The sequence below is a fragment of the Erinaceus europaeus genome, chromosome 4 (genome assembly GCF_950295315.1).
Source record: "Erinaceus europaeus chromosome 4, mEriEur2.1, whole genome shotgun sequence".
Classification (NCBI taxonomy): domain Eukaryota; kingdom Metazoa; phylum Chordata; class Mammalia; order Eulipotyphla; family Erinaceidae; genus Erinaceus; species Erinaceus europaeus.
Window position 1 is genome coordinate 102,274,600 of NC_080165.1, and position 288,358 is coordinate 102,562,957.

General features: G+C 44.0%; 2 protein-coding genes and 2 long non-coding RNA genes across 14 annotated transcripts; all 4 read right to left on the minus strand.

Moving 5' to 3' along the window:
* Positions 1-14,121: 14,121 nt before the first annotated feature.
* Positions 14,122-139,646, minus strand: KCNA1 (potassium voltage-gated channel subfamily A member 1). 10 transcript variants are annotated; one of them, XM_007527841.3, is made up of 9 exons: positions 139,061-139,635; positions 137,322-138,657; positions 22,808-22,874; positions 22,525-22,712; positions 18,900-18,980; positions 17,569-17,625; positions 16,046-16,160; positions 15,596-15,723; positions 14,122-14,920 (listed from the first exon to the last, which is right to left on the minus strand). In XM_007527841.3, the coding sequence occupies exons 2-9, from the start codon at positions 138,207-138,209 to the stop codon at positions 14,750-14,752; spliced, it is 1,695 nt and encodes a 564-aa protein (XP_007527903.2). In that variant the 5' UTR covers positions 138,210-138,657; positions 139,061-139,635; the 3' UTR covers positions 14,122-14,749. The 10 variants fall into 10 exon arrangements, 7 of the variants coding, with proteins under 7 accessions (XP_007527903.2, XP_060046223.1, XP_060046222.1 ...); XM_060190240.1 differs by lacking the exon at positions 15,596-15,723 and having other exon boundaries at positions 139,061-139,646; XM_060190239.1 differs by lacking the exon at positions 18,900-18,980 and having other exon boundaries at positions 139,061-139,633.
* Positions 139,647-185,355: 45,709 nt separating this feature from the next.
* On the minus strand, positions 185,356-226,526 carry LOC132538304 (uncharacterized). Its single transcript, XR_009549700.1, has 3 exons — positions 226,444-226,526; positions 222,493-222,650; positions 185,356-185,712 (listed from the first exon to the last, which is right to left on the minus strand). It is a non-coding gene; the product is annotated as an uncharacterized LOC132538304 (long non-coding RNA).
* A 2,622-nt stretch (positions 226,527-229,148) lies between these two features.
* On the minus strand, positions 229,149-256,976 carry LOC132538129 (uncharacterized). 2 transcript variants are annotated; one of them, XR_009549555.1, is made up of 3 exons: positions 256,736-256,976; positions 251,028-252,808; positions 229,149-229,475 (listed from the first exon to the last, which is right to left on the minus strand). It is a non-coding gene; the product is annotated as an uncharacterized LOC132538129 (long non-coding RNA). The 2 variants fall into 2 exon arrangements; XR_009549556.1 differs by having other exon boundaries at positions 251,028-253,810.
* On the minus strand, positions 253,817-256,719 carry KCNA6 (potassium voltage-gated channel subfamily A member 6). The gene has a single exon (XM_007527826.3). The coding sequence runs from the start codon at positions 255,863-255,865 to the stop codon at positions 254,276-254,278; it is 1,590 nt and encodes a 529-aa protein (XP_007527888.1). The 5' UTR covers positions 255,866-256,719; the 3' UTR covers positions 253,817-254,275.
* Positions 256,977-288,358: the final 31,382 nt, after the last annotated feature.

Genomic DNA, 288,358 nt, shown 5'->3' on the forward strand with positions numbered 1-288,358 from the left:
TTCTTTGTGGATTTGTGTAAATTAGGTTGCCATCATTCATATGCCAGTTATGCTCATGTCCCATAATTCATTTTTCGCTCCGTGAGCTGAGTTCCTAACTAGTATTTTACAGAATTCCTCACCTTGCTGTCCTCAGTTTCTAGAGGCCACCAGCATTCTCTGACTTGTGACCCTCTGACTCATCAGTAAAGTCAGTAATTACCTCAGTGAGAACTTTGCTTCCTTTGTCACAGCTACTTCTCTGGCACTTTTGACTCCCTCCCTCACACTTCAAGTCTCTTGAAATCTCAATGGATTCACTATGGTGTCCCAGGATACATTTACTATTTCCTTTTTAAAAAATTTTATTTATTTCATTTTAATGAGAGAGAGATACAGAGAGAAAGATATACAGAGAAAAACCAGAGCAGTGACCAGCTCTGGCTTATAGTGGTGTTGGTATGCTTCAAATTCTGCTTCTAAAACCCCTTCTGTTTCATTGGTTTAATCCCCCCTGCTTAACACTGTATTCTATTTACATAACCACTGTTAACTAAGCACCACCCTGCCTGCAGGGCATTGGTTTAATCCCCACTGGTTCATGATGTCTTTTTGCTCCGCCCCCTCTCCTAGTTCACCCTGATTTCCACCAGTCTTTTTTTGCTCCACCCTCTCTATGTCACATCCTGTTTCCACCCTACTTGGCAAGTATATATAAGGACAGGATTGTGATTAGAGATAGCTTAGATTGTGCTGCGTTCCACATGAATAAAGACTGAACTGTGTACCACTCAGCCATGAGTCTCTGGTCGTCTCTCTCTCCCGCCCACAAAGCTAGCCCGGATAGTGGTGTTGAGAAGTGAAACTGGGGCATTAGAATGTCAGGCAGAGAAATCTTCTGTGTAATAGTCATGCTGTCTTCTGGCCCTACAGTTGCAATTTCACTATTTTACAATCCTTCATATCATGACAACTGCAATGTCTCTTCAGCCAGGTAAGCAGCATGTTTATAGCTTCAAGATATTAACCATACATGCAGAAATGGACAATTGCAGCTACTTTGGGTTTTGCAAGTAAAGAATTGAAGATTGATGCAGAAAATTATTTTATTTTTAGTTTACCAGAGCACTGCTAAGCTCTGGCTTATACTGGGAGCTGAACCTGAGATGTTTGGTGCTCAGGCATAAAAGTCTTTTAGAGGGGGGTGTGTGGTGGGGGTGGATGTTGGCACTTCTGTTTAAGCACACACATAGTGTGCAAGGATATGGGTTCAAGTCCCCATCCCCACCTGCAGGTGAAAGTCTTCACAAGTGATGAAACAGTGCTACAAGTGCCTCTTCTTTCTCAATCTCTGCCATCTGATATCCATCAGAAAGAAAGATTGACATCTCAGGCTTGGTGTCTCTGGATACAGTTCAAAGGGAAATGTGTCATGGTGGCACTGGTTGCATTGATTTAGTTGAGGTCAGCAGAGGCAGTATCACAGGGTAGGTGATGAAGAGGAGAAGCATAAAGAAATAAAGACAAAGTCCCAGAGGTTCTAGGGCTGGGAGAAATACAGATTTTAAAAAGAATGGGGAAGGCTCCTTGTAGTTTTACAGTTGAAGAAGGCAATGGATTATTATTATAACCAAGTTATTTGGTGCTTGGTTTACTTTGAAAGTCCCATGGTTAGGATTTACTGTACCATATCTGATATTACCATTATTTATGCCATTTAATACTATTTACAAATAACTATGTCAACCTTCCAACTCCAATAATCTGGTGAGACCTTTCCTAACACATGGAACTACCTAGTTCCATTTCAAATGGTGTACTCCTTAACAAACTTACAGACCCTAGATATAGACCAGGGCCTACGGGACAGGGATAGACACATATCCATAAGTTAGGGGCAACTATATACCTCAAAGTGAAAGTGCTCAGTAGTCTTCTATGATTAGACATAAACTTAATAAGCTCAGTAAGCAAGCAGAAAGACCTAAAGAAGACACAGTGAAGTGTCTAATCCGAATATCTACTACTTAGGCCTAGATACCTCCTTCCACTACTCCCTACTTCATTTCCCTCAACCACTTTAACTAGTCAATTAACTATACAAAGACAGTAAGTAGAAGATATCCCCTAATCTCTCTTGACAACAACAGCATTAATGTCACCCCCTTGATAGTCCTTAGAAGAAATATCAAATTGGCCAAGAGATATACTACAAAAGTATATATATCAACTAGAGAATGATTATTGTCTTTATGACAATCTCTATTATAATCATCAAACATGTAAATTCAGTAAATCTTAAAGCTAACTTAGATTCCACTTGAATCCTAGGTCTATTCCCTCCCCAACTTGAGGCCAGATGCCACAAAACCAAAACCAGTTTGGATACAACAAAAGACAATCAATGATTTAACAGTTGGGAGAAATTCTAACCTCATCAGATAAAGAAAGGACTACAAAAACTGGATAAGGGCAAGAGACAGGCTCATTTTAATGATGGCCTTTTTGGTCAATATCAGGCCACCCCATCATCTGGGGCCCTAGTCAGGGAATCCATAGATTTCCACACAGATATTATGGATCTAGACCTCTAACAGATCCCTCTCTCCACCATCACTGATCACTCCCATCAGCTTTCTTGTGGGCCTCTCCAGAACATTGCCCACTATAGAGCAGCAATGGTAAAGATTCTCCTCCTCTCCAAAAGGAGGCTGGGTCAGCCTACTCTGGTACTCCAGAAAGACAGGCCCTGAAATGAGTATAGCCTAGAATGTTCCCAGCTGTGACCATGGATGCAGAGGTTATACAGGCTCCTGTACTAAATATGAATAGATATAGACCCTGGGTCAAATCAATGGGATAGAGAGTTAATGGTATTTATATACTTTCCTCATATTTGAAGCTACTCTCTGCCCTACTCCAGCTTTCTAGCTCTATTCTCAACTCTGACACCATATCCCAAGAAAGAAAGAAAGAAAGAAAGAGATAGGTAAAGAGAGAGAGAAAGGAAGAAAAATCTTTCTGCAAAACCATTATCTATCTCCCCAGTCAGACACATGGAAGTTATTAAGTATTATTAACAGCAGTGGTGAGCAATGTTGCTCTCAAAGAAAGTGAAGACTCACTCTACAGAAGTGGAATAAACCCTGAGTTACAGACTTTTTAGAATTTTATAGTTAATTGAGGGGGGAGGGATATACTCTACATTACTGTATGAGGCAAGCTTATATGTTTGATTGACAATATATAACTATATGTACTCTGTGCATGTGATTACCCAGAATGCATACATAAAAACCCACAGAAGGATAAAACTACAGTGTTTGTTTGCCATCATGGATCAGGGTTATTTCTGGGACTCAATGTCTGCCAATGAATCCACACTCCCGGCTCCCTTTTTTTTTTTTTTTTTAATTATGATAGAGGCAGAAAGAAATAGGGAGATAGGAGAGAAAGATGAAGAGAGAAGCACTGCTTGTGACGCTCTCTTGCTACAGGTGGGTCTGAGGATTGAAACCTGGGTCCTCAAACATGGCAACTTGTGCACTTGACTGGCTGTGCCACTGCCTGCCCCCCACAATGCTAGCCGATTCTCATGGCATTACAGTGAAGACAGGGTTACTTTAGGATACCAGATCATTTTCTTGGTGCTTTTGCCAAAGGTGGGTTTTGCAGTTGGTTACACCCTGTTCCAGCTGGGATATACTTGGACAGGCTACCTGCTTTGGGGATACTCCTTCCTTGGCAGTTGGCACCTTCATTGGCATTGGCTGTGAGCTTTCTTTGGAAGTTGGCACTAACTTTATGTGCCAGAGTTATACTAGCAGATTGGCACCTGGGGTTGTTTAAACTTCCATCTGCTCTTATTTAATTATCCTACTTGTTCTAACAAAGGGGTAAGGACCTGAACTACTACTAGTAGTAGTAGTAGTAGTAGTATTACTATTAATAGTATTATTATTAGTAGTAGTAGTATTGATAGAGACAGAAGTTGGTAGGAAGAGAGGGACAGGGACAAAGAAAGAAAAAATAACTGAATCACTGCTTCACCACTTGTGCACCCCCTCCCCCTCCCCCCACCCCTTACAGGTGGGGATTGGGACTTAAACCCTGGTCCCTGTGCATGGTAATGTGTGCACTTTACAGCTTGCATCACCACTCAGCCCCCAGAATCTAGACACTTTTGAGGGGTGGCTAATCTGCCTATAATACTGACCCTGTTCCTCCAAGGGAGATAAATAGGCTGGGACTCCAGTTGATAAGAAGCTAAGCTAAGAAGTCACTCAAATACTTTCATTTTACAGTCAACAAACACTCAATTTGCCCTGTAGAAGGAGCAGAAGAAACCAAGATCTTGCTTTCCATCCCCGATTTGCAGAGTCCAGGCTCAGAGGTTTCACAGGCAGTGGAGCTTTGCAGTGGGGCCAAAGCCCAGGAATGAGCAATCCTATGTCCCATCATCACTTTCCAGACCCATTCTGCAGGATGAAACAATCAAAGACTGAACCATCCATCCCTGAGCAGCTCACTCTCTCTGTCTGCAGAACGAGTCTGTGCTGTGTTCATCTTCACTAAGAGCTGTCTCTCCTCCTGAAATATGTGCATATCGAAAGCCCACTCTCTCATTAATCACTGCCACAGCTCATGAAGTGAAGGATGGCGTGGTTGCTCACACACAGCAATCATTTCTTTCTTTCCTAAAGACAGTAATCTGGGAAGTGCAATTATCTCGGCAGAATCACCAACCTTGCAGTGTGACATTATTGACTGTTTGAAATTACATGGTATTCAGTTGCTGCTATTTTAATGTCTGTTGTCTCCCATTCCCCTCCCCCCCAGTCTCACCCATTTCAGTGCTTTAAGTCCCACCCTCCCAGCTTCTTCCTTTCTTTTTTTATTAATCCTGGGAAATTACTTCTTTATATTTAGCAGGCTGATACTTTTGGGATATAATATTTAGGATGACAATGAGGACTTTCACACTTTCAGCTGGGGCTCTGCGACCAGTGATGACAGTAGCCAACTAAGCTTGAAGGCTTTTGTCTCTAGCAGCAGAGAAAGGGCTGACAGCACATGGCTGGCTCCATGAGTTGCCTGGCTACTCACAGCCCTCAGGTATTATTCTACCAGGTTGGGCTCATTCAAAGCCAATCACTAAGTCATAAGGGCTGCTTTCAAATAGCTCAGGAACAAGGCAAATGTTCCATTAAAGAAACAGGGTGGGTGGGGGTGGGCAGTGGCACTTCTGGTTGAGCGCATGTTACTATGAGAAAGATCTGGGGGACTGGGTGGTGGTGCACCGGGTTAAGCTCACGTATTGTGAGGCACAAGGACCACTGGTGCAAGGATCCTGCTTTGAACCCCCGGCTCCCCACCTGCAGGGGCGGTTACTTTGCAAGCAGTGAAGCAGGTCTGCAGGTGTCTATCTTTGTCTCCCCTTCTCTGTCTTCCCCTCCTCTCTCAGTTTCTCTCTGTCCTATCCAACAAAAACAGCAACAATGGAAAAAATGGCCTCCAGGAGTAGTGAATTTGTAGTGTAGGCACCAAGACCCAGCAATAACCCTGGAGGCAAAAAAAAAGAAAAAAGAAAAGAAAAGAAAAAGAAAAAAGAAAAGAAAAGGAAGAAAAAGAAAAAAGAGAAAAATCTGGATTTAATCCCTGTTCCCCACCTACAGTGGGGAAGCTTCACAAGTGGTGTCACAGGTCTATAGATGTCTCTCTGTCCTATCAGAGAAAGAGAGAGAGAGGAAGGAAGGAAGGAAGGAAGGAAGGAAGGAAGGAAGGAAGAAAGAAAGAAAGAAAGAGAGAAAGAAAGAAAGAGAGGCTGGGTGTTAGTACATCGGGTTAAGTGCACATAATATGAACTGCAAGGACCAGCGCAAGGGTCCTGGTTCGAGCCCCTGGTTCCCCACCTGCAGAGGGGTTGCTTTGCAAGCAGTGAAGCAAGTCTGCAGATGTCTATCATTCTCTTTGCTTCTCTTTCTTCTCATCTCTCAATCTCTCTCTGTTTTATCCGACAATAACAACAGCAAAAATAACAGTAACAATAATGGAAAAAAGATGAGTACGAAGTCCTGGGAGGGCCCACAAGATGTTGTTCCTGATGGAAGCGACCAGTGGTGGTGGGAAGAGGGATCCATTAGATGTGTAGCAACATAATATGTGTGTGGGAATCCAAGGATTCCCTAACTAGGGCCCTTTAAACCCCTGTTGGCATGTAATTTTGTAAAATAAAAAAATAATTAAAAAATAAGAAGAGAGATAGATATGGAGAGAGAGAAATAAAGAGGAAGGAAGGAAGGGAGAATAGCCATTGGAAGCTGTGGTTTCATAGTGCAGACACCAAGGTCCAGAAATAATCCTGCTAGAAAGAAAGAAGGAAGGAAGGAAGGAAGGAAGGAAGGGAGGGAGGGAGGGAGGGAGGGAGGAAGGGAGGAAGGAAGGAAGGAAAGGAGGGAGGGAGGGAGGGAGGGAGGGAGGAAGGGAGGGAGGGAGGGAGGGAGGGAGGAAGGAAGGAAGGAAGGAAAGGAGGGAGGGCGGGAGGGAGGGAGGGAGGAAGGAAGGAAAGGAGGGAGGGAGGGAGGGAGGAAGGGAGGGAGGGAGGGAGGGAGGGAGGAAGGAAGGAAGGAAAGGAGGGAGGGAGGGGGAGGGAGGAAGGAAAGAAGGAAGGGAGGGAGAGAGGGATAAAGAAAGAAATTGTGTGTGTGTGTGTGTGTGTGTGTGTACGCGCGTGTGTGCACATGCGCACGTATGCTGAGGTGAAGGAGGGAGATGCCTGCTAACACTCTCTGAAGATTATGTAATAAGCTGACACTTGTAAGCAAGCAAGTAAGGTTCCTCTCACTGTCACTCTGTGTACTGGACTCTCAGCTACACCGCTCAAGCAAGAAGTATTAGCGCTGTAATCCTTTAAAACAGGAAACACAACACTGTGCTCAAAGGTTAATATGGAGGGCATGTAAAACAGCAAGCTGCGCTAAACTGGAGTCTATCTGATTTTTGTTTTGTAATTAGGGCAGAGAAAGAGAAGGGAAAGAGAGACACTGGCAGCTGCTGAGCCACTCATGAAGCTTTCCTTCTACAGGTAAGGACCAGGGGCTCAAACTTGGTCCTCACACATGGTGATTTATGTGTTTTACTAGGTGTGCCACAGCCCAGCCCCAAAAGTCTATTTGAATATTATATACATTTAAGAAATTTGATTTTTTTTATTTGCTAGAATAAGACAAAATGAGAGGAAAGAGGATATGGAGAGAGAGAGAGAGAGAGAGAGAGAGAGGGAGAGAGAGAGAGAGACCTGAAGCACGGTTTCACCACTCATGAAGCTTCCACTCTGCAGGTGGGCATCAGGGTCTTGAACCCAGGTACTTGCACACTGTAACACGTGCACTCAACCAAGTGTGCAATCATATGGCCCCCTTCAGATTAAAGAATTTTATTTTATTTTCCTTTTTTTTTTTTTTTTTTTTTTTTACCTCTAGGGTAATTGCTGGGGCTCAGTGCCTGCACTATGAATCCACTGCTCCTGGATTTTTCCCATTTTGTTGACCTAGTTATTGTTATTGTTGCCATTGATGTTGTTGTTGGATAGGACAGAGAGAACTCAAGAGAAGAGGGGAGACAGAGAGGGGGAGAGGAAGACAGACACCTGTGGACCTGTTTCACCTCTTGTGGCTTCACAAGCCTCCCTGCTCGAACCCAGATCCTTAAGCCGGTCCTTGTGCTTTGCGTTATGTGCACTCAACCCACTACGCTACTGCCTGACGCCCCCTTAAAGATTTTTCTATTTTACAACAATAAAACAACAAGGGCAACAAAAGGGAATAAATAAATAAATATTTTTTTAAAAAGATTTTTCTATTTATTCCATAAGAAAAGTAGAGAGAAACTGAAGCAACTCAAGTGGTGCTGAAGGTCTGCTGATCTCTCTCTCTCCCTCTCTCTTTCTCTTTCTTTCTTTCTCTCTCTCTCTCTCCCCCTCTCCCTCTCCCTCTCCCTCTCCTCCTCTCCCTCTCCCTCTCCTCCTCTCCCTCTCCCTCTCCTCCTCTCCCTCTCCCTCTCCCTCTACCTCTCCCTCTCCCTCTCCTCCTCTCCCTCTCCCTCTCCCTCCCTTCCTTTCTCTCCTTCTCTTTTCTCATGTGGAGGACCTCCTACTTAGAAGTTCAAAGCTCTTCCACTGTGCCACCTCTCAGATCTGACTAAACTGAAATCCATAATGAAATCATAAAAGTTAGCAATTCTTGAATTTTCATTAAGTGGACTACCACTGTTATATGCACCTTGGCATTTAACCCTCAAAAACAACACAAAGAGTTACTTCCTACTAGCCTTAGGTAATAAATGTGAAAACTGAGAGCAAATGTAGTTAAGCAAATTGTCAACAGTTTGTTAAGACAGTGATAGAGCCCAAGCCACTTGTTATTGTTACGTAAGTCTCAAGATATCTCTGGATAAGTCTAGAACAGAGGAGGTTTGTCACTGGATTTAGATTCCTAGCTTTATTTTTAAAAATGAATTAATTAATTGGATAGAGACAGAGGGAAATTGAGAGGAAAGGGGAGATAGAGAGGACAAGAGAGAGAAACGCCTGAAGCACTGCCTCTCTCCTCTGGAAGCTTTGCCTCTGCAGGTGGGGATCAGGGGCTTGAACTCAGGCCTCTGTGCATTGTATATGATCTCTAATGGGTGCACCACTGCCCAGCCCTTCTTTCTAGCTTTCTATACCTTTCTCCCTCCACCTTTGGTTACCCCAAGACCCTGTTGGGGAAAAGTCAGTGACAAAGATGTCCCCATGTGTGCCTCTTAGCAGACAGAAATCTCTGAAACAGTAAGATATTTGCCATGTGGTCAAGAGGAAGTGACCCTGGAAGGCAGGAATATTTCATGGGTGATGTGTAAATTCCCAGAGAGGGGAACCTATGCTTCACAGCAGTAGATATGAACACTGGCTCTCAGCTTGGCTGTGTGACTTTGGACTGGCCTCTTGACTTCTCTGTGCCTTAGTTTATCTGTAACACTAAGAGTAATGATAATGAGTTAGTATTTGTAAACTGCTTGGCCCAGTGCCTGGCACACAGCAGGTGTTATATAAGTATTTATTAATAAATGAAATGTTAAGAATGCCCAACATTCCCAATGAGGTGCAACAAATGCCAGAAGGAGGGCCCAGAACATTCTTTTCAAGAAAGACTATAATTAGAATCAACTAAAGGACACTGGAATTTCCTGTGAATTAAGGAACTGCGGTAGTTGGACAGTAATGCAGTGGAAAAAAAAAAAAGAGAAAAATACAGGCTTTGGATTTGGACAAATCTAGACTTCAGTACTGCTCCACCTCTCACTCTGAACAAGCCACAGAACCTCTCTGAGCCTCTTTGTTCTCCTCTGTACAATGGGGATGATGCCACCACTTGCAGGGTTGCCACCTGATCAATAGTGAATGGAAAGTAAGTGGAGCCCAGCAGGTTCCCAATAGGTGTGGAACCATTGCCGTCATGGCCATCATCAACAACATCATCGTCACCATCGCCATTGACAACACAACCAATATTATCATCAAAAACAATGTCCTCACCAAGCAGGTCTGCAGGTGTCTGTCTTTCTCTTCCCCTCTCTGTCTTCCCCTCTTCTCTGCATTTCTCTCTGTCCTATCCAACAACGACGACATCTATAACAACAACAATAACTACAGCAATAAAACAAGGGCAACAAAAGGAAATAAATAAATAAAATAAATATTTTTTAAAAAATTCCAGAATGTCAGCCTGCTTTAGGAGAATGTCATTTTTGATTGACAACCCAGACATCTTCAGGACATTTCACCCATCTCCTTATCTTCTCCCTGATGTTAAATTGGTGGAGGGAGGTGTTTTTGAAAATGTATCATAACTGTTGAGCAAAACTGTGAGAAACATTGCTGAGAAGTTTTCTAGTTCAGAAGCTGAGCAGTGTTGCATTTGGTAAAGCACACACATCACCATGCACAAGGACCTGGAGTTCAAGCCTCTAAATTCTTCACTTCCTTCCGAGTGATGGAGCCCTACTTCCGGTGTCTCTCCTGCTCTCTCCCTCTGCCTCTCCCTTTCTCACACTCTATGGAAAATGGCTGCCAGGAGTGGTGGAGTTGATGTGCGGGCACCAAAACCCTGGTGAAAAAAAAAGAGATAAAAACTTAAAAGGCATTCATTTCTAGATCCAGACATATCGAGATCTCACACTCTTGCACCAGAGTTCCATTCTCTACTTGGGATTGCTTTTCCCTGGAAACCTACTTGGCCACAGCTACATCCTCATCCATCCCTGTGGATGGGACCCATATTGTGTTCCATGCGTACCCACGCCTGATTACCATGTTTTATCTCTCTCTCTCTCTCTCTCTCTCTTACCAAGTTATTTCTACCTGTGGGATTAGGGTTTGAGATCTTCCATGTTAAATTACCAGATGCAGCAAATGACGAAATAGGACTCCCTGTTGCATTGGAATCCCTGATAAAACAGCCGTGAGTTTAGTGTTAGTATGAATCAGACAGTGCATGGTTTTCATTTGTCTTACAAATCATTGTTTTTCTGAAAGGCAAGTGTTATTTGGTCTCCTGTAACCCTGACCTCCTGGATTAGTGCAAAGCCTTAGCAAACAGCAGGAAGCAGTCTCTAGCCCACTCACCCACCCCTTCATAGTCCCTGAAGCATAAACAGACCACACCACCATCTGACCTTGAGGCTGCTTCACCCTGCTAGGCATAGGAGACTTCAATATGTGGAAGACAAACTAAGCCCAACCAAATGGGGACAAAGTTTATTTATCTGAAGCTTGGTGTTGCTGTCACCTGCAGTCTGACAGTGACTCAAAGGGAAGAAGGCTCCCTAGTGGGAAGTTTCCAGGTATATCAAGATTAAAGCCTGTTGGTGAGGAATTTTCAGGTGGAGTAACTAGAACTGGGATAGTCTATGCAATGGGTTCAGAATGCAGATAGAGTTCTCTGGTCTTAAGCTGGAAGCCAGGACAAAAAAAGAAAAGTGTGTGTGTGTGTGTGTGTGTGTGTGTGTGTGTGTGTTTCAGTTGCTATTCAAGTTCTGGTGTCTGGGGTCAGTTAATATAGGAGTTAGTATTTCACATCTTGGAATGGTTGTTAATGATGATGGACTGACTTCCTCCAAGAGTGACTTAGAGCGAACAGTTTCCCCTCTTGGGTTAAGTACCACAGAGCAGGTTTATTTTCTGGGCTGGTGCTGTGGGTTGTGATCAGAGTTTTGTTTTATTTTGTAATTTAAAAAATGTTGAGATAGAGACAGAAATTAAAATGAAATGGGGAGGTAGAAAAGGAGAGAGAATAAGAGAGACACAGCACTGCTTCACTGCTTGTGAAGCGTCTCCTGCTACAGGTGGGAATCAGACATCTGAACTCAGGTTCCTGTACATGGTGGCATGTGTGTTCTACCAGATGCACCAATACCTGGCACCAAGAGATCCATTTTTCTAACCACTGCCCATTTTATACATAAGGCTTTCATCTACAAAACTTAATATTTCCTTTAACCAAGGCCTCTCTTTTCTCCTCCACCACCACCATCTCCTCCTCCACCACCACCATTTCCTCCTTCTCCTTCTCCTTCTCCTTCTCCTTCTCCTTCTCCTTCTCCTTCTCCTTCTCCTTCTCCTTCTCCTCCTTCTTCTAGGGGAGGCAGAGGGAGAGAGAGAGAAAGAGAAAGAGACTACAGCACCAAATCTTCCTTCAGTGTGGTAGGAGTCTGGGTTGTGCATAGAGCACAGAAATACAAGATCCAAATTAACTGCTTCACTGACTCTCCTCTCTGATCTAAAGAAAATGAGGCAAGGGCTGAAGTTATTTAATCTTCACTACTCCTCCAAGGAGAGAAGGAAAAGCCTGGTTTGGTAACATGTACTTCCATTCTCCAGCCTTTTCTTCCATGTGAATTGAGGTTTCGCACATGAAGAGAGAAAGAAAGGAAGAAAGAGAGAAAGAAAGAAAGAAAGAGAGAGAGAGAGAGAAAGGAAGAAAGAAAGAAAGAAAGAAAGAAAGAAAGAAAGAAAGAAAGGAAGGAAGGAAGGAAGGAAGGAAGGAAGAAAGAGATTTCAAGTTGTCTGTTCTTAGCTTTCTTAGTTTAGGATCTGAAAGCAATGAACATCCTAAGTAAATAATTCTAGCTGCCCTAATGAAGGGAGGAGACTGTCTTTAAAAAAATTGAAGTTGTCTCACAGCCGGAAACTGGTGAAGTTCACAGTCCTTGTACTGGAGGGCGCTCTTGGTTCATGCCACTTGCTCTGCAATAGCTACTTGCAGTTCTTACACAGCTCTCACATAAGTTAAAAGATTTATATTACCCCAGGAAGATACTTCTCCATTTTCACTGCAGAAATTCCTGAATTTATGTGTTGGAACCTTCAGCTCATTGAGAATTTTCTTTCAACTCCCCTCTATCACATTGCCCCCCCCAAGCAAAAAAAAAAAAACCCACAAAAAAAACTCTCCCCAGCCAGATGTGACCTTCCACATATCACTCCCTCTGCTGCTTAATCAGGCAGAGGCAGCCACAAAGAACTGGACAAATATTAGCTCTGATCTCTAAGGTGACTAATTTTTCCCTTACCCCAGCCACTAAACAATCAAACAGCCTTTACTGTATGTGTTGTAAAATAACAAACAAGCAAAAAAAAAAAAAAAAAAAAAAGTTGACTAAAAATAGACTCCTACCTCTGAAGATACTCAACCTGCCTATGGAAATGTGTATGGGATGTGCTCATATCCTGTGTAACTTAGGGTAAATTTTCTTTTCTGATGGTTCTGTCCACAGGATGCAGCCCTGCCTGGCCTTGAGTTAATTAGCTGGAGGACTTGATGGCTAAATAAACCTCAAATAGAGACGTATAGCCTTTGACAGCTCCTTAATGATCTTGACTACTGAAGTACTAACAAAGTAAGAATTTATCTGGTGAAGGAAAAGAACTAAGAGGAGAGATAACAAAAAAGAGAGAGAGAGAGAAAGAAAGAAAGAAAAGAGAAAGAAAGAAAGAAAGAAAGAAAGAAAGAAAGGGAGAAAGAAAGAGAAGAAAAGAAAAGATTGAACACACTGGAAATACAGCAACAGCTCCCAGGCAAACTGCTTCCCAGAGACTCAGCCAACTCTGGGTTTAAGTGATTTAGCAGGGGCTTGCTGATGCTAAGCTCCATGATCATGCAGTCCTTTGAATGGCACCCAGTACCACCTCTGGGAAGTGGACAGCTGCACGTGTATTATCCCACGTCTCCCTTACTTAAATCTTTAAAATTTTTTTTTATTTATAAAAAGCAAACACTGACAAAAACCATAGGATAAGAGGGGTACAACTCCACACAGTTCCCACCACCAGACCTCCGTATCCCATCCCCTCCCCTGATAGCTTTCCTATTCTTCATCCCTCTGGGAGTATGGACCAAGGGTCATTATGGGATGCAGAAAGTAGAAGGTCTGGCTTCTGTAATTGCTTCCCCGCTGAACACGGGTGTTGACAGGTCAATCCATACTCCCAGCCTGTCTCTCTCTTTCCCTAGTGGGGAAGGGCTCTGGGGAAACGGAGCTCCAGGACACATTGGTGGGGTTGTCTGCCCAGAGAAGTGCAATTGACATCATGGTAGCATCTGGAACCTGGTGGCTGAAAGATGAGTTAGTGTATAAAACCAAACAAATATTTATATACCTTTCCCATATTTGGAAGCTACTCTCTTCCCTGATCCAGCTTTCTAGCCCTTTTTTCAGCCATGACATCATCTCCCCAGACAATAACTCAGATCCACATATCAGATGTCAGGCTCAGAGAAAAAAAAAAAAAACTGGTATAGTCATGGGCCCTTTGGAATATACTCAAAATAGGCCTACTAACTATCTACGAAACAGAGACCTCCAAATCTTCATCTGCAATATTCCAGCCTTTAGGTTCATGATTAGTCAACAATTTGTTTGGCTTTATATGTTAACTTAAATCTTTTTTGGAGGCTCTCAGTGTCCAGAGATTTCTCAGTGAACTTCCATGCCTGCCATTTGAGATAGGCTGGTTATTGATCCTAATGGCCTTTACCTGCCATTGCTATACTGGTAGATATTGACGAGGAGAGAGAAGCAAAGAAAAAGTCTAAGAGAAACAAAAACAGAAACACATATATATTGAACAAGCTTCTGTCACAGCCTTCTCCATCACCTACTCACAGATATGATCATACAACAGATACAACAGATATTTCATTTTCCTTGTGTACAAATAAACAAGTAGGCAGTAGTGAACAGTTAAGAAGATAAGCAGAGTCAAGCATGTGCACGGTCATGCTAGAGGCCAGATACACCACACTCACTCCAGTGATTCATCCAAGCTATCATTCCCACGCATGGCTGGAGATGAAGCCAGCCTTGACTTCTTTCTTGCTCCTGCTCCTCATCTTCACAGAGGTCAGGACTGCCAGCTGTGGAGTATGAGGTTCCAAATGCACATTTATTGAGTTGTTGTGCCAGGCATGTAAAACAATGAGAGCAAGACAATTTGCCCTGTGAGAAGTTCACATCTAGCAGAAGGATGGAATCTAAGAGTTACATATTCATGTGAGAAGTGCCACAGCACAGAAGTAAGTAAAGGGCACTGGGTTCGATGATTTCCACCTGGGTTAAGGGGAGAAAGCAATTCTCCTTCCTTCACAGGATGAAATTCAGGCCTCTGAGTATCTTGTTCAGTAGAGTGGATCATGGATGACACCATCTAGTCTGGGTCTTGAGATCTTGTCCCTTACGTCAACTTCTCCCATTTGCCTCTCAGGTATGTCTGGTAGTAGAAGTTGAGGAAAAGGATGATGAGGCTGAAGGAATACAGGAGCACGGCTATGTTGAACCCGTCAGGGAAGGCACAGTCTGCAAAAAGGTTGTAGGAGGAGTGGGCAACAATGGCAACAAACTGACACTATGGAGAGAGGGAAGGAGAGAAAGAGATGGAAGAATGGTGAGAGGCTTGCTGAGGAACTAGGGAAGGAGGCTCCCCAGGGACTCCTATCTTAACCTTTATCTCCCAGCAGAGGGCAGACCACCTGTAGCTTCAGAAAAGGAAAACAATAAAGCCTAGAGAGAAAGAAAGGCCATATATATATATATTTATTTATTTTTCTTAATTGTGATTTCAAGAGTTTTACTGATGCCTGGTATCAGCCCCCCACCCCCATCTCCTTGTGTAGACATTGGTGATGAATGCAGTCCATCCCATCCCCATGAGGGACACCTTAGAACACCCCAACAGCTGGAAATGGTGCTTCCCAACCCTTAGCATCACCCCATAGTCACAGATCCCTAGCATCTAGCTGGTCCATGTTATCTAGGTCAGTCTCAACAGTTCACAGAAAATCAAGCTGGAGCCTAAATTGCGGCTGGTGCCTGCTCTGAGCTCCACATCATGTCAGCGGGTTGGGGTTGCTTCTAGAAACAGACAAGATGCCTACTGAGACTGTTGCTTGCACATTGAGAAGCTAAAATAGACCCAGGAATGAGAAGCACTTGTTCATGGTCAGATACTGGCTCACTGGTGCAGCCCAGAATCAAACCCAGGTTTCAGCCTAAGCCCTGGGAGTCAGTGAGGCCTTCTCACCAGCTGCAGGATGGTAAGATGCCTCTTCCACCACAGGTAGGGCTGGAGGTGGGGCCCCAGGCTGGCCAGCCCATAGTAGAGGTACATGAAGAAATGGACCAAAGAATTCAGCATCCCAATGAAGAAGGCTACAGAGCAGGCCGAGGAGAAAAAGGAAAGGAACATGAGGCTTGTGGCTGTCTGTGATCTAGGCTTCCCCTTTCATGATTCAGAGAGCCCCTCTACAGGCCCTGAGGAGAGAATCCTCGGCAGGGCCAGGCATGAGCCAGCTGAGGTCATGATGCTGGGCAGGGGGTAAGAGGATACTGAATGAAAACCCTTTCAACAGCCTCTGTACTCTTTGCTCATCTCCCAGCAGCCTTCCCCACCCCATGGTCCCCACCCCCACATCACCACAGGGAGCTGGATGGAAGGGATGAGGATCAGGAAGGGTCAGGGTCATGTGTTTACCTTGGCCGCCTGGCACGTACTTGATGCCAGCCCACCAGTTGAGAAGCATGGTGCTGTGGTGGTAGACATGCAGGAAGGTGATCTGTTCTGGCTTCTTTCTCAACACAAAGAAGACCTGCAGAGGGGGGAGAAGTGTCAGCTCGGGGGATCTCCCTGCCCCTCCACCCCTCACCCCCACATCAGGGTTTGAACTTACAGGTAGAGACACACAGAGTGATTGGGCTGGGGTTGTCCCTGTTTACTCAAGGGAGAGAGCAGGAAGCAAACCCTGCATAGACTGTGGTGTATAAAAATCATATAACCTCGCATATGTCATATAACTGGATCTCTCTTATTTCAGTGAAAGTTGAGGCACAGAGAGATTAAGTTACTTGCCTAATGTTACACAATTCTTTGGGGACCATGCAGGGTTTGTACACAATCTGGTTTCTTAGAATAGGCTCTTCCTTCCTTCCTTCCTTCCTTCCTTCCTTCCTTCCTTTCTTTCTTTCTTTCTTCCTTCCTTCCTGTCTGTCTTTATTCCTTCCTTCCTTCCTTCCTTCCTTCCTTCCTTCCTTCCTTCCTTTCTTTCTTTCTTTTTATTTACCTTATTTTAATGTGTGAGAGGTTCAGAGAAAAAGACACAGACAAGCCAGAGCACTGCTCAGCTCCGGCCGTCGGTGGTGGTGCTGGAGCGTGAGTGACCCTGGGATCTAGAAGCCTCAGGTATGAAAGTCTTGCAGAACCACTGTGCACTCTCCCAGCCTTACTGAGCTCTTGCTGACATCCTATCCCATGTCCCCAGACTCAGGCTGAATATACACAGGAGGACCCGGCCAACCATAGATGAAATTCCCAAAGGTTCTCTGCCCAAAAGTTCTCTGTCCAAATTGGGACACCAATTTGGCAAGAGATTGCTAAGAAAGAGCCACCTCCCTAGTCATTAATCAAATGAAAACATAATTATTTTATGATCCAGAAAAACCACTCCTAGGCTTTTATCCCAAGGATGTAAGGCACTGACTCAAAGCAATATATGCACCCCTACGCTCATAGCTGCATTATTCACATAGTCAAGGAGTGGAAGCAACCTAAATGTTCATTGATAGGTCTCTCTCTCTTTACATCTCCCTGTCTCTCTCATCTTCAAAAAAATATATAAATACACCAAATCAAGCAATTCAGTCCCGAGCAGTGAAGCGCCAGCCACAAGAAAACTAAAATTTACCTGTGGCTTCTGCTGTCTTATTACCCTTGACAACTAATATCAGCCCGTTTGCCTTCTTGGTTGCACCTTGGTTGCTAACAAGGAGCACAAATGCCCTGCTGTACAGGTGCAGGGATGAAGAAGGGAGTCTGTGGGAACTTGTGGAGGTGAGATGCTGTATCCATGAGTACCCTTGCTCAGCCAGGTACTGAGACCAAGGTTTTGCTCAGCTGCCAGGCAGACCTTGAGGGCATACAACAAGGACACCCCATGTACCACCCCAGCACCAGCTGCTAGAGAGAATTCCCTACAAGAGACAAGGAGACAGGGTGCTTACTGTGTCCAACAGTTCAACAGCCTTGGAGAAGAAACACCACCAGCACACGCTCGCCATCTACTGGGCATGGAGGGGAATTTCAGTCAGACCTCTGCCACAGTTCCTATTTGCGTCGTCCCTCTGGGTCCCCTGAACCTCCTGTGCCCACCTGCCTGATGGAAGATGACTCTTAGAACAGGAAATGGGTTAGAGGCTACTGGATGTCACAACAGACTCCCCCAGACAGAACCATGCAATCTAGACTCACAGACCTTGCTGAGCTGGTGTTTGTTGAAAAGGACATGCTTAGCCAGTGTATTTGGAGTTGGATCTGGGCATCTGCATTTCTGTTTTTCTTTTCTTTCTTTTTCATTATGTAGGACAGAGATAAAATGAGAGGGAAGGGGAAGACAGAGAGGGAGAAAGAAAGAGAGACACCTGCAGCCCTGCTTCACCATTCATGAAGCTCTTCTTTTGCAGGTGGGGAGCAGGGGCTTGAACCTGGGTAATGTGTGAACTCAATCAGATGCACCACCGCCTGACCCTGGCATCTGCATTTCATGCTTGCTCCCAGGTGATGCTGCAGTTGTTGATCCCTGCTGTTCCTGCATACCTTGAATGGTAAGGATTTGACCCTTTTTTCAATATCCTTGAATTCCAATTCCAACACACTAGCTGGTGGCTTGTCAAGCCTGAGCTAATGTTTGTCTGTCTAAGTTCTCTGCAAGGGATCCTTTCATAGGGGGCCAGACAGCGATACACCCAACTGACTGTACACATCACCAAACACAAAGACCCAGGGTTGAGCCCCCACTTTCCATTTACAGGAGCAGTGAAGCAGGTCTGTGGGTATCTCACTTTCTCTGACATCCTCCTTCAATTTCTCTAAAATAGAAAGAAAGTAAAAAAAATAGCCACCAGGAGCAGTGGATTCATACTGCTGGTACAGAGCCCTTGTGATAACCCTGGAGGCAAAAATAAATAAATAAATAAGTAAATATCCTTTGCTTGGATCCCAGCTGAAACAGCATAGCTTAAAAGAATGAACTACCTACCACACTGCTGTCACTCAGCAGGGGCCTGCCCTTCTATGTATTATCAGTAGTTTGATCATCTATCAACTGCTCCCTTTGATAAAGGCAGCTTTCTGCTCCCCCACTTTTCAGATGGAGACACTGAGGCTCATCCAGCATTTGTAAGTTGTCCAGGGCCCCACGGCAAGTCACCGGCAGGGCTGAGGTGCTGATTTCTGAGCCTGTGCTTTGTAGGTCCCTTCGCCATCAGAAGAGTGAATCGAGCATTACATGGTGCGTCCTGTCTGCTCACAGGCCCCACTCCGTTCCCATGCATACCCTCATCCCAAGCTCGCTGCAGCTGTAGTCCACGGGCTGGCAGAAATAGCTATAATCAGCCTGGATCGAGGTGGCCAGGAACTGTGGGGAAGAAACAGGGAAAGGACCACGATGGGACATTTTGCTCCTGTGACCGAGGAGGTGGTGCTGAGGCAAAGCACAAGTCTCATGTTTCAAGTTCAAGTCATATTCCAAGCACTCCATGCTCTGGTCCTCTCTGATATTGTTAGTAAATAACTTCTTATGTATTCATTTATTTATTAGATAGAGACAGAGAGAGATTGAGAGAGAAGGGGGAGACAGAGTGAGAGAGAGAGAGAGGAGAGAGACTTGCAGCCCTGCTCATGAAGTTTCCCTCCTGCAGATGGAGACAGGGAGCTTGAACCAAGGTCCTTGCACACTAAAATATGTGCACTCAACTAGGTGCACCATCACCTGGCTCCAGAATTAACTTTTTTTTTTTTTAACAAGTGAAGGAAAACCTGGCCCTACTGTAGAGGGCCCTGACTGGTTCAGAGTTTTGGGGCCCAAACCTCCTCAGGCTATGCCTGGGACACCATCCACCTTCCCAGACACTTAGTGAATGACTAGTAATCAAACAAGCCCCATGGTGTGATCTGCACAGAGACTGAAGTTTATAGTCATCTTACTGGACTCTAGTTAGTTTTATTTTTTAAGGATGATGAGCAAAATATTTCTCTTGGATATGTATGGCTGCTTTGCCATACATGGGGCCCACAGTTAAGCCTGGCCCCCTCCACATTGAAGGAAGCTTTGATTTTGTCACTCTCTCTTTTGATCTTACTCTTTTGCTCTCTTGTCCTCTTTTTCCCTCTATCTTAAGAAGGAAATATTTGGGACTCGGGTGGTAGCGCAGCGGGTTAAGTGCACGTGGCGCAAAGTGCAAGGACTGGCATGAGGATCCCAGTTCAAGCCTCCGGCTCCCCACCTGCAGGGGAGTCGCTTCACAAGCGGTGAAGCAGGTCTGCAGGTATCTATCTTTCTCTCCTCTTGTCTTCCCTCCTCTCTCCATTTCTCTCTGTCCTATCCAACAATGATGACATCAATAACAACAATAACTACAACAATAAAAACACTCTAGAAACTGGCAGTGACTGTGAATGGGAGGTGGGATGGGCCTACTGGGGGCATCCAGGTATGGCATTATGGGATTGTGAATCAAGATCACCAGGGGGAGAGACAGCCACAGAAGGAGAGACAGGGAACTTGTTAGACTGAGGAGGGGGAAGGGTTGTCTTAGGAGATTTCCCCCCCTCTCACCAGGATTAACTCTGGAGCTCAGTGTTGCATGAATCCACTGTACCTGGTGACATTTATTTATCTATTTATCTTTTTAGAGAATAAGAAATGAAGAGAGATAGAGAGGGAGAATGGGATGGAGGGGGTGGGTTTTCTGCACTTCTTCACCACTCAGGAGCTTGCCCCTTGGAAATGGAGACTGGGAACTTGAACTCTGGTCCTTGTACATGGTAATCTGTGCTTTCTACATAGTGAAACAGTTTTTTTCTACCTTAAGCCAAAGCTCTGCTCAGCTCAGATCTGGTATCAATGCTGGGAATTGAAACTGAGGCTTCTGAGGCTCAGGCAGGCAAGGCTGCTATATCACCCATGCCGATATCTCCTCGGCCTTTAAAAGGTGCTTGAAGAAGGGGCTATGGTGCTCCAAGTAGACATACTCATTACCATATTGAGAACCTGGGTTCAAGTTCCTGGTCCCATTCTGCAAGGATGGAAGCTTCACAAGTGTCCTCCCTTCTCTCTGTCTCTCTCCATCATTCTATCACTCTATGTGTCTCTATCATCTTATATCAGACATAAGAAGTCACTGATAACAGTGAAGTCATGCAGGCACCAAGCCCCAGTGAGAAGCCTGGTGGCAAATAAATAAACAGAAAAAAAGCTGATTTTTTAAAAATTTAATTTTATTTATTTATTCCCTTTTGTTGCCCTTGTTGTTTTATTGTTGTAGTTATTATTGTCATCGTTGTTGGATAGGACAGAGAGAAACGGAGAGAGGAGGGGAAGACAGAAAGGGGGAGAGAAAGATAGACATCTGCAGACCTGCTTCACCGCCTGTGAAGGACTCCCCTGCAGGTGGGGAGCCGGGGTTCGAACCTGGAAAAAGCTGCTTTTAAGGAGCTTGAATTTCATTGAATTATTATTCACTTGACAGTGATGTGAAAAAGGGCTGAGCTCTGCACTGATCCCTTGGAACTCCCCCTGCTGGTTACAGAAGTGAAGGGCACTCTGGATAGACCCCAAAGCAAGACAATGAAATGAGCCTGGAAAATTGTCACAGAATGATGGTGGCCACAGAGTAAAATTGGTCTCCACGACTAGGTGACAAGTTTTTCAGAGGACACATCCTGTCTGACATGATAGGGCTATGGCTCTCTCCCTCTCTGCTTCTCTCTTTGGATGAAAAAACAAACAAACCACAAGGTTGTTGAGGAGAGGTGAGAATTGCACATGTGTGAGTCCCTGACCTCACCTCCAAAAAAAAAAGAGAGAGAGAGAGATAAATGTGTATCCTGGGAGGTGGTGCAGTGAGCAAAGTGCATGGGGTCCTGGGCTTGATCCCCAACATCACAGACACTGATGTGATGCTTTGGTCTCCTCTTTCTTCCTTAAGTCATCTTCTTCTTTCCTTCCCCCTTCCATTTCCTCCTCCTCTTTTCCTTTCCCTTCCTTTCATATTTACACATTCTCTCCTCCTCCTCTCCTCCTCCCATTCCATAAATAAATAAATCTAAAAAAAATTGACGGGACCAAGCAGTGGTGTACCAGGTTGAGTGCACATGTTCTTGTGTACAAGGGCTCAGATTCAAAGCCCCACTCTATCTGCAAGGGGGAAGTATCACAAGGCGTGAAGCAAATCTTCAGGTGTCTCTCTGTTTCTCTCCCATCTCCCCCTCAATTTATCTCTGTCCTATCAAATATAAGGAAAATAAAATTCAAATTCAAAAGACTGAGTGATGACTTTGTTGGCTGTTCACCTTGGGTTTGCCATCAGAGGAAAAGGAAGCCAGGCTTAATGTGGGATCACGTTTCCACACAGAAGGCAGGGCAGCCAGAGAGGAGAGGGTTCCCCAGCTAGGGAGTGGCCCCGCTCAGGCTTTTCAGCATTCTGTATAGAAACATCTCGGCTGGGTTTTGCCGTGTATGTGACCCAGGTCTGAGCCTGACCCACACTGCCCTGGAGGAAGCTTGCCTGCTGTGCTATGTTGTCCGTCTGTCTCTATCTCTCTCTATCTGAAAAAGTCAGCCAGGAGCAGTGAAGTCTCAGTAATGACAAAAATAACAATAAAAGGGAAGGAACCAAATGATGGCTCACCTAGTTGAACGAATGTGTTACCATGGACAAGGATCTGGGTTCAATACCCCAGTCCCCACCTGCAGGGGAGAAGCTTCATAAGCAGTGAAGCGGTGTTGCAGGTGTCTCTCCCTCTCTATCTCCTCCTCTCTTGATTTCTCCCTGTCTCCTCTATCAAATAAGTAAAATAAATACTTTTAAATAAAAAATAAACATAAAGGAGAAAGCAAGTACATGGCTGTATTCATTCCCTGATCCCCCAGACCATCAAGGCATCCCCTCCAACCTTACCTCATAGAACATGTACCCCGAGAAAGCCACCAGCCCCAGGTTGTAAGCAGCCAGAATCCCCCTCAGCCTCAGGGGCTCCCGTGGGCTCATGAACCGTGGTCCAAGCCCTACGAAGAGGAGGTAGGAGCCCACAAGCAGAGTGACAGGCAGGGGTGAGTGCACCAGAAGCCAGGCATCTGTTCTCGGGTCTAAGGGGAGAAGAGAAGAGGGAAGATGCGGGCCTGTGCTTCTGTGCTTTCTGTCCCTTCTGTGTCCCCAGTCCCTCAGTGACAACAGCTCCTACCTCCATTCTCTAAGGCCCAAGTATATTCTTTCCAGAACTTTGCCAGGGGGGCAGGCATGCTGAGTCCCTGTCAGGGAGGGAAAGAGTTGAGTTTCCATGCAGACCCCCTCCCCAAGAAAACTCCCTTCCCTTCCCACTGGGCCCCCTGAGGATCTGCAAACCCCATTCCTCCACACCCCATGATCCCTGACCTCCTCACCACCCTTGCCACTTACCTCAGACTATAGCTCTGCCCACTTCCTCCTCATGCCCTTAGCTGGCCCCCTTGGATTCCAATGTAGCTCCCACAGATTACAGGGCCCCCAGGGAGAGGCACAGAGTCAGTCCCCTGGCAGCAAGAGGGGTGCAGGAAGAATGAGGCACTGAGCTCTCTCACCTCCTCGGCCTCTCCACCTCCTTCTCCTCCTCCCTAGTTCTTTCTTTTCTTCTTTTCAGTTATGTAAGGCAGAGAGGAATTGAGAGAGGAAGGGGTATAAAGAGGGAGAGAGACAGAAAGACACCCAAAGCACTGCTTCATTGCTTGTGAAACTTCCCCCCTTGCAGGTAGAAAGTGGGGGTTTGAACCAGGTCCTGGCATGTAGTAGCATGTGAACTCAACTGGGCGCACCACCAATTGCCCCCCACCCCTTGGTTCTTTCTAAACTTTCCCCCAGCTCCCGTTCATCAGCCCCTCCAGAGATGGACTTACTGCGTGGCTTCTCTGAGGTCCTCTGGGCAGTGATGGTGCTGCTCTGCTCACTGGGAGGGGGCTGGCCCTTGGGGGGATCTGAGTGGCAGGGGTCCAGGTTTCCAGGGGGTGTGTGGGACCCTCTGAGGCCCCATGAATCAGGTGTTCTCTCCTGTGGATGATGCCCAGCCCTCCACACCCTCACACTCTCACACTCTCACACTCACTGAGAACCAGGAAGGAGCCTGCCTCCACGCCTCCCAGGCACCTTGCCACTGGCTCAGCACAGTCAGAACAAGAGGAGCCAGTGGGGGTGCATGGGGGAGGGAGCACTAGAAGGAGAATGTAGGCGGCAGAGTCCAGGCCCCCCTGCAGAGGCAGGCAATGAGTGACACCCCTCCCCTCTCAGTGTTTCTGTGACTAAGTCCCTGCTCCCCATTTCTGATAGAGGGACTCCAGAAGCCACAGGCTGTGACACCTCCCCTCCTGTCACAGCCCTCAGCTGAAGCCATACCTCCTCCTTGCTCTCTCCTTCCCACCCCCCCCCCCCCCCCCCGCCTTCCACAGAGCTAGGGATTAAGTGTATACTTTTCAGAGCCCTCCCAGGACCACACTTCTCTCTCTCTCTCTCCTCAACAATAGGCTGGTGTGTTGGGCCACAGACCCATGTGCCTATTATTATTATTTTTCCACAAGGGTTATCACTAGGGTTTGATACCTGCATGAGTACACTATTCCTAGTGGCCATTTTTTTTTTTTTTTTACAGAGGGTGAGACAAAGAGAAATGAGGAAGGAGAAAGATGGAGAAAGAGGCAGAGAGAGAGAGAGTCCTGCAGCACTACTCCACTGCTGTTAAAAATTCCCCCTCTCACCCCCATAGGTAAGGAGTGGGGGCTTGAATCAGGGTCCCCATTCACAGCAATGTGTGTGCTCTTATCAGGTAAGCCACCTCCTGGCCCCTCAAGCATCCTTCTCCCTCCCACCACACCTCCGTCAGCCTATGCTCAGAATACAACAGCTTTCTAAGGCCACTCTTTTTCCTTTCTGTACATGGCAGTAGGAGCATTAGGGACAGCACTGGAATGGGAGTCTTGGAACCCCAAATATCCAGGATGGGACATGATCACTTTGTTTCATTTTATCATGTCCCATTCAGGTGGGGAAGAATTTAAAGGTTGCACCGGGGAAATGGTAGGATAGCTTTTGGAAAGCAAAAAAGGAAGTAACTTGGGAAGAGTTTTAGGAAGGTAACCACACCTGGGAAGCTATAACCCAATAAGAAAGAGAAGTAACTCAATAAACCAATGAGAAGCTAGCCCCACGTAAGGAGCAGGCTTTGTTTTTTCTCTTCTGAGATCCTCACAGGTTCCATCCCTAAGTGTTATCTTTTTAATGTTTTTTATCTTTATTTACTTATTGGATAGAGACAACCAGAAATCAAGAGTAAGGGGGTGACAGATAGGGAGAGAGATACCTGCAGCCCTGCCTCACCACTCACAAAGCTTTCCCCCTGGAGGTGAGGACTGGGGGTTTGAACCTGGGTCCTTGCACACTATAAGTGCACTCAACCAGGTGCGCCACCCCCTGGCCCCACAAGTACTATCTTTGCATCTTAATATCACCTATGCACAAATTCTACCTCACACTTTTGTAATAAAAAAAGTCTATAATTTGCATACCTGAGTACAGAGTAGCTTGTAATTCTTTCCAAGATGGCAGTGTGACCAAATCCTCCCAGAACTAGACCAGTAGTCCTAAGGTTCCCCTTGGACCCCGGCCAGTCTCCTCTGTAACAGAGGGATGGGTGGGAGAGCTAGATTGAGGAATAAATAAATAAATAAATAAATAAATAAAATAAATATCTCTGAATAAAGAGACTTGGTGGTCTTGGCTCTGTAGCTCACTCCACAGGGATTCCCTTTTACAACCAGCTCTTGGGACTGGGAAGTGCTACACCTGGTCTGGCATATATGTCGCCATGCTCAAGGACCTGAATTCAAATACTGCAGAGAAGAAGCTACATGGATAGTGGGGTTTTTCCTCATGAATGCTAGGTGTCTCTCTTTAGCTCTCTTTCTTGACCCACCCCCTTTGATGTTTCTGTCTCTATCTGAAAAATAGACGAATAAGTAAAAAATGTATTTAAAAATAGAAGCAGCTCTTTAGACTTTTTCCCTTCAGATCTTTTCCCCTTCACACAGGGTGGCTGGCCCTTTGTGGCTCTGTGAATAAATCCTGTTTCTGTAAATGCTGGATTAACCACTCTCAGAACGCAGACAACTAATACACTAAAGAATGAGGAAAACTGATGGACAAACTCCCTAGGAGGACAAAGTTGAGAACCACAGCCATGGAGGCTTGAGTTCACCCCCTGCGCAGACTGCAAATTCACATGAGCTGTTCCTCACTCATTTTTTCCTCAGGTAAAGGATGAGAGATAGGGAGGGAGAGAGTGGTAGAAAGAGAAGAGACACCACAGCACTGCTCCACTGCTGCTGAAGCTTCCCCACTCATGTGTTCCCATATGGTGGCTGGGGATTCAAACTTGGGTCCTCCTGCTAATGTATGTGCACTCTACTCAGTGAGTCTGTCTCCTCATTCTTAGTCTTCTACCCCTCCCCTTCCCAATCTGTCCATCCCTCTGTCAGGAAGGGCTCCCACTGGGTCCTCATCCCCACCTGTCATGTGACATGGAATTAAGTCAGAAGAACAAGGTGGGGACTTTCAGGCAGCCTTCACCCCAAGGACTTGCCCACTCCCAGGCCAGTGAGCTACCCCCACTTCTCCATGTCTCCCTGCATTTCCTTGTCAAATACAGACTCCTTCTCTGTCCCAAAGTTCCCAACCCCATCTTCCTGGAGGTAAAGGTGTGGTCCTCAATGGCAGTTCCATGACTCAGCCCCCTTGTTTGTGGGGAGCTTTACCACTGGTGTGGTGTCAGGGCTTTGGAAAGTCCTGAGACCTGGAGATGCACTGTCACCCTGGGAGCAGGTGGGTTAAAGGAACTAGACCAGGAACTGGACAGGAGGGACACCACTATCTCGGAGTCCTCCCTGTGAGCAGGGGGAGCACACCTGCTGTAGGGGAGGAGCCAGTGATCTCAGCAGCGCCTCCCTCCTTTCCTGCCTTGGGGTTCACAGGTCACAGAGGGCAGGGGAGCTGGCCCTTCAGCATTTCACAAAGGTCAAATGGTTTCCCCAGGACCACGGTCCCTCTGGCCCCAAACCAGCCTCACCCCTCCTTTAACTGGTGACCTGTAAGTAGAGGAGAGAGGGAGGCTAACTGGGACCTTTTCCCAGTTCCTTTCCCGATGCAAATTCTCTTGAAAGAATTACAAGGGAATACGCGATTTCCAAATCTTCCTTTCTTATGCTCTGTGCAGAAATGAAATTAGAGAGAAGAGGAAGCTTGGGAACAGGCACCCAAGGGCCCTGGAGAAGTTCCATGAAGGCTCTCCATTTGAAAATCCTCTTCTTAAACCCTTACATGCGTCATACCTCGGCCAGCTGGAAGAACCAAGTGTGGTTGCCTTACCCAAAGCTCCTCTCCCAGCCGCATAACTTGCACCTTTTGTGCTCAAGTTCCTGCTTTCCTGTCCTTGCTGAATATCTTTGTGCCCCAGTTCCCATGTCCCACGTGTGCAAACGCAGTGTAACAGGTGTTCCTGCTTCCGGGATCTCACTATCCCCCTATGCTGTCCCCAACAGATCTACCAGGCTCCCTGGGCTCCAGTAATCCCAGTGGGGACCAAATCACCTCTGGGGCCATAGGTGAGACAAGGTGCCCACCTGAGGGCAGAGACCTGGATATTGTGTGAGGTAACTCTAGCACTGCAAAGAATGGTGCCCTTTCATACAAATATGCATACATGCCCTCACATGTGCACATACACTCACACCTGCATGCCTAAACACATATACACAGAGCAGCCAAGGTGTGGATTCATCACCACTGCATTATAAAACTATTTATCATTAAGGCCTTTTTTTGCTCAGCTGACAAGATAGCAACAGTCCAGTGAAATAACCCCAGGCTTAAGGTATATTTACAAGGCAAAAATTGACCAGTCAGCTTCTAGCCAGTCTACACATCAACAGATAAGGCCTCCACACCTGGTCACTGAATGGAGACCATCGAAAAGAAATCTGCCCCTGCCATTAGGGGGCACTACCGACACTTTCCTTCACCCAGTTTCCCACAGACAGGTTCTCACTGAATTCTATGTAACCAAGACATTCCTGCCCCTTCTTGCTGACAGGAGTCACTCTGTGTCGTCACCTGTGAGGCAGATGGCTCCTTTTACTGTCCACCCTGCCTTTCTCTTAGTGACTATTTCTTAGCTTGCCTATTCCAATAAGCTTTATCAAATCTTTGCAGCTGCCCAATTCTCTCCTTGCCCCGTGCATCACTAGCCAGAAGAATGAAAAATATGTCTTCAACCACCATGCCCCAAAACACTGCTTTATTTTATTTTATTTTTTGCCTCTGGGGTTATTGCTGGGGCTCTGTGCCTGCACTACAAATCCATTGCTCCTGGAGGCCATTTGTTCCATTTTTTGTTGCTGTATAGTACAGAGAGAAATTAAGAGAGAAAGGAAAGATAGGGGAGAGAAGGATAGACACCTACAGACCTGCTGATTCTTGAGCCGGTCCTTGCACTTCTTACTATGTGTGCTTAACCCGGTGTGCTACTGTTCACTTGTCCCCAAAACACTGCTCTTAATCCCATTTACACATCAGTAGATATAAGTCTCACACTCCTTTTTACAGATCATGAACTAAGGCACAGAGAAGTGAAGAGACTTGTCTAGCACCACACAGCCTCTAAGGAGAAGGGCAAAGATTCAAACCCAGGCAGTCAGTTTGACTCCAGAACCCAAGCATTTAACAAGCACACTATTTAGCTTCTATGGTTTCTTGGTGCAACATTGGTTGTTTTTATTCAGGTGAAAATAACTGCTCAACAATGTGAGAAAGCCCCCATTCACCAGGCTCAAAAGATAAGATTTGTTTCTTCCCCTCCCCCTTCTTCTTTCCCCCTACTACTAGTACTCCCCCTCCTCCTCCTCCTCTCCCTGTTCTCTCCCTCTCCCTCTCCTCCTTCATCTTCTTCTTGCCACCACGGTTATCACTGGGGCTCAGTGCCAACATAATGAATCCACTACTCCTGGTATCCATTTTTTCCTTTATTTGTCTTCTATTTTTGTTTGACAGGACAGAGAGAAATTGAAAGGAAAGGGGAGATAGAGGAGATAGAAAAGGAGAAGAGAAAACATACACACACACACACACACACACATCTAAAATTATTTCCCACTCTTAAAGCTTCCCCCCCTTCAGGTGGAGAATGTGGTCTCGAGCTTAGATCCTTATGCACGGTAATATGTACACTCAACCTGGTACAGCACTTCCCAGCTTCCAAAACATATATTTTCTTTCTTTTTTTAGTGGCTTAATATTGATTTACAAAAATATAAGCAAGAAGGGGTATGATTCCACATCATTCACCCCATTTGAAGCTACAGTAGTTCTTCTAAGGTTGCACATATGGGTTGACCATTATTTCTACAACTGTCTGTCTATATTTATATATATTTGCCTTTATTTATGGCCTTGCCTTCTCTTCCTTTCTAAGTCACACCTACACCTAATACTACTTCCAAATGTCCTTCCTTTTTTCCTCTTCTTTTTCCAGGTCCTGATGAACTTGGAGTTCATAGCTCTCTGGTCATCTTCCCCTATCATTTATCCCTCACTGGGAGTATGGACCAAAAATTTGGGATGCGGGTGGTGGCAAATTTTCCTATTTGTCCTGACAGTAACTCCTTGCAGGTAGCAATAAAAGACTCTCTCCCACCTTTCTCCCTTCTGTCCTGGAAGGAAGAAAGAGGAAGAAAGTGCCCTTTGGCTTTGGTGCTGGGGTAAGGGGCTGGTCTAAAAGTGCCACACAGGGAGGCCTGAGGAGGACTCAGCTGCCTCAGCAAGGAAGGAAGTGCTGCTCCTCCCTGCTAGCCAGTCCTGTGAATCCTGGGACTAAGTGACCCTGCAAGCCAAGGAGAAGTAACCTGGGTTCTGCAGGTCAGAACTGGGCAGAATTCTGGACTCTTTCCTCCTTTTGTTTCGTTACTCCCAGATCTTGAAGGATCTTTGGAGGAGGGGCTGAGGGGACAGGCTGCACCCCCTTACTCTCTGGCAGCTATCCAAGCTACTCTGAGTCAGGAGAGGAACTGTAAGCATCATTCCTGGGAACCTCAGCTGGGCATTGCTGCCAGCTTGGAGGAAGCAATAATAGGTCTTTATGCAATCATGGACAAGGATAACTAAATCACACTTCATTAAGAGCAGGCTCTGGCAGACAAGGGTGTGAGAGGACACCAAGAGCTAGGCACATTCCAGGGAGAATATGGGAGGCTGCTTCTTAGCAGAAAAACCATGAGACTCTGGAGGGTGGGGAGAGTGCTCAAATTTGACCCCTGTACACAGATGCACAGATTACTTGGTGATCTTGATCTTTCTGCAGTAGAAAAAGACTCCAATTCCCACCATTCCTTTAGATCTGATCTTCCCTAAAACAGAAGTGTCGCCTTGGCCACTGCATCAAGGAATGCAAAGATATTTGGGCCAGGTGGTAGAGCAGTGGGTTAAGCACACATGGTACGAAGTACTAGGACCCATGTAAGGATCCTAGTTCAAGCCCCCAGCTCCTTACCTTCAGGGGGATTGTTTCATGCTTCTCTCCCTCTCTATGTCTCCCCCTCCTCTCTTGATTTCTCTCTGTCCTATCCAACAATAACAGCAATGGCAACAATAACAGTAACAAGAATGGTAACAAAATTGGCAAAAGGGCTTCCAGGAGCAGTGAATTCATAGTGCAGGCACTGAGCCCCAGCAATAACCCTGGCAACAAATAAAATAAAATAAAATAAAGATATTCACTGTCTATGGGATTTGAGTTCAGCTCAGATTGCTACTAAGACTGTCCGTCTCCACCCCCATCCTTTTCTGTCTCAGTATCTCAATGGGAAAGCAGCCTGGGAGTGGTGAATCATGTATGAATGAGTGAGACCTAGGTACATACAAAGAAGGGAAAGAAGAAGGTGGGGAAGAAGGAACCAAAAAAGAAGATAAATAGAAAGGGAAGAAGGAAGAGGAGGAGGAAGAGGAAGAAGGGAAAGGAGGAGGTGAGGAAGAGGAGATAAAGGAGAAGACTGGTGACAGCATAGTGGCTTTGAAAAATGGACCCTTCTGTTTAAAGTTCTGAGACCCCATGTTCAATCCCCAGCACCACTACTAGCCAGAGTTGAGCTGTGCTCTGGTCCTTCTCTTTCATTAAAATTAAGTAGATAAAATATTTTTATCTACTTAATTTTAATGAGAAAGATACAGAGGGGAAGGCACTGCTCAACTCTGGCTTATGGTGGTACTTGGAATTGAACCTAGGCCTTTGGAACCTCAGGAATGAAAGTCTTTTTGCACAGCCATTATGATGTCTCCCAAGCCCAACAAAATATTTTTTTAAAAAGGAGAAGAAGAAAGAAAAGGGGAAGAAAAAAGAGAAAGCGAGAATGTGAGAGAGCTCTTCTTTGAATTTATGATATGGGGCTGGAGATGTGTTGAGAAGTGCAGGCTTCAGGAAGAAGGACAGTGTCCCCAGAACATAGACCCCACAGATATTTAAGGTTTCTGCCCTTTCCCAGGGGCTCTGGACCAGCTCGTTCACTTGGTGCCAGTGAGGAACACAAATACAGCCTTCATTTTTTTTTTTTTCCTAACATGTCTCTTGGTGAGTGATAATCAAATTAGCTCAGAACTGGGACAGGCCCATGACCTCTGGCCTGTTCTAACCCACAAAAGAGCCTTCAGAGACATGCGGGGTTGTTTTCACACAAAGGGGAAGCCTTTCCCTCAGAATCAGGGCCACAAACATACCCAGTGAGAATTTTTCATAATCTTCAGGGTTCATTCCTTTATCTCCAATCATCCAGCCTAAATAATCACTCATCCAGAAGTAAGATTTCCTCCAGAATCGATTCCTATGTCCCCCTTTGCAAATGATGCTGTATTAAATAAATGACAGGGTTGCTGAGACAGCTCACCTGGGTGGTGTGCTGCGTTGCCATGTGCATGACCCAGTGACCCATGCACAGAGGAAGCTTCTGTGCTGTGGTCTCTTCCTCTCTCTCTCTCTCTCTCTCTTCTCTCTCTCTCTCTCTCTCTCTTCTCTCTCTCTCTCTCTCTCTCTCTCTCTCTCTCTCTCTCTCTAGGGAAAGAAGTTTGGGATCTACTGGTGAGTCACCCAGTAGGGTGCACACATTGCCATGATTTAGGACCCAAGTTCAAGCCCCTGGTTGCCAACAGTGAAAGGGAAAATCTTCATGAGCTATGGATTACTGCTTCAGGCGTCTCTCCTGCTTGTGTGGTCTCTCTCTCTCTCTCTCCCTATCTTTCTTTCTTCTTCTCTCTTTCTCTTACCCTTTTTCAAAGAAAAAGGGGGTCTGTGGAGTCATCCTGCAGACTCTTGAGTCCCAGTGATAACTCCAGTATAGTATAAAGAAAAAAAAAGTTCTGCAAAATAAAAAAAAATAGGCTTGGAGTAGTGAAACCCTAATAATGACAGAATGCATGTGTATTCAAAAATTTCTCTAACTACAACTATTTTTCTCTTCAGGGAAGGTTTGATGAAAAAAATTAAGACACATAATAAGAAAATTAGGAACTATCACTTTGAACTACCAAGCAGACCCATTTACATAAGTATAGAATCTACCTTGGGGACTTTTGAGAACAGAATAACATGACACGAGATGCAGTTTTAGATGTTTGCTTAGGAATCAGCCATATTTCTCCACAATCACCCATTGGTTTCTCTGTGCTTCTCTTTCTCCACCAGAAAAAAAAAAAAGAGGAAGAAAAAAAGCCCACTAACCTAGAATGCTTAGGAGATATTATTTCCTTTCCCATGATGAGCTTTCATTTCTGAGAAACACCTCTGACTGTTCTTGCCTCCTCCCTCTTCCTCTCAAGTGTTCTTGCTTTTGCCTTTTCTCTTTAGCATGAAGTAAGAAAGCAACAGAGAAGTAGTTTAGTGGTTCAGAGTCTTTCTCACATCCACTCTGGGGAAGGAAAGAGTGTGGCTTAATAGAATAAAATCAGGGATGCCTATGAATTTCAGGTCTCAGCAGTGGAAAAGAGTGGGGAGGGACAGCTAGGCCAGGCCTGGACCCTAGAAGCCAAACCCAGCTTTCCCTCTCAGCTCTCTATGGATCTTGAGGACATCTGAATGGTTCTGGGGTCTTTCCTTGTGAGAGGCATGTCTGGAAGAATTCTCTGAAGGAGGCCATCTGACCCCGGTTCTTTTAGAACTGTGAGCTGGCCTGTATCACTGCTTGGTGGTGACACCTCTTAGTCCTGGCTCTTGGAGTCATAGTCAATCGTACAGTCTGAGTTCTGGTCCCTGTGGCCATCTCTCAACAGTGGATGTCCCAGGCTCTGGCACCTAGCTGACCCCAGGCTGGGCTGCGACCCTGAGGATGGGTGGGAGAGGGGACTGGTTTGTGCTGCCTCCCTCTCTAAGAATCTCCAGTTTCTGGCTGCTCTGGATTATTTATTTATTTATTACCAGAACACTGCTCAGCTCTGGCTGATGGTGGTGCTGATGATTGAACCTGAGACCTCAGAGCCTCGAATATAAGGTCTCTCTGCATAACCACTATGCTTTCTCCCCTACCTATGTGACACTTCCCATGTCACAGGGGTGACTTTGGCCAGACTCTGGGAGTCCAGTCTAGGGCCTGCAGACAGAGAAGTACTTTGGTACCAGATAATCACATCTCTTTCTCTTACTCTCTTACACACACACACACACACACACACACACACACACACACACACACACACACACACCTCCTTCCTTCCCTCCAGAAAATCTTTCCCCCCAAAATTCTCACAAGGGTAGCCATGGTCCTGATATTTATGGGGAAAGAGTAAGGCCATGTGTAAGTCCCACACAGGGACAAGGGCCAGGAAAAATGGCAGAATAGAGGCCCGCTGGTGGCTCACCCAGTAGATAAGACACATTACTATGTCCAAGGACAAGGGTTTGAGCTTTGGGTTATCACATTGGATCACCTGCAGGGGGAATTTTCAGGAGTGGTATAGCAGAGTTTTGGTGCCTCACTTTCTCTCTCTGTCTCCCCCTCTGTCGTCCTCTCTCTCTGTATCCCATCCACTATCTAGAGGAAAGAGGAAAAAAAAAACGACTGCCTGGAACAGTGGACTTATGAAGGCACTGAACCCCAGTGAGAACCCTGGTGACTGATTGACTGGCTAACTAAAATGAAGAATAACAAGGGGCCAGGTAGTGGCACACCTGGTTGAGCACACTTGTTACAATACACAAAGACTCAATTTCAAGCCCTCAGTCCCCACCTGCAGGGGAAAAGCTTCTAGAGCAGTAAAGTAGTGCTGTAGGTATCTCTCTTTATGTCTCCCTCTCTAATATCCCTTTTCCCATTCGATTTCTTTCTGTCTCTATTTTAAAAAGGGAGGGTGGGTTCAGCAGGTTAAGCGCACATGGTGTGGAGCACAAGGACTGGCTCAAGGATCCCAGTTTGAGCCCCCACTTCCCCACCCACAAGGAGGCCGCTTCACAAGCAGTGAAGCAGATCTGCAGGAGTCTATCTTTTCTTCCCTTCTCTGTCTTCCCCTCCTCTCTCAATTTCTCTCTGTCCTATCCAACAACAACAACAGCAATAATAACAATAACAACAATAATAACAACAATGATAAACAAGGTCAACAAAAGGGAAAAAATGGGAGTCGGGCTGTAGCACAGCGAGTTAAGCACAGGTGGCACAAAGCACAAGGACCGGCATAAGGATCCCGGTTCGAACCCCGGCCCCCCACCTGCAGGGGAGTCGCTTCACAGGCGGTGAAGCAGGTCTGTAGGTGTCTATCTTTCTCTCCTCCTCTCTGTCTTTCCCTCCTCTCTCCGTTTCTCTCTGTCCTATCCAACAACGATGACAACAACAATAATAACTACAACAATAAAAAACAACAAGGGCAACAAAAGGGAATAAATAAACTAAAATATTTTTTTAAAAATTTTTTTAAAAAAAGGGAAAAAATGGCCTCAGGAGCAGTGGATTCATAGTACCAAGCCCCAGTGATAACCCTGGAGGCAAAAAAAAAAAGAGAGAGAGAGAGAGAGAGAAAGAAAGAAAGAAAACCCAAATGGCCACGAGGAGCAGTGGATTAATTATGTAGGCACCAAGCCCCAGAGATGACCCTGGTAGTGATAAAAGAAAATGATTTAAAAAATCCTCAGAAAGAAAAAAAAAATCAAAATAACAACAGAAAACTTAGATTAGCTTTTTTGAGTTTTGTTTTGTCTCTACTATAAATTGATGGGAGTTTGTGAAGACTCCTTGCAAACAGGAGAGCTTTTGTTCCCATATCTGTGGTCATAACTCAGACAGATATTGCTCTGCCCACCTGAGACTTGACAGCCATGCGCTGACCCTGATCTCCTTGCAGACTTCTAAAAGGTTCCAGGTCCAACAAGGGGTCCATTATCACACAGCCAGTAAGTGGAGCCGCCAAGATTCAGACCCCACACTACCTGCTGTCCCTCAGTGGCCCTTCTATTGTGTTGCATTATTTGGTTCTTGGGACACCTTTAAGCAAAGGGCAAAAATGAGAGCTCCTGGCATGAGCTTGGCTTGGCATTTACCCTTTCTTGAGTCCCAGGAAAGGAGACCTTGAGTAGACCCTCATTCACGGAAGGGACAGTTGCATGTGTGGGCGGCCCGATTAGCTCACAGATGTGTCCCCACTGCAGGGGACAAGTCCCCATGCTGCAGAGAGACTTGGCTATACAATAGCCCGCTTGAACTCACCCAGCCGGGAGCTAACCGGGCCTTTCCCTCTCTTGCCACTAGGTGGCTGTCGCACCATAGGAATGCAGCCAGCATCCTCAGCTCCTAGCCTGCCTCCAAAGGCACCTTGAGTGGAATGAACCAGGGATCTGCCAGGATGGGGTGATCTGAGGCAGAGCCCTTACAGGGTAAGCAGAGGATAAAGCAGAGGGCAGGGAGACAGAACAGTGGTTCTGCAAAAGAATCTCATGCCTGGGGCTCTGAGGTCCTAGGTTCAAGCCCCAGCACCACCATCGGCCAGAACTGAGCAGTGCTCTAGTCTCATTTTCTCTATTTTCCCCATTGAAATAGAATAAATGAATATTAGACACACACAGAGAGAGAGAGAGAGAGAGAGAGAGAGAGAGAAGCTGGAGTGATCCTCCCATCTTCTGCTGCCTCCCATCCCAGTCCTCAGTGGAGAACATTTGAAGGACACAAACTTAGAGTCTGTTCCCTGAGTCCACTCCCCAAAGTGGAGAAGAAAAATATTCCCAGAGGCGTGCAACTTAGAGGCATGTGATGGGACACAGAGAGATCTCAGTGTGTGCCCTTTGGTTTGTCTGGAGTAAAGACCCATAGGGGTCAGGCTGACTAGTTGTGTGTGGACATACCTTATCTCTCGGGGCATGAACCATGTCATGTGTATGGCCAGGGTCTGAACCCCAGCACCACGTGGGAGGTGCTATAGCACTGGAGGAAGTTCTAGAGCTGTGGTCTCTTGACTATCTAAAAATGTTGTTCTGCATAAGATCATGGCAAAGTAGAAGAGAAACAAAACAAAACAAAACACATATCATCTCAGCTAGTTCGGAAGGCACATCTGGGAGGCAGATATTAATTATCATTCCCTATCTGTAGGTGACAGAACTCCAAAAGGCAAACTCATCTGCACCCCTCAGGCCTTAAGAGAGTGGGAAGACAGGATCCTACCCACAGGACTCCCCATCTGCCTCCCTGTCTGCAGGCCTCCTCAGCTTTCCAGTCTCCTTCCTTAGTCCCCTCTCTCATGTCCACTTCCCTTAGAACTGAGGGGCTCACAGAGCCCCAGTTCTTGGTAGCAGGCACCCCAGGTGAGCAGCCAGCAGATAGCACAGGCCTACAGAGCTCTCCTCTGCTCCAGCCTCCAGAGCAGGGTTTTGCTTCCTAGGATCCAGCAGAGTTGGGGCTCCCTTTCTGGCCCAGAGGTGTCTGTGTGAGGGCTCACACTGGGTAGGACTCATGGGGATGGGGCACCCCATTGTCTCAGTGACCAGCATGTGGCAGGTGCCTGCTCCGCAGAAGCCAAGGGGGGGGGGGTTCTTTGCCTGCAGTGTGCACTCTGAACCCTACACAAGTCACTAACAACCATTGCATCCTCTCCCACCCCCTGCTGGGGTCGATTGCAAAGGGATGCCCCATTTTTCTGGGGGGTCCTCCTCTCATGTGGTCTCCTCTCATGCATAGCCAGCTGGGGAAGAGGAGGAAGAACCTGATCTAGTAGAAGGAGGGAGTTACATAGTAGGCGTTTATTAAACATGGCCAAATGAAGGGATCAGAGGCACTATAACAAAACAGTTGTTGGGGCTATAGGGAGTAGGAGGGTGTTCTTGCTGTGCCCTGACCCTCCTCATGGCTCTTCAAGGGGAGTAGAAGCTTGTCCTTGACCGTCCAAGTGGCTGCCCAAGTCTGGCCAGTCACTGGCGAGGGCTGCCTTCTTCCTGGGTGCTTCCTGTTCCCTGTAACTTCTGCTGCTGGCCAGAGAGCCCTCCTGGTGGCTTCAGGTGAGGTTTGCAGTGAAGGAAGGCATAAAGGAGCCTGGACTCGGGTCAATGGAGTCCTGCCCTGCTGAGCCCTGGGCCTGTAGACCAGCCACCCCCAGGAGCACTGGGGGAGTCAAGGATGCAGACCTAAAGGCCTGCATGTCCTTCCAAGGGAGGAACAAGTGGGCTCAGGGCAGACAGGCTCAGAGCAGGTAGGCCCAGGGTGGGCATGCTCAGAGCATGTTGGCTTAGGGCAGGTAAACTCAGAACAAGTGGGCTCAGGGCAGGTGAACTCAGAGCAGATGGGCTCAGGCAGGTGGAATCAAAGCAGGTGGGCTCAGAGTAGGTAGGCTCAGGGCAGGCATGTCCAGAGCAGGTAGGCTCAGGGCAAGTAAGCTCAGAGAAGGTGGTCTCAGGGAAAGTGGAATCAAAGCAGTGGGCTCAGTGAAGGTAGACTCATGGCAAGTGGACTCAGAGCAGGTGAGCTCAGGGAAGGTGGGCTCAGGGTAGGTGAATGGTTCAGGAGAGTGAAGTCTGACATGTGTGAGGCTCTGGTTATGCAAAGTAAATATGTAAGACTAGAACACAAAGAAACAAAAGAGATTTAGAAGACAATAGAGTTGTTTCCTCCAGATTTTGCTTCATCTGTTATTGGTGAGTTGACAGTTATATAAACACATATCTGTGTAGATGTGTGTGTGTTCACTGCATCATGGAATAAACTATTTGTTCTTACTGTTGGGTGCCATCAAAGAGAAAAAGTTTGATGAGATCACACTGGAGGAATGTTTGAAGATGTGATGTTTCTCTCTCTCTCTCTCTATATATATATATATATTTCTATTAAATATTAAAAATTCAGCAAAAACAAGTGACATCAAGTATGACAAAAAGAAAAAGAGAGAAAGAAAACCAAATTTGATGGCTTAGCTTAGAGATAACATGATAGTTTAAATCACAGTTCTAATGTTCATCGGGGTCACTGTTTTCATCTTTCTTAACTCTGCTTTTTCTCATCTAAACTGAGACTAGTGAAAGAAAAGCAAGAAGATTAATTGAAGTAATTCCAGAAGATGCTGAGCACAGCACCTGACACAAAGCAAATGCCAAGTGCTTTAGCATAACTTTCAGAATGTACAGTATATATGCATATACATATATATATATACTCACAATTAAATATGTTTTTTCTTCTTCCCTGCCTCAGCTTGTATAGATTCATGACTTTTAGAATATCCAGGCTAGATAAGGCCTTACCCAAACCTTTCTTGCCCAATGTAATGATCGTAACACATATATATACATGTGCAAAGTCACATATAATATATGATGTATCTGTGTAGATAGAGGTAGATAGGTCAGTCCGTATATATGGAATATTGTATTAAACCATGTGAGCACATTTATACATATTTGCATATACATATGATCACATTTATTATATATATGACAATTGCAGTTATATTTGAACATATATACACAAATGTGTTTGTGACAATATATGTCCAGAGTAAGGATGCCTGTTCCCAGGGCAATAAGGGCTCCCTAAGGAGACCCCTGGCAGGCAGTTGGAGAGCAGGTGAGCTGGGTGCAGTTGTGTGCATGGAAGGCACTGAACACCCAGGACCCGCTAAGGAGCATCTGCTTGCTCAAAGGTACTCCGTGTTTGCAAAGCCCCACTGAACCTCTGCACAAGGACTGGGGGGTGAGGGGCCCCCCAGCAGGGGAGGGAGTAGAAAGAGGCTAGGGAAAGCCCAGAGATTGTCTTCCCTCTTTTATGACTCCAAACCCGAAGCAGACCAGTGTCCTCAGAGACACCAGGCGCAGCGCCCCTAGAGATCAGTGGGAGAGCGCCCCTAGCAGCTCTCGGGTGATGCCCCAATCTGCTGTTCACAAATGTGCGTCAGAAGGAGGCTCAATAGGGAATCTGGCTTTGGGTGGGGAGGATGTAGAGCTTTCTGGGCTCTTTTGCATCTAGGGAGTGAGTGGGTTTTTATATTTAGTGGATGAGTCACCTTCAAGCACATTAGTCACAGCCTCGCAGCTCTGTTCTGGCAGCCTGGATGCTAGGGACTTCAGTAGGGTATTAGCTTCAGTTAGGGTGATAGAGGAGGAGAAGAACTGAGGACTGGAAAGCAGGAGGACCAGAGAGATGAAACAGGATATAGGACACCTGGCTCAGACCTGCACAAGAGTCCAGCCACATGGGAGGGAAAGAGAGAGGCAGAGCAAGGCCCAGGGCTCCAGGCTCAGCTGCCACTGCTGCAGTCTGGCTCACGCATCCTTGGTCCCCTCTCAGTCACATGATTCGCTAAGGCAGTGACATATGGCAAGAACACAGGCCGTAGGGGAATGGCACCAGGCCGCGACCAGGCCAGCAGTATGAGCGGGACAGAGAAGCAAACCATGAGTCCCTGGTCCCCAGTTGCAGGCAGAAACCTTCCTGAGCACTGGAGTGGGGCTGCAGGTACTACTCTTTCTCTCTCTATTTTAAGCTTGTTTACTATTTTCCTTAGTGATTTACAAGATTATACAAGATTCACAAGATTAAGGATATATTTCCACATGACTCTCACAACCAAAGTTCTGTGGACCACCCCACCAATAGTAACCACCATAGTTCTCCCAAGGTAATAGTTATATGGGTTAACTATAATATAACTATAATATAACTACAACAATAAAACAAGGGCAACAAAGTGGAATAAATAAATATAAAAAAGAAAAAAGAATATATATTTATTTATTCCACTTTGTTGCCCTTGTTTTATTGTTGTAGTTATTATTGATGTCTTTGTTGTTTAATAGGACAGAGAGAAATCGAGAGAGGACAGAAAGACAGAGAGGGGGAGAGAAAGACAGACATCTGTAGACCTGCTTCACCGCCTGTGAAGTGACTCCCCTGCAGGTGGGGAGCCAGGGGTTCGAACCTGGATGCTTTTGCCGGCCCTTGCACTTTGCGCCAAGTGCACTTAACCCTCTGAGCTACTGCCCAACTTCCTATATATTCTTTTTTCAAATTTATGTGTTTCAATTCTTTATATTCCTCTTATGAATGAAATTATCCCCTAGTTGTCCTTCCTTTTTCCTCTCCCCTCACAGATAAGAGAAATATCACCTGACTTCTTCAAGTATTCTCTAGAATCTCTTCCCTGCCAGTGATGGTGCAAGAACAAAGCTTTCTTGTCATAAAAGTTCTAGGTCCCAGTGGATCTGGGATTCAGAGCCCTCTGGTCATCTTCCCCTAACATTTCTTCCCTTCTGGTAAGTATGGACTAAAATTCTTCTGGGGTGCAAAAGAAAGAAGCTCTGGCTTCTGTAATTTTTTCTTTACTGGACATGAATGTTGGCCAATTGATCCATACCTCAGCCTGTTTCTATCTTTCCCTGGTCCTCCTCTATATAACCTCTAAGAGAGAGAGGGAGAGAGAGAGAGAGAGGTGAGAGAAAGATAACATCAGATGTCCGAGACAGAAAATGTCCTCCATCATGAGAAGAGTCAGGAAACCAGAGCTTTGTAAGGTTTAAGCTAAAGCTCCTCAAGCAGTGTCACCAGGTCGCAAGTCCCTGGTATTTGTGGTGAAGGATGCTTCAGGTTGCCCACACCAGACTGCTATGGGTGAGACAGATGGTTTGGCTGAGGCACAAGGAGGTCCCCAGGTCCCTCACTCCATGGTCTGTGGATGAGCATGCCTCACAAGGGATTTTGCTGTGCTTTGCTGTGCCTCAGATTACTCTCTGAAAAAAATGAGCTCACATAATTGCTCCCATCCTTTACTTATTTATTTAGTTTTTTATTTCCATCAGGGTTACCACTGGGGCTCAGTGCTGGCACTACGAATTCACCCCTCCTGGGGGCCAATTTTCCTTTTTTTCCTTTTTTTTTTTTTTTTTTTTTTTTTTAGTTTTCTCTACTTTTATTTTTGACAGGACAGAAAGAAATTGAGAATGGACAAGGGAGAAAGAGAGACACCTGCAGATCTGCTTCACTACTCGTGAAGCTTCCTCCCTGCAGGTGGGGCTAGGGGCTTGAACCTGGGCCTTTGCACATGGTAACATATGTGCCCAACCAAATGTGCCACCACCTGGCCCCCATTTAAATCCCCTTTAAAGAGACATGCAGGAGAAAGTATGCAGTGCTTGTTTGCTGTCTGTCTTACCCACAAGGAAGCTAAGTTGTTCTTAATCAGAAGTAGGTTAGCCCACAGCCAAGGAAAATGGCTCAAACCTGGCTGGATGACCCATAAGGAGACTCCAGGGGCTTAATGCCCCCCCTCCACCAGCCAGGAGCAGCTGGTGTGGTACCTACACACTGATCAGGAGTGGGGGAGACCAATTCAGCTAGTCAGAACCAGTTTTCCTACCAAGAAAGAGGGGTATGTTTCTTTCTTTAAATATACATATGTATATATATATATATATATGTGTGTGTGTTTTATTTATTTATTTATTATTGGATAGAGACAGAGAGAAATTGAGAATGGAATGGGGAGACAGAGGGAGGGAGAGAGAGAGACACATGAAATTTGCTTCACCACTCATGAAGCTTCCCCCCTATAAATGAGGACTGGGGATTTGAACCCAGATCCTTGCACATTGTAGCAGGTGCACTCAACCAGGTGTGCCACCATCTGGACCTGGAAGTGAGATGTTTCATCCCACAAGGTCAGAGGACTTACTCCCTCAAATATCTCATAAATGTGGGCCAAGATCCTTGGGGCTCCAGGTAAAAGCAAAAGCAGAGACAATGGCCAGAGGCAGGGCAGGGGGCTGGCAGTGTGGTGGTGTACCCAATCGAGTGTACACATGAGCATGTGTTAGGTTCAAAGCCCTGGTCCTTCTCGTCAGTGGGGAAGTTTCAAGAGCAGTGAAGCAGTGCTGCAGGTGTTCAGGCTCTCCATCTTGAAACCGAGTTGCACATGACAAAGCCAGTCTACTATCGAGGTGAGCTAGCTTGCTGGCCAGGGGTTTCTCTGAGCCTGATGAGGCTGACCTCTCCCACTTTCCTGAGGGTCAGAAGGTTTAAGGAGGGATATAAAGGAGCTTTTGTTTGTTGGTTTGCTTTTCCAAATAGGTCTTAAAGAAAATTGTGGAAGGCCTGGGAAGACAGCACAATAGTTCTGCAAAAAGAATCTCATTCCTAAGGCTCTGAGATCCCAGGTTCAGTCCCCAGTACCACCATCAGCCAGAGCTGAGCAGTGCTCTAATCTCTCTCTCTCTCCCTCTCTCCCTCTCTCTCTCTCTCTCTCTCTCCCTCTCCCTCTCTCTCTCTCTCTCTCTCTCCCCTCTCTCTCTCCCCCACCTCTCTTCTCTCTCTCTGTGTGTATCAATAAAAAATAAAATAGGGATGGGTAAAACAGCATAGTGGAGATGCAAAAGCTTTCATGCCTGAGGGTCTGAAGTCTCAGGTTCGATCCCTGGTACCACCATCAGCCAGAACTTAGCAGTGGGGAAAAAAAAGGAAAGAAAAGAAAGGAAAAAGTTGTAGGAGGGAAAGGAAGATATAAGACTGTTTTGAGTCACTATTTTCAGAATGGGTAGATTGACCCAAATAGAAGGCTAAGCAGGCAGAACCATCACAAAAAGCAGAGGCCACATGGAGGCTGAGTGCCTCTAACAGGAGATCAGGAAAGGACAGAAAGAAGATCAGAGAGAGTTCACAGGCTAGGGCACAAATCTTGCCATGCACAGGCTAGGTTCAAATCCTGGCACCACAGGAGAGGTACCATGGCACCAGAGAAAGCTCCAGTAGTGTGACCTCCCTCCCTATCTATCTATCTATCTATCTATCTATCTATCTATCTATCTATCTGAAAGCACAGCACCTCAGAGTGGTGAAAATGATTTCATGTGAGGCCCATGTGAGGTCCTGGCTCCAAAAGAAAAAAAAAACTGAAATAATAAGTAGTAAGGACTGGCTGTGCCCCAGGAAAGCCCTTTGGCATCACAGATCCCACTGGCAGTGGGGGCTGGCCTCTGTGGGAAGTTTCAGGAGGGGTTGGGGCTGGGAGCAGGAGAAATGACCCAACTTCTACTGTGGAGTGTGTGCTCCCCCTTCTGGTAGCTTAGATTGTTTTTAAAGTATTTTGTCTATTAGAAAGAGACAGAAGTCGAGAGGGAAGGGGAAGACAGAGAGAGAAAGAGACTTGTAGCACTGCTTCACTGACCATGAAGCATTCCCCCGCAGGTGAGGACTGAGGGTTTGAACCTGGGCCCTTGAGCACTGCATATGTGCTCTCTACCAGGTGTGCCACTGGCCAGCCCCTTTCTGGTAGCTTTCTAAGGTGACAAATGTCCATCATGGCCCTTCTCTATGACAAATCAAGGTCCCTTGTATCCAAGATTCCAGAGAAAGAATGATCAGTCTTTTCCCACACCTCTCCAGCTCCTCCCTTGGAGTTTCACAACTGTCCTGGTCTGAAAGGGTATGTCCAGTTGGGATTTCTCCCAGAAACAGAGACCACGACACACAAGGAGAAAGCAGGGTGACTTGTCCCTCACTCCAGCGCTCCTCCTGCTTCCGGGTTCTGGCTGGCTGGCTGGTCACCTGACACTTGGCACTCACTGCTTCATGTGGCCAGTGGCCTCTGCAGGATACCCCCCTGCATTCCATGCCAGTCCTTGCCCATTTCAGTCTCCCTCCAACCCCGCAGTGCATTTGGCATACAGTAGGCATTTAATTATATCTGTCAAGAGGCTATTAGAGGCACTGCCATTTCATATTTCAGGACTGGGAGGCGTCTCCACACTCTCCTTTCATTTGCCATGTGCTATTTACTAATTGGCAGTTAATTAATAATTGAGAGTCCCACTGAATAAAATAGCAGAGGCCTGGGAGGTGGGGAGCTGGGGATCTCGCATCTTTGTCTCAACGCAGACTTCAGCTCTGCTCAGCCTTGGTCCACGTGTGACTGGTTATCTGAGGACGAAAGGACTTGGGTTTGTGTTCCGATCACAAGAAGCAAGAATCATTCAGTTAAGTGACCTTAGTCTTTTTTTTTTCCTCTCAAGTGGACTTAGTTGAGGTTTTCAGTTGGCCCTTGTGGCTTGGCAGAGAAAAAGCTGGTGGCAGGCAGTTGTGTTCTTAGAAGGGTGCTAGGGCTGTGGTTCTTGGAAGCTACTCTTTCACCATCATCTCCCCTGGATGGATACACCCTGGAACCCACACTTCATGGAGGCTTTCCGGTACCTGGGGGTGGACAGATCATCTTCCCCACCACCCAGCCTCCCTTCTAGTTGCCTCTAAATGTCTTCAAGACCCAGAGCTATGATTCACATTTTTAAGAGTTTTTTTTAAAATATTTATTTATTTATTCCCTTTTTTCACCCTGTTGTTTTATTGTAGTTATTATTGTTGCTAGTGATGTTATCTTTGCTGGATAGGATAGAGAGAAATGGAGAGAGGAGGGGAAGACAGAGAGGGGGGGAGAAAGATAAACACCTGCAGACCTGCTTCACCGCCTGTGAAGCGACTCCCCTGCAGGTGGGGAGCCGGGGGCTCGAACCAGGATCCTTATCCTTGTGTTTTGTGCCACATAAGCTTTACCTGCTGCGCTACCGCCCGACTCCCATGATTCACATTTTTATGCTTTGTTGAGATTTCATAAGAGTGTCTTAAAAGCTCAAGGGTCAGGATGCCCAACAGGGATTCTTCTTTTTTACTTTTGTCTGCTGTTTCAGTTTTCTTTCTGATCAGCAAGGCTGAGTACATAGGTTCTCTTTGCAATGAATGAAGACCACAGACAACTACCAGCTATAGAGTAGGAAGTCCCTGGGGCCCTGGAAGTGGCGCACCCAGCTGAGCACACATATTACTATGCACATGGACCCAGGTTCAAGCCCTGTTCTCCACCTGCAAGCTTCACAAATGATAGAACAAGTACTGTAGGTGTCCCTCTCTCTTTGCTTCTTTCTCCCCTCTACCCCCATGTCCTGACCACTCAGTTTCTTTCTGTCCCAGCTAATGAAAGAAAAAAAGCAGGGAGGAGGGTAATAACAGCCAGTAGTAGTGGATTTTTAGTGCCGGCACCAACCCAGCAAAATCCCTGCTGGTGATAAAAAATAAATGATTTTTTATTTTAAAGTAAGAAACTCCATTCAATTCTCTTGACATCCTTGCAGGGCAATGTCACACAGACCAAGAATAATATCACCAGTCCTTCTGTTCTTGCACTTCTCTCCATGGTCAAGAGAGCCAGACAGATCAGAGAACTTTATACACCACTTCTCCCTGCAGCTCTTGAGGGAGAAGCCATTAGACATGCCCAAGATAGATCTTCTCCCCACTGTGGTCCAATTTTTCCTAATGAGGACACTGGTTTAGGCATCAGACTCTAGTCTGTCAGATGGACAACCCTGAGAACAGTAAGGCACTGACTCAGTTTCAATTCCCTACATTCTTTATGGCTCTGTTTACTCCAGCATTCTCCAGATGAGTAAAGGCAGAGCAGTCACTACAGACAAAGAAGCTACTAGACTCCAAGCAGTTTCCCTACATCATCATCTCTATCTCTGATAGTAACTCTGCAAGGTCAATATCATTGTCTCTCTTCCTGCAGACTAGTAAATCAAACAGATCTGCACAAGTTCTCAAGAGTCTGAGATTGCATGAGTTGTAAGTGGCATTTGAAGTCAAAGCCCAACTCCAGATTGGGTTCATCCCAAAATCTATATCTGTTATGACTTTTTGTAAAAACTTTTATCACCAGGCTTATTGCTGGGGTTTGATGCCTGTACCACAAACCCACTGCTCCAGTAGCCACTGCTTTTTCCTTTTTTTTCCCTTCAAATATTTTATTTATTTATCTTTAGATAGAAACAGAGAGAAATGGAGAGGGAAGGGGGATAGAGAAGGAGAGAATATGAGACACCTGAAGATCTATTTCACCATTCATGAAGCTTCCCCTATGCAAGTGGGGAACTAGGGTTTGAGCCTGGGTTCCTGCACATAGTAAGGTGTGTGCTCAACTGGGTGAACCACAGCCAGACTTCCCATTATGTCTTAAGAAACTTCTGCCCTAACTATAATGAGCTTGTCATTTGTCACAGGCAGGTTCGATTATTAGTGATATTCATCAAGGTGGGCTAAGGGACTAATGCAGTACAGAAATCTTTTGAGTAGCACACTATAACTTCCCAAATGGAGATGTTCTGGAGAGTTCAGGAAAAACCACAGGAGTTCAGTGAGAATAACACATCTCCTGAAGAATTTGAATTCCATTCCTCAAGAAGTGAGACTGCTCTGCAGATTGTCACAGGGGTTTCAGAGAGAAAGTGAAAGGAGGCTTGGCTTGCTCAAGGTTGTCTTTTACCCTTTGGAAGCTTTGGACTCTCAAAGGTTCACGTGTGTGTGTGTGTGTGTGTGTGTGTGTGTGTACAGGTGAGTGAGTGTATGTGTGTGTGTGAATGGTTGTGTACCTGCCCAGGAGTGTAGGTTGGTGAGAATGAGTAGATTTTCATGCCTAACCTAGTCACTTGAGTGATTTAACTGTGAATAAAGAAATGGATCTTATTTCAAAGGATAAACAGGATGAGTAGATAAACCACTAGGCAATTCATATGTCTCTTGGCAACCAGATTTCACAATCCTAACAGAAATAAATTAACTTGTGCTCATAGAATTGGTCTTGCAAACAAACATGGCCTCAATCACCAATATATAGCTAAGAATGAAACAAGCTACGAGTTGTTTTCCTCTTATGAAAGGGATACCATAAGGCCTTGAATGCAGACTTGTTCGCAGCTGGTGAGTGCATTTAATTCACTAGGTTCTTCAGAATTCTCTCCCTCAGCCTGGACAGTCCAACCGCTCTCCTACAGAACAATGAAGTTTGCTCATCTTTGCTTTGCCTCACAGGTCTTTACAGCAGAAGTGAGGACCAAGACACTTTTAGAGGATGGAGGAGGATGGTCTCCATCTCACAGACATCTAAATCCACATGTCTAAGTAGCATGCCAACCACGACCAACTTCCACTATCTTTTACAATATTTGTGGAAGGCTGGACATAAGAAGGAATGGATGTGTGGATGTGTAGGTAGGTGCGTGGGTGGATCAGTGGGTAGATAGGTGAATGGATAAATGGCTGGCTGTATGGCTGACTGGCTGGCTAGTTGGCTGGTGGGCTGACTGGATGGATGGATGGTGAGTAGATGGATGGATGAGTGGATGGATGGATGGATGGATGGATGGATGGATGGATGGATGGGTAGATGGATGATGTATGTATAGATGTGTAGATGAGCAGATGAATGGTTGGATAGATGGGTGGGTGTATGGGTGTATGGGTGGGTAGCTAGATGAATGGGCGAATGGTTGAATGGCTGAATAGGTTAGCAATTGAAAAAAAAATAAGCAAAATTCTGGTCACAGAGTGCCAAGTTGATGCCAGGAGCAGAGATGATGCTTTTATAAGATAACTCTTTGCTTATAATACAGACAACCAGCATCCAGATGCTCTAAGAAACAAAACCTCACACTATCCATAAGTAGCTCTTGGTAAAAAGTCTAGGTAAATTGACTTTATTCATGGAAGTTAAAAAGGAATGATGGCACATCTGCTCATCGGGCATTGTAAGTTCTTTTTTTTTCTCTCATTAAAAAAAAAATATTTGTTGGATAGAGATAGTCAGAAATTGAGAGGGAAGGGGGTGATAGAGAGGGAGAGAGACAGAGAGACACTTTCAGCACTGCTTCGCCACTTGTGAAACATTCCTCCCTGCAGGTGGGGATCAGGGGCTCAAACCTGGGTCCTTGCACACTGTAACATGTGGGTTCAACAAGGTGAGCCACCACCTGGCCTGAGGGCATTATAAGTTCTATTCCATATTCAACCAAACCCTGAAAGCATTGGCTCAGAGCTCAGGGAACCATCCTCACTAACGGTAGATTAGCAGTACCCCTCAGCTCTCATTAAGCTGTGCTGTGAAAGGATGGGGAGACAGCATAATAGTTATGAAATGGTTTTCATGATTGAGGTCCTGAGGTCCCAAGTTCAATCCCCAGCACTCCAATAAGCCAGAGCTGAGCTGTGCTTTTGTTTAAAAAAAAAAAAAGTACTGTGAAAACCCAACCTGCACTTGTTGAAAAGTCATGATTGGGGAAATGACCTCTCCTCTCCTCTCCTCTCCTCTCCTCTCCTCTCCTCTCCTCTCCTCTCCTCTCCTCTCCTCTCCTCTCCTCTCCTCTCTTCTCTTCTCCTCTCCTCTTTTCTCCTCTCCCCTCCCCTCCTCTTCTCTCCCAATCTCCCTCTCCTCCCAGAGCTCTTCTCTTTTAATTCCTTTCCCTTTCTTTTCTTTCTGTCTGTATCCTTTCTTTCTTTCTTTCTTTCTTTCTTTCTTTCTTTCTTTCCTTCCCTCTTTCTTTCTCCCTTTAAGATATAGACAGAAACAGAGAGAGGGAGGGAGAAAAAGAGACAGACACAGAGAGAGAAAAACAAGTGAAAGAGATCACAATACCAAAGCACAAACCTGGGTTTCCTATATGACAAAAGCAGCATACGATCCAAGTGAACTATTTACCAATCATCAACTCATCTCTCCCTCCCCTCCTGTTTTTTCCACCAGGGTTACTGTTGGGGCTTGGTGCCAGCAAGATGAATCTGCTGCTCCTGGTGGTCATATTTTTCTTTGTATATTTTTTTATTGGATAAGACAGAGAGAAAATGAGAGGGGAGGGGGAATAGACAAATAGATGTGTAGGTAGGTATGTGGACAGACAGACAGACACGCAGGCAGACAAAGAGACACACCTGCAGACCTGCTTCATCACTTGCAAAGAGTCCCCCGCTGTAGGTAGGGAGCAGGAGCTTGAACCCAGATCCTTGTGCATGTGTGTTTAACAGGGTGTATCACTGTCTGGACTCCAACTCATTTATTTATACCCTATTTTTGAAGCCTCCAGAGAAAGCACATTTGAGCCAACCCCCCTTGCCCTCCATGTGTGGCTTTCTTGCCAGCAGCAGCAGTGAGCATCCCTGGGGACTGGTCTGGAAATGCAGGTTCCTAGGTCCTAGACTGAGCATCTGAATTCCATTCTGCATCTTAGCAAGACACCCAGGTGATATGGACATAGGATAACCCAAGGAGCCTGACTTCCCTGTGAATCCTCTGCAGTGACCCTTAGTATGGAGAACAGAGCTGCTAGGATATACTGTCCTCCCTCCCCTGTCCTGAGTCTGTCTACATTACAGGGTCTGTGGGAGAAGCTCACCCTAGCTCTACCAGCTATTCAAACAGGAACAGAGCACCACAACTGGAAGCTCCCTCTGCCATTTTGCCCTTCAGCCCTCCCAAACTGCTTCTGACTGATGCTCTGTCCTCAGCCCATCATTCCTTCAATAACACTTCATTTGCTTAATGACACTGAGTCACTGGCTGTTTGCTGGCTCACTGGGGGCTGTTCTCAGAGCAGAAACCTCAGACCTTTATCTGTATTACCCTGCACAAGGCCAGGACAGACAGAACACAAAAGGAAGGGGACAGGGTCAGCTAAGCCAAGTGGGTGGGCTTTGCCCCATCACACTCACAGCCTCTGTGTCTCTGGGAGAGGCCTCTAATGTTCCTGGAACCATGACGCAAGCAGAGGTTGACATAATAACACAAGATTCTGGTTGCACTGGGAAGCCAAGGGCTGCTGGGAAAGATGGGGTGAGCATGGAGTGAGCAGGTGAGAAGAATGTTCGGGAACTCTGTCTCTCAGCTCTCATTTTCCTCAAAGAGGCTCCTTATGCTCCTGCTCCAGGGTTTCCAGGACACATGGGCTAGGATTCCTGCAGAGAGATGGCTAAGACATCTTGTTGAGACTGGTCCAGAAGCTTTCTCTCGTCCTTAACAATTCTGAGTTGGACCTAGTGGCCAGGTTGACAAAAGAGGAAAACTCGGCACTTTGGAATGAACATGATCACTTTTTTATCATCACATAAATATTAATGTAAACATTCAACTTGATAAAGCTGGACAACTCAATGGGGAAAATCAGGAGTTGGTTTCCTCCTCCTGTCCCACAGCCCCCCTACTCATGTAAAGAGATGTTTACATTCCAAACCCAGCTGGTCTTTCCTCCAATCCTCTGCAGATCTCCCAAAGGTAGCGCTCCATAGGTGAGAGTTTGGGATGATAGCATCACTAAATCAGATGACTGTAGGCCGAAAGCAGCAGCTCACCTGACCAGTAGAGGGTGCCAGCTCCTGATTTTCCTCATTCTGACTCAGCTCAGTCTTTGACCCCCCAAGGCTCCTGAATGAGCAGGAGTTAACCTTTGTCACTCTGCTGTAGCCCTGCCCTGAACTTCATCATTTGTGACAGATCTACTTGAGTTCAGAGTCAGCCAGTCACAGGCTAACACCAGCTCTCTTGTCTACCAGCTCTCTTGTCAGTGCCATCAGTAGCAGCTTCACTGCACTGGAACTCAGGATTCTTGGTTTTAAAATGGGTCTAATGGGAGGTCGGGCGGTAGCAGCAGATTAAGTGCACATGGTGCAAAGCGCAAAGACCGACATAAGAATCCTGGTTTGAGGTCCCAGCTCCCCACCTGCAGGGCAGTCACTTCACAAGCGGTGAAGCAGGTCTGCAGGTGCTATCTTTCTCTCCCCCTCTCTGTCTTCCACTCCTCTCTCCATTTCTCTCTGTCCTATTCAACAACAACAGCTATGACAACAATAACAACTAAAACAAGGGCAACAAACTTGGAGCCATAGTGGATTCATAGTGCAGGCACTGAGCCTCAGTGATAACCCTGGAGGGAAAAAAATAAAATAAATAAAATAAAATGGGTCTAATGATAAAGTCAACCTGCCGTGAGTGATGAGAAGAAAATAAGGGGATGGTGTGCCTGTATGAGAACATGATACCAAGACCCTGAGATGCTAGTGACAATGACAGTGTGACAATAGGCCATCAAGGCCACTAGACTGGGCTCCTGGGAAGGCCGAGTTATTTAAAAATTACCTGGAGTGATGGAGACACTGTGGAGAAAAGGGGAGTCTGCTACACTGCTGGTGGGAATGCAAACTGGTGCAGTCACTTTGTATCATATAAAAATGGAAGTTGTGGTATATATACTCAATGGAATACTACTCAGCTATTCAGAATAATGAACCCACCTTCTCCAACCCATCTTGGATGGAGCTAGAAGGAATCCTGTTAATTGAGGTAAGCCAGAAAGAGAAAGACGAGTATGGGATGATCCCACTCATCAACAGAAATTGAGAAAGAACAGATGGGGTGGGGGGGAGGGGAGCAGAATTTGACTGAGTTTGGAATATCTCACCAAAGTAAAAAAATCTTTGGGTGGGGGGAGAGGGTAGATTTTTAGCTTCACAATAGGGGGGTGAGGGTGGGGACACAGACCTTTGGTAGGAGGAACGGTGTTAATATATACTCCTATAAGTTATAATCTTATAAACCACTATTTAATCAATATAGAGAGGGAAATTAGATTGAAACTTTCAAGCTTTGTAATGCATAGACCCCAGTTATGGGATATATATTCCATGGAATACTACTCTAAATAAAAATGAGAATGATGATATAAATAAAAATAATGAAAATGATGATATTATGTCCTTTGGGACAAAATGGATGGAACTGTAAGTGACTATGGTTAGAAAAATAAGTAAAAAGATGAAAGACAACTACCAGATAGTTTTATTCATATGTGGAATCTAGAGAACTGATACACATGAACTTGGAAAAAAAAAACAGAAGCAAGCAAACTATTTGTAAGACTTGGGAGAACTCTGGTGGCTATCTTTGGGAGGTGGGAGGGTGAGGATACAGAACTTTGATGGTGCGTATGTATGCGTGTGTGTGTGCGTGTGTGTGTGTGCATGTGTGTAAGTGTGTGTGTGTGCATGTGTGTGTGTACGTGCGTGTGTGTGCGTGCGTGTGTGTGCATGCGTGTGTGTGTGTGTGGTAAAACTCTACACTCTAAGCTTACAATCTTGTGACCTATTATTAATAACAAATAGTAAATAAAAATAAATAAATAGAAATCACTTTGGCTTTGCAGTTTCTAATCAGGTACCTTTCACAAGCTCACCAGCCACTTCTCATGGGGAGACACTGAGAGAGTGAAAGCAGTTGGCATAATGCCTGCACTCAACACGGAGTGTTCATGTCTCCCTCCTCCCCAAACACAATCAATGTTTGTCGTACTGAAACTCCAACAGCCAAAATGTAGGATGTTGTTAAAAATCAGTCTTCAAAATGAGGAGGTGACCTGCCATCATCTAGGAGGAAGTTTCAGTGCTGTGTCTTTCTCTCTTTCCCTCTCCCTCTCTCTGAAAAGTCATCCTAGAGCAGTCTAGCCTGGGACATGACAAAAAATAAATTAGGATCTGGGAGCTAATGATGACACTGTGGTATTAAGAGCAAGAAGGAAGGAACTGGAGGTGATTACACTAAGTGAAATAAGGAAAGAGTTAAAAGATAACTACCAGACTATTTCACATGTGGAATGCAGGTAACATAAGCCAATGAACTTGAAAGACAACAAATAGGGCTGGAGTGACACACATTGACATGACAGCAGAGTGCAAACATTGCCACATGCAAGGACCTGGGTTCAAGCTCCTAGTTCTCTGCAAATTGGGGGATGCTTTATGAGTGGTGATGCAGGGCTGTAGGTGTTTTTTTTCTCTCTCTCTCTCTCTCCCTCTCTATCTCCTCCACCTTCTTAATTTCTTTCTGTCCCTATCCAATATCAATCAATCAATCAATAAACAAGAAAGACAATAGTTTCTAGATTGTCTCTGAGACTGTGAGACTACAGTTATCAGAGGTAAGGGGACAGATAGTTGGAAGAGCACAGGAACTTTGGTGGTGGGTGCAGTGAGCTGTGTATACACACACACACACACACACGCACACGCACACACACACACACAGAGAGAGAGAGAGAGAGAGGGAGAGAAGGGGGGCATGGGTGTGAAACTGTACTCCTAAAATCTTATGATGTTAAAGACCAATTCTGACCAATTATTCTTTGTAATCCATACAGAAGTAGGAAAATACATTTAGAATTATATCTTTGAAAATCATCAGCCAGGAAAGTAACAGGAATCAAAGAAAAAGTTAGATACTCACAGTAAAATAATTGCAACAGGTAGGGGGCCCCAAGGATGGAAAAGCGATTTTAAAGAGACCTTCAGGCCTATCTTGGTGGTTTTTATGGAAATGTACAGAGTAGATTCAATCCAGTGTCCCCTGTCCTTCTCAGGGATGCTCAGTTTCCCAGGGAGATGAATGAGGCATCAGGATGGGAGAACCAGCAGGGGCAAGGATAGGGGCAGCAGGCATGTGCCTGGGATAACCAGGAAGAGTCTCCCTCTCATCCCCAGTCCCTCAGGACAGCAGGCACAGCAAGGACACTGACTGGCTACCTCCTTCTTTTTAAAAAAATTTTAAATATTTATTCTTTATATTCTTTATTAATTTTGGATAGTGACAGAGAAAAGTTGAGAGGAAAAAAGGAAATAGAGAGGTAGAGATAGATACCAGCAGCACTGCATCACCATTCATCAAGATTTTGCCCTACAGGTGGGGACCAATGGCTTGAACCTGGGTCCTTGTGCATGGTAACAGATGGGCTCCATCCATCAGGTGCACCACCATCCAGCCCCTGGCCACCTCTTTCTCCAACTCGACACCTTCCCTCAAGTACTCTGAGTTGTGTAACACTATTAGTGGCACACAGAAGCAGAAAGGGCTACTGTCTCTGAGCTGGGGGACAGCAAGGCCCAAACCCAGGTGCCGATGACCGTGTGTGACACCCCACACCCACCCATACACCCCTCCATCACAGTCACTCGTGCCTGCAGATGCATCCTCTGTGTCCTGGCTAGCTGTCAAGAAAAATAAACAGCTCCATAACAGATTCCAAGGAAAGCACAGCTGGCAGACCAAGGAAATGCAGATCCCAGAGAGAAAACAGCAGTGCCTCCCTGCACCCCTCCCCATGGCTCTACCACCTCCACCCCTGCAAAGCACCAGCACCCCTGCCTGCTCTACAGGAGCACAGTCTTCCCTGGGAAGGTATGCGCTCCCTCAGGACTCCTTGAGGAGGGAAGAAGTGCACCCTAAAATCTAGCACTCATGGGCCTGTGTCCTAGAACTTTGCAATAGGCTCTGGGTGAGTCCACACGTTCATGGTGGCAATTTCTACCAAGTGGGACAGAGCATAAGGGGAACCCCGGAAGAAGGCAGGGGGAGCCCCAGGAAAATGAAAGACCTCAATAACTGCCACCATGATGCCAGCTTTAGGAACTTCCCATGTAAGCCTGGCAGATGTCACATGTCGTCCCCAGGACACAGCTCAAAGACACTACCCACCCCTTAGATCTAGATGCAACCTGGAATTATTCTCACCAGAAGGGTGTGTGCCATGTTTTACACCCATGAGACAGCTCAGAGTGGGGGAGTTTCTCTTTTCTTCCCAACATGAGACAATACCCCCTGTACCTCTGAATAACAGCTAGAAGATTCACCCAAGATATACAGGGTTGAGATGAAGATGAGAGATAAACTTGTGCTGTGAAGTCACTGTAATCTTAAGGATTGTCCTCTTATAGCTGCTGGGGTGACTTTTTTGAATTGGTATAGGCACAGTCCTCCATTCTCAGGAGGATAGGATTGTACTCAGTAAGTGAAAACCTGATACTCAAGGGCTGGTCACACAGCACACCTGGATGGTGCGCTGCTTTGCCATGTGTGTGACCCAGGTGTGATCCTGGCCTCCACCACACTGGAGGAAGCTTCAGTGCTTTAGTTTCAGTCTCTCTCTTTCTCTCTCTCTCTCATCTGTCATCTGAAAAAGTCAGCACAGAATAGTGGAGGCCTGGGAATCTCTAAATAAATGAAGAGGTCCTCAACAGTGATTCTTTAGATAGGGGGGGTGGGAATATGACTGAGATTCAATGGGGGAAATAGAGGTTCTAGTCCAGTCTCTGAAGGAAATAAGCTGTGCGCTTTCTGAAGAATTATTTTCTCCCTCTGATGGCAGAAAGAGCCCACAGCACCAAAGCTTCCTTCAGTGTGGTAGGGACTGGACATGGCAAAGCAGTACACCATCCAAGTGAACTATTTCCTCAGCCTCCATCACTGATCACTGAGTTATGAATAGGGGATTCTAATGAGGCTGCCCTGAGAGGAGAGTAGGCATCAGCCACTCGTTATGAGCAAATTAAAGAGTGTCACAAGGAATGTGTTTATGCCCCCTTGCCAGAAGTGGCCTGAATCAAGTTCAGGTGTCAAGACTTCCCAGGACAGATGACCACAAGTCACATCTGGAGGCAGCCTTTTTGGCCCCATGGACACTTGCCAGTCCTCCCAGTGAGGAATAGTGTCCACAGACTGGCAGGTGTGACCATCCCTCTGAATTGCTCTGATGGAGCTGCTGGTCCCCAGAGACCTAGAGAATGAGCGTGAGAGCCAGGAATAGAACACGAATGAGTGTCTGTGTGTGAAGGGGAAAGGCTGACCAGTCCAGCTTGGCATGGAGAAGATGACATCGAGATTGGTGACAGGAGACACAAACCCCTGACAGGAATGAGAGATGGGGAGAGTGGGAAGGAGGCTGGGGCTCTAGCCAGCAGACAGACTATGGCAGAGAGCATCCAGAGTCCTCCCTCCCACCCACCTGCCCAGGGGAGGCAGGGTGGCTGCTGGGAAGACCAAGGTGAAGGAAGATGGGCCATGTCTTCTTACAGACACCAGGGCATTCTGTATGATGACTTCATTGAGCAGATTCCAAGTGAGGGCTAGCACCCAGGGGTGGCTCGGGGACAGGTCTCTGAGATTTTACATAACTGTGTCTTCCACACTGCTGTGCCCAGCAAGTACTCTTTAGTGTCTGCTCAGCCTGGCAGCTGGCCCAAACAGGACCAAGATGCTGAGCTTCCTGTTTCTTCTAGAAGAGTCAGCCCTCCCTCCCTGCCCCAGCTCCCAACATTTTGAGTGAGCTGGGTAGACTGGCCCTAGGGCTCCTCTGTGTCTTGGATCTGATAGGCTGGTCAAAGTTAGTCAGAAACATCTCATATAGAAATGCATTGTGAGGGGGCTGTGTGGTGGCACATCTTGTTAAGCACACACTACCAAGCACAATGACCTGGGTTTGAGCCCCCTCTCCACACCTGTGAGGGTAGAGGGATAGCTACATAAGTGCTGAAACAAGTAGTGCAGGTGTCTCTATTTATCCCTTTCTGTTTCCCCCATCCCCTCTCAATTTCATTCTGTCCTATCAAATAGAAAAAAGAAAGGAAGGAAGGAAGGAAGGAAGGAAGGGAGGAAGGGAGGAAGGAAGGAAGGATGTATGGAAGAAGGGAGGAAGGGAAGAATGAAAAGAAAAAATGGCTGCCAGGAGTAGTGGATTTCATTGTGTAGGCACCAAGTCCCAGATAACACTGATGGCAATAAAAGAAGAAGAAATAGGAGGAAAAGAAACAGGAAGAGGAAGAGGAGGAGGAGGAGGAGTCAAGGTAGAAAGCAGCTCTGAGCAGTAATGAATTCAAACTTTCCCAGTAAGTGGCAAGTCCTCTCCCACTCATCATCTTCAGTTGCTGAGAGGCAACCTTCAGTCCCTGGAACATCTTAGATGGTCAGAGGGTCTTTGATTGCCTGGGGTTCTGGGGTCCTGTGGTCCTGGGGCCAGCCACACAGTTACATTGTCATTTAGGACATGGATTTTGAACCATGATGTCAAGTGTAATATGTCTATATTAAGTGTCATCAGCTCAGCCTCCTGAGAGGCTAGAAGCTGAGGTTAGCTGCCTCCGGGACCATCCAACCAGCAGAAACTAACACCTTCCACGTGTCTGTCCCTTCAGTGCCATGAGGCACTATGACTTGAACATACACAATGTTCAAGCTGAAAGGAGTTTTATTTGACCATATTACACATGGATTCCACACGCTGAAGCTAGAGAACGTTGTTTGGACTCTGCAGACAGAGGGCAGCTGAAAGCACCATGTTTGAAAATATCTTTCCATTCTTATTTTGCCTGGTACCGATTGCTACTTTCTTTTTTATTCTTTTTTATTTTTTGCCTCCAGGGTTATCTATGGGGCTCGGTGCCAGCACTATTAATCTATTGCTCCCAGAGGTCATTTCCCCCCATTTTGTTGGACAGAGCAGAGAGAAATTGAGAAAGGATAAAGGAGATAGAGAGGGAACACCCCACACAAGTGGGAAGCAGGGGCTTGAACTGGGATCCTTGAGCAGGTCCTTCATACTATGTGCATCTAACTTGGTGCTCCAGTGCCTGCCCCCCCCCCCCCAATAGCTTCTTACTTCCTTCCTCTCTTTCTTTCTTTCTCTCTTTTTAATGCTATACTGGAATTTTGCACATATGTGATCCCACCATTCCCAGGCCAATTTTCTCATTTTTTATTTTTCAGAGAGACAGGAGAGATGGAGAGAGATAAGAGGCATCATAGCATCCTCTACCATTAATGTAACTTTCTCTGTGTTTCTATAGTGGTTCCATGTGGTATCTGGGCTCAAGCCCAGACCTGCAGCAGGAGTGATGCTGAGCAGGCTATCTCAGTATCCTCAAACTCTATCCTTTCTCAGTGTTAAGTCATAACTGTGACAGCTTTCAAGGAGCAATGTGAATCCCTTTAGCAAATTATGGGGTCGTCAGAGATTACAGCTGGTCCCAGAAGTTAAGGGCAATCTTGTGAAGACTGTGCTCCCTCCAATGGTGCAGAGACTTTTACAGAGTCAGAGATGGAGAACGTCCAGGTAGTTTCTCTAGCAGGCTATTGAGAAATGCCATCTGATACCAGGAAGCTGGATAACAGACATTCTAGGTCATAATTCTGGGACTCGCACCTCAGGCTCTTAGCAGGATCTAGTATACGGAGGGCAGATCTAATCAAATGCAACACAGAGATCATAGATAACATTTCTCAGAAGCTGGGAACCTTATCCTGAGGACTCGGGCAGTAGACTTCTCTCTCCTATGCCAAATACTCTTCTGTTCGTCCAATGGAGAAAGGCAGTGGGAGCTGCCCAGTCTTGTATTTCTCTTCCCGATTCCCCTCAGGGTGCTTTGCAGTAGATATGTTAGTTTTTCTTTTTTTGTTTTGTTATTCTGATAAGAAGATAGATCTTCAGAAAAATTAGTAACTTCCCCCCAAAGTCATAGAGCAAGAATATATCAGACCTGAGATTCCAACCAAGGCTCTTCTCTTAGCACTCCCTGTCCAGCCTCTAGACTTTTTTTTTTCCACCAGGATTATCACTGGGGCTCAGTGCCTGCATGGAAAATTTGCTACTAATTTTTTCTTTCATTTTTTTGTTTCATATGACAGAAAGAAATTGAAAGGGGAAGCAGAGATAAAGAAGGAGAGAGAATGAGGGACACCTAACACCTGCAGACATTCTCCACCCCTCCTGCAGGTGGTCATAGGGGTTGAACTCAGATCCTTGCACATTGTAACGTGTACTTAACCAGGTGCACTACCACCCAGTAGCCCCCACACCCACCAGTCTCTCAACTCTTAAGGAACCTGAAATCTTCCTGAATGGGTAATGCTCTACCATCAACCTCTTGAGGGCAAGGACCCTACCATTTTAGATAAAACTCAATGATAAATGATTTTGTAATAACAGGGCTAAAAGAAGCTTTTGCACTTAATATCTAGTCAATCTTCCAACAACAATACAAGTTGATGCTTACTCTACAAATGAAATGGATGAAGCTGAGTTTGCTTTGAAAGTAGGAACTCCCAAATGTGAAAATTCTGACTAACAGACATGGCAATTTCATAACACAGCATAATAGCTGTTGATGAATGGGGGGGGGGGAGGCAGGGAATGGGAAATGTTTTCATCTGTGTATAAGTAGTGGTCTTCCACTTAGCAAATCCCTTCCAAATGTTTAACCCCTCTCAATTATTTCTCCAAAGGTGCTGATGGTTTATGAGACACCAACAGTCTCTAGGTCACTAGAGTTCTCCTTGTGAGCATATGACAATCCAGTGGCAGGGGCTTATGCCTAAAAATTATGAGGAGGCATCAGGCAGTGGCACACCCAGTTGAGCACGACCCAGGTTTGAGCAGAGACCCTGTCATACCAGGAAAAGCTCCAGAGCTATGGTGTCTCTCTCTCCCTCTCCCTCTCTTCCTCTTTTGATCTGAAAATGTCATCCTGGAGCAGTGAAGCCCTGACAATAGCAACAAAAATCTTGGGTAGAAATCTCAGCTCTGCCTTTCAACATCTATGTGACCTTCACTGAGTGACTTCACCTCTGAGAGCTCCAGTTATTTGTTTGTTTGTTTTAAAGGTTGAGGAGACATCATAATGGTCCTGCAAAAGGACCTTCCTGCCTGAAGCTCACATGTCCCAGGTTCAGTCTCCAGGACCACCATAAGCCAGAGCTGGAGCAGTGTTCTAGTTTCTCTCTGTTTGTATATTTCTCTCTGTGTCTCCCTCATCAACATAAATACTTTTTTAAAAGCAGAAATAGAACTTTCCCCCCTGCTTTGTGGGGACACTGGCATCAAGAATGAGGAAAGATTCTGCAGGGCAGGCTGTGAGTGCTGAGCAAATGTCCTGCCTGAACTCTCTGAGGCCACATCATTGTTGTCCCATCAGTGTGTATTCACCTGACCTAGTTTCCAACAGAACATTTTCAGGAAAGATTTCTGTGCAAGAACCATGCTACCTCTCTGTCCAGCATGTGTACTCTCCTGCAGCACATGCACCAAGCAGGGCTTAGGTCATCTGAAGTGCAGAAAATATGGCGGGAGCCCGGCACTCCTCCTCCCTGGCCTTGGCCCTTGGGTAGAGAAGCAAAGAGCCAGCCCGAGCTCTGGAGCCAAAGGAACAGCTTGTGCTGCGGGATCACTCAGTGCCAGGAGGGGATCTGAGTCATGGCAACAGCAGCGGTGCAGCCCAGCTACACGGCTCCCTGCCTCTTTGCCTGGCCTGGCCATCACCTCCCAGGTGACAGCTATCAAGGCTCAGCCGGCAGGAGGTCTGACTCTGCCTGAAGCCACCTGGCACTCAGGGGCACAAGGGAAGACTTGCTTCTCTTGAGATGCAGGTGAGTCCTCGCTGCTTGTTCAGCCTCACTTGGGTGATGCTGTATGATGACCTTTAACTTCCCTCCCAATATCTGCAGGGCAGAGGCCATGCTTCCCTGCCTGTCTTCAGTCTCCACAATCAAGCCTAGGACCTCCTTTCACTGCTCCCATTGAAACCCTGCTGTCAGTCACTTGACTCACTCATAGCTCCCCACCTTCCCTCACCCCATGTTTGAAGACCCAACTCTTGGGTCACCTGCATCACAAGTTCCTTCTTCCTGACACTGAACTGATCATCTGATGGGCAGGAAGCACATACTATGTTGCAAGCTCTGTTCTAGGGGCTGGAATGCAGCAAGAAATAATAATAATGATAATATTTTCCAGATCCTCGACTGAGGAGCCCACACTCAAGTTTAAAGAAATGGGAAAGGGGCCAGTAGTGACACACCTGGTTGAGCATATACATTACAGTGTGCAAGGGCTTGGGTTCAAGCTCCTGGTCCCCACCTGGAGGGGGAAAGATTTGTGAGTGGAGAAGCAGTGCAGCAGGTGTCTCTCTCTCCCCATTCCCTCTTGATTTCTGGCTATCTCTATCCAATAAATAAATAAATAAAATTTAAAAAAATGGGAAATAAAGGAACCCACTGGTTATATACCTAGTTGAGCACACACATTACCATGCACAAGGACCCAGGATTGAGCCCTTACTCCCTGCTTTGTAGGGGGATGCTGAATGGTGAAGCAGGTCTGCACGTATCTCTCTGTCTCTTTCCTTTTTTTTTTTTTAATCTTCCCCTCCCCTCTCAATTTTTCTCTGTTCTATTAAATTTTAATAAATGGAAAGATAAAAGAAAAGAAATGAGAAACAATGGAGCCAGGTGGTGGTGCACCTGTTCGAGCACACACACTACCATGCTCAAGGATCAGGTTCAAGCCTCCTGCCCCTACCTGCAGGTAGAAAGCTTTATGAGGAGTGAAGTAGTGTTGCAGGTGGCTCTCTGTCTCTCTCTCCCTCTCTATCTCCCCCTTCTCTCTCAATTTCTGTCTCTTTCCAAGAAGTAAAAAAAGGAGGAGGGAAGCAAACATATGAGCCAAGAAATAAGATTTCAGTCAAAAGATAAATCAGATACAGAGAATAAACCAGTATGACATGTGATGGGGACAGGAACTATTCTAGAAAGCATCTTTGGGGAGGCACCACTTGAGTAAGGACCTAGTTGATAAATGACTCAGAGAAGAACGTTCTAGAGTGAGGGAGCCAGAACTCTGCTGTTGGCGGAGTGGGATACTGCCTTATCTTCTTTCATAGGTGGCTTCTGCAGTTACTAAGCTATAAATAGCAGCGTGTGTGGTGTGCTGTGTGTTCAAGGATAAACAGGCAAAGAACACTAGTAATTTCGCTGCGTCTCAGCTCTCGTGTTGCTCTTCTTTTCTACACATTTGTTTGATCCCTCCCCCTCCACCACCAACACCCCCCTGGTCTCGGTCTCATTCCCTACAGTCAGCTTCCAGCTCTCAAAGAAAGAACTGGGTCTCCCCCTTTCCTGCATCCCCAGGACACAGCTAAATATGGAAGGCCATGACCGTAGAGACTCATGAGATGCCAGTGCATCCTTTGATTTCATCCACTGGCTTTTCATCTTTACCCAGGCCAGTGGCTCCCAACCCTGCCTAAACCTTAAAATCACTCGTGAAAAATTTTAAGCAAAATCTCAGGCTGCCACCTCAGAGAAGAACCTCAGGCAGGGGTGAGTCTGTCAATCTCTCAGCAGCAGCCAGGGTAAAAAACATGACTGGTTGACCCAAAGCCTTCTTAGAAGAGAGAAAAGTCACTGTGCATTGTGATCTAATCTCTGGAACCAGTGTCCTCGGGGAACCACCACTTGGGGTCCTTTGGAGGAAGTATTTCCACTGAAGACCTCCAGATTAGCCCTTTGTCCTTGACCAGCCCATGTGCTCAGTCTACTGTGTTGTCACAGCCCCAAGATGTGTATCCAGTCTGACAGTACCTGCCTGCCCACCATTTTCTCCTTTTTTTAAAAAGTATTTTTATTTGTTTTATTTATTGGATAGACATAGAAGTAGAGAGGGAGAGAGAGACCTGTAGCACTGCTTCAACACTTACGAAGCTTCCTCCCTGCATGTGGGGACCAGCTGTACCCTTCCCCTACACACACACACACACACACACACACACCTTTTTTTTTTCCTTACCAGAGCACTGCTTAGCTCCGGCTTATAGCTTATAGCTTATAGTGGTGCTGGGGATTGAACCCGGGACCTCAGAGCCTCAGGCATTAGAGTCTCTTTGCACAGCCATTATGTTATCTACCCCAGCCCTAAACACTCTTAAGGTTTCTCAGAAGGGGTTTCATGGCTCCTCTGTCTCAATTGGTTTCTGCTTGACATAAAGAGCTGCCAGTGAGGTCTTAGGTTGTGTCATCCTCACACAACCCACAGAGAACAGAGTATAACATTCTTCCCCCTCACTGCTGCTGAGGCTGTAGGTGGGATTTTGCCTAGAAACACTGAGCTCCATAAGTGAGCTGCACTGCTGCCATGTTGGAAACCCCCCCTCTGCTCCCTTTTCAACTACAGCAACCCCTCACCAAGGACCTCAGAGCCTAGAGAGACCCCTGCTGGAGATACAAGCATAGGGGGAAGAGGTGATAGGCTGCTGGTAGGCCCAGATGGCAGTCCTTTAGGAAAAGAGCATCCAGCAGGCAGACTGCAGGCCACCCCATCCCCAGTCTCAAGGTCAGTTCTGAGAGCTGAGATATAGAGATGTTCTGGATTGCCAGTCCCTGCAAGAGGGGTGAGAGAGCACCCCCCCCTGTGGCCACTGCTCAACATCCAAACATGCAACCGACCAGTCACCCCTCAGGTGACCTTGGACTCACCTCTGGGCTGGACAAAGCCTCAGGTCAGCCCTTTGTGAAATAGACTGGAAAAGGCTTATGCAGTTCACTTTTACAAAAGGTCAAGAATGCACCTTGGTGAAACATGGGAGGTTACCATTCACTCACTAAATCATAATTCTTGAGCTAGAATGATGAATACCAGATGATCTCACTCTCAGGTGGAACTTTAAAGCAAAAGGAATAGAAAGAAAACACAAAATAAAACTAGGGATGAGTTTTCTGTGTTGCACTAAAGCAAAGGACTGGGGAAAAGGAAAGGGTGAGGACTGGGGATGTGGTTTGGGATCCTGGTGCATGATGGTAGAAAAACACCCAAGTTGGGGGTGAGAAGTTGTACCTGTGTGCCAACAAAAGAAAGAAAGGAAGGAAAGAAGAAAGAAAGAGATAAAGATTATTCTTGGGCCAAAAATAAATAAATAAATAAAATCAGATTAAAAAATACTAAATAGCATCTGAGTACGTAACACAGTCTCAGAGCTCCCTGCTTTTCTGTCCCTTCCTCCCTTCTTTGTCCTTTTCTTCTTTCCCATTCCTTCCTTTTTCATTTTCTTTTTTTCCCCTTCTTTCCCTCCATTTCTTTCTTTATTCCTTGGCAGTGGAGTCTCTGAATGCATGGCTTCACGGCTCCTGTTTTTATTCAGAGACAGGGAAAGAAGGAGGGGGGAGGAGAAAATAAGAGAGGGAGGGAGGGAGGGAAGGGGGGGAGAGAGAGAGAATAGTAATAATTCACCATCTGTGGAGCTTCCCCCAGTTCCATGGCATGTAGTGATGGGGGTCAAACCCGGAACCTCACTCAGAGTAAGTTATGTGTTTACTGGGGGAGTTACTGTCCTGCCCCAAAGCTCTCCTGGCTTTTCTGAGGTACATAATAGTGAAGACAACACAAGAATAAGTTCTGTTTCTGCTCTGCTTGCCTGTGTCACCTTAGGAGCTAACTCATCTGGATGGTGGCCATATTGCTACCCAGCTCACAGTCATGTCTGGCTAGGAAGGGCCTAGGACATAGGTGTGCCCAGTCAGCAGGAGTTACTGTCCTCACTACTACACTACTCTGTCTACCACTGTCTGGTGTTCTAGAAGCACTTGGTCCCAGGACTCGTGGATATGTCTCCACTACCTTGGGGTCTCCTTGATGCACTACTACTCCTTTCTGGAGTGGAAATGGCAGCAGCTACAGAAGCAAACTTTTTTTTTATATATATAGGTCTCTCAGCTCTCAGCCCAAGGTCTCGATGGACTTCAAACACTGTTCTGTGTTTGACTCTACTGTAGTAGGTGGACACTCTACACCTGTCTTTCTAGAGGTCTAGCCTCCAGGAGTGTCCATGGCAAGTCATCTCCAGGGGGATCTTTAGTGGCTTTCTCGGAACCTTTACTAGCATCCATCCCCTGGTTCTTCTAATCTATCGATTCCCTTTAAAGGTGTCGATGTGGTTTGGGACAGTTATTCACCCTCAAAATTCAGCCTCCATATTCAGGGTGATTGTATTAAGGTGCATGTCTAGGGTGACCAGGAATCACTGGACTGGAGATGAAAGTTTCAGAGCAAGAGGTGTCAGGGATAGACTAAGGAAGACTGGTCAAAAGGAAGGGTATCATCCAACTCAACTCAACTAAGCTTAAAATCCTTGGTGTGTGCATCAAACTAAAACTCACACTCTTCCCAGCCAGGATCTAAGGCAGCACTGTGCAAGGGAACTATCTTGAGAAAGTTCTTGGATGTCACAGAATGTGCCTTAAATGTCACATTCATGGGCTGGGGAAACAGCATAATGGTTATACAAAAAGACTTTTATGCCTGAGACTCTGAGATCCCAGGTTCAATCCCTAGCGGTATCTAAATCTCTTTCACACTAAAATAAATAAATAAGTAATTAAAAAAAAAAGTCAAGGGGGTCAGGCAGTAGCACAGTGGGTTAAGCACAAGTGGCGTGAAGTGCAAGGGCCAGCATAAGGATCTAGGTTCAAGCCGCTGGCTCCCCACCTGCAGGGGAGTCGATTCACAGGTGGTGAAGCAGGTCTGCAGGTATCTATCTTTTTCTCCCACTCTCTGTCTTCCCCTCCTCTCTCCATTTCTCTCTGTCCTATCCAATAATGATGATATCAACAACAACAACAACAATAACTACAACAACAATAAAACAAAAAGGACAACAAAAGGGAAAATAAATAAAAATTTAAAAAAGAGTCACATTAAAAAAGCGAGGGGTTAGGTGGTACAACTGGTTGAATGCACAAATCACAGTGTGCAAGGACCCAGGTTCAAGCCCCCAGTTCCCATTTGCAGGGAGGAAACAGTGCTACAGGTCTCTCTCTCTCTCTCTCTCTCTCTCTCCTCTTTCCCTCTCAATTTCTCTGTCTCTATGCAAAATAAATAAATAAAAAGGAAAAAGGACAAGAGGCAAGTAAAATACATCTTAATAACATAGCTTTCTTAACTCAGAATATTTATAATAGAATCATTTTGAATTGATACTCAGTGTAAAATTATGTACTTTAAAAAAGCTCATATTTCTTGCTAAATCATGCATCATTTATGCTTCCAGTTCATCATTTCAGACAAGCCCAGTGTTCAAGCACTCAGCAACCACCTGTGCTAGAGGCTGCCTTCCTGGACAGCCTGGATGTTGGTGACCATTGGGTATGGGAGGCCCAGAGTGACTGATATATGGCTGTGGCCAAAAGCAGTATGGGAAGTGAGTTGAAGTAACCAGAGAACTCTAAGGACATGTTAGGAGTAACTAATGCACCCCAGCTTGGGCCCTTGGGAGAACTGAATCAGGTACATTCAAGGATCTGAGGGAAGGAAAGAAACAACTGCAGAAAACCCATGTGTCAAGTCAAAGTGTGTGTGTGTGTGTGTGTGTGTGTGTGTGTGTGTGTGTGTGTGTGTGTGTGTGTTGTGTGTGTATGTGGTATTAGTGTGCACAAACATGCATGCAGAGCACTTAACTGCTGTGCCACCGCTCTGATACATTATTTTTCTTTTTAAGAACCAAGAGAAAGAAAATGCATACACTCAAGAAGTGACTAGTACAGAACTGAGGCATATACTAATATAGAAAAAGTAACAGAACACCTGGAAATATGTGAGAGTGTGGTATAACTGAAGAACTTGCTAAAAGACCCCTGAAGTCTGACTATTGTTTGTTTTTAAATTGCCACCAGGGTTATTACTGGGGCTTGGTGCTGGCACTACAAATCCACTGCCATTTTTCCTTTTTTTTTTTTTTTTGCCCTAATTTTATTAGATAGGACAAAGAGAAGTTGAGGGAGGATGGGGATAGAGCTAGAAAGAGAAAGAAAAACACCTGGACACCTGAAGACCTTCACCACTTCTGAAGTGGCCCCCTGAAGGTGAGGAGTAGGGGCTCAAACCTGGGTCCTTACACTTGGTAATATGTACACTTAACCATGTGCACAACACCCCAGGCCCCCAAATCCAACTATTATTTGCTTGTATTTAAATATGAGTGGAAATAATACCAAATTCTTAGAGTTCAAAGAATAAGCCAATAATTGACCTGTATCTTCTTTTATTGGCCTTTTATTTAAGGAGACCAATGCATTCTATATTTTGAGTCTGGATCCCTATAATCTAGCTCTATGCTAAGTCATAGTAGGCACTCAGAAATGTTGAATGAATGATTTGAGTAAGAGCATGAATGAACAAATGAAAGTTGCAAACACACTCAAAAGCAAAGGGCATGTGTTCTTACAATCCCATTCACACTCACTAATACTTTTGGCCAAGACACTTTATGTCTCTGAATCCTGTATTTACTCAAAGGCAAAGTCAAGAAGACTCCCAGAACTTTAAAAAAATATTTAGTTATTTGTTTTTATAAGAGGCAAAACATTACTCACTTCTGTCTTATAGTGGTGCCAGGAATTGAACCTAAGACCTCTGGGCCGCATGGACTGAGATTTAGTGCTCTAACACATTGAGAGATGCTTTCATAACCCCTTCTGGAACTCTTGTGTGAATTATACAACATGAAAAAATACTTTGTAAACTTGGAAAGTACTTAAAAATGTCCCCTATGTAGCTAAGGAAATGGCTTAACTGACGGAGCATTGGGCTTGAATACCTAAGGCCCCCAGGTTCAATTCCTAGCACTGAATATATATATAGAAAAGGAGTGGCTTCCCTCTTCTCTTCTCTCCCCATCTCCCACCCCAACTCAAGTGGAACTCCTTCTCATATGTATGAATAAAACACAGTTTAAAAATATTAAGGACTGGGGAAATAGTGTAGTGACTCTATAAAAGACTTTCATGCCAGTGACTCCAAATCTCAGGTTAAATCCCCAGCTCCACCATAAGCCATATGTCCTATTTGACCTGTCTGGGAGCTGTACCACCAAGCCCATTACAGGACGGAAAGGTGCCCTCTCCAGTCATCCCTGCCCACAATAGTTGCAGCAGAGACATTAGCACCATTCTTTCTGCACAGATCTGAGCAGTTTCTTAGTCTGCTACTTGCAAGCAGGAAGTAAGAGACTCCTTGCGCTGGGTGTTCTGAGCCTAAAATTAAGATGTCAGCCAGAGATGCAGGCTGTGTTCATGTGGAAAAGCTGCTGATTTATCAACAACTTTTACACATATGCACCCAAGCATGCACTTCTGACACTTGCCTGCTCTTGACAAGATAACTAACTGGGCCATGTGGTGACAATATTAATTAGACAATTGCTGCTGAAGCAGAAGTCTGCACAATTCCCCACCTGCTTTCCTGTGATACAGCACTGTGTGCACAATACAAGAAGTTCCACGGTCTGACGGGATGGCTATCTCTTTCCTCAGGGTAGTAATAATCCTGGAAGAAACTCTGGAAATGCAGAGAGACCTGGGCAGACGTCTGGCTGGAACCTAGATTCTAGACTTTTCTTTGCAAGGTACTTATTTCCCAGACACAAAGCTGTCAATGCAAAACACAGGCTTCATGGCAGTTATATGGGGGGGAAACAAGGGGGGAAGTAAGTGAGAATTCTGGTTATGACATTCATGGAGGCTTGCTATGGTATCTAGCTAGATAGATAGCTATCACTAGTCTGTCTGAATGGAAAAGTCACCAGAAATGTTGAAATCACATATGTTTGAGTCACAGATCAAAAAAAAAACTTTTAAAAGTTTTAAAACTTAAAATAAGATATCTCTGCACCATTTTACTCTGCAATGAGCAACATTATCATTGGGGGCCAGAGAGATAGCTAATGGTTCTGTAAAAGGCCTGTGAAGGCATGTATGGCTGACGCTCTGAGGTCCCTGATTCAATCCCTATATCACTGCTATAAATCTGAGCTGAACAATGAGCTGGTAGAAGAGAGAGAGAGAGAGAGAGAGAGAGAGAGAGAGAGAGAGAGAGAGAGAAAGGAAGGAGGGAGGGAGGGAGGGAGGGAGGGAGGGAGGGAAAGAAAGAAAGGTTGAATCCTATTGTGTGGTAGAACTATGCCTTCTGCAGCCATTTAAAATGTCTGCTCAGATCATGAGTAGCTTCCAATCTATCCCTGAAATGTAATCCATAAGGAAACTGATAGAAAAGCCCCCAGCACTCAGCTCCAGAACTCCCAGACACAGTTCTCAAGAACCTATCTACATTTCAGCATGTCCTCTTCATGATAAAGTATAAGAACTTGGCTATAGACCAGAGTCTACAGTGACCTGGGTGCCCCAACATTACACTTGCCACTGCAAGCAATTGAAACCACATAGCACCTGGAAAAGAGGCCATGAAATGACTTCCATAAGGATGAGTTGACAGAACAGTGATTGTTCTCCCTGGAGAAGGGACAGCCATGGAGATCCCAACTGAGCCTTCTCACGGGTCCTACAGCTTCATAAGGAATGTGCAAATCACAGCTCTTGGAGCCAGGCAATGGTACACCCAGTTGAGTGCACACGCTACCAAGAGCAAGGACTCAGGTTTAAGCCCCTGGTCCCCACCTGTAGGGGAGAGGTTTTATATTTATAAGTGGCAAGTGGTGGACCGCAGGTGTTTTATTTTGCCCTCTCTATCTCTCCATTTCCTCTCAGTCTCATCTCTCTCTGTGTCTCTCTCCATATATATATATCAAATAAAAGAAAGAAAAATAGCTGCTGGGAGCAGTGGAGTTATTGTGCAGGCACCAAGCACCAGTGATAGTCCTGGTGGCAGTAATAAAAAATCAAAATAAAATACTTAAAAAAAAAAGAAAATCTGAGCTCCCATATCTAACCAGGGTTCTGAAGGACAGTGTGGAGGGGGTTCTCTGCAGAGGCAGACTGAATTACACTTGTAACGCCACTCAAAGAGTTAGAGTAGGAAACCTGGAGAACTGGTTTGCATCAAGACACTTCTATTTGAAGGTTGCGGAAGGTCAGATCACAGGAGAACATGACAGATTTCTGTGAGTGTCTTTCTCCACTGAGATGAAGGAGGTAATCTCCAAACTGGAGTCCAGTATGAAGGACTGTTGATTTCCAAAAAAAAAAAAAAAACAACAAACATGACAGAGGTTGAGTGGCAGTGTGAGAAAGGGAGCACAGGACAAAGAACTTATGATCTGGAGTTACTTGCTTTTTGACAGCAGGAGCTGGCAGCTTATTGTTCCAGAGAGGATTCTGGCCACAAAGTCAAATGTGGTGTGAGTCTTCTATTTTTTATCCATAAATGGAAAAGTTCAGCTAAATCCACTAGCACTTGGAATCTCAGTGTCCTTATCTAACAGTGTATAATTTAGAGCCTGCAAGATCACCACCTACCTATATGGGGCACCATCTTTGCCCATGACCCATGACCCATGACCCAGTGTCCAGCCCTTTCCCCACCACCCTGGAGGAAGCTTCAGTGTTGTGGTATCTTTCCCTCAGTCTTTCTTTTCCTTCTTAAAAAAAAAAAAAGTTGGTTTAGGGAAGAGAGGCCCCAGTGATAATAAAGTATATATGTAGTAAAACTAAGATTTTATAAAATCTAAAATTATAGACACCTAGTGATGACTCACCCAGTAGAGTGCATGTTTTAACATGTGTGAGAACCTGGGTTCAAGTCTCTGGTCCCTGAATGGAAGGGAAAGCTTCACAAGCAGTGGAGCAATGCTGCATGTTTCTCTCCTCTCTGCCTCTTTCCCTCCTTATGTTTTTATGTACTTCACCTCTATCAGGTAAAGACGTAAAGGAAAAAGGGGGGAAATTGCCACCTGGAATAGTGAAGCTGTGCAGAAACTAAACCCCAGCAATAACCCTGGTGACAAAAAAAAAAAGTAAAATTGCATTTATAAACTCTATCTCATTAATTGCAGAATTGCAATGAAAATCAATTAAGAAAGCATGTGTGACCATTCTTATACATCAATAAATGAGAAAATACCTTCAATTTTTATTAATTAATTAATTAATTTGGTGATGACAAATGAGGATACTATTAAGTGACTTCAGGATACCATTAAGTGACTTCCCTGACCCAGTTGAGCTAAATTCTATAGATTAAAGAAACAGTGGGGCCAAGCAGTGGTGTACCTGATTAAGCACATAGTACTAAGTGCAAGTATGTGTGCAAGGATCCAGGGTTGAGTCCCCCCCTCCCCATCTGCAGGGAAGAAGCTTTATAAGCAGTGAAGCAGGTCTGCAGGTATCTTTCTCTCTCTCTCTAGCCCCCTCCTTTCTCAATTTCTTTCTGTCCTATCCAATAAAATGGAAAAAAAATTGGCATAGGAGCCATGGATTTGTACCAACACTGAGCCCCAGCTATAACCTGGAGACAAGAGATAGATAGATAGATAGATAGATAGATAGATAGATAGATAGATAGATAGACAGATAGAGAGACAGGTAGGTAGGTAGCTAAGAACAGCTAGACATAGTAGGATGTGAGAGAGAGAGATCAAAGTACTGCTCTGTTATCCAAGGAGTTCCCTTTAGTGCCAGGGATTAAACTCAGGATCTCATGCATAGGAAGGCATGCATACTATCCATTGAACTGTCTCTGAAATAGGACCCAAAATACCTATTTTATAATTCAGTGATTTTAAAATGCCCTGTGGGTATAACATCCATGCTAGAGCTTGCCTCCTTCAATTACAGTAAAATCCCTTTTTCAGGGCTTCACTTTCAAATGTGTCAGTTATCTAGCACAGCAACAGTCCAAAAGTATGAATACCATGTAGTATAAGATAGTTTGAGGACTGAGGAGACAACATGATGGCTCTGCAAGACTCTCATGTCTGTGTCTCTGAGGTTGCAGGTTCAATCCCCAGCATTTACTATATGCCAAAGCTGAGCAGTACTCTGGTCTATCTATCTATCTGTCTCTGTCTCTATTTATTTTCTTTGTTATTTTTAAAAAATTATTTATAAAATAAAAAATATTGGCAAGACCATAGGATAAGAGGGGTAAAATTCTACACAATTCTCACTAAGAGTTCTGTGTCCCATCCCTCCCTTGTATTTCTATCTTATCTTTTATTACTCACATTAAAATAAGTAAATAAAATATTTTAAAAAACATTTTGAGAGAGAGAGATAGGCTACATTCATACATTTATTACTATCTAGCATTAGCTGTTCTGTTGTACTATTAGGAATAGTTATTCATCTCTTACTGTGCCAAATTTGTAAATTTAGTTTTCTTTTTTATTGTATTTATTTATTTTCCCTTCTGTTGCCCTTGTCGTCCTTTTATTGTTGTTGTAGTTATTATTGTTGTTATTATTGATGTTGTCGTTGTTAGGACAGAGAGAAATGGAAAGAGGAGGGGAAGACAGAGAGGGGGAGAAAAAGATAGACACCTGCAGACCTGCTTCACTGCCTGTGAAGGGACTCCCCTGCAGGTGGGGAGCCAAGGGCTTGAACTGGGATCCTTAGGCTGGTCCTTGCGCTTTGTGCCACACGCGCTTAACCCGCTGCGTTACTGCCCGACTCCCAAATTTAGCTTTCTTATCCGTATAGCTGTAGAAGAAAAACATACTATATATAGGGTTTGGTACTATCTGTGATCAGGCATCCACTGAAGTCTTGGAACATATCCCCAGAGGATAAGGGGACTATTGTGAAGGGAAACAGTTGGGGATTTGTGTCATACATAGCAGTGATTGCTTTCAGTCATCTTGCACATCGCCAGTTGATGGGAGATTTGGTGGAGGGAGGGAGGGAGGGAGGGAAGGGCTCTAGTGCATGGCTCAGAACTCTTGGGATTTGGGGCCAAGAATATTCTTTTACCTCCAGGACATTTAGACAAAGAGGGAACAGCTGAATGCCAGGAGGTGATGGGAAACTATGTCCTTGGAAAACGAGAATGACAAGAAGCAGAGGGCCGTGCTTGGGTCATGGGGCTGAGTAAAGGTCAATGCAACCTTTCTGGGATAAGACCACTAGACTTCCATGCCATACACACAGGGTTTCTGGGTTCAACTTATGCTCCCACCATGTGCCAGAGCTGAACAGTGCTCTGGTCTCAATCTCTCTCTGTCTCATGAAAATAACAGCACCAACCTTTTAATAAGAACAATTCTCTGCCACTCTGTTGAGTCAGGGTAGATACAGTGGAAGCACTAATGCATATTCTTCTGTTTTGCTCTCCTTGGAAGAACCAACGTCTTCTCAATTGACTACAGCCTCAGACTCTTCGACTGCAGGTGGCAGTGGCTTAGTCTTATGCTCCCTCTCCTCCCTGGCCAGGAAGAAAGCCACAGATCTTTCTCTAACACCTTGCCAGCTACCCATGAGTCCACAGCAAGAAGACAGAGCACCAGAGCTGAAATGGAGAGTGTTTCCACTTCAAGACTTCTTTATCTTGCTTCTCATTCTCAGAGTCATCAACAAAACCCTAAAATGAGACCGAGTTCATAAGCTTCAACCTCAAAGTAAAATGCTTTTGAGGCCTTTATTATATTGCATTGTCGTTATCATTATTACAATGGTTCTTATTAATTATGTTGTAAGCTTTAATTATGTTCCAGGAAGAATAGCTTTATGCATATTGCTTTTTGTGGCATTGCCAAGGCTTCATCACTCCAAGCCAACATTTTTCAGATAGAAAGAGAGAAATAGAGGTAGAGAGTGAAGAATGTCACAACACAAGAGGCTTTCCCCAGTGCAATAGATGCTAGAGTAGAATCTGGGCCATGCACATGGCAAAGCAGGTACACTGTATAGGTGAGCTACCTTGCCAGCCCTCTGTGTACTGGCTTATTTCATCTTAAAGACATTTTAATTAGAGATTTGTAATTCTCCTTCTGTTAGATGGATAACTAAAGCTAAGCGAGGAGAAGTCACTGGTAAAGACTTAGTAGCCTAGATCTGGAAACAACTAAGTGCCCATTGGCAAGTTAATAGATAAAGAAGATATGGTATATCGAGTCTTCTGTAAATAATGCACATAGGTGTGCATATATCTTTTCAAATTAGTGCTTCTAATTCCTTTGAGTACATACCTAGGAGCAGCATTGCTGGGTGGTAAGGCATTTCTATGCTTATTTGCTTAAGCATTCTTCAAACTGCTTCCTGTGGAAGACACAGGTGAGGGGGACACAGAACTCTGTTGGAGGGGAGGTGGTGATTTCTATGCACCAAGTGTGGGTATGAAAATACTTCTGTAATGTGATAATATTGTAAACAGTCTAAAATCACTGACAAAAACACAATGGAATGCTACTCAGCTAATAAAAAAAAGATGAAATCTTGCCATTTGCAATGCTATGGATGTACCTCAAGGGGTTTACACTATGTGAAATATGTTAGAAAAGAAAGACAAACAACATAAGGTTTCACTCCTGTGGACTATAAAGAATCAAAGGAAATGAACAAAGACAATAAAACAGAAGCAAGCCCCAAAGAAAAGACTGCAGAAAGATGGTTGCCAAGCTAGAGAATCTGGAAGAAATGGAACAATTCCTAGAAGCATATGCCCTTCCAAAACTGAACCAAGAAGAACTGCAAAATCTAAATGCTCCAATCACAGACAAAGAAATTGAAACCGTTATTAAGAACCTCCCCAACAACAAAAGTCCTGGACCAGATGGTTTCACAAATGAATTCTACAAAACTTTCAGGAAACAGTACCCATACTTCTTAAGCTTTTCCATAAGATTGAAGAAACAGGAATACTCCCTTCCACCTTCTATGAAGCCAATATCACCCTGATACCAAAAGGTGATAGGGACAGAACAAAAAAGGAAAACTACAGACCAATATCTCTGATGAACACAGATGCCAAAATATTAAACAAGATCTTGGCCAACCGGATACAGCGACTTATCAAAAAGATTGTTCATCACGACCAAGTGGGATTCATCCCAGGAATGCAGGGCTGGTTTAACATCCGTAAGTCAATCAGTGTCATTCACCACATCAATAAAAGCAAAGCCAAAAACCACATGATTATTTCAATAGATGCAGAGAAAGCCTTTGACAAAATCCAACACCCAATCATGCTCAAAACTCTACAAAAAATGGGAATAGAAGGGAAATTCCTCAAGATAGTGGAGTCTATATATAGCAAACCTACAGCCAACATCATACTCAATGGACAGAAGCTGAAAGCACTCCCCCTCAGATCAGGGACTAGACAGGCTGTCCACTGTCACCGTTACTCTTCAACATAGTATTGGAAGTTCTTGCCATAGCAATCAGGCAAGAGAAAGGAATCAAAGGAATACAGACTGGAAGGGAAGAAGTCAAGCTCTCACTGTTTGCAGATGATATGATAGTATACATAGAAAAACCTAAAGAATCCAGCAGGAAACTACTGGAAGTTATTAGGCAATATAGCAAGGTATCAGGCTACAAAATCAATGTACAAAAATCAGTGGCATTTCTTTATGTAAACACTAAATCTGAAGAAGAAGACATCCAGAAATCACTCCCATTTACTGTTTCAGCAAAATCAATCAAATACCTAGGAATAAAGTTGACCAAAGAAGTGAAAGACTTATATACTGAAAACTATGAGTCACTACTCAAGGAAATAGAAACTGATACCAAGAAATGGAAAGATAGCCCATGCTCTTGGATTGGAAGAATAAATATCATCAAAATGAATATTCTCCCCAGAGCCATATACAAATTTAATGCAATACCCACCAAAGTTCCACCAAGCTTCTTTAAGAGAATAGAACAAACACTACAATCATTTATCTGGAACATGAAAACACCTAGAATTGCCAAAACCATCTTGAGGAAAAGAAACAGAAATGGAGGCATCACACTCCCAGACCTTAAACTATACTATAAAGCCATCATCATCAAAACAGCATGGTACTGGAACAAAAATAGGCACACAGACCAGTGGAACAGAATTGAAAGCCCAGAAATAAATCCCCACACATATGGATATCTAATCTTTGATAAGGGGGCCCAAAGGATTAAATGGAAAAAGGAGGCTCTCTTCAATAAATGGTGCTGGGAAAACTGGGTTGTAACATGCAGAAGAATGAAATTGAACCACTTAATCTCACCAGAAACAAAAATTAACTCCAAATGGATCAAAGACCTAGATGTCAGACCAGAAACAATCAAATACTTAGAGGAAAACATTGGTAAAACACTTTCCCACCTACACCTCAAGGACATCTTTGATGAATCAAACCCAATTGCAAGGAAGACTAAAGCAGAAACAAACCAATGGGACTACATCAAATTGAAAAGCTTCTGCACATCCAAAGAAACTATTAAACAAACAGAGAGACCCCTCACAGAATGGGAGAAGATCTTCACATGCCATACATCAGACAAGAAACTAATCACCAAAATATATAAAGAGCTCAGCAAACTTAGCACCAAAAAAGCAAATGACCCCATAGAAAGATGGTTGCCAGAGGAGAAATGGATAAGGAGTGGATGGAACAGTGGAAAGGGCCAATGACCCAGTCTTGGTGAATGGTAATTCATGTGGTATGGTATGTTCATTTGCAGAGATGTGCAGCTATGCTCTCAGGACTTATATAATGTTGTGAACTTCAGTTTCAAAAATGACTTTGGAAACCCTTGAACTGCTGGTAGGAATGTCAATCGGTCCAACCCCTGTAGAGAGCAGTCTGGAGAACTCTCAAAATGGACCTACCCTACAATTCCTACCTAGCAATTCCTCTCCTTGGGATATATCCTAAGGAATCAAACACACCCACCAAAAAATATCTTTGTGTACCTATGTTTATAGCAGCACAGTTTGCAATAGCCCAAAACTGGAAGCAACCTGGATGTCCAACAACAGATGAGTGGTTGAGAAAGTTGTGGTGTATATACACAATGGGATACTACTCAGCTGTTACAAATGGTGAATTTGCCTTTTTCACTTTATCTTGGATGAAAGAGAAGGATGAATATGGGATGATATCACTTATAGAAAAAGTTGAGAAATAAGAACAGAAGGGGAAACACTAAGCAGAACTTGGACTGGGTTTGGTGTATTATACCAAAGAAAAGGAATCTGGGGTGGCGGGGAGGCTTCCAGGTCCTGATGCATGATGGTGGAGGAGGACTTAGACTGGGGGCTAGAGAGTTATGCAGAAAACTGATAAATGTTAGACATGTATCAACAACTGTATTTACTGTTGACTATAAACCATTACTGCCCCCAATAAAAATATTTTTTTGTAAAGGTTCAGGATTCAAGTTCAGATCATTACCATCCACATAATGACTCTTCCGCTGGAGGGATTATGAAACTAGATTGTTTTGACAGTATGGAGAGTAATCTTGTTCTCCTAAAAAAAAAAAAGTAATAATTTATCTATGTTTCAGTTTGTCCTTAATCAGTGAGGAGACAGTGGAGAGGTGGGTAGGGTTCCCTCCGTATAGTTGTCAGGGATGCAGTGAAAGAGGGGTGTCCAAGATCTGATGCTTCCAATGCTTTCCCAAAGAATGCCTTAGCTAATTTTTTCCATTTTTATTTATTGGATAGAGATAAAAATAGAGAGGAGAGGGGGGAGATAGGAAGGGAGAGAGATAGAAATATACCTATAGCCCTGCTTTACTATTTGTCAACCCCCCCCACAACACACACAGGTGGGAACCCAGGACTTGAACCAGGGTCCTTGCATATTGTAACGTGTGCACTCAACCAGACATGCCACCACCTGACCCCTAGCCAAGGGATGCTTTAAAACAGAAGCCTGGGAAAAGTCTACTTTTCTCAGTAAGCAAATAAAAAACTGAGTTGCTTTATTTTAGATCTTCTCTGCTCTCTCTAAAAAGAAAGAGAGAGAGAGAGAAATCAAACCTTTACTTAATTCAGCTAGACAAAACGAACAGCAGCTTGTCAAACCCTGTCTACTTAAGGCCTGCACTTGATTTGAAAGGCTCTGCAATCACTAATGAATTCATCCATACAACCTTGCGACTGTACAGTTAAAACAATGTCTGAGGGAGTGGGTAGAGAGAGCATTCTGTTCAGGCAGCTACAGCCAAGAAAAAGCTCTGAAATGTTTTTCTTCCTTCTCTCCCTCTCTGGTCATATTTCCAGGAACTCCCCAAGGGCATAAAAACAGAAGCCTGGATTTGCTGTGATTTGAAGTGGAGTCCTGATGGGCCAGAGTGTTCCTGAAGCCAACGGGGGCCAGAAGGGCAGTGGCAGAGGACAGACTTGTAGGGTGGACCAGAGCTCCTGAGTTCTGCCGAGTCATGGACCAAGAGACACTGGGAGGGAGGCACAGCTGAGCTTTGCCACAGCTGGAGGCTGCGCACTGCAGTCCCTGGGGCCTGGCTGCAGCCCTACCTGCTCAGAGCACCTGCTCAGAGGGCATGACGTCATCACGCCTTGACACACCAAGAACTGGCTGGCGTTTTGCCCCAGGAAAGAGACCTGTCTTGTGCCTGGTGTTCGTATTTTCTTCATACTGTGCCTGTTACCTCTTGCCTAGAAATGGCCAGATGTGGAAGTATTTACCTCTGCCATGTATCTTGGGTGTCTCTACTTTTTTTCATCCTCACTGCTATTATCTGAGTACAGGCCTAGAAGATTCCGTGACTCCACACCTGGTTGCCTTTCTTACCTTCTTTCTATTCCACTTTCTAATTTATTTTCCACAGTAGCATGAGGGTGAGCAATCTTTTGTTCTCAATTAGTCCAAATCAAGATTGAAAATCAAGTATTAGTTCCGTAAAGTCACACTAAAATGAAAAAAAAAAAGTCATTGAGCAACCCAGATGGTAGAGCAGTGAATAAAGCTTTGGATTCTCACATGAGGATCAGAGTTTGATCCCCAGAATCGTGTTCACCCAATTGACACTCTGTTTCTCTCTTTTTCCCCTTCTCTCATGAATAAATAAATCTTTGCTAAAAATAAATCATTCTGAAAGCCTACTATTGAATAAACAGTTCAATTATTCTCAATTCAGATGGGTCCAGGAGAGGTGAAATATTAAAATTTGAAGTCTCCAACCTATAGTCTGAATTCATGAATAAGGAGCCTGTGAAAATATTTGCATACCAAGTATGTCTTCAAGCTAAACTAACCCAGTATCCCTTCCTGCTCTGCTATTTTCTCCACTCCTTCAGGTAACTTGTCATGACAAGGAAGCCTTTTATTGTTTTAATGTTTTACTTTTTTGTTTGTTTGTTTACAAGACAAAGACAGACAGAAACTGAAAGGGGAGCAGGAGGTGGAGAGGGAAAAAAAGAGAGGAAGAGAGACCTGCAGACCTGCTTTACTGCTTGTGAAGCTTCCCCGCTGCAGCTGGAGATAGGGGCATGAACCTATGTCCTTGTGCACTGTAACATGTATGCTCTACCAGGTGCACCACCACCCAGCCCCTTCTCAGAAGTCCTATCTGAGAAGATCATGAATAAGTGTCCCAAAGAGCCAATATCACTGTGAAGGCTGCTCTCTTCCTTGACCCAGGTCCTAACAGTCAGGCACCCTAGGTAGACAGCACCAAGCAAGCAACTCAGGAAGAGCTCATCACAAGCACAGAGCCAGCCCATCAAAAGTTCAGAAAGATGTTGCCCACGCACTGTGCTGTTTTACCATTGCCGTCTAAGTTCATCTTCCTGCCCTATTAAGTAGCTCAGATCTTACAGACATGAAAGAAATATAAATAAAATCTACAGCCAAAGTCACAAGGTTGGGAGGGACCAAGTCCTTCAATTCTAGAGTCCACATCTTCAGTCATCTCCTCCCATGCAGGAAGACACTCTTCCAGAAGCATCTCAGCTACTGGTAACCCAGTGGTCCCTCTTAGCAAGAGCTGATACATCTCTACCCCTACCCAACTGTCAAGTCTCTGTTTTGCACAGAGGCAGGTGGGTTTCGACAACAGAAAATGATCATGCAATTAGTGTCAGTAGCAACTGCCTGCCTGCCATGGGGACAGCAGGGCCTGTGGCTTCATGCCTGCTCCCTGTGTCACAGAACTCTAGTATGACTCACAGGTCCACAGTTGGGTGGGTGGGTGGGGAATGGGACTGGAAGCAGTGGCTCCAGGGAGGGTGCCTGGGCTCTGCCTGCAAATGCATCAGGCTCCACAGTGACAGCAAGGATAGAAGCTGGCACTGCAGTCAGGCACCTCAACACTGGCCCTCATAGACCAGTTATAAGGATCAGCTTCCTGCACAAGTAGGAAGAAGCCTAGTGGAATCTGAAAAAATAAGCCACCAGAGCATGCTCTGGCAGTCCACTCAGCTCAGCTCAAGGTGATTTGGGAAGAGAGCAAAACACAGGAAGTAAACTTAAGTAGCAGATAATCTCCAAAATGTTTATTTTCACCTCTAACATTGGACTTGAGTTGGAGTCTGACTAAACTCTGTCTCTCAGAATCAAGTACAAAACCAAAACCAACACATGTCATAGAAAGATTTTGACTCAGTTTAATTATCTGTAAAATCTACTAAAAATCCCACAAACCAATCTCTTAGGAAAGAGTTCTGGCTGGTTAAATTTTTCTCAGCTGCAAGTCAGATATTTTAGGCATATGTTACTTTTTTAAAAAATTATTATCTTTATTAATTTGATAAAGACAGAAAAATATTGAGAGGGAAGTGAGAGACAGAGAAAGAGAGACTCAGACCTGCTATACCAATTATAATGCTTTCCCCCTGCAAGTGGGGACTGGGGGCTTGAACCCTGGTCCTTGAGCATTATAACATGTGTTCTTCACTGAGTGCACCACCACCTGGTTTCTGGGCATATGTTGTTTGCCTGTATATTTTGATATGATTTATCATGGTATAAAGCTTTTATTTGTCTTGTTGATTACTATCAATTATTATCCACAAAGCTGAAGAAAGAACCGTATCTTAAGCACTTACTCTATTATATGTGCTTCACTTTAATAATTTAATCCTCTTGAAATTCTAAAAGGGACCCAATACTCTTATGATTTACAGTAAACTCAGAATGGTTAAACTAGACACCATAAAATCTATAACTTCTCCTTATAAACAGTTTGAATCCATTTGGGATTAAATTCAACTTGGCTTTAGCTATGAGGGTTCCTCTTCATAACTGTTTTGCTAGAGTACCTTTGCTTAGGTTTCCATTTTTTCATTTAGTTATCCTTATATATCTAATATGTGTTGGTGAAAAAATAGCAACTGAGGAAGAAAAATATGTAAATTAGAAGTAAAGAATATATCGCAGGACTTTCTAGAGTTGCATAGTCTTTAAAGGCCACTGAACATCCTCATTTTACATATAATTAAACAAAGAAAATTTAAAAATACACATTTGATTTATATATTTATTTTTACCATGCCTTGTTTTTCTTCAAAATTAGCTTAGACTTCCCAGCCCCTTCCTAAATCTCCCATTCCCGTTATAGCCACATTGTAAACTCAGACTTCTGGCCAAAAGTCCCCTCCTCAATCTCTCTTTCCCAGTATAGTCAAGTATAAAATCCCCTTCCTTTCCCACTATAGTATATCCCCAGCTCCCTCCTAATATCTGTTCCCATCCACTTTTCCTGAACGTGGTTAGACTGTGAGCTAATTCCCTCTCACCAAAGGGGAAGAGGACAGGTTGTTCCCATGTCCAGTAATGTATAAAAAGGCTCTGAAGATTGCCTTTGGTGCGCTTGCTGGCTTATACCCTTACACACACACACACACACACACACACACACACACACACACACACACACACATATAAGTATATATATACATATATATATACATATGTAAAACTTTTGCTTTTCTCATGACTCTCGGTGTCTCAGTCCTTGTTTTAAGGCATAGACAGAGTGTGTTTTGCACTGTTTCCCACACTTTTGTCATCATCAGTTCTTTACTCTATACCCACTTTTTAAGATAGAGAAACATAAAGTGAGAGAGGTAAGGACATGACAGCACCGAGGCTTCCCCCAGGGTGGTGGAGGTTGGGCTTGAACCTGGGTCTCACTCAGAAAAAGCAGGTGCACTATCCAGGTGGGCTGTTAGCTTGCCACTTATCTTTCTTTCTTTCTATTTATTTCTGAGTAGAAAGTACTTTGCTTTTCAGCTGGCACCTCAATAATAAACCTTTTCCCAGCTACCAGATAGTTTCACTCCTATGTGAAATATGAAGAATTAAAACACATGAACGTCTAAAAAATAAAACGTACTCAACCTATCTCTAAGACTTTGAGAGAACTATTGTAGGTATTATGGGTGGAGGGAGACAGAGGGGGACAGAGAACATTCATGGTAGGAGTGGTGTGGAACTTTCCCTCTATTATCTTATAATCTTGTAAATCACTAAGAAAATTTTATTTAAAATAAATAAAAGAGGGGTCTGGGCAGTAGCACACCTGATACCATGTGCAAGGATCCAGACTTGAGGCCCCAGCCCCTACCTGCAGGAGGGAAGTTATATCAGCAGTGAAGCAAGCACTATAGGTTTCTCTCTGTCTCTCTCCAAACCCTGGTGTCAATAAAAGTAAATAAATAGTCTGTCTGGTGTTCAGAATCCTTCATGGGTTTACTTTGCTCACAGAGAAGCAGTCATTGCAGGGAATCTGCTGTGTCCTTAGCTTTACCCCAACACCCCTCCTCCATCCTTCCCCACACACTTATCTTCATCTGTGCCGAGTGATAAATGGACTCTGAGAGCCAGACTCTGGTCTTCACAGAAACTTTGCCTTCAGCCCTCCTGTGTGAGTAATACATATTCTCCTGGAGTCCCAGCTGCAGGCCTGTACCCCACCCAAGGGCAGCCCAGGGCCCAGATCTCACCAAAGCTTCTCCCTCTCATCCCAGCCAGAAATGTCTGTGATCCTAGTGGGACTAAGTCCTCAAGGAATTTGTGACATGAAGCCTGGGAGGGAAATATCTGTTTCTGGATGCACAGCTTGCAAAAAGCACCTGAGCCTTGAGCTAGAGGACCAATCCCCCTTCTTCCTCCTCTAAGAAGGAAGCTCCCCTTCTTTGTCTTCCCTCTTTAATTACTGTGAATCTGGTTTCTGCTACCTGCGATCCACAGGGAGCTTGCAGGTCTTATATGTGCCATATTTTCATTGTCACTGGTACCTTTGCCTGTGCCATTCCTTTTGTCTGTCATTTCAGGACCAAACTTGTCTAGGGATCTAATCACAGGTTTTAGTCCTAAGGGCCAAGAAGGTGACTCAGTGATAGAAAGCAGGCCTTATATGCCTGAGGCCCTGGGTTTGATCCTCAGCACCATGTAGAATACAGGAATGATGCTTTGCTTCTCTTTCTTTCTTTCTTTCTTTCTTTCTTTTTTTTTTTTGTCACCAAGGTGATCACTGGGGCTTGGTGTCTGCAACATGAATCTACCCCTCTGGCAGTCATATTTTTTCTTTTCTCATTCTTATTTTTATTTTATTTTGTAAGATAGAAACTAAAAAGGAAGAGTAATGGGGGGATCAACGGATGGATGGAGGGAGAGAGAGAAAATGAGAGAAAGACCTGCAGCACTATTTCACTACTCCTGTCAGTAGGAAGTGGGGGCTAGAACAGGGGTCCTTGCTCATGGTAATGTGTGTCTTCTACCTCTACTGAGTACATCACCACCCAGCTCCATGGTCCTCTGTTTCTAGCCCCTCTTCCCATCTCTCTCTCTCTCTCTCTCTCTCTCTCTCTCTCTCTCTCAAATACCCCGCTAGAATCTCCAAGGTCAAACAGACGAGCACTCCTCTGTACTTTTGGGTCACCTCCATCCTTCCTCTCTGCAAAGGTGAATGCAGAGACCTCACCCACCAGATGCTATGTCCCCAGGGGAGGCAGAGTTCAGCTCCTTTCCTTGTCCCTATCATCCTGAAACAATTAGATGACTCAGAAGTCCCCAGAAGCCAGAAGGAGCATATCTGTGTGGAAAAGGCTACTTGAGGGGATGGACCCACAGCTTCAGGGAAGAATATGGCTGCCACCAGGAGCCCTTCAGGGAACACAGCCCCACTCCAGCTGCCCTCACCGGAAGCATGGAGACCAGGGGACCCATTCTTGCCACCTTTAACTTAAGCAGGAGCAGAAGGCTGAATCTAGAGGTGGGGAAGGAAGACATTCAGAGTCCCCTTTGGAGGGGAAGCGTGAGTCCACAAGGGGGAGCTAGAGGAATGCTGGGGCTACTAAGAGCCTCAACCTGGTGGACTCCACAGAAACCTTTCCTTTGCAACAGAAAACAATATAGATGATCTACTCAATAAGATTTTGATACTTGTGTATCTGTCCCGATTGCTTAACATAGCAAAAGTCAATCTCATGAGTTTTAAATTCCTTGCAAAAATTATCTTAATGGCAAGGAAGGAAAAGCAAAACATAGGGTGAAACTTAAACTAGACATGATCTGTTACAGCTCAGCCTAGGACTTGGAGGAAGTCCATAGGGCAGTGGGGACCCATTGCATGATGGTGGAGGGGACTTGAGTTGGTAATGGGAGTAGTGTACAAATGTCTACCATGGGAAGATGAGAAACTGTACCCGTGTGACAATTGACTTGTAAGTCATTACTTCCCTAATAAAATAATTGAAAAAAAATTATCTAATGAGAGAGGATGAGGAGGAGAGGAGGGAGAGAGGGAAGGAGGACTGCTCAGCTCTTGGCATAGGGTGGTTCTGGAAATAGATCCTAAAATCTCTGAGCCTCAGGCATGAAAGTCTGGTGTACAAACCACAGTGTAATCTCCCTAGTCATCTTCTTGTTTTTATTTTTAAATCACCTGATCCTGCCACTAGACCCCACCTGCAGAGGGTGGAGCAGTACTGAAGGTGTCTTTCTACTTTTTTTCCCTCTCTCCCTCTCTCTTACACTCTAGCAACAAAAAGGGAGAAAGGGGAAATGATGGCTGATTGAGCCATTCAGACACCAATTCCCAGCAATAACCCTGATAGCAAAAGAAAGACTAAGAAAAGAAATAACATGAACATGCTATCTGTTTCCTACCTGGGCTCTGTCAATACACGGAGATTCTTCCATTCCACCAGTTATAGCATCTCACTTTGAAGAAACATGGCTGGCAACATGAAGGCTGGGCCAAAGAGCAAGATACTTCCTGGGCCTGCCTAGCCTCAGGCAACAACAGAGCAAAGGCTCCCCTTCTGGTCTCCTGCTGCCATCCACCCAGGGCCTATACTCCACTCCAGCCTCCCCCAGAGAGCCCTCCTCTCCCATCCCAAAAGAAGTTGAGACAAGTTTTCTTCTTTTAAAGAGAAAAGCAAGTGTTCATCTGTTAGTGAAAGAAAAATGCAGTTGGTGGCCATCTTACTGCTTCTCCAAGTAGGGTTTCCTACTGTTGTCAGCCAAGTAGCCTTGGTCAGTGGCCTTAGAATCTGCTCCTTGGGCCCAAGAGTCTACTGGTAACCCAAACAAGTCATACTCTCTGTACACACAAAAGGAAAAGTCACCTGTGAAGCTTGTTGCCATGAGTTACTATGAGAAAGCTGATAACTGTATAAAAGGGCAGCACCTTTGTACTCAGGGCCCAGTCTCCTGTGGACCCCAGTCTAGCAGAATAAACATGACTTCCTGCATTTGAGCCTCAGGGTGTCTCTCTTTCTCTCTGCCTAAGAATCTGCTAACAAAGCCACTGCATTTCCTTAGGCTCAAGAATGTGACTCCTAAATACCAAGTCATTGAGGGTCATTTCCTGGAGAAGGAAATTCTCAACTATCAGTAAATAAGCCAGGCTTCTCTCTGCAGGGACAGTAGCAGTCCCAGCCACCCCTGGGCACTGTTGAGATTCAGGAACACAGGGTGGCCCAAACCCAGAATCACAGATCCAGTCAGCTGCCAGGCAGCCTTGGCAGCAGGGCCTACAGCCCATGTGGAAAGGCTGCTCCTGCAGCCCAGGCCCCTCCCTGCCCTCCTGTCCCTCTCCTGCTCTGACACCACAGAAGGCAGGGGGCTGGGCTCCAATCCCCACTCTGCCATGAGCTGGCTGTGTGACTTTCTATTTCATTTCATTTCATTTCATTTCATTTCATTTCATTTCATTTCATAGATAGAGAGAAAGATCAGAGCACTGTTCAGCCCTGGGTTCTAGAGGTACAGGGGATTGAACCTGGGACTAGAGAGCCTCAGCCATGAAAGTCTTTTGCATCACCACTATGCCTTCTTCCCAGCTCATGACCTCTAATATAGCACCTTCACTGTTCCAGATTAGGATTTTTGTCTTCTGAAGGAACTGGAGTCCTGGTCTGAGGACCATACTATCTTCACTTCCCAGTGGCTTGGTGGCTTAGTGGTGCCTCTCAGCATTGGGGTAGGACAACTGTTCAGAGTGCAGACAGAATCTAAAGTCAGGAAAGTGATAACCAAGCATGTGTCCCCTCAGTCTTCACAAGTGTACCAACTCCCCATCTGCAGCACCCCATTAATCCCCCTCCCAGTACAACCCCCAGCTTCTGCCAAGCTCTCATGAATGTAGCTACTAGGTGAGAAATGTTGATTTCACTCTGTTTATATAAGAATAAGAAGGAGAAAACATAGGAATATAAGACTCCTGCTTTCTCTAGGAGGCAAGGTTTCTCTTGGAGGCAAGTAAGAACCAGCTCCACAGCAGATGGATGGGCTTCAGCACTCTTGTGGGGGGAGGGGGCCAGTCTGTCTCATCTAAATTGAGAGGGAGCATGAGCCAATGCAAGTGAGACAACCAGAGTGTGTGTGTGTGTGTGTGTGTGTGTGTGTGTGTGTGTGTGTGTGTGTGTGTGGTATGCAGGTCTGTGTGTGCATGTCCATGTGTGTCATATGCCTTTGTGTGACTCGTGTTTGTTCACTTGTGTTAATGTATAAATGTCCACTAGGGTGTTTGTTCATGTCTGTGAGTTTTTATATTTGTGTATGTCTGTGCCTTCCCATTTAGGAGCCTGTGGAGGCGGGGGAAGGGATCTGCTTGCATGTTTGCCTATGTGCCCAGGTGTGTGTCTATAAGCATGTGAATGAATATAGGAGGAGGGGAGAGAAGAAGAAGAAAAAAAAAAAGCAGAAGCCATGACTCAGGAGCATGAGGAGCTAGAGGCCAGCATGGGAGCAGTCTGATTCAAGGTGGGTGGCCAAAGCCAAGGGGAGAAAGAAAACAAGGGTATAAGCTAAATAAATAAATAAATGGTCAACACAGGGACACAATATTCTGAATCAATCATTGTTAGTTATCTGAATTGAGCATGTCACCAGGGTGAACTTACAAGTAACATACCAAAGGCTGCTGGGAAGAACTCAGAAGAGCACAGGGTCTACTCCTACCTTTAGCCCTGACCCTGATCAACCCATCAAGCTCCTCTCATCCTGAGTTTGTTCTGTGTCTGTAAGGGGACTAGGCCAACAGAATAGAAAGTTCTTTCCTGTTTCCATTGTCTGTGACACTATGAGCTATCATGACAAGTGGTCACATAGAACAGGTGAAGAGCCTGTGGAGTACCAGAGTAAGCTCCCCGGTAGGGTGCCTGCACTGCAATACACGGGACCCAGGCTCAAGCCCCAGCTGCACATGGAAGTTGCTGATATAAGTAAGGAAGCTTCAGTGCTGTGGCATCTCTGTCTCTCTAATGGAATGGAAAAAGTGGCCTAGAATAGTACGTGCAAGGCTCCCTGCTTCCACAAAAAATAATAATAAATAAATAACAAAACATCAGCCAGGGCAGAGCAGTGGGGCACCTGGCTGAACACACATATAACTATGCACAAAGACTTGGGTTCAAGCCCCCAGTTCATAGGGAAGGCTTCATGAATGGTCAAACAGTGCTCCAGGTATCTCTCTTTCTCTCTTCCTCTCTATTTCCCCCTTCCCCTCTTAATTTCTCTCTGTTCTATCAAATTAAAAACGGAAGAATGGCTGCTAGGAACAGTGCATTAGTTGTACAGGTGCCAAGCCCCAGCAATAATCCTGGTGGGAAAAGAAAGAAAGAGAGAGAGAAAGAAAGAGCAAAAGGAAGGAAGGAAGAAAGAAAAAAAGAAGGAAGGAAAGAAGGAAGGAAGGAAGGAAGGAAGGAAGGAAGGAAGGAAGGAAGGAAGGAAGGGAGGAAGGAAGGACTCTCTTGATCGGGATCCATTAGGACAGGAATGTTGCGAGTTTAGTTTAGTTTAGTTTAGTTTAGTTTAGTTTAGTTTAGTTTAGTTTAGTTTTAAGATAGAGACAGAAAGGCAGAGAGAAAGAGAAACCACAGCACCAAAGCTTCCTTAAAGGCCACAGGGTCTGGGCTTGAACCTAGACTGCACTATCCAGCTGAGCTATTTCACTGGCCCTCACTGTGTGTTCTAAGATGAGCCAGTCACCTGCAAAGAATTGTGTGTGCCCAAGGATCTGTGACCACAACTATCCCAGCTGTTCTAGCCCAGAGCTGAGCTCTCCAGCACAGCCTAGCTTCAGCCAGCAGAATCCTGAAGACAAGATTTTGGGGATCCTGTGTGGCTGTGTCCCCAGCTGTGCTATCTCCCCATCCTGTGGCCTTTGTCAGCCCATCCCTCCCACTAGGGATGCTCTGCTCCCTGCCTCCAGCAAGGCTGCACTGCTTTTGCTCTGCTGTTTCTTCCCTTCTGTGGCTGTTCCCCATACTATTATCCTAAAGGCTCTTAGTTTGTTCAGAGTCCACCCTCCAGCCTCCTGCACTGCTCTGACCAGGAGGTGCCTACATCCCACACCCACTTCATCTCACTGGCTCCTGCCACATCATAACCAGAGCATCTGCAGACGCTGGAGTTAGATGGCCTGGGCTTCAGTCCCTGCACTTCAGTTTCCCAGCAGAATAACCTTGGGCATGTTACATAAGCCTAAGTGTGTTGGTTTCATTGTCTATAAAATGTGCTTTGCTACAGCTCAGGAGAGGGCATAGTGGGTAAAACACTGGACTCTCAGACCTAAAGTCCCAAGTTTGATTCCCAGCATCTTGTGTGCCAGAGTGATGATCCAGCTCTCTTTTTCCATAAATAAATAAACTTTTCAAAATATTGTATTTAGGGCTGAGGAGACAGCATAATGGTTCTGCAAAGGACTTTTTGGGCTCTGAGGTCCCAGGTTCAGTTTCCAGCACCACCATCAGCCAGAACTGAGCAGTACTTAAAGAGATAGAGATCTCTTTAAAAATAAGTCAATAAAATATTTAAATAAATAATTTATTTTTATTTTATTGGATAGAGATATAAATAGGAGAGAGAGAGAGAGAGGAGAGAGATTCCTGCAGCACTGCTCTACCAATGGTGAAGCTTCCCATCTGCAGATGGGGACTAGAGGGTTGAACCCAGGTCCTTGTGTATGGTAAAGTGAGCTTTTCCAGCTGCACCCCTGTCCAGTCCCAAATAAATAAATCTTTTTTCAAAGAATGTGGGTGCTGGGACCAGGTGACACTTGGTTGAGTGCACATATTACAGGGTACAAAGACCTGGGTTCAAGCCCCTGGTCCCCACCTGCGGGGTGGGGGGGGAGGAGCTTCACACATGGCGAAGCAGGGCTACAGGTGTCTCTTTCTCTCTACCTCCTCTTTTTCTCTCCATATATATATATCCTGGGGGAAAAGGATGTGGGTGCTAATAGTAAGACCTCCTTCCCTCCCAGGGATGCCATAAGGATTAAGGAGCGGCACATCAACTCTAAGAAGGTCCTTGGCCTGATACTGGTGCTGAGGAAATGTCACTGCTCAGTGGCAAACTCCTCTGTGCTCTGCAGTCTAAGGCAACACACACACAGCTAGCTTTCCCTAGCCTGGACCCTGTGGTGACAGTCAAGCCACCAGAGTTTCCAAGGTGGTGGCATGGGCTCAATCACAGCCCCTCTTCCCTCTGCTGCCAGCCACCAGCCCTGCACCAGCCTCTGTGAGCAGCCTCAGCCCAGGCCACTGCTGCAGTCAAGTCAGTGCAACTACTTGGTATTCTCCTACACCCACCCACCCCCCACCCCACCGCAGGGTGAATCAGCCTCTCTGACAAGGGCTCACATGTGTGTTAGAATCCCGTTGCCCCGCCTGCTTCTCCCTCCTCCGCTCTCCTCTCTGCCCGCCAGTTCTTGGCTGCTTGCTAGCTTTCACTCCATCCTTTTTTCATGGATTCCAGAGCAGAATCTGGCTCCTTCTCCATATGTTTACCCCTCCAGGAGACTACTGAAAGAAAACATGCAGGAACAGCTAACTCCTTGACCAGCTGACCTGGACATCTCCAACTATCATGAAGTGTCCTGCTTCATGCAAAAGGTCTTTGTGTCCCTGTGGGAAATGGGGGAATGGGGATTTGGATCATAGGGTGACCGTTCTCTGGGGATCTGACATTTCTCCAGCTTCTAACCCCTCTCCTCGTATGTGGTCAGCAAGAATTCTGCAAAATCCTCATTAACCTTCTACCAGCTGAACATGACCTCCCTTAAGGGCTGGGAGGCCCTTTAAGATTCTCCTGGTGCTCTGCCCCTGCCAGACTCCCTCTGTCAGCCCCTGGCTTCATCCCTGTGACATTATTATCAGATCCACACAGACGCCTTGTCTCTCACATCCCACCTTTCACAGGCACTCTGCTCTCTTCCCTCCACATCTGCCAGTGGATTCCTATTGTGTTTCAACTTTTTGCCTCTCCTCTGAGAAGCCTTCTTGGCCTGGTCTTAGTCATGCTCCATCCACCCCACCTCACATCAACCCAGGCAGATAGCTTCTACCATGCCTCTGTTCTGACACACAGCATGTTACCACTGGGCTCCCATACCTATGCTCACCTCTCCCAGATTCCTAGGACAGACCATGGTCTACTCCATCTTCTAAATCCCAGGATCCTCCCTCATCGCTGACATCCAGTCTGGACTTACAGGCACCTAAGTTCAACAGAAGAGACTTGAGCTGAGACTTTCTGGTTGCCTAAAAGCAAATACAAAACCACCTCAGGCAGAGCAGACATTAAGGAAGCAGGAGTCAGCTGGTCCTGCACACCTGGCTTCTCCCACCTCCACTATTGCTTCCTCTTTCCATCCTGCTAGTGAGCTGCCCAGGTGCACAGGCTCCTCAGGGCTGAGGAATCTGCTAGAAGCACACAGGACTGTAGCTAAGGTGAAAATGAAATGGCAAAGGCAACTTGTATTGGACACCCTCTGGGGACTATCTGAACTGAGACAAACTTCAGTGGGCCAGTGACAGTTCTAAGCTCCTGTGCAAATGTGGGTTGAGAGTGGGGGTTCAGGACACTGTGCTGCAGAGGGAGGTTCTGTAGGAGAACCTCTAGATGTCTGCACACTCTCTCATCCCATGACTCTTGTCTCTCCATTTGTGACCTTCACTTGACCTTTGCTTCCCATCTGGGTATAATATCTGGGGCTTGGGAGTTTCTCAACACCCATACTGCTTTCTAGCTTTCTCTTTGCACCATGATGCTCTATCTCCAACTGAGTTTGAGGACAACCAGGACACCACCTGTCATGAGTCAAATGAGCTTCTTAAGGTAGCAAGGACCTGATCTCACGCAGACAGAGCCAGGTGTATTCACTGCCTGCACAGATCCTTATATGCTAAGGAGAATCCCATTCCATAAATCATCCAGACAAAAAAAAAAAAAAAAGCCTGCAAGTCAGAATGGGAGAAAAGAACAAAAGGCCCAGATCACCTCCACAACTAAATATTAAAAAAACTGCCGAGGTTGCTTTGGATTCTGGAGCTCAAATGAAGGAAGGTTTAATAAGCACAACATACAAAATCCAAGAACAAAGGTATTTACTCTCCTGTTTAATGAGTCTGGTGCATAGATAGGCAAGTGGGTTCTCCTAAAGCACAGAGACCAGACAATACCAAATGCTTTGATCTGTAGAAAGATGAATAGGTGGTTTCTGGATGGCATCTGAAACTAGAGCTCACCAAATGGCTTAATACATCAGTTGTGACTTGGAGGGCAGGATGACCACCTAGCAGGAAGCTGGCTGACCCATGATTCCTATCAAAGATGGCAACCGAGGGCATCATAAAGCCAGGAGCTTCATCCTTCTCCTTGAATTCCTGGTCTCCTACAGGAATCCCCAAGCCAAGCGCATGATAAAATTCTCAAGCAGGTCAGTTCGATTGCAGAAAGGGCTGAGAAACTGACATTGTAGCAACAATATCCAGCAGATTTCGCAGCATCCCAAAGTATATGACATATTTTTCTTCATGTAATACATGCGCTCAACCAGGTGTGCCACCTGGGTCCCTATATTTTTCTTCATGTTCAGTCTCTCCAGGTCACTGTTGTACTTAACTAACTTTTATCCAGTGTTGGTTCATGCCAGATCCTGAGGTAACTATTGAGTTGTGGAAGAAGTCATGACATAATTTTCTATGTAAAAATGTGTTGTTAATTTTCTGACAGTTGATGTCAGTTGATGCTTGTGGTCAACATTATCAAAAGGTTATTTTTACAGATGAGGAAACTAAGATATAGAAAGTTCAGGGAAGTTGCCTGAGGTCATATAAAGCATGCTAGAGAAAATATTACAGTCAGGTTGGAGTGACTTCAAAGCCTGCAGTCTTCACTAGTAGTATGAGAAAAACAGAGTCCATCAGGAAAGATGATACAAGTTGACCTCCAACACACAGACCTGTTCTGTGAATGGCAAGTTTATATACAAAAAGCACCCAGGTTCTCTAACTTTGTTCAAGCAGTCTGTGGTCATGAAATAAGATTTTTCACTAATTGAAGATGACTTGTGAGGGATGGGCAGTGGAGCATCCAGTTAAGTGCACAAAGACCAAGGTTCAAGCCCCTGGCAACCACCTGCAGGGGGAAAGTTTCAGGAGTGGTGAAGCAGTGTTGTATGTCTCTCTCTCTCTCTCCCACCTCAATTTATCTCTGTGCTAAAAGTAACATTAAAAAGAGAAGATAGCTTGTCCCATATCCTATGCAGAGACACAAGTTCTATGCCCAGGGTGTTGTGTGTGTGTATGGGGGGGAGCCTTATCTAGAAGTGGATGACAAGTTCTGAGTGGAAAGAGAAAAAGATTCAATAATCTCCTCCGTTTTCATTGCATCTTGTGGCAAAGTCACACTACATCATTTCCTGGGGGTAGACAGCACAATTGTTAGGCAAAAAGACTCATGCCTAAGGCTTCAAAGTCCCAGTTTCAAACCCCTGCACCGCCATAAGCCAGAGCTGAGTGGTGCTTTAGTTAAAAAAAAAAAAGTTAAGTCATTTTCTCCATGAGTACAAATATGAATAAGAGATCCAACCCTCCCCCAAACAAGCAAGGTCAGAGATCACAAAAATCAGATCTGTCTAAAGAACACTTTCCAAGGGAAATAATTATCTCAATCACGGGACTTTGGCAGGCAGGAGAGATCTGGAGGAACATCAAGAAAGATCTAAGGATAACAATACAGGTCAGCAAATTAGATACTGCACTGCATTCCAAGAAGACTGCAAAACTCCATACTGATGTGACTTGGAAAGTGACCTCAGCTAAGACATATCAGTCACAACCAAGGATCTGAAGAGTGATGGAGCCCTTGTTTATAAACCTGGAGGTTCACAATGGGGGGGGGGGCAGCACTCACAGTGAGTCTGGACACTGGAAAGTTCTCAGCCAATCATGATCTTAGGAGGAGAGATGGAGCTGGGAATGAGCAGAAGAACCAGCCACCATGTACATGTCTACTGTTTACATTCTAAGAAGCACATAAAAGAGAATAGGAGAGAGCTCACTGCAGGCCGCCAAGTCTCTAAGGCTACCTGCTCTGGGTTCAAGGTTGTCCCTCATCCCAGGGAGATGAAAACTGCTGTTTTCTTACTGATGAAAACCTCAGTAAGAACTTTCCACACTAACTTCTGTCACCACTGCACATAAAAACTTCTTTATAGACTGGAAGCAAAACTTTCCTCCTCAACTTAAACCTCAACCAGTTGTGTTTGCTCTGTTGTCTCCACAAGGGGGTAATAATCTCCTAGAATCCTACATACAAAAAAAAAAAACAAAAAACATGAAACCCTCTCTTTGAAAGCTACTAAGTGACCATTCATTTTCTGAAACTGAACAATTCTAAATACCCAACTTACTTTCATGCTTCAAGTATTCCAAATCTTGTCTTTTTTTTTTTAATCTTTTTTTTAGTTCTAATGAGAAGGGTACTAAGAGAAAGACCAAAGCACTATTCAGCTCTGGCTTATAGTGGTCCTGGAGACTGAACCTGGGGCCTCAGAACCTCAGCCATGAAAGTCTTTTTTAATAACCAATATGCTATCTCCCCATCCCTTTGTTTTGTCTATTCAAGGGGAAAATAAATCAAAGAGCTAGTAAGGATTTTGAAATCATGTATCTCACAAGTCTGCAAAGAAAATGCAAAACTCTTAACTAGCAAATGAACAAGGTCACACCTGTCTAAAACAGTTTTTTTTCTTCTTAATTTTTTCTTTTGTTTTTATTGCCACCAGAGTTATCACAGGGGCTCAATGCCTACATGATTAATCCACTACTCCCAACAGTGGCCACTGTTTCTCTGTTTGCTTTTCCTTTTTTATTTTTATTTCTAATAAAGAAAGAGAAATTGAGAGGATAGAGAAGAGAGTTGTAGAGAAGAGAAAGTGGTAGAGAGAGAAAGACATAGCCCCACAGCTCATAAAGCTTCTTCTCCACTGCAGATAGGGATCAGGGGCTTGAATCTGGGTGCTGTGTGATGTGTGGTTGCAACTAATTGTGTATGCAGCTAAGACCAAATGTCCTTTTGTGTCTAGTCCAAACGGCTGTGCTACCTCAGTGAGACCCTCCCACTTGACTTCCATATTCAAGCATCACAAAGTGTCACACCCCTCCTTTTTTTTTTTAACCCAAAGGAAAGTAAAAAAACAAACATGGGTCCTTTCTCTGGAGGAAAATAATCTGTAAGTCCAACAGCAACACGGTGCAAGTATACGTCCCAGGTCCAAGCAGAATCCTTCCTAGGGCTCAGAGTCTTCAGCCTGGATTTGAAGAAGCTGTTTGTTGGGGTTGGGGGGGGGGGACTCATAGCCACATCATCTGCTAAGAAAGTGTCAGCCTGCTCTTCCACACATTATTGGCCCTACCTCCTTCCTTCCACCCTGTGGGATGCAGTGACCCCTCCTATATGGCAGAGAAGGGGGATTTGGTACCTGCTGGGCTCGTGAAGGCATTATAAACCACTTCTCAGAATAGTCAGTAGTTGGAGCACATAGGCTAATCAAGGAATTGAACTGGAAGGTTGGGCAGTACTGCACCTGGTTAAGCACATATATCACCATGTGCAAGGACCCAGGTTCAAGCTCTTGATCTCCACTTGCAGGGATAATGCTTCATGAGCAGTGAAGCAGGTCTGCAGGTGTCTCTCTTCTCTTTCCCTCGCTAACTCCCCTCCCATCTCAATTTCTCTCTGTCCTGAAAGGAGAGGAAAGAAGGAGAGAAAATAAAAGGTAAACATGGCCACCAAAAGCTATGGATCTGTAGTGCAGGCACCAAGCCTCAGTGATAACCTTGGTGGAAAAAAATTAATATGGGAGTTGTATAATTTGCCCAGATCCACCAAGACAACAAAAGCACATCTTTTAATCTCAAAATAGATTTTCTCATAGAGTGAAGCCTGACATTTGTCAAGTCTTCTTTTAGTCCTGAGTGCACAGATGAAGAGACTGAGCTGAATTTAGAAAAACAGGGAAAAACAATTGCTCCCATGTCCAACCTCAGTCTCCACAAAAAACCCAGCTCACACAGGCATGCTTGCTTTCATCTTCTGCCTTCTTTCACTCCAGTGCTTCCTGCCCACAATGCTTCAGTCTACTCATGAAAAGAATAACATGCCATGGAAGAAACTTAGGATCCTCACACTCACTTGGGAGAGTGTTTGAGATAAGCACTGAGAACAAAGTTGCATCTCCAGTATACTTTGCATGACTGCTTCAGACTCCTTACATGGGACAACTATATTTTCTCTCTCTTCCTCTTTCCATGTGGGTCTCTCACTTAACCAAAATGTCATCAGACATTTTACTCTGATAAAATAGTGGGAATGCCAACATGTTGGATACAGCATATGGCTAAATGTACTTGTGAACAATAATAAAAAGGGATCAAGTGATGGAGAGGAAAGACCACAATAGAGTTCTCTGAAATGAGAAAGGTTATCATGTTTGATTGAGATTTTTTTGGTATTTGTTTTGTTATTAAAGATCCAGGGCCTCAACATGTGATGTCCCTTTTCTATCTTTCCCTAGTGGAGCAGGGCTCTGGGGAGGGAGGTTCCAGGACATATTGGTGAGGTCGTCAGCCCAGGGAAGTCAGGTTGGCATCATGGTAGCATCTGCAACTTGGTGGCTGAAAGGCAGTAAGATGTAAAGCAGAATAAATTATTTAATACTCAGAAACCTACAGGTAGGAATATAGCAGATGAGATTTGGAGTCTCCCTTTTGGAAAAAAGATAGGAAATCTATTTTAGGTATATTTCAAGGGGCCCATGACTTTACTAGTTTTTGCCTGAGCCTGGCATGCAGGTGGACCCAAATTATTATCTGGGGAGACAGTGTCAGAGTTGGAAAAAGGACTAGAAAGCTGGATCTGGGCAGAGAGTAGCTCCCAAATATTGGAAAAGTATATAAATATTCTTGACTGTAAACTTCATCAATTTGGTCTGGGGCCCGTATTCAGCACGGGAGCCTGTGTAACCTCTATCCCTGTAGGTCCTGGAGGGAAGGATCTACCTGCCAACACCCATGTCCAGCAGAGAAGCAATTAGAGAAACCAGAACTCGCAACTTCTATTCCCCAAAAAGATACTGGATCCATACTCCCAGAGAGTAGAGAATAGGGAAGCTTCCAATGAGAAGGATGGGATATGGAGTTCTGGGGGTCATAATTATGTGGAATTGTACCCCTATTGTCCTCCAGTCTTGTCAGTCATTATTAAATCAGTCAATAATAATAATAATAAATTTTAAAAAGACTCTGGATTGGTAGGGAGGGCTCAGATCCTGAAACATGATGGTAGAGAAGGATCTAGCAGGGGTTTAATTGTTATGTGGAAAACTGAGAAATGTTACACATGTACAAACTACTATATTTTACTGTCAACTGTAAATCATTAATCCCTCAATAAAGAAATAAATTATATAATTTTTGTTAAAAAGTGATGTCTCAGCTCCTAGGCAGTTTCTTCTCTGATTTGTCTCAGTGAACTTCACCTTGATGAGCTAATCTAAACCCAACCACAGAAGTGCTGAAGTTTCGTTTTCTCCCTCCCTCCCTTTCTTTCTTTCTTTCTTTCTTTCTTTCTTTCTTTCTTTCTTTCTTTCTCTCTCTTTCCTTACTTTCCTTTTCCTTCAACTCTTTCTCCATCTCTTTCCTTCTTTCTCCTTCTCTTCTTCCTTCCTTCCCTCCATCCCCCCATGCCTTCCTTCCTTCCTTCTTTTTTTCCTTCCTTCCTTCCTTCCTTCCTTCCTTCCACCAGAGTTCTCACTAGGGTTCAGTGGCTATATTACTCCTCCAATCCTGGTGGCCATTTTTTTTTTAATAGAGAGTAAGAGATGGGGTAGGAGACAGAGGCAGAGAGAAGGAGACACCTGCAACACTGCTCCACTGTTTGTGTAGTTTTCCCCAAAGGTAGGAACTGGGAACTTGAACCTTGGTCCTCATGCACAGTAATATGTGTACTCTGCTATGTACCCCATTGCCCTACCCTCAGTGCTAAAGTTTCCTAGCCAATACTTGCAGCCAGTCCTCAGCACTTTTAGAAAGGGAGCTGGTATATCAAACATGTTCTCCTCCTTGTCCCAGTACCCAAGGTGAAAAGACAGTACTCGACACTGGGGGCAGATTTTTCATACCTCTCCCTTGAGCTCAGGCCCCAGAGTTATTAGGATGCCTGGAGCCACCAAGCAGGGAAGTCACAGAATAGGCACATTTGGTATTTTGATCAGGACTTCGACACAGCTGAGTGCAACAAGAACATGTATCAAATGGAATCAGTGGAGGCCAGGTGATGGTTCAACCAGACAAGTGTATACATTACTGTAAGCAAAGACCCAGCTTCAAGGCCTTGGTCCTCAACCTGCAAAGAGGGAAGCTTCAGGAATGACGGAGCAGTGTTGCCACTCCTTCTCTCTACACTGAGAGGGAAGAGATTCTGGAGAACACCCAAGGAAGTCAGGTGCTATTTTACTTAACTGAGAAGGAACAGGGAAAAGGAAGGGCAATTATGGTATGATTTCACTCATAAGTAGAATATAGAGAACTGAAACACATAAACTTGAAAAAAGAAAATCATAGCCAGTCAACCTATAATTATGATTTTGGGAGAAATATGCTTATTCCTGGGGGTTGAGGGGATGACAGAGAACTTTGGGGGTATGACTAGTATGGAATTATACCTCTATTATCTTACAATCTTCTAAGTCACTATTAAATCACTAATTAAAAAAAAAAAGGAATTGTCCCCTGCCTCTGAGATTCAGGGAAGTCCAAGGTCCTGGGGGAAGAGTAAACTTACTGGGCTGAGCCTGGTATATTGATCCCCCAGTGAGAAAGGAATTTTGAGCCCAAAGCAAGGACAGTGGACCCTCAGGAGGGCCCTGTGGACAGCTTCCTTTCTGCTGTCCTTGCATTAAGCCCAATAGGTGCTTCTCCCAGTTACCCATCTGGTGGGAAGTAGCTGGAGTCATGATGAAATTGTAGGAGCCAAGTGACTCTGCACAGCAGAGAAAGGACTGAAAAGAACCAAGTGGACAACAAAAAGCCCTCTCAATGCCATTTGCCAAGGTCTCTCTCTCTCTCTCCCTCCCTCTTTCTCTCTCTCTCTCCTCCCTTTCATTAAAATAAAATGAGTTTTATTTTAAAGGAAAATAACAATAGCTAGTGAGGATGTACAGAAATTGGAACTGCTATATATAACCAGTGGATCAGCCACTATGGGAAAGTTTTCCAGTTACTCAAAAGGTTCAGCAGTTACCATAGGACTCAACAGTCCTACTCTACTCTACTCCAGGGTCTCTACCCAAAAGTACTGGGAAAGCAAACAAACAAACAATGTTCACATAAAAATTTACACATAGCCCTGTAGCTTCTCACAGTGGTATCATCATGCTAATTAAAAGGTAGCAGTGCCCCAATGATCTAATCACGCTGACAAATGGATAGAAAGAATGTGGTTTATCCCTACAATATAATACTACTCAGCCATAAAAAGAAAAAAGAAAAAGAATGGAAACACGGGAGGCTGGACGGTGTTACACCTGGCAGAATGCACACATGGCCAGTTTGTTTCCAGGAAGACCCTCGAAGGCTGGCACTGAGCTCAAAGGATCATGGGAGGGCAAGCAAGGGCATCCAGCTTATTCCTGTAGACAATTAATTCTGTGTGTTGGGCAGCACCCCGCTTAAGGTAATGAGCATGGAGTAGCAATTGCTAGTGCTTGAGAACCAATAGGAGAGATACTACAGGGGTGAACCCTCCTGTAATTCTACCTGCCAGGCTGGTGGGCAAGAGGAAGAACTCTAACATTCAGTGCTCAGCTACTGAGTGCCAAGTAAGGCCCTTTCATTTACTCAATGAGCACAAACCACATCCCTTCCAGGAAATTATTTATTATTCTTGTTGCATGGATGCAACCAACCTGGGGCTTGGTTAAGTCAATGTGAGCAAAGAGGAGAAATGGAAAATGTCAACCTCTTCTCGGCCTTGAAATCTTAGGCCTTTGCTTTGATCTGTTTCCAGATCTCAGTTGAGGCCAAACACTTATTTTTAAATTTCCCCCTTCATCTGTGACCCTGGCCCCCAGAACCTTCTCAGCCCCTGACAAGCACTCATTTACATGATGGCTATGTCTTCCGAGATAAACAGGTATTTCTAAGGAACAGGCAGTATCCTGAATCTTGGATGAATACTTTTATTTTAGATGAATAAACATGTGTCAGAGAACTCATGATGAATTCACTGCAGTGCTTTTAAGTCTCCCCATCATCAGGAGTGCAGAATTCCGCAGTGTGTACACACCACACACAATGTGTCCATCCCTAAGGCAGTGACAACTAGACTGTGTTCAATTTGCAAACTACTCCAGAAAATGTCATGGGGCATCCTTACACAAGAGCTGCTGTGAGGTCAGTACACAGGAGTGACACTGCTGGGTCATGGGTGTCAAGGTAAATGGCTGTTCCAAACAGACTGCCCATTTTCATCCCGCCAATGCAATGACAGGTTTCTTGCTTCAGTACAATCCCAGACACCATCACCCCATTTTAAAATGTCTGCCAGTATTACAAGTCTCAAACAACATCTCACATTATTCAAATTAGAATTTCTTTGGTTATTAATGAGACAAGGCATGTCTCCAAATGATTATTATCGATTTTTTCATTTGTTTGATTCTTTCTGCTGTTTCCTTTCCTTTCTTTTTCTCTTCTCTTCTCTTCTCTGCCCTTTCTTTTCCTTTTTTTTTTTCCGCTGCCATCAGGATTATCAATGGGGCTAGGTGCCAAATCTACCACTCTCAGAAGCCATTTCCCTCCCTTTTTATTTTTTTCCTTTCTATTTTATTTGATAATACAGAGAGAAAGTAAGAAGGGGAGATAGAAAGTAAGAGAGAAGGATAGACACCTGTAGACCTGCTTCACTTCTTGTGAAACTTCCTCTTGTAGGTGGGGAGGGGGAACTCAAAACCTGGGTCCTTGACTATGGTAATGTGTTCCTTCACTCAGCTCAGTGCATTACCACCCAGCTCTTTCTTTCTGCCCGTCCCCCCACCCCCATGGACTTTCTCTTAACTTCTTTTTACAATGTATTTATTTAGGAAAGAGAAAGCAAGATGCCTGCAAACCTGTCTTAGGCTTGACTCTTTAAGTTCTGTAAATAAAGTGCAATATGAGTCAAGTGTTGGCTTATTGGGCTTGTTGAGGTACTTCAGGTTGACTTTAGCAAGTCAACATCAGTGTCTTTCTTACCTTCACTTCCTGGAAAGCCTATCATTAGAGTAGTGAAATGAAATGCAAATGGAATTTCATGGGCTTTTCAAAATGGTCTCTGAAAAAGTTAGTGTTTCTTCAGGCTGAAGGCTCTCAACCTCAATTCCACCAGGACCCAAAGAGTTTATCACCAGGAGTCTTGTTTTTGTACCACAACAGAAAGTGTAGCAAATCTGAAAAACACCTGAGGAAACCAGACACTGTTTCCCTTATCAGAGAGAAGAGGAAAAAAGGAAGGACACTCAGAAGTAGTAATAGGTATAAGGGTGACCAAGAAATGATGTGAAGGCAGGAACGTAGTAAAAATGGGATATATATATATAGTCAGCCCATATCTAAGATCTTGGGAGAACTACTGAAGTTTTTAGTGCACAGAACTCTAGCAGTGAAACATTATGGAATTATACCCATATTATCTTATAATTTTGCAAATCAATATTAAATCACTAATTAAAAAATAGGGAAAAAAGTTTGTGTTTCTTGAGGCAGAGAGCAGGTGTGTGTGTGTGTGTGTGTGTGTGTGTGTGTGTGTGTGTGTGTGTGTGTGTGTGTGTGTGAATTTAAAAGCAGCCCAGGACAGTGAAATCACGTATCTGTGAAGCCCTGACTGCTCAAAAATCATTTGTGTCTTTCTCAATCCCTTCCATTAACATCATTTAGCTCTAATGGTGTGTACCCCCAACTGTGTGAGTGGGTGTATCTGCAGGACATGAAAAAGAACATTGGAAGCACTAAACTAGGGGTTCAAGTTCGAACTCTGACAGGTGCTCAACTTAGTTCTTGACTAAGTCTTCTCTAAGTGTCAGTCTTTGCCCCTTTATCTAATGTGCATGTCCAGGGAAGAACATTTGCTCCTAGAACCACTCTTAGATCCTGAATTTAGTACACTTAAAGAAAGGCTATCAATTCTCCACTTTACTCTCAGTGGGTCACACATCTTGGAAAAAAAAGAAGTTTGATTTGGGTGAGGAAAGAAGAGAAGAAGCAGACAAGGAAGATTGTCTCAATAGTCAGGCAACATATATATATATATATATATATATATAGTTTTCTTTAAGTGTTTATTATTTTTTGATAGAAACAGACAGAAATAGAGATCTGTGGGATATAGGGAGAGGGAGAGAGACACCTGCAGGGGGGAAGCTTCATGAATGCTGAAGTAGGGCTACAAGTGTCTCTCTGTTTCCCTATCTCCCCCTGTCCTCTCTCTTTGATAGAGACTTATTTGTCTCTATCAAATAAGTAAAAAATTGAGTGTGTGTGTGTGTGTGAGAGAGAGAGAGAGAGAGAGAGAGAGAGAGAGAGAGATGGAGAGAGACATCTGCAGCACAGTTTCACCTCTCATTAAGTTTACCCCGTTTGCAGCTGGAGGCTGGGGGTTTGTACCCAGGTCCGTATGCATTGTAAAATGTGTTCTTTACCAGATGTGGCACCACCTGCCCCCAATATTATTTGTTCACTCTGACTCTGGGCATGATACAAAGAAGGAACAAAGAACAAAATCTAGTTTATGCAACAACTTCGCAAAGATAGGACCCAGAGTTAGCATGACCTTCACAAATCAAGGCAGCCCTCTTATACCCTAGATTCCAAAGACAGCACTCTCTCTCTTGGCTTTCCCAGGATTTCTCTGAGTCTTAAACCCAGTCTGGCCACTGTGCTTGATGACTTTCTAAGCCCTCCGAGGATGTGTTCATGTGTCTGTTTCCTTGGTTATAATATCGCATCCAAAGCTTCAACTTTCATTTATGCACTGAGCATTTTCAAATGTGTGTCTCTAGTGCACATTGTTCTCACAACACATTCTCACCCACACACTCAACTGCTTGTACATCTCCCGTGGATGCCTCACAGGCCCCCCCCCCTCCCGCCGCCAGAATCCAGCTCCTGCCTCCCCTCACCAGGCCTGTTCATCTACCTTTATTCTTCAGGCAGGTCAGAACAAAGCATCATCATATTCCAGCTTCTCCAGCCAGAAACCTGAGAGAAACCTTTGATATTTTCCATATCTACTCAGATGCTGTTCACTTTATCCATTAATATGCTCCAAATGTAACCACCTCTCTTCATACCCTAGCCACAGGGCTGGCCCAACTCTCTGTCACCTCTTGCCTGAATAACCAACCACAACCATGAACTTAATATCTCCACTTGTCAACTCCCACATTACAACCAGAAAAAATGACCTTTCCCAAATATGAATCTTATCATGGACACCAAATAAATATTGGTGGGGTGAGTGAATGACCTCTCCATATCTCATTCATTGACCTCTCATGTCTAACCGCTGCTTGGTGGGGTTGGTGATGTTTTGCCTTGGTTCCAGAGCAAGGATCTGCAGAACCTTTCTATGAGTGGTTTTTGAATATTTCACCATCTGCCATGTCTGCAACAGATCTCACAAGTGATTGAAAGTTGGAGCTGAATATAATCTATCAGTCTTATTTTCTGCCCCCACACATGCTCTGACTCTTCTCAATTTAGTAAGTCCCATTATAAAGAGAGTCTAATTATAGGCAAGTGTAACAAAAGCAGTTTTGTGTTGAAATAGCACCATGTGTGCCCTCTAGAGAGTTCTTCAAACTTATATGGCAGACTGAAGCTATTATAGGCTATGCAAGAGACAGTGAGTTTCAAGTGAACATCACCACCATGAGCTAACAGGATGATACAGATGCTTCAGTTGAGATGAAGATAAGGAAAATGTTTTCTTAAATACTGAGCCAGGAGGTCAGTCTGCATTCATGCATTCATTCCAGAGGCTATTTGACATCTATGGATGCAGTAAGTCTATACAAAAATAATTCATGGTTTAGAAAACAAATGAGTTTGCAAATGGATAAGTTCCCCACATGGTATAAAACCAATTAGTCTGCTTTCAGGAAGGGGCTTGGTGGTGGTTTTCTTGGTAGAGTGTACACATTACCCTACACAAGGACCCAGGTTCAAACCCCCCAGCCTCCACCTGCAACAGAGAAGCTTCATGCATGGTAAAGTAATACTATAGGTATCACTTTGTTTCTCTCCCTCCCTATCTTTTCTTTATATCAGGTGTATCAAAAGAAAAATAAAAGAAAGAGAGGCAGAAAGAAAGAGAGAGGGAGAGAGAGAAAGAAAAAAAGAAAGAGAAAGAAAAAAGGAGGAACAGGAAAAATGACTGCCTGAAATGGCAGAGCCCTGAAAACACTAAACACCAGAAATAACTGGTAAATACATACAGAGATACTTCATACTGCTGAGTGATAGCTCACCTGGGTGGTGGTAGCCCCAAAGCTTTTGAGAGGGCCATGACCCTGGAGGAAGTTCTAGTGTTGTGGTATCTCTCTATCTGAATAAACAACCTGCCAGGGAGGAGCTATGAAATTACATATAAGCTTAACCCCATTTTGGGGGTGAGAGTTGGAAGTTTTCTTCAAGGAAGTAATATTTGATCAGGGACTTGAAGGACAACCAAGAATGTTCCAGGACATTCTAAGAAAAGGCAAGAACATGTGTTCTGAAGGGCCTTTTGCAAGTGGCAGGGGTCTGGGCTGTTGTGAGAAATCTGTGCAGCAAGGACTCCAAGATGGAGCCCAATATGGAGAAAGAACATCACTGAAGGTCCTGTTAAAAGGCTGGCAAACATCAGTTCATAAGTGAGAGAAGAGAAATTTTCAAGAAGACATGAGTCCCACTCTGAGTTCCTCCATTTCGAGGCAAAGACCTTCAAAAAGAAAGGGGTAGAAATGTCCCTTTCCCAAGGGTTGGGCAGTGGTGCACTCAGTAATAAAGACACATTACCATGCACAAGGCCCCAGGTTCAAGCCCCTGCTCTTCACCTGCAGGGAGTATGCTTCATGAGCAGTGAAGCAGGTTTGCAGGTGACAATCTTTGTCTTTCCTCCTCTATCTCTTCCCTCCTCTCAATTTCTCTCTGTCCTACCTAACAAAAATGGAAGGAAGAAAGGAAAGAAGGAATGAAAGAGAGAGGAGAAGAAAAAAAAAAAGAAAAGATGCCTGCCAGGAACAGTGGATTCATAGTATACAGGCACCGAGTCTCAGCAATAACCCTGGTGGCAAAGAAAGAAAGAAAAAAGGTATGTCCTGTCCCCACCTGAGTGTGTGAAAACCAGGGATACCTGACTAAATAGAGGGAGGTGGGTGAAATCAGGGACAACTCCTCACATTCTCAAATTAAAGATTCCATTTGAGTTACCAGACTCAGTAGTTGCCAAACTACTTTTCTCTTAATTTAAAAATACCCTCTAGGAATTACAAGTTGAAAAGCCATTGTGTTCTGTGGCTTAACTAATCAGTCAATCATTCCACAATGATTCAGTATCTCCCAGATGCATGAGATTTGGGGAAGAGATACACTAGTGAACAGGACATGTCCTCTGAGAGCCAAGGATGGATAGAACAGAGTACATCAAGATTTTTGTCAAAGGAGGAAGAAGAAAGCCAGGTCTGGCTGTTTGGGTGAAGGTGAAAGTGTGTGGGGGAACTATGGTATGTGTTATAAGTCATGTCTGTCTAAGCATGAAATTTAGCAATCTCATAACAAACATCATAAGCAAGAAGGAAGGAAACACACACACACACACCTATGGGAGTAGAAAAATAAAATGCCTTTCTTTAATCTCATGTGACTTCTTTCTCTATCAACATCTCCCCACTGAGATTCTTCCAACCACTCTAAACATTTCCTTGCTTCCTTTTCAGTCTCCAGTTCACAACAGAATTCCAGTCTGTTCTCAACAGTGTCACTACCAACTTTCCAGGTATGAGAAGGGGGAGGGGAGGGAAGCAGGCTCCACTGGAAAAAACTGAGTCTTTCTTTTACAACTGCCATCATGTTCCAGGGCCTGATGGCTTGTCTGCCATTAGTTCTGGTATTCTCTGGTCTGCTTATGAATAATAATCACATCAATTGTAAAACCTGAAGCTGATCCCATCATAAGATCTCATTTCCCTGTTGTCTCTAGGATAAAATGTGATGTCTGAGATTGAGTTAGCAAGATCTGTCATGACCTTGCCCTTTTGTTGGTAACTGAGGTCCCGTCACACACACCCTTACCTCCTGAGCTGCCTGAACTCAGTGCTCTTCCACTGCTTGCCCTCAGCACAGGCTGTCCACCCTGCTGGCAATGCCCATTGCTGATTTTGACTAGATGAGGTTTCTGTAGTCTTCAGATCTCAGTTTCAACATCCCTGCCAGGAAGACTTCCAAAATCCTGACTCTAGGGATAACTAGAGAAACTTTGATTTACTCTGCCTCAGCTTTTAGCATGCACTGTTGAAACCTCATAATGACTTGTTTTTGTCTTTCTCTAGGCTATAATCTCCTTAGAAGCAAAGAGCTCCAAATCTGACAGAGCAGTCTCAGAGTTTTGAATGAATTGGTTAACTCTTTTGATATCTTCCTTAACCAACTAGATATCTACCACTGCTGATATCTTATGTACATAAAGCAGGTAGCACATGTGTGAAAATGCTACCCCTATCACTTAAAAAGAGTTAATGAAACAAAATACCAGCATAGAAGAAATAGGTCACCTTGTATGGTTAACAATGTGACCTTTAGCCAGTGACTTTTCTTTGTCACTGTGTCCTCTTAACAAACAGAGATGGCAATAATGTCATGGTCGGGGAATGGACACAGCAGTGTTGATACAGTGTATAACATCTGACTCTTTAAGAAATGAAAAAGAACCTATAGTGCCAGTCAACTGTTGTGATGTAAATACTCTCCCCATGATCAATTTCCAGTTAGCAGTTTGACATCACTGATTAATGGTTGTTCCATCATGTAGTCCTAACCAACATAAATAACCTTAATGCTCCAGATGACCACAAGTGTTGTTATGCCATCAGAAAGTGGCAGGATATGAATAGTATCTTTGCTTTTAATATCATTTTTTATAATTTTAACTTTGTAAACTTTGATATTTTTGTGATGACTTTTTTTTTCTTTTTACCAGAGCACTGCTCAGCTGTGGCTTATGGTGGTGCAGGGGATTGAACCTGGGACTTGACAGAGCCTCAGACTTGAGAGTCTGTTTGCATAACCATTATGCTATCTACCCCCACCCTGTGATGACTGTGTTTTCATATCAGGCTTGCAAATTTTCTTGAAAATGAACAGAATGGGTGTTTGTGGAGAAATGGCAGGATAGGTCACAGATCTTTTGCTTCTCTTTCTGGGTCTGGCTGGACAGTTTGGGCTCGCTGAGATACAGAAGAGAAAGATACCTTTATCTGATAATATTCTCCATCATACAGTCTGGCAGGGCCTTGAGTAGTAAGCTGATGGGAACTTTATTTCACTCCATGATACATGTTCACACTTCACATACCAAAAATTCCTTGGGTGAAGCAAAAGGATTTGAAACCTCAGACTTTAGCCCTAACCATTGCAAATTTAACCATTGCAAATTAGCATGAAATCACATCTTCCCTTTAAAGACTGCCCATTTATGTCATGCACGATGTCTTTTATTCCAACATATCTTTTGTGATATTAGTCAATGTTTATTGTATACTTAGCATCTGAATCAAGTTTGATCATTTTGTGCAGTGCCTAATTAATCTGTGAGATCACATTATAGACACAATTACATTCCATAAGCTTTTACTGAAGCCTTATTATCATGCTGCAAGTGGAATTGAATCTCATAGTTCTATGAAACCAGCAAAATGATATAGTAGTTTTCTCCAAGGACTTGAAGAATTACCATTTGTACTCACTTTTTCTTCTCAATGATACTTTTCCCATTTACTTATCTACATTTGCCATTATTATTAAACTTCAAATCTATGTCTATCTGAACTACTCAACAGCCCATTCCCCTCTCACATAGAATGGGTTGACATAAAGTAAAAATACAAGGCTAATACTTTATAAATGCCCAGTAAAATATTGATTTTGCTACAACCCTCTCTTGTTGTCAAAAGTATAAGGTTACCTTTCCTGAAAACTATATTTACCACATGTTTAGAAATATGTTTACCTCAGTAGTGAACTGTACAGATCCTTTAAAAAAAATCTGCAGGAGACCGTAATGTTTAAAATAGATAATGTAAGAAACAGAACCCAATATTCTAATTCTCAAAGCTCTACCACTCTACCCAGTTATATTATCCAAATGAGGAAACAAAAAATTGTGTACTTGGACAAATTTGTGTTATGCCTATAGTAATATTTCATAACTGTCATATAACATACTTTCAGTGATATGCAAGTCAGTATAAAATACAGTTTTATATAAACGTGGTTTTACAACATTTATTTTAAAAAGTATCACTGAGGTTGAAAGGTACCTACTGATATATAAAAATCTGATATTAAACTGTTCTTGGTAGTTTAGTATGAAGAAAAGACTAGGCCAGAGCATGGCACTGCCTCAAGGGAAAGCATGCTTCTTTTATTAAATACCAAGAGTCACATGTCTCATCACTTCCTTTCTCTCCTCACCTTCCAGGAACCTCAAAGACACAGCTAGTGCCCCACTGAAATAAAGACCTTTAACTCTGACTTACATATAAAATGCTCTCTGCCCTCCACTATATTCATCTTTGGCTTTACAGTCCTACAGCAAGTATTATTTTTATTTCTATTTATTTATTTATTTATTGCTGAGCAGGGGCCTCCCCCCTGCATAATCACACTGCTCCTGGGTCAGCATTTTTATTCAAATAGAGAGATAAAGAGAGAGTGACAGACTGAGAAGGAGAGATAGCACAGCCCAGTAGCTTCTTCTGATGCCACTGCATTTCCCATGTAGTGCTGTGGCTTCAACCTGGGTTGTGTGCATGTCAAGGCAGTTGCCCATGTGGTGTTGCTCTCTCAGACCCAAGCAAACATTATTATTATTTTTTTTTTTTTACTGTATGCTCTTCCACATTATTTTTTGGAAGAAATTCAAGCATGAATAATTAATAGATGAATCAATGTCACTTACTAAGTTCAGCTTATTCAGCTTACCACTGCGTGACGCCAACCAGACTTCCCTGGACAGACAACCCCAACAATGTGTCCTTGAGCTCAGATTCCCTAGAGCCCCGCCCCACTAGAGAAAGAGAGAGGCAGACTAGGAGTATGGATCGACCCGTCAAAGACCATGTTCAGCGGGGAAGCAATTACAGAAGCCAGACCTTCAACCTTCTGCATCCCACAATGACCTTGGTTCCATACTCCCAGAGGGTTGAAGAACAGGAAAGTTATCAGGGGAGGGAATGGGATATGGAGTTCTGGTGGTAGGAATTGTGTGGAGTTGTACCCCTCTTATCCTATTGTTTTGTCAGTGTTTCCTTTTTATAAATAAATTAAAATAAAAAAACACCTTCTTCTGGCTGGGGAGGTAACACAATGGATAAAACATTGAACTCTTTCTTCACCTACTACGTATTACACCTCCCTCCCTCACTCCAAAGTTAACCTTATCAAAGCAAGGACTACAAGAGCTGAGTAAGGGCAAGAGCCTGGCATGCTCTCTCCATTGTTACTGGTCACCTCTATCTGGAACAGCAAAATAGACCCCTTTGTGGGCCCCCATAGGACCTTGTCCTCAACTTGGATCAACAACGGTATAGAATGTTCCAACCTCCAAAGGGAGGATGGACAACATACTCTGTGCTACACCTGAGGTATATGGGTCCTGATATTGGGGCAGCTTGGAACTTTCCTACTTATGACCACAGAATGTGAGCTCAGATCTACAGGGATGCTGAGGTCACATAGGCTCCTAAGCTGAATATGGGATCACATCAAATCGATGGGGTTTACAGTCAACAATATTTATACACCTTTCCCATATTTGGGAGCTACTCTCTTCCCTGATCCAGCTTTCTGGTCCTTTTTCCAGCCATGACACAATCTACCCAGATAATAACTTGAATCCACCTGCATATCAGACTTCAGGCTCAGGGAAGAAAAAACTATTATAACCACAGGCCCTTTGGAATATAACTAAAAGATGCCTACTAGCTATCTATAAAATGGAGATCCCACCAACTCTTTATCTGCACTATTCCAGCCTTTAGGTTCATGATTGGTCAACGATATATTTGGCTTTGTATGTTAACTCTCTTTTCAGCCACCAGGTTCCAGATGCTATCATGATGCCAAACAGACTTCCCTGGACAGACAACCCCAACAATGTGCCCTGGAGCTCTGATTCCCCAGAACCCCACCCCACTAGGGAAAGAGAGACAGGCTGGGAATATGGATCAACCTGTCAACGCCCATGTTCAGAGGGAAGCAATTACAGAAGCCAGACCTTCCACCTTCTGCCTTCCAAAATGACCTTGGGTCATTGGTCAAGGGAGGGGATGGGATACAGAGTTCTGGTGGTGGGAATTGTGTGGAGTTGTACCCCTCTTATCCTATGGTTTAGTCAGTGTTTCCTTTTTATAAATTAAAAATAAAACATTGAATTCTCAAGCATGAGGACTCAAATTCAGTTCCCAATATTAGAGTGATATCTGGTTCTCATGCTATCTTTCTCATTAATAAAAAAAAATAAAATCTTTAAAAAATAGGACAGTACTTTTTCGTTCCAAAGATTCTCCTGAGTCATTCTGGGCAAAATGAATAGAGCTACAGGTGATTATGCTAAGTGAGATTAGAGGTGAAAGACAATCACAACAGCTACTGGATTACAGATCACTCAGAAAATGAGCTTGGAGAAGGCAAGGGTGAGGGAGAGGGAGAGAGAAAGACCCAGTTGTCTCTTAGACTTTGTGAAAGGGCGTTTCCCACATGTAAGTGAGATTGAGCGCAGAAATTGGGTGGCAGGTGCAGTGAATTTATAATCTTGTAGAGCAAAGTGAGATCACTAATGAGTAATTAACTAATAATTTTCTGTTGTTTCAAAACCCCTCATCTACTCTTCTCCTAAAGGTAAGGTTGTTCTAAAGCCAGTTTAACACACACACACACACACACACACACACACACACACACACACACACACAACACACACACCAGGTTTCCAGCCCCCATTCCCAATCAGAACAGTTGGTTTCCTTTGCCCTTCTCTGCCTGGGGTTGGGGGTGAGCTTCTATCTTGTATCCACGGTCAAGTCTACCTGCCTTGAGAGGCCCAACTCCTAAAGGACAGAATACTTGTCATCCTTGTTTCTCGCCCGCAGAGTCTAGAAGATCAGAACCAGATACAATCTGCTCCCAAGAAAGGACCAAGAGAATCTGCTTTTCCTCCAACATATGGGAGTCCAGGATGACTGCAAATCTATTTTTAAGCCACGAGAAAATGAGTGAGTGTGAGTATTCCTGTAAGTGTCTCCACATGCATTCTGAGTCGGCAAAAGTCGATGGCATCTCTTTGGCAGATAAACAGGTGACACTTGCCACTTTCTTGGCACCTGCTCCTCTGTCAGCTCTACACGCCATCTATAGTTCTCCTCTGGAAGACATCACTATGTAGATATGGATAAATATCTATGTAATATGTATATATACCAAACCTCAAGCATTTATAAATTCTTACATAAAAAATATGAACATAGGATGTGAGGCAGTGGTGCACATGGCTAAGCACACATATTACCATGCACAAGGACCCAGGTTTGAGCCCTCACTCCCCACCTGCAGAGGGGATGCTTCACGAGGTCTACAGGTGACTATCTTTCTTCCTTTCTGTCTCCCAGGCCCTCTCAATTTCTCTTTGTTTTGTCAAATAAAATAGAAAGGTGGGGGGAGGAATGACCACTGGGCACAATGGATTCACAGTTCTGGCACTGGTCTCCAGCAATAACGCTGGTGGCAGTAAAAAAAAAAGTATATTAATGAATATTTGTAGAAGTACATGTTGATATATACTTTATATTATGCATAAATATGCTATCATGTCAGCTTATGTATTCTTGTATCACCTCTCCTATTTCTCACAAAATTACATTTCCACTAGACAAAGGCTTTCTCTGACTGATGTCCATACTGCTGAAAAGTATGGCTTCTGTCTCTCTGATAAGAGAAATGCATGATAGCCGGCTATAAGCACTGCCACATGGACTAGAAACAGTCAAACAGAGGGGATTGTAAACAAAGGGGAATGATAAATGGTTATACCGCAAGTGGGTGGGAGGTGTTCAGTGGGATGTTCCATGGATTGATGATGGGCCCAGTTTCCCTTCTCATCTTTATGGACGATCAAGTAGGAGGGGAAAACACCACCAGCACATTCATTAAAGGTGGGAGGATGCTAAATCAGAAGGTGCTGCAAATACCACAAAGGATGAAGAGGCAGCACAGGATGGGGAAAGTGGTGACAACTTCTGCAGAAGCCAAAAGACCAGGACTAGACCAATCCCCTGGCAAGGATCAACAGTAGGCACTATGTGGCCTTCAGGAAAAGCAATGCTTCTACAATATGATACTGTATTTGAGGGGGAAGTTTTGGTGGGGAGAAGGAGAGAGGGAAAGTCTTAGACTGGTTTAATCCTGGAAGCACTGTAAGTGTTCATCTGCTTTCAGGAGATACAAAAATCAGAATGTGAAAATGAAAAGACCTGTACAACTCCTGGATTTGAGTGAGGCCAGAAAGACAAAGCACAGCCCCCTACCCACCCACCTCTACCCCTGTACCCCACACTATGAAAAGTAAAAGTCTAGGAGAGAAACTGTTTCAACTCTGTTGGGAATTCTGGTTTCTAGTTGGACTCTAATTTTTGTGTAATTTTAAGAAAGGACTCTTTCCTTTTTTGGGCTTCTTTACTATATTTTCCAGAAAGGACAACTCCTTGTCTCACTGACAGAGAGGCTTAAAGAAATGTGGCTATCACTAATTCGAAGAGACATATGCATCCCTGCGCTCATAGCTGTGTTATTCACAATAGCTAAAGAATGGAAGCAGCTTAAATGCCCATAAACAGATAACTGGCTAAAGATATTATGGGATATATTTACTCCATGGAATACTACCCTGCAATAAAAAAGACAATTTTCTGTCCTTTGGGACAAAATGGATGAAACTAGAGGTGATTATACTTAGTGAAATAAAGAGATAAAAAAACAATTACTAGGTGGTTTAATTCATATGTGGAATCTAGGGAACTGAAACACATCAACTTGCAAAAAAAAAAAAAAAAGAGAAAGAGAAACAAGAAAACTGTGCCTAAGACTATGAGAACCATGATGGTTATCTTTGGGAGGTGAGAGTATGAGAAAATAGAATTTTGGTAGTGGATGTGATGTGATGTGGACCTATATATTGTAATCTTAAAATCTTGTAACCTACTATAATCACAAATAAAAATGGAAAAAATAAATTTTAAAAAATAAAGAAAGAAAAGAGAGACAAATGGTCATCAGTACCAGCATGATAGCTCACCTGTGTGACCCAGGCTTGAACCAGCCCCCACTGTACTGAACAAGCTGGTTTAGAAACATGAAGCTCTGATAATACATATATATATATACATATATATAATAAAAATAAATAAAAAAGAAAGAAGAAATGTGGTTAATCTATCCCCCATTAAATAATTTTTAATTTAATGTACCAAGATAATATTCATAAGTAAGAAGTCTGCAGGCCTTGTGAAAGAGTGGAGTCTGTTTCCTGCCCACAGGGATAAACAGATGGAGAACTATTTCCCCTATTTTCAAAAGTCAAATGGTAAATCTGGAAGAATAAAATAAGGCTAAAGATTCTAGAACATTAAGCTCCTTGAAGAAAGCTGTTGCATAAATAATGTATTGTAAGCACTTAAAAATCCTACCTGCTTGCAAATTTGTCTTGAATCTTCCCCCACGGGATCCAAACAGAGAAAAAAATTTTTTCCCCACATCCATTCAACATCCATCAATAACCTACTATGTGCCACACACAATGTATACCCCTAAAGAACTCTGTGTAAGAGATAAAAACAAGAAGTGTTTTTATTTTTTTAGAATTTTTTTTTTAAAAAAACTAGTTTTCTAAATGCTATGGGATACAGTAGTGATGGTAACTATGTTGGTTTTTTATGTATTAAGTACCTGTCTAGTTAAAAATTACTAGTATGTGAAAAAGCAAAGGGAATGCACACAAAGGCATGGAGCTTATTAATAAATATATCATGAATACAAATCCTAGAAAGTATGAGTAATTCTTTGAGGTTGGAACACAGGGTGCAGGACAGGAAATTTCTGGAGGGCCACAGGTTTATGAAAGGAGAAAGGGTGCCCCTTTCATGAAAGTTTAGTGGGGTTGGATGCTTTAAGTTCTTTGCAAGCTATGAAATTTGACCTTTCATAAAATAGAGAAGCATTAATCCCTATAAAGCAGGAAATCATAATATCAAACATGCAAAAATATCAATCAATCTTTTGTTCTCTAAAATTCTTACTTAGGCAGAGTCTGATTTTATTTCTTTCAGATGTTTGATATGGCAATTTTTAAAATATTTAATATGGCAATTCACAGCATGAGTAAAATATACAATCACATACATCTTGTACCAAAAGACCTCAACACACTTACTAGAGAGATGGGTTTTTGTTAAGTTACAGATGCCTGATTATAGAAAAACAAATGCATCTTGGATTTGGCCTAGTAAAAAGTTCCTAACTCCATGCTAAACAACTATCGTGTCTAAACAGGGTGACTTCTGGAAGGACATCAGGATAAAGTATGCTAATTGCTACTCTCACCACTATTCTAAACTCGCATTAGATCCCTTAGTTTCATAGCAGTGGAAGACCACGTGACTGAGCCTTAACTGGGAAGCTGGAATTAGTGAATTCTCTTTCTTCTTTCACCAAGCCACATAACCTTGAGCAGTTACATTTTCCCTTGCTCTGCCCTTCTTCATCAGTAGGCTGAAGTTTATTGTACTATGTAGGTATAGTTAATAACGGCCTTGGTTAGAAATCTGCTAACTACCAAGTTCTTTCAGATGGAGATTTGGCAAAGAGACTGTTGGGATGACTCAAAATACAAAACTAGTGCAGGAAACATGGATCTGAGATTCCATGACATGTAGCCCAGGTGTGATTAGTATCAAGTCTCATTAATCAGTTTACAAGCCAGGTCCAAATAACCATTTCAGCTCCGCTTGATGTAAACATGCCCACACTGCAAAAGAATGAAGACTTGCCTCTTAAAACACTACAAATAAAGACCATTGGGGAAGCTGCAAGATACCTTAACATAGCAACACAGTCAGTGGCTCTGAGTCATGAGCCAAAAGCCAAACCCCTCTGATGCTGCACCTCAGTGATGCTAACTCTGCATTAAGAGTGTGCATGAAAGCACTGCTCACAGTGCTCCAAGAAAGCCCAGGGCTTGGCATGCTTCTGTCCTTACAAAGACCTAGAGGTCAACTCCAACAGCAAGGATGAAATTATTTAGCTTCTCTTAAGTGGGTAACAACAACCAAGGAATTTGAGCTTCATATAACTGAGACTATTCCAATCTTGGATCCTGCCTAGATTTTTCTAGGCTATTACATCACCAAACCGGAGCTTATGCTGCCTTAGTGAATATGAATCTCTGTCTGAAGCTGCTTCCAGCTTCCCAACAACGTGCAACTTAACTCCCCTTGATTCTAATCCAGAGCCTACATAATACTCAGGATCTCACTGGCTAGTTTATATTCAACTCCATGTTTTAGTGTGACCTGAGATAAAATTTATAAGCATCATGCCTATAAATACTCCCTTAATATTTCATGCTAGAAATGTGGATAAACAGAAATTATGTCTACATAGAAGCTATATAGTCATATCACTGGATAAAAAATGTTAAGGGATATAGGAGCCAAACAGTGGCACACCCAGCAGAGCGCATATGTTACCAGGCACAAGAACTGGGGTTCAAGCCACTGGTCCCCACCTGCATAGGAAGCTTTATGAGTGGTAACATATGAGAGCTGCAGCTCTCTCCCTTTCCCTCTCCCTCTCCCTCTCTTTTTCTCTCTCCCTCCTCCCTCTTTTGCAGTTTCTCTCTGAAGCTATAAAAAGAAAAGAAAGAAAGACAGACAGAAAGAAGTTGCATAATATATGGTCAATACAATACTAGCATGCCTTTTTTTAAAGATGATATTGTTTCTTTTGGATAAAAGGAATGGAGCTGCACGTAAAGAGAAGCCAGCAAAGTAAAGTAATGAAAGACAACTACTGATGGTTTCACTCATTTGTGGAAATATAACTAAGTAAACAAATTTGCAATAAATAAATAAATAAAATGACCATTAGACTTTGTGACATCTGTGTGCACAGAAATTTGATGATGTGCACGTGTTGAATTGCACTCATACATACATGGGTATGAAACTATATACCTGAAATCTTAAAATCTAGTAAACCAATATTAAATCATCTATAATAAAAGTTACTTAAAAAATAGAGGAGGCTGGGCCAGACAGTGGTGAACTTGGTTGAGCACACATGTTACCAAGGATAAAGACATAGGTTCAAGTCCCTGTCCTGCAGGAAGGATGTTTCATGGGTAGTGAAGCAGATCTGCAGGTCTCTCTCTTTCTCTCTCCCTCTCTATCTTCCATTCCCCTCTCAATTTCTCTCTATCCTATCAAAGAAAAATAAAGAAAAACAAAGGTCATGGGGAGCAGTAGATACATCATGCTGGCACCAAGCCCCAACGGTAACCCTGGTGGAAATGGTAGATAGATAGATAGATAGATAGATAGATAGATAGATAGATAGATAGATAGATAGATAGACAGATGAGACAGAATTACTCATGTTAAAGGAGTAAGATGTGATCATGAAAAAGTTCATGGTAAGGTTTCCTCTATATACTTTGCACTAGCTGTGTCTCTAAAAGTCCCTTCCTCATACATGGTACTAGTCACAATGGAATTCAGCAAGAGGATAGGTAATAACTCACATCCTATAAATATCTAAAAGTGTATCAGTAGTGTCTCACATAGGTAGAGGGGTGAATATTTTTATTTACAGAATCAAATCTGCCCCAACAGTTCCTTATGTCTATTCAGCTGACTTCACAAAAATAACTTCTTTTTCCACCAAGAGACACTGAGATGGTAATCATCCCACATGTCTGCAATTCTTTTGGTTTTGTTATCAGCACAGAAAGAGGAATCCATTTAGGGAAGTTTGTTTATTTTTCGAGAAGAATCAGATGGCAGTTATGTTCCTAGAGTGTCAGAAAGAAATGGACTTTTCTATTCCACTAAGCTATTCCCAATTGGTCTCTTTTAAGCTGAATCTGACCTGAAATAGTGTTATACTTAGCTAGCTTTTTACTGATGTCTAGATTATTTTTTGCCACCAAGGTTATTATTCAGCTTGGTACCTTCATGGTTGCACCATTCTTGGCAGAGAGAGAGAGAGAAGAGAGATGGAAGGGAGGATGCCCACAGCACTGCTATATTGTTCATGAAGCTTCCTTCTTTGCTGGTGGGGACAGGGACTTGAACCCAGGTCCTCACATATGGTTCACAGTGAGCCACCACTCAGTTCTGCCTTAAAATTTTTTAATTAAAATTAAGAAGTAAGAATAAGTAAGTAAAAACTCAACAGAGGGATATACATAGAGGGTTTTTCCAACATGGAGACAAAAAAGACAAAATCTGCGGTATCAGGGTTCTCTATTCTCCCTTTCTTTTTGTTCAAGACAAAAATTTTCAGGTGATAGAATGACCCCAAGATAATGGCAAAATCTAAACACCATAGGCTTTTTGAAGCTTCCGGCACTGATCTGCCTTAAATATGGCTGATTCAAGATGATTCCTTACATGGTTACATTATCAACTACAGGAATCCCTGAGCTTATACTTACCATTATAGTCCAAAAATGCTATTTTATCCTGAGTTTCTTTCAATAATTAAAAAAGCTAAGACTTGGAATTCAAAACACAATAGGTTTCTAATGCCACTGTGATTTCTCCACTGACACAAGCTAGGGAATTGTATTTATTCTCTGAATAGTTTCTGATCCACTTTGGGCCAGATTCATACATTAATTACCATGCAAGAGGACCTGGGTTCAAGATTGTGGTCCTTATCTGCAGGAGAGTAAGCTTCATGAATGGTGAAGCAGGACTACAAGTCTCTCTCTCTCTCTCTCTCTCTCTCTCTCTTTCTCTCTCTCTCTCTTCCTCCTTCTCTCTCTTCCTCTCTCTCCCTCTTATCCCACCTCCTCTACCTCCCCCTTTCCTCTCAATTTGTCTCTATCCAAAATAAACATATATATATTTTTAATTCTTCCACAGGTTAGAAACAAGGAGTGGCAGAAATCACCATTAATCACATAGCCTAACAGGTTTTCACAGATCTAAGTATAAAGCTGCTATTCAGACTATGATTTCCCCTAAGAAGTGTTCCCAGATTAAAAAAATAATAATCTAATTAATCCTATCATTTCTATACCAAATGCCAAGCTGACTCTCTTCATGAGGATGCAGGTAGCAGAGCTCCATCTGGAGCAGATCAGAAATGGGTCCCCAAACACTCAGATACACAGGGACAGTGCCACAAAGGCCGTGAGCCTGGCTCTTCAAATCCTTTTCCCACCAGCCCCCTCCCAGGCATATCTTTATGGCCCAGGTGATAGATTGAAGGCAAGTGCAGATATTGCCCAGATGCATTTAGCTGGGCAAGTGGAAAGATGCATCTCACTGAGGTCTCACAGAGTGATAGCAGAGGGGGCCAGACAGCATGGGTGGGTCAATAACAGGTCAAGCACAGCACAGAGTAGTGCAGGGATCCAGCCCACGCCATTAACCAGCATGCATTCACCATTAATAATTGAGCTTCATCCATACTGGGGAGTGTGGCCAGCCTGGAAGAGGCCTTTGAAATGTGCATTAGGGAGGAGTCTCTCCAGGGGCTTCAGAGTATTCTGTCAATTTAACAAGTCAATCTATATACCCTGGTCTACCCTGAGGAGGAGGAACTGCTGACATCCGCTTCTGGATGTTCTTTCTGTTGCTCTGTTCTTTCTTTCAGTGTCTTCCCTCTGGATACTCAGGAACTTTTTTTTTTGCTTTGTTTTGTTCTCTGTGATTTTATTGGGGGTTAATGTTTTACAGTACAGTTGCTGACACTTGAGTACCACTTCTCATCTCTCCTTGAGAGGTGTCTGCAATACACACTCACCCCCCTATGTCCATCTGGCTAAGGAAATTGTGCACATATACACCATGGAATACTACTCAATTGTTAAAAAAGGATGAATCTATCTCCTTTGCCTCAGCTTGAAGGTACTATGTTAAGTGGGCTAAGCCAAAAAGAGAAGGATGCATACCAGCTGATCTTACCTATAGGCAGATCTTCAGAAACACAGGAACTTCTCAATTCCCTTCACAATAGGAGAGCTCATTTCTCCCAGATGCAGGAAGTGTCTCCTCTGTAAGCCCTCTTCAGGAATTACCTCTGATGAAGACAGTCACCATGTCCAAAGGACATGTGCCTTCCCAGGACACTTCCATAGAAACAGGGCTTATTATATACACCTGTGTTTATTGCAACACAATTTGTAATAGTGCAAACTTGGAAGCAACCCAGATGTCCAATGACAGATGAGTGGCTGAGAAAGTTGTGGTCTATATACACAACGGAATATTATGAAGCTATAAAAATAACAAAGCTCCCTCCTTTGCCTTATCTTAGGTGGAGCTTGAAAGAATCATGTTAAGTGAGATAAGTTAAAAAGAGACAGATGAATACTGGATGATCTCATGCATAGATGCAATTTAAGAAACAGAGAGAGGAAGAGAAAACATAAAGTAAAACTTGGATTGGCTGTGATGTATTGGAAAAGGACCTTGGTTGCAGAAGAGATGAGAGGTTGGACCTATGTGTCAACAACTGTACTATAAACCACTAACCCCCCCCCCCAATAAAATGGAAGGAAAAAATACTGGTGAAAGTGTCCAGTAAGCTCTGGGATTGCAGAGGATAAAAAGAAAACACATTATATTTCCCCATCATTCATGTCATCACTAAATTGCATGGTGTTTGGACATGAAGCAAACAAGCTTGTCTCTTCTCTGGGGGCTGCCAACTTAGAGCTTAAATTAAACTAGAAGGTCCAAGCTCACTCGAGTACAAATATAAATAACAGAAACTACTTCAGTTCATTTGTGTCAAGCTTTCCATTTTCACCAGAGATGTTGAGTGCTACTGGGATTTGTGGAGGTAAAGCATCTTCCTTTGGCATTTTCTACTCAAGCAAATAGAAGTGCTGAAACAGGAGTTCTTGATGTTACTTATTTTTATGACCCAACACACAAAATCGAGGAGTACAGAGACACGCCAGCGGTACATAAATCCCAGATCTGCAAATCCCAGGTGCTAACTTTGAGACCCACTTAGGAATGTGACTTCCTCGACTGACCACAGCACAGAAAAGATATTTTTATTAGTTTTTTAATATTGATTTACAAAATTATAAGACAACAGGAGTATAATTCCACATGGTTTCCACCATCAGAGTTCTGTGTCCCCACACCTTTCATTGGAAACTGCAGTGGTTCTCCCAAGGTCACAGATACAGGCTGACTATTATTTCTATATCTATTTATCTATGCCCATTTTTTTCCCTATGGTACTGCCTTCTCTTCCTTTCTAAGTCACACCTACACCTCTTACTATTTCCAAGTGTCCTTGATTTTTTTCCCTCTTCTCTCTTATGTTCCTGATGGAATTGGGGTTCAGAGTCCTCTATTCATCTTTTCCTAACATTTCTCCCTCTTTGGAAGAATAGACCAAAATTATTCTTGGGGTGCAGAAGGTAGGAATTCCGGTTTCTGTAATTGATTCTGCTCTACACATACACATTGGCAGGTATATCCACACCCCCAGCTTGTTTCTATCTTTCCCTAGTGGGGTAGGACTCTGGAGAGTGGAGGTACACAAAAGATACTTTTGAGTTGTTTAACAAAGTTTAAGGAAATGGCTGAGGTGGGAAAAGACCAGTCATGTGTCACATACTGTCCACCTAAGGCCACTATCCCTCACCATGTGCCTTGCCAACCAGGCAGCCACATGACAGAAGCATAAGCAGATGAGAAACAGAGTCCAAATGAAAATACTCTAGGATCTTCATCTTTAGCTATCTTACCCTTTTCATTCAAATGTAGTTTCTTTCATTGCAAACCACAGAACACTACCATGGCATTTTTACCAACCCTTTTGTTCAATAAAAAGGGAATAGTGTCAAATCCGTAGTATCACTTAGAAGGGCAATGCCAGGGAACTGGGTGGGGGGCACCCCCAGCTGAGTGCACATATTATAGTACACAAAGAACTAGGTTCAAGCCCCCACCCTTGCCTATAGGGGTAAAGTTTTACCAGCAGTGAAGCAGTGCTACAGCTCTCTCTCACTCACTGTCTTGCTCTCTGTCCCTCTCTATCAAATTAAAAATGGCCACCAGGGAGCAGTGGAATGGTTCAGGTACTAAGCCCCAGTGATAACCCTGATGGAAAAAAAAGAAAGAAAGAAAGAAAGAAAGAAAGAAAGAAAGAAAGAAAGAAAGAAAGAAAGAAAGAAAGAAAGAAAGAAAGGAAGGAAGGAAGGAAGGGAATGAAAGAAAGAAAAATGGGAAGGGAAGGGGAGGGGAGGGGAGGGGAGGGGAGGGAAGGGAAGGGAAGGGAAGGGAAGGGAAGGGAAGGGAAGGGAAGGGAAGGGAAGGGAAGGGAAGGGAAGGGAAGGGAAGGGAAGGGAAGGGAAGGGAAGGGAAGGGAAGGGAAGGGAAGGGAAGGGAAGGGAAGGGAAGGGAAGGGTGGGGAAGGGAAGGGAAGGGAAATTGCTACATTTAGGTTAACATGCACCTTCCCCACAGCACAAGTGACACCTACAGACTCGTGGACAGACAGAAAGTAGAAGTCAGAGTGTGAAGATTAAAGGTGTGTGGAGGGGGCTAGGAACAGGCATTTTCACAGTAACATCTTAAATAGGCATGACCTTAACATAGTTTTGTATAAGTTTAATAGTAAAATCAAAGTAAAAGACAAAGCATAATTGGTTGGCCAGCAAGACAGCTCATCTAGGAGGGTGTTTGTTTTACATAGACAAGACTCAGGTTCAAGCCCAGCCTCCAAAACATGGGGGGAAGCCTCAGTGCTATTATGTTTCTTTGTTTCTTGCTCTGTGTTTGTCTGTCTGTCTGTCAATCTGTGTATCGATCTGTGTATTTATCTATCTATCTATCTATCTATCTAAAAATCCATCTCAAAGCAAAGCTCCAGCAAAGAAAAATAAATATAACTGGCATAGAGTTGCCCATTCTGGAGACTTTTCCACCTCAACTGATTTCTGTAGTCCTACTTCCCCACCTTCAAGTTAAATGCTCAATAGCTCTTCTCTCTTTTACTCTGGAAAGGTAAAGGCACAGATGTCCCAGTAAAACAACTTTTAAGATTCCCACAAAATATCTGAATATCTACAACTAGCAATCTAAAAAATAGTGTACTAGAAGATCTTAAATCCCAATCAATTAAGGAAGAAAAAGCAATAATTTCCTGAGGGAAAAACAAAACAAACAAAAACAAAAAAGACTGCCAAGACCTGAGCTTAGGAAATGAACTCTGAAAAAAAATACATATATACCAATCTAGTCTTAAGAAGAATGAAGAACTGCTTTTTCTACCAGTTCTCAGGATTCAGGCTTAAGGAAATTATTCAAGCCCCAATGATTTGCTTTTATTTCCAGTCCTTGTCAACACGACAATAAAGATTCCTGCTCATAGGAAAGAAGACCAAGAACAGCTTTTTGAGTTGAGAAATAACAACTGCAGGGTTGACTGATTTAGCAAAATGAACTTAAGAAAATAAGGGTTGATGTCACCCTGGACAGAGGTGAAAATTGCTGTAATAAGCCAATAAATTCATATTCACTCAGCTTTTTCGCATGCCTGTAAACAGTGTAAACTGAGCCCAATATAAAATCATCAGGGAAGGCATTTAGAGGGTTACCCTCAGTCACTTTACAAGATTTTTGTCTTTTAAGAACAACACCCTGTGGCCAAGTGGTGGCACACTTAGCTAAGTGCACATGTTGCCATGTCCAAGGATCCAGGTTCAAGCCCCGGGTCCCTACCTGAAGGAGAAAGCATCATAAGCAGTGAAGCATGGCTACAAGTGTCTCTCTGTCTCTCTACCTCCCTATCTCTCATCCCCTTTTGACATCTCACTGTCCTATCAAAATTTAAAAAAATAAAACAAAAAATAAAATAAAAGCAACCCTCCATTATTTTTTCCTTCTAGGTTTGGGGCCTCCTGAAAGGTTCTTCACTTTTAAACACTAGGTCCAAGACCTACCAACATCATCATCTGTGAGTTCCTCTGGCCATATGATCTGTGATAATAATCTTATTCATCCAGAAAATTTTCTGGATGATTCTGTGTAGAGTCCAACAACTTTTCATCACAACTTGGTTGACCATTGAGTATCTGGAAGATAACTCATATGAGAAAAAGCATCATTTGATGCACACTCAGTTAAGTACACACATAACACTGTGGAAAGGCCCAGGTTCAAGCCCCTGATCCCCACCTAGAGGAAGGGTGCTTCACAAGTAGTGATGCAGGTCTGCATGTCTCTCTTTCTCCCTCTCTATCTCCCACCTTCTCAATTTCTTTCTGTCCTATCTAATTAAAAAATAAGGGGGTAGGGAGAAGAAAGAAAAAAATGGCTGCTGGGAGCAGTGGATTTGTAATGCTGGCACTGAGCTCCAGTGATAACCCAGGTGGCAGGGGTGGAAAAAAGCATCATTAAACGATAAAACACATTAACTGGTAAACCATAATTTTAATGACCAGAATAACCATGGATAATTAACAAATGACTTAATACACTGCTTATTGGACAACAGGGGATCTCAAATCTTCCCAGTGTTAGTCCATCTTCCTACTTATCCATCTCAAAACTAGAGACTTGAAAGTTGCTCTGGCCAAATTTCCAGTCTTAGGAAGGGACAACATTATTTTCATTTTTCCCATGTTACTCTTCCTGCAAAGTCTTGCAGTTTAGAAAGCATTTAATTTGTGCCACGCTAGGCAAATTAGTATGGGTGTCCCAGCTTGAAAAGGGTACTCTAATGCAAGATTTAGTGGTTTGTCCATAAGCAAAAATTTTTCTTCCTATACTTTACTCATTATCTATGTTACAAAGCTAAAATATTTTGGCTTGTAAATTGTGAACATTGTGACAATATGATGTTTAGAGTACTCATCTTAGCTCCTGAAGATAGAAGTAATATTTTGAATATCAACAAACATGATCTTCATCCCCCAGAAGTTTAAAATAAGGTAATTATTTTTTTTAAATATTTATTTATTTATTCCCTTTGTCACCCTTGTTGTTTTTCATTGTTGTTATAGTTGTTATTGATGGTGTCCTTGTTGGATAGGACAGAGAGAAATGGAGAGAGGAGAGGAAGACAGAGAGGGGGAGAGAAAGATAGACCGCCTATGAAGCGACCCCCCTGCAGGTGGGGAGCCGGGTTCGAACTGGAATCCTTCCGCTGGTCCTTGTGCTTTGTGCCACGTGCGCTTAACCCACTACGCTACCACCTGACTCCCCAAAATAAGGTAATTCTATCATAACTAGAAGTGTCTCTTTTTTTCCCAATTAGCACCCAGTTTATTTTAGGGCTCAGTGCCTTCACTGTGAATCCACTGCTCCTAATTGCCATTTTATTTTCCTTTCAACTGTTTTTAAAGAGAGAAATTGAGAAGGAGAAGAAAGAGAGATGCCGGCTTCCCTGGATTGAAGACCCCACCAATGTGTCCTGGAGCTCAGCTTCCCCAGAGACACACCCTACTAGGGAAAGAGAAAAGAGAGAGGCAGACTGGGAGTATGGACCGACCAGTCAACGCCCATGTTCAGCGGGGAAGCAATTACAGAAGCCAGACCTTCTACCTTCTGCAACCCTCAATGACCCTGGGTCCATGCTCCCAGAGGGATAGAGAATGCGAAAGCTATCAGGGGAGGGGGTGGGTTATGGAGATTGGGTGGTGGGAATTGTGTGGAGTTGTACCCCTCTTACCTTATGGTTTTGTTCATTAATCCTTTCTTAAATAAAAAATTTTAAAAAAAAGAGAGAGAGAGAGAGAGATGCCTGCAGCATTGCTTTACCACTGGTGAAGTTTACTTCTTCCACTACCAGTAGAACTGGGGGTTTAAACTCAAGTCCTTGCACATGGTAATGTGTGCACTCAACTAGGCGTGCCACCATTCTGCTCCCAACTAGAAATACCTTTATCTTTAAGAATAATCCAATATGCTATGCTTTTTCAAAAACTGAGCTGAGTACCCCATCACTTGGGACTGAAATATGTACTTTTTCTAAGATTAAAAAGCATTCTGTCTGTTAATGAACAGGGAACTTTTGGAAAAGTGAACACTGGATTCAAAGACACTCTCCTTGAAATTTATATGAAGCAAAATCATTTCCTTTTTGAGAATAATAATAATATCACATAGTTGACAAAAAAAAATCCAAAAAACATTGCTGCTGAGATAATTAAAATATCTTGGATTTCCAATCACTTTTAACTCAATCTATTGAGGAATAAGCATTGCTAATAAAAGTTGGCTTTGACCCAGAGTTCAAAAGTTAATATGCTTAAGCACCTACTCATTGAGCACCTGCTGATTTCAATTCAGAAAAAACAAAATCTTCAACTGGAATTCATTTCTCTGGAAACTGTTACAAATGCACTCTACTGGGTAAACTATCTCCCAATGCCATTCATCCAATCTTTTTTGAAGAATTTTAAGTGTTTTAAATCTCATTTAATATTTATATGTGTATTTATTTATTCATTTGGTGGGGGGCAGGTGATGGTGCACCTGGTTGAGCAGACATATTACAGTGCACAAGGACCCAGGTTTAAGGCCTTGGTCCCCAACCATAAAGGGAAAACTTCACAAGTGGTAAAATAAAGTTACAGATGTCTCTCTGTATCTCTCCCTCCCCTCTCAATTTCTCTGTGTCTCTATTAAATAATAAATAAGTAAATTTTTTTTTAAATCTCACATTTGACAGGACAGAGATAAATTGAAAGTGGAAAGGGGAGATTGGGAGAGAGAGAGACACCTGTAGCACTGTTTCACGACCCATGAAGCTTCCCCCTGTAGGTTGGGGGCAGAGGGCTTAAACCTGGGTTCTTGCATACTGTAATGTGTATGCTCAATCAGATGTATCACCACCTGGACCCCAGTTATTTTTAAGAAGGAAGAGCTGGGCAATTGTAGAGATCTTGTAACTTAGGTATTTTATAAGCATCTTGGTAGTATATGCAACTCAAGAAAAGGCTGCATTGACTCATATAGACTTGTGAGGGTTGTTTTATTTTTAGCAAGTAAAGCTAAGAATAGACTTTATATTTATATAATGTCTCTCAGACAAGAATATGAGAACAGTTCACAAACAACATCTTGCTTTATTTTTCAACCTTCACAGGTGGAAAAGCAAAAACTCAACTCACATAGTATTTTTCACGTCCAAAGAGAAGGCAATCAGAAGTGATATAAATTATTACAGATACCTCTGGCTTCATTTATTTATTGGCTATGAACAGAGAGAAATTGAGAGGGAAGAGGCAGATAGGGAAAAAGATAGATAGTAATCTACAATACTGCTTCCCCACTCACAGAGCTTCCACTCTGCATGTGGGGAATGGGGCCTTAAACTCAGGACCTTGCACATGACAACATTTTCACTCTACCAGATGTGTCATTGCCCACCCAGTCCCTCTCACTTTTTTTAAAGCAATGCATAGCAGAGTTTACCCTGGGTGTTTGATATCTGAGGATGAAGATCACATTTCAGGTCTGGGCAAAGGAGAAAGAAAACTTAAGCTGGTGGCTCAGGATACAGTAGGGGGCAACTGAAGATTCCTGCAGAAAACATCTCTGCCTTTAGACTTCAGATTCCATCTTCATACTGATTCCCTTTGCATTAAGCATCTCTGAGATTTCTTCTTTTAGAATTTGCCTCTAGAGTTGGGTTCCCTCCAGCAGGAAGCTGTAACCCATCAGCAACCCCCCCCAACCCAGCCAACTCAGAATTACCAGTTGTAGTATATCTAATAATAACCAATATATACAGAACACATTAAGGTCAACAAAACACAGGAATTGTGTCATCTCACTTAATCCAAAAGCCCTATGTAACGCCATATTATATTCCCATTTCAGAAATGACCAGTGTGAAGATTCAAAGAACCTATACCCCTACTCTAAGTCCACTCAGTGGTCTCTGTCTTTAATATATGACATTACACTTTCTATCATTCCATTAGTTCATTAATTCCTGAGTCAGTTCCTCCCATGAGCCAATGGCTTGCAGAACCCCCAATAAATCTGGTCTTGCTCCCTTACCCAGCTGCCTTGGGCAAGTTCACAAGGAAGAAGAAAGGTGGTGGGGGGGAGGAGGAGGAGGAGATAAAAAAGGAGGAGGGGGAGGAGGAGAAGGAGAAGGAGAAGATGATAGTGATGATGAAGAAGAGAAGGAGGAGGCAGGGGTCCAGCCCTGCTTAATTCACCAAGAAGAAGAAAGCAATATAATTAATGTGAAAGTGATTTGAAAACTGCAAAGTGCTACCCAAGCTAGAGGTGTTGCTATTAGCAGATGGTTGGGAATTAATGATGTCAGGGTGCCTTTGCCTGGATCAGAGTCAAAGGCTGCTTGCAGAAGGTCCTGGCAGCAAACAGCTAACAGAAGGCATCCCATTGAAAGGTGAGGCAGTAACCACAAGAACCAAGATCCACCCAGGCATCTGGATGAAATCAGAAGTTCTTAATGGGTAAAGGATCCTGATCCTTAGATGCTACTCAACATGCAAAGACAGTGAGAGCCCAAAAAAATATCAGCACAAAGTCACATCAGGGACAAAGTTAATAAAACAACACTGTGTGGGACTGGGCAGTGGCATACCTGGCTGAGCACATTATAGTGCACAAGGATCTGGGTTCAAGTCCCTGTTCCTCACCTGCAGGGGAAGCTACACAGTGAAGCAGTGCTGCAGGCGTCTCTCTGTCTCTCTCCCTGTCTACTTTCCCCTTCCACCTCAATCTCTGTCCTATCAACAATAAATAAATAAATGAATAAAAACAACACTGTGGGATTAAAAACAAAATAGTCCCCACACCTATGGACATCTAATCTTTGATAAGGGGGCCCAAAGGATTAAATAGAAGAAGGAGGCTCTCTTTAATAAATGGTGGTGGGAAAACTGGGTTGTAACATGCAGAAGAATGAAATTGAACCACCTTATCTCACCAGAAACAAAAATTAACTCAAAATGGATCAAGGACCTAGATGTTAGACCAGAAACAATCAAATACTTAGAGGAAAACATTGGTGGAACACTTTCCCACCTAAACCTCAAGGACATCTTTCATGATTCAAACCCAACTGCAAGGAAGACTAAAACAAAAATAAATCAATGGAACTACATCAAATTGAAAAGCTTCTGCACAGCCAAAGAAACTATTACACAAACAAAGAGACCCCTCACAGAATGGGAGAAGATCTTCACATGCCATACATCAGACAGGAGACTAATAACCAAAATATACAAAGAGCTCAGCAAACTTAGCAACAAAAAAGCAAATGACACCATCCAAAAATGGGCAGAGGATATGAACAAGACATTCTCTTCAGAGGAGATCCAAAAGGCTAACAAACATATGAAAAACTGCTCCAGGTCACTGATTGTCAGAGAAATGCAAATAAAGACAACATTGAGATACCACCTCATTCCTGTGAGAATGGCATACATCAAAAAGGACAGCAGCAACAAATACCAGAGAGGCTGTGGGGACAGAGGAACCCTTCTGCACTGCTGGTGGGAATGTAAATTGGTCCAGCCTCTCTGGAGAGCAGTCTGGAGAACTCTCACAAGGCTAAATATAGACCTTCACCATGACCCAGTAATTCTTCTCCTGGTGATATACCCCAAGGATTCTATAATGCCCAATCAAAAAGATATGTGTACACCTATGTTCATAGCAGCACAATTCATAATAGCTAAAACCTGGAAGCAACCCAAGTGCCCAACAACAGATGAGTGGCTGAGAAAGCTGTGGTATATATGCACAATGGAATACTATGCAGCTATTAAGAACAATGAACCCACCTTATCTGACTTATCTTGGATGGAGCTAGAAGGAATTATGTTAAGTGAGCTAAGTCAGAAAGATAAAGATGAGTATGGGATGATCCCACTCATCAACAGAAGTTGAGAAAGAAGAACAGAAAGGGAAACTAAAAGCAGGATCTGATTAAATCGAGAGTAGGGCACCAAAGTAAAAATACTGTGGTGAGGGGGAGGGTGGGAATTCGGTTTTCCAGGGCAGGGGGGTGGGGTGGGACACAGTCTTTTAGTGGTGGGAATGGTGTTTATGTACACTCCTATTAATTTGTAGTCATATAAATCACTATTTAATTAATATGAGAGGGGAAAATTTGACTGTATGTCTTGAACTTTTTAAAACACAGACTGAGTCTTTTTAATACATAGGCTGAGTCTTTGATATGCTGACTCTTTCAAAAATCTAGACCCGGAAGAACAGAAGCAACTGGTGGCACAGATATATACAAGATGCTGGGTATTATACCCCAAACCCTAACAAAGGGACTTTTCAAAGTTAACCCAATTACCAAATAATGTGATGATAACAATAACTATCCATTGTCTTCTTGAACCCTAAGATAGCAGGAACCTCACATTTTCACAATAGAGCCTATGCTTCCCCCAGTCCTGGAACCTTAGGGTGGGGCCCACTTTCCTGCATGCTTCTCTCAATTCATATCAAATAATATTGCATCTGCTGATCGCAACCTAATCATCGCAACAAGTGCCACCTCAGCATGCTTCACTTCAGACTGTGTCCAGAGACTTCAGGTGTGGAATGACAACCCTTCAACTTCATCACTCGGGTGAGACCTTTCCTTTCATAGGATTCTCTAATTCTAGTCCAGTTGGTCCAGTTCCTAATAAAGTCCCCAAACCTAGATATAGAACAGGTCCCCTGTGATAGAGCATATGTTCACACATGTCCATAAACCAGGGCAAAATATATATACCTGAAAGCAAAAGTAGATAATAGTCTAAAGTGAGTACCCCCCAACACTTCATCTGCACTATTCCAGCCTTTATGTCCATGATTGTTCAACAACTTGTTTGGCTTTGTATGTCAACTCTCTTTTCAGCCACCAGGTTCTAGATGCCAGCATGATGCTGACCAGACTTCCTGGACTGACGACCCACCAATGTGTCCTGGAGCCCCACTTCCCCAGAGACCCACCCTATTAGGGAAAGAGAGAGGCAGTCTGGGAGTATGGATCAACTAGTCAATATCCATGTTCAGCGGGGAAGCAATTACTGAAGCCAGACCTTCCACCTTCTGCAACCCACAATGACCCTGGGTCCATACTCCCAGAGGGATAGAGAATGGGAAAGCTATCAGGGGAGGGGATGGGATATGGAGATAGGGTGGTGGGAATTGTGTGGAGTTGTACCCCTCCTATCCTACAGTTTTGTTAATGTCTCCTTTCATAAATAAATAAATTAATTAATTAAATAAAAACAAAATAGTGAAAACATTTGAGATTCCTTTCTAGCCAGGTTTCAGGTCTAAAGTAAACTGCTGAATTGAAAGGGTATAGAACCCAGACCCATTATCACAACAGGAGGTGAAGGACTGTACACACATTTACATCACTGCAGTCCACCAGTTCTAAAATTCCCTTTTCCTCCCACTTCTACAGCTCTAAAACTGAGATGAATTAATGCAGGGGTAGGCTATTATTGCTCATGTTCTCTCTTTCTTGAGTTGTGTTAGATGATAACAAGTCTTACAAATGATGGCTCATTAGACTCGATTAATTAAATAGGATATTTTCAGTTACTTGCTTTTAAGTTGGTTTGAAGTCACATTGGAGTGATAATGCTGTCTTATCTTACCTGCTAAGGATTTAGGGGGGCATAGCCAAACTCAGGACTATCTTTTTTCCCTCTTTAGTCCTGAGTTTGGCTACCTATAAACAATAGGGGTGTAGTCCTACAACTGCCATCAGATCCTGGATCTGTACCTTCTGTTTCAAGATGATTCCAAAAGTGAGCCTTGAGAAACACACTAAGGACTAAGAATGTCTTGGCTGGACTGACCACTGCCATTGATGCAGTCTTACCATATCTACCTACCTATCTAGCCCTCCCTCTCCCTCTCTCTCCCTCTCTATCAAGAGTTCAGCCTGGGCTGCTTTCTGACCACTACAGAAAACCCATGGGCAGTCGTCCCAGCCTCATGATCTGCTTTCAGAAGCAACTTCTAGAGGAAAAGCTGAATTCTTCTCCAAATTTCTTAATATCACAGTACAATACAAAGCTATGATGACACATCAGCACCCAATGTATTTGGCATATAACTGCCACCTGTCACAAAGCACATTGTTCTGCAATTTGTATGAAGTATGATAGTTACCAGGAAGAAAGGAGAACTTCTAAATCTCAGAAAGAAACAAGAGGGACATCATAAAGTTATTCAAGGGATGGAAGGCAAGAAAGGGAGGAGGGAGAAAGGGGGGCTAAGGAAGGCAAGTTAGTAACACATAAAACACTGTGGAGAAGTTCATGTAAAAAGCAGATAGGAATCACTTTATTTTTCCAAATCAAAACCAACCCTAATATTCCTGGAACTACCTAGTCAGACCACAAACGTGTTAGCTACACACACAGACACACACACACACACACACACACACATACACACACACCCCTTCCTGAAAAAAAACTTAGCCTATAAAAAGAAAATACAATTCAAATTTTAAAAAAAGCAATTAGAGCAAATATAATCAATAACTTTACTCCCTTGGGTCGCTTTTCCTTTTATTTTTCTTTGCAACGTTTGATTCGCCATGGTTTTCACAGGCCAACTACCAAAGGTCTCTCCTTGGAATCCAACTTGAACCCCAAATTGTGAGTTCATTTGGCAGGATTCAATCCCAGTGCATTTCCTTGCACAGAAGAAAATAATCCATGAGTTTCAGGGCAAACAACACAGTTTCATGATGTTATCTTGAAGAATCCTCACATGAAAAAGCCTCCAATAAACCAGGTAAGCAAGAGACAAATAACCAGTCGAAATAGTCTGTGATAAGATCCTTAAAAATTATCTTTAATTTATGCCAAATATGAACATATCATAAAGTGATAGAAGCAAGTAAAATTGCATAGATGAAAACTATGCGCTTCAATTAGGGTCTCGGTTCATAACATTCAACGTCCTCTACCTGACAAGTTCAACAGTTAGGGCAACGGGGATGCACGAGGGTGGGAAGGAAACACACCCTTAACTCAAGGTGGAAGCAGCAGGCAAACATAAGAGATCAAATAGCACTTTTTTCAGCTCAAATGGTTTGTTGTCCTGATGGTGCACTTTGAATGAACACTTTTTTATGCTTAACTTTGGTAATTCTTGGTCTTTACTAGACAGCCCATGCTGTCTAACAGCTGCTGCTGTATACAGTGCCCTAGAGAGAAGAAAGGTGCTTCTGTGAGTTTGGAAAGGATGGAAGACAACTTTGGACCTGGAATAATTTTTCAAGGGCTTTCATGTTTGGTTGGTTTGACTGTTCTTACACCATTTCTATCTCTCTGATTGTCTATATTCATGGAACCCATGGAAGTCTCGTGTCAGAAAAAATAAAATAAATGAATGCCTAGTTAGCTCCAAAATGAAAAATCACTATGGCCAGAGCTAACCTCCTTAAAGCTAAGAGTCTTGAGGTCAATCAGGGCCTCACCCCTTACATGCACACAGGGTTTCCCAAGGAAGCCCATGATCATTTTGCCTGAGCGGGGACTGGCATTGGATGGAAACATCTAGACCTGATGCCTACAACCCTGAATGAGTTCACACAGTGACCCAAAGTAAAGAAACATTTTTGTGGTTCACAACTCAGCTCCCATTCGCTTCTTTATAAAAAATGCTAAGTAGTGTACATTCTCCTAAGGTTTACCTGAGTCATGCTGGGCGTGACCACAAATACCCTGAAATCCCATGGTAAAAATACAAGTACAAATAACCATGTGGTCGAAGGGAGCCATCTCCTAAGATTGCAATCAACCTGGGTTGTGTCTGTCTGAAAAAAAAAAAAAGTTTCTTTGTCTTCCTGAAATCAACATAAAGGTCAATGGGTTAGTTCCATCCTCTCCTGAGAAAGGGGGAAGATTAATCAACTGCCTGGCAGTTCGTCATCTTTCTAACATTGTTCCACTATGGATTGCTACCACCCACCAATTCTCACAACTCCCAGGAATGATGTTCCTGGAAGAAAATGAGGACTTGCCTTCTGCTGATGTTCTCTTTCTCCTTTCTGCTCAACCCAACCTACCAAACAAAAAAATTGATTGTGAAAACTGGTTTAAAAAATCATGCATGTGGAGGTTCCCTGTATTAAGTGAAATAACTAAGTAACAATTTCCCTGGCACTTCAAGCATTCACTTGAAAAAAAAAATCCACACCTACACACACACACACAGAAAGAATGTCCTTTCTGCCTGAACCAAATTTCTACCTAAAGAAGTCTACTTCTCAAGATTAGTATGCCACTGCTTCATTTCAGTTCCACCAGAATGGCACCTGAGTCTACCAGAGACGTAGCCACCCACCAGCCATATTCCAGAAGAAGAATGTGCTGGAGGCTGTCCTTGATGTCAGGAGGTTAACTCCCTAAAACACTACCAGTAAACTGTCTCAACTGATAAGCAGAGCTCACCTCTCAAAGGCAGGTAAGATAAGATTATGCACAGGTGAGAAAGAGTAGATGCAAAAAACAAAACCTTTCCTGGCTCCAAGCAGCCTTCTATGAATCTGAGGACAGAGGGAATTGATGTCTTTGGTCTAATTCAGATCACATGAGGTGAGTTAACCACAGCAGAGATTCTGGGATGGCTAACAGCCCTGGTGTGACCCAACCCTTCCATGGCCACCCTATTGAACTAGGGTCTCAGCACAGTGGAAGAGCTGAGCTATGGCTATCAGCATGGCAGAAGTCTCCTCCTTCTGGAGAAAACGAATTCTCAGGATGTGAGCTGCAAAAGCTCAAGATCCAGAAAGGGGATGGAAAGGGGAAAAAAAGAAAAAGAAAGGAAAGAAAACACCTAATAAGAGAAAGATAGGCAAATAAACCAAGAAGATTGACATCCTGTAATTGGCAGTTTTTGTTTAAGTGCACCTTCAGGTCTACAAAGACATTTCAGCACAATCCAGTACAAGGAGCTGAGAGTTTTGTCAAATTTTGCATGCCTATAGCTACACAGATAAGCCCAGATGCCATTCTTACCAACTCAGCTGCAGTGAGCTTTAGATGGGTAAGCAATGTTATTTTCCCTCCTTGCTGCCCACATTTGTAACAACTCATCCCCACTCCCAGGCTAGCAGATTCACCTCATGCAGCAATGTTATTATTATTTTTTTTTTCTGCTAACACATGCAGAAGAATCAAGCCAGTCCCACATACAAGCCCAAGAGCTCTACCAAAGTCAGTCATAACAGTCTTGGTCCCACTTCCTCTTTCTCAAACCCATTCATCCCACAGTACTGAGTGGATTATTGCTGTTGACTGAGCTCAGCTTTCAAGTTCTGTGTGTCCTAGACCTCAAAGTTGAAATGAAAGATCAAGCTACTCCCTGGAGATTTAAGAGGATGGCATTTCCCCCCCCAACTGGGGACTTATTATCAGGTCTGAGAAGAATAGTCAGAAGGATTCATGGTTCAAGGTTTAAGGTTCACCTAGAGGAAAAAATCACAGGAGAGGGCTGAATCCTCTGCTGTCAGATGCCGAGAAGTTCTTGGACCCTGGTCTTTCCTGCCGTGTGCTATGTTTGTCTTTATATATTTGCAGAAGTCACACAGGAAAATAAAGTATTCAAGTTCTTCCTTTCAAATAAGTCAGCCAGCCTGGGTGTAATTCAAGTTTCTTGATTTTATGGCCTTGGTGCTAGGATGAAGTGGGCAAAGGGGAGGAAGGAAGAAGATTCCAGAAGAGGCAGGGCAGGCTGTATGATGGTGAGCAGTGGGTGGCCACATGCACATGTGGAATGAAGGTGCCCAACACCTCGGTGTCCTTAGAAATGCTTCAGGTGCCTTCCTGTCTGTGAAAAACTGCTGGGCCCAGGAAGTCTGTTATATGGCTCTCTCTCCGCTGGGCACAGGGTCCCCACTTTTCACTGGGCTGGGCACTGGGGAGAGGCAACCAAAGTTAGATGCTGAGTCTGACGAGTGACTGCCAGGCAGGAAGGTGACAGGAGATGACAGGAAACATCTGTGGAGGTGACTGGGCAGAAAGGCCTAAAAAGGTTGTTATGAAGTGAGTGTGCCCATGTTCACCAGGATGGCTGAAAAGTCAAGACGGTCAAGACATTTGCAAAATGCTGTCGCCAACAGAGGAGGACTAGGAAACGTACAAGAAGCACAAACAACACTGGACTGAAGAAGCCTTGTATGTCCAGAGTGACCCTCCATGGGAAATTGGTTCCCCAAAAGTTCATGGACTTCAAATGGAGAAGAGGACATGAAAGAATTCACTGCTCATGGGTCTTGGGCCCCAGTGAACACGCTTCATCAGGCTGCCCCAGGGGCCATGTCCAGTGACTGGTGAGGGAGTTCTCTCATCTCAAGGCTTTGGGATAGCATGATCTTCTCACAGTGGTGAAGCAAGACAGTGAGGGGGGTGGGGGAGAAAAGAAAAGAAAAAGATCTGTGCCCCAACCCCTCCTCCCTTTTGTTAACTTCTCAGCTGTGTTAATGGAGGCACTTTCTACAACTCACTGTGGGTACAGGTTAAAGGCACTAAGCAACTATTAAATCAATGGGTTGAGTTTCTTCAGGGAGCCTTAAGGGGGAGAGAGGGTTGAAGTCTCTACAGACCTCGAACTGTGACTGCAGGGGTGGGGAAAAGAAATTCAGCTCTGCTTTCGATGCATACATAGATTAGCATTTTTCATTTACACCCTAAGAATGCACCAGAGACATGCAGTATTGCACCTTTTTGTTTGTTTGTTTTGTTTTGCTTGTGTTTGTCTTCACCTAGAAATAATGTTTGTTCTTAGGTGTTACTATATATACCTTATTGAGTTGTCCGCATAGCTGCCCTTGAAGTGATGGGCATCTTGGTCCTCTCTCTGTTTACACCTGCACAAAAGCCTGATATTTCCCTGAGCAACGGCAGGAAAATTGACTGAATTCCCCCCTACCCCACCCCCCACCCCCACAATTTCTTTTGGGCTCTTCATCCCACAGACTTGTAATTTTTATTATTTTCTTTAAGTTTTTTAATTAAAATCATGCACTAATTAATTCAAGGTACACCTTAATCAAATAGGCCATAATGCTGGATAAGAGAACATGCTTCCAAAAAGTGACTGTTCCCGTCTGACTAGCAGATGCACTTAAATACAGTACTTTATTTACTAATAAAATAGTCAGTAAATGAAGGAGTGCACTTTTGGTGAATGCAAATGAAAAAAAAGGACCTATTTAGAAGAGTGGATTCCAGAGTAAGCTTATTCCTTATTGTCTGAGTTAACTGTTCTCAGCATGCGCTTATAAAATAAATGGTATCAAATTCAAACATGCTTACATTGAACTTCATGTGTGCTCTCTCACAATAAGGAGACTAAAGTTTGACATCCAGTTCTGGAGGTCAGGAGTCAGAGGTCAGGGTGCAGGATAAGACCTGTGTTTCCACTCATCTACAGTTGGGAAATTTAGCAGCACTGCAGATAAACCAATACATTTAACTCAGTTAGGTTTTTCCTAGGGAATAGATTGGAGAAGAGGAGGAATGGGGGAGAAGCAAAAGCCCTACAGGCCAATGTCAGATGTCTAAGGTACTTCTTGAATAAGTCTTACATAATCTTTTTTTTTTCATCTTGTGAAATGCAGTCCTGTGGATCAAAATAAAAACATGTTTACTTCCTGATCTGCTTGGCATATCATGATCACAGGCAATACATTTGATGTACTGCCTTAACTCTGTTGTGCAGTATGTAAAGATCTTATGTTGGAATCCCATGCAACTTTTTTACTGTATTATTTCTAAGTGAACATTTGATTTTTAATTAAAAGGGGAAAATGTTAAAGAAGCCAAAGGGTTGGAAAGGTTTCAGTATGAATCTTATCTTACCTAGACTAAAATGGTTCATCAGTTTTTAAGGGAAAAAAAAAAGCCTTTTCCCTTCCCTGCCCCCACTTTTAATAAAACAAAAAGCACTTCCTTTGGCATGGCTCTTGAAATTTTTGCTCTGCCACTCCCCCCCAAATAAAAATCCCGCAATGCAACAATGCATTGACATGTAACCAGAACATCCAAAGACTGTATTGTATTTACATAGTGTGAAAAGGGTTTTAAGTCTTTCAAGCTGCTAAGTGGGGCTCTCATCTCTCTCTCTTCTTGCTTGTTCATTCACTTGCTAGCTTTCTAAACATCAGTCAATAGTTTGCTCTTATTAACGCAGTTTTGGTTAGCTGTGGTGCAGTTGCCAGTTCTGATATTGGCCTGCCTATAGTGGGCTATGCTATTATTCATCCCCTCTTCGATCTCCATATACTCAGATTTGCTGATGGTGGAGGAGCTGCGCCGACTGAGGTCGCTGTCCGACGCTAAGTTAGGGGAGCTAACATGAAGCAGCTGAGCCTGCTCTTCCCCTTCGGTTTCTCGGTGGTAGAAATAGTTGAAATTGGACACAATGACAGGTACGGGCAGGGCAATTGTCAGCACACCAGCGATGGCACACAAGGAGCCCACGATCTTGCCTCCAATTGTCACAGGGTACATGTCACCATATCCCACGGTGGTCATGGACACCACCGCCCACCAGAAAGCATCGGGGATACTGGAGAAGTGCGACTCAGCTTCTTCCGCCTCAGCGAAGTACACTGCACTAGAGAACAGTATGACCCCGATGAAGAGGAAGAAGATGAGCAGCCCTAACTCTCTCATACTGGCTTTGAGGGTCTGGCCCAGGATCTGGAGGCCCTTGGAGTGGCGGGAGAGTTTGAAGATGCGGAAAACCCTTACCAATCGGATGACCCTGAGGATGGCCAGCGAGGTGGCCTGCTCACCCTTCTGGTTCCCTTCCTGCTCGGCTATCTCCGTGCCCAGGGTGATGAAGTAGGGGATGATGGCCACTATGTCGATGAAGTTCATGATGTTCTTGAAGAAGTCCGTCTTGCTGGGGCAGGCGAAGAAGCGCACCACCAGCTCAAAGGAGAACCAGATAATACACAGCGTCTCCACGATGAAGAAGGGGTCAGTGAAGATGTTGGATGTGTAGACCACCGTGGTGTTGTCGATGCGATGCAGGGTGCCCGTGAAATCCTTGTCGTCCTTCAACTCTGGCAGCGTCTCCAGGCAGAAGATGACGATGGAGATAAGGATGACCATAACAGACACGATGGCGATGACCCTGGCGGGCCCTGAGCTCTCGGGGTACTCGAAGAGCAGCCACACCTGGCGCTGGTACTCCTTCTCCGGCAGGGGGCGCTCCTCCTCCTTAATGAAGCCCTCGTCCTCCCGGAACTTCTCCATGGCCTCCTCGCCCAGCTCATAGAACTTGATCTCCTCCGAGAACATGTCCAGGGGCACGTTGACCGGCCTGCGCAGCCGGCCCCCCGACTGGTAGTAGTACAGGATGGCGTCGAAGCTGGGCCGGTTGCGGTCGAAGAAGTACTCGTTGCGGAGGGGGTCAAAGTAGCGCATGCGTTTCTTGGGGTTCCCCAGCAGCGTGTTGGGGAACTGCGCCAGGGTCTTGAGCTGCGTCTCGAAGCGCAGCCCCGAGATGTTGATGACCACGCGCTCACAGCACTCGTGGTCATCGTGCTCGGCCGGCCGCGGGGAGCTGCCCTCCTGGGGATGGCCCGGCGCGGCTGAGGCTTCGTCCACGTTCTCCCCAGACATCACGGTCATGGTGCCGGCAGGGGGCCCGGGGCGCGGAGTACCCCAGGTGCCTCCCCACCGCAGAGCGCGGCTCCCCCACTCTCAGGGGGCGGGGCCTCGCAGCCCGGGAGGTGGTGCACCTGCCGCTGGGCGGCGCACCTGCCCCTCCACCCCGCCCGGCGCTCAGTTCCGACTCCCCCCGGGTGCAGCTTGGGGTAGAGGGGGGTGTGGAATGGGGTGGGGATGCTGCTGCCTGCTCCAAGGTGCTTTAACGCAGTGCTGTTCTAGCCGACCAGGCCATGACTTCCGAGGGTCACCCTGGTGCCCCTCCCCTCCGCGAGCCCTCCTCGGACCCGGGGCCGAGCCCGCTCAGCTGAACCCCTCTCCTGCCACCCCCTCCGCTTCTCCTCGGCGCTCCCCCCTCCTACCCCTCTTCGCCTGCCGCCTTCTAAGCTCCCACTGGGGCGATCGATGGACGCTGCAGAGAGATAGAAAGTGATATGGGGGAGGGGAGAGGCAGAGAATCAGCAGCGTTCACATGGGACGGACCTACAGACACAGAAGACCACAGACAGCTAAGCTTTTTTTTTTTTTCATAAGCACTGGACTTTTGCTAACGTGATCACAAACACACATACAGACACACGTACACACACGGAAATCCAAGTCTGAGGTTCTTCCATCTCACTTTCTTCCCCATGCCCCCAACAGCCCATCTGTTTACAACTTCGTTAAACTAGAGATTGGGGTGCGGGGGGGGGGGGGGGGAGCCCGGAGTCGCCGGGTAGCTGCGAGTACCGGGAAGCATCACCGGACCCACAAGCCCTGAAGCCCCACCCCAAACCCCGCAACCCCGCAGCCCCGCGCTGGGAAGCCCCTACCTGGCCGCAGGGGTGGGAGGGGTGCGGAGTCGGCGGAGAGCCGGGGCTAGGATGCGGCAGGTAGCGGTGCAGAGCCGGGGTGCACCGCATCCAGGGGTGCCGGGCCCCCTCTCCGCCGGCGCCCTCGTCCTCTACACCTTCAGTCGGACAGTAGCTCTTTGGACCCGCAAAGGCGGAGGCCACAATGTCCCTGCCTGGCCCGCATCGTCACCCGCCTCCGCCTCTCGGGTGCTAGGAGCTGGAAGGTTGCGGGGCTGAGAAGCAGCCGGCGGGGCGAGGGGGAGAAGGACGAACGTGGCGCCCTCGGCCCTCCAGCCACGCTGGGGGCCCTGGGTGAGATCCCTGAGCTGCGGGAGAGCAGGAGCCGCGTCTACATAGCTCTGCCCGCGCCCCGCAGAGAGCGCGCACACGCCTGGGATCTGGCGACACTGGGCGGCCCAGAGCGTCAGGAGCGGCGAGCAGGGCCAGCAGCCTGCGGCCCCGGGTCCGCCCGGTCCATTTCTGGGCGCTGCCAGATCAGCAGAAACCTGAGAAAGCTCCTGGAACGCCGAGTCGCGATTGGCCTACCCGGGCGTGGGCTGGGGCGGGCGGGGGAGGGCAGGAGCGAGGAGGCAGCTGGAAAAATGAGGTTTGGCACAGTCTGGGGGAGTCTAGAGGGGGCTGTCGTTCTGTTCCCACCCTCACTAGCATGGGTTGGCCCTGCTCCTGCCAGAAAACGCGACCCACCCCCGGCTGCCCTCCACCTACCTCTGCCCCCCCCCCCCCAACCCACAGGAGACTCGCTTCCTGGCGCGACCTTCCCCAGCAACAGCTCCCCAGGAGCGGGCAGGTCCGACGCAATGCAGGCGCGGGGCTCCTGGCACCGCTCCTCGGATATGCTAGCCTTGGTGCAGCCTAGCCATCACCCACCCGGGCTGCACTCCAGCCAGGGGCTCCGTGCAGGCCTCCCCAGTGTACCTCCACCTACACCGCCTTAGGGGGGAAGCTCTGCGGTGTAGGGGGCCACCTGGACTGATCTTGAATCGTCTTATGGGGGTGGGGGACTAAACATCTGTCCCCTTTTGACCTCAGAGGGGACTCGAAGTTTGCCGACACTCTAATGAGCGCGAACTAGGGAGAAAATCGACTTTGCGGGGGACCCCCCGGCGCCGTGGGTTTGTGGGTTGTCTGCCAACTTGGCGCTAATGGGGACACATTGGAGAAGAGTCTCCCGCCCCCCTCCCACCCACGTCCCTCCTTCCTGCAGCTTCCTAGCCTGGCCTAATGCCTGCACTCCACGGGCTCTTTTGCAAGGTTTGCAACTTCTTCTTTGGGAAAGTGGGCGGTGGGGGTCCACGTGGAGGCGCGGAGAGAAGCCCGGCCCAAAGGGGTGAGCGGTGCGCTCAGAGCGGTCCCCGGCTCCAGTGCCTGCAGCCAGCAGCCGGGCTGCCGCGGCGTCTGCTCCGAGCCTGCAAGAGCCCAGAGCCCCGCTGATTGGTCCTCCCGCCGCACCCCCCTCCCCGCAGTGCCCCCTTCCCTCCACAGCACAGCAGAGCGCGCTGCGCCCGCCTACACAGCCCACCGCTCTATCAAAGCCGCGATTGTCCCTTCCCGACGGGATGGTGGCTAGTGAGCAACTGGGGGGGCCTCGAGGGGGTGGCCCTGGATTTGCAGCCGCTCTGGAGACGAAGAGGTTAAGTCTCCTCTCCCCTCCTCCTCCCACTCTAGACTCCAGCATTCCTTTCAGAAAGAAAGGGGAAAATAGAAAGAAAAGAAGAAAAGTGTTTGTTCCTTTCTCTCCTCCTGATCCATACCTCGGCTTTTCTGGGGGGGAAAATGCATTCTCAGAGTTTCCGTGTCTCCTCTTTAAAGGTCGTCCTTCTCCGCACCCTCCCCTCCATATGCGGAGCCCAACAGCCCACGACCTCCTGGGCCCCCTACATGGCAGCTTTGTGGAAAAATGGCAGCCAGTTTCCTGGGCCCCCTACATGGCAGCTTTGTGGAAAAATAAGGCAAGCTTGCAACTCTCTGCTGAGATGCTAGGGCGGCCCCTATTTGCTTGTGGCGGCATTTTGCTGCTGCCGCCGCTGTTGTTAAGATACTTTGGGAGCTGAGCCTAAGAACCTGGTAAACATACTCTGGCCTTGTCCTGGTGATACAAGGCTTCCCTTCCTGGCTCTTGTACCTCCCTTCTTGCAAATACCTCTAGGACTGTTATCTTCTCAACCTGACTGACTTCATTTGCCCTGCTTCAGCATCCCGAGGTCTCTTGGGAAAAGAAAACCCTATCCTGGATGATATCCCAGGTTCCTAAATTCGGGGGCTTTATTAGGAGGTGTGACAGGATCCAGAGATTTGTCACCCTCCCTGGCAGCTGTATTGGCAGCAGGACTGGCCCACCAAGGAAGTTGTCCAGCAAGGGAGTCATCATTCTTGGTCCAAGTCCAGAGCTGGCAAGGGTCTGAAGACATTTATCCCTTCAACAATTAGCTGCTTGGCCCCAGCTGTGTGCTAGACATTATTCTAGTTCTGCAGACAAGGAAATAATTAGAACACATGAGGAACTAGACCTCAAGACCAATCCATTCATAGGAGAGACATACAGAAAGCGAACATATCTGCATGATAAGTGGAGGGGAAAAATAAAAGGAACAGTGACAAACAAGCAAGAATAAAAAGAGCCTCTATGGGGAATCTTGTGGTGGTGTACCCATATAAGTGCACACATTACCCCACCTAAAGACCCAGTTGGAGCTCCCACTCTCCACCTGCCTGGGGGTGCTTCACAGTGGTGAAACAAGGCTGCAGGTATGGCTCTCTCTTTCCCTCTCTCTCCCTATCTCCCTTCCCCTCTCAATTGCTCTCTGCCCTATAAAGTATAACAGAAAGAAGGAAAAGGAGGAGGAGGAGGAGGAGGAGGAGGAGGAGGAAGAGGAGGAGGAGGAGAAGGAGAAGGAGAAGAAGAAGAAGAAGAAGAAGAAGAAGAAGAAGAAGAAGAAGTAGAAGAAGAAGAAGAAGAAGAAGAAGAAGAAGAGGAAGAAGAAGAAGAAGAAGAAGAAGAAGAAGAAGAAGAAGAAGAAGAAGAAGAAGAAGAAGAAGAAGAAGAAGAAGAAGAAGAAGTTAAAGCAAAAGAGAAAAATAGCCACTGGGAGCAGTAGAGTCATAATGTTGACATCAAACTACAGCAATAATCCTGGTGAAAAAAAATAATAAATTAACTAAATAAAAAGGGCCTCTCTTTAAAGGAAACACTCAGACAACTTCAAGAAAGAAAGGGGGGGGAAAGAATAAAAGGTGATAAGGGCAGCTGTCAGAGCCAATGCAAAGGCCCGTAGGCAAGAGCAGATTCAGCATATTTGAGAAACAAGAGTGTGGCCAGAATAAATGTGGTCAAGGGAAGGAATTCCAGAAAGTAGGTCAGAATCAATGCAGGCAGGGTCCAAGGAGGGCCTCTAAGGCCAGTGGACGAATATTTCATTTGACTCCGACCACAACAGAAGACCCTGAAGGTTTTGAATCCGTGTCATAATATAACATGCTTTGCAGTTGCTACAGATTATTCTGACTCCTGGAGACATGATGAGGCTGAGGAGCGCCAGCGATGGTGGCATATTCAGGGAGATTTCAGTGGCGAGTTCCTGAGAAGTGATTGAAATAGAATTACATTTAGGAAAAGTAAGAGATGGCAGGATTTTGGATGGGTGGTAAAGAAATGTTTCCATCTCCTAAGGGGGCACACCTGGCTAAGTGCACATGTTACTCTGTGCAAAGGCCTATGTTCAAGTTTCCACCTGCAAGGGGAAGGCTTCAGGAGAAGTGCTACAGATGTCTCTCTTCCTATGTACCCCCTTTATCTCAATTTCTTTATATTCTATCAAGTAAAATCAGTCTATAAACAAAATCTAAAATATATATATAGCAGCCTGGGGTATATCACAGTGGATAAAGTGTTGGACTCAGAAGCATGAAGTTTTGAGTTCTATTCTGAGCACCACACATGTCAGACTGATGCTTTGGTTCTCTATCTCCACGTACCTATCACTTCTGAAATAAAGTAAATCAAGAGAGAGCATCTCCTAGCCTTAGTAACTAGCCAGTTCTGAACCGGTTGGACAGCTTCTTTTCCAGCAGAATGTGAGGTCCTTAAAGTCAGGGACCCTGCTCCTCTCTTCCACAAGCAGAGCTCCTCTCCTGGGATTCCCCCTGCCTTCTCCATTCTTAGGTCCTGTGGATTCATCAGCTTTGTGCAGGGCTGATCACACTGGGTGGACTCTGACTTCTCAAAACAAGAAGTACAGGTGAGCAGCACAGCCCCGTGGAGGCAGTGACTCAGTGAGCTTGTGGAGGGCTGCCCGCCGGGAGGTACCAGCTAGGAGAGAGCATGTGCAGCAGTTCTTCTCCTTCCACTTTTTGCAGGGACAAATAGGCATGTGATCTGGTGACAGGAATGTGGGCCTTTGTGGCTCAGGAAACAGTAGCCCATTTGATAGCTTCTCACCTTGTATTGTAGTCCCTTCTTCCCCTTTGTCCCTCTTCCCTTGTACCTTATCCTCACTGCTCTAGGATTATACCTTCCAAGAAACTATTAGTACAGAAACCATTTATGGCCTGCTTTGTGTTTTGTTTGTTTGTTTGTTTTAATATTTTAAGGAAAGGTATATACAGGTATAGAGACAGAGAGACTAGAGCACTGCTCAGCTCTGGCTTATGGTGGTTCTGGGGATTGACCATGGAACCTCAGAGCCTCAGGCATGAGGATTTTTGCAGAACCATTATGCTGTCATCTTAACCCTGTTTCTCTTCTTTTGCCATTAGAGCTGCTGCGGTAATTTCTGGGGTTCAGTGCCTTCACAGTGAATCCAGTGTTCCCTGAGGATAGCCCTCCTGCTGGGTTTTTTTTTTTCCCCAGAATTGAGACAAGAAGAAGGGAGGGAGGGAAAGAGGGAGAGAGAGTAAAAGAGAGACCTGTGGTTCCCTTCCCCACAAGAGGCTCAAACTCTGGTCCTTGTTTATTGAGTAATGTGTGTGCTCTACCTGATGCACCACCTCCTCCCTCATGGCCCATTTCCTAAGGAACCAGAGCTGAGCCAGAGAAAATTGAGGCTCCAGTTTGAGCCTTAAGAAGTCTGAACTCTGGAGTCAGGCAGTAGTACAGCAGGTTAATCTCATGTGGTGTGAAGCGCAAGGACCAACATAAGGATTCCAGTTTGAACCCTGGCGGTGAAGCACATCTGTAGGTGTCTATCTTTCTCCAACCCCCCCCCCCGTCTTCCCCTCCTCCATTTCTCTCCATCTTATCCAACAACAACAACATCAATAATAACTACAACAATAAAACAACAAGGGCAACAAAAGGGTATAAATAAATATTTTTTTTTAAAAAAAGAAGTCTGAACTCTTGGGGCCAAGCAGTAGCACACCTGGTTAAGTGTACACATTATAGTGTGCAGGGACTCAGGTTCAAGTCCCTGGTTCCCACCTGCAGGGGGAAAGCTTCATGAGTGGTGAAGCAAAGCTACAGGTATCTCTCTGTCTCTCTTCCTCTCTATATCCCCCACCCTTCTCAATTTATGTTTCTAATAATTAAAAAATAATTTAAAAGTTTCTAAATCATGGTTTGAAAAAAAGAAGTCTGAACTCTCTTTTTATACAGCCAGATGAAAACGTTGAGGAGGAAATGGAGCACTTGAGGCTAGAGTTCAGAGAAGAGGTCTGGCTGGACTGGGATGATTTTCTCCAACTCAGCATATAGACTTTGGGGCAGATCCTTTTTTTGACTATGGAGGTTGCTTTGGTCTTGTTGTTTCATGTATCAAAGTGAGGATTAGAAATGAGGAGGGTAAGCTTTGGAATCGAAGGCAGACATGTGAGCAAGTCAGGGTAGACAGCAGAACTGCCTGGAAATACCATGCACACTCTTGTGAAGGAACCCTGCATCTCAGTCATCAGCATTCTGGGTGTTTGGGATACACTGGGATGTGAGTCATGATAGTATTAGTTCTGATAATCTTTTATGAGAAAATGTGAAACTAACTCTAAATATAGCCAGCCTCCTTTTGGGGGTTAGTTTCTTAGTATATTCTGCAGTGGTGAAGAAAGACATTGCATGACAAGTGGTCTTACTAGCAAGGTGATGACGTAGTTTCACCTGGCTCCTGCTTATGGAGGTGCCATGAGCACAGGAGGGATGCTCTTACAGGGCATGAGGTATAATTGTGCAAGGTAAAGAAGAACTACGAGGTTGCAGGAAGGGACATTCAGAAGTTCTCCAGGGAGGTAATGTGACTGTGTAGATGAATATATTAACCAGGGATCTGCTTGCTGACATCTTTCATTGGGCTAATCTCTGCCTAGGCTTCAGTGGTTGATGAAGCCTGTAACATTGTACACACATAACAATATTTCCTATTTTTAATGGGAAAATACATAAATATTGATTGATGTCTCCCCTATCTGTAGTTTTTGATGAAAAGGATGTTTTCACAGGACTCTGGTAGTAGGAGCCATATGGAATTATACCCCTAGTTTCTTATAATTTTGTAAATCAATATTAAGTAACTAACAAAAAATAAAAATAAAATCCTATGTGTGTCCATATATTACTTGATTACAAATTTCAAAAGGAGGGGCTGGGAAGGTAGCACAATAGTTATGATAAAAGGCTTTCATGCTTTTATCATCGTTATGATAAAAGGCTTTCATGCTTCAGGATCAAATATCCCAGGTTTAATACTCAGCACCACAATAATCCAGAGTTGAAAAAGTACTCTGGTAATAAAAAAAATCAGTTAATTAATTAAACAAATTCAGGGTGAATAACTATTAAAAAGCTATTAACTATTAAATAACTATTAAAAACTATTAAACCCATAACTATTAAAAACTATTAAACCTATAACTATTAATATTCAACTATCAAAAAGCTCCCATAACTATTAAAAACTATTAAACCCATAACTATTAAAAACTATTAAACCCATAACTATTAAAAAGCTCCATTTTTTATTTTTTTAAAAAAATTTCCTTTATTGAGTGATTAATGTTTTATAGTCACCAATAAATACAATAGTTTGTACATGCAAAACATTTATCAGTTTTCCACATATCAATACAACCCCCACTAGATCCTCTGCCATTCTTTTCCAATACCTGTACTCTCCCTCCACTGCTTTTTTTATTTTAATCATAAATGAGCTTTAATTCCATCACTCAGGTCTTGAACTAGAAATCCTATCACTTTCCAACTTCATATCCTTGCTTATAAAATGTGACACTTTAGAGCCAAAGCTTCTAGTAAGGATAAAATACCAATCAAGTCCCTGTGCCTGATCAAAATTACATGGAATGTCATCTTCTTGAGAAGAATAACAAGAAATGTCAAGAACAGGTGCATCAGCCAGATCCTGAATATTCAACCTCAACAAATGAACAAGGACAAAGCCATTTCTCGATCTTCAAGAATCATATAAAAGAACAAATGTGGTTCAAGTCCCTGGTCCCCCACCTGCAGGGGGAAAGCCTTACAAGTGGTGAAACAGTGTTCCGGGTCTCTCTCTCTCCCTTTTTACTTTCCCATTCCCTCTCAATTTTCTCTGTCATTATTCAAAAATAAATAAATAATAATGTGATGCCTATTATCATTCATTCTTCGAGCCAACTCTCATATTTAATGATGTAGAACAAACTTTCCCTTCCACTATAAACATCTAGAAAGTTAGATGAAAATCATGAGGTTGCACAGGGAAGTTGACAAAGGAGAACTATAGTCTCTTAGAAAAGGGACACGAAGGAGGTGAGTCTTATGATTGTCCTGGCTTTCTGCCTGGAGGAACTTTCACAGAGCAATGCAGGGAGTTAGAATGTAAGAAAAGCCTCAAGATCTCACTAACATAAGGAGAACCAGAATATAGTGTGGTGGGAGTGAAATGGCTGAAAATCATCTGCTAACGTACTGGAGAGGAAGGCGCAACACAGAGAAAAAGCACCAGAAATCTGCATGGGGTCTCCCAAGAGGTTACTGCAGAACACTAAATTGAACATGGATAGGTAAGATAAAACTTCAAGAGGCTGAGATGATTTAATGTCTAAAGATCGGTCAATACCATTCACTCTATTAGGACAATCATAGGAGATTCCTAATAGATGCAGAAGATGCAATGCTGCTGGACAAAATTCAACGCATTCATTATTAAAAGAGGACAAAACAAGCCTTTTAGCCTCCTAGAAATAGAAGGAAACCCCCCACACACACACACACAAAGAAACCCCCCCACACACACACACACACACACTACAAAATACCTAAAGCAGGCTACATACTTAATGGTAAAAGAGTGAACACTTTGCCCATAGGGGACAGGAACAAGGAAATGATAAGTGCTTTTATCATGTTTTTCACCATTCTATCAGAAGTCCTAGAAATGAAAAAAAAAAAAAAAAAGAAAAGAAAGAAAGAAAGAAAGAAAGAAAGAAAGAAAAGAAAAAAAGAAAAGAACGCATGCATTGGGTAGGAAGAAGAAAATCTGTTCTTTATTCATACACATGAATACACAATAACAAAATGGCTGTGTATGTGGAAAATTCTATATAGGGCCATGCCAAAAAGCTACTAGAAATGCTAAATGAATTTAGTAAGGCTTAGGGGTACATTATAAATATGCAAAAATCACTCTTACTGTTATCACTTAAAACAATATCAAAAATGTAAGATCAAGTAACAAATATACTTAAGAATTGTATGTGGAAAACTATAAAATACTGATGGAAGAAATAGAGGATCTAGATAAATGCAAAGATGTACTATGGCCTTGGATAGGAAGACTTAATATGATGTCAATTCTCCCCAAATGTAACAACAATCAAAATTCTATCAGGCTTGTTCCAGAAATTGATTCCAAAATAAATCTATTCTCAGATGAATACAAACATTTATGTAACTTAGAATAAAATAAGTTTTGATATTTTTGCCTTATCCTCTCCCTTGCTTTGTTTCTGATAGTCCATAAATGAATAAGATCATCTGGTTTATTAAAAAGAACTATGTTTTGTGACTTACCCAATTTATTATTATTATTACTATTGTTATTATTACTATTATTATTGGTGCTAGGGTTCTTGCTGGGGCTCAGTGCCTACACAAGGAATCATTTGCTCCTCATGGCCATTTTTTTTCTTTTTTGACAGTACAGAGAGAAATTGAGAAGTGAGAGGGAGATACAGAGGGAGAGAAAAAGAGAGAAAGAGACACTTGCACACCTGCTTTACAGCTCATGAAACTCCCCTTCTGCAGGTAGTGAGTGGGGGCTCAAACTCAGGTTCTTGTGCTTGGTAATGTGTGTAGTCAACTAGGTGCACCACAGACCAACTCCTCCCTCACTCCTATCTAATTTTAAGACTTGCTATAAAACTATGACACTCTATGACACACTATGATAGAAATAGTATGAATGTGAAAAAAGGCATATAAGTTCAAAGAAGAGAATAAAAGAGTCCAGAAACTAATAGATCTGCACTTATTTGGTTAGCCAATCTTTATAAAAGGATTTTTGTAAAGGTCGATGGAAAAAAGATAATCTCAACAAATGGAGTGAGATCAATTGGTTTTCTATAAACCTACATATATACCTCACACTTTATATAAAAAACCACTCAAAATGCATAACAGCTTTAAATGTTTGAACTAAGACTATTTAAAATCTAGACGAAAGTGCAGGAGAAAATATTTACAGGCCAGGGAGACTGTATAATGATTTTACAAAAGACTTTCATGTTTGAGTCCCTAGTCCCAGGTTCAAACCCTGACACCATCCTAAACCAGAGCTGAGCAGTGCTCTGGTCTCTCTATCTCTATCTCTCTATATTCCTTTCATTAAAACAAAACATCAATAAATAAAATATTCTAAAAAGCAAACATTCACAACTTGGAACACAAATACTCAAACCATAAAACAAATATATAACTTATAACTTGAAAGAAGAGGAGTATGGCATTTAGAAATTAACCTAGAATAGGAAAGCTATCAGGGGAGGTAATGGGATATGGAGTTCTGGTTATGGAGTTCTGAGGGGAATTGTACCCCTCTTATACTATGGTCTTGTCAGTGTTTCCATTTTATAAATAAAAATTAAACAAAATAATAATCTTCACGACTGGTGAAGCACGGCTGCAGGTGTCTCTCTGTCTCTCTCCCTTTCTATCTCCCCCCCTTTCTCTTTATCTCTAGTAATAGATATTTTAAAAATAAAAAAGAAATGATCCACCTTTTTCAACCCACAATGACCTTGGTTCCATACTTCCAGTGGGTTAAAGAATAGGAAATCTATCTGGGGAGGGGATGGGATACGGAGTTCTGGTGGTGGGAATCGTATGGAGTTGTAACCCTGTTATCCTATGGTTTTATCAATGTTTCCTTTTTATAAATAAACTTTTTTTAAAAAAGAAATTAACCAAAAAAATGTTGGGGGACCAGTGGTGGCATACCAGGTTAAACACAAATAATAGGAAGCACAAGGGCTCTTGCAAGGATCCCTGTTGGAGTCCCTGGCTCCCCACCTGCAGGGAGAGGGGTGGGTTTCTTCACAAGAGGTGAAGCAAGTTGGCCAGTGTCTGTCTCTCTCATACCTCTCTATCTTCCCCTCCCTTCTCAATTTCTCTCTGTCCTATCCAAAAATGGCCACAGGAGCAGTGGATTCATACTGCAGGCACTGAGCTCTAGCAATAACCCTAGAGGCAAAAAAAGAGAAAAGTTGAGAGTCTACTATGCATTCATATCTTTCATATCTATATAATAGACCAGAGACCAGGATAAATTCTTGCCCTGAAGAAGGCTATGGCCATATTCTAGCTCTAGAGATAGTGGCATTAACAGGTAATTACTGGGCATTGTGGCAAATATTTTAATGGGGCAGGCATTGGAAGGATAGAAGAGTGACTCCCAATTCAGCCTTGGGAATGAGGGCCAAAGTTACCAGGGGAGAGGAAATAATAAAAGAACAAGGAATATTAATCTGAAAATAAATGGAAGGAGTAAGTGGAACGTGGCAGCATGCTTTATGGCTCTAGATGTCCAAATGAGTGCATCATACACTCAGAAGAGCAAAGTTTGGATCAGTTGAGCTGAAAGTCCAAGAACAAGGAGGTGGTTGGTAAAGGAAGAGGTCAGATTATGAAGCACCTTGTTGCTAACTGTCTTGGACACCCCTGGAGGAATTCTGAGCTATCTGTCCTCTCTCTTTTCTCTTTCACATATCTCCTTTATAAATGGAGGGGAAGCTCACTGCTCCAGGAATTGATCTGTGATTCAGTTCTAACAAAGGAGATGGGGGGAGAGTGTGTGCGAAGGTCTGCAGAGATGCTGCCACAGTAAAAAGGAAAAGCCAGAGAAAGACTTTGCTTTCACACTGACGGGATGAATCACTGCTGTAGCAATCCTACCACTAGCCAGAATAGTTAAGCCAGCACAGAAGATGTCATAACACACTGTGAGGTAGGGAGCTCAGATTCTGCTGACCTCACTGAGCTGCTGAATCAATCATGAAGTTGTCCTGCCATGCAACTTCCTGTTATGAAATTCAGTAATTTTCTCAGTGTTCAACAGTGTTGAGTTAAGAAAACTCATTAAAGTTCATCAAAGGATTTCTCATTAGTGGGTTTTAAGGTAGATTTTCAAAGTATAAAAGATAATATCTAGGGAATGTATGTAGCTATGAACACTTTTAAGTCAATTAGAGCTGCTTTAAATATAGAAGTAGAATAATTGACCCAATATGATACATAGAAACAAAAATGAGAATTTACTGGTTATAAAACTGAAAGACAGGGGCTGGGTGGTAGCACATCTGGTAGAGCACACCAGTTACCATATGCAAGTACCTCAGTTCAAGCCCCACATCCCCACCTGCCAGAGGTGAGCTCACAAATGATAAAGCAGTGCTGCAGGTGTCTCTTTCCCTCTCTCTATCTCCCCTTTCCCTCTCAGTTTCTCTCTGTCTCTCTCCAGAATAAATAAGTAAAGCATGAAAGAAAATAAAAAAGAAAACTGAGCACTTGGGGGAATAGATCTGGGAGCACTCAAAGATTATCAGCGGGGCCATTTTTCCTTGTCCACCTCTTTAGTGCTGACTCTTGTCTCAAGCAGGCCTCCTTTTTGTGTTCCAAAGATGTCTGGCAGAATCTCCAGAGTCTATACATCTCATATATTATAAGGAGCAAGGCCTGCTCTGATGAGTGAAATGAGGGGCGATTCTTCATGATGTTAATTGGTCTGACCCAGTCAGGTCAATCACTGTAACCATAGAGATGCAACATAAGGCTGCAATTAAAAACTGAAACCTTTCCAGGGCCAGGTGGTGGTGAACCCGGTTGAGCATACAATTTACCATGCACCAGGACCCAGGTTCAAGTCCCCGGTCCCCAACTATGGTGGGGAAGCTTCACAAGAGGTAAACCAAGTGTGCAGGTGTCTCTCTCTTCCTCTCTTCTCCCCCTTTCCTCTCAATTTCTCTCTGTCTGATTGAATTCAAAATAAAATTTTTAAAGAATTGAAAACCTTGAGACCTTTTCCTGGTAAGTTAGAATGGGCTCTGTCTGACTCTAAGAATATTAGCCTAGATTGATGGGGTTGACAGTTAATGGTACTTATATACTTTTTCCACATTTGGGAGCTACTCTCTGCCCTGATCTAGTTCTAGTCCTGTTCCCAACTCTAACACCATCTTCCCAGACAACACTTTTAGCCCACCTGCTTATTAACTATCAGACTCAGGAAAAAATAGTAAAGTCATGGGCCCCTTGGAATATACCTAAAATAGACTTCCTAACTTCTCCCCACATGAAGACCCCAAATTTCACCTGCTAGACTTTTACCTTTAAGTTCCTGATTATTAAACTACTTTTCTGCTTTATATCTTAATTCTTTTCATCCACCAAGTTGCAGATGCTACCATGACACCAACCTGACTTCCTTGGGCAGATGACCTCACCAATGTGTCCTGGAACCTCACCTCCCCAGAGTCCAACCCCGCTAGGGAAAGATAGAAACAGGATGGGAGTATGGATCAATCTGCCAATGTCCATGTCTAGCAGAGAAGCATTTACAGAAGCCAGATCTTCTATCTTCCGCAGCCCATAAAGAATTTTGGCCCATACTTTCAGAGAAATAAAGAATAGGGAAACTTCCAATGGAGAGGATGGGATACAGAGCTCTGGTAGTAGGGATTGTATGGAATTCTACCCCTTTTATCCTACAATATTGTCAATCAGTATTAAAGCACTAAAAAAAGAATGTGAGTCTGTAATCATGAAAGGGCATCTTGATGAGAAGCTGATCAACAAAAGCCCAGAAATCAAGTGAGAGAGTTGAGGGTGACTGCTAGATCTCTGACTTAGCTATTTTGGAGAAAAACACACAGAGAGGGGAGCACTTAGAATGGTCATTTACATTAGAAGTACAGTGAGATGAAGTTACCAACTGCAAAGTTTTATTGCCCTGAAGACCATGATTCTAGTGAAGAAGCAGGTACCAGGTTGGAGCAGTCAAGGAATGAGTGAATGAATGATATCAGCGTAAGTAGAAATTCTTAAATGTTTTTCTAGAAGAATGTGTAAATATATATTTTCTTATTTTTTTCTTCAAATAATTTTATTGGAAAGTTTCATGGTTTCCTGTACAGTTGTTGATACATGAGTAAAACTTCTCACCCCCATCCCCTATGATTGGTGTCTGCAAAACACTCTCACTCTCAGTTTAGGCCCTTTTTAATAATTGACTGATGGATTATGAAAAACAGAATGAGAGGGAGAGAAAGAGAGTATCTAGAGCACTGCTTAGCACTGGTGATGCCAGAGATTGAACCTGAGGCCTTTAGGATCTCAGGGGTGTAAGTTCAGTGATCATACTAAGCTATCTTTCCATTCCCGGGAATTCTTTAGAGAATCTGGAAACAGGCAAACAGGGGAGACATAAAAAAAATAATAACATGCTTTGTTTTGTTCTTTTTGTCTTTGTTTTAGATAGAGACAGAGGCAGAAAGAGAGTGAAAAAGAGGGCCAGATGGTGGTACACCTTGCTAAGTACAGATAGTACTATGCACAAGGACCTTTGAAAGGATCCAGGTTTGAGCCCCTGCTCCCCACCTAAAGCAGTGATGTTTCACAAGTAGTGAAGCAGGTCTGAAGGTGTCTATTATTCTCTCTCAGTCTCTATCTCCTCCTCCCCTCTCAATTTCTCTCTGTTCTATTGAATAAAATGTAAACACATTTTTAAAAGGAAGAGGAAACAAAGTCTACTAGGAGCAGTGGATTCATAGTGCCAGCACAAACCCTAGCAATAACCCTAGAGGCAAAAATAAAAAAGGAGAGAGAGAGAGAGAGGGAGAGAGATAGAGAGAGCAACCACAGTTGAAACGTCTTCTTTCAATGGAGTGGGAGCCAGATTTAAACCTGGGATGCTCACATGGCAAGCCAGTCAGTGCTATTTCACTGAACTATTTCACTGGCCCAGTAAGAGTGTAATTATATGATAAAGACACACAAAGTGGGAACACACATGAGAAAGATATCGATGGCAGAGAGGAGAGATGGGAGAGCTGACAGACCAGGCTTCCTTGGAAGAATTAGTAAATGGAAGCAGAGCTATTATAATTAATAATTAATCTTAAAGGCATTTCATTTTTTCACCATGATAGGGTAGAGAGAGGCATGGATTAATGGAGGCTACATGACTATGACTTCAATGGGAGAGGGAATTAAGTGCGCGGAGGGAAATCCCATGTGGAAATGTCCAATTTCTCACTGGCGCAGGTGGCATTTACTACTGGGAATGTGGCAAGTGACAATGACATGTCACAGACAGTCCCAAATTAATGTGGAAAGTATAAGAAACCTTGAAGCTTGCCCCTACATTATCTAGATGTGCTTTGAAGACCTAGTCATATAGTCAGTCAGCAGTACAGTCAGAATCAACGACCAGGGGAATTATCTCCTAGCCATAGACCATGAGATCACTTTCCCTTCCACTAGGAATCATTTCTGATGGAAACTCTAGAAAGTCCCCCCACTCATCATCTCTTCTCTTTGTTGTCTAGTCCTCACCCCTCCTTTCAGAATCCCAGCCCCATCCTGACTATGGGAAACTGGAATAACCTTCATGTCCCCCATGTGGGGGCCCTGGAAGGACCCGCACTTATGCCTATCACAGCTGGTCAATGGTGGAGCCTTCAGAAAATTAACAACCTTCTTTCTTGTGGGTGTCCAATACCTCTCACAGTAACCCTTGTGCATTATTTTAAATAAAGGCCCTCTCCACCAGAGGGAGAATAGGTAGAATGAAGGAAGGAGAAAAGCATAGACAAGGGATCACCCTCCCCCAAACTGTCAAAGGCTCAACTGAGAACAGAAACCAGGAGCTTTAAGACATACCAATGTGTATGTCTGTCTGGTTTCTTTTCTCCAAAGTTACAGTGCCTTTGAGGCTGAATGGAAAAGGAGGCTGGTGGTAATAACAATAATTATAATAATAATATGAAAATGGTGGAATAATGTGTTCATTTACAAAGTGCAGAGGGATGAGAGCATCAGAGCACAGACGATGGTGTCTTACTGCTAATGCAGACACTGGTAGCACGTACATCTCAAAACATTCTGTAACAAGAGCACATCTGCCTGGTGGCTTGGATTTCCAAGGCCTCTGCTGTCTAATTTCTTCTGCATTGCATAAGATCCAGGAATGTTTTCACAGGTAACCATCACCCCCCCACCCAGTATTCCCTTAACCTGTAATTTTCCAAATCTTAATCATGAGAAATAATATTTGTGAATGACTGTTGGCAAGGTGTGTGGTATAATCACTGTTGTAGGGTCCTGTTAGCATGAGAGTTGCATGTGGCTATTTCTTGAGATGGGAGTCAGAATTAAACTTCATTTCCTCACTCTATTAATTCACAAGCCAGATGCTTCATTGCCACCTGTGACTGGTAGAGGGATAATGTTTCTGGTCTTTCTTTTCTTCTTTCTTTTTTTTTTTATTTACCATCAGGGTTATCACTGGGACTCAGTGTCTATACAATTAATCCACCACTCCTGGTGGCCATTTTCTTTTCCCATTCTTTTTCTGTGTGATAGATACAGAGAGAAACTGAAAGGGAAGGGAGAGGTAGAGGGGGAGAGAAAAAGACAGACACCTGCTGCACTGCTCATGAAGCCTCCTCTACTTCAGGTAGGGGTTGGGGGCTTGAACCTGCGTCTGTGCATGGGAGAATGTTTCTTTTTAAAAAATTGCATTCTTATTTATTTATTATTGGGTAGAGACAGAAAAAATTTGAGAGGGGTTGGGGAGATAGGAAGAGAGACAGAGAGACACTTGCAGCCCTGCTTCACCACTTATAAAGCTTTCACGCTACAGGTGGGGGACAGGGGCTAGAACCCAGGGCCTTGTGCATAGTAACATGTGCATTCAACCAGGTGCACCACCACCCAGCCCCGAGAATGTTTCTACTATCATAGAAAGTCCTACTGGACAGTGTTGTTTTAGAGCCTCTTCTACTCCTATGTCAACCCAAGACTGATGAGTTCAAACCAAGGATGGCATCTCTGCTTTTAAACCTTTAGCTTATGAGATGGCAAAACAACTCACTTGGATAGTGCACTGCTTTGCCATATGTGCAGCCCAGATTCAAACCTGGCCCCCTCTGTGTTGAAGGAAGCGTCAGTGCTGTGATCTCTTTCCCTCTCTCCGTCTCTCTTTCTCTATGTAAAATAAATAAAATAAAATAAAACTTTAGCTTGCAATGAAGGTCACTATCAGAAAGTCATAAATTCTTATAAATTATACATCTATAAAAGACATATAGTATTAATTATAAGTCTTGTACAGTTTTTTATTTGTTTGCTTTTGTTTTGTTTTACCAGAGCACTGCTCAGCTCTGGTTTATGGTGGGTGGAGTGGGGGATTGTACATAGGACTTTGGAACCTCAAGCATGAGAGTCTGCATAGCCATTATGCTACCCCATCCCACCCTCAGTCTTAGTTCTAAGTTCACAGTGGTGACTATTGTGAGAACTTTGTGAAGAGCATCACTCAGCAGGCAAGCCACACAGTGCCTTCTATTATGAGGGTTCCTGGAAGAAGTCAGGATTTCGGGGATTGGGACAAACTCTCCGTTTCTTTTCTCAAACACTGGATCATTGTCACAGTTACTGCGGTGCTTGAAACTGATTGATTCATTTGCCTTTTGTCTTCAAGGATGCTTCTAAGCATATTGGCAGCTTTCCACCAGCTACGAAAATAGGACACCACCCTTATGTTTCTTTTTGTGTTCCCTGCCTGTATTTCTCTCCCCTTCACAGTTTAATACATTTTAGACTTGCAAGTATTTTTCAAACTTTATTTTAGTGAGAGGGAAAGAATCAGAGCAACACTCTGGCACATGCTATGATGAGGGTCAAAGTTGAGACCTCCTGCTTACGAGCCCAGTGCTCTAGTCACTGAGTCACCCCTGAGGTGTTCTGTGTATTTTTCTTTCTTTTCATTTCTTCCTTTAAAAAAAATTTTTTTTGCTATGATTATCACTGGAGCTGGTGTCTGCACAGTGACTCTACTATTCCAGGCAGGCAGCTGTTTTTCTTTCCTTTTGCTTTCTTTTTTTGTGATAAAAACAGAGAGAAAGTCAAGAGATGGAGACAGGAGCAGAGAGAGAGAAAGAGACACCTGCAGCACTGCTGCACTGCTTGTGAAGCTTCCTCCCTGGGGTTGGAACCCAGGGGTTGAAGCTGGGGCCTCATGTGTAGGTAGTAATATGTGCACACAACCAGGTACACCACCACCCAGCCCCCTGTTTACAAAGTTCTAACAGTAGTCACCACTATGAATATATGACTTTATAAGAGTAGAGTGGGGGGGGGGTAGATAGCATAATGGTTATGCTATTTTTCAAATAACATAGGTCCTTTCTGTCATAGATGGAAATATAGACAGACCACTATACACATCCACATATATTTTCATGCATGTAAACATCTTTCACTTGTGACTCAGATCTATGTCCTTGGGGTGAGAGGTTTAGTAAAAACAGAATCTGTTCAGGCCCCAGGTCTCCACCCGCAATGGGGATGTTTCACGAGCAATGAAGCAGTGCTGTATGTGTCTCTCCCCCTCCCCCTCATCTCACCCATCCCTCTCAATTTCTCTTTGCCCTATCAAATAAAATAAAAATGTATTTAAAAAAATCTGATAAACACAGCCTGAAGGACTCTAAATCACCACTTCCACTATCTTTCACCTCAGGTCAGTATTCTGAACCCTTACTTTGATGCCCTGAACAGAGTGGCTATAAATGATATGGTGTCATGTGATAAGTGTTCAGGCCTATATTAAAGCATTAACATTTCAGGGGCCAGGTGATGATACCTGTGGCTGAGCACACACACTGCCATTTTCAAGGACCCAGGCCCAAGCCTCTGCTCTCCACCTTCAGGGGTAAAGCTTCATGAGAGGTAAAGCAGTACTACAGGTGTCTCTCTATCTCTTGCTCTCTAACTCCCTCAATATCTCTGTCCTATCAAATATCATAAAAAAAATAAAATAAAATAAAATAAAAAGCATTAACATTCCAAAGACTTGTCCCGGCCCACAGGTAGCTCTTGTTCACAGGAATAAGCATGGCAGAGGTCAGTTTGCAACGAAAAGACTTAGAGCTCAGGTGCCCTGAATTTTAATGAATACTGTACACGTTAGTGCCAGAAAATCAGAAGCAAAATACTGCCGCTGTTACTTGACACTCATGGAAAGTTCTGGCATGCTCCTCCTGCCCCCACCCCACCCCCATCCCTAATCTCATGGCAAACATCTTACTGACACACTGCATGAAAGCATGCAAAAACTCTGTGCCTAATTACCGGTACAATTAGAGATCAGGATGCCATGGGAAAAAGGAAGTCCCAAGTTTCCACTCCAATTTTGTCTTGTTTTCTGTCCACATCTCTCTTACACACAAGGAATTTGCCAAGCCTTGAATTTTTCTCCCTCTCATTTGCCACATCAATTGACTCTTTAAAGTATTAGAAAGGAGAGGTGGTGTGAAATGTCTGGTAGAGTGCCCTTGTTACCATGCTCAATGACCCAGGGTCAAACCCCCACTCCCCACCTGCAGGGGGGAGGTTTTGCCAGCAATGAAGCAGTACAGAAGGTGTCTCTCCATACATATATATATATATATGTATGTATATGTAGATATATGTATATATATACATATATATGTATGTATTTTCTGTCTCTATCCAATAAATAAAGTATTGGAGGTTCTCTGGACTTGCATCTTCCTAATGTGTAAAAGGTGAAAAAATGATTTCTCCATGCCCTCAGTAGCTTAATTTTACTTTATTTTATTTTTATTTACTTTTTAGTTTATGTTTTGCCACCAGGGTTACCACTAGGTTTCAGTGCCTACACAATGAATCCACTGCTCCTGGTAGCTTTTTTTTTTTTTTAACTTGATAGGACAGAGAAAAATGGAGAGGGGAAAGGGAGAGACAGGGAGAGAGAAAGAAAGACACGTGCAGACCTCTTTCACAGCAGATTTCTCTTTGGCGATGGGGACTGAGGACTTGAACCTGGATCCTTGGGCATAGTAATGAATGTACTCTAACGGACATGTCAGTGTTCTGCACCCTTCAATAACTTTATAATTTGCCTTACTGAGGAAAAAAGACCTATATAACAATGAGAGGGTAGCTCACTGGGTAGGCACATAGCTCACAATAAGCTCTTGACCCAGGTTTGAGACTCTATGCCTATGTGTATGCCAAGAGGGAGCTTTGATGCTGTTCTCTCTCTCTCTCGCTCATATTTGTCTCTGTCACTCTAGTCAAGTGAAAAAAAATAGCCCTGGCACAGTGAAACTGCATATGTGAAATGCCAGTCTCCAAATGTTAGGGGAAGATGACCAAAGGGCTCTGAACTCCAATTCCATCAGGACCTGCAGAGAGAAGAGGAAAAAAAGAAAGGACATTCAGTGTGATGTAGAAAGAAAATAATAGAAGGCAGAACTATAAAAACTATGGGCAAATATATATATAATAATCAACCTATATCTGTGAACTATTGGAGAACGACTGCAGTTTCCAATGGAGGGAATGAGAACACAGGACTCTAGTGGTGGGAACAGTGTGGAATTATACCCCTGTTATCTCATAACTTTGAAAATCAATATTAAGCCACTAATAAAAAAATATTTGCTTTGGAAAAAAAAAGCCAGTGGGTGAGTGAGTGACATGGAGTACTTTAGCGCAGGAAAAGAAGGGGGCCAAACAGGGCAAGGATGTGAGAAGCTTGGCTGTGGTCTCCATCTTGCAAGGATCACAGGAAACAATAATGTAGCTCACTAAAAAGGCAAGGCAAGAGCAAAGATGAAGACAGGGAGACACATGGGACCTTTCCAGGGACACTGGATGGGTCACTCTGGTGGAAGCACACTCAAGCTAAGGTGAGCAGTGAAAGGACAAACAGGCTAGAAGAGGAGGAAGGTAGTGGAGACCAGAGAGGGAACTGAGAAAACCTGCCTGCTGAACAAGCCACCCAGCAATAGCCAAGTGTTATTCACTCTATCCCAACTGTCTTCAGCCTTAAATGGAAAAAAGAGAACGGATTGAAACTAGTTTTCTGTAAAAGGGTCAAAATATAATAAAACGTAGTAGTAAAAGAAGTGATAGCAGCTAACATCCAGCACATAGTAGTGGATTTAAAAAAAAAAATCCCTATTTTTAATTCTGTTTTTTGCCCCCTTTTTTGCCCTTTTTAAAATACTGTATTGATTTATTTTTATTATTGTAGTTATTATTAATGTTGTTGTTGTTGATAATGTCGTCATTGTTGGATTGGACAGAGAGAAATGGAGAGAGGAAGGGAATATGGGGGGCGGGTTAGAGAAAGATAGACACCTGCAGACTTGCTTCACCTCCTGTGAAGCAACTCCCCTGCAGGTGGGGAACCGGGGGCTCAAACCGGGATCCTTAAGCTGGCCATTGCACTTTATGCCACCTATGCTTAACCCACTGTGCTACCGCCCAACTCCCTGTATTCATTTATTGATTATAGAGACAGAAGTCGAGAGGGAAGGTGGGTGGGTTGGGCAGTGGCTAAGTGCACAGAGTACACAGCTCAAAGACCTGCCCAAGGATCCATGTTTGCACCCCCCACCTGGCCCCCGCGCTTCCCACCTGCAGGGAGGACACTTCACAAGAGGTGAAGCACACCTGCAGGTGTTTATCTGTCTCGATCCCTCTCTATCTCCCCTTCCTCTCTCAATTTCTCTGTCCTATGCAATGAAATGGAAAAAATGGCCACCGGGAGCCATGGATTCATAATGCCAGTACTGAGCCTCAGCAATAACCCTGGAAGGAGAGATAGGTAGATAGAGAGAGAGAGAGAGATCTTCAGCACTGCTTTACCATTTGTGATGCTCCTCCTCCCCACATGTGGGGACAAAGGTCTTTGCACATGGTAATACGTTTACTCATTTCTCGTGCATAATATTTAATCTTGAGACAACCTCCGGGGGTCTAGGAAACATGCATTGTTATCCTAGTATGGTAAGGTTGCTGGGATGATATGACCTTGACTCATTCATATTCACACGAGCAAGTGGGCCAAGCCAAAAATACATCCCTCTGATCCTAGTTCAGTCCTGTTCCCTTTACACCATATTGCCTAAAATTGCTGCTACTTCATTTTTCTACAGTTGGAATCCAGTGTCACTGACTTTTGGATTTTCTCTCTTAAAAAAGGAAGGTGGGGGCACTGGGAAGACAGTATAATGGTTATGCAAAATACATTCATTCCTGAGACTCTAAGATCCCAGGTTCAATTCCCAGCACTTTCATCAGCTGTAGCTGAGCAGTGTTCTGATTTCTCTAACTCTCTCTGTATCTCTCTCATCAAAGTTAATTAATATTTTAAAAATATTAAACCCCTAATAAAATGATAAAAGACAAAACATCAGCTTCTTATAAATGCACTAGGTACATTAGGGGTAGAGTGTGTTTCTCAGAACTTTCTGATTCTTCATGAAGATATGTGATAAGTTAAAGGAGACTGATGAATCTATAGCCCAAGTTTTTCAAGCTGAGAAGACCTGCCACTTTCTTGGGCTAATTTGAGTTTTGTCCTGCTTTGAAGACAAATGGACAAACTGTGATTTCTTGGGGTCTTGGTGAGCTGGAGTGATTCTGTAATCTTTCCCCTAGCCAGGATCAGATTATCATGAGTTCAAATATTTTATTTAAAGTGCATCAGAGAGAAATGCAACTGAATGTAAGCAATGTGTAGATGTAGGAGAAAAATGTAAATATTTTATACACTGCAGCATAAAAGAATTGAATGCTTTTGCTTGGACAAAATCCATCTTCAAAATTACTGCATAGGAGCTTATGTCTTTGGGCACAATAATTTTGCAACTAACTGGACATGTAGTGTATATAGGATTTTATTTATTTCAAACCTTTGCACTGTTGTAGACAACTTTATCTGCAGTTCTAAGCATAAAAAAGAAGAAAAAAATGGGAGTCGGGCCGTAGCACAGTGGGTTAAGTGAACATGGTGCAAAGCACAAGGACTGGCTAAGGATCCTGGATCCTGGTTTGAGCCACCGGCTCCCCACCTTCAGGGGAGTCACTTCACAAGTGGTGAAGCAGGTCTGCAGGTGTCTACCTTTCTCTCCTCCTCTCTGTCTTCACCTACTCTCTCCATTTCTCTCTGTCCTATCCAACAGTGATGACATCAATAACAACAATAACTACAACAATAAAAAAACAACAAGGTCAACGAAAGGGAATAAATAGTTAAAAAAAAAAAAAAAGAAAAAATATGTTTTATCTTAGCAGCTTGAGAGATTCCACAACATATATGTCAGTGAGTCACTGAGTCCATTCTTTTTCTTTCTGATCCATTAAGCTTCCATCATGCCTTTATTCTCTCAGCAGTGCTCAGCTTAGAGTCCCCAATTCAAAATGATGACTGTTTGATAACAGCTCAAGTTACAGAGATGACCTCATCAATACTTTCCCTTGGATCACTTCTGGAAGTTATCCCATAGTTAATTTTCTAGAGTAATTGGCCCATGTTTGTCCTAGATCTGAGATATCAGAAATGTCTCAGAGACCAGGAATTAACAGGAACTCAAGACTTTTCTTATCACTCCTATTCAACATGGCACTACAAGTCCTACTCAGAGCACTCAAGCTAGGAAAAAGAAGTAAAAGAGATTTTTAAAAAATGTTAAATTATCTTTGCTGGTAGATGATATGGTCATACATATATAATCTCTGCAGGGAAATTATTGTTAGAACTAATTGAACAAATTCAATAAAGTTGCAGAATACAATGCTTACTTTATAAATTAGTCAACTACTTGAAAATAAAGAAAAGGACCTCATGAACAGTAGCATCACAAATAAAATATTTTGGAATAATTTAACCAAGGAAGTGAAAAATCTGTATGGTGAAAACTTTGAGACATTGATAAAAGTAACTGCTGAAGAAGATATAAATAAAGATAAAGATATTTCATGTTTGTGGAAAATACTATTAAAATGTTCGTGCTACATAAAGACATCTGTAGGTGCAATGTGATCGTATCAAAATTGCAATGGAAACTTGACCAAAAGAGAAAAATAATGCTGAAAAAAAAAAGAATGAAAGCAGAGGCATAATATTTCTTGATCTCAAACTATAATACAAAACTATAGTACTTAAAACAGTATAGTACTAGCATAAAAAAAGTAGGCATACAGGCCAATGGAAAAAAATCAAGAAACCAAAAAGTAACTCATGTATAGGCAAACAGTAGCTGACAGAAGAGCCAAGCTAAAAGGAATTGCCTTCAATTGTCAATAAATGGTGGTGGGGAAAATGAATGTTCATCTGTAAAAGAATAAATCTAGATAAAACAAGAGACTGATTCACTTAAGGATGGCCTTTTTGGCCACTATCAGGCCAACCCAACACCGAGGGTCCTAGAAAGGGAATCCTTGGATTGCCACATTGATAATATGGACTTTGACCTCCAGTTGATCTCTTCTCTCTACCATCACTGGTCACACCCATTGGGAACATCATTATAAGCCCCTTCTTAGACTTCTTCAGGACTGTACGCTCACTGCAAAATAGCAAAGATGGGGACTGCCACACTATCCAAAGGGAAGCTGGGTCATCTTATTTTCCTACTCAGGGAAGATTAACTCTGAAATGAAAGCAGCCTAGAATGTTCCCAGCTGTGATCATGGACTGTGAGCTCAGCCTGACATAGACTTGGAGGTTGTATAGGTCCCTGTGCTAAATATGCATGGATATTGACCCTGGGTTAGATCACTGTGGTAAACAGTAACTCAAGTTTGTGAGAGACCCTTCTGCCCTAATCCTGCTTTTTAGTTCTACTCTCAACTCTGACACCATCTTCCCAGACAATATTTCTAGTCCACCTCAAGCAAAGATTACTAAGACATAGGCTCCTAGGAACATTTCTAAAATAGCCTTCCTGGCTCCTTTCTACTCTAAGGTCCCTAATTTCATCTTCTCTTGCTCTAATTTGTAGTTCTTGTGTAGTAAATGTTTTGTCCTACTTTCCATCTTACTGCATTTCAGCCACCAAGTTCCAGATACTACTATGATGCCATCCTGATTTCCCTGGACATATAACCTCATCAATGAATGTGTCCTGGAACCTCACCTCTCCGGAGCCCTACCCCACTAGGGAAAGATAGAAACAGGGTGGGAGTGTGGATCAACCTGCCAATGACTATGTCCAGCGGAGAAGTAATTACAGAGGCCAGACCTCCCACCTTCTGCACCCCATAAAGAATTTGGTCCATATTTCTAGAAGGATAAAGTAGAGAAACTTCCAGTGGAAGGGTTGGAACACAGAACTCTGGTGGTGTCAACTGTATGGAATTACACCCTTATTACAAGTATACCTCTTTTAACCTTGTAAATCAATATTAAATCACTAATAAAAATAAAACACTAAAAAAGAATAAATCATTTTTCATATTTATTTTACAACGCTACATGTCAACAGGGGGTTCAAATCCACACCATTCCCACCACCAGAGTTCTGAATCTTCATTCTCCCCACTGCAAGCCACCATACTTCCCCCAAGGTTGTAGACATGGGCCAACCATCATCTCTACAACTATCTGTCTACATTTACATAATTGCCCCATTTTCCTCCCAGGTTCAGTCCTCTCTTGCCCTCTAAGCCACTCATGATAACATTACTACCTCTCTTTTTCCTTCTCTCTGGGTGCTGATGAGCTGGAGTGCAGAGCCTTCTTATCTTCCTCCTATCACTTCTCCCTTGCTGGGAGTATGGATCAAGGTTGTTTTGGGGGTACAGAAGGTAGGAGTTCTGGCTTCTATAGTTGCTTCTCCACTGGACATAGGTATTGACAAGTCGATCCATACCCCCAGCCTATTTTTTTTTTAATCTTTCCTAGTGGATCAAAGTTCTGGAGAGGAGGTTCTAGGACACACTGGTGAGGTTGTCTGCCCAGAGAAGTCAGGATTGAATCATGGCAGAATCTGTAAGGTGTCTGGAAGGTGGTAGGACAAAAATTGAGACAAAATGGCTAATGAACAGGAATTGGTAATGATTTTTTAAGGTATGCTATCTAAAGCAAAATCAAAAATAAATAAGTGGGACACTGTATCAGACTACAAAATCCCTTCACAGCAACATAGATAATTAACAAAGAAAGCAATGTATATAATGGAAAAAATAAGTCAAGTATACAAATACATATGAAATTATTATATAAACACCATAAGGAACTCAGTGGCCAGGTAGTGGCACACCTGCTTAAGCACACATATTACAGTACACAAAGACCCAGGTTCAAGCCCCTGGTCACCACTTGCAGGGGGAAAGTTTTGTGAGTGGTGAAGCAGGAATGAGCTGCAGGGAGCTCCCTCTCTCTCTCTCTCTCTCTCTCTCTCTCTTTCTCTCATCTAGCTATCTATCTCTCCTCTCTCTCCCCTTTCCTCTCAATTTCTCTCTGTCTGTATCCAATAATAAATAAATAATATTTTTAAAAAGGAAATTATAAAACCCAATAACAAAAAAGTGGACTGAACAGACATTATAGCAAAGAAAACATCCAAATGTCCAACAGACATATGGAAACATCCTAAGCACTACTAATCCTCAGAAAACTATAAATCAAAACCACAATAAGATATCACCTCACAAAAACAAAGTTGCTCACCTCTTGAGAGGTCTTCTAACACATCAGTGGGCTAATGTTAAAAGTTCATATTTACTACACATCTTTGAATACAAGGTATTATTTATAAAACATGGAACACCCAATAAACAACCATGTACATACTCTTAGTTTTTTTTTAAATATTTATTTACTTATTTCCTTTTTGTTGCCCTTGTTTTTATTGTTGTTGTAGTTATTATTGTTTTTGTTATTGATGTCGTTGTTGTTGGATAGGACAGAGAGAAATGGAGAGAGGAGGGGAAGACAGAGAGAGCAGAGAAAGATAGACACCTGCAGACCTGCTTCACCGCCTATGAAGTGACTCCCCTGCAGGAGGGAGCCTGGGGCTCAAACCGGGATCCTTATGCCGGTCCTTCCACTTTACGCCATATGTGCTTAACCCACTGCGCTACTGCCCGACTCCCACTCTTAGTTTTAATAAATGAAATATACCAATGCCTTTGAATACCCCAGGGTGTCTATACCTCAACTTCTTTTCCACTCCCTGCACCCTGCCCAAAGCTAAATGTTCTTGTGCACTTCCAGTGGCCTGTTTCTTTCCATTGCTTTCTTAGTATAGCTTTACTCTATCGTTTTATATCCCTATAGTGTGTTATATAATTCTTAACTTTATTTATATTTTATTTACTTATTTATTGCATAGAGACAGGGAGAAATCAAAGGGAAAGGGGAGATACAGAAGGAGAGTAAAAGAGACCTGTTTCAGTACTTGTGAAGTCATCCCCACCCCACCCAGCCCCCCACAGATGGCGACTAAAGGCTTGATTCTGGGTAACTTCCACATGTTAACCTGTGTGCTCAACCAAATATGGCACTGTCTGGTCCCAATTTTTCACTTCATATAATAGAGTCTCCTTAGAAAATGTGTTTTTGTCACTTATTTCTTTTAGTTGATATTATGTTCTTAGACCCTAACCATGTTAGATTCTGCTGTTGTATAGCACCTACTTTTATGAAAACATAACAATGTATTTACCCATTCATCTCTTGACTCACATACAATACATTGTCAACTTGTTTGTGTTACCTTTGTAAACAAAGCTGCTGCGACTATGTAAAATACCAAGAGTTGGTTTGTTTGTTTGTTTAAAGCAGTGAAAGAGAGAATGAAAGAGACCATAGCACCAAAGAGAATGAAAGAGATCATAGCTTCCTTCGGTGTGATGGGAGTCAGGTTCAAACCTGGATCATGCATTTGGCAAAGCAGCACACTGTCCAAGTTGGTGCCTGAACAGGGACCGGAATATGGTGCACCAACATGGGACCTAACCCACCCATCCCCCAGATAAGTAAACACCATTTGGCTACCCATTCACCATGGGCTGCCTTTCTACTTACGAAAAGGTTTCCCAAAGCCTCTACTCTTTCTTCATGAGACAGTTTCTCTGTATCTGGAACATTTTGCTCTGGGCCACACTTTGGTTTCTTATGACCGTGATCATAGAGCTTGGGAGATGCAAGGAAATTTCCCCTGGGACTTTTTGGACTCCCTCTTCCATATTTCCCATGGAGAAGTACTACTCTAACTTGAAGAGCATTCTCCAGTACCCTGGCAGTCCCCAAGAATGGAGATACGTGGTTAGTTCTACCCTCCTGATTTGATTCTTTCTTCGATGGGAAGACGTTTTTAAAAATGGGTGCCTGCAGCAATCCCACAGGAAGCATCAAAAGCTCCCTAAATGGAATTTTGAGGAGCTTTTTGGATTAGGACCCTCTCCAGGGACTCATGATACGACATACTGAGATCTAAATAATCTGGTTCAAGGTGAAAAAAAACAAAAACTACCTACTGCTTTTCTCTCACTTCCCCATTGTTGTTCTCTCTGAATATCTTAAGTTTGCTGTCTGCTTTCAGTTGTGTTTTGAAAGAGAGTGATTTGAATGACTGAATTTTTGTACAACCCATTTTTGCTCTGAATATTCAGAAACTTAATTGACTTTATAAAAAAAATGCTGGATGCAGCCATGATTTCTAGAGACATCCAGAAACAATCCAAAAAATTGTTTTTTCCTCTTTTGATTTTTTTTTTTACATCTTGGTATAAATGAGAAACTTTTAATCCTAAAAACTGTTTGAGTATGGGCAGGGTAGATAGCACAATGGTTATGCTAATGATTCTCATGCTTGAGGCTTCTAACCATGGTTCTTCTGTTTACCTTTCCACATTTTATTGAGTTTATAAGGTTTAAACATCCTTGAAAACATACTAGAAAGGATTTCCAAAATTATAAAGGTACTTAAGCCAATTATAATTGAGTTATCAATTATAATAAACTTCTAATCTGCTACAAGTTTTGCTTCACAAGTAAGTGAATTACAGCTGTCAAGTCTTCACATGAAAAAGCATCTGCTCATATGGAATCCCTGGAAATCCATTTGGACCCCTGTTCTCTGACATCACCCACAAGATGGCACAACTACAGCAGCCCCCCTGAAACCAATGATGTGATCTGGCATGACCTGAAGAAACTGATTCACAGACTCCAAAGCTCACTCTCTACAGAAAAGTGGAATTCTGATGGCTGACCTTCCCCATCGAGATAGACTTGCAGCATTTCATCCCCTGGCATTTCTTCTCCTGATCATTGACATTGAAGTGACACTTCTATTGGACTTACTGGTACACCTCTTGGACACTTTACACAACTTTACATCAGTTTCCCTTTATGCGGCTGGGTTTCTCAAAGATTGACCGCAGCAGTACATGGACTTTGCAGCCAGCTGCCTTGGGACTCTATAGGCTATGTTCCCTCGCCTGCAGGCCCTGCCGCCAGAGGTAGGAACTCTCCCTCCTTACTAGACCCTGTCCCCAGAGGCAGGAAACTCCCTTTGAGGCATGAAATGCCCCCAGAGGCAAGAGATGCCCCTAGAGGCAGGAAACGCCCTTTTGCCTGATAGGCCTTGCCCTTTGAGGCAGGAAACGCCCCTTCAGGCCTCCCCTTGGCATCATACTGGTTCTTGCTGCTCTCCTACTTGTTCCTCCCTGTCTTGTGCCAGTTCCTTTGAAAATGCCTGCACGATATAGGTTTCTGTTCACCCCACACTCCTGATACTATGACCATTAGTTTAAAAGAAAGGGGGAAATGTTGGTCTGCTTCTAATTCTGCTTCTAAGACCCTTTCTGTTGCATTGCTTAACACTGTGGTCTATTTACATAATCACTGCTTTACCTGAGACCCGCCAGCCTACAGGGCATTGGTTTAATCCCCACTGGTTAGATGCAAGCTTGATACGAGCGCTTTTTCCTTCTCCCCACCCCCTAGCTATGAATTTCCTCTTCCAATCTGACACTTCTGCCTCAGGAGATATAAAGGACAGGATTTTCTAATGAAGAGAGATAGATTGATTGATTGCACTGCATTCTCGCTCATCAGTAAACATTGGACTGCATTCCCAGCTCAACCATGAGTTCCTGGTTGTCTCTCTCCCACCCGCAAAGCTAGCCTGGCAAAGTGAGCTATTTTGCAGACCCAAAATGTGTTAATGTATAAGTTGAGCAGTGAAAGAAATAGATCATTGGGTATATAGAGCTTTATTTTTACAAAATAATGTCAAATTATTTACCCAGAATTATTGAACTAATTTATCCCCCTCCCCAAGCAACCTGTAACTATGCTGTCCCATATACTCAACATCACCAGGGATTATGCAACCTTTAGATGTGCCTTTCTGAAAGGTATGGAGCTAGATATCGTTGTATTTATTTTTTCTTTATTATGGGATTAATGTTTTATAGTCAACAATAAATACAATAATTTGTACATGCATAACATTTCCCAATTTTCCACATAACAATACAACCCTCACTAGGTCCTCTGCCATCATGTTCCAGGACCTGAATCCTCTTTTAGTGCAATACATCAACTTCATTCCAAGTTCCGCTTAATGTTTTCTCTTCTGATCTTGGTTTTCAACTTCTACCTGAGAGTGAGATCATCCCATATTCATCCTTCTTTTTCTGATTTATTTCACTTAACATGATTTCTTCAAGCTCCATCCAAGATGGGCTGAAACACTGAAATAACCATTTTTAATAGTGGAGTAGTACTCCATTGTGTATATATAGCACAACTTGCTCAGACACTCATCTGTTGTTGGACACCTGGGTTGCTTCCAGGTTTTGGCTATTACAAATTGTGCTGCTATGAACATAGGTATACACACATCTTTTTGGATGGGTATGTTGGTTCCTTAGGATATATTCCCAGGAGAGAAATTGGTGCATCATAGGGTAGGTCCATTTCTAGCCTTCTGAGAGTTCTCCAGACTGTTCTCCACAGAGGTTGGACCAATTGACATTCCCACCAGCAGTGCAGGAGGGTTCCTTTGACCCCACAACCTCTCTAGCATTTGCTAATGCTATCTTTTCTGGTGTATGACATTCTCACAGGAGTAAAGTGGTATCTCATTGTTGTCTTTATTTGCATTTGTCTGACAATCAAAGACTTAGAGCATTTTTTTATGTTTCTCGGCCTTTCAGATCTCTTCTGTGGTGACTATTCTGTTCATGTCGTTTCCTCATTTTTGGATGGGGTTATTTGTTTTCTTGTTGTTGAGTTTGTCAAGCTATTTATATATTTTGGTTATTAAACTCTTGTCTGATGTATGGCATGTAAAGATCTTCCATTCTGTGAGGGGTCTCATGGTTCCGGTAGTGGTTTCTTTTGCTGTGCAGAAGATTTTTAATTTGATGTGGTCCCATTGGTTTATTCTCTCCTTAGTCTTCTTTGTAACTCGTTTCATTGACAATGTCTTTAAAATTTAGACAGAAAAGAACTCTGCCAATATTTTCTTCTAAGTATCTGATAGTCTCTGGTCTAAAATTCAAGTCCTTGATCACTTGGAATTTACTTTTTGTCTGATGAAATATCATGGTTCAGTTTTATTCTTCTGCACGTTTCAACCCAGTTTTTCCAACACCGTTTATCAAATAGACTCTCCTTTCCCCATTTAATAGACTGGGCACCTTTGTTAAAGATTAGATGTCCATAGGTGTGTGGGTTTAGTTCTGGACTCTGAATTCTATTCCACTGGTCAGTGTGTCTTATTTATGTTCCAGTATCAAGAAGGTTTTATTTATTTATTTATTCATTTATTATTACAGAGCTTGGGATCATGTGTCTGCACAACTTCACCACTCTAGTGAAACCTTCTTTATTATTCAGATACAGAGAGAGAGCAAGAGAGAGAGAGAGAGAAATATAACATGGTATTGAAGCTTCCTCCATTGTCATAGCTCCTCCTATGTGGTGTTAGAGTTCAAACCTGGTGTATGGAAAGATGGAAAGATGCATGACTTATCCAATGAACCATCTCTCTGTCCTCTTTTAAATAATATATTAAGTGTCTATTATGTATAAGGCTCTGTTTAGTTTTCTTTTTTTTGTCGGGTTGAGAGAATATGGAGTTTACGTCTCCTACTATTAGTGTGTTGCTGTTAATATATTGCTGTAGCTCTTTCAGTAGATGTTTGATGTATTTAGATGGTCCCTCCTTGGGTGCATAGATGTTGATAATCATTAAATTCTCTTGATTGATTGATCCTCTGAGCACTAAGCAATGTCCATCCCTATCTTTTTTGAATTTTATTTATATTAAGGTCTATCATGTCATATATGAGAATAGCTGTTCCTGCTCCCCCTTTCCCCTGGCCACCCTTTTTGTGGTCCATTGGCTTGTATGGTAGTTTTCCATCCTTTCACTTTAAGTCTGTATTTGTTTTGTTGAGTTAGGTGGGATTCCTGCAGACAACATATGGTTGGGTTGTGTTTTCTGATCCATCTTCCTACTCTGTGCCTTTTAATGGGTGAATTCAGGCCATTGACATTTATTGATATCATAAATTGAAGCTATTTTAATGCCATTATTGTAGATTTTCAGATTGTTCTGATATATGGCATGTTTGTGGTTATCTGATTGTTTATAGGAGACCTTTCAGAACTTCTTTCAGGCTTGGTGATAGTTAATTCTTTCAACTGTTGCTTGTCTGAGAAGGTTTTTATGCCTCCATCTAGTCTTAATGACAGTTTAGCACGATAAGGTAGTCTTCGTTGAAAGCCTTTCTCATTGAGCACTCAATAGATATTTGCCATTCTCTTCTGGCCTATAGTGTTTGTGTGGAGAAGTCTGCTGCTAATCTTATGGGTTTTCCTCTGTAGGTGACTCTTTGTTTTTCCTTTGCATCCTTCAGGATCCTTTCTTTGTCTTTACTCCTTTCCATTTTAAATATGATGTGTCTTGGTGTCTTTAAATCTGGCTTAATTCTGTTTGGGACCCTCTGGGATTCTTCAACCTTTATATGTTTTATGCTGTCTAGACTAGGGAAGTTTTCATTTATTATGTCCTTTAGAATGCTTTTTATCCATTCCTCTCTTCCTCTGGTAAGCCAATAATGTGTATATTATTTCTTTTGAAGTCATTCCATATATCTCTGTTGTTGTTTTCAGTATCTCTTAATCTTTTTTTGAGATCTCTTACTTCTTTATTAGTTGTCTCTAATTCATCCTTTATCTTGCTAATTCTGTTTTCTGCCTCATTTATTCTATTCTCTCTCCCCTCTGTTGTTTCTATAGCTCAGCTACTTTGTTAGCCTGTTCTGATACTGTATTAACTTGTTCAGCTAGTTGTGTTCTTAGCTCAGCTATTTCAGCTTTCAGCACTAATTACCTTGAGATAGCTGTGCTCTTAAGTCAGCTATTTTAGCTTTCAGCTCTCTAATTACTTTGAGATAGTGCTTTCTTTCAGAGTCTCATGTATTGTTTCTGCATTTCTGATGACTATTCTTTCAAATTCTTGTGTTTAATTAAGGCACTTAAAAAGTTCACAGTTGTGTAAATTAACAGTTGTTTCAATGTTGTCTCAATCTCTGAGTTGAAGCATAGTGGCTGTTAAAGCCTCTTTCTGGGAGTCAGGTGGTAGCACAGTGGTTTAAGTACACGTGGTGCTAAGCACAGGACCAGCTTAAGGACCCCAGTCGCAGCCCCTGGCTCCCCACCTGCAGCGGAGTCGCTTCACAAGCAGTGAAGCAGGTCTGCAGGTGTCTCTCTTTCCCTCCCCCTCTTTGTCTTCCCCTCCTCTCTCCATTTTTCTCTGTTCTAACAATGATGAAATCAATAACAACAACAATAATAACTACAAAAATAATAAAAGAGAGCAAAAAAAGAGAAAATAAATAAATCATTTATTGTTAAAAAAAAAAGTTTAAAAAATAAATAAAATGAAGCCTCCTTCCTTCTTTTTCTTCCCTGTAGGTTATGGGAGCCTGAGGGCTTTTTACCTATAAGTAGTTGTTTTAGCTTAATCACTCATTCCTGACCAAGAGATAAAGCAGGGTGGGAGAGAGATAGCACAGTGGTTATGCAAAGAAACTCTCACACTCCAAGAATCCAAAGCTCCAGGCTCAATTCAGATTTTCTGCCATGCTGAGCATCACTGCTAGGCACTGTGGGTTTCTAAACAAGTCCCATTTATAGTCTGTATGTTCTGAGGCAATTATTCACCATGTTCTCATCAGAAGAACAATGTGGAAAGTCTCCCACTATACAGCCCCACTGCTAGACCACCAGGGTGTAGATCTCCTGAGTTTTCTGGTCAGTTCCCTGTTCCCAGATGTCAGCACAGGGCCTCCCTCCTGCTGCTCCAGCCTCTGAGGGCAGTTACAAATGGAGACTCACAGTTGCATTTGGTGAGTCTTAGATGAGTCCTCTCCTCCTTCAGCAGTGTTTCAGACTGGAGATGGCTCCTCAACTGGCAAACTGCCAGACTGTTAACAGCCACTTGGGAGTAGATATGGGCTTTAGCTCCAGGATCTCCTTAAGCTCCTCTCTGTCCACGAGCCACATGTGTTTTCACTCACTGGTGACTTGGTGGGTTCCCAAAGGAATCCCAGACTCATCTTGTTGCAGTCTCAGGTGATCTTTGATATTCCTTGTTCTTTAGAGAAGTTTCTCAACTGGGTTGAGCTGGAGGTCTGGGCAGAGTTGTGGTCTCTGGATGCTCTAGTGATTTGGTGGGTTCCCAAAGTAGTTCTAGTCCTGTTTTGTTGTGGTCCCAGGTGGTCTCCTTTGATATTGCTAGTTCCATTGTATTTATTTTAAATTGTGAAACACCCACAGCTTGCAACTTTACCATCTGACAATTCTTAAGTGCCCAGCTCAGTGACATTCAGCACATATATATTGTGTAACTACTGCTTCCATCTGTCTCCAGAATTTTTCATCTTGCAAAAGGATCCAAACAGCAATAATCCCCTTTTTAACAGTTTAGCAATCCTTGTACCCATTTAGCAATCACACCCTTCCTGGTCACTGCTGGCAACCACTATTCTACTTCCTGTCTATATGAATGAATGCTACTAATCCAGGTACCTCATGTAAGTGAAATCATCCACCACTGGTCTTTTTTTTCTTAATTTCCTTATTGGGGATTTATGTTTTACCTTTGAAAGCAAATATAATAGTTTGTACATGCATAATATTTCTCAATTTTCCACATAACAATACAACCCCCACTAGGTCCTCTGTCATAATTTTTGGACCTGTACTCTCCCCCCTCCACCCACCCCAGAGTCTTTTACTTTGGTGCAATACACCAAATCCAGTTCAGGTTCCACTTGTGTTTTCTTTTCTGATCTTGTTTTTCAACTTCTTCCTGAGTGAGATAATCCCACATTCATCCTTCAGTTTCTGACTTATTTCACTTAATATGATCTTCAAGCTCCATACAAGATGGCCTAAAAACAGCAAAGTCACCATTTTTAATAGCTGAGTAGTATTCCACTGTGTATATATACCACAACTTGCTCAGCCACTCATCTATTGTTGGACACCTGGGTTGCTTCCAGGTTTTGGCTATTACAAATTGTGCTGCTAAGAACATATGTGTACATAGATCTTTTTGGATGCGTGTGTTGGGTTCCTTAGGATGTATCCCCAGAAGAATTGCAGTATCATAGGGTAAGTCCATTTGTAGCCTTCTAAGAGTTCTCCAGACTGCTCTCCACAGAGGCTGGACCAATTGACATTCCCACCAGCAGTGTAGGAGGGTTCCTTTGACCCTACAACCTCTCCAGCACTTGTTGCTGCTATCTTTTCTGATGTATGACATTCTCACAGGAGTGAAGTAGTATCTCATTGTTGCCTTTATTTGTATTTCTCTGACAATCAAAGACTTGGAGCATTTTTTCATGTGTTTGATGAAGTCTCATAGGTTTATACTTGCCTTAGTCTTCTTTGTAACTGAATTTGTTTCATTGAAGAAGTCTTTAAAATTTATGCAGAAAAGAATTCTGCCAATATTTTCCTCTAAGTATCTGATAGTTTCTGGTCTAACATCCAAGTCCTTGGTCTACTTGAGATTTACATTTGTGTAAAAATACACAGTAGCTGGGCTTTAACTGTTGAGCCCTCAGCCACCAGATGTCAATATGGTGCAAAAGAAACTTCACATGGAATGGAGGAGTGCTATAGTATCTCTCTTCTATTTTTTCCTTTATGTCTCTCACTCTCTATGTTAAAAAAATAAAAGGATAAAGATAGTCTGTTGGGAGTAGTGGAGGCTAGGCTTGAATAAGCCTATGGTTTATATCTACTGTGTATTTTTATTTAACCTAAAAAAAAAAAAACAAAGAAAATCCTGATATATGATATAATACAGATGGACTTTGCAAACCTACAGCCAGCATCATACTCAATGGTGAAAAACATATTCAATGGAAGCATTTCCCCTCAGATCAGGTACTAGACAGGGATGCCCACTATTACCCCTCTTTGTCTTCCCCTCCTCTCTCCATTTCTCTCTGTCCTATCCAATAACAATGATATCAATAACTACAACAATAAAAAAACAACAAGGGCAACAAAAGGGAATAAGTGAATAAAATTTTTTTAAATTGTTGTCAATTGCAGATGCTTTATTTCCAAAGTAGAAAATTCAAATGAGAAAATAGCAAGTTTGTTCAATATAAATTAACATAAAAAATCATTTCTCATTCCAGCAGTAGCTGAAAATTATATATTCATTTCAATTAGCATGAAAGCATAAAGTAACTACAAATAAGTCTAACAAATTCATTGAAGAGCTGGTGTCTCTCTATTTCCCTCTCTGCTTTGAAGTTGCTCTGTTATAATAACATAACGTCTCTATTGCATATTTTTGCTAGCACTTCCTTTTAGCCATATCTTTTCTATCTATTCACTAATTGTGTTTGCAGCTGTTGGTGGGTTGGGCTTTGACTTTGATCAGTGGTTCTCTCTGCAGAATAACCATGGTTGGTCAAAGTATTTTGAACATCTGGAATATGGTTTTACTCTGGAAACCAGAAGACTTTACTGTCATTGTATTAGAATATCACTGTTACAAATAGCCTTGAAAAATCTTTAAACCCGAAAGAGTTATTGTGACATTGTAAAATCTGCAATTACCCTATAACCTCGAGATCTTTAGAACTGGTGACCTACAACGTATAAGTTAGTCTTATTCAGTCAATCTGGTAGGCCATAGTCAGATGACATTCCTGGAAATCCAGAGCAAATCTTGGACTGAAGACTATTTCTTGGCTGTCTTTAAGGTTCCTTCCATTCAATCTAATTCTCTACTTGTGTGATTAGTCCCCCACCCACCACTTATTCCAAGTTGGCTTTCTTCTTTTCTTTCTTTTGATATGTTTATTACTTTTATATTTTCATTTTTTAACTTGTTATTAATGATTCAGTACAGATTAACAAAATTGTAAGATACCAGGGGTTCAATTCCATACAGTTCCCAACACCAGAGTTCCATGTCACATCTTCTCCATTGGAAACTTCCCTATTCTTTCTCTCTCTGGGAGTATGGACCAAAATTCTTTGTCGGGTGCAAGTGGCTTACCTAATTGCTTCTCCACTGGACATGAGCTTTGGCAGGTGGATCCATACCCCTAACCTATTTTTATTTTTCCTAGTGGGGTCTTCAGAGGTAATGTTCTAGGTCACACTGGTGAGATAATCTGCCCAGGGAAGTCAAATGGAATCATGATAACATCTACAACCCAAGTTGGTTTTCCTACTTTCCCAAACCAGCACTAAGCTCACCTTCATTTTCCACTTTTTCTTCTGTGTTTTAGAGAGATAGGGAGATAACTCAAAGAATTTTAAAATCTCTTCTTCCTTCCCACTTCTCTTTACCTCTTATACCTTTTCTTTTGTCATCCCTTCAACCAGGGTTACCTTATCAATCTGATCGGTACTTCAAAAATATCAGTCAGGGAGCTGGGCAGTGGCACGTAGTGTGAAGCATAAGGACACATGCAAGGATCCTGTTCGAGCCACCAGTTCTCCACCTGCAGGGAGGTTGCATCACGAGTGGTGAAGCAGGTCTGCAAGTGTCTCTGTCTCTTTTCTTATGTCCATCTTCCCTCTCAATTTCTCTCTGTCCTATCCAAATAAATTGAAAAAAAAAAATGACCACAGGAGCAGTGGATTTGTAGTGACAGCAATGAGCCCCAGAAATAAGCTTTGAGGGGAAAAAAAATCAGTCAGCAGAAAAAATGGGATAAAAATCTTACTACTGGGAGTCGGGCTGTAGTGCAGCGGGTTAAGCACAGGTGGCGCAAAGCACAAGGACCAGCATAAGGATCCCGGTTTGAACCCCGGCTCCCCACCTGCAGGGGAGTCGCTTCACAGGCGGTGAAGCAGGTCTGTAGGTGTCTATCTTTTTCTCCTCCTCTCTGTCTTCCCCTCCTCTCTCCATTTCTCTCTGTCCTATCCAACAACGACAACGACAATAATAACTACAACAATAAAACAACAAGGGCAACAAAAGGGAATAAATAAATAAAATAAATATTTAAAAAAAAATCTTACTACTTTCTGTGTTTTCTCAATCACCATTCCTCAGTAAGGTAGTAACAATAATAGTAAGAACAAGCACTTGAATTATTTATTTTCATCTTTCCCCTATCTCCATTTACAAATTAAGAAAGAAATATTCAAGGGAGTTAACTTCTCATTCACTCAACTACAGGTTTGAGATTTAAATGCAGACGGTGGAGGTAGATAGCACAATAGTTATGCAGAGAGACTCTTATGCTTGAGGCTCCAAAGTCTCAAGTTCAATCCCCTGTACCACCATAAGCCAGAGATGAGCAGTGCTCTGGAAAAGAGAAAGAGAAAGAGAAAGGGAGGAGAGAGAGAGAGAGAGAGATTCAAATGAAGAAACATCTGGCAATTACACTATATCTTTCTAGTGATAGTAGAATTTTATTTCCCTCCATACTTTTGTTTTCTTTTCTTTTTTTTTTATTTATAAAAAGGAAACATTGACAAAACCATAAGATAAGAGGAGTACAACTCCACACAATTCCTACCACCAGAACTCTGTATCCCATCCCCTCTCTTGATAGCTTTTCTATTCTTTAACCCCCTAGGAGTATGGACCCAAGGTCATTGTGGGATGCTGAAGATGGAAGGTCTGGCTTCTGTAATTGCTTCCCCACTAAACATGGGCATTGACAAGTCAATCCATACTACCAGCCTGCCTCTCTCTTTCCCTAGTTGGGCGGAGTTCTGGGGAATCGAAGCTCCAGGACACAATGATGGAGTTGTCTGTCCAGGGAAGTCTGGTTGGCATCATGCTAGCATCCCTATTCGGGGAGTCCTGAGATTCCCAAACAGACATGATGGGCCTAGACCTCTAATAAATCCCTCTCTCCATTGTTATTGGTCATCTCTATCAGGAACAACAAAATAGACCCCTTTGTGGGCCCCCAAAGGACCTTGCCATCAACTTGGATCAACAACGGTAGAGAATGTTCCATCCTCTGACGGGAGGCTGGACAACATACTCTATGCTACACTTGAGGAAGATGGGTCCTGATACTGGGGCAGCTTGGAATGTTCCTGCTCATAACCACAGAATATGAGTTCATATCTACAGGGATGCAGAGGTCACATAGGCTCCTAAGCTGAATATAGGCCCCAGATCACATACTTTTGTTTTCTTCTTTCCAGAGGTCTCTCACAGATGATTTAGTCATTTAAAGTACAATGTGACATAGAAGGAAGAAATATATCTGAATTGACATTATGCCTCAAGACTTGTTAGTGAGCTTTGGAGAAATAATTTGATTATTAGAGCATAGGACTTTCCTGACTGAGGTTCCTGCTTTTGATGTTCTGGTTCTCTCTCTCTCTCTCATGTCTCATGTGAAACTCTTGTATATGTAATAAATATAATAAATCTTTTTTAAAAAGTAATAAACAGAGAAAGATTTTCTAGCTGACTGACTTTGGGAATGATTTAACTTCCTTGTCTCATCTTTTAAAATGAGCTCACAATACGCTAGAGAGAATTTGGTATATTATAGAAATTCAGTAAATTTATTTGTCCCCTTGTTCCTTTTCTTGTTATTTTTGTCTTCTTTCACCCATTTCCTCTTTCCTATTATTTTCTTTAATTCTATCTCAAACTGAGAGGAGCATGAAGTGTAATTGGACACAAGGAAGAAAAACTGAATGCTAGATATTTATTGGTGCACCAGACCAATTATAGATTTTAAGTAAGATAATTATAATTGTCTTTAAAATTATTTCTTTTAAAGGTTGGATGGTGGTGCACACAGTTAAGTGCACACATTGCCATGTATGAGCAGGCTGGTTCAAGCCCCTGGTCCCCACCAGCAGGAGGAAGCTTCACAAGCAGTGAAGCAATATTCTGGGTGTCACTCTGTCTCTCTCCCTCCCTTATCAATTTCTCTCTGCCTCACCAAATATAAAAAGAAATAAATAAAAGCTAATTCTTCTTCTTCAAGCGTTTACCCTTCTTCCGTAGCCAGTCAACAGCGTCAGGTTGAGCCTGACGTAAAGTTTCGAGACCTCCTTTGAATCTGGAGAGGTGGCAGTCATTGACTATGTGGGTCATATTCTGTCTGTAGCCGCAGGGGCAGTTCGGGTCGTCTCGGGCTCCCCAGCGATGGAACATAGCGGCACACCGGCCATGGCCTGTTCAATAGCGATTGAGGAGGGCCCAATCATAACGTGCTAGGTCAAAGCCGGGTTGACGCTTGCAGGGGTCTGTGATGAGGTAATAATTAAAATTAAAAATTCTTATATTGCTAAATTGATGGGGTTTATAGTTAAGGGTATTTATATATACTTTTCCTATATTTGGAAGCTACTCTCTGTTCTGATCCAGTTCTAGTCCTGTTCCCAACTCTAACCCCATCTTCCCAGGCAATACTTTTAGCCCACCTGCATGTTAGCTATCGGACCTGGGCAAAATTAGAAAAGTTATGGGCCTCTTGGAATGTACCTAAAATAGACTTCCTAGCTTCTTCCCACATGAAGACCCCAATTCACACCTGCTAGACTCTTACCTTTAGGTTTCTAGTTATTAAACTATTTGTTCTGCTTTATATCTTTCTTCTTTTCATCCAAGTTGCAGATGCTACCATGATGCCGACCTGACTTCCCTGGGCAGACGACCTCACCACTGTGTCCTGTAACCTCTCCTCCCTACAGCCCTACCCCACTAGGGAAAGATAGAAACAGGCTGGGAGTATGGATCAACCTGCCAATGCCCATGTCCAGTGGAGAAGCAATTACAGAAGCCAGAATTCCCACCTTCTGCAGCCCATAAAGAATTTTGGTCCATACTCCCAGAGAGTTAAAGAATAGGGTAGTTTCCAATGGAAAGGATGTGACACAGAACTCTGGGAACTATAACTCTGGTGGGAATTACACCCCTTCTTATTCCACAATCTTGTTTATCAGTATTCAATCATTAATTTTTAAAAAAAGTCCCCCCTTTTTTTGGAGACATAAACTACAGTATAAAACATGTGGTCTTCTTCTTCTAGCGTTTGCCCTTCTTCCGTAGCCAGTCAACAGCGTCAGGTTGAGCCTGATGTAAAGTTTCGAGACCTCCTTTGAATCTGGAGAGGTGGCAGTCGTTGACTATGTGGGTCATAGTCTGTCTGTAGCCGCAGGGGCAGTTCGGGTCGTCTCTGGCTCCCCAGCGATGGAACATAGCGGTGCACCGGTCATGGCCTGTTCGATAGCGATTGAGGAGGGTAATAAGTCTAGAGTTTGCTTCCATGAAGCTCATAAAGTTGGAGGTTGGGGATGAGAATGAAAGGGTGGGGTACAGATGAAACAAGACCAACTGTTGAAATTGATTGATGGGTACACAGAGATTCATTTTACTCTCAGTCTCTACTTTTGTGTATTTTGCACATTTATGAAATATAGCCTTGGCTCAGATGTCTAAAGCAGATTCAAGCTTCAGCATCATGTCTGTCTTCCCAGAGTTCCCAATTCAGCCCAGCGCCATTGCAGGAAGCTTTCTGTGTGCTCTCCCCAGCATCCCCCAGGTTATTTCGGACTCCACCACCACACCTCAGCCCCCGCAATTGGCTTCTGGACAAGAATCTCTTCCTGACCCCAGATGGCATCACAGCTTCTTCCGTCTGATCCTGTCAGCGTGTCTTCTGCAGGCACCTGCTTCCTGGATGAGGCAGCAGCAAAACCAACTAGGGAAATTGTTTGGTTGGCTCCCTCTGAGGAGGTCTGTCTCTTTCTAACCCTGTCAGCCATCTGACAATGCTGCTTGCAAGAGGCCAGAGAGAAGAGTCAGGTGGGGATGTTACACACTACTGTGTGTGTATGTTTAGGTTTCTGTCAAGAGAATTCATGTGGGACAGTTACCAGGCCAGAAGATGCACCCATGTTGCTGAGTATTAATGGATGATATGATTCAAATAAGGATTATATGGGCTGAGGTTTATTTGAGAAGTGGTGCAGTAGAGTAGAAACCTAAAGAGCAAACTCACCTAGAGTTTGTTTACTGGAATTTACATGGTCCCACCATGTGAACTCTCTACATGCGTAGCAGATTCCACTTTATTGCAACTAAAAAGATTTAAGAGCTCAGTTATTCCATTCTTGATAATTTCATTTAAAAGAAAAGAAATGAAATTACAAGAAGATATTTAAGGTGTATCAAACCAAGTTTGTATGGAGGATACCCCCAGTGACCAAGATAGGAATCTCCCACCATGGGGCTTCCATCAGTGAACCTTTGAGATCTGTGTTTCCCACAATGCTGCAAATTACTGGGTGTCCTGAAGACAAGATCCCTCCCCATTTTGTTGTGGTTTACTCTCTAGCTCACTAGAGAAATCCCAACTTCTTTTGTTGTATAATGAGCTTTGCAGGGTACAAGACTTGGAGAAATGACTTCACACCCAGTTCTCTTTTCAGAGGCCAACATCCACCTTTGCTTTGGATGCCTTGCATCAAAACATACTTCAAATTTCCTTCCTAGGTAAAGTACCTAGATCCATGAAAAAAAGGTAGCAATTATTTTACCCTATTTGACAAACAGTAAGATCAAAACAAAAGAGATATGACAATGGTAGGATGTGTCCATGTCTACAGCCTCAATAGTACAAAACTTTCTCCTCCATGCTTTTTTTTTCAAATCTTTTTTTAAATATTTATTTTATTTATTTATTCCCTTTTGTTGCCCTTGTTGTTTTATTGTTGTAGTTATTATTGTTGTTGTCGTTGTTGGATAGGACAGAGAGAAATGGAGAGAGGAGGGGAAGACAGAGAGGAGGAGAGAAAGATAGACACCTACAGACCTGCTTCACCGCCTGTGAAGCGACTCCCCTGCAGGTGGGGAGCCGGGGTTCAAACCGGGATCCTTATGCTGGTCCTTGTGCTTTGCGCCACCTGTGCTTAACCCGCTTCGCTACAGCCCGACTCCCTCCTCCATGCTTTTTGTCCAACACAGAGATTAACACAGATGACTGTATACAAAGCCATCAGAGAATCTTCAGGGAAAATGGGTGGGAAGAGTGGTTCAGAAGCAGGCAAATAAGCTTTTATTAGGCTCCACTACAGCATCTTTTCACTGACAAAATCCAGACAACACTGATGCTCATACAATGACCCAGAGACAAAAGCAACAATGACAATGACCCTAGTTGACTTTGCTCCCTGTACAGTACACATCCTCCTTTCTTTCAGGAGATATAACCCTTCCACATAACAGTGGTACAATGGAAACCCGTTCTGCCTTGAGCTGCAAATGTTGTGCTTTCTCATTTTTTTAAATGCAATTTCTCTGATGCAAGCTTTCCTCCCTTTTCCATCTCCCTTTCTTTGATTCTTCAGTTAACTTACATTCACTCTCATCTCTACCAGACATAAGCTGCACCAAGAGGCTGCAGTAATGAACATTCCAACTCATTTGGACACCACAATATACCTCTGTCAGCCTTTGCCATTTCCTGCCTGGAATGTCCTCTTCCCTCCTTCTTGCTAATCTAGTCCTGTCATTCTACTCCAATGCTCCTCAGTGGCAGCCTTCTTTATAAACCTTTCCTCTTACTGCTTCTCCTGCCAATGCAGGCTACTCTGTCACTTTTTTTTTGGGGGGGAGGAGGGTTGTGATGGAGATGATATTAATTTTAGTGCTGAGAAAAAGACCCAACAACTCAAACAAGAAGTTCTTTCCGATGTTTGTTTAGTACCAGTATTCTCTATCTGTGTAGATTTTGTTAAGCCATTTAAACTTCCTGAGTCCCAGTTTCATCCATTGTAAAGTGGATGGGGCAGGTGAGATAGTAATGGCTCTATAAGAAGGCTCTTATGCCTGAGGCTGTGAAATCTTCCATTCAATCCCCAGCACCATCATAAACCAGAGCTGAGCAGGGCTCTGTCCTCTCTGTATCTCTCTCTCACTAAACTAAAACAAATAAAGTACTAAAAAAGAAAGAAAATATATCATATAGGATTTGCATATACATGTTGGAGCCAGTTGGAAAATACAAAGGACATTATTCATTCATTGGCTTGACATTTGAAGTGTTTCTGTCAAACCATGAATATATGCACTAGAGAGCACCTGCACTTGTACTCTCAAAGGTTTGCAACATAGTCAGGGAGAAGATGCCAATGTAAGGACATCAAAGATGCTGTGGGAGTTTAGAAGAGGTGATGGCACAATGGGCAGAGCTTCTGACTTGTGAGTATGAGCTTCTGAGTTTGACCCCCAGCATCCCAAATGAGAGCAACATCCTGGTGCTCTGTCTTTTACAGCTTGAGATGTGGTACAGTGGGTAAGTGTTGGAAACTCAAATGTGAGGTCCTGAGTTTGATCCATGCATAATGGTTATGAAAAGAGATTCTCATGGCTTAGGCTCCAAGATTCAACCCTTTACACCACCATAAACCTGAGCTGAATAATGCTCTGGTAAAACAAAAACAAAAAAAGCCCTCTGGATGTCTAAACTTTAGTATACAGTGGTAATTATTGCTTGACTACTATGAAATATAAGTTCAAGTAAGTGTGTTTTCTCAAGTGTTAGTTTCAATTTTCAAGATAACAGTCCCACTGCTGAAACTTCTGTGCATAGTGAGTTCATCATAGATGATCATAAAAGAGCAAGCAGCCATCTGGTCAAAAATACTTAGAGCACACATCAAAAAGTATTAATATTCACTGACTCAAAATTCAGAAATGATCAAATAACACAAATTAAAGCACAGCAGCTATGAAGAGGCAATTCATACAAAAGTAACTCAAGTCAATGTCCCAACTCACCAATAATGGAAATTTGTGGGGAAAGGCCCACTGTCTGGGAAATCCAGGCCATTATCTCCATGAGAGTCTGAGAGGGTCAACTGGAGCTCTCTCCTCACAGGAGGTGCAGTAGGCAGGTCCCCACTCAACCCCACGACCTTAAGATGGATGGAGTAGGGAGTCGGGTGGTAGCACAGCGAGTTAAGCGCAGGTGGTGCAAAGCACAAAGACTGGCGTAAGGATCCCGGTTCAAGCCCCCAGCTCCCCACCTGCAGGGGAGTCGCTTCACAAGCGGTGAAGCAGGTCTGCAGGTGTCTATCTTTCTCTCCCCCTCTCTGTCTTTCCCTCCTCTCTCAATTTCTCTCTGCCTTATCCAACAACAATGATGATGACATCAATAACAACAATAATAACTACAAGGGCAACAAAAGGGAATAAATAAATAAATATGTTTTTTAAAAGAGACGGATGGAGTTTTCTAGATGGGGAGACTTCTTGCACATACTTCCTCGTTCCAGTTGAACTAGGCTATGAATTACTGTATATGGCCAACTGAAGCCCACCACAAACATCCTGGTCTTGCTTAACTGCTCCCTTTCCCCCTGCCCTGAGGTGCTCCGTGATTTACCTTTAGAGAGAACCCTGCCTATGCATGGTGAGCTCATGACCAGACTTTATATGGTAACTTCCCAGTAATGATCAAGCACCTAATAGGTCAAGACTTAACCCTGTATTGTGTATGTGGCTTAATGATTATCTTAAACTTTTCCTAACCCTTGGGTATATCTACCTGCTTGTACCCCTGAAGCTTCTCCCAAAGTAGTCATGTTTTCTCAGCAGTGTTCCCAGGACCCCTGGGGCGGCCCATCTCCCCCCTCCTCCACAGTCGCTGGCCAATCTGCAGAGGAGAACCATGCCCCACAGAAATTGCAAATTAAAAATATTAAAGTGAGTTATTTGTTGCCCCTCTAAGTAGCACTTTCAAAGATTTGATTCTTCCACATTTATCACCTCCACCGAAAAGTATTCCCTGACTACTCCTGTGTCACTCCTGTGGGTTCTTTAATTTTTCAGAGATTGATGAATTGATTGATTGATTAAAGAGAAAGAGATGAGAAGAAAGAGATAGGCAAAGTTTGGCATGGGGAACACCAGGGACCAAGTCCAGGAATGTATGTTTGTAAGTCCAAGTCCAATATTTTATCCATCACACCACCTCCCAAGTTACGCCTCCTGTGTGTTCTGTTTATTGTTCATTCTTTTACTTGAGTGTCCTCATATCATATTGTATCTTTACTTCCCAATCCTACCAACCCTCACACATACCTGCAAACATACACATACATATATACATGCACACCACACATGCATGATTGTGAGTCCTTTGAAGATAAATGCTATGCCTTACCTTGTGTTCTTTATGTTCATAGTTGTGTACCTAGGTATTTAGAATATAAAAGGCAACATTCATTTTTTATGTTATTATATTTATTTATAAAATGGAAATATTTGCATGACTATAAGATAAAGGGGGAACAATTCCACACAATTCCCACCACCAGAACTCCATATCCAATCCCCTTTCTTGATAGCTTTCCTATTCTTTATCTTTTTGGGAGTATGGACCCAGGATCATTATGGGGTGCAGAAAGTGGAAGGTCTGGCTTCTGTAATTGCTTCCCCACTGAATATGGGCATTGGCAGGTCAATCCATACACTCCCAACCTGTCTCTTTCCCTAGTGGGACAGTGATCTGGGGAGGTGAGGCTTCAGGACACAGTAATGGGCTCATCTGCCCAGGGAAGTCAGGTTAGCATCATGGTAGCATCTGGAACCTGGTGGCAGAAAAAGAGTTAAGATATAAAGCAAAACAAACTGTTGACTAATAAGGAACCTAAAGGCAAGAATATTTCAGATGAAGATTTGTGGTCTCTGTTTTGGAAAAAGCTGGTAAGTCTATTTTAGCTATATTCAAAGGGGTCCATGACTTTGCTAGTTTTTGCCTGAAACTAATATCTAGCATTCATTTTTTTACTGAAAGAATAAGCAACTTTCTCTCAGACACTTGGAAAAAGCAGAGAGGGAAAGAAGTCTCCAGGTCCACTCTGGATTACTTTCTCAAGCTAAACCTGGAAGAAAGAGCTATCTTCAGTTATTCAGTGAAAAAGAGCTTAAGGGGTAGTATAGAAGCTAGAGCTTTGGACCTACAAACATGAAGTCCTGAGTTTGATTACCAGCATCGAATGTGCCAGAGTGATGCTCTGCTTCTCTCTCTCTCTCTCTCTCTCTCTCTCTCTCTCTCTCTTTTCTTTTCATCACATTAGTCAATCAATTAATTAAAAACTTAAAAAAGAAAGAAAGAAAAAAAAAACTAAAGGGCCCTGGTGCTGTTGCAGATCAGATTTGTGATAATGGACATGTGATCATTAAAAGTCTTACCATATTCTTAGCCCCTGTTTCTTCATGCCACTTTTCTTAGGGAAGTTCAAGTATTGACACAATTTAGAAAGCAGTGCTCATTGTCACTGAAACACAAAGCTTTAGCCTTAATGGAAACCATGGACTGTGATGTTTGTTACACATCCATTTTTTAATTTTCTTTAAGGAAAGGAAATAAAATGTGGCCTTGTACTCTAATTACTTGAGAAGTGTCATGGGAAGATACATTAGGGAGGAGATATATTGAGAATCATTGATCTGCATTAAGGCATCCTTTGCCAGTTGATAAAGCATCTTGGACACTGCAAAGAGCAGGGCGGCATCTTCTCTCCCCAAGTTCAGTGGGGAGTTGGTTTTGAGGAAAGCACTTCCTTTTCCAGTTTTTCATGCAAAATGAGTTTTTAAAGTCAGATCTTCTATCAAAATAAATGGGACTCAAATATGCTATGGCAAAAGCTCATTTTCTAGAAACCTCATTTGTCCAAATATGAGAGGTGATGGTAGTCCCAGATGACATAAAGGAATGTCTACCTTCTTTATTCAGACATTTCCTCTGTGATCCGGGAGGTGGTGCACTGTATAAAGCATTGCACTCTCAAGCATGAGGTCCTGAGTTCAGTCCCCAGCAGCACATGTACCAGAGTGATGTCTGGTTCTTTCATCCTTTCTCATTAATAAATAAGATATTTTGGGTTTACTGTTGAATGTAAAACATTAATTCCCCAATAAAGAAATTTTTTCTAAAAAGTGAGACTTAAACTCACTCTGAAAAAAAATATATTTTGGGAGTCGGGCAGTAGCACAACGGTTAAGCGCAAGTGGAACAAAGCACAAGGACTGGCATAAGGATCCCGGTTCGAGCCCCCGGCTCCCTACCTGCAGGGGAGTCACTTCACAGGCAGAGAAGCAGGTCTGTAGGTGTCTGTCTTTCTCTCCCGCTCTCTGTCTTCCCCTTCTCTCTCCATTTCTCTCTGTCCTATCCAATAGTGATGACATCAATAACTACAACCATAAAAAACAAGGACAACAAAAGGGAATAAACAAAGAAAAATGTAAATAATAATAATTTAAATAATAATAATTTAAATTTAAAAATGAAAATGTTTTTAAAAACCCAAATATTTCCTCCTTCATGTCTCCTCTCTCCACATCACTGCCTATTTACTGAGTAAAGAGGAAGGGCTCTGTCTTTCCTCCCCACCACCACCATTCTCCCCAGTGACTGTCATGCTAGGGTCTTGGTTAAAAAACAAAAAATGGGACCTGGTGTGGGTACACTCAGTAGAGCACACATGTTATAGTGCACAAGGACCTGGGTTCAAGCCCCTGGTTCCCTCCTGCATGGAGGAAGCTTCAGGAGCAGTGAAGTAGTTCTGAGGTATCTCTTTCTCCCTCTCCCCCTCTCCCCTCTCCCTTCAATTTCTCTTTGTCTCTAAAATAAATAAATTAATATTACAGATATACTACTTAAGGAAAAAGGTAGCAAGATGAAAACCCTCTGTATAACAAAGAAAGGAAGGACACTCAGAAGCAGTAATAGGTGAAGGTGTGGCTTGGAAAGGAAAAGGAGGCAGGACTGTACAAAAAAATGAGTCAAAAAATGCCTAGATAGACATAGTTATAGACGTCGAATAAACCCACATCTGTGACCTTGGGAGAACCACTGCAGTTTCCAATGGAGGGAATGGGGACACAGAACTCTGGTGGTGGGGATGGTATGGAATTGTGTCCCTGTTATCTTACAATTTTGTAAATTAAATTAAATCACTAATATATTTTTTAAGTGAGGTTGTAACTGTATATTCATATTCACTTGTATATCCTAACAAAGTGCTTTGGGAACAATTGCCCATGAAAATGTCTCAGGTTTCATATGTGGTAGAAAGAACACTGAGATTAAGGCCCAGTCCACAACTGTCCCAATCCATGATCAATCACCACTAATTTACTGTTTAATTTTTATCATTTCAACTGGTTGAGCTGTGATCTAATTTTTTTTTAATATGCAATGTCTGGGGAGTCCATTTCCTTTAAGATGTAGTTGTTGTTGTTGTTTAGGTGTGGCCAAGTGAACAAATTAACAAACAATTTTGGGACTAGGAGAGATAGCATAGTGGTTATGCAAAAGACTTTCAAGTCTGAGGTTCTGAGATCCCAGGTTCAGGCCCCTGTGTCACCATAAACCAAAGCAGAGCAGTGCTCTGATAAAAAGAAAAGGAGGAAAAGAAAAGGAAATGGAGAAGGAGAAAAGGAGGGGGAGGGAGAGGTAGGGAGGGGGAGGAGGGGGAGTCCATGCAGCCCAGGAGGGGATACAATAGACGATGCATTGAATTCTCATGCCTGAGGTTGTGAATTCAATCCCGTGCAGCACATGTGCCAGTGATGCTCTCCCTGCTCCCATTAATAAACAATAAAATAAATCTTCAAAAAGAAAAGAAAAATGGAGTTGGCCTGAGTTTGGCTTGTTAACATTTGAAAGGCACACTCCTGAGTAGGGGAATATCGTGAATATACTCAAGTCAGAGGCTTGAGTACAGAAAGAAAAAAAAAGGAAGAGAAAGAAGGAGAAGGAGGAGAAAGAAGAGAAAAGAGAAGGGAAGGGAAGGGAAGGGAGGGGAGGGGAGGGAAGGGAAGGGAAGGGAAGGGAAGGGAGGGGAGGGGAGGGGGGGAAGGGGAGGGGAGGGGAGGGGAGGGGAGGGGAGGGGAGGGGAGGGGAGGGGAGGGGAGGGGAGGGGAGGGGAGGGGAGGGGAGGGGAGGGGAGGGAAAGGAAAGGAAAGGAAAGGAAAGGAAAGGAAAGGAAAGGAAAGGAAAGGAAAGGAAAGGAAAGGAAAGGAAAGGAAAGGAAAGGAAAGGAAAGGAAAGGAAAGGAAAGGAAAGGAAAGGAAAGGAAAGGAAAGGAAAGGAAAGGAAAGGAAAGGACCTCAAAGAAACCACCCAGTCTCAGTGAAGCAGTAAGTTCAGCCTGTGAATCACTTGCTACGAAGACAAGGTTCACACCTTCTGAGTTCACTTGATGCAAGTCCCTGGCATTTGTGCTTAAAGAATGTTTATTTGCTTCTGTCCACTGTCCCAGAATAGGAAGAATATAAAGTTCAAATAACACACTATGGAGAGGAACTCCCTGAGTGCATATGGAAAGCTCTCAGTTCTTAGAGAGCTCTGTCCATGTGGAGGCTACTACTATGGTAGCAGCACCAGAAAAATGTCTCCTGGACACAGCATAAAGCACTGTCAACTGGCAACACTCACTGTTACAAGACTTTACTGAACGCTTACATAAGCCAAGTGGTTGACTTAAAGGGTACAAATATGACCAGGAAGAGTGTTGTATTTTCTTTTTCTTTCTTTTTCCCTCCAGTCATGGGGGCTCAGTGCAGGCACTACAAATCCACTGCTCCTAGTGGCTATTTTTTTCCTTCCCACCCCACCCACACCCCCCCACCATTATATTAGAGAGAAATTGAGAGAAGATGGGGAGACAGAGAGAGGGAAAGAAAGATAGACACCCACAGACCTGCTTCACCGCTCGTGAAGCGGATCCCCTGCAGGTGGGGAGCCGGGACTCAGACCCAGGTCCTTGTGCTTAGTTATATGTGCACTGAACTGGGTGCACCACCACCTGGCCCCTCGTGTCTTCTTTTTAAACAATCTTTTAAAAATATTTTATTTATGTGGGTTTTTTGTTTGTTTGGTTGGTTAGTTGGTTGTTTGGTTTGAATAGAGACAGAGAAAAATTGGAAGGGAAAGGGGAGGTAGAGAGGGAAAGAGAAACAGAGGGACACCTGCAGCACTGCTTCATAGCTCATGAAAGTTTCCTCCTGCAGGCAGAAATAAAGGGCTTAAGCCTGCATTCATGCTTGTGGTGATAAGTGCACTCTACCGAGTACACCACTGCCCCAGTCCCTAGTGTTATGTCTTAAGAAGAAATGTTCCAGAAGACAGTGGCACACCAGGTTGAGTGCATATGGTGGAGCAAGGAGCTGGGTTGAAGCCCCCAGTCTGACTTGCAGGGGTAACCTCACAAATTGCAAAGATGGGCTACAGGTACCTCTTTCTGTCTCCCTCCCTTTCCTCTTAATTTCTCTCTATTTTATTAAATAAGAAAATACATTTTTAAAAATTTTTTCCTCAGCTCCATAAACCTGTAGCCCAACTCTAACAATTCATACTAGTGTTAGGTTTTGTCTAAATGCTCAGGGACAAAACTGTTATACTTTTGACATAGAACATAAATGTACCCATAGTGCCTGTCTGTTCAGAGTAAGGTTGTTATCAAAGTAACAAAATTACCTGAATTGTAGAAGTCCAGAGTGCTAGTACCTTCCTAGTTGTGAGGGAGATGGAGGGAGCAGAGCAAGGCAAAGGGCACAGAGGTCTGCTTTACACTAGAGGAATATCTACATAGAGAAAAAAAATCCCAAGAACCTATAGTTTTGGGGAGACAAGTGTTTATTAAAGCAAAATAGAGATAGGAAAGAAAGAAATACATGCACAGACATGACCCTTAAGAGAAAGAAAGCCCAAGTTTCCTCATCCTCCTCCAATTTTTAAATTTTTTTATATTTATTTATTCTCTTTTGTTGCCTTTGTTGTTTTATTGTTGTAGTTATTATTGTTGCTATTGATGTCATTGTTGTTTGGATAGGACAGAGAAATGGAGGAGGGGAAGACAGAGATGGGGAGAGAAAGATAGACACCTGGAGACTTGCTGCACCGCTTGTGAAAAGGCCCCCCTGCAGGTAGGGAGCTGGGGGCTCAAACCGGGATCCTTATACTGGTCCTTGCGCTTTGCGCCACATGTGCTTAACTCACTGCGCTACTGCCTGACTCCCTCTCCTCCAATTTTTATAACTGATTCAGGGGATAAAGTGGACCTTTCTTTGAATATGATAGTATTTGTCCTGGGTGTTCTGCTTGGTTGGACATGAATTGTAAAAGGAGGCCATGATTATAAAAGGCAGAAAAACAGGACATGCTCACTAGGGAAAGAAAAAAAGAAACCGGCTGGGAGGGAGTCGGGCGGTAGCACAGCGGGTTAAACTCAAGTGGCTCAAAGTGCAAGGACTGGCATAAATATCCTGGTTCGAGCCCCAGGCTCCCCACCTACAGGAGAGTCACTTGGCAGTTGGTGAAGCAGGTTTACAGATGCCTATCCTTCTCTTCCCTTCTCTGTCTTCCCCTCCTCTCTCCATTTCTCTCTGTCCTATTCAACAATGACAACATTAATAACAACAATAATAACTACTACAACAATAAAAACAAGGACAACAAAGGGGAAAATAAATAATAATATTAATAATAATAATAACTGGCTGGGAGTATAGATCAACCTGCCACAACCCATATTCAATAGAGAAGCAATTACAGAAGCCAGACTTTCCACCTTCTATACCCCATAATGATCCTGGGTCTGTACTCCCAGAGGGATAAAGAATAGGAAAGCCTCCAAAAAAAAAAAATTAAAGCACAGGACAACCTGGGAAATGTACAGTATACTTGTGAGGAGGATTACCTAGAGAAAGACTATTGGAAGGATATTAACAAGCAACCCCCAACCTATGCACCCTGCAGGTAGCCTGAAAGAGGGACCAGATAACAAGATGTCTGCATCCTGTACCAGTTTCTTCCTCTTGCACCTGACCACCAACAAAATGTAGAAGAGTGCAAATGTGTACACCTGGACATAACCAGCCAAGGTTAATCCCCTCACGGTCTGCCTCAGTATCCTTAAACCTACTTTAAAAATAATAGGGCTGCATAATTTCTCTCTCTCTCTCTCTCTCTCTCTCTCTCTCCCCTCCTCTCCCTTTCCTTCTCTCTCTCTCTCTCTCTCTCTCTCTCTCCCCTCCTCTCCCTTTCCTTCTCTCTCTCTCTCTCTCTCTCTCTCATGTTTCTATGCATCTATTTGCCCTCTTTCTCTCTCTCTTTTTTTTTCCTGCTTTACTTCAATTAATGGTCATCTCCCTGAAACTGAGGCAATGTCTTATGACTTTTCCATGTGGATCATTTTCTAGAGCCCTACCAGCTGAGTTTAAAGAAGACTTTTATGCTCTTTGACCTGCTCCCCACAAAATCATGAAAATAAGATCTGAGAATATAAAAGAAGAATGTACTGGACAGTGTGTGGTCAGCCTTCATATGGTGGACCATGTGTCTTCTTTGAGATTACTAAAGTCAGTTCTAGACTCCATAGTACTGTTCTTTAAGTGAGTTTTATAGGGAGAATAACTGTACCTGGATCCACATGTTAGAAATAAGTTAATTCCTTCACTCCAAGAACAAACGTAAAGAAAGGAAGGAAGGTATTTACTCAATTCTGCAGAATCCATTACCAATCCATCCATCCTCCAGCTTCCCCATGGCTAGGTACTTTCAGAGTTTACAGTTTAGTCTAGGCAGTGCCTAGGAATAAAAAACATTTTTAAACACATACATCCTCATTCCTTAATGACTTAGTTACTGACAAAGGGGGTTTCTGAAGTTAGGTAACTGGTATGGGGAGGGCACTAATTTTGCTTGTAAGATAAACACTTTGTGTAAGTTTGACAAATTCACTTTCTGGTTTAGGCACCTGCGGTGAGGGCAGGGGGGTTAGAAGATGAAACACTAAAATAACACGTGTCCTTTTTTGATGCTTTATACCTTGAATTTTTTTTTTTTTTACTTTCTATGTGTGGTGCTGGGATTTGCCCTCCCATAGAACATGTGTCTGGGTCATATAATCTGTGGTCAATCCTATGACTTGTTAGACACGAAAACTGCACTATCATTGCTCAGAGTGTGATATTCCAACAAAGTGGAAAAAGGAGGAAAATTAATCACTCTGTAAGAAACAAAAAAGAAAGGGGGGGTGGAGAATGAACAGACCTCATCAACAATCCAGGAGAGGGAGAAAGTGGGTTCCTTGCCAGGCTACTAGACTGTGCATTTTCTTTATATATTATTCCTTTTCTCCTGAGAGGTTCAGTCAGTTGCTCCCAAGAGAATGGCTCATTTATCTTTTTTTGTGGCTATCTTTTATTACAAGAAAGACATTTCAAGGGACATTTTCAAGTGAGGAATCCAAAAGACATACCTCCCAATCAGTCCTTCCCTTCTAGCTCCCATCTAAGGTATTATACTATCTTTTTCAATCTAAGTCTAATAACATGAAGGTTTTTTGTGAAATTATTTTTTATTATTATCTTGTTTTTAGGGAGTGATAGAAATGTGTGTGTGTGTGTGAGAGAGAGAAAGAGAGAGAGAGAGAGAGAACAGCATCAAAGCTTCCTTCAATGTTGTGAGTCATGCACATAATTAAGCAATGCACTGCCCAAGTAAACTATTTCAATGGCCCCTGTTTGAAATTCTTTTATTTTTATTTTATTTTATTTATTTACTGGATAGTGACCGAGAGAAATTGAGAGCAGAGGGGAGGCAGAGAGGATGAGAGAGGCAGAGAGACACCTGCAGTCTTGCTTCACCACTCATGAAGCTTCTCCCCTGCAGATGGGGACCAGGGGCTTGAACCCGGATCCTTGCGCACTGTAACATGTGTGCTTAACCAGGTGCGCCATCACCTGGCCCCTGTTTGAAATTCTTGCCTCTGCTTTTTACCAGAATTTTCCTTCACTGAGAGATTTCTGGTCTCTTTCTACAGTGACCTCAATTCCATAACAAATCTCCCTGGGCTGTGTTAGTGTACAACACCTGCCATAATCTCCACTAGATATTGAATAGCCCCCAGCTACAGAATACAACACCCACTTCACACCACTGGAGATGGTTTCCTTCTTAAAACTTTCATATATATGCAAAAATACATACAAGTATGCAAATATATATATTTAATCAACTTCTTCTTCTAGCGTTTGCCCTTCTTCCATAGCCAGTCAACAGTGTCAGGTTGAGCCTGATGTAAAGTTTCGAGACCTCCTTTGAATCTGGAGAGGTGGCAGTCGTTGACTATGTGGGTCATAGTCTGTCTGTAGCCGCAGGGGCAGTTCGGGTCGTCTCTGGCTCCCCAGCGATGGAGCATAGCGGCGCACCGGCCATGGCCTGTTCGATAGCGATTGAGGAGGGCCCAATCATAACGTGCTAGGTCAAAGCCGGGTTGACGCTTGCAGGGGTCTGTGATTTAATCAACAATGAAATTAAACAGATGTTAGTATTTTGCCACATTCACTCTTAAAAGAAGAACTGTCAAGTTCTGATGTTTCTTTGTTCTCCTTCTATCCACAGAAAGGCTTTCCTGTCATTCTTCTTTAATTTTTATTTGTAAAAAAAAAAAAACACTGACAAAACCACAGGATAAGAGGGGTACAACTCCACATAATTCCCACCACCAGAACTCCATATCCCATCCCTTCCCCTGATAGCTTTCCTATTCTCTATCCCTCTGTGAGTATGGACCCAGGGTCATTATGGGATGCAGAAGGTGGAAGGTCTGGCTTCTGTAATTGCTTCCCTGCTGACCTATCATTCTTAAGTAGAGTTTTGCTGGAACCAAGCAGGACAACTTGCAGGTCTGGAAACTGACATTTTCAAGCTCCACACCTCCATGATGGCAGAAGGTGACTGATTTGAGATGAGGCAAGCCTTCCTGGACTGGGGCTTTCAACCCTACCCTGGCTCTTGGAAAAACAATGGCAATTTGCATGAGTAAAGCCTGTCCTGGCAATGCTCAGGGAAATGGGCACTTAGAAGAAAGGATAAAAAGAACCTGCAGGCTTAAAAATGGACATTTACAAAAAGAAAAAAGAGGGGGGAACTGAAGTGATTTACGTAGGGCTGTGGAATAAACTTGACTATGAGTAGAAGCAGAGAGTAGAAATTTTTTTAAATGGTTAGAAAAGAGCGGGGGAAATAATGTAATGGTTATGCGATTCAAGGTACCAGGTTCCATCCCCTGTACCACCATAAGCCAGAGCTGAGCATTGCTCTAGTAAAAAAGATAAATAAATAAAATTAAAATTAAATAAAACTTAAGGGAGTTGGACGGTAGCGCAGGTGGTGCTAAGAGCAAGAACCAGCATAAGGATCCCGGTTCAAGCCCTCGGTTCCCCACCTACAGGGGAGTCACTTCACAGGCAGTGAAACAGATCTGCAGGTGTCTTTCTCTCCCCCTCTGTCTTCCCCTCCTCTCCATTTCTCTCTGTCCTAGCCAACAACAACAACAATAATAGCTACAACAATAAAACAACAAGGGCAACTAAAGGAAATAAAGAAAGAAAAAATTTTCCAAAAATAAATAAATAAAACTTAAAAATTTACTACTTAATCCTAGTCAGAAAAGTCAATTTAAATAAAGGTGAATACAAAAGAATATATTAAAAAAGGGTCAGCAAGATGTCTCATTTGGACAGTGCACTGCTTTGCCACATGCACAGACCAGGTCTGAGCCCAGCCGCCACCACACTGAAGGGAGCCTTGGTGCTGTGGTTCCTTCTGCTCTTCCTCTCTCTTTGTCTCTGTCTCTCAAACTCAAAAACTCATCAGGGAGCACTGAAGCCTTAGTGATGAAGGAATAATAAATCAAATAAATGGGGATTTAAAGAAAGAAGAACTGGAGGTATGTAGATTTGGGGTGGTACATCCCTGCCGCCCATTGTGCAGTGTCTTCTTCTTTTTCTCTCTTTTTTTTTAATTGCCGCCACAGTTATCACTGGGACTCAGTGCATGCAAAATCTACTTTGTTGGCTTTGGACGTCCATTTTTTGCCCTTTTACTTCTTTTGACTCTTTCTCTTTTCTTTTTGGTAGAGACAGAGATTGAGAGAGAACGGGGAAAGAGAGAAGAGGAGAGAAATAGAAACACCTGTAGCACTGCTTCATGCTTGAAACATTCCACCTGTAGGTGGGTGCCTGGGGTTTGAACCCCAGTCCTTATATATGACAATATGTACACTCTACCAGGTATGTCACCACCTGGATCCTATTTTCTATGTTTTTTCAATTTATAAAATGGAAATATTTACAAGACCACAAGATAAGAGGGGTATAATTCCACAAAATTGCCACCACCAGAACTCTGTATCACATCCCCTCCATTGGAAGTTCCCTTATTCTTTATCCCTCTGGGAATAGGGACCCAGGGTCAGTATGGAGTGCAGAAAGTGGAAAGTCTGGCTTCTGTAATTGCTTCCCCGCTGAACATGGGTGTTGATAGGTCGATCCATACTCCCAGCCTGTCTCTCTCTTTCCCTAGTGGGGCAGGCTCTGGGGAGGCGGGGCTCCAGGACACATCTGCCTGGGGTCATCTGCCCAGGGAAGTCAGCAACCAAATCCGAAGGAAAAAGAAAGAGAAAGGAAAAAAGGGATAGCAAGAATAGACAATTATGCAAATCTACTGTCTACTGTAAATTCTAGGGATAGCAAGAGAAGAAAGGGAACTAGAGATGAGAGACACACACACTCAGAGTCCACTCTGAGTCAGATTTCTTCCCCAGAATAATTCACAAGTGAGTATCAGTGAATTCAGAAATCAAAAGAAGAAGGAAGGAAGAAAAGAAGACAAGAACAAGAAAAAAGAAAAAGAAAAAAAAGAGCAGTGAAAGCAAAGAGGTTTTTTTTTTTTTTTTTTAATTAGCTAGGAGGAAGAAGAAAGGAGAAAGGAGAGTGGAGAGAAGAGGTAGAGAGAAACAAGTTCCTCTCACACTGGATAGGACACCCTGTCACCTAGCAATGGAGAAAACAACAACAGTTAATTTTGGTCAACCTAAAGAAAGAGAGGGCAAAAGTGACACACGTATATTAATAATAGTAATAATAAAATATAATAGAGTAAAAAAAAATCCTAACAGTCATTCTGTAGCTTGGACTGCTCCGGATAGATTGGCTGCAGGCAGCCTGAGCAAAGACAGTCAATTGTCAGAAGTATCCAAGGGAAAAAAAAATCTCCAAGTAGTCTTTACCAGGCAGAAGTGAAGCTCTGATTGGTCAGGTATTTTGTCACTCAAATAGAGATCCAGCCACTTAAAAAAAAAAGGAGGAAAACAAAAAGGGAAAAGGTTTGGAATGACACTCCTGGTGAGCTAGGAATTTTGGTAAAGAAAATAGCTCAGCAAGGAGCCTGCTAGGAGTGGCTCTCCAGCCCCTGGGGGCTGGTTCTGGGGTGGGGGGAGGTGAGCTTCAGAAATAATCAAAAGATTTCCTTTCTTTTATCCCCCGGCCTCCGTTTTCTAACCCAAGAGTGGTCTCACCCTTAGGACCCCTTATTCATCCTTCTGCTGACAGCCCAGTATCCTACCCTATCCAGAGAATCCCTGGTCACAAGCTTCTGCTTGTTGGAGCTCAGGCCAGACCAGCCACTGCTTGCAAGTTGCCATCTTGGCTCTGCCCCCTCAATATATTACTTTGAATTGAAACAATAATTGTGGAAATTTAAACTGGTTTCTGATTTTATAGCAATCATTTTTAAATTGGACCATTAAATACTTTTTTTTCTGTTAAAGATTTTCAATGAGGTTCTTTATTAGGTTAATATTTTTCCTTCAGCTTTTCTTTCCAAGGGTTATCAGTGGGGCTTTATGCCTGCATCACTATACTTCTCCACATGGCCATATATTCCCCTTTTTTCTTTTAGAAAAGGAGTGAAAGACAGAAAGGAGAGAGAGAAGGTAAGACATCATACCACACCCTGCTGCTTACTAAGCATCCCTCCTAAAGGCACTCCCACAGAATGGCCAGAGGCTCAAAACTAGGTTTTAAAGCATGATAGCAAGTGCATTCTACTGAGTGAACCACATCGCACCCATTTCAGTTCTTAATTTAAGATTATTTTTATTTTTGCTACCAGCATTTTATGGCAGTACAAATCCATTTTATTGTAGTACAAATCCTTTGTTCCTAGAGTTCATTTTCCCTTTTTTTCTTTTTCCTACTTTATTTGATAGAGACAGAGAAATTGAGAGGGAAGAGGGATATAAAGAGGAAGACAGACATGGAGATACTTAGAGTATTTGTTTCATTACTTGTGAAGCTACCCCCCCATGAAGGTAAAGAGTGGGGGCTCAAACACATGGTAAAGTATGTTTGCTCAACTATGTGTGCCACCACTCTACCTAGGGCCTCTTGAAAATTTCCCCCCCCCACTAGGTCCTCTGTCATCCTTTCTGGATCTGTATTCCCCCCCCTCCCACACCCACCCCCCACTCAGCCACTTATCTGTTGTGGGACACCTGGGTTGCTTCCAGGTTTTGGCTATTACAAATTGTGTTGCTAAGAACATATGTGTACACAGATCTTTTGGGATGGATGTGTTGGGGTCCTTAGGATATATCCCCAGGAGAGGAATTGCAGGATCATAGGGTATATCCATTTGTAGCCTTCTGAGAGTTCTCCAGATTGTTCTCACAGAGGTTGGAGCAATTTACATTCTCACCAGCAGTCCAGGAGGGCTCTTTTGACCCCACAACCTCTCCAGGATTTGCTGCTGCTACCTTTTCTGATGTATGACATTCTCACAGGAGTGAAGTGGTATCTCATTGTTGTCTTTATTTGCATTTCTCTGACAAAGACTTGGAGCATTTTTTTATGTTTCTCGGCCTTTCAGATCTCTTCTGTGGTGACTATTCTGTCTGTGTCCTCTCCCCATTTTAGGATGCGGTTATTTGTTTTCTTGGTGTTGAGTTTGGCAAGCTCTTCATATATTTGGGTTATTAGCCTCTTGTCTGATGTATGGCATGTAAAGATCTTCTCCCATTCTCTGAGGGGTCTCGTGATTTGAGTAGTGGTTTCTTTTATGTGCAGAAGCTTTTTAATTTGATGTAGTCCCATAGGGTTATACTTGCCTTAGTCTTCTTTGTAATTGGATTCATTTCACTGAAGATGTCTTTAAAATTTATATGGAAAGGAGTTCTGTCAATATTTTCCTCTAAGTGTCTGATAGTTTCTGGTCTAGCATCCAAGTCCTTGATCCACTTGGAATTTACTTTTGTATTTGGTGAAATATAGTGGTTCAGTTTCATTCTTCTGCATGTTTCAACCCTATTTTCCAACACCATTTGTTGAAGAGACTCTGCTTTCCCCATTTAATAGTCTGGGCACCTTTGTCAGATTAGATGTCCATAGGTGTGGAGGCTTACTTTTGAGCTCTCAATTCTACTCCTCTGGTCAGTGTGTCTATTTACCCTCAAGTACCAAGCCGTTTTGAGTACAATGGGCCTATAATACAATTTGAGATCTGGGAGTGTGATGCCTCCAGTTCTGTTCTTTCTTCTCAAGATTATTTTGGCAATTCTAGGTCTTTTCTGGTTCTAGATAAACATTTGTGGCAATTGTTCTATTTTCCAGAAAATGTGGTTGGGATCTTGATGTGGATAGAATTAAATTTGTAGATGGCTCTGGGTAGTATATTCATTTTGATGATGTTAATTCTTTCAATCCATGAACATGGAGTATCTTCCCACTTCTTTGTGTCTTTTTCAATTTCCTTGGGTAGTGACTCATAATTTTTAGTGTACAAGTCTTTCACTTCTTCGGTTAGGTTTATTCCTAGATATTTTATTATATTTGTTGCTATAAAAGGACTTGATTTCAGGATTTCAACTTCTTCTAACTTAGTGTTTGCATAGAGGAATGCCACTGACTTTTGAATCTTAATTTTGTAGCCTGACACCTTTCTGTATTGCCTGATGATTTCCAAAAGCTTCTTGCTGGATTCCTTGGATTTTTCTATGTATACTATCATGTCATCTGCAAATAAGGAGAGTTTGACTTCTTCTCTTCCAATCTGTATCACTTTAATTCCTTGTTCCTTCCTGATTGCTATGGCAAGAACTTCCAACGCTATGTTGAATAGTAATGGTGATAGTGGCCACCCCTTTCTAGGTTCTGATCTGAGGGGAAATGCTTCCAGTTTTTCACCATTGAGTATGATGTTGGCTGTAGGTTTGCTATATATAGACTCCACTATCTTCAAGAATTTTTCGTCTGTTCCCATTTTTTGTAGTGTTGTGATCATAAAGGGTTGTTATATTTTGTCAAAGACTTTCTCTGCATCTATTGATATGACCATGTGGTTTTTGGTCTTGCTTTTATTGATGTGGCGAATCACATTGATTGATTTACGTATTTTAAACCAACCTTGCATCCCTGGGATAAATCCCACTTGGTCATGATGAATAATCTTTTTAATAGACTGCTGTATCCGTTTGGCTAGAATTTTGTTCAATATTTTAGCATCTATGTTCATCAGAGATATTGGTCTATAGTTTTCTTTTTTGGTTGAGTCCCTATCTGATTTTGGTATCAGAGTGATGTTGGCTTCTTAGAAGCTGGAAGGGAGTATTCCAGTGTCTTCAATCTTCTGGAAGACTTTAAAAGTAGAGGTATTAACCTTTCCTTTAAGGTTTTGTAGAATTCATTTGTAAAACTATCTGGTCTAGGATTTTTATTCTTGGGAAGGTTTTTGATAACTGTTTCAATTTCATTAGCTGTGATGGGCCTATACATGTTATCTAGTTCCTTTTTACTTAATTTTGGAAGTTTGTAGGTATCACACAGGTCCTTGCCCTTGGCACCACGTGAGCTTAACCCGCTGCGCTACTGCCTCACTTCATCTTACTTCTTTTTTAGTTGTCTGTAATTCTTCCTCAATCTTGCTAATTCTGTCTTCAGCCTCATTTATTCTATTCTCTCTCCCCTCTACTGTTTTCTGAAGTTCATATATTTTGTTACCCTGTTCTGATACTGTTTTATCTTTTTCAACTAATTGTGTTCTTAGTTCAGCTATTTCAGCTTTCAGCTCTCTAATAACCTTGATATAATTAGGGTTTTCTTCCAGAGTCTCATTTGTTGTTTCAGCATTTCTGATGACAATTCTTTCAAACTCTTTACTCACTCCTGTGATTATTTCCATAACTAGTGTTTGGGTGTTGACCTCATTATTTTATACTTCAACCTTTTGGAGGCTTTTAGTTGGACTCCTGTCCTGACACATTTATCCAATATTTCTTCTTGTTTGTTTAACCATTTTCTATAGTATGTTATGAGGTCCCTCTCTCAGTATTTTTCAAATTACTGATCACTTTTGCCTGGATTTACTTGTATCTAAGTAAGGTAAAAAGGGTTCACAGTTGTGAAAATTGAAAGTTGTTTCAATATGATTTTAATCCCTGAGTTGGAGCTTAAATGGCTTAAGAGGCTTAAAATCTTCTTTTGTTCTTTTTCTTCCCTGTAGGCTATGAGAGCCTGAGTGCTTTTAAACTATAAGTAAGCTTCTTAGCTTAATCACTGACTCCTCACCAAGAGATAAAGCAGGGTGTGGCAGAGATAATCATGGGGCTATGCAAAGAGACTATCACAGCCCCACCTCTAGGCCACAGAGTTATAGATCTTCTCCTGATTTTCCTTGTTAGTTCTCTGTCCCCTGATGTCAGCACAGGGCCTCCCCCCACCCCCCTACTGCTCCAGATTCTGAGGGAAGCAGCAATGGAGACACACAGTTGCACTTGGTGAGTCTTAAGGGAATCCTCTCCTCCATTCAGCCATCTTTTTTTTTTTTTTTTTTTTTTTTGGTGAGACATACTGGAGGTGGTGTCTCAACTGCTAAACTGTTGGAATGTTACCAGCCACTTAATCTCTCCCTAGGCTCCTCTCCGTCCATAAGCCACACGTGTTTGTACTCACTGGTGATTTGGTGGGTTCCTGAAGTCATTCTTGTCCTGTCTTGTTGCAGTCATAGGTGGTCTCCTTTGGTATTCCTAGTTGACCCAGGAGAGGAGAGGAACACAGCTGCTGCTCCGTAGCCCCCCCAAAATTTCTTAAGTCAACACTAACATCTAATTTTTGAAATGCTGTTTCTATATCCATGAGATGATAAAAAGTTTATTAATTTTGATGATGTGATCAGCTGTACTTATAATTTTAATGAACTTTTCTTAAAGTTCTGAGATTCAATTTTAAATGATCACAATAAATTCTTAGTGTGTTTATAGGTGTGTATAGGTGTGGCTATGTGGCTTATGAATATTTCATTTATATTCCTTACTTTTGCAAGTTGTTGTTTTTGTCACCAGCGCTTCCCCTCTCTGGGATTTTTTTTTTTCAGATAGCAAGAGACAAAAAGGAGGAAAATGAGAAGGAATGTTACCAGAGGCCTGGAACATCCTCCAGTGCAGTAAAGAAGGGACTCGCTTTGAACCTGGGAAACCTACATAGCAAAGCAAGCCCATAATCAGATGACCTGTTTTTCTTCTTACACCTTTAAGTGAGACTGGCCAGTGACTTATCTATTGTGCAATGTTACCTGTGTTTGTTACCAGAATTGTGTCGTTTTTCCTCTCTGTTTTCTAATGCAACATTAAAATTGTTCCTTAATTGGAAATTTGGAATAATTCAAGCAAAACTGTAATTACATTGCTTTGTCATTTATTTGCTTTGTAGACACTTATTTTAAAACTAGTGATGCAATGTTTAAATAGTTTCAGGTCTATTCTTGTTACTTGTGTTTTTATTCACTCAGTCTAAGTAAGCAATATCTCTGCAGGTTTTCAAAATTGTATCATGGTGCGTCATCATTTTAAAATCTATATGGCAAAGTCAATTAATCCTGTTCTCATTTCTATTATTTCTTTTTTATTTCTTTTTTATTTCTTTATTGGGGAATTAATGTTTTACATCCAACAGTAAATACAATAGTTTGTACATGCACAACATTCCCCAGTTTCCCATACAAAAATACAACCCCCACTAGGTCCTCTGTTATCCTTCATCTATTATTTTATTTTTATGTGTCTTCATTTATTTAATCAATATTTTGCCTTAGGATTGTCTGTCTAATTTGTTACTTTTTCAGAGAACCAATTTCAAAAATCCAGTTTCCTTTTCTAATATATATGGCCTTCAGTGTTATGGCTGGGACTCTGAATCCACTACTCCTGGCAGCCAGGTTTTTCATTTTATTGGATAGGACAGAGAGAAATTAAGAGAGGAGGGGGAGATAGAGAGGGAGAGGTAAGAGAGACACCTGTAGATCTGCTTCATCACTTGTGAAGGGACCCCCCCCCCCCCCCCCCGCACAGGTGGTGAGACAGGGGACCAAATCATGGGAGCCTGCGGCTAGAACCCAGATCCTTGAGAGGGTCCTTGCCTTTCATACTTTGTGCATTTAACTGGGTATGTCACTTCCTGAAACCCTTATATTTTCTTATTACATTGATTTTTCTACTCTACTCTTTTGTTCTGCTTCCACGGGGTTACCCTATTGCTACTTCATTACTACTAGAGTTAGATATTTCATTAACTTCAGCATTCTTCATTTCTAATATCACTAGCCATACGCATGTGGATTCTACGAGTACCTGAACTATTTTAAAATGTGGCATATTAACATACTTAGTAATATATGTCTTATGAAGAAATAGCCTAACAAAAGTAAATGAAGTGGCAATGCAATGAAGATGACTCTTCTATTTTGAGAGAAATATAGTTACCAGAGGGAAAGGAAGGTGGGACAGGAGGAATGGATACCATTTGCTTATCAGTGAGATGATCAACTTTAGGTTTTCTTTTTGTTTGCTTTTTTATAATTAGTCTAATACATATGTGAAGGTGTAAAATTCTATAATAGTGTAAACTCATTTTAAACCAATAAAAATACCACCATAAGTACATTTGTGTTTCCCTTCTTATACTACTGGCTTACTAACAGTTGCTTTAGATTCAACAGTTAGGTGTGATTCAGCTCAGAATCACTATATATCCCTCATGAATTATTCCTTTAATAATTAAATAATGACTCTTTGTCACCAAAACTATCTTTCTTTTATGGCTGCCATTAATATGACCACCCCAACTTTCTGTAGCTATTCTTTTCTGGATATTTTTCCATTCATTTATATTCAATTTTGGCCTGTCATTAAGTTTCCATGTTTTTTCCACCAGGAAAGACAACTCTTTGCCTGGTTAATGCTCTCCTATGAGATCACTCATTGTCTTGAATTCTTTTGTGCCCACATGATAATACATCCAAATACGTTGATAGAAACACAGTATCTCTAAGGGAAGCTTGGCCATTCATTAGGGCAAGTGAAAACTCCATGATTTGCATCTGGAGATAGGAATAGACAGACAGCATAAACTCTATAGATACCCTTCAACCTCAGAAGCCCAAGTACACCAAGCATTTAGTAGCCAAAATCACCCTAAGAAGATCATGGGGTACACAGAGTTCCTTCTACCTCCTCTATTAATAGTTCCATGTAGGTGGGAGTACAACTCCTCAGAGTAGAGTGAGAGGAATCTTAACCCCTGGAAAACTACAGTTGATCAAAAGGTGCCTCTATAGAGGAGGCTAAGAGGGAGATCAAGGCAGAGCACCTCAGGTAAGAAGGGTCCTGACCCCTAGCCTTGCTGAAACTGGAGACCTCTTTTCAGCACTGCTTAGAAGTTCTGCTTTCACACACCACTCTTCCTTTATGAAGCTGACAGAAACCCTTCATCTTGCTTTATCCAAAATATCCAAGCAACACCCAGGGTGCTGAGGACCTAGGCAAACCCCTCCTCTTTCTCCCAGCTGCACAGAAAGGAGAAATCACCCTCAGCAGGATGGTGAAGGACACTGATGAAGATGCCATTCAGTAGGAGGAGGGGACAGTGAGTGATGACTCCCAGGGAAGGACTGTGCCATTTGGGGATGCTGCTGGGGCACCATCCCCCCAATCCGGAAGCTGGGGAAGGAGACCCTGGAGAACTTTTCTAGGGAGGCCAAGGGTTTTAGTGTAAACTGTTCATTTATTCTATTTGAGCTTCAGTTTCTTCATGTGCAAAGTCAGAGGAGTCAGCTAGATCCAAGTCTCACAGACTCCATCAACATCTTTGGACACATCCATTTGCCCACTTATAGAACAGACATCTCTCTCTGGATTAACTTGGATTGATTCTTCGATACCATTTCTGCTTTGGTGACATTTTTTTCTTTCTATTTTATTTAGCAAGACAGAGTAAAACTGAGAATGGAGGGGGGATATATAAAGAGGGAGAGAGAAAAAGACACCTGCAGGCTTATTTCACTGCCTGTGAAGCGCCTCACCTCCACCCACCCCCTGAAAGTGGGGAGTAAAGGCTCGAACCAGGGTCCTTGCACATTATGATATGTGTGCTTACCCAGTTACACCACTGCCCAGCTCCTTAATGTGATTGTTATTCATTGTCAAAGTCACATTTAACTAAGTTCACGAGTAGTATACATAAAAGAAGTCTAGGAAATCTTCTCCCCAAATATTCTTGGATATCAGAATTTATATTCTGCTAAACACAGACCCCTAATTCTGAGCCCCAAAAGAAAGGCAATCAGGATCCTGCAGCATCTGGAAGTCACAAGGTCAATAAGTGGATAAACGAAATGACTTGTAGCATAAACCCAGCTCTTGAGCCATTGTAGAGATGCAAGTCCCCATGGACGCTAGGGACAGGGGTGAATCTGATCAGCATCAGAACAGACCCCAGAAACAATGTCTTTTTTTTTTTTTTGCCTCCAGGGTTATCACTGGGGTTCAGTGCTTGCACTACGAATTCACTGCTCCTGGTAGCCATTTTTTTCCTTTTTTTTTTTTTTAATTTTTTTAAATATTTATTTTATTTATTCCCTTTTGTTGCCCTTGTTGTTTTATTGTTGTAGTTATTATTGTTGTTGTCATTGTTGGATAGGACAGAGAGAAATGGAGAGAGGAGGGGAAGACAGAGAGGAGGAGAGAAAGATAGACACCTGCAGACCTGCTTCACCGCCTGTGAAGCGACTCCCCTGCAGGTGGGGAGCCAGGGTTCGAACCAGGATCCTTATGCCGGTCCTTGTGCTTTGCGCCACCTGCACTTAACCCGCTGCGCTACAGCCCGACTCCCCTCCTTTTTTTTTTTTAAAGGAACTTTTACTTTTACTTTTTTTCTTAAATTTTTTTTTTATTTCTTTGATAGAGACAGAAATCAAGGGGGGTGATAGGGCGAGAGACAGAGAGACACTTGAAGCCCTGCTTCACCACTCATAAAGCTTTCCCCCCTGCAGGTGGGGACTATGGACTCAAACCCAAGTCCTTGCACATTGTAATACATGCGCTCAACCAGGTGCGCCACCACCCGGCTCTGCCATTTTTTTCCATTGTTGTTGGTGGCTGGGACAGAGAGAAATTCAGAGAGGAGGGGGAGATAGAGCAGGAGAGACAAAGATATACACCTGCAGACACATGCTTCACCACTCATGAAGCAGATCCCAGGCAGGTAGGGAGCAGGGGCTCGAACCTAGGTCGTTGTGTATGGTAATATTCATGCTTAGCCAGGTACACCACCACCCACCCCTAGTAGTCCACTTTTGAGACCAAAATCTGGCCATATTGATCCTCATGCCTGGCCGGTGCGTACACCCAAAGCTACCAAATCAAGGAAGGTAATCAAGTTACCTGTAAGTTGAAAAGGTGGTTAACAGCATTTCCCTTTCACATCTATGAATGCCTCTATGTAGAGCTTGACAGAAATGTCAGATAATTAATGGAGGCAAACCAGACTGTCCTGGAGAAATGAAAGAAATAGGACCTAACATTCACAGGGACCTGATACCTTTACTTCCTCAGATTTAAAAACTTTTTTTTTCTACCAGAGTGATGACTAGGACTAGGTTCTTGCATGGTGAATCCACTGCTCTCAACAGCTATTTTTCTCTTTTCCTTTTTTCTTCTATTTTATTTGATAGGACAGAAAGAAATTAAGAGAGGAAAGAGAGATATCTGCAGACCCTCTTCACCACTCATGAAGCCTTCCCCCTGCAGGTGGGAACTGGGAGCTTGAACCCAGGTCCTTTCACATGATAACTTATGTGCTCTACCTGGTGCACCACTTCCTGGAACTGATTTAGATCATGTAACACTTTACAAAGTACCAACCAACTCAGAGCTTCTATGTAGCCAATACAGTCTCTTAAATGCTAGGACTAGAAGGCCTGAAAGTCTCCAGTTCTAGCATCTGGACTTCTTAGTTCAACAAAATAAAAAAGAACCACAGTGGGGACCAGGCAATGTCACACCCGGTTAAGAGCTCACATTACAGTGCACAGGGACCCAGGTTCAAGCCCCTGGTCCCCACTAGAAAGCTTCACAAGTGGTGAAGAAATGCTGCAAGTGTCTCTCTATCTCTTTCCCTCTCTATCTTCTCCTCCTTTATCAATTTCTCTCAGTCTCTATCCAATAATAAATAAATATATGAAAAAGAATATAAATAAATAAAAACAAAAAGAGTGAGGCCACTCTCCAAACATCTATAAAAAGTCCCGGGTTCATAGCCCCTCTCCCAATTACTCTCTCTCTCTCTCTCTCTCTCTCTCTCTCTCTCTCTCTCTCTCTCTCTTTCTCTCCCTCGTTTCAATGAGGACAGAGTTGCTAACCAGTAACAGGTGATACTTTGATGCAGAACCAAGAATCCAGATAGGCAGCTCAAGAACCACCTGGTGACTCACCACCTTTTAGAAACAGTTGTGAATTATCCACAAGACACTGCTTTCAGCCTGGGTGTGGAAGATGAAACAGCCAGAAAGGGAGTCTCCTCACAACGCACCTCCCCTGATACATAGTGTCCATCCAGAAATCACCCTAATGTGTATCAAGAAGCTGTTAGCAGATCCCCAAGTTTCTGCAGAAAAGCAAAGGGCTCCAGAAGGGGAGACAAGAGGAGGTGAAGTCATTGGGGAACCCAGTGAATAGTGGTAGAAAAAGACTTGAGCAGGTGGTGGGACACCTTCCATGGAGAGATAAGAGATGGGACCTATGTGCCAACAACCATTCTGGAAGCCATTAATTTTCCCCAATAAAATGAGGAAATAAAAATTCAAAAAAATAAATTGTACCCAAGTGACAAGTTTCCCTGTAAATCATTATTTTTGCAGTAAAAAGTTCTGAAATATATTTCATAGTTTTATATAAAAAATATCATCAACATCCAAATCCAGTGTCCTCTCCCTCCTAGGACTTTCATTTCCCAATGTCACTTGCAGTCTGGTGGGGATATACCACTAACTAGCTAATGGCCTATTACCAAGAGTGATTCATGGGAGCCAGGGTTGAGAATACACATTACCATGTGCAAGGACCTGGGTTTGGGCCCTGCTTCCCACCAGCAGGAGGGAAGCTTCAGGAGTGGTGAAGCAAATATTTCAGATGTCTCTCTGTCTCTCTCCTTTCTATCTTCCCCTCCCCTCTCAATTTCTTTTTGTCCTATCAAATAAGAAGCGGGGGGGAAGGAAAAAATGGCCTCCAGGAGCAGTGGATTTGTCATGCAGGCACCACATCCCAGAAATAACCTTAATGGCAAAATAAATAAATAAATAAATAACAGTGAAGGGGTACTGGGTACTGCGTTATTTATGAGCCAGAATTCTATGGCTCAAAGGATATTTAATATATTCTGATACCTGTATCCCTTCATAGGATTCAAAGGTTAAAATCTCACCCAGTTTTCTTTTTCAAAATTTTTAAAAGATTTTTTAATGTTTATTTATTTATTTATTCCCTTTTGTTGCCCTTGTTGTTTTATTGTTGCAGTTATTATTATTGTTCTTAATGTCATTGTTGTTTTTCTTAATGTCATTATTGTTGGATAGGACAGAGAGAAATGGAGAGAGAAGGGAAAGACAGAGAGGGGAAGAGAAAGATAGACACCTGCAGACCTGTTTCACCGCTTGTGAAGCAACCCCCTGCAGGTGGGGAGCCAGGGGCTCAAACCTAAATCCTTACACTAGTCCTTGTGCTGGTCCTTGCTCTTTGCACCATGTGCACTTAACCTGCAGTGCTACCCCCGACTCCCCCTCCCCCAATTTTCTTAGCTCTGTCAAGTGGGATGAATGAAGTCTTCCACATTGTAGAGTCCAGGGTAGGGGTTGGAGGCGAAGGGAGGTGTCTCATCTATGTGTGTCTCATCAGTCACTCACTAGCACCCCCCCCAATTCAGCTGCAATTCTCTCACAAGTTTTCTTCCCACCCTTCACCCCCCCCCAAAAAAAAAAAGAACCTTACCAATGACCTTAACACATTGCACCTTCGCTCAACTATTCCAGGTAGAAAACTCTCCCATTTGGTCCTCATCTCCACAGAAAACAAAACCACTTTCCCACTCTTACCAAACTTCAGGGGGGATGGTACTCAGCTGCTCACCCCCCCCCAGACATTTGCAATCTTGGCAAGACCCCAAGACAGAGTCTCAGCACTACCACTGTGCTGTGTCACTCTGGGTCCCCTATCCTTTCACTCCCTCCACACATCTGATGAAGAATCAGCACTTGGAGAAGCTGGAGGCAGGTCTGCAGGGAGCGAGCGAGGCAACTGCTGAGATTTCTCCTTCTCTCCCTCCTTCTTCTTCTCTTAATTCTATCACTAATTAAATAATAATTTATTTCTACTTTTTAAACATATATTATTTATTTTGGATAGAAACAGAGAGAAGTTGAGAAGGAAGAGGGAGACACCTACAGCCCTGCTTCACAACTTATGAAGCTTCCCCCTTTGCAGTTGGGACCAAGGGTTTGAACCCAGGTCTTTATACATTGTAATGTGTGCGTTCAGCCAGGTGCATCACAATCTGACCCCTTTAATAGTAATTTACAAGATTATAAGATAATAGAGATATAATTTTCCCCAAAATTTCTGTGCTCCCACCCCATTCCAACAGTAACTGCCATAATTCTCCCAAGACTGTAGATATGGGTTAACTATCTATCTATAATCTATCTATCTTTTTTCTTTTTTGACCATTTTTATTCACTTTTACAGTCCTGTGTTCACTTCCTTGCTAAGTCACATCTACATCTATCACAGCTTCCAGTGTCTTTCCTTTTTCCTCTTCCCTCTCAGAAAGAGAAACAGCCCCCTGACTTCCTTGGGTGTTCTCCAGATTCTCTTCCCTCTCAGTGGCGGTATAAAAACAAAGGTTCCTGGTCACCAACAGTCTAGGTTCCAGTGGAACTGGGGCTCAGAGCCCTCTGTTTACCTTCCCCTAGCATTTCCCCCCTCTGGGGGTGTGAACCAAAATTCTTTCTGAGGTGCAGAAGAAAGGAGTTCTACCTTTTGTAATTTCTTCTCTGCGGGACATGGACACTGGCCGGTTTGTCCATAGCCTTAGCTTGTCTCTGTCTTTCCTGAGTCCTCTGAGTTTTCAGTCACAGCTCTTTCCTTGGACATTGCTTCCCTTGTCCAGATGGTGAGCCGGGTAAACAAGAAGTCCCTGTTCTCCATCAGCATGTCAGTGAGTGCCTCACTCTCGGGCATCTGCCAAGTTGGGGAGACAATCTCCGTTTATAATTTGGGCCTCCTCTGCATGCCAGAAATGTGCCCTTGTGTAAATACCCAGAACCCAGACTCCTGGAAGGACACACAGGCCGGCCAGTGAGCCCCTTGCTGCTAGCAGTGGCATGAGGGAAACAGAAATGTCACTGTCCTTTGCCCTGATCCACCTTGCAATCACTCGGGTTCTTGGAAGAAAGCTTGGGAGCAGGTCAGTCAGGTTCTTGGAATCTCACAATTATAGTGTCCTCCAATGTGGTGATACCCAAACAGCTCCATCTCTATCCATTCTCATTACCTGCCCATGTTTCTGATTCTGTATTCAGCTGTAGTCCCCTCATCCTCCTGGCTCTGCCCCTTATCTGTGTTACCAGGGGCAGGTCACTTAACCTTTCTTAGGTCCATTTTCTCAAACAGAGAATGAGCGCAACAATATATTCTCCCACAAAGTCCTCTTCCGACCACCAGGACTTGAGAATGTATGTATGTATGTATATATATATATTCTCTCTCTCCCTCTCTCTCTCTCTCTCTCTCTCTCTCTCTCTCTATATATATATATATATATATATATATATATATATATATATACACACACACATATATAGTCATACATCACCTAATTTATTTTTTCTCTTTTTGTATTTTTCTTTTTTTCCATTTTATTTTATTTATTTATTCCCATTTGTTGTCCTTGTTTATTTTTAATTTCTTTACTGGGGAATTAATGTTTTACATTAAACAGTAAATAAAATAGTTTGTACATGCATAACATTTCTTAGTTTTTCATATAACAATACACCCCCCACTAGATCCTCTGTCATCCTTCTTGAACCAGTACTCTACCCACACCCACCCACCCTAGAGTCTTTTACTTTGGTGCAATACACCAATTCCAGTTCAGGTTCTACTTGTGTTTTCTCTTCTGATCTTGTTTTTCAATTTCTGCCTGAGAACATCACCTAATTTAAGCTGGTATCTCTCTGTGTCCATTCCTGTCCTGACTTCCCAGAGCTTCCTCCAGCTTGACACTGTGTCTTGTCCCAGTATTAGCTTGCTGGGTCAGTAGCTACAAGCCACAGCTATCCTGAGCAAACTCAAGTAGTTAACCATCCTACCCCATAAGCTTAAGAAATAACTGGAGGCATTTCCCTTCCCTGTGTGGAAGCTTCTCTGAGAAGTGTTTGGCAGAAGTGTCCGAGAATGTCTGGGTCAGTCTCTTGTCCCCCGAAGGAATCATGTCCCTGCTCAAACATCCCCCTCCAACATGCTGTCCACAGAACCTGACCTCTTAGTTCTTGGAACCCCAGTGCTTCTGTCTTACCTTTCATCTCAACTGCAGGGCTCATGATCCTGCTTCTGACCTCTGACCTCTGGTCCATACTTATTTGATGATCCTTCTCTTCCATTGCTCATTAGTCTCTGTGCCTGGGCTCTCAATACATGTCAGATGAATGAGTGCACAAAGGAATGGGCAAATGAATGACAAGCTAAGGGAGTCGGGCTGTAGCACAACGGGTTAAGCGCAGGTGGTGCTAAGCTCAAGGACCGGCGTCAGGATCCCAGTTCGAGCCCCCTGCTCCCCACCTGCAGGCAGGTCCCTTCACAGGCAGTGAAGCAGGTCTGCAGGTGTCTGTCTTTCTCTCCCCCTCTCTGTCTTCCCCTCCTCTCTCCATTTCTCTCTGTCCTATCCAACAACAACGACATCAATAATAACTACAACAATAAAACAACAAGGGCAACAAAAGGGAATAAATAAATAAAATTTAAAAAATAAATAAAATATGAATGACAAGCTAAAAGAAGAGCTCTGGAACTAAACAGTGATTCACACTCGCTAAGTGCGAATCCTCAGATTTCAGTCAGTCTTTCCTGTAGTGGGTTTATAGCCATACTTCAGCATACTATGTGACTTTGTGCTTCTAGTTCTGACACGAGGTTGATATACAGATGTCTGCGAAGCCAGAAGACAATTTTGCTACGACCAAATGCAAAAATCTCTTCCCAAAGGGAAGGTCAAATTTTCTCCTCCTAGACGCCAAGTGAGGACACACCTATAAAGCACACACATGTCACCCTGTGCAAGGACTCAGGTTCAGGTCCCTAGTTTCCACCCACAAAGGGGAAGTTTGATAAACAGTGAAGCAGTGCTTCAGATGCCTCTCCTTCTCTCTCTCTCTCTCTTTCTGTGTGTGTGTGTGTTTCTATCAAAGAGAGAAAAAAAAAGAAAAAGGAAAAATGAGAGGAAAAAACAAAGAAAAAATACATCAAGGACTGATGGAATTATGTAAGCACTGAAGTCCAGTGTTAACACTGGAGGCACATACAAACACACAAACATACATACACACACACACACAATGTATCCTCTTAAAAGGTATTGGCATACCTGTTTCTAGCCCTCATTTAAAAAATATTTTATTTATTTCATTGAGAGAGGAGAAAGAGAGAGAGAGAGACTCCAGAGTAGAGTTCAAGGAAGAAGAAGGAGGAGGAGGAGGAGAAGAAGGAGAAGGAGGAGAAGAAGGAGGAGAAGAAGGAGGAGAAGAAGAAGAAGAAGAAGAAGAAGAAGAAGAAGAAGAAGAAGAAGAAGGAGAAGGAGAAGGAGAAGGAGAAGGAGAAGGAGAAGGAGAAGGAGAAGGAGAAGGAGAAGGAGAAGGAGAAGGAGAAGGAGAAGAAGAAGAAGAAGGAAAAGAAGAAGGAGGAGGAGGAAGAGATGGAGAAAGAGAAGGAGAGGAAAAGGAAGGGGAAGGAGGAGAAGAAGGAGAAGGAGAAGAAGAAGAAGAAAGAAGGAGAAATCTCTGGAGCAGTAAAATCTTGGGAACACATCTGAGCCCTCTCCCCCTTCCTTTCAACTGGCAATGACATTGAAGGTGCCTGAGACCAATTGAATGTCAGCCTTGCCTTCCAGAAGTACAGACAGATGAACAATCTGGAAGAAAGTCAAAGGGCCAACCCACAGCAGAGGGCGAGTGTCCTAGAAGGGAGACCCCCACATCCATTTCACACAGCTCAGCCCTAGCTTAGTCCCAGTGCTGTTGCAGTATGCTCTGCTTGGTGCTCAGTACTCTGTGGGTTTTTTTTTTAATGTTTTTATTAGTGATTTAATAATGATAAGCAAGGCTGTAAGGTAACAGGGGTATAGTTTCATACAATTCTCACAACCATAGTTCCATGTCCCATCCCCTCTATTGGAAGCTTCCCTATTCTTTATCCCCCTGGGAGTATGGACTAGAATTCTTTATGGGATGTAGAAGGTGGGAGTTCTGACTTTTGTAATCATTTCTCCACTGGATATGGGCATTTACAGGTCACTTCATACCCCTATCCTGTTTCTATCCTTCCCTAGTGGGGTAGGGCTCCGGAGAAGTGAGACTTTGGGAAATATTGGTGAGGTTATCTGCCCAAGGAAGTCAGGATCATAGTAGCATCTGCAACTTGGTGGTTGAAAGACAGCAATATATAAAACGGGATAAATATTTAATAAACTGGAACCTAAAGGTATAAATAAAGCTGATAAAACTAGGGATTTTTGTATGGGAAGAAGCTAGGAAGTCTATTTTAGATACGTTCCAAGGGGCCCATGATTTTTGTAATTTTTGCCTGAGTCTGATAGATAATATGCTGGTAGGCTAAAATTGTCTGGGAAGATAGTGTCAGAGTTGAGAACAGGACTAGAAAGCTGGATTAGGGCAGAAAGTAGTTCCCAAACATGAGGAAAGTATATAAATACCATTGACTGTAACCCTCATCAATCTGACCTAGGGCCCACACATATATTGTTATTTAGCACAAGTGCCTATGTAACCTCTGCATCCCTGTCAATCTGAGCTTACAGTCCGTGGTCACAGCTAGGAATATTCTAGGCTTCACTCATTTCAGGACTAATCTCCCTCAAGTGGCAGAGTAGGCTGACCCAGAGACAGTCCCTACCATCGCTGCTATATAGTGAGGACAAGGCCCAGTAGAGGTCCACAAGAGGGCTTCTGATGATGTTCCTGCTGGAAGTGAATGGTGGAGACAGGCATCTGTTAGAGGACTAGATCCACCTTTATGTGGGAATCCAAGGATTCACTGACTATAGCCCCAGATGATGGGGTGGCCTGATATTGACCAAAAAGGCCATCATTAAAGTGAGCCGTCTCTTGGCCTTATCCAGCTTTTATAGTCCTTTCTTTATCTGATGATCCTAGACTTTCTCCCAGTTTTTAAGTCATTCAGTGTTATTTGTTGTATCCAAACCAGTATTAAGTTTATGGGGTCTGGCCTCAAGTTGGGGAGGGAATAGACCTGAGATTTTAGTGGGATCTAAGTTAACCTTAAGTTTTATTGCATTTTACTTGTTCGGTGATGCTAATAGAGGTTGTAATAAGGGTAAGAATTGTCCTTTAGTACATATTGCCAGTATATCTCTTGGCCAATTGTCCAAAGTATTTCTTCTAAAGTCTATCAAGGGGGTGACAATATGCAGTTGCTTTCAGGAGAGATTAGGGGATGTCTCGCTTTCTTTGTGTAGTTAATTCAGTAGATAAATTGTTAAGGGAAGTGAAGTAAGGGGTAGGAGAGGATGGTGTCTAGGCCTAAGTAGTAAGTATTTGATAAGACACTTTATGGTGTTTTCCTCAGGTCTTTCTACTTGTTTGCTGAGCTTATTAAGTCTAATCACAGCAGACTATTATGTGCTGTATTCACTGTTCTGTGCTCAGTGCTCTGTGTTCAGTGCTCTATTCTGGGAACCCCTCCTCCCTGCAGCTATGCTGTTGCCAACTCCAGGCTGGGCTGGGCATTTGGCAGCCTGGCAGATCATGCAGCAGAAGAGAGAGAGAGAGAGAGAGAGGGGGAGAGAGAGAGGCACTGCCTCATTACCTAGGACTCTGGGGCAGGAGAGTTTCCCCCTGTAAAAGCCAGAATGCTGTGGAAATTGGGGAGCTCTCTCTGAGTCCTCCTGGGGAATCCCCACGAGGAGGGGGGCTGACAAGGGCTTCTCAAGCTTCCAGCCCCTCCCTGCCTTCCCCAACCCAGGATATCATCAGCTGAAGGGACAGGAGCTCAGCCCCATCCAACCAGACCTCTCTGTGCATGGCTAGTTGGGGGAAAGTGCAGGGAGAAGGTTCCCAGTACAGACAACTGGCAGGAAACTCAATGCCAGAGAGAGTGTTGTGAAAACCTTTCAGAAGTCGGGAGCAGTTTTCAGAGAGGAACAGAGATAGCATGAGCGGAGAAGAGCTGGAGAGGGCAGGCAAGGGCTGTGTGTCCCTGTGGTAGTCCAGCTCAGCCAGGAACTAGCCCTAGGTCCCACCTGCTCAGGGACATGGAGTCTGAAAGGGACCAGAGAGCAGGAAGGGGAAGGACTTGCTTGGGAAGATCTCAGCCAGCCTCCACAGCACAAAGCCTACCAGGCTGGAAGCACTCAAGGTCCCCCTCAGGGTCACCTGGGTGGCATTTTTAAAAAAATTTTTTTTAATTAATTTTATTTTGGAGAGAGATGAAGAGAGGAGAGAGAGAGAGAAACACCAGAGCACTGCTCAGCTCAGGCTTATGGTGGTGCGGGGGATTGAACCTGGGACTTAGGAGCCTCAGGCATGAGAGTCTGTTTGCATAACCATTATGCTGTCTCCCCCGCCCCTGGGTGGCATTTTTAATGTTATTTACCTGAAAGAGACAGAGACAAAGATACAGAGATAGTGAGATTAGAACCTTGCTCAGCTGTGGCTGATGGTGGTACTGGGGACTGATCCTGGGACCTCAGCGCCTCAGGCATGAGAGTCATTTTGCAGAACCACTATGCTGTCTTCCCTAGCCTCTGGATGACGTTTTATGGAAAGGGACCACATCTGGAGGAAGACCAAGGATTGCTCAGAAGAGGGCTTCACGGTCTGAGCAGGAGAGGAAAACAGCACTGAGAAGGGCCCTCGGGCTGTAAGAAAAAACCCTGAGAGGACTCAGGGAAATTTGGGGAGACCCCAAACCACATGGGAGGCATTTTGGGAGAAGCACAGGTTCCTCCTAGCACAGGGGGAGTCAGGGTCCAAGAAAATCAGGCTTTATTTCCTCATTTGCAGTAGTGGCTCCTCTAGGGAAGTTCTGGGATGAAGCAGATCCCTGTGTAGGTGGGCTGGAGAAAGGGCTCATCAGGGAGAGAGCCTGGCTTGCCATGCACAATTGTGCATGGCAATTGTGCCCAGGGTTGAGCCCCAGCACCACATGGGAGGTGCTATGACACCAGAGGGAGCCTACTAGGGAAAGAGAGAGGCAGGCAGGGAGTATGGATCGACTGGTCAATGCCCACATTTAGTGAGGAAGCAATTACAGAAGCCAGACCTTCCACCTTCTGCATCCCACAATGACCTTGGGTCCATACTCCCAGAGTGTTAAAGAATCGGAAAGCTATCAGGGGAAGGGATGGGATACAGAGTTCTGGTGGTGGGAATTGTGTGAAGCTGTACCCCTCTTATCTATGGTTTTGTCAATGTTTCCTTTTTATAAATAAAAAATTTAAAAAATATTTTTGAAATAAATAACAATAGAGGGAGAGAGATTGAGAGGAAGAGATAGACCACAGGACTGAAGCTCTCCCCAGTGCCACAGCTGTCTCATCTCAGTGTACCTAGACCCCATGTATGGCAGAACAGGTGCTCCCCAGGTGAGCTGTTCCCCACTTCTCACCTTCTTGCTCAAGACTTCAGTGGTATCTGACCCACCCATCTTTTTGCTCCTGAACCTTAAATCTGATATGCCAGTGGATGCATGTCTGGGGAGATGATGTCATGGCTGGGAAAAGGATAGGAAAGCTGGATCACGGAAGAGAGTAGCTCCCTAATATGGGAAAGGGGTATAAATATTGTTGACTGTAAACCTCATCGATTTGATGTGATGTGGGGCCCATAATTAGCTTAGGAGCCTATGTGACCTCTGCATCCCTCTAGATCTGAGCTCACATTCTGTGGTCATCAGTAGGAGCATTCCATGCTGCCCCGATATCGACCCATCTTGCTCAGGTGTAGCATAGAGTATGTTGTCCATCCTCCCTTTGGAGGATGTCAAAAATATTTTATTGACTTATTTACTGGATAGAGACAGAGAGAAATTGAGAGGGGAAGGTGAGGAAGAGGAGGAAGAGGGGGAAAGAGATGCCTGCAGCACTGCTTTACTGCTCATGAAGCTTTCTCCCTGAAAGGGATTGGGGACTTGAGCCCTGGGTCACACTACCACCCAGCCAGTATTGTGCCCTCCAATATCTCTCTCCATGCCCTCCATCTCTCTCTCTCTCTCTCTCTCTCTCTCTCTCTCACCTGCCTGAAAAGTTCAGCCCAGAACAAAGAAGCTCTAGCAGCAGAGATGCCAAGCAAACAAAAACAGCAAGAAGAGGGTCTTGGAAGCTCACAGTGGGGTGTGTGTGTGTGTGTGAGGGAAGGCTGGTAGGGAAGACCTTCCCAGGGAATTTGGGGTGCTATGGGGCCAGAGTCCAAAAAGAGGAGTGTTTTTATGTGACTTAACAGGGACCTGTGTGTCAGACAGGTCATGGTGGCTGTGGAAGGAAGCATGGAGCTGTTTTAGGGATACATGAAGCTCTGGTTCCCCCCCCCAACGCCCTCCTTCTGATGGAGATGGGAACTATTCTCAGTGGAGAGAGAAAGATAGAGGGGAAAGAGGGGGTGAGAAGAGAGAGGAGAGAAGGATAAGAGAGGGAGAAGAGAGATGAGAGAGAGAGGAAAGAGGAGACAAAGAGGAGAGAAAGGAGAGAGAGAGGAAGAGAGAACTCACCAGGCTGGTCTCAGAGTGGCTCCTGCAGGAAGGCCAACTGGTGGGGATGATGGGGGAGGCAGAAGCACCATGTGGACCTGGAATTTTCTCCCCACCCCTCTCCCCCATTCCATCCAGGTCTGGGGACACCCTCACTCTGGCCCCACAGATCTTGCCATGAAATGGAGTGTGAGTAAGGATGGGAGTGAGGGGGTCTGGGGGGATGCAACCAGCCCATCAGCCTCTCTGAGTCATCCTGAAAGGACTCCAGAATCTTCCCTCAAAGTCCCCTTCCTTCCCTCCAGGAAGCTGCCCCCCACAAGACCCAACTGGCCCCCTAACTCCCAGGTCCTACGAAAAACACTGAGTGATGTGGCCTCTGTAAGGGCTTCAAAAATAGACTGTGGATCCCCTGCAAAAAAAAAAAAAAAAAAAAATCCCTGGCTAAAAATAACTCTCAGCATCTATGGGAGGAATAGAAGAAGCTGCAGCAAGATTCCACTGGAGTGGTGACTCTCCTGTCTCTGCTTCTGATGTTCCCAGGTCAGTCATCACATGGGTGGGGGAGTGCGGGGGGGTGGGGGGCAGCTCCAGGATAGGAAGAGGCTCACAAGCCCTGTTCCCAGGTCAGTCCTCACACAGGGTTGGGGGGGGGGCGAGCTCCAAGGTAGGGAGAGGCTCATGAACCCTGCACTCTGGGGGTGTCATCACATCCCATGAGGAGCAGGGAGCTGCAGAGTCCCAAGTTGACAATGCCAGCTGTGCATGGTGGCAGAGGGGACATGAAGACAGGCCCTCAGGGTCTCCAAGGACAGGAGGTGTGGGGGAGCACCAAGGAGTGTCTCATGCAAACGGCTGCAGCAGGGCCAAGGGGGGTTGCAGAGATGTACTGTCCTGAAGATGGAAATGATCACTAGTGGTGTCAGGAATCATAGCCAGGACAGAAACACAGGATGAAGAAGGAGGGAACCTAGGGGGCCTCATCCTTTACAGTCTGAACATCTCTGCAGCTGGGCAAGATACAGAACGGAGATGTAACTTTGCTCACTGCAAAGGCTTTCGGCAGAGTGCTTGGGATGGGGCCTGCAGAGTACAAATTCCCAGACACTTCTTTTCCTTTATGTTCTTGTTTGTTTGTTGTTGTTGTCACGGGGCCTCTGGAGTAACAGGTTCAGACAGAAAGAGAGACAGAGATAGAGGGACAACAAGATACCCTGATAACAAGGAAATTCCCTTCAGGGCAGTGAGGAGGCTGGGCTGGGACCTGGGTCATATATGTGTGAGACAAAGCAACTACACAGCACCAGCCCTCCTACATCTCTCTAGAAGGAATCTGTTCCTTTCCTCAGGCTGAATGATATCTGAGTGAGTTTGGGCACACTGAGGTTGTAGCTGGAGGAACAAGGTTTTGGTGCCTCCATGTTGTTTACAGATTCAGAAGATTAATTAACACAGGGGTTAGAACTGGTTGAGGTAAGGGATGCCTCTTAGAAGACGATCTAATTCCCTAGCTAAATTATTATTTATTATTATAATTATCATATTATTATAATTATTAATATTATTATAATTATTATTTATCTGTCTGTCTGTTTGTTTGTTTGTCTTCCAGGGCACTACTCAGCTCTGGTGGTGCTGGGGATTGAACCTGGGACCTCAGGGCCTCAGGCATGAGAGTCTTCTGCAGAACCATTATGCTATCCCAACCCCCAACCGCCACAGCTAAGTTCTATAGCTGAGAGTTGGCTACCCTGATTTGCCATAGAAGTTGTATGCCCAGGTTCACATAAGGCACATGCTCAAACATACAGATACATGTTCTTCAATTGCATGAGGGTTGATTTCCCCAATAAAAATATTTTTTAATGTACCATCTTGAGCTACAGAGACAGTATAATGCTTCTGCAAAAGACTTTCATGCCCTATACTCTGAGACCTCAGGTTGTGTCTCCAGCACCACCACAAGCCAGAGCTGAGCAGTGTTCTGGAAGGAAAAAAATAAATAAATAACAAAATAATAATTATAACATTAAAAAATATAAAGGAAAATATGACATCTAGCCCAGCAAGGATTCTCACATGCCCTTGTGTTACTTGGACCTATTTCCTTTCCTCCCAAACCACTAGGCAGCCAAGAATGGGGGTGGGGTGAGGGGCTTGGTGAGTAACTGGTGGGAGAGCTGTTTGCAAAGCTTCCAGGGCTGTGGGGAGAAGAGGACTTCATTGGGGGACAGGGGAGTATGGGAGGATACCATAGAAATTGCAGGTGACCTATTTTAGGTAGGCATGTCCCTGTGTCTGAGCACTGCCTGTCCCCAGAATGAACTTTCTGACAAGGTGTGGGACATATAACACAGTTCCCAGACCATAATTCTTTACAGGTAAAATGCCCTCATAGCATTTTGTCTTCTGAGTCTTGAGCTCTGGCTCTACAACCTACCCCAGCTCAGTGACAGTGGGGAGCCAGAGTCCAAGGTCTTCTTACCAACACACCTGGCAGAACACATGCTGGTACAGCCAGCCCAGCCCTCCCTTCCTGTCACCTTGCACTTCTCCTTTCCCTCTCTGTGTGTCTCTCCCTCCCTGGGGGAAGAGTGGGGATGCAGGCTTCCCTGCAGGCAGAGCACGTTGTTATCTATTGCATAATGGGCTGGATGTGAATGTACTTTGCTACAAGATGGAAACCCAGGGCCTTGAAACACCAACCACCCCCTCCCGGGCTCTGGCAGACTGCAGTGGTGTGCTGCAGCCCCAAGCACGCATCAGCTCTGCCGCATTTTCTGAACCACTCCTTGGCTCTCTGTTCAGTACTTTTCCTCTCCAGCCCATCAAGGCCCAGAAAGCAGTAGCCCTAGCTCCCCCTAGTGTCCAGAAGCTAGTAGCACCGACCTGGGCTGCTTCCTGCAAAGGTGGTAATTAGCCAATAGTTTAGTTACAACCACATCCTCATTAACTAACAATGGGGGAAAGGAACCCGGCCCGGTTTCCTTGGAGACTGAGTGTGCACCCCGCAAAGATTCTTCCTTCTGAGCTCAAAAAAGGAGAAGAAGAAAAAAAAAAAAAGCCAAGGTTATCATCAGCATGGGGCTTAGAGCAGTAGCTGAAGAACACAGTCTGGTGTTATCTTGTGTTCTAGTGTTCTAGGTGCTACTCCAGCACCAACCCTCTACCAGTTGAGCTATTCTCCCAGCAGGCATGCTTAAGGACCGCATGTATCAGAATCATTCTCTGCCCCCCCCTTTCTCTGTGCCTTCTGTAACTTCCTCTCCCTTGCATGTAATAAATAAACTTTTTTTTAAAATTGGATAGAGACAAAAAGAAAATGAAAGGGATGGGGGAAGACAGAAGGAGAGAGAGAAAGAAAGACACCTGAAGCTCTGCTTCACAATCTGTGAAACTTTCTCCCCTGCAGGTGGGGACCAGGACCTTGAACCTGGGTCCTTTCACATTGTAACATGCACACTCAACCAGGTGCACCACCACTTGACCCCAATAAAATAAATCTTTAGGGGCCAGATGGTGGCGCACCTGGTTGAGTGCACATGTTACAGTGTGCAAGGACACAGGTTCAAGTCCCCGGTCCCTATCTGCAGGGGGAAAGTGGTGAAGCAGTGCTGCAGGTATCTCTCCATCTCTCTCCCTCTCTCTCCCCCACTTCCCTCTTAGTTTCTGGGTATCTCTATACAATAAATAAATATAATAAAATTAAAAAAATAAATCTTTGAACGAGAGAGAGAGAGAAAGAAAGAAAAGTGGATTACAGGCCCCCTTTTGAAGCGTAGTTGATCAGGCTGGGAGTTGAGTGGAAGCAGGAAATATGCATTTTAACACATTCTTCATTCTTCAGATGATTCTCATCCATGACAAAGATGGAAAAGACCTGGCCAAAAACAAGAAAGCCCTGGAGGAACAAGAGATGCACATTGGCAGGATGCTAGACTTGCATTCAGAGGGTCTCAGGATCAGTGCTGGGCACTATCAGAATTGAGGGCTACTCTGATAAAAAAAAAAATAAAGAAACAAAAGTTGTTCTGGCATTTTTCTCCTGTCAACCTTCTAGGAACCTTTCTGGGTTTTTTTTTGTTGTTGTTGGTTGGTTGGTTGTATTTTGTTTTCTTTTTTATTGGATATGACAGAGAGAAATTGAGAGAGGATGGGTAGATAGAGAAAGGGAGAGAAAGATAAACACCTACAGACCTGCTTCACTGCTTGTGAAGAGACTCCTCTTGCAGGTGGGAAGCCAGGGGCCTGAAATGGGATTCTTTCATGGGTCCTTGTGCTTCGAACTATGTGCACTGAACCAGGTGCACCACAACCTGGCTCTCTTCTAAGAACCTTTCTTCACTAGTAAGGCACTGGACAAAAAAATATATATATATACAGATGTAAATATCATCTTTACTCCAATCAGTAATGTGATATTATTACTAAAATATAACAATACTCATGCTGTAAAGTTAGAATCATGAGTACCTTCTTGAAATGGGGAGGCAGTGGCACATTCAGTGTGTGCATGTACTCTCATGCACAAGGACTCAGGTTCAAGCCCCTGGTCCCCACCTGCAAGGGGGAAGCTTCACAAGTGGTGAAGCAGCACTGCAGGTATCTCTCTGTCACTCTCTGTTTTCCCCCTTGCCTCTCAATTTCTGTCTTTATCCAATAAGTAACAAAACAAAATATTTTTTTAAATATAACTTCTTGCAAGTTTGTGTCTAAAGAGACTACCCTATGCTTTCCTGGTCCTTCACTGTCTTTCTCAAAGAGGCCCCAGCCTGAAGGAGGCCTGGCTTCCTGAGGCCTCTCTGAGAGACCAACTAGGCCAGGCCTGGAGATGGAGAATAATGGTGTCAGGGTCTGGGAGGTGGTACCACAAGTTGGACACCAAACTTTGGAAGCAAGAGGTCCTGAGTTCGATCCCCAGCATCCAAGTGCTAGAGTGATGCTCTGACTCTCTTTCTCTCCCTCCCTCTCTAGCTTGTGTTAATGGGTAAATAACATCTTTAAAAAGAGAACATTGATGTGAAAGGTGTAATGTAAAATATGTAAGGGTCTCTCACAGAGGTTTACCCTACCACCACCTCCTAGATGCCGCCTACCAGCCTGGAAGCACCAGCCTACTATTCTGAGCCCTTTTATTTATTTTATTTTATTCTATTTTATTAGATAGGGCAGAGAGAAATTGAGAGAGAAGGGAGGGGCAGATAGAAAGGGAGAGAGAAAGATACCTGCAAACCTACTTCACCACTGGTGAAGCATCCCTCTTGTAGGTGGGACTCGAACCCAGGTCTTTCACATGGTAATGTGTTCACACAACCAGCCCCTCGAGCCTGCTCTGTCCTCCCTCAGGCTACTGCTGTGATAGGCACCAATGACAGCTGACACCATGGAGCACAGAAGGTCATGGAATCAATTGGATGAGCTGAGTGAGTTTATGAGGTCAATCTAATTTTCTTTTTACTTGTATTTTTCAAAGATGCTTAGTGAGTGTGTGTGTGTGTGGGGGGGGGTGTTGGGGGAAGAAACCCACATTTAATGTGCTTCCAAATGCAGAGAGCAGGTGACATTTCTCTCTCTCTCTCTCTCTCTTTCTCCAGAAATGCAGCCAGATGAAGTAAACATATTCCTGTTTATTGGGGGGGGGGGGGGGGGCAGTGGAGAGAGCAGCACAATGGATTTCCTGCTTGACAAAAGAATCCGAAGCTGAAGGTTTGTCCTGGAGGAGAAGGCTGTGCCAAGGCAATCTCTGCATCCTGGTAGTATCTGAAATGGAAAATCAAGCAGGCAAAATAGCTCACTTGAATAATGTGCTACTTTGCCTTGTGCACAACCCAGGTTCAAGGCTGACCCCCACTGCACTGCGTTGTGGTCTATTCCACTCTCCCTATGCTTCTCTGTTTCTATCATAGGAGAGAGAGACAGACAGACAGAGAGAGAGAGAGAGAGAGAGAGACTCATTTTCCCAAAAGGCATCTGTTGTCTGTGCCCTGTCCTCTCCTCACCCCTACAGAGAATTCCCTTCCACTGAAAATAAATGGGGCCTAAGCAGCCTGGATAGCAGACCTCCATGTGGGGTTTCCAGGGTGTCTCCCTGTCACTTCCCATCCTCTGGTCGTCTCAAATGGCCCACCTGCCAGCCATCTCCACCTCCCAGCCCCACGCCTCCCCCAGGGTCTGTGGATGGGATCAGGTTGCCATAGTCCATTTGGCTGTGTCCAGCTGCAGCGCCAGGTCTTCTCCCATCTGGCAGGGGCTTTGGGCATCCAAGGCAGGGCAGAGGTGCCTGATGTGTTGTCAATATAGATGGCAGTGGCTCCCCCTAGTGGCGCTGTGAGGAACTGGAAGGAATTCTGAATCCACACAAGGTCGGGAGGTTCTTTCTGGGCCAGAAGCCCCAGGGTCTGTCTAATCAGCTGTGCCTACTCGTTTCCAAGGAATCTTCTGCCAGTGATTGCAGCTCTGTGGAAGCCCCTTTCACTCTCAAGCTGCTTCCCACCGTACGTGGAGAACCAGGGGTGGGAGATGGAGGGCTTCTCAGCTGATCTGCCACCTGGGGGGTACTCCCAAACAGGCACCTGTGCATAGAGGACCTTCCCTTTGCTCCATAGTTCTGCATGTGGCTGACTGTCCCTGGGTCCAAGACTTTGCCAGAGTCCTGTCACTTTGCCTGCAGTGTCTGTCACTTGGCTGAGACACAGACTGGCTCTTTGCTCAGAGAGGAACGTGCAAAGGAGTCTGCCCGGGGGTGGATGTGTGTGCAGGGGGGCGGCGAGCGAGAGACAGGGGTGAGTCACGGACACCCAGATGCAGCCCAGCTTCAGACGACAGGTCAGGATGACAGCTGAGGCAGAGGCGACAGCAGCTGCCAGGTTTCCAGAGGCTTCTTCCAGCGCAGGAAGAGGGACTGGGCTGGCTGCTAGAGAAACCATGGAGCAGGGGTGGGAGGGAATAAGGGCAGTCCTCCCACTTCCCCACATCTCTGCCAGTTTTCAGGAGGGGAATCATCCTCATTCCTTTTCTTCCAGCAACCTGTCAGACTCCCACCTCAGGGGGTCCTCACCTTCACTCTTTCTCATACACCCCACATCCAGTTCCTCAGGTGGACCCTCTTTTTGGAAGTTTCCAAACCCTGCCCACTTCCACCCAGCCCCAGCCAACAGGTGCTGTCAGGAGAACTCAGACTGCATGCAAATGAGTAAGGCTGTTAAAACTCTTTCTTGAGCTTTTGCAGTTTACTTTATGTTCATACACCTACAGAAAAGCAAGAGAAGAAAAAAGAACTAGAACATCACTTCCAGAGTTCAAACTCAAGGTCTCAGGGGCCCAGCAGTGGCACACCTGGTAAAATGGACACATTACAGTGTGCAAGGACCTGGGTTCAAGGCCTATTCCCATCTACAGGGGGAAAGCTGCATGAGCAACAGAGCAGTGCTCTAGGTCTCTCTCTCTCTCTCTCTCTCTCTCTCTCTCTCTCTATATATATATATATATATATATATATTCTCTCTCCCCCTTCACTCTCCTTCCCCTCTCTCCCTATCTATTTCTCTCTTTTTCTCTCCCTATCTCCCCTTTCTATCTAAGTCTTTATCTTAGAAAATTAATAAATAAAAATATTAAAAGAGAGAAAGAGAACTGAGGGCTCATACTTGAGAGTACAATATTTTATCCACTTCCACACTGCAAATTTTATTTTATTTTTAAGAAAGAGAGAGAGAGAGAGAAATATCAAAGTACTGCTCTGTCATCTGCCATGCTGGGAACTGTACCCACAGTTCTGATATAATTTAAGTCTAGGGCTGGTGAAATAGTTCACTTGGATAGTGTGTGACCCAGGTCTGGGCCCAGCCCCTACCACACTGAAGAAACTTTCAGTGTTGTGGTGTCTCTCTCTCCCCATTTCTGCCCATCTCTATGAAAAAAAATTTTTTTAATGGAGGAAGAGGAGGATGAGAGAAAAATTATTGTCTAATCAAGTCACTTCTCTGCTCAAAACCCTGGAGGAATGACTCCTCTTCAACTTAGGGTCCTGGCAGAGCCCTAGAATAGCAATTGGCCTAGTCTAGGTCCTGTCTGGTCAGCCTCCTCGACTGCCCACCTACTCAGACCCCATCCTAGACTCCCTCCCAACCCCAGGGTCTTTGCACTTACCACTCCTTCTGCCCAACGTGCTCCCCCAGGGGCTCACTCCTTGCCCTCCTCTGCTCTTCCCAGCACTGTCGTCCACTGTTAACAACTCTTAAGCCGGTTGCCAGGCCCTAACTCTCCACTTGGTACATCCCACAAGGCCTTTTCTCCACTTCTTTCTGTGGCATTTCCACTCACTTGGCACAGAATATGCTTTAGATCTTTATTGTGTCAGTACACACACACACACACACACACACACACACACACACACACCAGAATCTACTTGGCTCAGTGGCCCAGCACATGGCAGCACTCCAGGAATATTTGTTGAGTGAAGAAGCAAACAAAAACAGAGACACAAATGGAGAAATAGATTTTCTTTTTCCTTTTTTTTTCTTTTTTTTTTCACCAGAGCATTGCTTACCTCTGGATGATGGAGACTGAACCTGGGATCCAGAAGCCTTAGGCAGGAAAGACTCTGCAGAGTTATTGTGTTATCTCTCCCCAGTCCTGGGAAAACAGATCTTTACCCCGTAACATCAGAGTTAATGAGCTTGTTTAGTAAGAAAAGAAACCTGGTGGGGGATGTGTGTGTGTGTGTGTCTGTGTGTGTGTGTGTGTGTGTGTGTGTGTGTGTGTGTGTGTGTCTTCCTGTCTGTTTTTCAGGTCTGTAGGAAGCCATGTGTGGGTTCTTAACAACTTGTCCACATAAGTGCTTTTAACTTCATTCATTCACGTCCTCACTCGTTCACTCCCCAGTCATTTCAGGAGTGTCCTCACTATGTACACATGGTAGTAAGAATGTGGCTGAAGCTTCTGTACCCAGTTAACAAAGCCGGAACAGTTACACTTATCTGGGAGGAGCCAGGCACCAAAGCAAACTGCAGGGCTGGAAAACACAGCTCACCTGGATAGTGCGCTGCTTTGCCGTGTGCACCACGCCAGTTCAAACCTGGCCCCCAGCACATGCTGGAGGAAGTTTCAGTGCTGTGGTCTCTCTCCCTCTCTCTCCCTCCCTCCTCCCTCACCTCCTATCTGAAAACGTTGACCCAGAGACCACAAAAAATAAAGAAATGTAAAAGAAACTATAACCCAGTAACATCTAAATCCAACACAAGAAAAGAAATCCTCAGTGCTTTGGTGTCATAAGAGGGGAGGGTGGCCAGTGGCTGCTCTTAGCACCACCACCAACCTCCAACTCACAGGGACTGTCAGAAGACAGAGGGAAAAAGGAGAGTGAGGTAGGAATGGGGGCAGAACTTCCCAGAAGAGCTGGCTCCCCTCCCCCTGCAGTCAGAGTCCAGTTCAGGAAGAGCTGTGGGGGTGACACACTGGGACAGAAGCAGCTCCTCTGCTCCTGGAGGACCTGCCATGCGTGTGGCATCATCTGAGGCCTGGGAAAGGTAGGGGAAGCCTGCCTATGACCCTGATGTCTGCTCATGACCACGAGCATGAGAGGCAGGCAGTGCTCAGTGCATGGCTTACCTGTCCTGCCTCCTTGGAGTTTGTGCAGCCATCCCAGAGTCTGCCCCTGTCCAGGGTGGGACATTGCAGTGGATGACCAGGCCTTTCTCTGGTGGCCTGTGGGGGGCAGGGGCACAGGGGAAGCTGGTGGGAGCTTCTAACATCTGGGTCACCTGCTGTTCCTGTCCTGACTACTGAACTCAGCTGATGACATTCTGTCATTTATTTGCTGTAGTGAAGCAACTCTGAACTAGTCTGAGGTTGACTCTTGTTACTTCATCACTCAGGGTAAGGGGTATCTGTATAGGTTTCCAAAAGTTAAGGGGAGTTGTAGCAAAAATTTTAAATCCATCCTCAAATATGGTTGTGTTTTCACCTTTATTGTTTTAGTTTTTGATTTTTTTTTTTAATAGAGAGAGGGTGTGTGGGAGAGACAAGGAGGAGAGAGAACTGCAATACTGCTTCACTGCTTCCAGATGGGAACTGAGGGCTTGAATCTAGGTCCTCAAGAGTGTGTGCTGACCCCTTCATTTCCCTTTCTTTCTTTCTTTCTTTCTTTCTTTCCTCCAGGGTTATCACTGGGGCTCAGTGCCTGCACTATGAATTCCCTGTTCCTGTAGCCATTTTTTCAATTTTTTGGATAGGACAGAGAGAAATTGAAAGGGGAGAGGAAGATGGAGGAGAAAGATAGACACCTGCAGGCCTGCTTCACAGCTTGTGAAGTAACACCCCTAAAGGTGGGAGCCGGGGACTGGAACTAGGATCCTTGTGCAGGTGTCGTTGAGCTTGGTACTATGTGTATTTAACCCGGTGTGCCACAGCCCGGCCCCCATTTCTATTATTTTGCTGTACCCTTTTTCACTCAATCAAAAAAGGACTGTATGCTTCTTTATTTTTTTTTTCAAAGAGCCAACTTTAAAGTTGGCCAATTTTCTTTTATCACCAGGCTTATCACTGGGGCTTGGACAACTAACTCACCACTTTTGATGGCCTTTTCCCCATTTCTTTCTGTCCCTTTATTTCACAGGACAGACAGAAACTGAGAGGGAAAGAAAAGAGGTTTGAGCCTGGGCGCTTTCTCTTGGTAATATGTCCTTTAAACAGGGTGTGTCACGGTTCAATCGCCAAGATCAAGGTTCTTTTAAATTATTTCAAAGAACCAGTTTCAAAGTGTCAAGTTTCTTTCTGCAATAGTTTCTTATCTCACTGATAATACTCTTCTATCTCCCCCCCCCCCATTTAATGCAACAAAACCCACAGCCTCCAAGACTTTGCCATATATTTATTTGTTAGACTTGTCAGCACATCCATGCATGTCCCGGGGTCCCCCGATCCTGGCCCCCCTCCACACACATACCTTCTCTTCTTTGTTCACACCATGGCTTTCACCCGCCCCCACAGTCTCACCCCTGCATCCCAAGCCTTCTGTAACAAGCAGGTCCAGTTCAGCAGTTTCTAGTCCATGCACCACTTGTGGAGGCCTCTAGAGGGCGCCAGGCCAGGTTTCATCTCCTGGAGAAGTTGTCCAGCTGACACAAGAAACCCTCACAGAGGGGTCCCTGCTTGGAACCCCTGCAACAGCCTTTTCCCTGCCAGGAAGGAAACAAGACAGGAAGTGGAGTTAGTGAGGACGAACCGTGTGAAGAAGGGCACCAAGACACTCAGAAACGGCCCGGCTTCTTTCTTCCATGGGGGGGGAGGGGGTGAGTCCCCATAACACCCTGTTGCTGGCCTTGCCTGCCCAAGCCATGGCTCACACCTGAAAACAACCAGGTATCACAGACTGAATGCAGCTGAAGCCAGTCATTCAGAAATTGCACTTCCTCCTCATCCCCACCCACCCCACTTTTTTTTTTTTTTTTTTTTGAGAGAGAGAGAGAAACCAGAGCAGCATTCTGGCACATGCAGAGCCAGGAATAGAACTCAGGACCTGAAGTCTGATCTTGATAAAATGAGATGAATAAATAAATAAAAGGAGCCAGATGGTGGCACACCTGGCAAAGTACACATTACCACATGCGAGGACCCAGGTTTGAGACCACACTCCCCTCTTGCAGGGGGGAGGGGGAAGCTTCACAAGCTGTGAAGCATGTATGTAGGTGTCTCTGTTCCTCTCCCCCTCTTTAGCTCCCTCTCCACTCTCAATTTCTCTCCTACCAAATAAAATAGAAAGAAATAATAATAATAAAGAAAAAAGGGCTTCCAGGAATGATGGATTCATTATACATGCACTGAACTCCAACAATGGAAAGAGGTGGAAAGAGGGGGTTAGGGAAGAGAGAGAAAAAAGAGAGAGAGAAAGAATGAAGGGGAAAAGGAAAACAAAAATTAGCCACCTAGAATAGGAGAGCCATCCTGCAGACATTGAGTTTCAGTGATAATCCCGGTGGTGAGTGAATGAATGAATGAATGAATGAATGAACTAACGAACAACAAATCTTATGTGTGGTTCTCTAAAACAACTCTTCCCTAGACTGGAGAAACAGTTCACCACATGGGCTGGGGTGACAGCAAAATGGTTCTGCAAAGACTTTCTGGCCTGAAGCATAAAACGTCCTAGGTTCAGTCCTCAGTATCACCAAAATGCAGAGCTGAGCAGTGCTCAGGTAAAGGAAGAGAAGAGAAGGTAAAAAGAAGTGGTTCACCATGTAGGGTGCTGGCCTCACAAAACACATCACCCGTGTTTGAGCCCTTACACCATACGGGAGGTGCTGTCTCTCCCTCTCTGTCTCTCTGGGTGAAAAAGTGACCCAAGGTGACAAAACCGCATGTACACACCCCCACAAATAAAATAGAAAGCATCCTTGCCTTTGTCCCCCATACAAGTCTGGTAGTGGCTATTGGGGAAGTGGGCATATTGGGGAAGTGGGCAGTCATACCTTCAAATGGGTTGCACTCCCCACATCACAGGGGAATTCTGAGTTCAGCTGATAAGTGTTGTGCCTTGTTGACAAGCAGAGATTCTCTATGTTGCTTTGCAAATGTCTCAGCTCTTTGAGTCTTTGTGAGGAGCGTGACGATAAGAATCACTTTCAGGGGAATCGGGCAGTAGCTAAGCACACATGGCGTGAAGCACAAAGGGATCCCGGTTCGAGTCCCCGGCTTCCCACCTGCAGGGGAGTCACTTCACAGAGGGTGAAGTAGGTCTTCAGGTATCTATCTTTCTCTCCCTCCCCCTCTCTGTCTCCCCTACTCTCTCGAATTCTCTCTGTCCTATCTAACAACAGCAACAACAACAATAATAATAACCACACAATGATAAAACAATAATGGCAACAAAAGGGGAAAAAGTGGTCTCCAGGAGCAGTGGATTTGTGGTGCAGGCACTGAGCCCCGGCAATAACCCTGGAGGCAAAAAAAGAATAACTTTCAGAATGTGGATTTGGAGTTTAGGACACTGGCATCTATGAACGAAAGAGAAACTGGCATGGGGAGGCCAGGCAGTGAAGCGCTTGGTAGAGTGCACATGTTACCATGCACAAGGACCCAGGTTCAAGTCCTGATCTCCCTCTGCTCTCTCAATTTCTCTCTGCCTCTGTTCAAAATAAATAAATCTTGAAAGAGAGGGGGGAGGGAAGGAGAGAGGGGAAAGACTGACACTGAATGCACTGAGGAAAAGTATGGTGAAGGTACAGTAGGAAGATGCAAAGGAATGGTCTGCAGAGTAGTAACCAGGGTGAACCTCTCAAGAAATTGAATTAGTTGGTCCATGGATGTCCAGTCTCCAGAAATAATAATAAAAAAATTAGTCTCTGTCAAGCCATCTGATCTACAGTATGCTGTGACTGCCCAAGCAAACAAAAACAAAGTTAAGAAGCACAGATTCTTCCCTTACACAGAGGAATGAAGGGACCAGGTGGTGGTACACCCCGCTGAGCACACACATTACTATGTGCAGAGATCAGGGTTCAAAGCCTTCATCACAATGGCCGGGGGTGGGGGGAGTTTCATAAGCAGTGAAGTAGGTTGGCAAGTGTGTGTCTCTCCCCCTTTTAATCTCCCCCTTCTCTCTTGGTTTTCCTGTCTCTAGCCAATAAATAAATAAATAGATAGATTTTTTTTTAAATGATACTGCTGGGGCCGGGTGGTGGCGCCTCTGGCTGAGTGTACATGTTACAGTGCCCAAGGACCCTTGTTCGAGCCCCCGGTCCCCACCTGCAGAGGGAAAGCTTTACCAGTGGTGAAGCAGGACTACAGGTCTCTTTATCTCTCTCTCTCTTTCTCTCTCTCTTTCTCTCTCTTTCTCTCTCTCTCCCCTCTCCATTTCTGACTATCTCTATCTAATAAATAAATAAAGATAATAAATTTTTTTAAAAAAAAATGATACTGCCAGATACTACACAGTGGGAAGAGGGAGAAAGAGTCACCCTGAGCAAAGAGATTAAAAAACAGAACAATGAGCAAAAATTTTGAGAAGGGTTGATAAAAACAGCAATGTAGCTGGGGACATTTCTATCTCTATCCAAAATAAATAAAATGAAAACAAAGACAAAAATTAATAAACGAGCAAATAAATAATGAAGTCAAAGCAAGAACCCACACTTCAATGATGGTAACAGCCCAACAGAGATGAGCTGGCCCTGGGGGAATGGGTGCTGGCAGGCTAGAGTGACCAGCTCTGGAGCACCCAGGCCCACCATGAAACTGGGTGCCACTGGGTTTGTGGACTAAGATTGATATCCTCTCTCAGAACTGTCAGGACTAACAAATATAAATACAGGGTTCCCAGTGAAATTTGAATTTCAGGAATTTTGCAACATCTGGGCCATTCTCATATGAAAAATTGTTCCTTGTTTCTATGGAAGTCAGGTTAGCTGAGTGTCCTGTAATTTCTCTGTCAACTCCTCCCAGTCCAGGCTTAATATTCTGGAGGGCATTTTTATGAGACATGTAAAAACTATTAAGGAATATAAAATAGGATTGAGTGGTGGTGTGCTGAGTAGTTGCGCACGTGTTACGTTGTGCAAGGACCCAGGTTCAAGCCCCCGGTACCTCCCCTACCCCATAAAGAAAGGAAGCTTCACAGACACTGAAGCAGTGCTGCAAGTCTCTCTTTCTCTCAGCTTCTGCATCTTTTTTTAATAGTTTATTTTTAACTGTCCTTTTCTGATAGAACAGAGAGAAATTTAGAGGGGAGAGGAAAATAGGGAAGAAGAAGAGAGAGAGACCTACAGACCTGCTTCACCACTTGTGAAACTTTTCCCCTTCAAGTGGGCCCTGAGGGGTTGAACCTGGGTCCTTGCACACTGTAATGTGTGTGCTTAACCAGGTGTGCCATGACCAGGTCCTTCAGCTTCTCTATCCCTATCCAAAAGTAAATAACTATTTTTAAAAACAAGTTTTCTGTTAGAAAAAAGAAAGGAAAGAAGGAAGAAAAGAAGGAAGGAAGGAAGGAAGAGGAATACATAATTGTTAGCACAGAAATTCCACATCAGACTTCTGGGAGGCATAGCTATGGACTAACAGTGAGCAGCAAAGACTCTACCCCCAAACTACAAATAGCTGACAACTATCAAGCCCACAAACCTCACTAAACTGTAACTGGGACATCCACTGACACCAAGACCTCAGGCGGGTACCGGTGTGGGTGTGTGTGGACAGGGTGAGAGGGGTCACAGGACTGAAGCCAAGCACCCGGACTCTGGGAGTTCTGGCAACAAGCGACACCATTCTGTCTCTGAGCAACAGCACTCAAGGCTGCACAGGGTGTTGACTGTGGGGGAGGGGGGTCCTCTGACCTCTGCTGAACTGCTGGTGGGGTCACAGCACAGCAGCAAAGGATTTGTTAGACCATTCTGGTCTGCCCCCCCCCCAAAAAAAAAAAAAAAACTAAGTAGATATACAGAAGGTCATTTGCGGCAGCTGGGAGGTAAAAGGTAATAATAGGTGGCTGCTGACGGCCAAGTGGCAAACTGAGTCCTGCTTCTTCAAACACAACTGCCACCTTGTAGCAAACCCCCACTGCTTGAATTCAGACTGAAGTCTAACAGAGAAGTCATATATACACACTGTATAGAGATAAAAACAGCTCAAGGTAATAACAAGAAACATAATCCCCATCACCTAATATATAAACAAAGTGAAAGCTAGTAATTATAATAATAGCAGTACCTGTTGGCTCAGAAATAACCAACACAATAAATGTGCAAACAGCAGAGAAATAGTAAAAACAAACTTCACAACATGACCACTCAGAAAAGCAAAAATGAAACAGAAGTACGCCAGGAAAATTTAAATGTAGAGCGACTATCAGAAAAAGACTATAGAAAACTCATTATGAGAAGCGTACTTAAGACCTGAAATAATATTTCATTAAGGAGTTAGGAAAAACTCCAAAGTTCTCCAAGAAATTAAAAAACATGAAAGAAGAACTTTAATCAGAATTCACTAAGCAATTAGGAAGCATAGAGGAAAACTTCAAATTGAACTGAAGGGTGTGAAAGACACTTTTAGCACAGTATGCCTTTAAGCAAGAACTGCTAGCCACACCATGGAATGTGAGCTCAGACATACAGGGATCCAGAGGTTACATAGGCTCCTGTGCTGACTATGGGCCCCAGACCATATCGATGGGGTTTACAGTTAACAATATTTATATACTTTCCCTATATTTGGGAGCTACTCTCTTTCCTGATTCAGCTTTCTGGTCCTCCTCACCTACTTCCTATTACAGTTCTCTCACTCACTCCAAAGCTAACCTTAGCAAAGCAAGGACTGCAAAAGCTGAATAAGAGCAAGACACTGGCATACTTTAATGATGACTCTTTAGTCACTATCAGGCCACCCCATCAGCTAAGGCCCTATACAAGGAGTCTTGAGATTCCCAAACAGACATGATAGGCCTAGACCTCAAATAAATCCCTCTTTCCATTATTACCAGTCATCTCTATCAGGAACAACAAAACAGACCCCTTTGTGGGCCCCCCATAAAACCTTGCCCTCAACTTGGATCAACAGTGGTAGAGAATGTTCTATCCTTTGAAGGAAGGATGCTACACCTGAGGAAGATGGGTTGATATTGGGGCAGCTTGGAATGTTCCTATTCATGACTACAGAATGTGAGCTCAGATCTACAGGGATGCAGCGGTCACCTAAGCTGAATATGGGCCCCAGACCAAATCAAATCGATGGGGTTTACAGTAAACAATATTTATAACCCCTTTCCCATATTCAGGAGCTACTCTCTTTCCCTAATCCAGCTTTCTGGTCCTTTTTGCAGCCATGACATCATCTCCACCGACAGTAACTTGGATCCACTGGTATATCAGATTTCAGGCTCAGGAAAAAAAAACTAGTATAGCCATAGGCCCTTTGGAATATAACTAAAATATGCCTACTAGCTATCAACAAAATGGAGGACCCCCCCCCCAACTATTCATCTGCACTATTCCAGTCTTTAGGCTCATGATTGTTCAACAATTTGTTTGGCTTTGTATGTTAACTCTCTTATCAACCACCAGGTTTCAAATATTAGCATGATGCCGACCAGACTTCCCTGGACAGACAACCCCACTAATGTGTCCTGGAGCTCTGCTTCCCCAGAGCCCCGCCCTACTTGGGAAAGAGAGAGGCAGGCTGGGAGTATGGATCAACCTGTCAACAACCATGTTCAGCAGGGAAGCAATTACAGAAGCCAGACCTTCCACCTTTTGCACCCCACAATGAACTTAGGTCCATACTCCCAGAGGGATAAAGAATAGGAAAGCTATCAGGGGAGGGGATGGGATATACGGAGATCTGGTGGTGGGAACTGTGTGGAGTTGTACCCCTCTTATCCTATGGTTTTGTCAAGGTTTCCTTTTTATAAATAAAAAAAAGTAATTCTGATCTCAGATAAAACACACTTTCAGATAAAGAAAGTAACTAGAGCTAGAGAGGGACACCATATAATTGTCAAAGGCTCAATCCAACAAGAACACATAACCATTATAAATGTATACTATAAATATATATTCTCCTGAACCTGACAGATGCTAATTTAAAGGAAAATGCCACCTGGAAGCAGGAGTATAATCTGACCCAGGCCTATGACATTGAAGATTTGCAGCCAAAAAGTTTGTATGAATTAGCAAAACAATTTGCAAGCCGGGACAGTAAGCAGTTTATAAAGTACTACCACTACTTCTTCATGAGTCATGATAACAGTGTGATTTGCAGTGGGATATGTAAAGCCTTTCAGATTTGTGCAATTATGAATCTCGATCATACTTCTTACAGAGATTGCCTTAAACAATATATAAAGTAGGGTCCATAGTCTTTCAAAGTTTGTGTTCACATAAATGTTAATCTTGCTCTGTTTCTGAGTTCAGTTTGTGGGAATTGTTCTATAAATTTTTATGATGTAAATAATTTTTTAACATTCTAAATTTTATTATGTTGAATATATGTAAACTACTTATTATGAGAGAGATACTTGAATATAAATTCCCTATCTTCCCGTTATATAATTATATCTAACTTATACTCTTGTTGAATTGTCATTTATACAATAAAGCAAAACTCTCCCCAAACATGAAAACAAATAAATATATATATATTCTCCAAATTTAAAACAAGTACTCATTAACAAGTACCAAATATAAAACATGATGCTCAAGGGAGATATTGGTAGTAATGCAAATAATAGTAGGAGATCTTAGCATACTACTTACAGCAAGAGACTGATCATCTGGACAAAAATTCAGTAGGAAAATGGTGGTTCTAAATGAAACCATAGACAAAATGGACCTAACATACATACAGAACTTTCCATCCCAAAAGAAATGAATACACATTCTTCTCAAGTACACACAGATCATTCACAAGGATTGACCATATGCCTACAGAAATATGTGAATATTAAAATCATAAAATGCATTTTCTCAGATCATGATGGTATAATACTAGAAATCAACCACAAAAGGAAAAGAAATAGGGCTGGGTGAATGTACTTGTTACAATGCACAAGGACCCAGGTTCGAACCCCCAGTTCCCACCTGTAGGGGGAAAGCTTTGCAAGTGGTGAAGCAGGGCTTCAGGTGTATCTCTTCTATCACCCCTTTCCCTCTTGACTTCTGCCTGTTTCTATCCAGTAAATAAAAATAAAAACAAAAAAAGAAAAAGAAAAGTAACGCCCCTAAAGTCTGGAGACAACATACTTCTGAGTAACACATGGGTCATTGACAAAATTTAAAAAAGAAATTAAGAGGAAAGTTCATAGCAATACAGGCCCACATTAATAAAGAGGAGATGTCATGAATAAGCCATCTAACAACACAAATTGGAGAAACAAAGAGATCAGGATAAATTGATAATATCATGCGATTCTTCATTGCTATTAAAATTCCAATGACATATTTCAATGAAATTAACAACTTATCCAAAAATTTGTGTGAAACTATTTTAAAAAAAAACCAGGAATAGCAGAAGCATTCCTGAGGAAAAAGAAGAAAAATGAAGGCATCACAATTCCTGACTTCAGTTCACATTACAAAGCAATAGTAGTTAAAATAGTGTGGTGTTGGAACAAAAATGGACACATGGATTAATGGAACAGGACCGAGAGCCCTGAACTATATCCACGCATGTACAGGCACATTATATATGATAAAGGGGCCAAAACTGCCCAATGGAGAAAAGAAAGTCTCTTTAACAAATGCTGTTGAGTGAATTGAACAGCCAGGTGTAGAAAAATGAAACTAGGCCACCACCTAACACCATGCATCAAAATTAACTCAAAATGGATCAGAGATCTGGACATTAGACCTGAAACTATAAAATACATAGAATACATTGGTGAAACATTTCAGGACCTTAACATTAAAGGCGTATTTGGAAACTCCATCCCATGAACAAGGTAAACAAAAACAAGAATGAACAAATGGGACTATATTATATTGAAAAATTTCTACACATCAAAAGAAAATTCCATAAGGATAAATAGGAAACCCAGCAAATGGGAAGATATTTGCACACTACGCTGCAGATAAGTGGTTGATATCAAACATCTATAAAGAACTCATATAGCTCAACAAAAAGTAAAAGAACAGCCAGATTAAAAAAAAAAAGTAGGCAGAAGATATGAATAGACAGTTCTCTAAAGAAGAGATACACATGACCCACAGACATGTGGAAATTTTCTAGTTCACTCATCATTAGAGGAATGCAAATTAAAACCACAATGAGATTCCACTTCACACCTGTGAGAATGGACTTCATCAATAAAACAAGAGAAATGTTGGAGAGGATATGGAGAAAGGAACTCTACTCCATTGTTGATGGCATGCAAATTGGTGCAGCCATTATGGAGAACAGTATGGAGAATCCTTAAACAAAAACAAATGGAAATACCTTATGATCCAGCAATTCCACTCCTAGGCATTTGCCCAAAAGATATAATAACACTGGGAATATGTGCACCCCCATGTTCATAGTGGCTTTCTTCACATCAGCAAAAACTTGAAAACAACCAAAATGTTCTTCAACAGATGACTGGATAAAAAAAAGTTATGAGATAATATACTCATAACTCAGCAATAAAATGACACTGTGTCCTTTGGATGGAATTGAAGATCATGCTTAGTGCAGCAAGTAAGGAGATAATAGACAACTATGGAATGGTTTCACTCATATGTGGAATATAGACAACTGAGTGTACAGAAGTGAAAAAAATGGCAACCTCTAAGACTGGGAGAACTATAGTGGTTTTCTATGGGAGTGGAGATGGGGACACAGACCTTTGGTGATGGGAGTGGCAAGAGGGGAAAAAAAGATACAGACAGTGATATTATCTACAATATTCTTCAGTATTGATTGCATTTTAGCAGTGTTTTTTAATTTATTTATTATTATTTATTTATTTATTCCCGTTTTGCTGCCTTTGTTGTTTTATTGTTGTAGTTATTATTGTTATGATGTCGTCGTTGTTGGATAGGACAGGGAGAAATGGAGAGAGGAGGGGAAGACAGAGAGGGGGAGAGAAAGATAGACATCTGCAGACCTGCTTCACCGCTTGTGAAGCGATTCCCCTGCAGGTGGGGAGCCAGGAACTTATGCCGGTCCTTACACTTTGTGCCACGTATGCTTAACCCGCTGTGCTACCGCCTGACTCCCTAGCAGTGATTTTTAAACATATAAGCCATAAGTAAAAGATACACTTGAAATAATGCAAAAAAAAATGTTGCTTGTATAAAGCCCTTTTGTTGATTAAAAAATATTGTGTACATGTATTGAAATATCTATGTAATTTACTTCCTATGTGCACTTATTGACTTTTGTCCAATTGTGAGCTCCTAAAAAATTAAATAAAATTTTAAAAAGTAAGTGTAAAAAGAAAAGAAATCCCACTTCAAAGGATTCACTTATAAGAAATCACTAGATAGGGAGTCGGGAGGTAGCGCAGTGGGTTAATCGCACATGGTGCTAAGTGCAAGGGCCGTCCTAAGGATCCCGGTTTGAGCCCTGGCTCCCCACCTGCAGGGGAGTTGCTTCACATGATGACAACAATAATAACTACAGCAACAATAAAAAACAACAAGGGCAACAAAAGGGAAAATAAATAAAAATTTGTTTTAAATTTTAAAAAAAGATTAAAAAAAAAGAGAAATCACTAGATAATAGAACAGGAGATAAGCAGTATCATTGCCTAGAGTCATGAAAAACTGAATTTGTAGGAGAGTGGTGAAATACTCATGATATTTCTGTTTAAATATATACAGCCTTAGAAGTATAACTTTTAAAATATTTATTTATTCCCTGTTGTTTTATTGTTGTAATTATTATTGATGTTGTTGTTGTTGGCTAGGACAGAGAGAAATGGAGAGAGGAGGGGAAGACAGAGAGGGGGAGAGAAAGATAGACACCTGCAGACCTGATTCACTGCCTGTGAAGTGACACCCCTGCAGGTGGGGAGCCAGAGGCTCGAACCAGGATCCTAACACCGGCCCTTGTGCTTTGTGCCACATGCACTTAACCTGCTGCGCTACCACCCAACTCCCAAAGTATAACTTTTTTAACTTGTGCTTATTAATATTAAAATATGCCCAGAATATCTTTACTAAATTTTAGAAGACATGAAGATAGTTTTGCAGTTGTAGTTATTAGTTGATGTATTGCCACTAGGATTACCACTGGGCCTTGGAGCCTGCATAGCTCCACTGCTTCCAGTGGCCACTAATTTTTTTTTCCTTTTCTTTTCTCTAGATTGAAGGTTAGAGACGTAAACCCAAAGAGAGAAACAGAGACAGAAGGAATACACCACAGCAGCTCTCCTTTTTATTAGTTTTCTCATTTCCAAATGAGGGTGAGGACCAGGATGGACAAGTGAACTGTTGTTCACCTGAGTCACATCAAATGCCAGTCAGTGAACAGCATGGGATGTTCACTAATCAGAACCTCCCAGGGTCAAGAAACTGATGTGTCACAAGTTGGAGCCCACAAGGGCTTTACTGAGCACTAATTCAGTGCTAAGGATAGTGTATTCCTCATTAAAACACTCAGTCTCTCTGGGAATAGCAGAACACGTGCCCATTTATAGCTAAAGGGACAAAAAGATTGCCCCCCAAGAGAGTGAGAAATGTGCCCAGTGTGCCATAGGTCTTAACATTTGTGAAGGGGTTGGGGGGGGGAGCGTGATCTGAACACAGATGTCCCTGAGACTAAGGTCTTTCTCTCTAGGAAGGCTCCATGCAATGTCTAGCTGCTATGATTTCTAGGAGATGAGACTTGTAGAGGTGTGACTTCATAGCTGAGAGACTAAGTGAGCAAACCCACTGGACTTCAAAACTAGTTCAGTAGTCACATGGCTTGAGCTAATCAAGGGAGCTTTCTAGGCCCTCAATGCTTTGTCATTCACAGAATGAGAAGCGGTGCTCTTGTGACTAGACCCCTGTCAGCTCTTGTGGTTGGGAGGCTTTTCATCATTTCACCTGAGAGAGAAGCCCAGATTGAGGAACTGAGCTCTGGCACACCTGGTAGAGCATAAGTTATCATGTGCAAGGATCTGAGTTCAATACCTAGTCCCCACCTGCAGGGTGAAGCAGGTCTATGGGTATCTTTCTGTCTCTATATCTCCCTCTCCCATCTTAATTTCTCTCTGTCCTATCAATAAAAATTAAGGGGGTGGGGAAGACAGTTACCAGTAGCAGTGGATTCATTGTGCAGGCACTGAGCCCCAGTGGCAATAAAAATAAAATGATAATAAAGAAGCCCAGATCGAATTAGGACCTTCTGTTCCAATCAACAGCTTGGGGGTGGGGAGCATGTTGAAGTAGGCTTAGGCTCAGCTCTTGTCTAACCCACCTGATCAGGGAGTAGAGGGTCAGATAGCACTGATCTGGCTAGTGGAGGCTCAGCCTGGTAGACAAGGGACAGTTCAGAAGGTCTCCGCATAGAGCTCTGGAACCTTCTGATGACCTTTCTATCAAGGACATCCCTTTAGAACAGTTCTGATTCTGCAGACTATCTGCTATATTCTGGGGGAGCCAGGCTGTGGCTTTCATAGCTTTCTGAATAAAGAGCTGGCCAGTTCCATCCCCCTCGGCCTAGTCTCTCCTTCCAGCTTCTCTCAGGAGGCTGAAAAGCCCCCTCCAGGTGATTGCATAAGAGGGAGAACTTAAGAGTAAGGGAGGGTGTAAGGTGACACTTGGACTGTGTGCAGTGTATTGCACCAAGGCAAAGGACTCCAGGAAGAAGGGAACAACAAACAGGATGAAGGGATAGTGCAGTCCTGGTCAAGGGGAGTCAAGGGGAAGATGAGAGGCTGTGCCTACGAACTAAAAGTCTTTAAACCATTACTGTAAACCATTAGCCCCCAGTAAAATTTAAGGGGGGGGGGAGCTGTAGAGGAGAGACTCTCCTGGGAGATCCAGCTGAGAACCTTGAGCAATTCACCCACCAAACCCATATGCAACATCCAGAAGTCTGCTGGGTGAGGTCTCTGCTCAATTCTAAGGCTGCCCCATGAGTAGTGCCAGGAATTGGGGGGTGTCAGCATTTGTCCTGTTCCCTGGGGAGCAGCTCTTCAGCCCGCAGTGTCTAAGAGGCCAAACCCCGCCTCCTCCCTGCCCAGGTCCACACAGCAGCCTCAGCACCAGCTGCAGGATTCTGACACGGGAGCTCGCAGTGGCTGGGAGCCTCTCCAGGCCATGAAGAAGCCAGGGGGAAAGACTTGAGCCAGGAGAGGAAGAGCAGGGAAGAGAGATAGTCTCTGAGTGGAGCTCGGTGGAGAGGCGCATGCAGTTACCTGCCCTTGTCCAGCTCCAAAAACCAGCCTGATGTCCAGCGGGGGTGAGTCACTAGGGGACCCTCTAGCCCCTAATGCAACATCATGGTGGGCCTTAAAGTTGGGTGGAGGGGGTCACCAGGGAAGGGAGGGAAAGCAGCTGGGTGCAGGGAGAGAAGCACTGGCAGTGGCTGTGAGAACTGATCAAAGGTGACCACTGGAGTGTCACTCTGGGTCATCTCCTGGAAGGAGGGCTCAGGGGGGCTCCGTGAGGAAGGCGCAGAAGGAGGAGACAGGAGGACATGGTGGGGGGCTGAAGGTGAGAATGCCTGGGGCTTATGGGGGTGGTAGACACTGCACAGGCCCCAGACTTCCTATCCCTTGGGGTCATTCTCTAACTAAGTGGGGTGGAGTTGGGGAGAACAAGGGAACTGAGTGCTTTATAGGGAGCTTGTGTGAGGAGAGCAAGTGTCCACAGTAGCTTTGTGAAAGAAAAAGAAGCAGAGCCTCACTTTGGTACACACAGCACTGGGAATTGAACTCAAGACCTTGTACTTGAGGAGCCAAGACTTATCCACTGCACCACCTCCCTGGCTGCAGAAGGGGAAGGGAAAGACAGAATCCCACAAGCAAATGTCATTGCTACACAGGCCAGGGAGGCAGCTGAAGGAGATGATTTCACAGGCGAGTCTTTTCAAGGGAACTGCAGGGCTGGGTGGAGAGATGCTGGCTGAGGGAGACACTGTGCACTTTGGCAGCCACGGTGGATCACAATCAACCCTGCTCTGCCTTGCGGGGCTGTTTCCATGCCCACAGGAGAAAGAGGTCTGTAAAATGTAAAGTGAATTTGAATGTCAAAGTGCTGAATTAGTGTTGTCAGAGAATTCCTTAGATTAGCCATTCCCAACCATGGCTGCAAACTAAAATCTCTGGAGAAGGTTTTTCAAAGATGCTTTTTGGAACTGGAAGATGCCTGTTTTGTAATGCATGTGACCCAGGTTCCGTCCCTCAGAGCCCAGGGCACTAGGAGAATTTCTGTACCTTGATAGCTCTCTCTCTCTCTCTCTCTCTCTCTCTCTCCTTACATTTAAAAAGGTCACCACAAGATGGTAAAGCCCCAGTAAAGATGGAAAAAAAAGGATGCTTCTTAAACTAATTGTGGGGAAAGTACAATCGCTCACTTAGATAATGCACTGCTTTGCCATGTACACAATCCAGGTTTGAGGCCAGCTCCCACCACATTGAAGGAAGCTTCAGTGCTGTGGTTTCTTTCATTTTCTTCCTTCCCCCTTTGCCTCTACTTCAAAATACTGGCCTAGAGTGGTGAAGCTCCACAGACCAGAAATAAATAAATTCATTTGATTTAATACATGGACCCCACCTTAGATCGAATATCCAAATTGGAGCAAGGGAACAGGAGTGATGAAAGTAGAAGAAATACACACCAGTGGACTTTGAAAAACAAAGCATCACTTGGAGAATCACTTGGAACACACATTTTTAAAAAGCAGTTACCATGTGTAAGGACCTGGGCTTGAGCCCCGGGCCACCGTGTGGGAGCACCTGCAGAAGGAAAGCTATAGGAGTGGTAGGGCAATATTGCAGTCTCTCTCTCCTCTCTGTCCCTTCCCCTTTCTATCTCTCTGTCTCTCAACCTCTGTCTTGTTGAAAGAAAAAAAAATGTCTGCCTGGAGCCATGGAGTCATGCAGGCACTGAGCCCCAGTAATAACCTTAGTGGCAATAAATAAGTAAATGAGCAAATTAAAGAAATACTAGCAACAATCTAGGTACATGGCAGTAGGAGACAGGTTATCAAAATAGAGATTCAAGCACTATGATGGCTCTGTAATAACTGTATAAGATAATGAGAGACACAAGATGATGTTTGCAAATGAAATGCAGGGCCAGGCGGCAGTGCACCTGGTAGAGTGCACACATTAACACATGCAATGATCTGGGTTCAAGCCCCTATTCCACATCTGCAAGGGGGAATCTTCATGAGTGTTGAAGCAGTACTTCGGGTGTCTCTCTTTGTCTCACCCTTTAAAAAAATTGTTTGTGTCCAGGAGATGGTGCAGTGGATGCAGCATTGGGCTCTCAAGCATGAGGTCCTGAGTTCGATTCCTTTGCTGCACATTTACCAGAGTGATGTCTGGTTCTTCTCTCCCTATCTTTCTCATTAATAAATAAATAAGTAAAATATTTTTTAAATGTTTTCAATTATCTTTATTTATTGGATAGAGACAAAAATTAAGAGGAAAGGAGGTGAGAGAGACAGAGAGACACCTGCATCCCTGCTTCACCACTCGCAAAGTTTTCCCCCTACAAGTGGGGACCAGGGGGTCAAACCTAGGTCCTTAAGCATTGTGCTCAACCAGGTGTGCCACCACCTAGCCCCTTTCTCTCACCCTTTTTATTTTCCACTCTCCTCCCTTCTTTATTTCTTGCAATGTGCAAGGACCCAGGTTCAAACCCCCCCTCCTCCCCACCAGAGAGCACTGCTCAGCTCTGGTTTATGGTGGTGTGGGAGACTGAACCAGGGACTTGGGAGCCTCAGGCATGACAGCCTATTTGCTTAACTATTATGCTATCTACCCCCACACAAAGACATTTTAGCAGTGAGCTACACAGCACCAGAGACACCAATCTTTTCTCATATTTTCCTCCTTTCCTCTCTCCTCTTCTCTCCCCCCTCCCTCCTTCCCCTTCCTTTCCCTGCACCCAGTGGTCACTTCCTGCCTTTTAAAATTCTGGTAGAGACAGAGAGAAATAGGGCAAGAAAGAGAGAAATGGAGAGTGTATGCGCTAGAGAGACACCTGCAGCATTACTCCACCACTCATGAACTATCTCCTTTGCAGGAGGGGGCTTGGAGCTTGAACCCAAGACCATGCACATGGTAACATGGGTGCTTTGCTGGCTGCACCACCACCTCCTCCCATTTCGCTAAATGCTGTTTTCAAGAATATCACCTGTTCTTTCTCCCTGCCAGGTATTTAGGTGCTGGGGCTTCCCAGTGAGATCTCACCCCTCAGGTGCTGAGAGTTAAGTCATCCAGGATCTCTTTTCTGCTAGGTGTTCTCTGTGCTCAGGAGGGCTCTGAGCCTGGATTCCTTTATGCTCATCCAATGCCCTTTGCTGCTGTGCCTGTCAGCACAGGACTAATGTATCCCCTCCATAGCTCCCCTGTATTTATGTTTATATGCATGTGTGTGAGAGTGTCCTGAAGGAGGCAGTGTTTCTGAAATGGGAAGAGGGCATCTTTTCCCATGAGACTGTGCTATCTAAGGCCCAGGCTCTGCGAATCACACTGGAAGAACGCGACTACAGGAGCTCTTTTATGCAATATGATACTCAATGGAATGTCTGTCTCAGTGGGGGACACAGAAGATGGGAGGAAGTATAATGCACCACAGCACTATGACTGATGTAGCACTGAGACAGGTAGGCCCGGGGCCAGCCATCCTGGTACCAGAAACTGTGGCTCAGACCCAACAAGCTTCAGGAGTCTGCTAGAGAGTCTCTCCCTCTGGGGGGGGGGGGGGCAGTATTTCAGAATAGGCCTGGGATAACTGGGAACTTTTTTGGAATGGAAAGCAGAGTAACAAAGTCCATGGCTTTTGTAAATCTTGTCCTATACACTCTATACACACAGAAAGGGAGAAGGGAAAGGAGCAGAAAGGAGGAGGAGAAAGAGAAGGAGGAGGGGAAAGAGGGAGAAGGGAGAGAGAGGAAAAGGAGAAGGAGGAGGAAGAGCAGGAGAAGGACTTTATCTTATTGTCTATGCATACACCATTAAGTGAGAATAGGTGACTTCCTACAAATGAATGCATTCCTATAATGCTGTGTGTAAATAAACAGATTAGAGCTGGGGAGATAGAAACTCTAAGCACCACGTATGCCAGAGTAGAATGGTGCTCTGGTGTATCTCTCTCTCTCTCTCTCTCTCTCTCTCTCTCAGAAAAGTGATTTTTTTTTTTTCAGAAAAACATGGTATCTCATGGTCACAGAGGTGGTTTCACAGTCAATCATGTGTAAGAGATGAAGTTTGATCCCCAGTACTGCATAAAAACAAGAAAAACAAAAAATAATTGGAAGAGCAGTGCACTGGTCTGTCTGTCTCTCTCTCTCTCTCTCCACAGAAGAGAGAGAGAAAGAGAGAGAATATCTTATCACTAAATTGGGTCACATTTTCCATTGATATGTATTTAAAATTTCAAATAACTTCTGTCCCAAGCACATGAAGAAAGGCCATCTCTGTGCCTACAGGGCACTTAAAGAATCCATCATTCTACCTGGGTCCTTGGTCAGTCTCCTCCCAGCTCCATGTCAGGAAAAAGTCATGGAAGAACACAGCTGAGCCATATGATCCTTCACAAGCATTCAATCACTTAGTTCTTTCTCTCTCTTTTTTTTAATTCCATGCCAAGGATGAGTCAGGGCCATGTGCAAGCATGATACTACCCATAAAATCACAAAGTGACTCCTCAGTCCAATTTTTTCATTCTTTGTTTCTTTATAAGAGAGGTGAGGGGAGAGCATGCACATGGTGCAAAGTGCAATGACCAGCTTAAGGATCCCAGTTCAAGCCCCGGCTCCCTACCTACAGGGGGGTCGCTTCATGGGCAGTGAAGCAATTCTGCAGGTATCTACCTTTCTCTCCCTCTCTGTCTTCCCCCTCTCTCTCGATTTCTCTCTGTCAAACGAATTCTACAAAACCTTCAGGAAACAGTTAATACCTATACTTCTAAAGCTTTCCACAAGATCAAAGAAACAGGAACACTCCCTTCCACCTTCTATGAAGTCAACATCACCCTGATACAAAAAGCAGATAGGAACACAACAAAAAGGGAAAACTACAGAGCAATATCTCTGATGAACATAGATGCCAAAACACTAAACAAGATCCTGGCCAACCGGATACAACAGTATATCAAAAAGATTGTTCATCACGACCAAGTGGGATTTATCTCAGGAATGCAAGGCTGGTTCAACATATGTATGTCAATCAATGTCATTTACCACATCAATAAAAGCAAAACCAAACACCACATGATTATCTCAATAGATGCAGAGAAAGCCTTTGACAAAATCCAACACCCATTCATGCTCAAAACACTACCAAAATATGGGAATAGATGGGAAATTCCTCAAGATAGTGGAGTCCATTTTTTTATTTTTAAATACAAGACAGAGAGAAACTGAGGGGGGGCTAGGGAGACAGAGAAGGAGAGAAAATGAGACACCTTTGGACTTGCCTCACTGCTAGTAAATAATGCCCTACAGGTGGGAAGTGGGAGCGAAAACCTGGGTCCATACTCATGGTAACATATGAGCTCAACTGGGCTCAGCTGGGTGTGATTTGTAGATTGTATGTGTGTGTGCGTGTGTGTGTGTGTGTGTGTGTGTTTGTTTTAATTTTTTACTTATAAAAAGGAAACATTGACAAAACCATAGGATAAGAGAGGTACAGCTTTGCACAGTTCCTACCACCAGAACTTTGTATCCCATCTCCTCCCCTGATAGCTTTCCTGTTCTTAGATTTTTTTTTTTTAAATGTAAGAGGTCCCTTTCTATTAAAAAGTACTTCTGGGGGCTTAAGAGACAATATAACGGTTATGCAAAGTGAATCTTATGCCTGAGACTCCAAGATCATTTATTTGTTGAGAGAAAGAATCAGAGTCTCACCCTGCCTTATATGGTCCCAGGGACCAAACTCAAAGTTTCACACATTCAAGTTCCATGTTCCACCACCTTGATCACAAGAGATGGGATCTGAACTCAGAACATCTGGCTCCAGAGTCCAGGGTCATGAACAGGTAACTGGAAAGAACAGGATGTGTCTGAAATACCTGCTCTCGCCAGCACTGCCCCCACTAAGGAGGAAATCTTAGCTCTGGGACCCCAGAGTCAGGCCCCCACTTTCTGGACAGGGGTGGGTCCTGCCATACCTCTTCCCTTTCCATCCACAGGACTGGATTCTTAGGCTCTTCTGAAGAAGGAAGTGTCTCTGCTGCTGAGAGCAGGTCCCTCTGTCTCCTGGAGACAGCGGTTGTCAAGCCAGCACAGCAGAGCGAGCAAGGCAAAAAATAGCAGCTCGGGCAGGCCTCGAGACTGCAGCCTCCTCTGAAATGTCCGCTCTGCTCTGGCCCAGGATCCTGGCTCTGCCTGCCCTCCCCACCTCCTGTGCTGAGGCTGCCAGGAGATTCTAAGGGCAGAGAGCATCTGGGGGTGCAGGTTGACAGCATGACAAACTAAAGGGATGGGGGATCCTCTTCAGAAGAGCCATGATGAGGCTGTAGTGGTGCTTTAAAATTGGGGTTGGGGTGCCAGGTGGTAGGGCATCCAGGAGAGCATGCATGTTACAGCACGCAGGGACCCAGGATCAAGTCCCTGGTCCCCACCTGCTGGCAAAAGCTTCACAAGCAGTGAAGCAGTTATCTCTTTCTTATTCCCTATCTCCCCCTACTCTCAATTTTTCTGCCCTACAAAATTCAAAAAGAAGAGAAGGAAAGAAAACAGAAAATGATGGATTTGTCATTCATGCACAAAGCCCCAGCAATAATCCTGGTGGCAAAAAAAAAATCAATAATAATAATATTTGGGGCTAGCAGTGTAGCTTAGTGGTGGAGTGCACATTACCCAAATGTGAGGGCCTAGGTTCAATCCCTGGCATGAGAGAGAGAGAGAGAGAGAGAGAGAGAGAAATAAGAGTAGGAGAAACAGCCTAATAGTTATACAAAAAGATTTACATGCCTTAGGCTCCAAGTCCCAGGTTCAAGAAATAAAAAGAATGTATTTCTTTTTGTTCCATGTGACCTTGACTAACTAGAATTTAGTCACACTGCTTGCTTCTGGGAACAATAAAGCATAGTCAAACCAGCCAGCTCAACCCCAAAGGACACATTTTCCTAGGCCCCGGAAGTACTGCCCACAGCCAGGGCTCCACTAGTGGAGAGAAGGATTGACAAACAAATGCACTGGAAGTGTCAGAGGAAAGTTCTCCCTAGAGAGAAGAGTGACTGTGAGTGACCTCAGAGCCACCCCCGTGGTTACCAGAGGTGAGATTTGTACCCAGAACATCTGACTCACTGTGACAAGGTATCTGAAAGCAAGGAATGTGTCTTAAATTCCTCTGAAGTGAGGAGCAGGGGCATTCTTGTCTGAACTGCTCAGCTAGAAGCATTTGTGGGGCACACCTTCCCCCAACTTCTTTTTACCCAAAGCACCTGACTTCAAGTATCCCACCCACAAGGTAATAATCTCAGAAGGAGGGGAAGTGGAGCTGGGAAAAAGAACCCCTGTGCAGTTTCTTTAGGAGCTCTAAGGGGACCAGTGCAGAAGGGGTGTGGGGGGGCAGGGCTTTGCCTCCCAATCTAAATCCGTTAGCCAGTGTCCTTGGGAAACTCCCTCCCTTTTCTGGCCTCATATCATAAATAATATCTGATAAACTTTCATAGCTCAAAATGTTCTAATTATGCTTCACACTTACTAGAAATAAAGTGACCTATCTTTAGAGAGAAGGCAAAGCAGGCAAGTCCAGTAGGGATTTAACTTGGTTATCAAAAATTTAAAAAAAAAAAGCAGTCCTTGGCACTGTACACAAGAAGTAATTTATTTATCAGAAGCTCTAAAGTATCCCCATCTGGTAGAAGAGCGAAGCTCTCATTTCGCCCCAGATTAGCCTAGAGAAAGGATACTTGGGGGTTGAGAAAACCCTTCTCCTAGTGACAAAATCATTAATCTTGTGTCATTTTTCCCCCCACAACTCAATGACTTTTTTAGCTCTCACATAGCATTGTGCAAGTGTCACCACCCTCCACTTCAGAAATTTCTAGAACCTCCCCCAAAGTCCCAATGGCCTGATGTTGGAGGCTTACCCTGTGCTCTGTGACCTCCAGCATGGAAGATAGACAAGCTGTCCTAATCAATGGTCTGGTGACCTTCAATCCACTCTCTCTCTCTGTCTCCTCCTTCCCTCTCAATTTGTCTCTATGAGAGAGAGAGAGAGAGGGAAATGCCCACTGTGAGTGGTAGATTCATCATGCAGGTAAAGAAGAAGAAGGGGGGAGGGGAAGGAAAGGGGGTTGGGGGAAGAAAGGAGGAAGGAGGATAGGAGGGGAAGGGAGGGGGAGGGGAGAAGGAGAATAAGATGGTAACCCAAGAGGTAGATAACTCTTTGGACTCTGAAGCATGAGGTCCCAAGTTCAGTCCTCATTACATATATCAGAGTACTGCTTTGGTTTTCTCTTTCTTGCCTCCCCCCCCTCTCTTTCTCTCTCTCTCTCCCTCTCTCTCTCCCTCTCTCTCTCCCTCTCTCTCTCTCTCTCTCTCATTAATAAATAAAACTATAAAAAAAGAGACAGAGGGAGTTGGGCGGTGGCGCAACAGGTTAAGCGCAGGTGGCGCAAAGTGAAGGACCGGTGTAAGGATACGGGTTCCAGCCCCTGGCACCCCACCTGCAGGGAAGTTGCTTCACAGGCGGTGAAGCAGGTCTGCAGGTGTCTGTCTTTCTCTGCCCCTCTCTGTCTTCCCCTCCTCTCTCCATTTCTCTCTGTCCTATCCAAGAAGGATGGCATCAATAACAACAACAATAACCACAACAAGAAAACAACAAGGGCAACAAAAGGGAATAAATAAATTAAATAAATAAAAAAAGAGACAGAGACAGTGATGATGAGTAGAAAGAAAAGGGTAGAGTGCAGAGGAAAGGCTATGATTAAACAGAGGAGAAGCAAGCTTGAGGGAACAAAAACAGAGATTAAAGTTGAGTCCTAGAAAAATAAACAAAACAAAAAACATGATGGTTACTGAGGAAAGGTGAAATCTAGACCTTGATTCAACCAAGGCACACTCCCCACCCTCTCTCCTCAGATCAAGTTCTTATTTGGCCCAAAGGACTAAGCCAGGTATGAAAACCCCAAGAGCAGAGCAGAACGTACCTCTCAGGCCAAGGCAGCCAGCTGTCCCCTCTCTCCTGAGGGAGCATCGGGCGGGAGGGAGACCCGAGGCTAGGCTGAGCCTGGATCCAGAAGGACCTCTGGGAACTCCTGCCAGCTGGCGTCAGGTGAGCCCCGCCCTGGCTGGCAGCTGTCACAGGGCTATCCCAGCTGATTCCCAGCCTGTGACTCAGGGCACAAAATCCACAGGAAGAGGCTCCCGGTGATAGAGGAATCACTTTGGCAAAAATCCTTCACAGAAACTAGGTCAGGGCACAGCCATTTGGTTCTTCTTCGATGTCCTGGAAAGAGCCACCCAGAAGTATCTGCCTGGGTGTGGAGCCCGGGAAGTAAGAGGAGTGTTTCTCAGCCTCTCTGTGAGGAGAGCCTCCAGCACTGATGCCATTCTGGTCTAAAGCTATTATGGCCTCCCCAGGTGGGCATCTCCAAGTTTACCCTTGTCACTTTGAGAAAGGTGTCAACAACACAGTCCATCTTAGCTGGAAGTTCTCAGAATCTGGGTGAAGTTTCTGAGGACTCCAGCAAAGTGAGATGAGGCAACTTCAGTGGAAGGAATCCAACCGGGAAGGAAGGTTGAGGAAGGAAGGCTGGTGGGGGCGGGGGAGGTTCCTGCTTCCAGTCCCCCTCATTTTCTGGCAGTCATCTGCCCTATCTCAGCACTTCCAGGCCCTAAGCTATCACCATGGGAAAGGTGTTCCAGTCTCAGAAGCTGGGAGGACAGAGACTCCAGTGCTCCCTGCTTGCCCAAATCAGAGGGTAGAGAGAATTGTCTGGAAAGTTGCTATGGCAACCAGAGTCCCTGGAGAGCCCAGCTCTCCACAAACCCTTTGCTTCCAGGCCTGCTCTGACTTGAAAAAGGAAGTGTTTCATTAAGAATGGTGATGAGGATGGGGTGAGGGGAGGGGGCAGGCTCTTCATGCATGCTCTTATATGTGCCCTCAGCTGGGACCATCCCTTTGGGGCCTGGTGGGGTCCTTCTGCAAAGGTCCCCAGGAACCAGGAGTAGCCAGAAAGATGTAGAGAGCCCATCCATCCCTGGCCTCAGAACAGGTTTCTGAAGCAGGGACTCTTGTTTCTCACAGACTTGCAGAAGCCCAGCTCTCCATTAAGGCTGACTCCTGGCTCAGGAAGGACCCACTAAGCAGTCTAACCAGCAGCTTTCCCGCTAAAGGGTGAAAAGACAGACTGACAGACAGACATCCAGTTCAAGTAGTCAAGGGATGGACTGAAGGAGCTAATGGCCCAGAATAGTTTTAAGCTTTGGATTCTAGGGGGGTTGGAGGGGCAGATCTTGCCACTGGGACACAGAGAGACAGCCATAAGCTGAAAATCAAGTTCCATGTAAAATGCATAAATTTGCATAGCACGGTCCCCAGATGAGTCTAACCATATCCCCATGAGGTAGGGAGGGGAAGATATGAGTGTTCCCATGGAGTGGGTGGAGAAACTGAGGCACAAAAAGGAAATATGGCGCCAAAGTTACCCTGTAAAGCTGTGGCCCATCCAGATTCCTACCCAGTACCTCCACATTCCCAGGAGATGTGATGCCTCTCAAACAAATCCTCAAAAGACCATTCACCCCACCCCCACCCCCATCAATTGCTCTTCGAGAAAAACAGGATCCGGAAAAATCTCACCAGAGTCTTAAAGTCCAGATGAGCAATGAGACAGGTAACAGTTCTTTGTGGTGTCAGAGCTGTACCCAGAGGAGCTCAGAGCAGCATGTCAAGGTGTGTCAAGGCAGCAGACAAATGGCAGTGTCACTAGGAGAAGCACGAGGGAGGAAGGGCAGGAGGTGACAGGCAGCAGATTCAAGATGGAGGAAAATGGCTTAGTCAGCATGAGGACACCTGCATACTCATTCACCAGCCAGAGCAGGGCTGAGCAGCTCTAAGGGAGACAGCATACCTTGGTCTGTTTGACTCAGCAGAAAGAAATATTTCTAAGGGTCAGGCTGTCAGCAAAGAGGCCTGAAAGAACAGGTTTCTGAAGAAGGGACTCTTGTTTCTCACAGACTTGCAGAAACCCAGATCTCCATTAAGGCTGCCTCCTGGCTCTGGAAGGACCCGCCAAGCAGTCTAACCAGCAGCCTTCCTGCTAAAGGGTGAAAAGACATCCACTTCACCATCCTCTTCACCACACGCTGCATAGTACACGTGACAAGAACCCTCATCAGCAGCTAGTGCTCACTTTGTCCTACCTGTAGCATCTGCCTTAGTAAGCCTTCTCCTGCAATCCTACCTCAGAAGCCATGAAAAAGACAAAAGAGACAGGGAAAGGGGCAGAGGAAACATCTGCCCCTACAACAAGATGGCTCTGTCCCTCCCAGGTGACAGACAGCATCTGTCTGAGTGGCACCAGTCTTCAGGAGTTCAGTCTGTTGCTTTGAATCTCCTCAGTTTTTTCTCCGGCAACTGCACCACCCCACTTTTTTTTCCAGTTCTTCTGCACAGGAAGGCACTGGCACAGAAAAAGTATTTGGTACTGAGAAGTGACCTTCCTAGGTACTAGAGAGAGTGAGGAGGTCAGAGTAGGGTGGGCAATGTGGAAAAAGCAGAGACCTGTGTCTACTCTGCAGGACACAACTCCAAGAATCCACTGGCACCCTGGGGCCAGGGCAGACCTCAAGTCTCCTCCAAGCAGTCGAATGGCAGTTTCTCGAATTCTATCTGTGCTGAAGGATGAACAGCAGAATTGCAGGTTGCACACAAAAGCTTCTCTCCCCTGGGGTCCTCAGTTGGAGGCCCAGCAGGGATTACTGGGCCCTAGAAAGAGATAGCAAGATGAGAATTGATTCTGTACTCTGGCTTATGTTAGTTACAGGGTGGCCAGAAGCTAAGACTGACGCATGCCCCAAAGCAAAGGATAGTCAGGGAGAAACAGGACCCAGGCAGGCCTGGTCCCCATCCTGTGGCAGCTCTGTTCTTGGTGCTGTTCCAAGTCCCAGATGTGATAAAGAGTCTCGAGGGGATGTCAGATGGAGATCTGGTCCATACGACTGAAGACGGGCATGAAAAGAAGTGGCACCGTCAGAATCTCAAGAATGTCATTTAAATGGTGCAAAAGTGAATGCAGCAGGGCTGACAGTCCAGGCCTTTGGTCCCTGATACCACTTGCCAGGTACAGGGGAGGGAGTCCTGGGGAGTCAGCTGGCGTTTGTGGGGAAAGTGGTAGAGAATGAGAAGGACCCTTGAAAAATTGGCTTGCATGTTCTGGCCTGTCTCTGGCGGTCACACCTCTGTCAGCATCCTTTTCTCCGCATAAACCCGATGTGGGGTAGACAGGTAGCTGGGCCTCCGCTCCCTTGGGGCCTCCGAGAGTTCGGGTTTGCCAAGTCCACCGTCAGTAGCCTTCAGGTCCGGCGTGGGCTGCCCGCAGGTGACATGGGTGTACTGACCCTGCTCCTCCTGCTCCGTCTCCCGGTGGTAGAAGTAGTTGAAGTTGGACACGATGACGGGCACCGGCAGGGCGATGGTGAGGACGCCCGCAATGGCGCACAACGACCCCACAATCTTGCCTCCTACCGTCATGGGGTACATGTCTCCATAGCCCACGGTGGTCATGGTGACCACGGCCCACCAGAAGGCATCAGGGATGCTGGGGAAGAGGGAATCTTCATCATCTGCCTCGGCAAAGTAGACAGCGCTGGAGAAGAGGATGACCCCGATGAAGAGGAAGAAGATAAGCAGCCCCAGCTCCCGCATGGAGGCCTGCAGCGTCTTGCCCAGGATCTGCAGCCCCTTGGAGTGGCGCGACAGCTTGAAGATGCGGAAGACCCTTACCAACCGGATGACCCTGAGGATGGCTAGCGACATGGCCTGCTGCCCGTTCTGGCCTCCCCCTCCGCTGGTGGACTGTTGCTCCTGCTGCTGCACCAGCTCAGTGCCCAGCGTGATGAAGTAGGGGAAGATGGCCACCAGGTCGATGATGTTCATGATGTTTCGGAAAAAGGCAGGCTTGCTGGGGCAGGCGGAGAAGCGCACCAGCAGCTCGAAGGTGAACCAGACGATGCACAGCGTCTCCACCAGGAAGAAGGGATCAGTGAAGAAGGAGCCCCCGAGGGTGCTAAGCGAGGGAGAGCCTCCAGTCACCACGCCCCCGCCTCCTGAGAGGCCTGGATGCAATCCATAGGCATCGTCCTCATCCTCCTCCTCCTCCTGGGTCCCCCCGGAAACGGGTGAGCTCCGGCTCCCACCGCCTCCGTTGCCACCCCGGCCATCCGCACGGAACTGGGGCAGCGTCTCCAGGCAGAAGATGACTATGGAGATGAGGATGACCAGCACCGACACGATGGCAATGGCCCGGGCAGGCCCCGAGCTCTCGGGGTACTCGAAGAGCAGCCACACCTGGCGCTGGAAGGGCTGTGCAGGCAGCGGCTTCTCCTCGTCCCCGCCTTCAGGCAGACAGCCCTCGTCCTCCCGGAAGGCCGCCAGGGCCTCGTCGCCCAGCTGGTAGAAGCGGATCTCCTCCAGGAAGATGTCCAGAGGCACGTTGACCGGCCTGCGCAGCCGGCCCCCCGACTGGTAGTAGTACAGGATGGCGTCAAAGCTCGGCCGATTGCGGTCGAAGAAGTACTCGTTGCGGAGGGGGTCGAAAAAGCGGACGCGGCGCCCGGGGTCCCCCAGCAGCGTGTCGGGGAACAGCGCCAGGGTGCGCAGCTGAGTCTCGAAGCGCAGCCCGGAGATGTTGATGACCAGCCGCTCGCTGCTGCAGCAGCCGCCGCCCCCCGCCTCCGGGAAGTCGCCCCCAGCTTCCCGCTCAGCCTCAGGGCCCGGTGCCTCCCCTGGCGCCCCCAGGGCCAGTGCCTTCTCTGAGCGCATGGCTCAGTGCACCGCCCTCGAGGCCCTACAGTCAGAGCTCTCTTTTAGGGTGGGGCTCCCTGGCCCCGAACCCCTAAACCCCGCTCCCTTGCAAGGGAGAGGTCTCGGGCCCAGAGGGCTCACCTCCACCCCCTCCCACGCGTTATGGGAGCAGCGTCTGGGTGCAGAAGCTCGCTTTGGGAGTGGAGGCTGCAGCCGCCAAATGGTGTGAGATGTGCAGCTGGGCCCCTTAGACCCAGGCGCCCAGAGCCCCGAGCTCCGAGCTCCGAGCCCTCGGGACCCTACAGGAGGCGCCCTCTTGGGAAACGAAGCTCCCTGGCTTGCTCGAGGGGGCCCCGAGCCCCCAAGCCCCGCTCCTTTGCAAAGGGAGGTCTGGGAAGGTCCCGGGAACAGGGGACTCACCACTGCGCCCCAGTTACGCACGACGCTCTGGGTACAGGGGCTCGCTTGCGGGAGGGGTGTGTCCAACCGCTAGCTTGTGTGAGCCACAAGGCGACCCTCAGAGTCAGCCCCCCCCCCCCAGCGCCCCGAGCTCCCTGCCACCCGAGTCTCCTGCAGGCGTCGCCCTCAAAAAGGGTGGGGCTTTCCAATTCCGAGCTCGCGGGGTCCGTGAGCCCACAAACCCCGCGCCCTTGCAATGGGAGGTCCTGGTGCAGGGGGTTCACCGCCGCGCCCCAGTTATGCGGGTCGCTTTGGAGTGCAGGCGTTCACTTGGGGGTGGGGAGTGTGCAACCGCCAGCTGGTGTGAGACGCGCAGCTTGGCCCCTCCGAGTCTGCCTCCCAGCGTCCCGATCTCCCCTAACACCCGACACCGGGGTCCACCCTCCAGGCCGCAGGGCGCCCCCCCGGCTCCAGCACCCTGAGGCGTACCGGGCAGCCTGATGCGCCTCCCCGCGGTTCGGCCTCCGCCCAGTGTCCGCACTCTGGCCAAGGTCGTTGTTCTTGCCGCCTCCCCGGGCGCAGTGCCGCCGCGGGCCTTGGAAAGGAGAAGGACCCACACACACACACCCGTGCCTGGGGCTGCCCCGAGCCGGGCGCAGGGACCCGCCTCCCTGCTGCCCAAGCCCGGGTTGGCTGCAGGCGCTGCAGCTGCAGCCGCTGGACTCCGAGCTCTGCCCTTCCTCCCCAACACTCTCCAAGTGACGTGGCAGGCCCCGCCCGTGCCCCCTCCTACCCGACTCCCACGGCCCAGCCCCTCCGCGGGTCAGTGGGGACCCTGGCGCCCCGGGCGCACTCACCTGGGTGCACACGGCCTTTCCCGCGCTCTCCCAGCTGGCTGGTGTGCAGCTTGCTCTCACACGCTGGCGTTCTCGGACCCCGCCCCTGGAAAGTCACACCCGCACCCCAGTACCACAGCCCTCCACCTCCCCACCTCCCCCCAGAATGCGTTCAGCTTTGCCGGTGTGGGGTGAGCGAGCTGACCTGCGCAGTGCATTGTATCAATAGGCAGACGCACTCCGCCTTACTGCACTACAGGGAAGGTTGTCTGTCAACCTCTCCAGAAATTTCAGGTGGGGGGAGGCGGGGATCAGAACCGGTCGCTTTGTATATATGAAGCTCCATTCTTCAGCATCTATTTACAGCAAAGTAGAAGGCTTGGTGATTAAGACGCCCCAAGGACTTCCCATCTAAATGGGACTCTAGGGTCAGACCTTCTGAGAATTCCCCACCTCCCCTTGTAAGTCTGGGGCAGGGGTGGGGGGCACTGTAGTTCTCCAGTGATGGATGGCACAGTGACTGGTGAGCGTGGAGGTGTGTCGCCGAGCTCCCTCTCTATCCATAGTTCTCCAGGAAAAACTTGAACAGCAGGGCAGTAAGGGAGAAGGGGGGGGGGGGGCTCGGGAATATAGCTCAGGCAAGTGCACCCTGAAATACACTGGGACCCAGCCTCCCCAGGAACATATTGGAAATTTTCCTCTTGCACAGACCAGAAAGAGAGGAGTGAGTAGAAAGGGACATGAATGTGGTGATGATGGTGGCTGCTGGTGATTAATTGAACATGCCAACCACGTTCTGGTGCTTTACTCCTGCTCTCATTCAATCCTCACAAGTTCATGAGAAAGAACAGTGCTCCTAGGTAGCTTTACAATGAAGACTCCATTGGCAGCATTCGAGCTGGGGTTGAAGTTGGCTGTTGCAGTCTCTTCCCTGGACTCTACAGGGCAAAGAAAGTAAGGGTAACTTTCCACCCACTTTCAAACCACCTAAGTTTTCTTTATGGATTTGGTCGTCAGGATGGGATCTGGTGAGAAAAGATTCCCCTGCTCTTTTCACACTGTGTTTCCCAGTAGGGCTAACTGGCTGCTTCTCTGTGTCTCAGTTTACCCTTTGTGACTAGCTCTAGTCAAAACAAATTGAGTGATAACAAAGATATCCTGTGTGTAGCTTCTCAGGTAATGTTCATACAAACATTGAAAGTCTCTGATAATAATGCTGGGAATGGTATGTAAAAGTCTACTAAACCACAAGATGCAAGTAAGTAGCACTGCAGCATGTTTTAAAGCCAAGATGATTCTTAGCAGTGTTCACTCTCAGAGGGGAGGAGGAATTAGGGAGCTGAAACTCCTGGGTGTGTTTGGGGGGTGGGGGTGGGGGTGGGGGAGGCCAAGGGGGTGAACAGTCAAGAGCAAGGTGAACTCATGCCTCATCTTCATTCTCCTCAGGTCTGTCAGGTGACAGCTTCTGCTTCCTTCCTCTGCCTGGGAGAGGAAGGAATGAGACAGGGCAGGCCAGGAAACCAAGTGTACCCCACCATGAGTTTTTCTGTTCTCAGGCTCTGTAATTAAGCAATCAGACTTTTAATAAGTGAGTAGCTCCACTCAAAAACAAATACAATCTAAGAAGATTCTCTTTGACCCTTGGCCAATTGTCTGCAATTAGTTTCTGACTAGGGAAATTGACTTACCGCTGGTTCTTCTTCTTCTTGTTTAATTTGATAAGGAAGTATTCCAATTTATGTCTGTTTTTGATCATTGGTTTGTTTGTTTTTGGTCATCTCTGGGCTTCACCTCTCTGGGCTGACTTTTTTCAGATAGAGAGGAGACAGAGGGGCAGAGAAAGAGTGGGAAAGAAATCATAGTGCTGGAGTTTCCTTCAATGTGGTAGGAGCTGGGCTTGAACTTGGCTTGCACTACTGGCAAGGCAGCGCACTATCCAAGTGAACTATTTCACTAACCCTTGTTTGTTTGGATAGAAAGTGAAAGAGACCATAGTACCAAATCTTCCTCAATCTGGTGGGGGCCCTGCCTCAAACCTAGACAGCGCACATGGCAAAACAGGTACATTATCCAAGTGAGATATATTGTCGACCCTTGTCATTACTATTTTGATTCAGGAGGTTAGCAACTAGGTCAACAACTCTTCAGAGAATACATCAGAGAAGTATGGGAAGGATCCGGAACCACTATTCTCCCAGAAAGGTACCTGCTCTTACATGGTAGCAGGAACCACCAGCAAAGTGGCCCACGAGGTAAACCTGGCTGGCAAAGCCACTGTGCCATTTCACCTTGGTGCCAGGCAGAAGGCTGTCCTTCACCAGGCTTCACCAGACTTCCCCTGAGGGCAAGACTATTAGCGAATTCATGAATCAGAGTTCTTTTGTGAAAAAAAGCTCAACTATTAGCCCTCAAAACCCCTCCTCCACTTAAATCACCACTCCTGAGCATTTGTTAATTTTACTCATAAAACAAAATCATAAAATTTTACTCAAAAAATTGCAAAAGAAGCACCATTTCCCAGGTGAAGGGAGACTCATCCATAAACCTTACCACCACCAGTGACAGGGGACATCCCTCAGCATGCAGTGTCACGCCAGCTCAGAGCTACCTTGGTGCATACAAATTCAGCTACTCACAGTGCTGGCGAAGTTACTCATACATTCAACAAGCATTTATTGAAAAGTTACTGGGTGCCTAGCAGAGAGGCAGATGCTGGGAATTTACAAGTAATCTAGACAAAAGGTCTACTCTTAGAAGCTCACCTTTACTTTTATGTAATAAAAATATTGCATTTACTTTCAAATTTATTTTGGATAGAGACAGCAAGAAATTGAGAGAAGAGGGGAAGATAGAAACAAAGAGTAAAAAAGATGCCTACAGCCCTGCTTCACCACTCACGAAGCTTCCCCAGGGCAAGTGGGAGCTGGGTGCTTGAAGCTGGGTCCTTACACATGGCAACATGTGCTCTCAGCCAGGTGTGCCACCACCTAGCCCCATATTACATTTAAATTGGGAACTTGTGACAGGAAGCAGTAGAGAAGATATTTAAATATTCTAATTTATGAAGAAAATTAATAGGATGGCATTTCAGAAGTGAACCTGAAGGGGAGACTAGGCAGTGGTGCACATAAGTGCACACGTTACCATGCAAAAAGATCCAGGTTCCAGATCCCAGGCCCCACCTGCAAGGAGGACGCTTCAGGAGCCTCAAGTGTCTCTCTCTTTCTCTTCCCCTCTCTCTCCCTTCCCCTATCAATGTTTCTCCATCTCGAAAGTAAAATTAATAAAAACATGTTGTTTTCGCTGGGCTGGCTTCATGGGCGGGTAACAGACGACCAGGGACTCATGGTTGAGCTGTAGGCAGTATCTCTTTATTCATGTAGGACACAGCACAATCTCAGCTGAGCTAAGCTAAACTAAAGTACCCTAAAACTCACAATGCTGTCTTTATATATACTTGCCAAGTAGGGTGGAAACAGGATGTGACATAGAGAGGGTGGAGAGAAAAGTGACTGGTGAAAATCAGAGTGTGACAAGGAGGAGGCGGAGCAGGCGAGAATCCTATCACTGAACCACCAATGCCCTGGAGGGAGGGTGGTGCTTGTTAACAGTGGTTATGTAAATAGAATGCAGTGATTATGTAAATAGAATGGTGTTAAGCAGGGGGGATTTAAACCAAATGAAACAGAAGGGGTCTCATGCATACCAACAAAAACATGAACCTGGGATTTTCACATTGACTAAAGTGGTTGGGGAGGACCCCTCTGAAGGTCTTTAAGATCTGCTTCCCCCTGACCCCTGAGATCTTCACTGTGAATTTCAAAGATGAGAATGCACTGGCCATGTTCAACATAGAGGAAGAGACTTCTGAGAAGACAAGTGAAAAAACCCTGATCTATGGAGGTCTTGAGTGTCCAAGGGTGATGAAGAAGAGTGAGACTAGAAGGACCATGGGCAGGAGGGAGAGAAGCATGAAGTGAGGCTGCAGAAGCAGCAAGATCTTGGAGGGTAAGGTGCCAGGATTGATCTTAAAGGTGAAATGCATTCAGTGGTGGTCCTCAAGCAGAAGAGGAGGTGTATCAGACGTTTTACACAAGGGCTCCTTGGAGAATGAAGTGTGCAGGAGCAAAAGAAGAAACAGAAAGAGCAGGAAATGGAGGACCAGGGAGGTAGGTCAGTCACAGAGAATGTGCCTTAAGTGATACATGACTGATTGGTGTTCAGGTCTTAGTCTCTCTCTGTGTCTTTCACACACAGAAGAAAGAAGAGGAGAGAAGAAGAGGAAAGGAGGGGAGAAAAGAGGACTGGATGGGACTGGACTGAACAGGATGGGACAGGATAAATAAATACCAAGAAATCATAGTCATCTGGGAAGAAGATGATGGCATCTTGGACTACAGTTAAAGTAAAACAAGTAAAGAGAGTTGGGAGGAGACAGGAGGGGCACTGAGTCAGGATTTAGGAGATAGACGAGTAGGAAACAGTGATGAGCATGAAATGAGAAGTTATAAATGTGATGAAGCAGTCTGCATATCTCTCTTTCTCTCTCTCTCTCTCTCTCTCTTTCTCTCTTTCTCTCTCTCTCCTCCCCTCCCCTCCTCTCTCAATTTCTTTCTGTCCTGTCAAATAAAGAGGGGAGGGGGACGGGAGGTAGTACAATGGATAAAGCTCAATCATGAGGTCCTGCATTCAGTCCCTGGCAGCACATGTACCAGAGTGATGTCTGGCTCGTCCGTTCTCTCCTCCTCTATTTCGAATAAATAAATAAAATCTTTTAAAAAGGGTAAGAGTGAATGAAAGAGAGAGAGAGAAAGGCATCCAGAAATGGATTCATGATACCCAGTGCCAGCACTGAGTCCTAGTGACAAACCCTGGTGGCAATAAGAGAAAATGATAATAAAGAGAAAAAATTAAAGAAATCAACATTGGTCAGAAGTGTAACTTGGTGGTAGAGCTCATGTTTCATATATAAGGTCTGGGTTTGATCTCTGACACCCCTTCCCCCTGCCCCCCCCAAAAAAAGAAAAAAGGTAAGAAATCAATGTCTGAACTTGGAGGGTTTATTTCCTGCCAGTAGTAACCTACTGGTTCTGAAAACTAATTGCTGCCCCTTGCCCAAACTGCATAGCATGACTTTTAGACCTAGAGTCTCCCTGTCTTCAGAATCACTGTGACTGTTGTCATCCTCCTTCCCTAGGGCCAAAGGGGACAAAGGAAAGGACAAAGGCACCATACAATTGGGTAGATAAGGGCTGCTTTTATAATGAGCTGCTTTGCCAGAGTTTGAAAAGATGGTGGTGATGGTGGTGGTGGTGGTGGTGGTGGTGGTGGTGGTGATGTCAGCTACAAAGTGATGATGGTGATGAAGACACTCCAGAATCCACTAGAGGAAAATCTAACTGCTTTTGCTTGAGTGAAGCTGTACATTCGAGGAAAAAATAATGCATTAGACATCTGCGCTGTGCACATCAACAGCCTTAGGAAATGGCTAAGCATGCCAAGAAAGAAATTTATAAAGAACTCCTCATCTTTCAGTGAGGATCCCAAGAGAGCTTGTTAGCATCACAGGTCTGCAGCCAGCTTCTGGCTCCTCCATGCCATCCCCCTGCTGGGGTAATCATTAGTGTATTGTCCAGATGTCTCCAGCTCCCTGCCATGTCAGGAGTGGGGAATAGTACTCTGGTTCACTTGTGTCTGGGCCAGGAACCTAATTCTGACTGATGAGCTGTAAGCAGAACTGTAGGTGTCATTTTTGGACCAAAACATGTAATTGCCAATTAATATGAAAACATTCATGTACCAATTAATACTGAGGTTGCTAAAAAAAAACTTTCAATGCTTTCCCCACACTGACCACCACCAATCCAGCTGCTGGCACCTTTCAGAGTGAGATGGGCTCCAGAGTGAGATGATAAAGGACTGGGACCCCTGCCAGAGAAACAGGGAGGATCATACATAAGAAACAACTCTCTGGGGGCCGGGTAGTAGTGCATCTAGTTGAGTGCACATGATACAATGCACCCAGGTTTGAGCCCCTGGTCCCCACCTGCAGGGGAAAAGCTTTTCAAATGGTGAAGCACTGTTTCAGGTGTCTCTGTCTCTCTCCCTCTCTATTACCCCCTACCCTCTCAATTCCTGGCTCTCTAATTAACAAATAAAGATAATTAAAAAAAATAAATAAAACAAAAAAGAAACAGCTCTCTGATATTTGGGAATCAAATTGTTATCACAGAAGAATTTACTGTAGTCAATCTGAAACAACAGTAGCACTCAGAACAGAGAAAGTGCTGTAACTCCAGACCAAGAATGTGTGGCATTGCTTTCCATACCCAGGCAGCTGAGGAGTTTTACAGCTGTCCATGCCACAAGGGACAAATATTTGAAGAATTGTCACCATATCAACTAAGAAAACACAGAATATACCTAAAATCTTGTCTCTGTAGGAACAAACTTGAAATTTGATTGCTAGGGCTGTGTGGTGACTTCCACTGGTTGAATCTGACAATGTTGTATAAGACATCGCAGAGCCGAGAAAAGAGTTGGTCAGTTAGTGAGCAGAAGTGAAACAGGCCAGAGGCCAGAGAGAGTCTGAGAATGTGGAGGCTTTCAGTACCGAAAGAAGCACTTTGTGACCACAGCTTAGAAGACCTCTGTGGAAGAAAGCTGAGAAGAAACTTGACTGTTTGAGGCTAAGCATGGATGAGTTACATCCATTGTTCATATCGCTGGAAGCAACAATGTAATTAAAGTCATGCCCCCCCCCCCCAAATTAAAGTGATTTGAACTGGACAAAGTAGCTTAAGAAATGAAACAGATAGATTTAACTTTATGCAGAAAACTGACCCATACAAATTTTATACTTATTGGTAATTGACATGCAGAGATACCTGAGATGGAGTGGAAGAAGCCTCAGAAAGTTTGACTCATAATCAAAGGAACCATGAATTGAACTAAATCATTTCTTGCTGTCCAAGATTTGAAATAATCTTTAGGTTGTTATTTTCTTACGAAAAGACAGGCTGAGGAAACTACTCAGTCCTCAATAATAAAATCATTTCTCTTTGCCCTATCCAACAACAGTGACAATAATGACTACAACAAACAACAAGGGCAACAAAAGGGAATTAATTAATTAATTTTTAAAAAAAAAATCATTTAGAATGACCAGTTCAGACACGATCAGAGCAGATAACAGAGAAAAAGGAGGCTTCAAGAGACAAGTCAAAGGGCAGGGAACCATGGGATGAAAGCTCTTCTGAGTCGATGAAGGAAGACTTGGGTCTACCTAGCGGAATTTCAGCCACCGGGGGCCAGTGATTGCTAAATTCTTCCATCAGTCATCAGTCACCACTCATTGATGTTATTTTATTCCAAGTCAGCCAGTATTCCCTGTGTTGGGAAAGATATAAGTATAACTTTTTTTCTGCTCAGTCTTTTCAATATTCTCTTAGATTAAGGTGTTTTTTTTTTTTAGTTTAAACATTTTTTAAATTTTTATTTATAAAAAGGACACACTGACAAAAACCATAGATAAGAGGGGTACAACTCCATACAATTCCCTCCACCAGAACTCCATATCCTATCCCCTCCCCTGGTAGCTTTCCAATTCTTTATCCCTCTGTGAGTATGGACCTAGGGTCATTATGGGGTGCAGAAGGTAGAAGATCTGGCTTCTGTAATTGCTTCCCCACTGAATATGGGCATTGGAAAGTCAATCAATACTCCCAGCCTATCTCTCTCTTTCCCTAGTGGGGCGGGATTCTGGGGAAGCAGGACTCCAGGACACACTGTTGGGGTCGTCTGCCCAGGGAAGTCTGGTTGGCATCATGGTAGCATCTGGAACCTGGTGGCTGAAAAAGACTTAAGATATAAAGCAGAACAATTTGTTGGTTAATCATGAACCTAAAGGCTGGAATAGTTCAGATGAAGAATTGGGGGGTCCTCCATTTTGTAGATAGTTAGTAGACCTGTTTTTGTTATATTCCAAAGAGTCTTTGACTATACTAGTTTTTTTTTTCCTGAGCCTGACATCTGATATGCAGGTGGATCCAAGTTACTGTCTGGGGAGATGGTGTCATGGCTGGAAAAAGGATCAGAAAGCTGGATCAGGGAAGAGTAGCTCCCAAATATGGGAAAGTTGTATAAATATTGTTAACTGTAAACCCCATCAATTTGATCTGACCTGGGGCCCATATTCAGCTTAAGAGTCTATGTGACTTGTAGATCTGAGCTCACATTCTGTGGTCATAAGAAGGAACATTCCAAGCTGCCCCAATTTCAGGATCCATCTTCCTCAGGTGGAACATAGACTATGTTGTCCAGCCTCCCTTCGGAGGATGGAACATTCTCTAAGGTTGTTGATCCATGTTAGGGGCAAGATCCTATGGGGGCCCACAAAAGTTTCTATTGTGTTGTTCCTGCTAGGAATGACCAGTAACAATGGAGCGAGGGATCTATTCAAGGTCTAGGCCCATCATGTCTGTTTGGGAATCTCAGGACTCCCTGAATAGGGCCCCAGCTCATGGGGTCCCCTGATAGTAACTAAAGAGTCATTGTTAAAGTATGCCAGTCTCTTGCCCTTATTCAGCTTTTGCAGTCCTTGCTTTGATAAGGTTAGCTTTGGAGTGAGTGAGGGAAGTATAATAGGGAGTAGATGAGGAGGGTATCTAAGTCTAAGTAGACACTATTTCACTATTTCATTATTAAGTTCTGGTGTCTTTTTAGGTCTTTCTACTTGCTTGCTGCATATACTGACTCACTGCAGACTACCCAACCAAAAAGATATGTGTACACCTATGTTCATAGCAGCACAATTAATAGCTAAGACCTGGAAGCAGCCCAAGTGCCCAACAACAGATAAAAGGCTGAGAAAGTTGTGGAATACTACACAGCTATTAAGAACAGTGAACCCACCTGTTCTGACCCATCTTGAATGGAGCTAGAAGGAATTATGTTAAGTGAGCTAAGTCAGAAAGACAAAGACAAGTATGGGATGATCCCACTCATAAACAGAAGTTGAGAAAGAAGAACAGAAAGGGAAACTAAAAGCAGGATTTGACTGAGTTTGGAGTAGGGCACCAAAGTAAAAATCTCTGGGTTGAGGGCGAGGGTGGATGTTCGGCTTCACTGGGTGGGGGAAGATGAGATGGGACACAGTCTTTTAGTGGTGGGAATGGTGTTTATATACACTCCTGTTAACTTGTAGTCATATAGTATAATATTTTTATAGTGTTCTAAGCCTCTGCATTAGGAAAAGATGCATCCACACATTACTAGAGATCCTAGAGTTTCAACTTTTTACCAGAACTGAAGAAGATAGCATTGTCTCCCAAAGTTAGTGAAAAGAGATATTTGCCTGTGTGAGCCAAATGTTTCTTGAGCAGGAGCACTGATAATGGCTGTCACTACAATTTATCAAATATTTCCAGCAGTCCTCCTTCTGGACTAGATCTTTCCTGGTCTGCAGGATGGTGGGGTGGAGTCATGTGACTAGTTCCAGCTGATAAGTTGTGACATGTGTCATATCTAGCCTATAGCGCCCAATCCAGAGCAGGAGCCCTTGAGGAAGTGATGGTTCCAACTGCTGATGACCCCGATTGAAAGACATCAGACAGAGCTCCACATGATAGATGGTGCAGTCCGAGTCATGACGAAGCCTGTGATCTAGCCCACTGAGATTTAGGAGATGCTTATGACTAAAGCATTGCGTAGCTTCTCGTAACAGGTATATCTGCTTGCTTTCCTGCTTAGAAAATACAGTGTAATCCTGGTGTTGTAAATATCCTATTTTCTTGATGGCTCCAGGAAGAACATTGAGCAGGAATCATGAGATCCATTTATAAGCTCACCTTTGAACAACTTTTTTGTCTTTATTGCTCACTCCTGCCTCTTCTATGCCATTCTGTAGAGGTCCCTGAGAACATTCCATGTGTGAATACTGAAAGTTTTTGCTTTTCTTGTCCACTTCCTAACCTAAACAGTAAGGCAGCTGCAACTTGGCTAATTCTAGGCTCCTAGCTCACATCTCCAGCAAGATGATGGATTGTGGCTTAGTCTTTTTTTTTTTTTTTTTGTAATTTTATAATATTTTATCAGTTTAGTTCTAAACTCACAAAAATTACTTTGGTTCTAATTCCACAGATTAGGAAATTTAGGATTTTGCAACCACTTCTTTTTTGGTTTCTGGTTTTCTCTTTTCTTCTTTTTGAGTTTTGTAATTTGTTTTTATGAATGATTTAACAGTGGTTTGGTAGGGGTAGATAGCATAATGGTTATGAAACTCTCAGGCAAAGAGACTCTCATGCCTGAGGCTCCAAAGTCCCAGGTTCAATCCCCCATACCACCACTAGCTGATCAGTGCTCTGGTATAGGGGGGAAAAAAAATAGGTTTACCAGATGATAAGATCATTGGAATTCCACACAGTGTCCACCATCACCCACTCCCCACCAAGGATAACCAACATTGCTTTCACAAACTCTTAGAATCTATTTGGCTACTTTTATTTTTTCTTTAGAAGTTTTTTTTAAATTTTATTTTATTTTATTTATTTATTCCCTTTTGTTGCCCTTGTTGTTTTATTGTTGTAGTTACTATTGTTGTTGTCGTTGTTGGATAGGACAGAGAGAAATGGAGAGAGGAGGAGAAGACAGAGAGGAGGAGAGAAAGATAGACACCTGCAGACCTGCTTCACCACCTGTGAAGCGACTCCCCTGCAGGTGGGGAGCCGGGGTTTGAACCGGGATCCTTAGCCAGGGTTTGAACCGGGATCCTTATGCCGGTCCTTGCGCTTTGCGCCACCTGCGCTTAACCCGCTGCGCTACAGCCCGACTCCCTCTTTATAAGTTTTTATGTTTTAATTCTTTATGTTGTACATATGAGAGAGACCATTTAATACTTGTCTTTCAGAGAAACACAGGTCCCTTAGTAACATATAAACTATAGCAATAGAAGCACTAGAATACAGAAAACTGAAAGATAAAATTTATTAACTTTACCTTTTCCCCTCTCCTTCACATTTTTTTTAATGCAGAACCAGGAGATGGGCAGTAGCAATTTTTTTTTTTTTACTTTATTTACTTTTTAACCAGATAACTGTTCAGTTCTGGCTTATGGGGGTGCTGGGGTGGGGGTGGGGGGGATTGAACCTGGGACTTTAGAGCCTCAGGCATGAGAGTCTGTTTGCATAACCATTATGCTGTCTACCCTCCACCCTAGTAGCAAATTGTCCAGGGTCTCAGGTTCAATCCTAGATACCACCATAAACCAGAGCTGAGAAGTGCTCTAGGATAAAGAGAGAGAGAGAGAGAGAGAGAGAGAAAGGGCAGGGGTAGATAGCATAATGATTATGCAAAGAGACTATCATGCCTGAGGCTCCAAAGTCCCAGATTCAATCTTTTGCACCTCTATAAATCAGAGCTGAGAAGTGCTTTTGTTCAAAAGGAAGAGAGAGAGAGAGAGAAAGGAAAAAAGAAGGAGCAGGAGGAAGGAAGGAAGGAAGAAAGGAAGGAAGGAAGGAAGGAAGGAAGGGAGGAAAAGGAAGGAAAGAAGGAAGGAAAGAAGATAGAGAGGGAGGGCAGGAGAAAGAGTCAGAGATGAAGTTAAGTCCTCCTGCATACAGGAACAGTAGAGATACCACAGCACTGCTCCACCCTCCATGGTGCTCCATTTCAGTGCAGGGTTTCAACCCAGACCTTCACACATGGTAAAGCAAATGTTCTATTGGGTAAGCTGTCTCCCATAAACCCTCCAGGTGATTCTTACAATAGTTTGATCCATAAAAACCATCTCATTTAATTGTAATAATACAAAAGTTGAATATGTAAAACCTAGGCAAGATAGTCAATATTACAAGAAAAATGTGGCTTAGCCTTCAGGGTAAAATATTCCAAGCATCTTTTGCTAATTATCTTATAAACACGTATTAAGGGTCATAAACAGCAGTAACAAGCATTCACTGATTGCTTACTGTACTCCAAGTGCATTTATAACAACTTTGAGATAGCTACCAACCTCCTTATCAAATGAGGAAACTATGGCCAGTGAGTGGCACACACTACTAAGCACAAGGACCTGGGTTCAACCCACCTACCCCTGTTCCCACCTGCAAAGAGGAAGCTTCATGAACTGTGAAGCAGTGTTGCAGGTTTCTCTCTCGCATGCCCCTCTCAATTTCTTTCTGTTCTACCAAAACAAATATATAAAAAAATTTAAATAATAGAAAAATTAAGTGAAGAAACTAAATCACAGAAAAATTAAATAATTTCCTAAGTCACAGAATAGATGGCTACCAGAGCAGACTTGAATCCAGAGTTCCTATCACAGGCACTCCATTCTTTATTCTCAGTCTATGCTATGCAGAAATCAAGTTCTGCATCATATTAATTAACACACACACACTCCCCCAAGTAGGAATCTGACACCTTCTCTTAGGCCCACAATAGCAAGCATTCTGGCATAAATCTTAGCATTATTTGACCCAGTATTCCCCAAGTGAATTTAGCCATGAGATCCTATTTCTCACTAAGTGCTACTTTTGGAGCTAGCTGTGAACTGTAGAACATAACTTAAGAAAAATTTAGTCATAGAAATCAAGCACTGAGAGTGGCAGTGAGCAAGACCTCACTTGGCTGTGTCATTTGTTGAGGCCGAAATAGGACCCTAGATTGAGTGGGGGGGCTTCTCCATGGTCTTCTGGATGTCAGATACAGACAGATGCCTACAAGAAGGACTCCTTAGATGTACAGTATATTCATTTCTAATTGTTTTAAAATTAGTTTAAGTTATTTATTATTTTTTAATGTGTGAGAGACAGAGACTAGAGCTCAGCTTTGGTTCACTGTAAGAGACTGAACCTAGGGCCTCAAAGCCTCATGCATAAAAGCCTTTTGCAGAACCATGATGCTGTCTCCCCAGCTCCTATTTTTAATATTTTGAGGAATCACCAGACTGTTTTGCACAGAGGTTGGTTGAATGTACATTCCCACCAGCAGTGTAGGAGGAGGGTTCCTTTACCCTCACATCTTTACCAGCACTTGTTTCTGTCCTTTCTGGTGTAGGAAATTCTCACAGGTGTGACGTTGCACTTCACTGTTGCCTTGATTGGCATTCCTCTGATCACCAGTGACCTTAAATCTTCTTATCTTTTGGTCTATACTCGAGAGTGGTGGGTAGGGTGGGGGAGAATGTTAGGGGAAGATGACCAGAGAGTTTTGAACTCCAATTCCATCAGGACCCTGAGAAAAAAAAGAAGAAAAAAGCAAAGACATTTGGAAGTAATAATAGGGTGTGACTTAGAAAGGAAGAGAAGGCAGGATCATAGAAAAAATGGGCAAAAAATATAGATATGTAGATATAGAAATAATAGTCAGTCCATACCTATGACCTTGGGAGAACCATTGCAGTTTCCAATGGAGAAAATGAGGACCCAGAACTCTGGTGGTGGAGACAATGTGGAATTGTTCTCCTGTTATCTTACAATCTTGTAAATTAATATTAAATCACTAATAACATAAATAAATAGAAACTATATACTGTAATCTTATAATCCTTTAAACACTGTTAAATCACTAATAAAAAAATCAAAATGTTAAAAAAAAAAACCTCATATGTCAGCCATGAGAACAGGTATACATATGACTTCTGGGCTATTCTCCTTTCAGAGCTTTGTTCTCCCTTCCATCCAGAGCATAAGGGACTGTCTGGGAAAGGTGTGGGAAGGTTAGGAAGGACAGAGAGAGGAGACCCCACCGAAATCAATGGCTCCTGTCTCCTTTGATGCAAATAAGAGCTGAAGTGAGTGTGGGTGTTCTGTGACCACCATCCAGAGCATTTATGCCCTCCCCACACACACCCCCCAGCAGACACCAGGCCTCCCAACAGCTGCTTCCCTTCCTGAGGGTCGAAGGGTGTGATTTGAATGTCTGGGCTCCCCCACTTTTACTGCTATAATGAAATCACCAGGGCTAAATAATGCAAAAACTCCTGGTCCACAGATGGTCATTTCTCTCTCTTTTTTAAACTACAGCATCTACTTCACTCAAAGGAACAAATCATGTTTTATGGCCTTTCATTAAATATGCATGTCTGCTCCTCTGGCTCTGGGCAGCTAGGAGGGCTGGAAGCAGCTCAGCTCTGGGGAGGAGGGCCTCCTTTCCTCCCACAGGCAGCAGCCCACAGAGGGGTGAGCATGCTGTCTGCTTGGGGAGCAGGGGTTCCAGCTCTCTCTGCTCCCCCAGGAGTCTGGGAACTCCTGGATACTGTGGCTGGGAGGCCATCAGAGAGGAGAGTGAAGGCCAATGGTGCTGGCCCTCACACTCAATCCACTAATTCTGAGCAGCCCCTCCCTCTCCCCTATATCCTTGCTCTGGGAATGTCCTGGTTATTCCCATATAGGCCTGGGTCCAGGACACCAGCATGGAACAGAGGGAGAAGAGGGCAAGATGACAGCTGCTCTGAGAGATGGGAAAGGCTTAGATCCATGTCCTTCTTGTTGCTACATCCATCCCCCATCCATGTAACAGAGGGCAGGAACCTGAGTGCCACCTCACTGACAATGGCATTACTTCTCTGTGTCCCTCTGCAGTTTGCCAGGGACAATCACCTCTAGAGCCTTTAACACCAGAGGGGGGGAACCGGAGAGCCTGGCTACCAGGCCTAGCTGCTCCTCCCCACCCTTATGGTACTTCCTGGGTCTTACTTCCCTTCCCCTGCCCTGCATGTGAGGGGAGGGGAGGTATTTGAAGATGCTTTTAGGTTGAGGCCTAGGAAGTGGTGCACCCGGTAGAGCACACATTACCATCTGTGAAGACCTGGGTTTGAGCCCACTACAAATGGCGAAGCAGTGCTACAAGGTTTCTCTTTCTATCTCGTTCCCTCTTGATCTCACTCTATCTCTCACTCTGTATCTGGAGGAAAGGGGAAAATGGCAGCTGGGAATAGTGGAGTTATGTGTGCAAGCAATGAGCCCCAGCAATAACCATAGTTTTAAAAAAAAAGAAAGAAAAGGGGAGTTGGTTGGTAGCGCAATAGGTTAAGCGCACATGGTGCAAAGCTCAAGGACCAGCCTAGTGATCCCGGTTCAAGCCCCTGGCTCCCCACCTGCAGGGGTTCCCTTCACAGGTGGTGAAGTAGGTCTGCAGGAGTCTATCTTTACCTCTTCCATTCCTCTCCCCATTTCTCTCTATCCTATGCAATAATGACAACTACAACAACAATAAAAACAACAAGGGCAACAAAAGGGAAGTAAATAAATAAATATTATTTAAAAAAGAAAGAAGGAAAGAAAGAAAAGAAAAGAAAAAGAAAGGCAACAAAAGAAAGGGGAAGGGAGGGAAGGGGAGGAGATGGGAGGGGAGGAGAGGAGAGGAGAGGGGAAAGGAGGGGAGTAGAGGAGAGGAAAGGGGAAGGGAGGGGAGAAGAGGAGAGGAGAGGGGAGGGGAGGGGAGGAGAGGAGAGGAGAGGAGAGGAGAGGAGAGGAGAGGAGAGGAGAGGAGAGGAGAGGAGAGGAGAGGAGGGGGAGAACTCTAATGTCTTAAGTGAGCTACAATTCCACATTTTAGTTGTTGCTGTTGTTTGCTTTTTTGAGCTTGGGCTTTGCACATGCAAGATTTCACTTCCCACAGCTGACTTTTTCATTCAGATAGAGAGGCGGAGAACAGGTGTGACCTTGCAATACCAGAGCTTCCCTCAATGCCCTGACACCTCTTGTGTGGTTCAGGTTTGAGCCTGGGCTGTGTTCATGGCAAGTCACACACCTGCCCTGTCAACTACCTCTCTGACCAGCCATCCTGATCATATTGAGAATTCCTCAATATGAGGTTCTAGGTCCCATCATCTCAGAGGGCCTTTGGGTACCTACCCACCTGCTGGCAGAGAGCCCTGAATGTTCTCCCAGAGCAGGAGCAGCACCCAGACCCCAGCCAGCACCCTAGATGCTGGGTGAGAAGCAGGGTCCACACATTCCACCTGCAGGTTCAGGTGGCACACTTGGTTGAGTGCACATATCACAGTGCGCAAGGACTCAGGTTCAAGTCCCCAGTTCCCAACTGCAGGGGAGGGGAGGAAGCTTTACAAGTGATGAAGCATGGTTGCAGGTATCTTTCTCTTTCTCCCCTCTCTATCTCCCACTTCCCTCTTTTCGGGCAATAGAGAGGAGGTTATATGTGACCCACTGCCCTGTACCCAGCAGAGAGAGATCAGCACACCCAGATGCCTGTCCCCCTTCCTGTTAAGTACTCCTGTGCTGTTCTCATCCTATACTGGGAAATACTCATCAGAGCCCAAGATGAATGGCATCTTAGCACATGGTTCCAACACTAACAGCCAAATATGGAGAGGTGAAAATCACAGCAGAGGACACTTCCACATGATTTGTCATTGACAAACCTCAGAGGACTCTGTGTCTCCCATTTATTCCCTGAACAGACAGATGCTTTGGAAAGCCCAGCTCCATTAATGCAGGTGTTTGCCAGTACCCTGGGCAACACCAGAGGTGAAAAGACTGTGTGCCTCCCAGTCCTCCAGCTTCAGAAACAGCAGAAGAAATGGAATTTGCCAGCTTCAGAGGAGTAAACAGAGCAGAGTTTATTCCTGTAAGTGAGCACAAAATAGAAAGCTCCTTGAGGGGGTTCATTCTAATAACACTTCTTCCTCCTTAGCAGTTTCTATTGCCTTTGTCCCTGCATCCTGGAGGCCAAAGAAGAATGCATTCATTTTTTCAAGGGAGTGTGCTGAGCACCTTGTAGGTACCAAGTTCCAGGTATTGGAGTTTTAAGGGAAAATTCATAATCACTGACCATAAAGACAATCTGATGGGGTCACGCAGTAGGGCCAAAGTAAATATGCACACACACACACACACACACACACACACACATTGAACTACACACAAACTTAGGAAGAGCGAATGTCTCCAAACAGCCCCTTCTTTCTTCTCTTGGTTGGTGTCTAATCGCCCCTATATAAACCCCAAATATCCTGGAGCTGATCGGGAAATTGCCCATTGGAATTTGCCTGTTTTCCCAAGTCACGGCATTCTGAGACAAAATAATAGCACAGTGTTTTGTAGCCACTAGGCTTTGGGTACCTTGTCATGCAGCAAGAGCTAACTGAAAACCCCACAGAGAAGTCAGGTCACTGGCAGAGAAGTTATGGGAGAAAGGAAACCAAAAAATCCAGCCAAGCTGCTTGAAAGACTGTGATAACTGGGAGCCAGAAATTGAGAGAGAAGGGATAGATAGGGGGCCAAGTGGCGATGCACCTGATTGAGCTTACATGTTACAATGTGCCTGAGTTCAAGCCCCCAGTCCCTACCTGTGGGGAGAAGCTTCACAAGAAGCTTCACAAACCCCACTGTGAAGCAGTACTGCAAGGTATCTCTCTTTCTCTCTCCTCTCTCTTTTTAAAAACATCTTTGTTTATTTATTTATTTTATTTGTTGGATGAAGACAGAGAGAAATCAGGAGGGAAGTGGAAGATAGAGAGGGAAAAAGAGAAAAAGAGATACTTACAGCCCTGATTTACCACTCATAAACCTTCCCTCCCCTTGCAAGTGGGGACCAAGGGATTGAACTTGAGTCCTTGCAGTGTACTCAACCAGGTGCACCACTGCTTGCCCCCTTTTCCTTTTTTTATTTTTTTATTTTTTTTAATTTATAAAAAGGAAACATTGACAAGACCATAGGATAAGAGGGGTACACCTCCACACAGTTCCCACCACCAGATCTCCATATGCCATCCCCTCCCCTGATAGCTTTCCTATTCTTTATTTCTCTGGGAGCATGGACCCAGGGTCATTGTGGGATGCAGAAGGTGGAAGGTCTGGCTTCTGTAATTGCTTCCACGCTGAACATGGGCGTTGACTCATACTCATATGATCCATACTCCCAGCCTGCCTCTCTCTTTCCCTAGTAAGGTGGGGCTCTGGGATTGCCCCCTTTTCTATGTCCCCCTTCTCAGTTTCTTTCTGTCTCTATCCAATAAATAAATAATATTCAATAAATATATATTCTTAATTTTTATGTTTTATTATCTTTATTGGATAAAGACAGCCAGAAATTTTAAAAAGAAGGGCATGATAAAGAGAAAGAGAGACACGTGCAGCCCTGCTTCACTGCTCATGAAGTATTCCGCCCTGTAGGTGGGGACCAAGGGCTTGAACCTGGGTCCTTGTATATTCTCAACCAGGTACACGACCACCCAGTCCCAATTATATATATGCTGTAATAAGAAGATACCAGGACTGGTCAGGGTTACACACAGCTGAGCTCACACATTACCTTGCACAAGAACCTGGGTCCAAGCCCCCACCTGCTCATCCGTTTCTCTGAAGGCAAGCCTGACCCCTTACAGTTTCCTCTGTGCACACAGTCATGCACACTTGCCCCCACACACATGCCTGGGCATGACCTGCTACCTCCTCATCACCAAGAGGAAACGCTCATAGGATTGAAGGTGTACATGCAGCCTCTGGTTTGGGGAGCAGCATGAGCTGAGCTGGAAAGAAGGTGGTTGGCAGGCCTCAGTCCATGGTGCGAGTTCCACTCACGGAGGCCACAGGCCAGCCATGTGATGGGGCTCAGAGCAGCCAGACATTAAGGTTCCAATTTGAATTCCATTCCCATGGGAAAAACAACCACCCAGCCTAATCCTCTGGCTCTTCCCAAAGCCAGGAGGGGCCCTGATCAAGGGAAGCATGTGTGTTCTCATAGCCTTTGTCAAAACAAGGAGGCAAGATTTTAGGGTGCTGGGCTGGCTATTTCCTGGCCTTCTAGAAATTCTGTGTTGGCATCTTCTGTGTTGTTAGATCAAAAGTAGGCACCAGGGGACAGGGCAGTGTCACACCCAGTTAAATGTACATAATACCATGTGCAAAAGGACCTGAGTTCAAGCACCTCTCTCCACCTGCATTTGTCTCTCTTTCTCCCTCTCTATCTCTCTCTCCCTCTCTTCTCAAATTCCTTTTGACCAATCCAATAAAAACAGAAAGAAAGAAAGGAAGAGAGAGAGAGAAAGAAAGAGAAAGTAAGGAAGGAAGAAAGAAAAAGAAAGGAAGAAAGAAAGAAAGGAAGAAAGAAAGAAAGAAAGTTACAAAGAAACTATGAAAGAAAGGTGGCTGCCAGGAGCAATGGATTGATATTGCCAGCACCAAGTCCACCAATAACCCTGGTGGCAATAAAAACAAATAAAAAATAAACATTAAAAAAAAAAGACACTGGAAGGGACAAGTTGACATTTGGGGCACAAGAAAGGGATATTATTGTGTTGTTTCTTCCACAAGTCTGATTCCATTCCCCACAGAGTGAAACTCTGAGTTTTCCTTAAAGACTGGGGATGAGTGGGGGCTGGGTGGTAGCACAGCAGGTTAAGTGCACATGGCATGAAGTATAAGGATCCTGGTTCGAGCCCCCAGCTACTCCCTGCAGGGGAGTTGCTTCACAAGAGGTGAAGCATGTCTGCGGGTGTCTATCTTTCTCTCCCCCTCTCTGTCTTCCCCTCCTCTCTCCATTTCTTTCTGTCCTATCCAACAACAATGACAGCCATAATGACAATAATAATGACAACAACGATAAACAACAAGAGCAACAAAAGGCAAAAAAAGTAACCTCCAGGAGCAGTGGATTCATAGTGCAGGCCCCGAGCCCCAGCGATAACCCTGGAGGCAAAAAAAAGAAGACTGGGGATGAGCAATGACTCCTGTCTCAAATCACAAAGGAGGGGCCAGACACCCAATAGAGAACACACATTACCAAGTATAATGGTACCAGTTCAGGTCCCCTGGTCTCCACCCGCAGGGGGAAGCTTCACAAGCCATGGAACAGTATTGTAGGTGTCTCTCTCTCCCACTCTCTTTCTCTGTCTTTATCATTGAAAAAAGGAAAAGAAAGGAAAATGGAGAGAGGAATATAACATATAAGAAGTTATAAGAGGGGAGTCAGGCAGTAGTGCAGCGGGTTAAGTGCAGGTGGCGCTAAGCGCAAGGACCAGAGTAAGGATCCCGGTTTGAGCCCCCAACTCCCCACCTGCAGGGGAGTCCCTTCACAGGCAGTGAAGCAGGTCTGCAGGTGTCTATCTTTCTCTCCCCCTCTCTGTCTTCCCCTCCGCTCTCCATTTCTCTCTGTCCTATCCGACAACGATGACATCAATAACAACAACAATAACTATAACAATACAACAACAAGGGCAAGAAAAGGGTATAAATAAATATTTTTTTAAAAAGAAAAGAAGTTATAAGAGAAGTAACTCCAAGGCCAGAGGCATCACTTATTATGTATCACAGCTCTGGCAACATCGCCCCACCAGATATTCGTCGGGATGCGGCATCATCTAAGTTCATTTCCCACGTCTACGCTCGACCGGACCTGCCAATCTACGCGGATATCTTCGCCCACCCTGTACAACGCTTGACGTCTCGTCACCCAATCTGGTCCCCTACGCCTACAATGAACTTCTCTGTTCCAGACTCTTGGAAACAGAGTTGGCAGTCAGCTGAGGTAAAGAACAAACACCTCATCACAGACCCCTGCAAGCGTCAACCCGGCTTTGACCTAGCACGTTATGATTGGGCCCTCCTCAATCGCTATCGAACAGGCCATGGCAGGTGCGCCGCTATGTTCCATCGCTGGGGAGCCAGAGACGACCCGAACTGTCCCTGCGGCTACAGACTGACTATGACCCACATAGTCAACGACTGCCACCTCTCCAGATTCAAAGGAGGTCTCGAAACTTTACATCAGGCTCAACCTGACGCTGTTGACTGGCTACGGAAGAAGGGCAAACGCTAGAAGAAGAACAGCTCTGGGACCCAAGTGAAATGACAGGTAAGAAGTAACAGACACTCGTTTGATGGATGAGGAGAGGTCATGTGAATGCCATACAGCTGGTCTGGTGTCAAGTTCCTGAGATATCTCAGAAAGCTGCCAGTGTGATCTCTCTCCTGAAGCAGGCCTTGGTCCTCTAAGGGGTGGCTGTTAGAGCACCCTTGTTCACAGATGGAACTCGAGGTCTTGGGAGATTATGTGCAAAGGTCCCAGGACTTTGTCACAGACACACTAGCTGTATGACCTTGCGTGCATCTCGACTTCTCTAAGTCTCAATGTACTCACCTTTTTTTTTTTTATGAAGATTAGTCTATTTTTTAAGATTCATTTATTTCAGTCTATCATATATATACAAACAGATATCAAGAGGGAAGGAGAACATAGAGACAGAGACACAGCTGCAGCACTGCTTCACCACTCCTGAAGGTTTCCCCACAATAGGTGGGGACTAGGGGCTTGAACTCAGGTTCTTCTTCATTGTAGCATATGTACTCAACCTGTTGCACCAGTGCCCAGCCCCTATTTTTAGTGTATTAATAAAGTTAAATCATTATAATATTTTCTAGTAATATAGATATATGTGCATGTAAGCAATCATATAGTATATGTATACAATTTTGGACCATCACATCTTGGCTATAAATTGTAAGCCTTTGTAATTTATCAAAACCATTAATTCTTTTAGTCATTCAACATTTTTCACCAAAATCATTAAAAAAAAATTTTGGGGGGGGGGAAATAATGGTTTACAGGACAGTTGTAGGCAGAATGGGTGCAAGCTCTCATCACCCCACAGCAGGCGTCCATACCACTCATGGTACCCCTTTCCTCTCCCCTCTCATCCTCCCCCTCCCATTTACAGTCCAGGTTTCACCCCATCTTTTCTCTTTCTTTTCTTGTTTCTTAGTTTCCTGAGAATGGAGCTCTTATAAGCTGGTATCAATTCCAGCAGGGCCCTGGCAAGAAAGCAATACAGAGAATTCTAGAACAATTGTAAAGTGGTAAGACAACACGAGCTGCTGCTGCTGTTGTTGTGTATAAATCTCCCTCCTATCACAAAGTGTCTTGTTGTTGGAGGTGGGCAGTGGCACACCCTGTTGAGCGTACACATTACCATGCACAAAGACCCAGGTTCAAGCCCCTGCTCCCCACCTGCAGGATGGGTGCCTCACAAGTGGTGAAGCAGGACTGCAGTTACCTCTTTTTCTCCTTCCCTCTCTATTCCCCCCCTTTCAATTTATCTCTGTCTAATCCAATAAAACAGAAAGGAAAAATAGCTACTGGGAGCTTGGGATTCATAGCATCAGCACTGAGCTCTAGTAATAACCCTGGTGGCAATAATAAAAAAAAAGTTTCTTCTCAGTAGAATTCACTGAATGTTCAGGCTAGCCTCATTCCAGCCTGCTTCTAACAAGCATGCAGATTTGATTTCAGCTTCTTGCATCCCCTATTGCCACTGAGTAGAGCACAATCCACCAGTTTACAACACAAAAGCCCTTTCATGATGTGGCTGGCTGTCCATTTTAGTGGACACCCACCCTGAAAGATGAAGGCCTGCTCTAAGCTCACCTAGTAGTAGAGTTGATAGTGGAAATACTTGTCTTCCATAACTGTACATTCAACCCCCCCTCCCAAGCAAGAGTGGTCAAAAGGAAGGGTAGCCAGAGACTTCTCCACCCACAGTGGTGAAAATCTATGTCTGGGCCTCTAACTCTCTCCCTTTGAAGCAAGACAGGAGGGAACTCAAGTCCTGGGCCCATAGCTCTTTGCATTTACCTATGAGTTCTGACTTTCCTCTAGGTCTTGTAATCCCCCCTTTTTCTCTCATTCACCCCAAAACCATGCCTCTCTCCATTTTCCTAGTCTCACAATGATCCAGAAGAAGCCTGCAGCCCTCTTTTCTCTAATGCAAAGCCAGAATAGGTGGCACCTGGATAAAAGCTCTGAATCTCCAGCTGCCATCATTATTTCATCTGAACACCTCATGCCTTTTCTCTCTCTTGGCCCCCTGTTCATCACTCAGCAGCTCCCTCCTAATGAGCTGGGCATTTCAAGAAAGGAACTGGTTTTCCAAGCCACCATTAGAGAGAGCCCCCCTCCCTCCAGCCCCCAGCCTGAGAATCATAGAGTCATTACTGGGTCTGCAGTGGCTCTCAGACACTGGGCCCTTAATGGCGTGGTATCTGTCCCCTGGGATAATTCTAAAAGCTGCAGCATGGCCTCATAGTTGATTTTTTCTTCTCCCCTCACCCAAGGTAGGGCTTAAGACAATAAAAGGTGAAAAAAGTATTTATAATAAAAAGCGAGGGAAGCTATTTGAGTATGTTCCAAGGGGCCCATGACTTCAGTAATTTTTACCTGAGCCTGACAGTGCAGATGGACTAAAAATATTGTCTGGGAGGATGGTGTCAGAGTAAACTTTCCTCATGTTTGGGAGCTACTTTCTGCCCTATTCCAGCTTTCTATCCTTATTTTTTATATTTACTTATTTATTTATTTTGCCACCAGAGTTATTATTGGAGCTAGGTGCTAACATTATGAATCCACCATTCCTGGTGGCCATTTCCCCCCCTTCTTTTCCCCCTATTTTTATTGGATATGAAAGAGAGAAATTTAGAGGGGAGGGAGAGATAGAGTGAGAGAGAGAAAGAGTGACACCTGAAGGCCTGCTTCACTGTTTCTGAAGCATCCCCACTGCAGGTGGGCAGCGGGAGCCTGATCCCAGGTCATTGCACAAGTCTTTGGGCATAGTACTATGTGCCCTTAACTGGGTACACCACAGCCCCACCCCCCAGGGAACCCAGAGAGAAAGCTCTTTCCTGACGATGCTGGGCTAATGGACTCTTCTATTCTATCTTTTTAACCAATCCTAATGGCCTATTTCTTACTAAATACTATTTCCTGATACACACTAAAAGAAAACATTAAGGAGGACTGCTCTCACAGCCCACAACTCAATTTCCTTCCTGAAGCATTTGTTGTTGTCTGAGGCACTTCACTCTCACACTGTCTAGGCAGTGGGCTCAGCATGGCATTTACTAATCTGTTTTTAATGCCAGAAAAGATCTTATTCTTCTAGTCAGACCATTGGGAAGTTGATCAGTTGTCCCACAAACCCTTTTTTCCCTTTCCAGCCCGGGCATGATTGGATTATATTTCACAGTTCACCTTACAACTAGCATGATTGCACCTTGTGACTGGGTCCTACTCAGCGGAATATAGGGAGAAAGGGTCACTTTCTGACCTAGCTTGTGAGAAACTACATGGACAATAGTACACCTTTCCTTTCCCAGACTTTGGCGAAGCTGGGGGAGAGGATTCTGACAACTGTAGAGGGGTCAATGGAGCCCCAAGATGAGGGAATCGTGACCCTGAGTCAAAAGTAAAGTGAGAGTCATGCAGAAGAGTCACCGGATCGAGTACACACTTCTCCGACTGTTGTATGAGGAAGATATTAATTTTTGTGTGTGTCAAGCTGCTGATATTTTGTTTGTGATAATTATTCTACTCTAATACACCCCCCCCCTATTTTGCAGATGAAAGAATTGAGCACAGATGTGATCTTCCCAGCTTCCAAGGCTGAGTGGCAGAGCTGGGATTGGCAGCTTTGCTGGCTGAAACCAGCACTTATGCCATTATATCCCAGCTGCTTCATAATCACTTCTGCAGCTACTTTCAAAGATGCAATGAATCTGCTGAGACAAGCCTGTGTCTTACACGAATGGATTATCAGCTCAGTGATGCTGTCCTAATTATAGCCTTAATGATGATGGCCCTGGGTGTGGGGAGCGGGGGGAATTGAAATCAGGATGCTAATCAGGGCCACCATGTCCTGGGCTCAGTGTGGGAGGAGGTGCCTCAAAACCACCTTAGAGAACCTCAGAGCAACTATAGCAACAGGAAGCGAGGTATCAAGGGAAGAAAATGGCAACTCTGTGCTCACATTAGAAAAAAAAAAATATATATATATATATATATATATATATATATATATATATATATATATATGTACCATTAGCTGTCAACCCCATCGATCTGACCTAGGACCCATATCTATTTATATTTAGCACGGGAGCCTGTGTAATCTTTGAGTCCCTGTCAGTCTGAGCTCACAGCCCATGGTCACAGCTAGGAACATTCTAGGCTGCTCTCATTTCTAGACCTGTCTTCCTAGAATGGCACAGTAGGTTGACCCAGCCTCCCTTCAGAGAGTGGGGCTGGCCCCACCATTGCTTTTTTACAATGAGGTCAAGGTCCTAGATAGGCCCATTAGAGGGCTTATGATAAGATCAATGGGGTTTACAGTTAATGGTATTTCTATACTTTCCTCATATTTGTGAGCTACTCCCTGCCCTTCTTCTTCTTCTAGCATTTGCCACTCCCTGCCCTAATCCAGGCCTATTCTCAACTCTAACACCACCTTCCCAGACTGTACTTTTAGCCCACCTGTATGTTAACTATCAGGCTCAGGCAAAAATTAGTAAAGTTATGGGCCCCTTGGAACATACCTAAAATAGACTTCTTAGCTTATTCCCACATGAGCACCCATAGTTTTATTTGCTCTACTCCTACCTGTGGGTTCCTTTTTATTGAGCAATTTTCTTTATATCTTACCACCTTTTAGCCACCAAGTTGCAGACTCTATCATGATTCCATCCTGACTTCCCTGGGCAGACAACCTCACCAATGTGTCCTGGAACCTCTCCAGAGTCCTAACCCACTAGGGAAAGACAGAAATAGGCTAGCGGTATGGATCAATCTGTCAATGCCCATGTCCAGTGGAGAAACAATTACAGAAGTCAGATTTCCCATCTTCTGCACCCCATAGAGATCTTTGGTCCATGCTCCCAGAGGGATAAAGAATAGGGGGCCTTTCCCAGTCCCCACCTGCAGGGGTAAAGCTTTGTAAGTGGTGAAGCAGTGCTGCAGGTGTCTCTCTCCTTCTCTACCACCCTCTTGACTTCTGGCTGTCTCTATCCAATAAATAAAGATAAAAAGGAAAAAAGGATAGGGAATCTTCCAATGGAGGATATGGGATATGGCATTCTGGTTGTGAGAAATGTATGGAATTGCACCCCTTTTATCCCACAATCTTATCTATCAGTACTAAATCACTAATAATAATAAAAAAGTTGAAAAATAATAAAGCACAAAGCAGAACTTGGATTGGGTTTGGCATATTGTATCAAAGTAAAAGACTCTGGGGTGGTGGGAGGGTTCAGGTCCTGAAACATGATGGCAGAGGAGGACTTAGAAGGGGCTGAATTATTATGTGGAAAACTGAGAAATATTACACATGTACAAACTACTGTGTTTTACTGTTGGCTGTAAACTATTAATTCCCCCATTAAAGAAAAAAATTTAAAAAAAAAAAGACTAGAGGGCCCAGTGGTAGGTCAGCCAGTTAAGTGCACACATTAAACAGGGTGAGCTTTTGTGGCTCTCTTAAAGCCATGGACAGATTGGGTAGCTGAGCAAGGACTCCTGTCTCAAATTGCACAGGAGAATATGAAGGCGTCAGGCAGTGGTGCACCTCATAGAGCTCACACATCAGTGAGCGCACAAATCACTAAGCATAAAGACCTGGGTTTCAAGTCCCTGGTTTCTACCTGCTGCTGGAGAAGTTTCTCCAGTTGTAAAGCAGCGCTGTATGTCTCTTGCTTCTCTTCCCCACTCTTTCTCCCTACCCCCTCTCAGTTGTTCTCTGTATCTAGCAAAAACCAAAAATAAAAAGGAGAAAAATGGTTGCTAGGATTGGTGAATGTGCTGTGCAAGCACTGAGCCCAAGCAATAACCCTGGTGACTATATTTTTTCTTAATTTAACAAAGGGAGGCTAGCTGGTGGTGCACCTGTTGAGCACACATGTTGCAATGTGCAAGGACCCAGGATTGAGCCCCCACTCCCTACCTGTAGGGGGAAGGCTTCACGAGCTGTAAAGCAGTGCTGCAGGAATCTCTCTTTCTTTCTCCTGCTCTTTGCCCTTCTTATTTGTTTTCTATCTCTAGCAAAAACAAAAAAGAAAGTGGGGGTGGGCAGGAAGGAAATGGTTGCCAGGACTGGTGAATTCATTCTGCAAGTACTGGATGTAAGGGCGATCTGGCTGCGACATCTGTCACCCCATTGATCTCCAGGGTTGATTCAGCTGATCAGGATGGCTAAGCGGGTGTCCCCTTCCTCCCTCACCGCTCTATGTGCGCCCCTCCCAAAGCTGTGCGCTCAGTGGAAGAGGACGGCCTTCCCAAATAGAGACAGACCGGTCTTTGGTCGAGGGTCTACGAGTAGCTGCACTCCCCTGCTAGAACCTCCAAACAAGCTCTCATTCTGCAAGTACTAACCCCCAGCAATAAGCCTGGTGGCAATAAAAAAATTTTATTAAGTAAAATAATTAAACAAAAAAAGAAAATAAGAGTAGATGATATGTGGCCCCTAGAAGAAATATAGCCCTAATTAGGCACCAAAGAATCCCTGGAAAACAGTCATACATAGCCACCATGTTGGTCCACCCTCACACCTCGGTTTGAAACTCCTCAGCTACTTCCCAGTGGTTGTAGCTTCACATCAAGTTCCTTTACTGCATACAAGGTTCATCACAGCCTGCTCATGCTCACCTGTCCAGAGCCACACTCTACCTTCAGCAGGGCACAGGAGAGTGTGGGGAAAGAGCACTGGGCTTCAGCATGGAGACTATCTATACCCCCAGAGTTCACCAACACCTGGGCCTTTGCAGATGCTGTTGCTTCTGCACACACCCTCCTTCCCAGCCCTAAGCCCTCCCCACTTATAGCACTCATGAGGAGACCGCTTTTTCTCCAGCCTGGGACTGATGTTCCTTTGCACACCTGCATTAGAATGCTTTTCAGACTCAAACACTAATTCTAAGGGACATAGGCACCCCTATGTTCATAGCTGCATTAGTCACCAAAAGCCAAAGAATGGAAGCAGCCTAAGTGTCCATCAACAGAGGACTGGCTAAAGAAGTTATAGGGTATTTACTCCATAGAACACTACTCTGCAATAAAAATAAAAATAAAAAAAGATGATTTTGTGTCCTTTGGGACAAAATGGATGGGTTTGGAGGTAGTTATACTTAGCAAAATAAGTAAATAGCAGTGCTCTCCTTGTACCTTTCTCTCCTCTCTCTCTCCTCTCTCTCTCCTCTCTCTCTCTCTCTTTTTCAAAATAAAATATAAAAAAGGATATTAATGTGAGATCCAGCAAAAATAGCTTACTTAGATAGTACAGTACTTTGTCATGTGCACAATCCAAGTCTGAGCCAGCCCTCCTCTCCAGCATTTGGAGGAAGAAGCTTCAGTACTGTTCTCTGCCTCTCTCTCTCTCTCTCTCTCTCTGTCCCTCCCTCCCTCCATCCCTCCCTAAGAAAATTAGCTTGTATCAGTGAAACCCCAGTAAACAAGTAAATAAACAAACAGAAGAAGGGATATAAAGGGAGGTGATTCTGCAGTACCCTGCTGGTCCAATATAATCAAAAAAGGACCATAAAAGAAAGAAAGAGGAGACAGTACAGTCCATGACAGGAGGACACAATAATGGGTGGGTTTTCCTGCTACTATTGACTTTGAGGGTGGAAGGCAAAAAAGGCTGGCTGCCTCCAGAGGCTGGAACAATGGCTTTTCCCCTAGAACTATCAGAAAGAAACACAGCTTTGCCCACTTCTTGCAATCACAGGCTCTGACCTCTGGAATTGCTGAATAACAAAGTGACATTGTTTCAGGGTCTGTGTTATCTATTCCAGTCTACAGGGCTAGATGAAGCCTTGAAACTTTCACAGTTTCACCACTCCCAGGGCCAAATTTCTGTTTTCATTTTTTTCTATTAGCAACTTTATGATGCTTTACAAAATTATAAGATTTCCAAGGTCTAATTCCACACCAAACACAATACATGGCAATCACTACACTGTCCACCAAAGTTCTGTGTCCCTCCATACTTCTTTTTTGTTTATTGAGGGGATTAATGGTTTACAGTAAATGCAATTGTTGACACAGGTATAAAATTTATGTTTTCCGCAAAACACTTTCACTCACACACACACACACACACGCACACGCACACGCACACACGCACACGCACACGCACACACACACTGGCTAGGTCCTCCTCCACCATCATTACCAAGACCTGAAAGGCCCCTCCCTCCAGAGTCTTTTACTTTGGTGCAATATACCAAATCCAATCCAAGTTCTGCATTTTCATTCCCCTTTCTATTTTTATTTCTAAATATCTATGAGTGAGATCACCCATATTCATCCTTCTCTTTCTGGCTTATCTCACTTAACATTACTCCATCAAGCTCCATCCAAGATGAGGTGGAGGTGAATCCATCATTATTAATAGCTGAGTAGTATTCCACTGTGTATGTATACCACAACTTATTCAGCCACTAATCTGTTGTTGAATGCCTGGGATGCTTCCAGTTTTTGGCTATTATAAATTGTGCTATGAACATAGGTATACACAAATCTTTTTGGATGGATGTGTTGCGTTCATTAGGATATATCCCCAGGAAAGGAACTGCAAGGTCATAGGGTAGGTCCATTTCTAGCCTTCTGAGAGTTCTCCAGACTGTTCTCCACAGTGGTTGGACCAATTTACATTCCACCAGCAGTGCAGGAGAGTTCCTTTGACCCCACAACCTCTTCAACATTTTTTGTTACTGTTCTTTCTGATGTACGACATTGTCACAGAAGTGAAATGGTATCTCATTGTAGTCTATCTGCATTTCTCTGACAGTGACTTGGAGCCTTTTTTCCCTATGTTTACTGGCCTTTTGGATCTCTGGTGAATATTCTGTTAATATCTTCTCCTCAATTTTGGATGGGGTCATTTGTTGTTTTTGCTGAAGTTTAATTACCATTTTTTGCAAGTTTGCTTGCTTTAGTCATCTGTAGTCAGCTAATGAGTTAAACTGCCTTGTAGCTGTCTTTCACCTCCTGACTTACTTCATTCAGTGTAATCACCTCCAGTTCCATCCATTTTGTTACAAATGATACAATATCATCTTTATTTTTTTACTGCACCTATTTTTTTTCACCACCTTTATTTTTTCACTGAATATATATCCTATAACTTCTTGATTCAGTCATCTGTCATTGGGTGAGCCAATTAATTTTTTTTAAGATGGAAAAAGAGGGGGTTGGGCAGTAGCGCAGCAGGTTAAGCACATGTGGTATGAAGTGCAAAGACCAGCAGAAGGATCCCAGTTCGACCCCCCTGCTTCCCCCCCTGCAGGGGAGTTGCTTCACAGGCGGTGAAGCAGGTCTGCAGGTGTCTTTCTCTCCCCCTGTCTTCCCCTCCTCTCTGTCCTATACAACAACAATGACATCAATAACAACAACAATAAAAAACAAGGGCAACAAAAGAGAAAATAAGTAAATAAATATATATATATTTTTTAAAGCTGAAAAAAAGATGTAAAGAGAGAGAGAATGACAGAGAGAAAGAAACAACACAGAAGCTGGGGCTTTGCCAGTTTTGCTGCCTCACATTGTATTACACAAGACTTAGCCTCATTTTTCCTTTCTCAATCTAATTTTTTTTATTAACTTTAATTTATTGGATAGAGACAGCCAGAAGTTGAGAGGAAGGAGTATGATAAAGAGGGAGAGAGGCAGAGAAGTACCTGCATCACTGCTTCAACACTCGTAAAGCTTTTCCCTTGCAGCTGGGGACCGGGGGCATGAAATGTGGCTCCTTGTGCACTGTAACATGTGCCCTCAACCCGGTGTGCCACCACCAGGTCTCAGTCTCCTTCCCCCTCTCTCTTTCTCTCTCTCTCCTCTCTTCTCTCTCTTCTCTCTCTTCTCTCCTTTCCTTCCTTCCTTCCTTCCTTCCTTCCTTCCTTTCTTCTCTTTCTTTTGCTCTCTCTCTGTTGTCTCTCAGGCTGTCTTTTTCAAAGAGAGAGAGAAGAGAGACCATAGCACCAAAGATTTTTGCAATACAATGGAGGCCTAGCTTGAACTTGGGTTGCACAAATGGCAAAGCAGTGTACCACCAGCTGTGTTACCTTGCTGGCCCCTCTCCCTTGTCTTCTCTCCACCCAGGCACATTCTCATCAGGCTCACTTTGCTCCCAGTTCCTCATCCCTATTCACCTGCAGCCGCATCCTTGTCACAGGCCACACCTCTGGAGCAGGAAGTATCCACTTCATACTCATCTCCTCAGATCAAACCTTGGGTAGAAGTTTCTTTTTTTTTTTTTAATTTATTTTCTTTTTCTTTTTTTTTTTATTGGGTAGAAGTTTCTAAACCTAAGATGAAATTCTTTTCCACACCCACACACACCTCCTTTTCCATGCCTGGGGTCCCATGGCTAATGCCCAGGATCCTACAGTCCTTTCTGTGTCATTCAGCTTGACCCAATCAAGTGACAATATTATATCTAGGCCAAGGCTCAGTCACTACAAAGTCTCAAAGGGTGGTAATAAGGGGCTTCAGATGG

Coding starts and splice junctions, on each gene's coding strand:
- KCNA1 (XM_007527841.3), bottom strand. CDS start 138,209: ATGACCGTGATGTCTGGGGAGAACGTGGACGAAGCCTCAGCCGCGCCG. Junction 16,161..17,568: donor CTGTTGAACTGTTGGACACA/GTAAGCACCCTG, acceptor CCCCCTCTGCAG/GTCTTCTTTGTGTTGAGAAA. Junction 14,921..15,595: donor ATCTTACCATCCTGCAGCTG/GTGAGAAGGCCT, acceptor CTCTCTCCATAG/TGTCAGTTTGTTGCCATTGT.
- KCNA6 (XM_007527826.3), bottom strand. CDS start 255,865: ATGCGCTCAGAGAAGGCACTGGCCCTGGGGGCGCCAGGGGAGGCACCG.